Here is a 282,283-nt window from a genome sequence, read left to right as displayed (position 1 = left end):
TTACCACGACAACCTTATGTACTACTAAGTATTGTAGCTTATGGTGGCCTGTTTTAGCAAACTTTAGACCCCTGCTGTCTGGCTGTCTTTGAGCATGTTTGCTGTCCTTATGATTCTGGTTGCTAATTTAAGAGAAACTTGAGAAATATGGGCAAATTCGACATACCATTATCTATCTGCTACTACAGTGGCCACTGTTCTGCAAAGGTAACCCAGTCCTGCTTTAAGTCTAGTCAGGCAGTCTGACTGAGTTTATATAATTGTATTTGCTTTGCCCACACTCAGGAAAAATCAACAACTGTAACATGCAAGTGAGACAGATATTCAAATGGCACCAGGTAGAGACATTTGGTTATGAAAACTGAGCTGAGGAGCAGAGTGGGACGTGCGGTTTCGTTGCAAGTGTGCATCAAAATATTGTGTGACCTTTCAGCTGGGACATTTTGCATGCAGTTTGCATTCCTTTAACGTTTCAGACAGTGGGAGGGTAGAATCTGTCTCTCTGCTGAGGTTGATGTTTGGTATTTACACTCACCCACACAGATTTTTTATTCTATGCAAATATAACAGCACATCCGCCATCTGAAACATGCTCTGCCACTCGGCTTGCCTGTCTAATTATAGGGGCAGGTTGCTTTGCTCTTTCACATGGCAGTCAGTCTCAATTCATGAATCTTGATTCTTTTAACTGGATTACCCCCAACCTGCAGCAGAAACATACAACCACAGACCCCTTCAACTTTGACTCCCACCTGTGTTCTCTGATACTGTACTAATGACCTGGACTTCTGACGATACATAAAGGTGCTTGTGCGTGTGTGTGTGTGTGTGTGCATGTGTGTGTGTGTGCATGCGTGTGCATGAGTGTGTTCTCGTGCAGCTATTTTCCTCATTCTTTGGTAACGCTCAGCCCTCCCTTATTTTTCTGCCTGTCTTGCCTGTTCCTTTCTGCATCAAACTACTGTGCTCCCTCTGAGGTAAGGTGTTGCCACCCTCTTTTCTGTCCTACCTGCTTTGTGCAGAGTGGAGAGAGATTTTCTTGTGCTTTCTGGCTCATCCTGCAATATGAGACAAGCCAGCAAACAGCCTTTACACTTTTTTGTAGAAAAAAATCTGAAAAAGACAAAGGTAATAAAGTAAGGCTAAAATTAAAGGTCCATCTTGTGTATTTGTATATTAGTCTTATGGGATTTTTCACAACCAACAACCAAGAGTTGTTTTCTTGCATTGCTTATAACTGATCTATAAAGCATTTGTAAATGATTCATCACCCACTGATAAGGCCATGGGTTGCTAATTATAAAATTGCTATAAAGGGTGACTTTTTGACGGACTGTACCTTTAAGGGAGGCATTATATTATACTAATATAAGCAGAACAGGCATGTAGAAGATCAAAGCCTAGTGGAATGAGAATAATAATTATTATAGCCTATATAGAATAATGGATACCAAACAGAATTAGAACAGAATACAATGTCAATATAAATAGAATACATTAAAATAATTATATATTTGTCAATAGAATATAACTGAATATAATGGAATAAAACAAATATGTGTATGAATATCGATATATACTTGAGCATCTATTAGCCTAGATTTTTCAAGAAGATAGAATAGAATAGAATAGAATAGAATGTGGTTGAATAACAAAAACAGTTTAACTGACGATCACCAGTTGCTTCCTGTTTCTGCTGAAGCCGCGTGCGCAGCCGGGCTGTGGAGTGAGAGCGAGGCAGGCCGCGAGCAGCAGCCCGGCAGAGGGAAACATCACGTGGTGACACATCTCTACGACTGACGTCATCGTCCCCATCTCTAAGCAACCCCTCCATCAGCACTCGCGTCACCGTGAGCCCGAGCCGCGCGGTTGCTCGGCAACCCGTGCCTTGCGCTCGGGTCCGGCCTTGCCTTGCACCCTGCTCGGAGCTCTGACGCGTGTGTGACGTTAATAAGGTGGGTATCAATTTGTTATGGTGGCGGAGGGAGGGAGGGAGGGAGGAAGAGGTGGAGTTCCCCATGTGAGTGCCGAAGCCCTGTGGTCTGCATTCCGGCGGAGCGCACAGGCACACACCGGCCGCAGCCCAGTCCCGGGCCGAGAGACTTGTTGTATAAACTATTAGTAAAGGTGGGAGGAAAAAGTTGCTCCGCGCGTGTTTTCTACAGTTTTTCCTCTCTGTTTGTGTTGTTGACACGTCGCTCTGGTTGTGGAATGGTTCACGTTTCCTCTGAGAGCTGCCTGAACTGTGAGAGAAAGTGGTTTATGTCCGCTCTTTAAGGTAAGAGGACACTCCTCTCTCGATTACACTCCTATTTTACTGTCTTTTATTCCTTCACGATTATTCTGTCATTTTCTTTCGCAGGCCTAAACTATCTCTCGTTGTTAGTCTCACCTCTTATTTATTCTGCTCTGTTTAACAGAGTATTTACATTTCGTAATTGAATTATGGCGACGCGTTAAGAAAATGTAATCAGTTGTTAAGCGTTATTAAGAGCTCCAATACGTATTTGCAAACTTCAAATAATAATTTTCTTTCGAATATATCAGTGGAAATAAATTTCTGATGGTACCTCTCTTGTCAGTAAACCTGTACTGTGTCCCACTGAACTCGGTTATTATACAAGCAAGTTTTCATTCTGCTGCACCATCACGTATATATTGGTCCTCACATACAAACTGTATATGTGTATTCTAAATTGAGCTGGTTAGAATAATCTGCCAAATAAATATAATATTGTATGATGTAAATATGAAAAGCAAATGTGTGAATATTGAGTAAAATAAAATGCAACGGATTATACAGCTGTGTTTGTCTCTGCAGGTACTAGCCTTAAACTATCCAGACGCTGTAACTCCAGACTGTTGCTGCACCATGGTGATCATGACAGAGAACAGCCGGGGGGCTCAGTCCAGCCCTGCCCAGGGAAGGCCCCTGCAGGTCGGCTTCTACGAGATCATCCGCACCCTGGGGAAGGGAAACTTTGCAGTGGTGAAACTGGCCAAACATAAAGTCACGAAAACACAGGTCAGTAGCGCTCCACCTAACTGTGTGACTGCGTGCAGTTTTGTAAAAGTGCATCATCTTTGAAATGATCATTTTGTCCAATTAAAAATTTGATTTGGTTTGCCAGGTGGCCATTAAGATCATTGACAAGACCCGACTGAATCCCTCCAACCTGGAGAAGATTTACAGAGAGGTGCAGATTATGAAGCTGCTAAACCACCCCCACATTATCAAACTCTACCAGGTGTGTATTATCCTTCATCTCTCTGCAGCGCTGCTGTGGCATGTGTTTGCATAGGTGTAGAGTGGTGTGTGTGTGTGTGTGTGTGTGTGTGTAACAGTGTGTTATTCAACCTGTATTACATCTTGGCTGTGTAGCCTCATCTGTGTGAGCTCCATGTGCAGGGAGCCAGTCTGAACGCATGCATGAATCTGGGAGTAAAACACGACGGTGTGGAAAACGGGGACAAATTCACGTCCCTCAGCGACAATGTGGTGCTGCAGAGCATTGTGCCTCATTATTGTTGATATGCAGATGCAGCAGTGCGATTATGTGTGGCAAAAATAAGGGGCATTTGTTATCTAAGTGGTTTGTACTGGCTTGTGGCGAGCTGCTGACTCTCAGAGCGCGTTGAATCATAAGTACAGCACAGCAGCATTAGTGCAATCCCTTTTGACCTCCCTCTGTGTGCGCCTGCATGTGTGTGTGTTGGACAGAGAGGGACTGAGAATAATCATGTGTACCAGTCAGTGCTGGGAACAATGCATTTCTAAGATGTTTTCAGTTATATAATGGTTAAAGTGTGGATATGTGGAAGGCAGAGAACAGTCAGGAGAGTCCTGGTTAAAGACGTGTCCACAGGTCTGAGCGTTAAGCCCAATTAGCATCTGCTAAAGCCAAGTGCAATGTGTCTGCGCGTCACGTGAAGGCCACCTCACAAAGCGCTGCTTTGCTCCTAATCAAATTGAAGACTTAGTGGAAAGAATCCGCTTTTTTACCCTCAGCTGGCCTCGCGAGCGCCGTGGCACGCGTCTGGCATCAAAACACACACACACGCAAACAAACACACAATGCCCTTTCTTTTTTTTCACTTTGGGCTTTTTCTGCCTTTTGTTTGCTCTGTACTGTTTTGCGACTTTTGAGGATTAGTTCATGTCCGGTTTTAAGCAGCTGAGCTGTGTTTACTGGGAAATTATGTCTCAGCTGCAGGAATAAGAGCATGACATTATTCACAGCCATCATACAGAGTAGAGCTGAGTGCTACTGACAGAATCAAATATCAGTATAATGTATAGAAACAATTACTCAATTAAGCTTTTGCAGTTGATTGAGAGAAAATTCTTTTAATACTTGATTTGATTTAAATTGATCATTTAACACATTTTTCAAGTAAAAATGTCAAACATTCCCTTGTTACAGCATGACTTCATTGTGTTTAGGACAGTTAGTCAGTCAAAACGAGCTACTAAATAATTGTAATGGTTTTTCTGTATTTTTGACATTTTATAGACTAAATGATAAATTGAGTAATGTAAAAAAAAAGTTGGATTAATCTATAATAAAAATGGTTTTAATCCTAGTATAATGCTTGTTCAATACCTTGATATTGATAATGTTTCACTGTTATTGTAATTGTGCTTTAACATGGATTAATCAAAAGTATTGAGGTGATGTGGTCTGAGAGAAAAAACATTTGAATATATACAGTAGTAGCGTCAGGGTTCACAGCCTTGTTAGAACAAGCTTTGGAAATTTAGTGGTAGTGATATTTAATGCTACATGTAGCAATATGCATCAATACAGTTCTTTTTTTCACAATATGATAATTGAGAGAAATGTGATGGATTATTGTCACCACATCCCTTTTTAAGGTGCTGTCACAGCTCTGACGTCAAACATCCTCTGACTGTATCCTGCATGTGATGTGTCCTTGTTCATTTTTCCGTGCCCTTGGGTTGTCTGAGGTGATGCTAGTCAGATGGTCGGTACTCAATGATGGTAATCAACCCCCTTTCACCACTACAGCACCACTTCCCTCCTGTACAAAAGGGAGGGCAGTGGCATAATACCGTCAGTTTTCTAGGGGCTTTATATTAAAGGATGGCAGAAGCCTCTCCCTTTCTCTTTGTCTCGGTCTGTCTCTGACCTCGTATCAATCACACACTTCCCTGATACTCTTAAAACCCACCCTCCCACTGCTGAGCTGCTATGCTGTGAAGACCAAATTTGATTCAACCCACAGAAATGTATTTAAATTTTTTGTGGAGATTCTCATGTTTCTAAACACACCGACTATATCGGGCTGAATTGTTGGAAATGTGTATAAACTGCTGCATCTAAAGTATTTGATGCATTTGATGGAAGGATACAGAAGTTAAAACACAGAGACTTGGCTTTAAATATATTTTAATAAAAGGGCAAATGTGCATGTTAAGAGGTTAATCTTCCTTCTGGGATGGTTTGAGGGCCCTTGACGTTCAGTGCCCGTTCTTCAGAGCCGTGACGTCAGCCGCACCTCAAGGTGACAGAGCACCAGAGAGCTGCTCTATCTCACAGATAAAGACTGCTCCCCCCCTCGCAGGCATCTGTGTATTGAATCATTCTTTGCTGGGTTTTCTGAAGGGACCGGTGGCTGAAAAGAGTTAAGCTCCTCCACCATTCACTGGAATTTAGTGGCATTTAATTCAAAGTTGGCCAGCAGCATTGTCCAGACACGGCTTTGTCATCTGACGAAAATTGCTTTGTTGTGCAACCTTTCTGCTCGACTGCCCCGTCCCCGAGGGCTCTCCTGGGAAATGGAAGCTTTCTGTGAGCTCCAGAAAGGGATTGGGAATTGCGTCTTTCCGGCCAGGCATTGAGTGATTGCACTTATGGTGTTTTTGATACACTAGGCTGGCCCCGTGTGAACAGCCCATGTGAATCTGCGTCTCTGTTTCCTAGAAATAAAGAGATAGGGGTAGCCTGAAACTCAACACTAGTGTCAGCCTCAGGAGAAACATGTTCTGCCATTTGATATAGCTTGTCTGTTATGAAAGTTTATGCATTTGCCTTCTGGGTTTTTGTTTATGATGCATGATTAAAATTAGGGGTGGGAGATACGGCCCTAAAATAATCTTGACAATATAATAAAAATATGAGCACAACTTGCCAAAGATTTAGCGATGCCGTACTGAGCCAGTGTAGTTTGTCTTTGGTTTAGAGCTCACAGCAGTGAGCCCTCCTCATACTCAACCAGGCGCTTCTGCTTGAGGTAGTGAAATAAGATTGTTGTCTTGCCCTCTTTTGCTGTTAAACTCTTCTTACACTTTTTACATATTATCGTGGATTGTTGCACATCTGATCTTTTGTAACCAAACCACTTCCATGCTACTGAAGTTGCTCCCCTGTGTGGAACAAACTGCTCCAGGTGGCGAGCGATCTTACTTTCACTTTCAGCCATGCTTGTTGTTGCTGTGAGTAATGACGTCGTTTAGTCAGAATATTTTGATAGGAATGTTTTTCCATCATATCATAAATATATTGATATTGTCATGAATGATATGATATGGCACGCCCTGAATATAAATGCATGCAGGAAGTCGCTGACAGCTGGATTACACAACAGATCATATCATGGAAAGCCCGGCTGCTGGTGTTTTGTGTGTGTGGAACAAGTTCGTGGAGAAGTATGAGATGGGGATTTTTGTGGTTAGGAACTCTCTCATGCCCGGAGACGCCTGGATCAGGCTGCACTGAAGGCTTTGTTAGAGCATGTATTCCTTGTCATCACCAGCTGCCAATGACCCAGTTGTTTTTTTTTCCTCCCTTTCTTTCTCTTAGGTCATGGAGACCAAAGACATGCTGTACATTGTGACAGAGTATGCGAAGAACGGAGAGATGTTTGGTGAGTTGTTTTTCAACTGAAAAAAGCAAATGTGGGCTAAACGTGTTGACTGTGATACTCTGATATATAGAGCGCCACAAAAATGCCTGTCTCAAATATGGGGCTGAGCTAAAATATACTCGCTCCCTCCAGACCACCTGACCTCAAACGGCCGTATGAGTGAAGATGAGGCACGAAAGAAGTTTTGGCAGATTCTTACAGCCGTCGACTACTGCCATCGACACCACATCGTTCACCGTGACCTAAAAACCGAGAACCTGCTGCTGGATGCCAATATGAATATCAAGCTGGCTGGTAGGTCTCATATACAGTTCACTGTTAGCATGGTTACTGGTTTGCTGGCAGGATGTGATAGATCTGTTAGAAATCACTGGTTTGAAGCTGACATCATCTCTTTGGGTCTCCTTGCTGTTTTTGTACTCTCTTCATTTTCGCCTGAAGAAAGTATTCACAGCTTTGGGATTCCTAAACCATTCTAATTAAACCATTGATGTGCTCTCTCTCTGCTAATTAAGAGTGAATAATTTAATCATTTTACTAAGGCTAATATAAACTGGAGGAAGTCACTTCAGCACACAAAGAGACACTCTTGCATAAATATATATTACAGCCAGACAAGACAACGAGTCTTTTGTGTGAGAGATGAGATGTGTAATGTGGGCTTGATAAAATCTGTGTAGATGATAAACTGCGTAAGACGCTGCGGTTTAAGGAAGACAATACATTTGCATTCAAGCGCCCTGAGCTCCTCAGGCTGGAATGTAGAGAAAACAAACAAGCATGAATAACAAAGCTGTTGTGTATCTTTGCAGACTTCGGATTTGGAAACTTCTACAATGCAGGGGAGCCTCTGTCTACATGGTGTGGCAGCCCGCCCTATGCTGCCCCTGAAGTGTTTGAAGGGAAAGAGTATGAGGGGCCTCAGCTGGACATTTGGGTAAGCTTATGCATGGAAGATCTGGACACAATTATTCACTCAAGCATTCGTTTTCTTCTTATGCTAATATCTGCGCTATTTTCTTCACAGAGCCTCGGTGTGGTGCTTTATGTTCTTGTCTGCGGCTCTCTTCCATTTGATGGACCCAGCCTTCCTGCACTCAGACAGAGAGTCACTGAGGGACGATTCAGAATCCCTTTCTTCATGTCCCAAGGTATGACGGCAACAAATCATAACAATTACTGGTAATTACTAATTCTGTCTATATCCAAAGTGCTCATTATCAAAGACTAATTCCTTGTTTACGTCCTCCAGACTGTGAAAACCTTATCCGTAAGATGCTGGTAGTGGACCCAGCCAGGAGGATCAGCGTGGCCCAGATCAAGCAGCACCGCTGGATGCTGGCAGACCCAACAGCAGCTCACCAGACCCTTAGCCACTCCCTGACAGAGTACAACTCAAACCTGGGGGACTACAGTGAACCTGTGCTGGGCATCATGAACACACTGGGCATCGACCGCCAGAGGACCATCGAGGTGACTGAAAGCAAAAAACAGTTTGGAGTTGTTGCACCTGTCAGATGTGAACAGGTTAAATACAGCAAAAATACACAGTTTCCAGAGGTGGGGTTGTGAGCCAAATTTCAGGTTTTTGTGAGAAATATTTTTTTAAAAGCAGAAACAAGTCTTTCTCTTTCATCTCCAAATAGATTATACAGGGGCAGAACACATAGTTATACCTGGCTTTCATTCAGAGAAGCAGGGGGGAAGAGAAGGAAAAGCTATACAGAGATGAAGAGATGAGAAGTAAAACAATGCGGCAAAACCACTAATCTGTTGTCTGTCCTTTTCCTCAGTCTCTGCAGAGCAGCAGCTACAATCACTTCTCTGCTATCTACTACCTGCTGCTGGAGAGAGTGAGAGAGCATCGCACTCAGCAGCTGAGCCGCCAGTGTGGGACCTGGAGCCAGAGACCCAGGAGCACCTCTGACTCTACCGGCCCAGAGGTGAGCACTCCAGCCGGATGTGTTGAGCTCACAGTCGTAGTCCTGATGAACCTGAAGTTTGTGCTTGAAGTCTAAAATGCTGTGTGCTTTCTGCCTGCTTTTAGGTGATCATGGAGTCCACAGATAACTTTAGAACCACAGCATTTTCAATTCCAGCCAAAAGCAGTCCTCCAGTGTACTCGGAGAAGGAATATGACCAAGGTGGATTGTTCCAGGTAAACATATTTTTATAAAACCTGACAGCATTCAGCAGCTCAGATACATATCTAGTGATAGATCAGAGGCAAATGCTCCATGCGTCTTCTGTCACTCATTGGCTAACGGCCCGTCTCCTTCTTCTTTCAGCGTGTGGTGTTTCCAGTGGAGGCCAGCCTGAACAGACTGCTCTGGAACCGCTCCATTTCTCCCAACAGCCTGCTGGAGACCAGCATCAGCGAAGAGGTGCGACCCAGAGACTTGGAGGAGGAGGAGGCAACACAAACTCTTGGGCCTCTGCTCCCTCCCACCACCACTTCCCGCAGACACACTCTGGCCGAGGTGTCGGCCCGTTTCCACCAGTGCAACCCTCCATGTTAGTATGCCGTACTTGTAAAATAGCACATCCGTGAAGCCACTCTGTCAAATACACAGAATAATTTACTCCCTGTCCTGTTTCTGTAGGTATTGTGGTCAGTCCCTCAGATGGTGCCTCTTCTGACAGCTGTCTGAAGTCCTCATCCAGTCCAGCCCCCAGTTTGCAGGCTGCTATGGGCGAGATGTCAACACTTCTGGCCTCGGGGGCTGAAGGTGGAGCTCTGCTGCCCGCTGGAGCTCCCCTGGCCCTCTCCTCCCACCTCCTGCCCCAGGCCCAGGGCAGCCTGCCTGCCGCCAGCTTCCAGGAGGGTCGCAGAGCCTCTGACACCTCCCTCACTCAAGGTACAGGGGCTTGACCTTGGAATCAAGTGTCCACTCTGGTTTTCATTTTCCTCATGTCTGATGTGTCACATTATGGGATCAAAGGAGTATTGTGTAACACTTTCCCATGCCTTTCCTCAGGCCTGAAAGCTTTCCGCCAGCAGCTGAGGAAAAACACACGCACTAAAGGCCTTCTGGGATTAAATAAGATCAAGGGTCTGACGAGGCAGGTTGTTCCACCAGCCTCCTGTAACCGCGGCAGCAGAGGGTCACTGGGTCCAGCCCTCTCTGAGCACCGCAGCATGCTGGAGGAGGTGCTGCACCAGCAAAGGTGAGCTGAAAACACACTGTTATTATATACCATACATTAGATCAAGTAGATGAGAAGTTTTCACAGTGAGTTTTGTCTGAGGGGGGCCACAGTGTCAGAGTCTAATCTTCTGTCTCTATCTTCCAGGATGCTACAGATCCAGCACCAATCCCAGCCTCAGGTCCAAGCCCCTCAGACAGGGCCTACCCAGAATCCCCTGCTCTTTCTGGCTCAGCAGCAGTCATCCTCTCCGCCACCTACTACCGTGTTTGCTTCCTCCTCAATGTTTGACACCCCCACCGCCTCCGCCCTGCCTCCTCAGCAAGCTTCAGTGGGTCTACAGCACGGCCCCTGGCCACAAACCCTCGAGGCTTCCTCCTCCGGCTGCTCCTCATCCTCCTCATCCTGCTACTCCTCTACTCTGTCCCCCGTGGCCTCCGCTGCTTACCTTCTCGAGGCCCGTCTGCACATCAGCCAGCAAACCCACCCCCACGCCGGCCTCCAACAGCAGCCCCAGTCTGCAGCACAAGGCACCTTCCCCATCATGTCCAAGCCGGTGGTGTGGAGCATGGGCTCGGCCTCCAGCGCGGACCCTGACATGCAGGAGTTGGGTCTGGCTGCACAGCAGCAGCTCAGCAGCTGTGTGATGGTGAAGTAATACATCAGCCATTGAAACCAGCGATTGTTCTCTCTGCGGGAGACACTCGCAGGAAAAACATTGACTTGATTTTGAGCTGAGAAGAAAAGAGAGTAGACATGAGGAGAAAGAACAAAAAGCAGATGCAAGCGACACATTTACACCTTCTAATCAACAACATGCGGTACACATGTGAGAATGTGTCCACGTGTGTGTGTGTTGTGTTTGCTTTCAATATCATATAAGCTAAAGACGAAGCAATAACCAAACTCTGGACAAGGTGTTAGACTCGTATCAGACAGCCAGAGAAGCAATAACAGACTGAGAGACTGTCATCCAGCTCCTTGATGGACTCGCTGGATGAAATAAGAGCCGATACAATGTCTCACATGTTTTGATGCTGTTTTGAATACAGGAAGGCTCTTCCTCATTCTTTTTTTTTTTCTGTTAGTCACTTTTTGTGTCATTTCCTGTTCTTGATGTTTTTCACTTGACTGAACACAAGACCAAAAGTCTTTTTTTTCTCATTTCTCCCACTTCGTTCGCCTTTCTAAAGAGACATTTCTCTGTAGCAGTGCAATGGACATGCAGCATAGTGCCCTAAGCTTACAAACATTCACTGAAGGAATTGATTTGTATTGAAACTGTGATATTTTTTTTTCTGTGCAAGATTATTATAGCTCCGCAAATGCTGCTTTTACCTCAAGCTGCAAAAAGACTGCTACAGCCTCATCAGCCAAAACTGAAGGTAGTATCTCGCTGATAGAGCAAAGCACAACAGGTACATCAGTCTGCTTGGTAGCACCTTACATATGTGGGTACATCCATCCGTATTCCCTTCGTTTGATGAGCACCTTCTTGTTAGATGCTTTTATTACCTCCTCAGGCAAGAAACAGACAAACATCAATCCCATTATGTCAAAGGAATGACGATTTTCACATGGTCAGAACAAAAACTATGGGAACGGTGCAATATTTCACATTGAAATACAAAGGAAAGATGAGGCTCTGCATAGGATGATCAAAATGTGCATGCATATTTGCCTGAGGTTTTTTTTTGTTATTACTTTTGATTTTGTCTGTTTGCTGTGCTAGCTAGCTGACTAGAACAGGTACTAGTTATGTAACATAATAGATAATACTGTAGAGGAACTGAGAGAAAGACTCAAGGCATTTCAAAATGCTGTCTCTTCACACAGCGTGCTCGTAGTTCTTTAGCTGAAAGGAAGAATTTGGGTTTTACCAAAGAGTGAACAGCACAAGAGACGGGTGATCTATCACAAATACACTACTGACTTCACTTTGAATGCTGTCTCCAAATGTAGCATGGTGGTTCGCTAGCATTTCCACATGATCTCCTTAGCTTTTGCTGTGAGAAAACTCCTGCTGCCACCAAATCCTAAATGCTACACGTGTTGTTAATATCTCAAGCTTTTACTATCAGGACCATGGCGGTGTTCATTTTTGTACTTTTTTAGAAAAGAAGAAGAAAAAAAGAAAAGAAAAAAATCAGAACATAGCAATACCATGTTGTGCTGGAAGTTGAACTTTCTTCAGTTTTCCATAAGTGGCTAGAAAAAAGTAGAAATGAGCTTCAACAAGCTGATTTATTTCTGCAGTCTGTTCAGACGACATGTTAGAAAGCTGCAAGAGATGTGTTATACTGTACGCTTAGTTAGTTCTCTCATATCTGTGAAACATCTTGTAGAAGAGCAGTGTTTTTCCAAACCCAGTTCTACATGGAAACATGCAGTGTTAATGTTTCTATCCAATAATTTTTGGTTAATTGCACTCACTACCAACACTTGTGCCTTTACCTGAACAAATCCACGATCAGAGGTCTCCACGTCTGATCGTTACACTGAAGAAAGAAGGATGAATGGCTCAGTTACTGGCCATTCACTCTGAAGCCCCTTTTGATATCCTTTCTGACCTCTCTCTCTGCTCTGAATCTGACCTTTGAACTTACTTTGAAACCAGAAGCAAGAACTGCACTTTATTCATATTTCTTATTACTGACTTTTGTTTTGTTTTTGTTTCTCATGATGAAAAACTTCACAAAACTATTGAAACACTAAGAGTATTGATGCAAATCTGTAAGATGACCCCTTTTGATAAACTTTGGATAATAAGAAGTATTTCATTTTCATTTCTTTTCCTGATTTGTTACTTGACTGTGTGAACATGTGCGTGTGTGTGTGTGTGTGTGTGTGTGTGTGTGTGTGTGTGTGTGTGTGTGGGCATGTGTGGGCATGTGTGTGTGTGAGGGAGGAGGAGGAAGAGAAAGGAGAGAGAATGTAAGTTCAAGAAAGATTGTTTATTTATGTGGCTATTTATTTAAATAAAGTTCACTTCCTAAACTTCTGGTTGTTTGAATTCTTCTTAATTGTAACTCGTATATATTTACTGACATGTTAACTGTACATGACTTTACTTGATTTTAACAACTATTTTACAACTTTTCACATGCACTTTCATTCATGTTTACAGTAAAGAATAAAGCATTATGAAGCCTCTGGGCTCATGCTGTGATCACACTGGAATTGATGGTAGAAATGGAAAAGATTCCCATGTTAATTGTGAAGGTAAATTACTGTACACTGTGTTTAATTACACTGATTGACAGTCTGTGGTGTGTTCAAAATGTTACTGTATACTTGTGACATAAGTACATTTTTGATTTTTATGTGTTGAAAACTTGCAGCACTTACCTACACACCAGGCAAATATGCACCTTTTACATTTTAATGCTGATATTACGTGTGTTTATAGTTTGGATTTCGAATTTCTATCCTTTATATATCTTGTTCTGGTTCTTATTTTTACTCTTGTTCTGATGTTTTTTGCCTTGTGCAAATCTACATTTGAGTGCACACATCGAATGAGCATGTGACAAATCAAACCTTTGAATCGAATGATCCATAGGATGAAGAAACGTGAATTCAGTCAATAGCATGTCTGTGATAGTGATCAGACATTAATACTTCAGTCAGTGTTACTGGTAATCATCAGTAACAGTAAATTCATGTGCCACAAACTTCATTATGTTTTCTTAAATACTGTTTTGCTAATTATATAATCGTTTGATAGCTGTTTGTACTGTATATATAAACCAGCCAGTCTTTCATCGGATGATACAGGAGCAGAAAATACTGGCAGGAACTGATGGTATTCTGCTGAACAAAACGCTGCTCTCTTACACCTCATCCTCTTTCACTAACTGATGACAAGGCTGGCTGATGATGCACAGGCAGCCTGTGATAATGCTGTGATGCAGAATGATGATGCATTGGCCCCTGATCAACCTCCTGCTGGCCGGTTATTCATAAAACTGGGAACGGACAGGTGTCTGACGTCTGACAGGAAAGGCTACGTGGGAGTCAAGTGATGCAACGGCAAGATGAGAAGCCAAGTCTGCTGCTCGCCGCCTGCTCCTTATCTCCAGCTGGAGGAGAGGAAGAGATGAAACTCCTTTCAAACTCCTGCCAGAGACTCACAAATGTGTTGATCTGCTGCTCACCACATGTGTAGATTTATAATGTGAGGGGCCACTTCATTGACTCAAACATACACACACACACCTAACCTTAACCCCAGTCTTCACCCTAAATACCCAGATATACGTTATGGTGACTTGTGCGTGGTCTCTGTATATTTTCATTTTTGTGACTGTATAAACAGATTTATGTCCCCACAGCATGAGTGAAACATGTACGCTCACACGCACACACACGTAACATATGGCTTGGCATTTGGCATGCGACCCTCGGGGAGTTACTCGTGAGGGTTTTGTGGGAAAGGAACGTCGTGCATTCGACGTCCAGCCACCACAAACATCAGCAGCCAGCAGCAGCTGCCAGCCTGCAGACGTGACCTTATATAAACTAACAAGCTCTATGTAACACACCCGCGACACTGTGTGACCTCCTGGTTTATACGTGTATGCACGCTACACGACAGCCTACAGCTGCAACCATGGCTATAAACAGAAAATGAGAGGTTTCAACAATTAGAACACATGATTCATAGAAAATATAGGTCATATTTTGAGGTCCATCACTTCAAGAAACAACTGAGAATTGCATAAAGTAACATGTGCTCTAAACCATGGTCACGCAGATAATATCCTCCTTAGCTTTGTGAGCAAAATTGAATTACTTCAAAGACTTTTTGCGAAGATCTAAGAGCAGTACATGGAAAATAGTGACAGAATATTGCTTCAGTTTTATGGCAGAAAATCAGATCTGAGTCAATAAAAACGCCTGAATTTCTTCACCCCAGGGTCTCTTTTTAATTTACCAATAACTGCATGTTTCATAATGCGACATACTTACTGGAAAACACATAAATGTCAGATACACAGGTTTTAAGATAATGGAAGAGGCTGAGATTTTCACTGTTAGGTGTACTTCAGTTAAACTGAAAATCAATATTCTGCTTGTGGATGATAATAATGGTCACATAAAAACCTTGAAGCGTGGTGGACCTAGATTTGAGCCTTGTGGAACACAAAGAACATTTATTCTCATGAGGAATTCTGGGCTTTGATAACAAATCACAGTCTAACTCAGGACTGAAGCCAACTCAGAGCCACAGAATGACTGAGATGCACCTTTTTAATGCGTATCAGTGCTGTGTTGTGGCTGTCAGAGGCTGCAGGTAAATCTAAACACCACTGACTCCTGATGTCCTGACAGCACTTGGTACAGTTTGACAGACTGTTGTTTGCTTATGTAATCGCATCACAAAGATGATCCCACTGTACTTCCCGCCTGCCTGAACTGTCCTCGGACACATCTCTCTGCCTGTCAAGCGCTCCGGATCCACCTCAGCGACAGATATTAAAAGGTGACTGGGTTTATAACTCTGTGGGATTTGTTGTGTATCTGTGCATGTAAATGGAGCTGAAGGGTTGGGATGGCTCTGTCTGGGTCACCCAGTGCAGAGAAACACAGGACTCAGTGTGGACAGAACAGGTCGTCCCTGAGTTTGCAGTGCTGCACAACTCTCTGCATGCATGAACAGAACAAGAGAAGCTTTTGTATGGGGCATTCAGATCCTTTACTTACATAAAAGCAGCTGAAATCTTGTTCTATATTTTTCCTATAGTCTATTAATTGTATAAGAAATGTCGGAATAAAAGGATAACTTTGGTGTTGTTCTGTACTGTTTCCTTACTGTCAGCAAATTCAATAAAAATACCAAAACCAACCATGTGTAAGTCCATCTCTCAATGCTTTCTGAATGAATGAAAAAATACATGAAACAGCTGGGCACTGTGGTTTTCAGTGGTGTGTAAGTATGCTTACTCAAGTGCTGTACTTATTGTAAGTACACATTTGAAGCAGCTTTATACTACTCCACGATATCTCAAACGCAGATACTGTACTATTTACTCCACTACATTTATCTGACATCTTTAGTTACTCGTTACTTAAAACCCTCTTGGATTATCTTGAAAATACACTGTCACAAAGCTTAAAACAGGCGATATATATCTATACGATACAATGAACACACATTTGATCTACTGTGAGTATTCACAGCAGCGGCACAGAGTATGACTGCAGTGCCCCTGTTCAGCACAATGAAGGAACATGTCAGCTTTAGAGTTTTGGGACAACAATGGATTTCTATGGCACAGAGGAATAAGATACGACAGGCTTTGTCTACACAGGCAGAGCTCGTTAGGATCAGTTGGTGGTTGTTTGAGGGCTCCTCATGGTATTTGTTTACATTAAGTCTTGTTCTTGAAGTACAGTACTTGTATTTGTACTTTGAACTGAAAGGAAAATGAAACTTGCAAAGCGTTTTAGGATATGGATGGGACTATTACGCACTTATGTGTGAGGAGCACTTGGATGGATCTATCCTGTCTCACACACTTCTCTCTCTCTCACACACACACAGATAGAAAAAGGGGAAAGAATCCAAGTTTCTGCGCAGAGACCGCTCACCATAAAACATTCAGAGAGTTTTGAATAAGTAACTCAGTCATCCAGAGTGAAAGTGCATCGAGCAAAGAGGTTTCCAGAATCTCTTTGCGCAGACAAAAGCAGAAGAGACAGAAGATTAGGGGGCAAAAAAGCAGAAGCCAGAGAGAGTGTAACAGCAAGGGATGAGAGAGGAACTTTATGTCTGATGACGGAAGGGAAACTCAGACTCATAAGGTCAGTGATACTGTGTCAGCCACAAGAACTGTTGCATAAGAAACTATGAAGTGGCACAGTTACTGTACAAAAGCCCACTGGCCTCAATATGATGTAAAGCACATGGAAACACACCCAGAAGGCGACTTGAAGGGGCTTTTGGATCTGCCAAACGACGACCCTCTGAAATGTGCGTACGTGAGTGAGGAACTGTACACATGCGTCACTACCAATAATTGAGCTCTCCGGTAGGACAAGTATGAATACCAGAGGATTTGTGGAGCTCGTGGAGTTTCAGAGCAGAGCAAATAAACAACTTTCGGAAGTGCTCGACAGGGCTCTGCAGAACAGAGTTTGCTGCTACATCAGCCAGTTCTCTGATCCGTCCGGGAACAGCTACAGAAACCTTCCAGCTTTTCCATACTGAAATAATATTCCAGCTGGAACGGAGCTGAGATTTTGGGATCTCGGGGGATTTACCTGGTTAAATAAAGGTGTAATAATAATAAATCAATCGCTTCATAATAAAAAGATTGAACAGTTTTCAGTTTACAATTCTGGAAATGCAGTGTAGCCTCATGTCTTCATCTGACTCCTTCATCTGACCTCAGGTTGCATCTTTTTAAATGAGACTAAATAATTTAAAGCAGCTATAATCTGTATCTCTATATAACAATATATCACATGACAATGCCAAAACAATGTGAATCTGATGAAGCTACAAAGAGGTATCGTCTGAACCTGCAGCTCCCCTCAGCTTTACGGAGCTTTAGTGAGTTTCAGCTCATTGTTTAGCTGTTAAGTCCACAACTTTACTGTCACTGCTCCCATGGCGTCCTTTCACTAGAAAAACCAGCGGAAAAACACTAAAAACTCACCGTACCTGAACTGCTCAGCACCATAGTGGAGCCTTTAGTGGCTAAAGAGTCAGATATTTCCATCAAAAGTTGGTGGTGACCAAAAACAGAGTTAAAAGGAGTGATTATTAGACTTATATTCACCAGCGGGGTGAATTATGAAGCGAGATGAAAGTCAATGAAAATCTTTTTTTCCCTGTTTGTTCAGGTAATATTAACACTTACACAGCAGATGATCCATAGACTCAAAGAATGATGAAGGCTAAAGTAATAACCATCATCATAATACACTTTATCTCTGATTGGGCTTTTTGGTTTCGTCCAACCAGCTCACTCCTGGCTGTGTTGAACTTGCATGGTCAAACCCCCCAGACGGACACTAACACGACTCAGAGTGAATGCTAATGCTGCTTCCTAACTGCTGGACGTGTAAATAAGCAGCTGCTCGCTGACAAGTTCGCCATATCAACTCAATGTTGTGTTCGCAGCTTGTTTCTGCTGCCCCGAGTCACAAAAACAATCTGTTACAGCAGGTTTAAAGTCACGCTTCAGCGATCCTCCTCAAGTCCAAAATTTCATGTGGCCACCTCATATTAATGGAGCATTTGAACAGCTTCATCGGTACATATCTTACTTCAGCCAAGCCTTCCTGAACCAAATCGAGGATCAAAGAATAGCTAACTGGGGTGTTTTTGATGAATACTGTTGACATTGTTAAGACCTGTGACTCTTGGCCGTATAAATAAAGCTGACTTGAGCTCATGGAGGAAGTGTATAACAAAGGTGAGGTGAGAAGCCTCCTGTTCGTTTTTGTTTCCACCCCCTACCCGAACAAGGGTCTGTATCCAATCCCTACTTTCATCTTTTGACTCTACCTCTTTATTTTCTATCCCCTACCCGAACCAGGGTTTGTATTCCCACCCCGCTTTTTCTTGGTGCAGTTGGTGAGAGGCAGGTGCAGATGATGGTAGTGTGGCAATCGGCAGTTACATGTGGCATCTAGGCCTGTGGTAGCATTGTAGCAGCTAACAATAGCTAAAGCGGTGAGAGTATGATAGTATCTTAGCAGTTAGTATTGGTAGCTAGCAATTAACATTAACAGTATAGGTGAATCTAGCTTTATTGTCTTCTTCTGTTCCTCTTAGCAGGTAGCGGTTAGCACGTAGCATTAGCTAAATGGTAGCATCGGAACTGTATTGTCTTCTTCTGTTCTTCCTAGCGGTTAGCATTAGCATTAGCAATAGTTAAATGGTAGCATCGGTACTGGCCACTACCTGGAGCATCTCTGGGTCAGTTGAACGTGGCGGTGCTGTTTGGATTGTGTAGGAGCAGTGTGAACTGGCACTAGGGGGGGTGACTCTGGGACGCCGGAGTTCACTGCCTAGCCTCCTGGAGGTGTAGTGGGACTAAGTAGGCGAAACACTGTTGAAGGGAGGTTTCCACCTGATGACCCCCAGAGACATGTTAGGAATCACTGCTCTTTGGCAGGAATAGAGGCAGATTAGAGCTCCAAGGTTCTTCACTGAGAATGAATCCTCTTTTTGAGCACAAGTATCTTGTGTTTAAATTAACTCACAACTAGCTTGGCTAGTGACTGTTGTGAATAGAGCAGCTGACAACAAGGGAAAGACCATGTGACTGCTTGGAAAGACAGCTGACAGGAGGGAAAAGACCCCACAGGTGCTGGTATGGGCTAGCAACCCATGGCAGCAGTGGCAAGCCTTAACCTTGCTACAACCAGACTTAGCTACAACCAATATAAGGAAAATACCCCAAGAGTCAGCGAGAGCAGGGGTGGAAGATGACTCACAGGTGGATTGCATGGTAGCGAACAGGATAACGGATATGACTATGCCTTGGATACATGACTCAGTGAGGGATGGGGGCACGGACCCATCTCTTAGGGCCAGAGGTAGCAGTACTCAGGTGACAGGGAAGGCAACTAAGGAGAGCAAAAGTTGTGCAGCAGAGGATAAGAAGCTTCAAGTTTGCCCATGTGGCTGGCAGAAAATAACATCAATCCGAGGCCTTAGAACTCATCAGGGAAGGAGGAAGTGTTTAGCGGTGGAAGGGCAGAGTGGCCGCATCGACCAGTATTTCTTGAGAAGTCAGTCGAATCAGTCGGATGAAGTCCAGCGACAGGTAGAAAACCACAGTTTGCAGGATATCAGTAACACTATCCCTGGAGAGGAGGAGGTACGGAGAGGGGATGCAGTTGGTGTTGAGGGCAACAGGCCAGCCAAGGAGAGAAGCATGGAGCAGAAAACTAGAGTTAGGTGGCCGAGGGCTAATGATAGCAAAGAGTGGGAGGCAGTTGATAGAGATTTATCAGTCATATTAAGCAGGCTTAGAGGAGATGTAGTGGAGAAATTGGATAAAATTGGAGATGTGATCTACTCCTATGGTCGAGAGAGATTTGGGGTGCTTGTCAAAAGGAAAGGCGAGAGGGTGCAGGTCGGCAAGTCTAGGCGGCCAAGAGAAATAGAGAAGTTAGTAAAGGAAAAGAGGCAGTTAAGAAAGCAGTGGAGGAAGGCGACAGAAGAAGAAAGGGAGGGAATTAAGGTGTTGCAGGAGGAACTGAGAAGCAGGTTAGCAGTACTCAGAAGGGCAGAACACCTTAGGGAGAAGAGAAAGAAGAAGGATCGTGCAAGGTCAGCATTTTTTAGGAACCCCTTTAATTTTGTGAAAGGCTTGTTTAATCAAGAAAAAGGAGGGCAACTTAAGGCAACGAAATCAGAGATTGAACAGTATTTGAAGTCGACGTATTCAGATTCAAAGGAGAATAGGAACATAGGTCTTCCACCTGACATGCCACCATTAGGGGAAGTGGAGCAGGAGATGGATGTGAGCCCACCTAGGTGGAGAGAAGTGGTGGAGGTGGTTAGGCGTGCAAAGGCTTCTTCGGCCCCAGGGCCTAATGGAGTCCCCTACCGTGTCTATAAGAGTGCACCTGGCATCTTAATAGATACCTGAGAATAGTTTGGGAGAAACAAAGTATTCCAAGAGCATGGCGCAGGGCAGGAGGTGTCTTCATCCCTAAGGAGAAGGAGTCATCGGACCTTAGCCAGTTTTGGATGATTTCTCTCCTAAATGTTGAGGGAAAGATTTTCTTTAGTATCGTAGCACAGAGGCTGGCTAAATACTTAGAAAGGAATGGTATGATAGATACGACAGTGCAAAAAGCAGGGATACCAGGATTTGCGGGATGCTTAGAGCATACTAGCATGATTTGGCATCAGATTCAGACAGCTAAGAGGGAGAAAAGAGACTTGAATGTTGTATTTTTAGATCTGGCTAATGCGTTTGGGTCAGTGCCACATAACCTTATTTGGAGTTCCTTTGACTACTTTAAAGTGCCGGAGATAGTTGTTAACTTGGTGAAAGCATATTTCCAAGACATCAGACTGTGTGCAAGTATCGCAGAGCTCACAACAGGCTGGCGAAGATTGGAGGTTGGTATTATGGCAGGATGTACAGTGTCCCCGCTAGCTTTCACAATGGCTATGGAGGTAATTATTAGGGCTTCCAAGTGGGTCGTAGGTGGAGAGAGACGGCAGAATGGAATGCGTCTTCCACCAATTAGGGCTTATATGGATGATATGACACTGCTAACTTCAACAGTGCCATGTACAAGGAGGTTGTTAGATAAAGTCAATCAGAATCTCAAGTGGGCTAGTATGAAGATTAAGCCTAGTAAGTCAAGGAGTATTTCAATATACAGAGGGAAAGTAAGTGATAGAAAGTTTGCTATAGATGGTGAGGAAATCCCAACAATTAGGGAGAAATCAGTTAAGAGTCTAGGACGGTGGTACAATGTGGACCTGAATGATGTTGAACAGTTTGTGCAATTTAGAAAGGATGTTGCAGAAGGGCTGGAGAGAATAGATAAATCAGGGCTCCCAGGAAAACTGAGGTTGTGGTGCTTGCAGTTTGGCTTGTATCCTAGGCTAATGTGGCCAATGTCAGTATATGAAGTCCCATTATCTGTAGCAGAGAGAATGGAAAGGCTAGTTAGCTCTTATATTAGAAAATGGTTGGGTGCTCCCAGGTGCTTAAGCAATGTAGCTTTGTATGGGAAAGGAATGCTTCAGCTGCCAGTATCCAGTCTAACAGAGGAGTTTAAATGCACTAAGGTTAGGACAGAACTTTTATTATCTGGGAGTAAGGACATGTTAGTTAGCAATGTGGTTCCGAATCCTTCTGGGGGGAGGAAATGGAACCCAAGGGCAGCAGTGCAGGAGGCAGAGGCAGCTCTTAGGCATGCAGAAATAGTAGGAAATGTTCAATTTGGCCGTGGAGGCTTGGGGCTTGGCCCAGGCAAACCAGTGTGAAATAAAGCAGGTCTAAAGGAGAAAAGAAAGCTTGTAGTGGAACAGGTGCGTAGGCAGGAGGAGTTGTTAAGAGGGGCAAAAGCAGTTGGTCAAGCCAAACAGGGACAATGGTTGAATTGGGAAGGTGTTGAGAAGAGGAAACTTAGTTGGAGGGACCTGTGGAATATGGAGGAAGGCCGTATTAAATTTCTGATAGGGGCGACATACGATGTGTTGCCAACCCCGCAGAACCTAAGTCTCTGGGTACAGGCCGATCAATCGTGCCCACTCTGCTCAGGTACAGCAAGTTTAAAGCACATTTTGTCAGGTTGTAGAATTAGCTTATCACAAGGCCGGTATACATGGCGGCATAATCAGGTGCTGAGAAGCTTAGCCGCAGGCATTGAGGAGAGAAGGAAGCAGGTGAATTCTGGAAGTTCTAGAAAGGAGAGGTTAGATGTGCAGTTTGTTCGAGAGGGGGAGAAAAATAGAGCTGCTAAGTCAGGGAGAAAGCAGGCAGGTGGCTGCCTGGTAGGGGCTGATGATTGGCAAATGCAGGTCGACTTGGGAGGAAAGCTAGTTGTGCCCCAGGAAATAGTTTATAGTAATCTGAGGCCGGACATTGTCTTATGGTCCATGAGTAAAAAGACCGTGTATTTTACTGAGTTAACAGTCCCTTGGGAAAATTCAGTGGAGGCAGCTTATGAAAGGAAGAAGACTAAGTATGCAGATTTAAAGACAGAATCTGAGCAGAGGGGATGGAAGACCAGGGTCTGTCCGGTTGAAGTGGGGTGTAGAGGTTTTGTTGCAGGGTCAGCTGTTTCACTGTTGAGGGAGCTGGGAGTGCATGGGCAAAATTTAAGAAAGACAGTGAGGGTGATGTCAGATGAGGCTGCTAGGTCTAGTCAGTGGATATGGATCAGGAGAAATAATAGTAGTTGGGGGGTGAAATAGGGACAGTGAGGGGGGGGGGGGGGGGGGGGGGTGGGGGGGGGGGGGGGGCAGAGGACATGCATGCCTAACCCGGCAAGAGAAGAGGTTAAAGTCTGAACAAGACACCTCTCCTCTGCTCTGCTTTCCCCGCCCCATCTTCTCGCTCTGCCAATAGGAAGAGAACCAGGAAGAGGAAGTTTAGATAACGTGGGGGTGTGGCCAGCTAGAGTCTCTCTTTGGGACCATGCGGCCTGTTCAGGTGAGTGTGCGTGGTAAGATACAGAGTTGGCTTGTTTTTTGATCTTTTTGGTTGTTTTCCTGTTTTGTTTGCTTCTTGAAGGAAATGTTAGGGTTTGTTTTCCTGCTTTGTTTGCTTTTTGAAGGAAATGGTAGGGTTTGCTGCTTCTTGAAGGAAATGTTAGAAGAGGCTGTTAAATCTAGTCTGTGGTTTAGGCGTCCACCTTCAGCACTCTCTAAATTTTCCACCCCCTACCCGAACAAGGGTCTGTATCCAATCCCTACTTTCATCTTTTGACTCTACCTCTTTATTTTCTATCCCCTACCCGAACCAGGGTTTGTATTCCCACCCCGCTTTTTCTTGGTGCAGTTGGTGAGAGGCAGGGGTAGATGATGGTAGTGTGGCAATCGGCAGTTACATGTGGCATCTAGGCCTGTGGTAGCATTGTAGCAGCTAACAATAGCTAAAGCGGTGAGAGTATGATAGTATCTTAGCAGTTAGTATTGGTAGCTAGCAATTAACATTAACAGTATAGGTGAATCTAGCTTTATTGTCTTCTTCTGTTCCTCTTAGCAGGTAGCGGTTAGCACGTAACATTAGCTAAATGGTAGCATCGGAACTGTATTGTCTTCTTCTGTTCTTCCTAGCGGTTAGCATTAGCATTAGCAATAGTTAAATGGTAGCATCGGTACTGGCCACTACCTGGAGCATCTCTGGGTCAGTTGAACGTGGCGGTGCTGTTTGGATTGTGTAGGAGCAGTGTGAACTGGCACTAGGGGGGGTGACTCTGGGACGCCGGAGTTCACTGCCTAGCCTCCTGGAGGTGTAGTGGGACTAAGTAGGCGAAACACTGTTGAAGGGAGGTTTCCACCTGATGACCCCCAGAGACATGTTAGGAATCACTGCTCTTTGGCAGGTATAGAGGCAGATTAGAGCTCCAAGGTTCTTCACTGAGAATGAATCCTCTTTTTGAGCACAAGTATCTTGTGTTTAAATTAACACCTTGGAAATCACATTGCATTACAGAGAACTGGACGCTTCATTGATTCACCTTCAACGCTATTTGTCAGCTGTCATGTGTTGAAGCAAAACTCGCGCTATAAAGTCAAGATTCGGGGAACTTGCCAAAGTTTTTCTTTGAAACTTTATGGTGATATTGCACAACTGGAAATTTCTGAGTTCACTTGTTGATGAGGGGCAGATGAACACACAGGCTGTTTTGGTTTCTGTGAAGCTTGAGCGTCTTGTATGAGAGGCGTTGAGTCTGACCTTTAGATCAACACACCCATATCTGGAATTAGGGCCGCTGACAAACAGTCAGAACTTGCTGGAAGCGAAATTAAACGGCATTAAGCCTGACAAGCGGCTATTGTGTGAATCTGAAAAATAAATTACTCACACAGATGGCCAGGGCCATAGCGAGGTTTCAGAAACACTGAGGCAACATCCTGTTGCACAATGACAACCGTGTAAGAATTTTTCTCACTTGCCACCAACCAAGCTATGAACAATTTTTTTGAGTATCAAAAATTTCCCATTTTACTGATTCATTTCACTGCTCAATTGTACTTTCAGTCAATTTAACCTTCCTACATTACAGTGGAGGATACTAAAGTCTTTCCACTTTAATGAACTGTTTTTCTTTTCTTCAACCAAATGTCCTGTAGCATTGTGATTATGTAATATAATGTATGGTAGAACGTAAGTCTTCGTTTCATGAACACCACCTGAGATTTCCAGGAATATCACTGAAAATGTGACCTTGGTGTCCTCTGTGATGGCTATGGCCCTGGTGGTGGTAACCGAATAAGTGGGGTTACTGTCTCTATTAATGGAAATTGTGTTGCAATGATGTCCGTGTGATGACGTCTGAAGTGCTGACTTGAAACTCACACCTTATCCTTTAAGATACACATAATGCAGTATGGAAATCATCATAATCATCCCACCCAGTTTAAAATGAACTACACGCTATTAAGTCTTAAATAAGGCCTGAGGAACCGAAACTCCATAGAGTTAATTTACTTCGCCACCTCACACTTAATTCATAGCTCTAATGTTACGCACTCGCACAGCGCATTAAGTTAAGCGCCGCCATTGTTCTTTCGTTGTGGCGACACCACCCAGGGCTGTAATTTGGAGGCTCATACATCAGCACAAGCCTGGTGTGGCACTACAGTAGAGGGAGATTAAAGGGAATAACACAGATACACACTTAGTCACACACACACACATACACACACTGTCAGCTGTGAGAGCTATGACGCACTTTGGGCTCCGTTAATATTGTACATCAGGCTTTGGCATCTGGGTGAGCATTCCATTACAGCCATTACATTCCATTACTCTCTCATACCGAGCGGCAAACTGAAGCAGCTGTGGGCTGAATTCGACTCGCACACTCTCACGTAAACACACATGCAAATTTAAATTCTCTGTCGCTCAGCTTTTCTTTGTTCGCTGCCCATCCCACCTTTCGAGCTCTTCAGAGAGCAGCCGAATGTTTGGTTGCTCTCTTTCTTTGAAGGATCAGTCTGGTGATGCATCATTTTTTTTATATATTGTGTATAAATGAAAAGCCCAAAACCAGCAATGAATTCAGTTCATGTGCCTTAAACCTCCATTGTTGTCTACAGCCATGCTGGCAGCTCTATGAGGCTGTACTTTGGCACACTTTGGTGCTTTGAGCTAAATGCTAATATCAGCGTGCTAATGCTCTCAGTGGCAATGCTACTGTGACATGCTGTTGTTTTGCAGGTACAATGTTTAGCATGTTGGCTTTCCAACATTTGCTGAAGAGCACTGCACACAGTGTGTAGAGCCGAGGATGATGGGAATGTTATTTTGTTTTGCAGGTATTCGGTCACAAATCAAAGACCTGGACGACTTAAAAACTTGACCTGTGATGCCACTAGATGAACTTCCAGGGGATCCATCTGAGATATTTCACTCAAAAGCACAGATGTAAAACTCACGGTGGTGAGTCAAAACATTTCCCAGTTGTTCTGTATTTCAGTATAGCCATGCTGCTAGCATGGCTAACAAATATGAAAAATATAGCAATTAACCACATTGAGGACTCTGGATCACCACCTCCATTCAGTGATTTAAATAGGTTTGGTGTTGTGCCCACTGATGGCTTAGAGAATCAATCAACCAATCAGAGCTGTGTAGCTTCCCCAGTCGCTATCTAGCTATGTAATTCCGGGGAATATCAACAAAAAATGGTGAGATTCATGGATAAATGCAGCTGTTTACTTACAGGAATAACAACTCTTAAAATTACATATGTATTTGATCAATGTGAAAAATATTAAATGCTGCCAGCATGCTAATGTTAGCATTTCACTCAAAGCACCATTGTGCAAAAGTACAGACTCAAAGAGTTGCTAGCATGGCTCTAATCTCAGTCTTGTTATCAAACACACTACATTATTTTGCTTGTTCCGACAGCCAGTTGTAGGTACATGTTTCTGACCCTTTTCAAAGATTTACATCTTCAGTTTGAAGACTGTGCTGAGTGCTACAGGTTGTATAGAAAGAACAGAACGATGGACCAGCGTGTAGTCTTAGTCTTTTCATCATGCTTTTGACAAAAATATAGAACATTACCAGCCTGCTCTCTTCTTAAAAAAACATTTCTGTAAAAGTTTGTCATAATTATCATATGAATTCTCGAGTTATGGCCAAACGTGTGTTGTGTGGGATCACAGTGACCTTTGACCACCAAATTCTAAAAAGTGAAAGTTTGCACCAAATTAGAAGACATTAATTATCATAATTATATCATGAGAATGGGACGGATAGACCGACAACCCAAACACATGAATGCCTCCGGCCACAGCTGTCCCCAGACTGGAGGCATAAAGATGAGCCCTAATTGGCTGCAGTAGATCAACCACAATTGCATCTCTTCATCATGTGATTTACTGCACTTGTTACTTTGCTGTTTAAAACCCTGCTTGCTTCATCTCTCACTCTCAGTGTTTCATCTTTCTCAGCAGGGGCTTTGTGGAAAGAGAAATGATGGCGCAGAAGAGGAAGAATAACCGGAGAGTCACGGTGGAGAGTTGCCCCACGTGCTCGTATCATGACACAGGAGTGTCAGAAGTTGTGTCTCTGTGGAAACTTGGAGGACTTGAAGTCAGAGGGTGGATGTGTCACTGAGCCTGACTCCTGGGCCTCCAGCTCCTGTTACACTTGCCTTGTGACACCAGAGATAGTGCCACTACTTTGTTGCTACGTGACCACATGGAGCTGGTGAGTATCATGGCTATCGTGGGTATCAGCAACTGTTGTCACCCGCTGCCCCCGGCTCCGTCCTCCACCACAAAGAGGCCCGACTTTAGGCCTGAATCCTAATGACTTTTGGGATCCTGTGACGTTTCCTCCAGTGCCACGAGAAGTTTGATACTTGAATCCTCGACAGAAATTTCTCAACAAATTGGGACGTCTTAACTTTTCATGGCAAACCAGCATCATCATTAAACCAGTTAACATGCTAAACATTAGCATGTTAACATTGTGAGCATATTAGCATGGCTCACTGAGCCTCTAGCATGGCTGTGGACAATTGCAGGTAGTGTTCTGTATATCCTCCTAAGACCCACAAAAAAATATATTTCAGTTATTATTAGATAAAATCTATTGGATGAAAACAAAATCCACTTTATTTTGCCATGAGATGTCCTTTGTGGTGAAAATCAGGACATTGTTCATCTTCTTTTCATAACATACAATAACATTTCAAAAAGCAAATATTAGCATTAAAATTGGGCACTGCAAAAAGTTTGTTTTTTCCTTTCAGGCATTAAAATTTTACTGCTACATTTTTATTAACAGTCATAATTAGCATAAATACAATTCCAGGACATTTAAAGGGTGGAAAATCAACCTTGTCCGCGCTCTCTGAAAGACAAACTACATAAGTGTTTCACGTCTCGACGGATATTTCTTGATACATATCAGATGACACATATGCTCACACTCACGTATCAGCAACAAGCTAATGTTGACCGATATATTGGCCCTGCCAATTTACTGGGCTATAATCCTCATGCATTGGTTGCCAGATGTTACAGCATTTGGCATTGTCGTCTAATTGAGTCCATCTGCTCCACAGAAGGGATTAAACTTGGGTGAAAAAAAAAAAAAGGAAAGATACATTTCATTTCAGTGGCTTCATGTTGAAATATAAGGCTGAATTAATAAATCTTATTCTCTTATCTTCAAAATCAGGCCCTTTAATAAACACAGGAGTATAAATACACTCCGTTATCCAGTGAAAGTTAGAGAGGTACTGCAAATATAGTTAGAGCAGTGCACCAAGCAGCACTTGCTCGGTGCTTTTCAACTGAGAGCAAGACAAAGTGCTTCGCAATGCCTCACTTTTACTTTTTAACGTGATGAGACTACAGGCGCTGGCCTGCGCATCTGGAGCTAATTGGATTTCAGTGTTTTGCTTAAAGACACGTCAAACATGCGAACAAGCCGAGCTGAGGGTCAAACTACCATTCCTATAATTAAAGGCAACCTTCAGTGCCAACCATCCACAGCCGCCAGCAAGGCTCAAGTCAATAAGTCAAAGGCTAAAGGTTAAAAAGTCCATATAATTTACAATAATTCCTTCCTTGCATTTCTTACAAAAACACATTGAGTTGGTCCTCATGTCTACCACAGAGGACATTGACTGAAACTGTTCTACTTGGACAATAAAATTTAGTTTCTATTTGTTTATTGATTTGCTAGATTATACTTGTTTTGTATTAGATTAGAAACATTTGGGATCTCCAGAGGGATTTAAACAGTTCAGTGGGTTAGAACGATGCTTGGCCACATTCAGTTTGTCAACAGGTTAATCTGGTTTCATCTGAACACACACACACACACACACACACACACACACACACACACACACGGTGATCCTCCTCCCTCACATGTTCCTGTATCTGTGAGGAAAAGATGGCTGCAGCTGAATCATGAGGTAATGTTGCATTTCAGCACACTGTTGGCTCGTAACAACATTAATAATGCAACAATGAGCATTCGTCTGTTCCAACATAAACACATGTGCTCAAAGCGTGCAGCAGTCTATGTGCTGTTTGCATGTGCCCGCTTCCTGTCCGTCTGTCTGCCTTTCAGTCTGTCCGTCACCTCGTCAAGCTGCAGCGGATGCATGAAGTCATCAGCCTGCATTGACGTCAGCTAGTCCAGCTCCACAATACAGCCAACAGTCTGCAAGATGTTTACAAGTCCGTCTTTCATTCCTCAGAACTGTTGGTTATACAAGATTGCAGAGATCTTGTGTGATCGCTGAGTGTGTGTGTGTGTGTGTGCTTCTCTAAGTGGGTCATGTGTGTTTGCACAACCGGACGGCGGGCAGGGAGAGGGGTTGAGTATGAGGGCAGGGGTTGGCATTAGCAGAGCAGATTGTTTGAGACAAGAAGCAATATTTTGTTCCAGCCGAGCAGTCATGAGGCTCTGTTGAATTTGTCGAGGTAATTATCGCTCTGGTCTAAGAGGCTTGCTGCTGTTTCTCTGCCTCTTTGTGTCTCTCCCATTTGTCCACTGCTGCTATGTCCTGGGTCACATACTCAGATCCCTTCGGGCTGCTTGTCCGTCACGTTGTAGATCCTCTGCTTGGCCGTGTCTCTGTTCATTTACGAGACTCGACCCACACTTCCAAGCCGCTCTGTGATATCAGTCGCGCAAAGTTAGTGCGCGACCTTAAGTCAAATGACAGGAACAAGCGCTCTGTACAAAGGAAGTGAGCTCGCATCCTGTTGACGTCATGATCTTGTGCTGGTTATAGGGAGGGAAAAAATGACAGATTGGTTTACTATGTCACCGGACAAACACCTGTTTGGAAAATACCAGCACGCGAACAAAGAAGACAAGGAAGTTAGTCAGGAAATTCATTCAGTGTTTCCCCTGAAGTTTTCTCTTGTACTTGAGACCCATCGGCCTGTAAAAGCGCCGGGCTTACAATAATAAAGCAAGTCTGGCAGCAGCTCTCAGGGGGAATTGAGTGGGAAAACCCTTTCACTCAGAGACAGTGTGGAGGCATTGACGCAGGAGATGAAAAAAACAGATGGGAGGACGGGGGCTCCCAGAATGGAAAAGCTCCTGAGTCAGAGCAGCAAAATGCATCTCTGCCATCATCTGGCACAAACGGCTTCACACATCCACTCACATCCAAAAACATGTAGCATGCACACACCCTCCAGAGAGTCGTACATTTCTCTCACTGATGCTCGCAAACACACGCCATCTCCCACTTAGCTGCTACGAACACAGAGACACTTTGTGTTTCATAGCGGCTGTGTGAGAGGCAGCTGCGGCGCTTATAAAGTCCTGTGTCGGAGCTCATGTTACACGTCTGTGAAAACAGAGACCGTGACGGTTGCATAAGCCTGAGGTCACTGATAGCAGAGACACTGAGGTGGTAAGGTGGCAAAAAATAAGTTTACTGAGCCACTGGATAACGCTGCTGATGCTAAATGTCAGTGTGCTTTAAAGTCGGCTGCAGACGGCTGCATGAGCAAAGAGCCTCAGCAGCTCGCAAGTAGCTTCAAAGCTCAGTGAGTTTTCTCACAGGGTTTTTTCCTCTTTGTGAAAAGTTCATGTAAGTTTCTGTTCTTTCTCCATTTTCTCTAATCAGCATCAGCACTGCACAGGTTTTATCTTGAAAATATCTTCATCATTTTAACTTAAAAAACAATGAATATCTTCCTACTGTCACCTAAAAATAACCACCAACAGTTGAGACTGTGTGTTTTTTATGCCTATACATTATTATTTTATGGCAGAATAAAGGTACTTTCATTTTACTGCGCAGTGTAGAAGTATAAAGCATGTAACTGAAAATAAAACCCAGGAACTTATTTTCAAAAAGATGAAAAAAAAAACACAATGCTAATGGAAAAGAGGCTAGATTACATTCAATTCATGAGGCAGGCACTTCTCCAAAGAGACCTACATTCTTTATTTTTTCTACCCATAAACACACCTGGATCTACGTGGGCCTCGGTGTTCAGTTCGTGACAGCTGGGATCAAACCTGCGTTTAAGAGCCGAGCCACTCTGCTATCAGAGCTGCAGTATGTAGACACCTCCTCTGAGGGATACTGAGAATATAAGTTATGTTGATAATTGTGAATGTTTTAAGTGTGCGTGATGATTGTTTGCCTTGTTGTGCTGTTTATTGCTGCAGCATTTTGCTCAGGCCTTTCTTGTTTCTTTCTTTCTCGTAAAAAGGATCCTTATCTCAATAAGACTTCCTGAATAAATAAATCTTCACTGAGTGACTTACTAATTAATTAAATTATGTTGCCTCAAATCTATTCGGATCACACACATCTTTATCCAGTAATCTGACCAACATAAACCTCATATTCGTGTTAATTAACGTGTGGTGTGCATGATAAATAGAATCGAATAATTATCTTTAATCAGACAAATGTTGGACTTTGCAGAATTTTGAGGGCTGCAGCTTTGGCACCAGTTTGCTCATCCTGTTTCATGGACAGCTTAGCTTAGCCCGTCACTGCTGGCTCAATGTCTGCAAAGTCGACGAAATTTGTTTTTAGTGCAAAATAGCTCTCTGTTGGTCACACGTGAATGCATGTTGCTCAACAAAATCCTATAAGCTGCGGTGTGTGCAAATAGTTTCAGTGAGCAAACAGTAGGCTGTGTTGCATGGTGGTTGAGAAATGACTTTGATAACTGCAGCTAAGCAAAGGGATCTATGAATCCAAACTAAAGGTTGAAAAGAAGCTTGAAACACGGACTAAAATGCTTATTGTGTGTCTATCATATAATGAGCCCTTCAAAAATAGTGAGGCCACAGATAATCTGTTAATGGACGTCTGATTTAAAAACATTTTATTCTGAGGCACTGTGACCCTCAGATGAAGTGCTCTGCTGTGTTACCAGGCAGGCGGCCCTCGCATGTCATGAAGTATTGAAAAGCTGCAGCGGCTGCCGGCCTGAACTCCCGGGTTTCGTAACAGAAAAGCCCGACTGTCCCCTGAGAGACACCTACACACAGCCTGGAGAGCGGTGTCTGTCTGGACGAGCTGACACGGCAGCACAGTCTGACTCACAGCAGCTCTACACTCCATCTAATGCACCACCTCTGCCTTTCACTGCACATCAGCATCAAACTCTTCTCAGAGGCACGACCGGACTTGTGTGTATGTGTGGGTCTGTGTGCTACTGATCTTGTGCACTTGTGGTTTTCTGCCCCAGTAATCTTTTTATTCTGTTGATTCTCTGTGCACGCCTCACTTTTCGATCATCAGCGCACAGAAAGTGCCTGAAATGTGTCCACCCATCATTTTCCCATTTGTAGATTTGTGTGTGTGTGGCAGCTGGTGGGCCTGTGCTGCACCTCAGAGAACATGACCATGCACATTTATCTGTGCTTGGCTGCGTCCTCCTTTTGGCTCACGGTGCTGTTGCTACTTGTCGCCTCCGGAGCAGAGCAGGTCAAAGGTGGAGCTCGAGTTAAAGTCAAACTGAAACACATTTTTGCTATGAAATCAGTGTGTGTATATCTCCTACAAAAGCGACATGGTTTAACTAGCAGACTACACTCTGGGGGTATTTATTGATTAGCAGCTAATTTAGCCTCAGTGACAGGATTACGTCTCATCAGGGTTCACTTTCCCTCTAACTCAGAACAAAACCAGGGGATTCCTGAATGTAGGGCATGTAGGCTTATTACCAGCAGCTAACACCGGCTGTTCTTTTCAGTACACCTTTATGTATCCCTGTAAGAGCAACTGCATGCAACAGCGCTCCACCCACATAGATAAAAATACACAATATTAAAAGAACGCAACACAACTCCCTACGTCAACAAGCTAACAGGTCTGTCGCCTGACCACAGAGAGACCAGCCCTCCATCAAACCCCGAGGACAGCAAACAAGCCAAACTCCAAACTGTTGCTGGGATTAAAAACTGTAATCTATTACTGACTTACAAATTGTGATGTCACTCTGCTCAGGATCAGAATCAGCTTCGTGAGCCAAATATGTGCGAACGCACGAGGAACCTCACTCCGGTTTAGACGTTGCAGTGAATGAACTTCCATAGAAAAAAAAGACATAAAGCTCAACAAAAAATAAAAGAAAAAGAGACTGAACAATAAATTATATAGTGCAAAAAATAAACAATATATACAAAGAATGACAATGAATAATATATATAATGAAATTTACAATGTGCATGGATGTATGTTGAACGTGGCAGTGCTAAAGACTGTCAATGAAAAAAAATTCATATAAAATATTAACTTTAATATTTAAACTATAAAATGAAATCTAATGTTTACATACTGTAACATGTTACCAAGTGATGCTTTACTGCAACTGAGGTTGCAGAGCTGCCTGTTGCTGTGACACGAATGACCAGCAACACATGGGAGCTAGTGCCGCTGGCACGCTGGGATCCACTGTCCTTGTGCAGGGAGTTATTCTAGCTTGCTAGTTTGCACTTTTTGAGTGGTATAGAAACACGATGGGCTCTCCCACATGTTGAAAGTTTTCGGGGAGACAGGCATCTTAAATGATACTTAACCAATGCTATGTCGGGAAAAAACATCATGTATCAATGTTCGTAGGGCTATGACGCACGCCAGTCAGCAGAGCACCACAGAAACTGACAGCATGTCTGATTAGAGCTTATATCTACAAAAACATACAGAGAATTCAAACTTCAGGTTAAAAAAACCCATCAGTAATGAAGGTCTTGTTGAAAGCTCTTCAATAGGATAGAACAACCCAGTGTGTCCTTTGTGCAGGAATTGTTTAACACTTGGCTGACATCTGGAGCTAGGACAGCGATCCAAACAGAAACAGAGACGTGATTATTCTACTCAGTCTCTCCAAAGGGACACTGTCAGAAAATCTCAGAAAAAACAAACACATTTTTGCAACCAACACAAATGTAAGCTGTATCCCCCCCGCTCCTCCCAATACAGTGCAAAGGTTACTTTCAAACTGCTGTGCTCCCCCTGAGGGGCCTGAATATGACGCAAGAGAGAAATCAGAGCAAACAGCTGCTTTGCCCTCCGTCGCTTTGACTTTTTTCTCTCTAATTCACCAACTCAAACACGTACTCTCTCACACACTCTCACATGCCCGTCAGTCTGACACTGACAAAAATCACATCGCTCTAATATATTTTCTTGCAGGGCTGCAGGGGAACAGTGAGGTAAACGCTGGAGAGCAGATGAGAGCTGGCAGGGGCAGGGGCATCTATCGCTTCATGAGATGACACGCTTGTGATTTATGTGTTTTGACGAAGGAATGACGCAAAATGAGAAAATTAAAACCAGGACGTGTTCTTCCTCCCCGCTGCCTCCTCCTCCCACTTCACGGCCTCATAAAAACCCTGTGATTCCTCACAATGTTCTCCATTGTGCTACGTTCCTGTTGCCTAAAGAGGCATTTCCTATCCCGGATCAACCCAAGGATCCCCTGGACTCCTTTTCTGAGAGCGGACTGTATGTTCCCAAGTGGAAAGTCATCTGAGCAGGAATCTGTGTTGCTCTGAGGTAACTCAGAGAGACAGAAAAATTACTCACTCCACTTAAAAGGAAAACACTCACGTGGAAAGCAGCTGCTTTCTTGACGTGATGTGCCTTTAAGCTTTGTTATAAGAAAAAGCTGTTTCACTTTCACTCTAAAACAAGATTGCTTAAATAAACAACTCTCTGAGGAGCATAAAGCTTTGTTGATCCCAATAAAGAGAGAAAGACAAGAAAAGTTGGCAAGCAGGTCAAATCAAAAGGATGCTGCAGGATCTCCTCTGCTTTTAATCTAATTACATATTCATAAGCGCAAACACAGGACATCCTGTAGGAATTTAAATAATGCTGCAATATTTTACTTTGAAAACTAGGTATTTGAAATTATGTGGTCGTAACGTCACATACGTAAGTCACATACGTAAGTCACATACGTAACTATCGTACTTATTTAAACCTAACCAAGAAGTTTTGGTGCCTAAACCCAACCAAACTGTGTCTGCTTCTCACCTTCGACCAAGTGTTTATTATTGTCCTCTGCAAGCTTTATTCTGAAAGTTGAGCTGGACGTTGTATTTCTATTATTGCTAACTTGATCGCGGAGCCCCTGAACTTTCTGAAAAGTCTAAAGGGGGCGTATCAGTAAGTTATTCATGCATGCAGGGAGCTAACAGGAACCAGAGGAACATGCATGCTCGGGACCACAGGATTTGGTTGTTAATGCATCCATAGGTTGCACTGGGGCTCTTTGAGCTAAATGCTAACATGCTAATATGCTTGCAACAACAATGCTAACATGCTGATGTTTAGGAGGTAATTCAACATTATCATCATCTTAATTTAGGATGTTAGCATGCTAATTTTGCCAAGCACTAAATATAAAGTTGCAGCTGTGGGTGACAGGGATGTCATTAGTTTCACATTTTGAACCTAGGGGTGCGCAAGAAGAAAAGTCTCTGAAGACAGGAAGCTTCATCCTCTGAGCACCACGAATGACGGCACCGTACTTCATGTCAGTCCTCCAAACAGTTGGATGTTTGTGTCTCTAGACAACTACTTCTGACGTGGATGGCGTCATTTTCGAGCGCCGCGCGCTGCGAGCGCCAGCGCTGCAGCTAGTTTAGCTGTAGTTTGCGACTGTGATTTTTCACAAAATGGATGAATATTTTTCCGACTCTGAGGTGGTGGACGATGACTTTGTTTACGATGGACGTCCTAACCGTTTTGAGCTAGAGTACACGGACGAGGAGCTCGTTGAAAGGAGGACGGCTGCGCGTCCACGAGTAGACGGTAACTGGTGGTGTTCTTGTGGACAATGTTCATCGATCGATCAACGTCATCCACGTCAGAAGTAGTTGTCTAGAGACACTGGATGTTGATAACATGCCACCACGGGCTCAGAGGGGAATAGCACCAGCATATCATAACAAAATATTGGAATATGAACAAGTTTCGCCACAGATTATGCGTTTATAGAGGCTACGCACGGGTGCCCCAATTACTCGCTTATACGGATATACGGGCCGCTCCTCTGGGGCTAATTTCTTCAAAACGACTCCAAATGCCACCAAAGTTGTCTGGGTGTCTAAATGGTCGTATTTAATGCTACAAATAAAGTCCAGGTTGTAAAAAACGAAAGTTATCCTTTAACAGAAGTTTTTGAGACATTTGACTAAGAAGCAAAAATGTCACAAACATTAGATGATAACAGAAGTTATTAGAATTCATCACAAGGGAACCATGAACATTTATGCAGAATTTTATGGCAATCCATCCAATAGTTGTTGAGACTTTTTACTAAAAAGCAAACTTTTCAACTTGTTGGTGGTGCTAGAGGAAAAGTCGGGACCGCCAAAGAGAGAGAGAGATTGTGACTATTGCATAATATTATTCCCAAAAAATGTTTTGGGGAACAATTTTGTGTTTACATTGTGGGGACTGTCTATTTACAGTCAAACCATACAGCCCATGGTTCAAACAGGCGTGTGTGTTCTTGCACGCAGCCACTCTTTGAACGCTGTTTGAACAGTGGCTGCGGGTGCTTGTAAAGTGGTCATCCAGCATTAAGGGTCAGCCTCGCGGTCTCCCAGAGTATGTGGACTGAGGGTTGATGACCACACAAACCAAAGGACAGACCAGGATGCAAAATGGAGAGGGAAAGATAAAGGAGCCGCAGACGTGCGGAAGCTGTGGGAAAACTGAACGTGGTGTTTTCGTGTAGAGGCTGATGTGGTCATCTGAAAGCTGAGCTCTGATTCCAGTGCGCAGGTATTTTTTCTGTTGTATCTGTTTGTCACTTCTTGGAGTTTTAGTTGCCTGGCAACCACTCTCAGCCAAAAAAAAAAGTTTAGGGCATAACAAACAAACCCCATAAGACCACAGTGTGTTTATTTTACACTTTGGTTTTAGACAGTGTGCAGCTTTTGTAACATGTTGATTGCTTCAGAGGTGTCATTGGGCAGATTTCATGAACCTTTGTTCGGAGCCAGGCTAGCTGTTTCCTACGTCCAGTCTTTGTGTCCAGCTAAGCTAGCCTTAGACCTTAGACCTTAGACCTAAAATACATGCAGTGAAGTTTTGAGGTCTTTATATTTGCTTTATTGAGTGCTTCCACTTTTTCCTGCACGCCACAACATTTGGGAGGCCAATATTGCACTCAGTCTCTCTGCATCAGGAGGTCATTAAAACCACTGGTTAGGTTTTAAAGGGCTTTTTAGGGACTTAAAATTCAGCCTGCTTGACGATTATATGAAAGGCCTCAGTCCTGAGGCAAATAATTAACCTCTAATTTTGCAATTATTCTCAGCTGGTAATGGAAGCATTGAGAGACTGACGGGGAAGTGGACGTGCGTCATACTTAACGTCCGAACGCACCCACTGTTTTCAAGGGCCAGTCACACACTGGCGGCCTTTTGTGGCACCTCAGATGATCTGTTTATTCTGAGAATGGTTTCAATTCGTTCTCATTACGTCAAGAAGCAGCCAGATCAGAGCGGCTGTCCATCCAAGCTAAACAGACCCGATCGCAGACCTAATGAGAAAAATGATATTGTATTTACCTTTTCAGTGAGCAATAACATATTAAAGTAGGTAAAAGAAACTCAACAGGGAGGTTCAGATTATAGAGATATACAACAAGAAAAACATTCACTGTAGAGAAACAGTGTTTGCTGAATATTATCAAGAGACCGGAATAAGAGTGGGTTACCTTCACCTCAAGAGGTGAAACTGGGTTCAGTCTAACCCCTGAATGTGTGATGTTGCACACATTAACAGTTGCATGAATGCATTTGGAGTTTTTGGCCACATCAGTACACATTAATATATTCAAACAGCATATATTTTATTTATTCAAATAAAAAAAACCACACCCCTAAAAAATAATTAAATTTTTAATTAAAAAATTAATGAGAAATCAGACAGACAACAAAAGAACACGGATTAAAAAAGTTTCATTCAGGAGTGGAGTTAATTTTGAACTGAGCTTTTAACTGAACTAATAGCATCTTTCTCAGATTCATTGTTTGCATGCAGGACTTTGAGCATTGGCCAATCACTGGAAAGAGTCAAATAATGACTGTTTCCAGTCGACCAGTTTCAGGAAATGATGTATAATGGTTTGTTGCCATTGAGCGCTTCATAAATAAATAGAAATCAATGCCTGTTACATCTTGCTGTTAGAGACGTCCACCCAACCCTTTCATACAAGATGCAATGATGAGTAGAATAACTGTCATCGGTCACGAATCTCCAGCATCGCTCTCTGGTTAAACTGGTAGCTACGTGTATTATTCAACCTGTGACAATGGCTCATGAGTAAACATGGCATCACCTTAAAGGGTTGCACGAAAGAAATGTGGTAACCACTTATTTAAAGGTGGTGACAGTGAAGTTAGTTTTTTTAAGAATATGACAAATGGCAGTAAAACTAAAATCAGCCCGTGACTAATATACAGCTCGACTCAGGCATCACAGTTCACATGATTGTTTCGACAACAAAGGAGGCAGCTGCCTACCGAGCGTTTGCCTCCTAGCCTCACACTGAATGATACCATTATTACTGTGAGTTAAGAAGCACAGGGATGCAATGAGGTGAAGCCGTCGTCAGGCCTCTCTCCTCAGGTGAGAAATGACAGCAGCAGACTGAGGGCCGCTACCGGACAGGCAGGGAACAGCAGGAGAGGTTTGAACAGGCAGGTGTGGATAAAACAATTAAGAAAGCACTGATGAAGCTATCGTTTTGACATCCAGAGGAGCATTTAGCCTTTCCTCTGATTTGTAAGCGTATTCATTATTTCCATTAGTCCACAGAGTAACAATAATCAATATTTTCATATTGACAATGTTTAGTATGACAAGGGTCACTCGCTGTGACAAACCTACATTATTCTAGACTCTGCAGTTCCCCATACCCCTATGTGGAGCTTCAGAGGTCCTGGTTTTGGGTTTCTGTCCTGCAGCTTTACTGTTTGGTTCACTCTCACCTCTCTCATAGTGTACTTTTCAGCTACTTTCAGTGAAAAAGATCTGAGGACCCGCTGTGCACCACCTGGTCCCTGGACCCTAGCTGGCAGGTAGCATTTAGCTGCTCAATAGACAGATGTTTCCTTCAAGAGCTGATAGAGACCAGAAGTGATTACTGGACTCAAACTCATAGGCGGTGACAAACACGACCTCAGATGAAAGTTAGTGTTTTTCTGTGTCTTCATAATCAGGTATTGCAGGTTTAAACATGATTTTTTTTTATTTTATTTTATTTTTTTTTTGGCCACTAGGGGCTGTAGAAACGAAATAGTCGTCACCATTTAAGCTGACAGGACGATCTTGTTAGCAAACGGCTGGTTATTTACAAGTGTGCACCACCTCCTGAGGGAAGAATGTGGCTCTTAAGCGGCTAAATGCTCCCCCGTGTTCACAGCTGTGTGTCTGCTGTTTGGTGCAGAGCAGGTTGCATAAAGTGGGTTTCTAGAGCCTCGTCATTTAAAACAGCTGGATGCCTGGAACGCTCAGGTGAGCATGTGAGCAGGACCTCAGTGCTGATGACTGGGAGAGACCAGTGTCCTGCTGGAGTGATGTCTTCTGATGCTGGCAGGTCAGATGACCACGTGCAGCGGACAGTCAAGGACAGTATGATGTGCTGTTTGTGGTTTTTTCATCTGCCGTTACAGTGGCTGTGCTGTATGACTGGGTTGCCCCGCTGGAGTGACCCTGTTTAATAATAAAGTTGATGGTTACAGTTTCTGGCCCAGCTCACTGAGTGTCACCTCTACGTGAAGTTAATATTCAGTGACATTGGAGCTGTTGAACCATTTCAAGGGTTTCCATTTTTCCCCATTAGGAATGAAGTGCTGATAAAACTAATTCTGCACAAGTCACAATTGTGTGTGTCGGCAAGGACTTTCTCAACAGTCACACTGAGAAAAAGCTCTTTCACTACAGTGATGGTATTATTTTATTCAAGTTTATATTTTCATGAGAGCATGAAGCAGAAAACCCTGATTTCAGTTGGTTTTGTTAGTTACATAGCAGCAACATCGATATCAATCTAGTTTTTTCAACTACAATTAGCCTACAATAGCCCACATTAGCTACCAGTCAGAGCAGACTAAGCATCTGATTGTTTCTGAATTTTGCTTTTCATTTGTGTTTAGCATTTTTTTTACACATTTCTCACTTTGAAGTTTCTAACAAACAGTTTATCAACGTCATGCTAGTTATTAGGAGTTCAAGATTCTGAAGTACTTGATGCAAAAACAGCATAATCAGGAAACAGTGAATAGCGCTTTGTGGAAAGCATGTCAAATATACACCTATATAGTGTAAAGGAAACCAAAAGTGCCAGAAAAAGCTGAACATTAAGATGAATTCATGTTAGAAATAGAAATAAACATTTTCACAAAATCCTGTGTTGAAATGAACATTTGGTGTAAAATGAGCCTGATGTGGGTCACCTCATCATGTAGCCACAGCCATATTGAAATAAAACCAATATGAATCTGATCAGATTATGAGGCCGTTCTGTGATGTGACAGTGTGACCTTGCATATTTTCTTCTCAGTCAAGTGTTGTTAATCTCAACTTTTTTTAAAGATTCTTTCTCTTTTTTTGCATTTCTGCTTTATTATTTAGACGGAGACAGCTGGAGGGAGACAGGCAGGATAGAGGGGTGAGTGGATTTTCATTCCTCTCTCATCCCACTCCCACAAAATGTATTAGGACTGCCACCTTCTGGTCTTTTGAGACACTACACATGTTAACAACTGGGATTGGGGGCAGCCGTGGCCTAGAGGTTGCAAAGCGGCTTGTGGTCAGAAGATCGCCGGTTTGATTCCTCCTAATGTGGGTGTAGTGGAGTATTCCCTCCCCCTCCATTAGCCGGCTGATGTGCCCTTGAGCAAGGCACTTAACCCCCCCAATATGCTCCCTGGGCGCTTCAATGCAGCCCACTGCTCCTGTGTGTGTTTCACTGCATGGTGCATGTTGCGTGTGTGTTAAAACATGTGTTAAATATTATAATTTCCCAGTCTTGGGATCAATAGAGTAAAAAAACTTAAAACTTAAACTTAACTTAAACAGGCAAAATAAGGAGAGCTGAGGAAAAAGTGATCAAGATTTCTTTTTTTAAATTGAGGCATTTTATAAAAAACATACTGTCTTTACTTAAAAATCCCTTTCAGACTTTTAAGACCTGTAAAATATTCTGAATAATAATTCATGTCTTTTTTTTATGTGAAATTCTTAGAATTACATCCACTCCTCATTGAAAAATCCAGAGTATATTAATATATTGATTTTTAACCGCTGGACACAAGATGTCTGCTACTTCACAATGTAGATTTTAAGTCACACATAGGTAGATTTTTTTTCTTTTCTGCCACAACATTGTGTTACAAACAGTGTGCAACAGTTTCCTGTAATTTAAAACACAATTACAAGTGTACAATTTTCAGCCACTGGGTGGAGGACTTCCACCACCTGCCCTGTACTGAGCTGCAGAAAAACAACAAGCTGAACTAAAACCGTAATGCACGTCATATACGAACATCAGACCAAAACCACTGACCACAAGTCAATGAACAACAGGAGAAGATCAAGGAGACCATCTAATAACAGCTTGTCACTGGACCTTGAGTTAAGATTTGAATTTTGTCAAATCCCTCCTTAAGTCTGACCTCATTATACCCATTAGAGCTACAAATAAACAGAATGCAAAACCACAACACTTAAAGAATTTTTAATCATTAATACCATAAAAATATAATGTACCCATGATCCTCTTAGAATACAATAAGCACAGACAAGTCTGGACAAATGAAGCCAACAAACAGGGTGAGGCTGATGTTTTTCCAAATTGTCCTGATCGTCAGCAAATCCCACTAAAATCTAAAACCAACAATGTGTGAATCTCTCACTACTTTCAGGCTTCCCCGCTGTCTGTGGTGCTCATCCCCAAGCGCAGTGTTCCTACTGATGATCTTATAAAAACAGATAAAAAATATACAGTTACATGTTTGAGAAGGTAGTTCCTAAAACAGCATAGTAATTTTTAGTAAAAATTCGTAAATGGTGTCATTGTTTGGGACTATTTTCACCTGCAGATTAATATACATGTGCAGGCCATTTCAGCTATGCAGTATACACTGTGTGCATAATGATTAGGCAAGTGAGTATTTTGACCATATCATCACTGTTATGCATCTGCAGCTGTATAAACCTGAATGCTTATTGGATTTACGCATATCAGATGATGTGCATTTGTGTAATGAGGGTGTGGCCTACAGAGATCAACATCCTTTACACTCGTGAAGCTACCAGGAGCCCAATAAAGGAGGTGGGGTGCAGGTATGGGCTGGTATTATTAAAGATGAGCTAGTTGGACCTTTTCAGGTTGAAGATGGACTCAAAATCAACTCCCAAACCTACCGCCAGTTTTTAGAAGACACTTGTTTCAAGCAGTGGTACAGGAAAAAGGGGAATCTCCCAAGAACGCCATGATTTTTATGCAGGACGATGCTCCATCACATGCATCGAAATACTAGCCAGTAAAGGCCCCCTTCCTCACCTGACCTAGTAATTTGAAACTTGTAATTTCGGAAATGTTCATTTGTAAATATTGAGTTGTTTGTTTATATACAACTTGCCTAATAATTGTGCACACAGGGTACATGGTGTTGGAAAACTGGAGTCTTAAATAGAAATTGGAGACAGAGACATTGTGTTCAACAGCGAGCATTCAGACGATGAGCGGTCCTGCTCCTTGTGCGTTGTGATGTAGCTGAGGAGGTCAGTCGCTGTCACGACGCCAAACACCATCGGCCTCTGGCAAACGGACCCATCCTCCTCATCTGGAGAGAGACCGTAGACTGTAGTTACACTGACACCACAAAATGTGCCATGAACATGTTACATCTCGTTTGTTTAACCCATGCAAAAGACAATTTGCCAATTCGTCCGAGGGTGAAGAGTCAGACTATTTCTTGGCTCTGAGCAGTTGCCAGGCAACTGGTGGAGACGCCAGCAGGGAGATTTTGGGGGAAAAAACTTCCGGGGGCACCACTGCTTTCAGGCAATTATCAAAGACCTTTTTGCACTATAACAAAACCACTAACAAGCTTCAGTTTAGGCTTTTTAGCAACATGGCAGTGTAGCTACAACACAATGATATGTGTCATTTACAACCTTGAATGTGTTTCATGTATACCACCAGAAATAATAGTACATTATGACAAAAATATTATTGTTTTTAAGCGCAGATAAGGATACGTTGCATTATGGGGGCTCTCTAATCATTTATCATCATTTTTTAAGCAAACATTATCTTGTTCCTGCTTCTAAAATGTGAGGATGTGTTGCTTTTCTTTGACGTCTGTGATAGTTATTTTAATATTTTGGGGTTTTTTTACTGTTGGCCAGATAAAAAAGCAATGAAATAAAGACATCACCTTGCGCTCTGGGAAATGGCATTGCACATTTTTCAGTATTTGACATTTTAACATTTCATTAGTTGAGAAAATTATCTGCATATAAATCCATAATGAAAATAATTGTTAACACTGATAAAACAGCAGCAGTTTTAGCACATTCACACCCTGGATTAGCTCATCCTGACCATCCACAGCTGGGGGCCATGACCTCCATCTCCTTTCCCCCTGTATAACACTTATGTACTTTCTCCAATCAAATACATGCAAAATGCCAAAGAATATGAATATTAAAAATATTAAAAAAGTATACAGTATCTTACACTCTACGTGATCATGGACCACCAGGGCAAAGTGATCAGTTTCGAGGATTTGGGACAGCATCCCCAGGTTGTCTGTCAGATGCACCTGAGAGCACACGTGTGGGGAGATTAGACACCCGTGTAAATGCAGAGTATGTATATCTGCCATGTGTCAGTGCCCTCCATGTGTTTCTCCTGACTGACCTGTTTGAAAGGCTTGCAGAGCACCTTGATGACAGCATCTGAGGGTTCGACCTTCCCGGCCGACAGAGAGGACAGAATGGTTCCCAGAGTCACCATCCCCAGGATCACGCTGTGAAACACAAACAGGCGACACACACCCCGTCACCTTGTGATCCTCTATTCGCAATGACACAAGTGACAGTGATGTGCAATAGGACTGTAATGCAAAGTTACTGTCTGTCTCTGAATTTGGATTAATACCAGAAGTGGACTGGTTCAAAATTCTGTTTCATACACTACTGTTTTCACAGGTGAGTGAAAGAAAATCAAGGCAATCAGCAATTGGTCTTTAAAAAAAAGAGACTGCTTGTGCAACGGTAGGAGGTCCAGATGAATATAATGTGCAATGAAAGAAATTGCTAGCATCAAAGCTAAAAAATTCTATTGGCCGTTTCGCATGCACTTTTTGGATGGTCCCTGACTTCAGTGCTTTACTTTCTTGTCTTCTGTCAAGCAGCCAGGTTTCAATATCAGACTATGAGGTAAAACGTAGCACTTACAGCACATCTGCATGAATAATTTGGTGAAAACAGATGATTGTGGATGAACCTGGCTGAATACTGGATAAAGACAGAGTACATCTCACTGTTTAATCTTTTTGTTTGCATTTCGGCAAATCTGCATGGGAAAGTGGAAAGTCCTGCTGCTTTACTGCTGCTTCCTGTTCATGCTGTAAAGACAACAGTCTGGATCGGTGTGATACTGAAGATTTACTTATACGGAGATTGAGGATGTACCCTGACTCATTGACCACTGGGGCCTGGTCAAACGCTTTCTCCGTCAGGATCTCAATGGTTTTCTGGCAGGACGCAGATGGCAGAACAGTGAGGGGGGCAGACAGGTGTAGACACTGGACGGTCATGTTCCACCACCTGCAAGAGAGTGAGATAAAGGAGTTATTAAACACTAATGTGTGGTTTGGATTAACTGCCATTGCTTGCGGTTCACTTTTTTTTTTTTTTTACCAAGGTTTGAGATCCATCGTAGCCTCCGTGCTGAGGAAGCCTTTCTCACACATCCACTTGTCACTCAGGAACTTTGACCTGAGGCAAAACCAACAGCAGTGAGTGTGATAGATAACAGATAACAAAAACAGACCAGAGGCTGCTCTGGTTTCTGTCACCTTTCACCATCCTGAGGGTTTTAGTCAAGCTTGCATGGGAAATGTGCCAGCTCCTAGACTTTCACTCCAATCCTAAATCCAAAAAAGTTAGGGCGCTGTGTAAAATGAAACAGAATATGGTAACTGGCTAATCCTTCTTGACATATATTTAATTTTCAGTGTGTGTTTTATATGCTGGGTGGGTGGTATAAGTAGCTCTCTACCCTCCACTCTGGGGACTAGTCTAACTAAGGTTGGTGATAGCAACATTTCCATTGCTCTTAGCCATACAAGCCGTATAATTCTAAAAATAATATTTACTATTCTAATAATGCTTTTCATTATAATAATAAAAAAATACTCATTATTTTCATCATGTGCAGCGTTTATTGGAAAGGCACCTCCCTTTCAGCAGAAGATAACTGAGGAATGAGCACTGCAGAGGCAGATAAATATTACAATCATATGCTAACTATGCTTCAGCGTAGTACACCGAAAAACTCCAAAAAGCATAACACTGAGGCCCTGGTAAATGTGATAGCATGGGATCAGTAATCATGTGTAGCAGTAATGGAAGTAAATGTCTAAGAGTTAAGTGAATGTGCCTCTTACATGTAGTTGCGGACGGAGTCGGCCAGGATGACAACGCAGCGCTGTCCCTCCTCAAGCTGCTGAGCCATCTTCACTGCTGCGGCCATGGCTGAGCCAGAGCTGCCGCCTGCAGTAAAACAGACAAATTATTCAATGCACAGTTAGAGGGAGCTAAAAAAGAGGGTGTTAAAAAGTTATACCAACCAAACCTAAGTGGAATCACTTGGTCAGTGAACCTACCACACAGAAGACCCTCCTCTCTGATCAGCTTGCGGGCCATGGTGAACGTCTCCATATCAGTCGATTTATACCACATGTCAACAATCTGCATAGATTAAGAAGAGAGCAGCAGATTGAGCTGTGCAACGAAACACATAATTGCTCCATTATAAAAGGCCTGGTGTGCTGAACAAACCCGAACTTGCACATTCAAATGCACGCGTGCACAGACGCACTCACAGATCTGTCCAGCACTGTGGGGATGAAGTCGTATCCAATGCCCTCCACTTCAAAAGAAGTCTTCTTCTCACTCTCCTCTTCGGACTCAGTCAGAATGGAGCCCTCAGGGTCCACAGCAACTATCTAAAGCATAGACATTAAGAGTCACTGCTATCAGTCTTAGCATGTTTGAATGAGCAGAGAATATGTGATCTGGTTTCTTAGGAAGAAACACATTATACGAGTTAGATCTGAATGCCCCCCCTGACTTCAAATAGACTGGCCTGAAACATAACTACTGTGCATCACCTGTTCACACAAATCTCACTCTAATGTCCACAGATTCAGCAAAATAAAACACATTCAGATTCATCACAGTGGGGTGTGTGTGTGTGTGTGTGTGTGTGTGTGTGTGTGTGTGTGTCTTGCCTTGACGTTTGGACACCTCTCCTTCAGCTTCCGAGCAACACCAGTAAGTGTACCACCTGTGCCAGCTCCGGCCACCAACATGTCCAATTTACCTGAAAAGGAAACGCACATTTTCTTCCTCAGTGAAGTTTTTTTTATTTATTTATTCATTTATGCCTTTTGTTTCATTGGTACGGTGTAATTTTAAACTGTTGGGTTTTTTTGAATGGACACCAGGAAAACTACCGATCCCTTTATAGAAAACTAACATGGATCTAAAAAAAGAAGCCAAAACAACCAAAACTTATATATTGAACGGACTGCGCAGTCCACTCTTTAGCACAAACCATCACACTGCTCCAGAATCTCCTCGGCTGTGGTATCGTAGTGAGCCAGAGGGTTGCTGGCATTACGATACTGGTCGAGGATGTGTGAGTTGGGGATCTCGTTCTTCAGACGCCAGGCCACACCTACGTGAGATTCTGGGGAATCGAAAGCTGCAGAAGTGGGCGTGCGCACTATTTCTGCCCCGAGAGCTCTCAACACATCAACCTAAAAACACAGTAAGACCCGATTTCAATGAGACACAAGTCCCATAATGAATTGAGATAAAGTGATCATTGGACGAGCTGCGCACCTTCTCCATGCTCATTTTCTCAGGCATGGTAATAATGCAGCGGTAGCCTTTCACTGCGGCTGTCAGGGCGAGGCCAATACCTGCAGGCAGCCACAGGAGGAGGATTTATGCAACTTGGCACACTGGTTGGATGGATTCACTGTTTGTTCTCATCCTGCATGCTTCCCTATCAAATACCTGTGTTGCCAGAGGAGGGCTCGATGATCGTGTCTCCTGGTTTGATGATCCCGGCCTTCTCAGCATCTTCCACCATCCGGAGGCCAATCCGGTCCTTGATGCTGCCTCCTGCATTGAAGAACTCGCATTTGGCCACTAAACGCAGTCACACATGAGAAAATACTGTCACCGAGAGTGGTAGACCGTATGTAAAATTTATTCAGCATTGTTTCAATTTGAATTGTCACTGAACTGTGGCAATATTAAAAAAAAAAAACTGCCAAATCGTTAGTGTTTCAGTTAATAAGATAATGACTGGTGGAAATAATGAATTGAATGACAGCTGAATCCATTAAGCTGCTTCAGTTTCAGGGTCCTGGTGACTCTTGACTTACCAGGACACTTTAACACAACAGAGCCTTCGTCATCTTCGCCAGTAACGCCTGTGCTTTGCAGACCAGTGTGAAAAGCAGATTATGGAAGGAGACTGAAATTACCTACATTTTGGACATTTTATTTAGGATGGTGAAGTCATCCAAAGGTCTCTCATGCACACACAACTGTGGTGGTGCACCTAACACAAATTGGAGTGAACTTGAGAGTAATCCCTGTCACGTGGAAACCATCTCAGTATTGAGTGTAGGGTCCTTGGTCTCATTAAGCCATGGGAACACACCAGAACTTCACTTTCATCAGTTTAAGGGGGTGTAAAAGGGCTTTTCTTAGAAGGCTTAAACTGATGCCTCTGACAGGTTTCATCCTCTCTGAACCCAAAAACCTCACCGGGCTGCCAGAACGAGATGGTGCCACGAAGGAAATACCGCACTGAAATCAAATAAATACTAAACGGGGCAACAGCCTGAATGCTTTCAAGTTTCGCTCTAAATGGTGCTGTGCTTCGCCCCGTTGGCTAAAAGAACAACACGTCTCTCATTACCACCCCCCACCCCATCCATGGGAGCCCACTGCCTCAGACAAAACCCCAACAGTCTCACATAAGGGTACAAGCTACATGATACCTTCATGTTCGTCTCTTAACAGCAGCTTCTTCTTAAGCAGGAAGCCAGCAAGGATGCAGCAGTACAACAGAACTTGATTAGAGCAATGACAGCGTTTCCATCTGCACGGATCAGTTTAATGTTTGTCTGCATGCCTTATTCCCTGAAAGAGATCTTTTAGTCCTTCGTAGACCAGGTGAGGCTTCACTCTCTAAGATACCGCTGATTTACAACCACAGAAAGCCAATACTTTTTTTCTGTCCCACAACCTCTCAACTTTCTGCCTGATCCAGGAAGGAGAACAAAAACGCTGTTGTTAGAAGCCCAGTTCATCTTCACTGTACCATTTAAATCTCTGGTTCATTGTGCATAAGTGTGCAGGATACGTCTGCACACAAGATTCAAGTTAGCATTGCTGTGGGACAGCTAATCCAGCCTCTGCACAACCTGCCGACAAAACGTGTGCAGAACTCACCGATCCCTGTCCCAGTTTATGTCAACTATCACATTATTTTATATAATTAGAAGCAAAAACTGATATGCAAGTGTGTGTGTGTGTGTGTGTGTGTGTGTGTGTGTGTGTGTGTGTGTTTGTCAAATGTCCGCTTTGCAGGGATTATCAAACGGCTTTTACTCACAAATATCACACTTCAGTCCAAACTCCTTTGGGATTTTGTTCAAACGAACCAGAGGTGTGTGTCCGATTTTCCCGAGGATGTTTGGGAGGATGCTGGGGGCGGTGGTGCTGTGGACCGGGGAGACAAAAAAATCACCATCAGCTGGCTGTCAATACAATAGATGGTTCTCTTTGTAAATGTGCTCATGTCATATCGAGACCTTTTAGGCGTCAACCGTTCCCACAGCGGCCATGTTGACTTGTCAAACCAAGGAGAAGCTAATTTACATTAAACATTCTCAGGAGGAGTTTTTTTAACCACTACTTATGTTCAACACCATTTTGTTTGGTCTTTTGCAGAAGGATCAACAGGTGGCAGCTAACATGTCAAGAAATAAACTCATGCACCAATAAAGGCAGGAAAGAAAACCTTAAAGTAAAGAAAAACTCCAGCAATCAAGGTGTCAAACTTTTAATTACAATCAGGTTTGCAAAAGCTTTAAGAGAAATGAAATGCACAGCGAGTAAGCCTAAAAAGTTTCGAGAAAGTTCCACTAGAAGTGCCTTTTGGAGTTGAGTCATCACTATTAGTCGCTGCTGTGATTTTCCTACGGGTCAAAAGCTGGCACAGGAATGGCTCCCTTTCGCGTTGGACATGTCATAACCAGCGTGCCCAAGCTGTTCATTTAGGAACTGCACTGTGAGGAGTCTCACTTGCTGCTGTGATGGACCCTCTGCGTTCAGGACAGGGTATGCGCGAAAAGTGTGGGCCGCGCTTCTCAGGCAGGCAGCAGGACACATCAGTTATGATGCACGCTCAGCAAAGCACTGCTCACTCAGCTGCTGTTATCTGCACTAATCCAATTAAAACATCCCAGAAATGTGTGCATGAATTCATACACCGCACGCTACTGGGTGCATGGAAACAAATTGAATGTTTCCTTCAAACTTTTACTCTGACTTTTCAAAGCGGTTGCCGTTTTGAGCGCCGTGACCTCTTGGGCCCCTGGGCCAGAGGCTGTTTATAGTGACTGCCAACATTTCTTGTTGGAAAGTCATGAATTGCTCCTCTGTAGAAGTGGCGGCCCCTTTACGTGTCTGTTTCCAGGGGCCCATTGCCTCATAATTTGTCCACGCTTACACCTTACTCCTGCTTCTGGCATTAATTCAACAATGACTGCAGAGTTTTCATTAACTTGACTTACTGTGCTGGGTGGCTATGAGGTGACTCTGAGAGCGGTGCACCCAGACTCCAGGTGCATCTGCTGGGCAAATCAGGACGGATCCAGTTCCTCGGACCCGCAGTCGCTTCTCTGCTCTCAGGCACACTGGCGCCTCTTTCCCAGCTCTCATGGTATGACTTATCTTGGTCCTTGACACTGTCCTGTTCTTCGTTGGCAGACTTTTGACCACAAGTGATATCTGCAGTTATCAGTTTTGCTGTGTGTGGGCAAAGAGTAAGACCATTCTCTTCCAAGGAGGAACTGTCAGAAACAGAAGGCATGGCTCACCTGTGGGGGGGATGGGATGGTTACAGCCACACATGTACATCCACAAAGCATTTCAAAGGCGTTATGATACATTTTTAATTGTGCATTAATTCGCAAAATTAGCTCAATTTCAGTTACGACACACTTCATATAAAGAACAGCGCAGTGTAACAGTCCGCATAGACACAGCGATGAAGCAAAGGTGTTCAGTCATTTCGTTAAAGAGCCGCGCACCCACCTGTCCGCCACGCGAGACACCTGAAACTGACTGAAGAGTGACCGCGCGTCGAGCAGCGCAGACCAGGACCAGCCCACAACTCAACACAAACCCGTCTGCTGCGTAACTACCAGGACGCTCAGATAAACGGCGATGAGCGGAATCAGCCCCGGGGGCTAAGGCAGAGCAGGCGGGGAGGGGCAGGACTGACAACAGTGATACATAATGTTGGGATGGGTGGCGTAAGAGCAATTACGATCAGTCAGCATTTGATTAATTTAATTGATTTAATAATTTGATTAATTTGGATAGTGTTTCATTTCGTCAAAATTGGGCAATACTGGAAGTTTATCACTCAGTTCTCAGTTATATATATATATATCAGACTGCATTAATCCATCATTTAACTACAATTTCTTTTCATATGTGTATACCATGTATATTCATGCATTCAGTGTTTAGATTATTTAGATAGTACTGAATGTCAGACTCTATGTCTTGTTGGAAGGAAGAAATGTTTCACAATAAACATATTTGAAAACGAAAGATTATTTAGATGGTATATTAGTCTGTATAAATCACAGCCAGGAGATGATTCTCTCATTTCTGGTTTACGTCGATGTCAAACCTTGTAAACGTTCCTTTCAGGAAATAAATTCAGGAAGTTCAGGAGAAGTTAAAGCTGTGGCTGCAAAGATGATGCTCGATCAGAAAAACAGAGCAGCTCTGAGCTTGTTCCGACAACAGGATGTTATGTTTGAACCCACTCCGGCTCGGGTTCGTCACAAAAATGTTGCGCTGTTCAAAAGTGCTAAGACAACAGTAGTTAATCTTTTCACTGCCTTCCTTCCTCAGGCTGTGGGGTTAGAGTCCAGGAGTGAAACACTCGATTTCTGAACAGTATGAGATAAAGTTATCAGTATTGATTTGAAAACAGTGACCTCTGAGCACTGAGATGACTGAATAACAAACTAGAATCAGTTTTACAAACATCAGTGTGTCAATTCTTACTGTATTCTATCTTTATTGGTTGTCCTGTTCAAACACTTTCCCTATTAATTTAATGACTGGTGGATTTTAAATGAATGTCTGCTGGGTGCACAAATGGTAACTGTGATTGTGACAATTGGCTTGTTATAGTGTTTTTTTCTAGTTTCAACTGGGTGATGAAAATGTGTCTTATTTGAAAATAAAATGACATTATTATTGTATATTATGTATTTTAAGTATTTTAATGCAAATTACATCTAATTTCTTACACCCAGCAAAACATAAATTCCAAAATTCTAAATAAGAATTTTGACTCTGTTTAATTGAAACACTGCCCACATCTGGTTGGGTGACCTAGTATGTAATGTGTCATGTACAACAGAGGTGAACAGTCTGCAGAGTCATGACACATGTAGTCGCAGAACAATGTATCAATGTGTGCAAGAGCAACACTGAAAGTTGTTTACATTACTGACACACTACCTACAAGTTATAGAGACCACATTTTTCCCACTGTGAAGTCCCCAATTCTCAGCTCAACATTAATGTACCTTAAAGGATAACTTTCGTTTTTTACAACCTAGACTTTATTTGTAGCATTAAATCTACCATTTAGACACCCAGACAACTTTGGTGGCATTTGGAGTCGTTTTGAAGAAATTAGCCCCAGAAGAGCGGCGCGTATATCCGTATAATGCGAGTAATTGGGGCACCCGTGCGTAGCCTCTATAAACGCATAATCTACAGCGAAACTCGTTCATATTCCAATATTTTGTTATGATATGCTGGTGCTATTCCCTCTGAGCCCGTGATGGCATGTTATCAACATCCAGTGTCTCTAGACAACTACTTCTGACGTGGATGTCGTCATTTTCGAGCACCGCGCGCTGCGAGCAACCAGCCACAACACGGCTAACTCTGCGGCGGTCGGCTAGTTTAGCTGTAGTTTGCGACTGTTATTTTTCACAAAATGGATGAATATTTTTCCGACTCTGAGGTGGGACACGAAAAAACGTCTCCACCACAGCCCGTTTTATCATTGCGCGTAAATCCTCCAGTGTTGTGATACAGACGTTTATTGACACATCCCCCTTTGTTGTCATCGATGAACATTGTCCACAAGAACACCACCAGTTACCGTCTACTCGTGGACGCGCAGCCGTTTGTTGTTGTTGTCCTCCTTTCAACGAGCTCCTCGTCCGTGCACTCTGACTCAAAAAGGGTAAGGACGTCCATCGTAAACAAAGTCATCGTCCACCACCTCGGAAAAATATTTATTCATTTTGTGAAAAATAACAGTCGCAAACTACAGCTAAAATAGCCGACCGCCGCAGAGTTAGCCGTGTTGTGGCTGGTTGCTCGCAGCTCGCGGTGCTCGAAAATGACGTCATCCACGTCAGAGGTAGTTGTCTCGAGACACTGGATGTTGATAACATGCCACCACGGGCTCAGAGGGGAATAGCACCAGCATATCACAACAAAATATTGGAATATGAACGAGTTTCGCCGCAGATTATGCGTTTATAGAGGCTACGCACGGGTGCCCCAATTACTCGCATTATACAGATATACGCGCCGCTCTTCTGGGGCTAATTTCTTCAAAACGACTCCAAATGCCACCAAAGTTGTCTGGGTGTCTAAATGGTCGTATTAAATGCTACAAATAAAATCCAGGTTGTAAAAAACTAAAGTTATCCTTTAAAATTACTACCACCCCTGAAGTAGTGGGTCATAATATTCTTATTGTGTTGCCCCCTTTTGCAGTGATTTCCTTACAGCATGTTCTGCTAACAGGGTGACCATCTTTGAAAACCGGAATAAGGCCACACATCAGACTTAGCCCTCTAAGAAGGCTCAAAAATCTTAGGAGTTCTGTCACTGCCTTCCACCATTTTTCAACAACCAGAAACAAACTGACACTACTTGGCGCACCTACATCTGGGAGAGTGTTGTCATCTCTGGCTCATGCTGGACAGTAACTGTTTTTCACAGTGCAGTAATCAAACACGGTTTGACACAGTAATATCAATCATCAGGAATTTTACCGTGGTTTGTTGTGAAACCAACCAATCATTTAATTCATAATTCCATCAGGAGTAGGCCACCCAAGTATAAGAAAATTGCGTCCATAACTTGTAATAACAAGAAAGATTCACGACTCACTCATGTTAAGTAAAAATGTTAAATTTAATGGAGGTGAAAGACATTTTCAGAAATCAAGAAAAAACAAGTTCGTCAATGCTGTCACAGCTTCAAAATCAGGTACCTTTCAATTAGTCCTAAAGTGGATCTGGAAGGGTACAAACTTAAAAAGACTGGGGATGGATAAGGGGAGGGAAGGACAAGTAGTCATGGCTTGGGTTTCAGAATCGTCCTGAACGTTCTCTGTCTCTGGAGCGACGTCTCTCATGGTCACGGCCACCTCCTCGACCCCTGTCCCTTGAGCGAGATCGCCTCTCTCTCGATCGAGATCGAGACCTATGACGGCTGTGGAAGTGAGGAAGGAGCGATTATAAATTGCTATAAAACAACTACACAGGCAGGTTTACTTAAGTGCCTGAATCCAAAGGTAATGAACACATTTGTACCTCTTCCTCCGGCGCCCATAGAGCTCTCTCCTCAGTTCGCGCGAGATGGGCTTCAGATGCATGAAGTTACAGAAGCCTCCACGAGTGCATTCCCTGTGGAAAGAGGGCAACTTGGAGCTATTAATGGCAAACACCTTTCACAGAGCAGTTGCAACAGATAAAATTTGGTATGCTGATGTAGAGACATAAACTTGAAAATAAAGCGCTATCTATTGTATCCAGTGTTAACAACAGAGACTTTGAACAAATGCTTTAGGCTGAAACTCAGAAAATCACTGAAAATCTTAAAGCACAGACAGCTAACTTTTTCAATATAAAAACAACAGAGTGGCATTTCACTCCCTAAAAAACATCCCTGGCAGACCACGCAATTTTGTAGTTTGGCTAACATAATTCATGTTGATACAGTTGATAACACCTAAAAAGGAGAAGCCAGCCAACAGCACTGATCATGTCCTCTATTTTACTGGGGGACAAGTGAGCACAGGCAGCTGGTAGTGCTCAGACATTGTATGTTTTAAGGGGTCTTTTTTGCAGCAGCGCACTCTGGCTGACCCTGACTAGGTATGTCTTACAGCTATGAGCAAAACCAGCATGGAAGAGTCCAGCATTAATCTTGTGATATTTAATTTAATTCTAGATTATTCTCTTGCTCCCTGTGTGTGCATATTTATGCTCTATCCTATGACATTGCACTCACCCCATTTCATATTGGCGACAGCAGGCTTCTCTGAAGTCTGTGACGGGAGAGAGCTCGGCATGGATGGGCTGTCCATTAAACCACCGATTATTCAGGTCTATCACAGCCTTCTCCGCGTCCTCTTCATAACGAAACTACAAAGGACCATCAAACGACAATAACAGAGTGTAGCTTAAGACACAATCACCAGCTCTAGATCAAACATAGTATTACATTACATTAATGAATAGGCACGCTACATTAGTATTACAAACATTAGTATTATAGTATTACAGTAGTGCACTACAACAACGGAAGCATTTGGACTTTGAACTTTTGGACTTGATACTCACCTTGACATACACATTTCCTACTAGGTGGTCCCCAAGGTTGTCACATACGTTCATTTCCTCCACCTCACCGTACTTTTCCTCCATCTCTGTGAAGACCTCCTGCAAGGATGGGAGAGAAAAATGAAGCGTGATGTTTTTTACACATTACAGAAGTGAAATAGAACGTGTTAATTAGTGAGCTTTTGAGGTGCTGGTAGGCAGATTTTGTTACCATTGGACAAAGCCAGGGCAGCTGCTTCTGTTAGTCTCCAGTCTTTTAGCTAAGCTTAGCCAACTGACTAGTTATTTACCGTACAGATGTGAGAGTGGTATCAATCATCTAATCTAACTCTCCACCAGAAGATGAATAAATGCACTTGACAAAATTTCAAACTATTCTATTATTATTATAGATTCTAATATTATAATATATCGTATTACTATATTATTATACATGTCAACATTCAGAATCTTCAGAAACTCAGGCATGTTACCTCAAAAAACTCATCATAGTGCTCCTGCATCTCCATGTCACTGATGGCACCTAGTGGTTGTAAGAGAGAAAACAACAAAAACAACTAAACATGAATAAAAAGCAGAATTTCTGCAATGAATTCTGTGACACAGGTGCTGTATGCCTATTTAAAATTAGCATAATATAATTGGGGATGATGGGAGACAAAACGTGTGTCTGACTAGCGGAAATTATATTTCTAGGGGCAACAGATCCCTGCCATGGGTTCAAACACTTACAGGTCAGGCCATCAGCAGACTGGGCACTGTTTTGAGGGTTCCGGTAAATGTTCAGGAGTGCAATTGTCTGAAACATAAAGTTTCATTTTAGGGATGACTTGTTTCGATTAGGGTATTTCCATGTAATGACAAAAATGTGTCAATAGCACAGGTAATTGAAAACTGTTAAATGCCCTTAACTACAAGAAAATAACAGACTGTAATGTACACAATTCAGATTTCAAATGCAATGTGACAAAACACTATCAAAGAGATAATAAAAGTATCCCTTGCTATTCCATGCCTGAACTGATCAAAGGCTTACTGATACAATTGTAAACTATTGGTAATTCCATCTAGGAGTAACCTCCTATCCTACTGTGTTTTCATTACTGTGATTCTTTAGATGTATTTCTCATTGTATACCATCTATTGTTCAATTGTTTAAATTCAAAATTACCTAAAACTCACTGACACATAATGAGGCAAAAACATCAACATACTGAAGATGTCTCTTTGTATGTACACTTCTTTTTTTATTGATTTTATTGATTGCAGGAACATTATGTCAAAATGGTCTAGAGCAACCTTGTACTTTTTTGCAGATCCGACACATGACTGAGAACTGAATGCTATACTTATGTACAAACTTTTGTGAAATGTCAAAATAAGTTAAGAAATTGACGATGAAGAAAGTCTCTAAAACACTTGAAGAAAAATTATTTAGAAATCACATGGCTGTTCATGTGTAAAATATACCGTTGAATGTCTTTAAAATAAAGAATGTAACAGATGATACACAACAAAAGGCTGGCTGCACTGATATGGTTTGGCACAATTACACCACAACGTTTGCAGTGCTAAAATTTTGCAAATATTACTTGAATGTAATATCTGAGTAGGATGCTATGACATGTGACGAGGATGTGTGGATCACATATAAAACTAGTGAACTTCAAGTGAAGTCAAGTAAATTTTATTTGTAAAGCCATGATACTAAATATTAAATAGTGGATGCTCAATGACAATAAAGAATCTTGAATCTTGAAATATCCCAATAATTTTCATTTGACTTTAGAAAAATATTGCTTTCTCTTATCAGTTATCCATGTTAGGTTATTTAAGAACCCAAAAAACATAACGAATGATCTTACCTGGCTGAATGTCGGCTTATTGTGTAATCTCGAGCAGCGGTCACCATGTCGGCAGGCACCAATTTTAAAATAAAAAGAGCAGTTGACCCTGGGGAAAAAGAGATAATAATAAGGATGAAATAAAACAGAAAGAACTAAAATTCTCTCAGAGTTTGTCATTAGGTTTGGGGGAAAAAAGACAGTCCTGTTCAGCAAACAAATCTGTTTTCATGGGATTGGTTTGTTTCAATCATATATAATTGAAACAAACTGTGCTAAGTATATTTTCCTACATGGGCTCCACCGCAACAAGTTACGGGAATATGGAGCTCTAAATTTAACCTCCAATTGTATTTTACCCTTTTGACCTTAAAAACAGGATTTACTTTTGCCCACTAAGGCTGGGGATCAGACATTAATTCTTTTTTTGGTGCCAAATGCGTCCATCACACAAAGTATTCTCTGACGTCTGGTCAGATTCATACACCTGTTTACTTATTCTTCCATCAGATTTTTTCTAGAGCCCAGGGTGACATCTTTAAACTTACAAGCCAAAACCTAAAAACCATCATCTGTGACAAGAACAGGAGCAAATGCTCATATTTGCTAATGTTTGGCATTTTCGTATGGAAAATGACTGGGATGATAAATCCATTACAAAGAGTTCCCAAAATGGGCACATCAATTAATTGGCTAGTTGCTTAAGGTCTTTATATGATGTGTAACATTTCACTCCCTTTGGTGTAACTGGGTTGAGCTAGAACGAAATTTGCTGTATAAGAACTAAAAAAAATGTGTGCTTCTTAAAACATGCTCAACCATTATCATTTGAACACGGGGTTGACCGACATAAAAGACTGTTTTATGGCAAATACTGGTACTTGGTTTTAAAAGTTTGGGGTCTCCATTTCCAATTTACAGAATCGAGATTTTAATGGGGGCCGGCAGAAGTGTTGCCAAGCAACAGCTACCGTTAGCGAACGAAGAAAGACGAGTTCTGGGAGAGTCAGTAAACGGGTTTTATAAGGAGAAGGAACGCAACGACGATATTCGACGCATTGAGTAGTGATTCACACCTTCCCTCATTCATTAACATTACTTTTAACTCGCTTACCTACACGATAGGTAACACTGTGATATGAAAGGGTTGGGGGTGGAGAGCAGTTTACTTGCTTTACTAACACATAGCTTAGCTTGTGTCTATCAGTGAATTTCCCGCTGTAACAAAGACTTATATGGGTTTCGGAAAGTAACTAGCGTGAGCTAACACGAGGCTAGATGCTACTGTAAAGTAATCCCGTTAACTCGAGGTGACTTCGTGAAGAGATTATATTCAAATCAAGAAAAAAGACCCGTTACGACTGTTTTTTATAACCATGCCACCACCGCTCGGCACACAAACGTTGCAGCAGCTAGCAGTCGCGGCGCGGTATTACTAGCATGCTAGCACTAGCTGATAGTTGCTAAAGCCAGTGTAACGGTACTAGCTACAGACTGTACACATCATTTTATGGAGTGTTACTAGTCAAAGCGGACTTTGGAGGCAATGATTGACGATTTTTTTAAATAATCAACTAAATGAACATTAACTACTTACTTATCTTTCTCTGTCCCAAAGATGGACGCCAGGTACTCTGCCATCTTGGCTTGACTGTGTTGAAGTGGCAGCAACAATGACAAGGCTTCCTTCCCGTCTCCTTCAGAATAATAGTGTAATCTCCAGCAATAACAGCTGACAAAATCTGAATTTTGGCGCAAAACCTGCACAAATGATTAAGCACAGCTGGACGATCTAGTGCAGTTAAAGACAATATCCCTACAACAAAAAGATTGCAAATTTTTAAAGCTCATATGTACAATACAGAACTAAAACATAGTCAGCTGTATTTTAGTATATACATTTTAGTATATTCAGCTGTTCTTAGGATGTTTTTAATGCCTTTGAATATTGTTATTTCTTAGTATATTTTTACTGAATATTATCTTTCTCTCTAACAATGCAAAACCTCTTGACATGTCCATGCTCAGTGACAATAAAGGGCAATCTTGAATCTTGAACATTATATACATGTTTTTTGTTGACACTGTCTCTGGAAGTTGTGGATTCAGTGTTGGTTTTAGAGTCCATAAATTGGTGTCATGCTGGTGTGTATGTCAAAATCCTCTGTTAGCATGTTATATCCTCATGTTTTCATTTAAGCTACAGTAAAAATACAGGGCAAAACTTTATACAATGGATAGAATTTGATCAGGTCTAAATGGCTTATGCATCTGTCAGAATACTTCTACTAGCCTTTTCTGCCCTCAGACGACAGGACAAAAGTTAACCCACTGTACAATGGCGAAACTCTGAAGTGCTCACGACACAATTCATTTATGAAAATTAATCTCTGTCAGTTATCCTCACTCTATCATTAAAATCATAAAGGTAAAAAAAAAACCCTGATTATCAGTCTTTTATATACAGACACTGGGGTTTATGTGTAAAAGTGTTCTTCAATATTGTATTGTATGTATCCGTGCTTTTAGATTACTTAAAGACAAATGCTAAAAAAACAAAAATCTCATAAAATAAAATAAACAAATAATCACCGTATTTATTTTGAAGGCAAGAGACCCAAAGCGGAAATATCCAACAATATCGGTCATTTCCGTCTCGACCATGAATTTCGAAACAAGAATTGCGTCGATACAGTAAACTACACACATACAGTCAGAAAGTGTTTCAGTTCTGTGTGAAGAAAGGCCTGTCTGATGAAGCTGAACAGACAGCCGTGAAAATCGTATAGTGTGTTAAGGCAGCCCCAAAAATGAACACAGAAATATCATATATTATCAGTGCTCAATGCATCCTTAAATACCAGGAAAATTGCTGGTTACACCATGTGGTAAATTATTTGTTACAGTTGAGGCAAAGTAATGAAGTAGGTCAATTTTTTAACGGAGTGGCATCAATACGAGGTCCTTTTAGACTATTTACTTTTTGCTATTATGTTAATAATACGATTGTACGTTTTGCTGAAAAGACTACCAAGCTAACTGATGAATTATACACATGCTTTCATAAAATCCAAATGGTCTTTCTACAGATACTCACAATATTTTGTTTTTTTACATGTCATTTTTATTAGAAAAAACATTTTGACAGACATGAAAATTTAACCATGTCACACCCTGTGTTGAATTATTAAAGACACAAACAAGACCACTTTGGTTTTATCCAGATACATGTTTTCAGTACATCTGACACTTTTGTGGATTTCATTTGAGAGAATACAATCAAGGGTTGAAAACATGATTGCAAATTATTTACAAAATGCCATAATCACACCTACAGACATCTGTTTGTCCTCCAGATAATATCTAATGTCAGAATAGCAGAACTGAGACAGATCAAAACTTCCTGTTTTGATAAGTTCATGAGTCGGGATACTGTATATGAAAGGGAACAAAGATCTTGGCTGTGAAGAGGCAATGCTTGTTTTGCCATTGTTGAGAATATGTGTCACTGAATATTACAGTTTGCTGGCCTTTTCTTTACATGTGTGCAAGAACAAATAGGTGTCCAACCCTAAGAATACGTATGAAAATAACCGTCACATCACCTTTTGCCTATCACGAAAAGACACAAAAACCTTAGTATTACAAACCAAAGGCTGGACTGAGAACTGGACAAAGGGCTACTCCCCAAAGCTGCACACCTGGGCCCCCCGCCGGCTGTCTGTGTGGCAAGCACTGAAATGGTAGAGGCACTAAGGGCCCATACATTTTTACCTAGTATTGAGGTTTAGTAGAGTGGTTGTGTGACAGTTTAATCTTTATTGTGTTATGTTTACGTGGCGCATATGGAAAAGCAGTTTGATTGGAGGACTCAGGGGAAAATGTGTTAGGGAAAGTTACATGGAGGCACAGAGCTCTTCTTTGCCACAGGGCCCCCTAGTGGGCTAATCCCCCCTGTCGCAAATATTTAAAATAGTCGATTGTAGTTGTATACAGATGCGCTATTGGCCTGGTTTTACAGATCCTCCTTAGAGTTGATTATACTCATTCACTACGCTTTTTTTCCACTTCAAACAGTTTACAGGAAACATGAGGACTAAAAATAACTTAGGATAGACAGCTTGTTCGTTACTTCGGGGAATTAATGGGGATATTTTTGTGAAAGAACGGAGGCCTGGCTAATCGACTTGAAATGCATGACTACCATGACTTTTAAGATGATGGGAAACCGCGTTGGTCCACTTATTAAAAACACCAAATGCATCTACTGTACACACATTTGTACTGAGGACACTTCACTCCATTCATTTAGTGCAACTGTCTTTGCCAGTTAGTCTCCGCCCCTCCTCTGAGAGTGTGTAGTTGACCAAAAACTTGCATGATACGACTCGACTGTGTGAATTTTGGCTGCTTGTCTACCACATTTGAACTATTTCAACATCTTCCAAGGCCTGAATTTTAAGAGGTATGGCTATTTCGGAGTTAGATACGCTTGTTCCAAAGAAAGTGTACTAATTTGTGGTCGAGTATGGGGGCCTGTTTGTCGTGCTTGGATTGTTCCCGCTATTTTGTAGCTAGCTAGCTAGCTGTTGTCGAGTCCTATTTAGCTGAGTGGGAAGAGGCCGCCTACCTCCAAGCAACAAACATAGGGAGTATTAGCAAACTTCCTCTAATGCTAGGCTAACGGTGGCTACCACGGCTTCGATGGCTGCTGTTGTTGCGTTCTCATAATCTGAAAAACAGAAATAACGTTAGTTTCTTTAAGGGAAGACTCCGTTATACCAGTTTCACTGTTAGCTGGGTTGCTAAAAGTAAAGCTGAACCGACGCAGTGAAGCAGAGAGTCTGTCGCGGCGCTGATCACCATCCAGCCACAAAAGCACAGTGCGTATATATCCAGAGACGACAGAGCTACTTGTTAGTCCAAACTTCTCTGTATAGTTGCAGTTTGTGTTTAACCGATCACCATTTCAGTGTATTAGCGACACCGTAGTTGCTCGGTGGTGGTAGTTTTCCTGTGAAGCTTGTACCGTATTTATCACGGGCGCTCTCGGAAGTCTTGCAACGCTGTAAACCTTAGCCAGGATTTCCGGCTGCTTTCCATTTGCCCTATGCTGTTTTGTTTCCGTTTATTCTATTTCCGTTTTAAAAGTTTTCTACGTGCAGAGTTAAAGTGTGATATAAGAAAGATTTATTTAAGTTATGAAGCGCAGTGCGTTTATAGGATATTTTATCCGTTCTTTCGCAGGCGGGGACCAATGGTTGTGTAATGGGCTGCCTCGCCCCGTGCACTCGCTTGCAAAATTGTAGCTAACTTGCTTCACTGTACGCCAGCGACAGTGTATCGACACGTGTGGCCTGTTGTATAAATATTAGTTTTCTGTGTTTTCCCAGCATGTGTTTATGATGCGTGGTTATATTTGGCCATTATTTTTGATAACTAATGGCCTATCAGTTGGCCCTTAGACGCCAAAGCCTCGCCCTCGAGTTGGCTAACGTTAGCAGTTTGAGCAGTCAGTGAACTGTCCCAGATGGCCAATGAGGAGTCGAGGCTGAAAGGCCTTTATGATAGAAAAAACCCCAAAGTGCTGTTTACTTCACGGCCCCGTTAACCCACTGACACTGATTTAAACATGCTGAAGCCGAAATATTGTTTATTGTTGAGACATGAACTATGCCTGATGCCTTTTAATTGTTTGTGCTGCTGAATCTCCCCATTGCATAATAATAATACTGATAGATAGATAGATAGATAGATAGATAGATAGATAGATAGATAGATAGATATACTTTATTTATCCCAAGCTGAGAAATTGTAGAATGATAATAATCACAACAAAAATCACAACCTTTTTCCCGTTATTTCTTTCTTTCTTTCTTTCTCAAAATGAGCAAAATTGCATTTGTAAATTAAGGTGCAAAGTTAGTTGTTTTTGTTTTTTTTATCTTTATGGCATTATGAAAAGAAGAGCAGCATCAACTTGTCAATTGATTAGTTGATCAACAGAAAATGTCACATGTGATCTTTTTTCATTGGTTTTGCATCAATGTAAGCTGAATATTTTGGGGTTTTGAACTGTTAGTGGGATGAAAACAAGAAACAATATTTGACATTTGATGACATCACCTTTGGCCTTTGAAAAGTATGTATACTTTTATGGTACATATATAAAATGTAGTGTAAAACCATATAGTAATAATTTTACCTACATATACATAGTGCTTAGGGCTGCAATTAATTTATTTTTATTATCTAATCTGGTGATTATTTTTCACAAATAATCACTCAATTGCTTAGTCTATGAAATGTCAAAAAAGTGAAAAATGCTGATCGTGATCTCCTAGAGCTTAAAGTGATGTGTTCAAATTGCTCCTTTTGTCCAACCAACAGTCCAAAACCCAAAGACTCAGCAATTACTCATACATGAGAAAAAAAACAGCAAATCCTTGCATTTATGAAGGTGGAACGAGCATACGTCAGACATCTCTGCTTGAAAAATGACTCAAACAATTAATTGATTATCAAAATAGAGGGCAGTAAATTTTCTTTCAGTGGATGAATTGACTAAACATTGCAGCTCTGGTAGTGTGTTGAATAGAATTTCGGGGCATCGAATCAAAAGGGCTCCTTTTTAGTTGACAGAGTTAGTGCGGGGATTATAGACAGCTGAATGAACACCTCCACAATGAAACAGCACAACAATGTAGGGCTGCAGTCAACACTTATTAGTTAGAATCATTATCAGTTAATTTATTATGCAATTGTATTATTTATTTATTAATCCATTGGGCTCTGAAATGTCTGAAAATAGTTCCCTAATCTGACCAATTGTCTCAGCAATATTTATGTACAATTATAAACAGAAACATCTGAATATATTGTCAAATGTTTTGGATTGTGGTATGTTGGACAGTGTAATTGTTCCTTTCTTGTATGTTTTTTTGGTCCTGTTAATATGTTGTAATGAATTACAGTTGAGCATCTGTTTCATTACTTTTCTACAGCTTGGCTCTCTCTGCATCAAACAGGATGTCTAAAAGTGAACCAGAAGAGATGATAGAGATTGAGATCGATGAACGGGAGAAACAGGAATGCCTGGAGGAAGGGTACGCAAGATAGTGGTAGCTTGAACTGCATACTCTTGCACATGCAGCAACTGCACATTTATATTTCCTTTCCCTCTATTCTTTTACCTTTAGTGTTGAGGAGCAGACCATCACAGCGTCAGATTTGATTCAACAAGATATCGACATCAATGAGCCCATTGGCAATTTGAAGAAGCTTTTGGAGCCCCGTATCCAAATATCTCTGGATGCATATGACATCTGCTTGCAGGACATTCAGGTAACAACATACATGTTGATGTACATGGAACATATCAAAGATCTCTCTATGCTTCTGTGATTTTATCAAGTTCCAGGTGGTGATGTGGGTCTGCAAGCCATCCCTGAACTGATAAGCATGTGGAGTTGTCTCTCTCTTCACCTCTGATTCAGCTTATATTTGTTGGGGTTTTTTTTTCAGCTTCACCCTGATCACAGCCTCTTCGATCAGGGAGTAAAGACAGATGGCACAGTGCAGCTCAGCCTGCAGATTATAACCAAACCAGGTACTGATATGACACATTGAAGATCAGAACATGTATCATTGCTGTTCATGTCCAAATTCAGACTTACACATACACACATCAACCTCCCTCATTTGTGTTATTTCCCTTGTCCAGGTGAGGAGAAGTTGAACATTTTGGAAATTGTGAAGCCAGTAGAAACAGTAGAGGTGGTGATTGATCCGGATGCAGCAGGAGAGGAGGGAGCGCTGGTGGAGGACGGTCAACTCATTGCTGTGGAACGATCTGGCTTGTCCGACGAGACGTCAGAGCAGGTTACACGGTGGGCCGCAGCACTTGAAGGCTACCGCAAGGAGCAGGTTCGCCTGGGCATACAATATGGTGAGTAACATTTTAATACAATACATTACTATGGCAAAAATACTCCTTCATGTGGTGTTAGTGTGCGAGGTTTCTTTCTTTCTCCCCAGATCCTGTGCTGTGGACTGCTGACCAGGTGATCCACTGGGCTGTGTGGGTAATGAAGGAGTTTAACATCGATGAGATGGAAATAGGCAGCATTCACATCCCAGGTCGAGAACTCTGTGCATTCAGCCAGGAAGAGTTTCTTCAGAAAGTGCCCAATGGAGAGATACTCTGGAGTCACCTGGAGCTCCTACGCAAATGTAAGTGAGAGTTGTTTCAGGTTTTTAGGAGTGTGCCCAGTCTGTAAACACTGTTGATGTTCAACAGTGTGTTTTAAGGAGTCAGCAGAGGTGAAAATGAAGGCCCTAATTTCTTGGGTATATTTCAGATGTTCTAGCAAGCCAGGACCAGTCTGGAGGGGACGCTACTGTCACCATCGATCAACGTAAGTGTTTAATTGAAGAAAATCAGCCAAATGGGCGATTAAAGCAAGTTCTGATGATTCATGTTCTGTTCATCTCTAACTTTTCCATCTGTGACTCCAGCTGTGCAAATAATCCCGGCTCAAGTGAGCACACCCACTGCCATAAAGGTATTGAAGCAGAGTCGAGGTCCCAGAACTCCCCGTATTTCAGGAGGAGAGGAGCGCAGCTCGCCTGGAAACCGCACAGGTAGTGCTCACTACACACAAGGACTCTGTATGTTGTTGTTGTGTAAGCAGCTTATATGTTCGGACAGCCTGAAGGCACTACCAAACATCCAGGGACGGCGTTTGTGCACCAGATTTGTTTTCTTTGTTGTTTTGCACAGTGATATGCCAGGTGTGCACAGATGTGCCAATAGGCAGAGCTCCAAGCTATAACAATTCACCAGTCAATCAGTTAATGAATCTACTTAACTGATTAAGTTTATTTTGCTGATTATCTTTGTGCTATGTGATGAATAAAGTAATTATATTTGAATTTTGGACTTTTCCCATAATTTTCTCATATTTTATAGACCTGACAGTTGCTTGAGAAAACAATTGGCAGATTAATCAAAATGAAAAATATTTGTTAGCAACTCTACTCCAAGACCTCCACAAATGTTTGATTACACATTTCCAGTGTTGTGGTGCAATTTTTTTTACTGCTAATGCATCTCTTATTGTATGTGAAAGGAATTTTTCGGAGTCTTTTACACTGAAGGCCATGTTTCTCTTGTCCCAGGCAACAATGGTCAGATACAGTTGTGGCAGTTCCTGCTGGAGCTGCTGACAGACAAGGATGCAAGAGACTGCATCTCCTGGGTGGGCGAAGAGGGCGAATTCAAACTCAACCAGCCAGAGCTTGTAGCACAGAAATGGGGCCAGCGCAAGAACAAGCCCACTATGAACTATGAGAAACTTAGCAGAGCCCTCAGGTTTGTTTCTTCGCTTTTTTTTTTAATTTCAAGTTATATGAAGTTTCATGTCTGTAAGGGCATAATATATTTTGTAAAATTAAAACAAAACATTAAAACAAAGCATTTGGGGAAACAGGTATACTGCTGCAACCCTATTGGAAACATGGCATGATTCATTCCACATGAAAACAATCTTACATTGTATGAATTTATTGGGGCTTTGTGTAGCGAGATTCTGACTTTTTATATTCTCATGCCATGCAGGTATTATTATGACGGGGACATGATCAGCAAGGTGCAGGGCAAGCGCTTTGTCTACAAGTTTGTGTGCGACCTGAGAACTCTGATTGGCTACAGCGCTGCTGAGCTCAACAACCTGGTGACCGAGTGTGAACAGAAGAAGCTGGCTCGCATGCAGATGCACGGCATTGGTCAGCCCATCACTACAGTGACCCTGGCCACCACGACACTAGACAAAGACAGTTGAAGGATCCCGCATTACAGCGCTTTCCAGCTGTCACGGGCAGACTCCACTCTCCACCCCTGATTGGAAATCAAATCAACTTTCTTCTTTTTTTTGACACAGCTGTGTTCATCAAGCACAGAAATGCAAGGCTGATCCCTGATCAGTGTGGATAAACAACTTTGTTATTGTCTTTACTGATTGATTCAAGTTAGACAGAGGCAGGATAAAACTTTTTTTTTTTAGCTTTTCTTCAATGCTAACGGAGAGGAGAAGCATGTTCGGGATGAGAGGGCGAGTGTCTGTGATTACTGAGAAAAGCTGTTGTCGTGTGCATGTGGCTGAATGCTTGAATGTGTGACTGAAAACCCAGTTATGAGCTTTGTTGTATTGTGTTCCTTGTCTGTAGTTTAGGATAATTTCCACTGTATATACCGGTACTTCATGTTTTTGATAGACACAAGGACAAGTGTATTTTCATATTTTCCATTTTTAGAGGACCTGTTTTGTATTTTATTTAGTGTTTGTTCCCTAAATTGTTGGACCTTTTTTGTCCACTAGGGGGAATAAAATGGCAAGCATTTTTCTTAACATTTGTGATTCAGTCATTTCATTGTTGAGCTTTTGAAATGTAAAGTCAATCAAAAGTGAGAGATTCAAAAGGACAAACAGCCAGCAAGTTATATGTACATTCAAAGTTTTATTCATGGTATAGTGAGTGTAGAAAGCTTCTTCTTACTCTATGCAAATGGTTCATTTAACTACACACAGAGGAAGGTCACTGAATCAATGAGAGAAAAAAAAGCCTTTTTTTCTTCTTTTTTTAAAGACTAGCCGTCAAAGACACCCACAGTGAGCATCAATACAAATTTTAAACATTCACCTGATTAAGAGCTTCAGTTGGTGTGTACATGTACATGTAGATATAATGTGTAGAGAGGTGATATGTGTTGTATCTCTATGGTATAAATGCATAATATGCATGTCACATTCATGTTAACTGGAGGTGGCAATAATAAGTAAGGGACAGGGGAATGTGTCGATGCTGATGTGAGTTGTGGTCGTCCTCCCCATGGGAATTCTTTACCTCTTCATGAGGACTATTACACGTTTGACAACAGATATGCAGGCAAGGAAATATGAACCACAGGACAAACAGAAGCACTGTACATGTATACACAGGAGATGTAGAAAAATAGATTGTGTATGTGATATCTGGTGAAGGAATGTGTGTGAAGAGGAGATGGGACCATCTAGAAAACTGTTCTGATCTCTGTAGGCCCAAAAGTCCTGTCTTTTTATCAAATACTCCCAAGTGCTGCCCTGTACAATATTGCTCACAGGACAAATAGGGGTTAAAGAATGACTGAAGAACAAATGAGCAAGGGGAAAAGACCAAGAGGTGGAGCTTGATAAACGAAACTGAGCCACTGAGAGCCAGATCTCTGTCTTTCCAAATATTTACAATCGAGAGAGACTGGAATGATAAATCTGGAATGATGCAATTTGAGAATACCTCCTTTCTAAAGTTTGACCTATTTCCTCATTCTAATAAAAACCCAATGTGCAGCAATGCTGTGAATTGGCATCAGGGACTTCATAGCAATAACATTTGGTGATAATAATCAGACTTTCAAAATGACAGAGTGCATAGAACGCAAACAGTAACAAAATCATCTTCCTTTCGGACACTAAAACACTTCATATATTACATATAGAGCATTTTGCCCATGCAGCTAACACAACAGTGAAGCGTGGAGATGAGCATAACGAGCCAAGATTCAGTTAAAGCAAGTCTGTGAGACAGCAAAGCAGACCGGATTCTGAATACTTTTTTTCTTCTTCATATCACAAGATCACAAAGAAGACACTAGAAATGTACAATCCTGCTAAAATATCTAGTAAGAGAACCACTCCCGAGGACCTCAACATACAGTATACTGTATCTGTCATCAATATTGCCATGCACTACATATACTTACAGCTAATCTCTGTCTTAATATATTACACATAAAAAATCAGAAAACAAAACATTCAAGATTTTTCAACTTTTACATAATTTGATTATAATTTTTCTGCATTTTTTTTCTCCTTTTTTGAAAAACAAACCTGAAACTCTTGGGCTTTAATCGTGCGGAGAGGCGCTCTGAGAGCCCCTCCTCCCACAGCCAGCTCTAAGAGCTGTTATGTCATCAAACACAGCACAGCTGTCATCGGAGAGCAGGGGAGCGGGGATGTGTGGGGCATTTTGAGGAAAATGGAACAAACAGTTGGAGCGATGACTGGTAATTAAACTGCTTGGGATTACATGTTTCTGGTCTCAGCTGTGAGCACAGGACTGAGGTGACTTCATATAAATTGTCAACAGGGCGTTGGTTTGTCAGTACAAACACTATGAAGTTTTTGTCGTGATTGGCTAAAATATGCAGGCGAAACAGGGTACCCTTGTCTGACCAATTGAAAGCGTAAAGTGTGTTCACGTATTTCGTTCCCCTTCAGGAGGGTGAAAGGTGAAGGTGTAGGGGCTGAGGGCAGGGGACCAGAATGGAGCAGACCCTACGAGTGAGAGTGTGGGGTTGGGATACACCTGAAGAAAATGGTGATGGGCAGCTCTTTAGTTCTGCATCTGCTCAAAGAACTTGTAGGTGGGATTCTCATAGCCGTTCTGCTGCATCTTGGCCAGATGACGCTCCTCTGGTGTCACTGCTGCATCCACCTACCGACGCAGATACAGAGGGTTAGTACAATGAAAAACCTTTTTAATGTAGACGAACGCATGAACACAGAAACACTGATTCCTGTGCCGCACTTCACACAAAACCAATCTATTCATAAAGCCCTTTCTTCACCTCAATTACACCGTGATGAATAGAAGTATATTGTTTCTTCCTCAGCATCACCAAGGTAATGACGATGACAGTTGCTATGACAACCCCTCCAACCATAAGTCCAATAATGGCACCTTTATTGGACCCGACATCCTCAGCGAAAAACACCTGCCATTAAAAAACAAAACTATTAATGTGTACGACGCACAGCCCACTGCAGGGACAAGATAAACTAGATGATGATGTGTGTCATGGTGGACTAGAATGGTTTTCATACCAGTTTTTGATGGTAAACTTCATAACCAGCACTTTGCCTCTCTTCAGTCTCCATCCGCACCTCTGGCATCTCCTCTGGCTTCAGGGCAGATACTGAAATGACAGCAGCATATACAGACAAAATGCATAATAAGTAATAACATTAATAGTGAAATAGCATTTGTTTGCTACATACAATGTTATATTTTCAAAGTATTTGTATTATGTGCCATTAAACAAAACTAAATGGCAGAAAGTGACTTCAAACATAGAGGTGAATGATAAGGGCAAAATTAATATTACAATAATAATCACAGCCATACCTTGATATTTACTACATTTCTTTAGGGTATAAAATCACAGGGTAAGACAAACTAGTATTATGTTCCATTGAGTCAAACACACAAAGATGTGCAACAACTACCCCTGCAAAGTCAGTGAAGAAGAAGACGGCTAGCAAGCAAACATGATATTAACACTGCAGGATTTCAAATAAGCAATTTTTTTTAATTATATACATTGATTTTTATGAGGAAGGAAATGCATTCAGCACATTTGTAAGAGCTCAAGGATACAGTTTTTAGTGAGTAACATTGAATGTAAATATTTGTTTACAAGAAAATTCCACAGGGCACCTTAAAGGTTACAACAGATTTTGGTCATTTATTTTTCCTTGTTTTCCTTGTCTAGCATGAAGCGCTTGCTCTCAGATATGCTGGATTCAGATGCTGTGTGAAATACGAACACACTCACCAGGTCGTGTGGGGAGTCCTCTGTCTGGAATTGGACGAGCATCAACAGGCTCAACTGCAGACAATTCCATAAAGAAAATGAAAAAAGTCATAAAACGTCAAATTGACACGTATTAATTTATCAGTGACATATAGAACATAATATGACTGTAATGACGTGTGTGATTCCAGTGAATAATTTCCAGTTAGAAACATGCTGTCTTCACTTGAGACTGATACAGAGGATGGAGAGCTTTGTCACAACAATCACCTGAAGCTCAATATCAGCAGAACCAATGAGCTTGTGTTGTAATAGTAGGAACAGTCTGTTGCTGTTCCTACAGTATAATAAGTCAGAATATTTAATTTCACTAAGCTCCTGTCATTTTTAATTGGTGAGCATCTCATTTCATGATATTCAAAGTGTCTTTGTCTACACAAAGTTATGATGTGTGTGTAGTGTTACCATGGTTCTCTGTGTTGGGCTGGTTGAAGCTCTCAGGGTGGATGAAGCCCAGTCCGTCCAGGCCAGGGTCCATGGGAGCAGAGCTGTAGGCCTGGTCAGGCATCAGAGCGTCGTTGCCGTAGCTCACCCTGCCATCCATCTGCAGACACAAAGTGTTAATCTGAACGTGTCGATGTGGGACAGTCAGAGAGGCTTTCTTTGAAAATACAATCCAATCCCAATGATTATCTGCTGAAAAATCTGACGTCACCGACAGGACTTCAACTTGCTCATGTAATTATGTGCCTGAAACACTTAACTACAGCTGAAAATCCATCATCTCTAAAACGGTGATCTCACAAATCTTTTTTGCCCTTCAGATACAGCATCCTACTGGAAGGTCAATCTGTTTGATTTCTCTACTTTTATTCATTCACTGTCTAGATACAGTTAGATACAGTCTCTTCCTTTTTGGTATTTCTTACTGTGGCTATGCTTCTTTCTGTGCATGGCCATGCTGTGTGCGACTTTGTTATGTATCACTGTGCAGAGGTGATTCTATTTTCATACTGCATGTGAGAGAGAGCAGTTTATACAGGACAGACTCCATGCATATGTGAGTGGGTGCAACTCAGCTCACCCGCCCATCGCTCTGCAGGGAAGAGACTTGCTGAGACAGCTCCGACTGAACTCTCTGCACTATAACGGCTAGGAAGAAAGAGAAGAGAGAGAGTGTGAGAGAGTGAGCGAGCCACAGCGTGATGATAGATGGGAGGGAGAAATGGTCAGAGGGAGACAGATTTTAAAAAGTGCATGTCAGGTGAAGTCCATACAGTGTCCTGATTACAGAACTAGCAGGAGAGATGCTGTGTTATCAGCACAACATGCCTCACCAGACGTCAGACATGCTGTTAAACTGGTTTTCATCCTCACTCAGCACTACGAAAGGTTGTGGGGTAACTTCATTAAGTCTGTATAGTCCCACATGTCTGTCAGTTCTATTATTTTCTATATGTGTCATACCTTAATGGAATCTATTTATTTGCATTAAAGAAAAGGGAAACTATAATAAAGGACATTAAAATAATGGGAAACATTTGTGTTTTAATGTGAAGATTTCTACTTACTATTTCACAATAATACAACCATTGTGTTTACGGCAGACTGTTTCCTTCTGAGGAGAAGTATTTTTATGATACTGTAATGCTTAATAGCATTTAGACATTTTCACAATACAGTCTTCACTGTGCAATGATCATTTGTACTTTTAGAAAGAAGTATGAAGCTGACACTTACAGACTTGGCTTTGGATCTCATTGGCTACGCTGGGCACTTTGTAAAGCAGACCCAATGACTGATTCATCCTCTCATCAATCACACGTAGGTGGGTCAAAACCTAAAGGTCAGAAGAAAGTGAAGGAGTGAGCATTTTAAATCATTTCATCACATGAAAGGTTTGGCACAGCTAAAGGGCTCTGCGCTGCCGTGTTTGGGGTAGAGTACCTGAGGTCGGATCTGTGCAGCCTTCTTGGGATCGACTGTGCGGACGTGCTCGTAGTGTTTCAGCGTGTGCTGCCTGTCCTTCTGCTCTGCACGGACGTACTTCTTCAGCAGGCTCAACACCTGACGGGCCTGGTGGTGGCAGTGTGATTATTACACTTACGCATCCCTTATAAAAACATTCATGATGTGCTGTTTCTACTTCACATGCACTTCATTATATTTCTTGCCAGTTACACTTGCAGAATAACTTGACACTTCTGAAGAGAAATCTGAGAAAGCTATTGTTACTTGTCTCTTGAATTCTCCCATTAACAAACCCATGACTTCATGCAACAGCTCTACTTTTACTGAAAAGTGCCCAGTTGTGTGTGTGTGTGTGTGTGTGTGTGTGTGTACCCGTGGAGGATTGGCTTGTAGGGCACTGAGGTAATTTTCCAGAGCCAGGCGGCGGCGGCTGTTGAGCAGAGCTTCCACTCGTGCCATGTGGGTTTCCACCAGCTGCTGCCTCTCTCCTGCTGCCTCCCGCTCCAGAGCCTCCACCTTATCCTGGAAGTGCTGCAGATACAGTATTATACATATTATTACATGAAAGAGATGTAACAGATTTTAACTGTATATCTGGTTAGAACCAACCAAAACCTCATTTGAGCATTAGCATTAGCTTGAGGGTCAGCAATCAGCTGGCAAAAAATTTGAAGCTTGACATGCGAATTGTTTGTTTGTTTGTCTGTTATCTGGTTTGCAAATCCATGAATCAAGTGTACCCATCACTGACACATTTTAACTTCCATTTCACTGTGACTTTTCAGTCATTTTGGCCAAATTAATGGAACTCTAATAGTCTCATAACAAACATCTTAAACATTTACAAATAATGCTATGACATATACACAAATACAGGAGAACTGGTGTGTTTCCTACCTGGATGACAGCTTTCTTGTCAGCACGAGGAAGGTTCTTGGCCTGTCTCTCAGCCTCTTCCCACTCCCTCATCACCTGGAGATTAAGAGTGTCACGTCAGGGACAAAAGCAGCCTTTATATGCTGAGAAAATCACGCTTTGTAACGTCAGATCAGACATTTGGAAACCTTGAGAGGGAAAAATGCCAGACAGAAGTGTTTCGGATGTAAATGCTAACCCTGACACGCAAATGTACCTGGGACATCCTTTCACGGTGTTTGGCCTCCAGGCTTTCCTTGGCCTTCTGGAAGTCAGCGTGTTCGTTGTCGTCCCCGGGAGATTCGAGGTACCTGTCCACGGCGTCTGGAGGACTGGGGGCCGTGGTGGGTACTGCAGGAGAGCAAAGAAAGAGGAATCAAATATAGGGCAGAGGAGAAAACAGTATGATGTGAGGCAGGGTGGCTCGAAGGTGAATACAAAGAATAATAAAAGAGGAGGAAGCATGAAAGGTGAATGCAGAAAAAACACTTATCCTAGTGCGTCTAAAGCACAAAAATGGAATGTAAAGACAGACAATTTAAACAGTGTGTGAAAAACATAAAGTAGGTTATGCACATACAGGAAATTGTTTTATTATAAACACAAATACTGGTATTACAGACACAGGGATTATCAGAGGACAACGGGGGATTAGTTTCCCAGTACAAGTGCTGTGTGTATGTCTGTGTTTAATGTGGGAGCCTGGAGATAAGATGAAAAGTGCCGAGTCAGGATCAGGGCAAAAGCTGCACCATCGAAGAGTGTGGTGCTTCAAATCAACCCATTAACCTTTAACAACACACACACAAACACACACACACACAAACACACACACACACACACACACACGAACACACACACACACACACACACGAACACACACACACACACACACACACACGAACACACACACACACACACACACACACACACACACACACACACACAGCTGGTTGGTGGTCAGACTACTACGGAGCTGCAGCAGCAGACACAAAACCTTGCAACTGCAAGGCATGCAAACACACGTGTGTATAGACATGCATGCAAACACACACTGACATTCAAGGTTCAGTATTTCCACTGCTTCGTCCACATGCTGTAGGATGTATCAGTCAGTGTTGCTGGTTAGAAAACAGTGAAATGAGGAATTAAATGATTTTCAAGCGAATGACTACTAGAGCCTCATGGCTGCTTTCCAACAGGGACACTCACTTGATCCGCTTGCCTTTACATTTTATCCTTCCACTTTCCTTTCAGTACAATGTTCAAAGCATCATCAGTTAAACTGCTATCTCTACTGATGTAAAAGGGCTGGCCTCAAAGCTTCTTAAAGGATACAGCTGGTGATTCATCTTATTGTCAACAAATCCCATGAAAAGACAAAAACCATCAATGAGTCGATTGGAACAATGGAACACATTATTCCACTGGGTTATCGGGCTCCACTGTTTGTGCATTGGGTGACATGTTTCTTCTGTATGATGAACATTGCACAGTTGTTTTGTTTTTAAATAAATCCTAGATTCATTGCACCAGTTGCTACAATCACTTACTGGATAACCAAATGACTATTCACCCATGGCTGAAAACAGATGCTTTATTTACTCCTGTTTGAGTAACATTTGTTAAAAACTACAGTTACTATAACTCCAGATTGTTTTAGGAAATTATTAAGTTTGTCGAACCAAAACAACGGTATTTGTGACTAACTTTTCAAGATTTATGTCTTGTGTAGGAAGGAATGGGCTTGGAGCTGAGTGCCACAGACAGGAAAGAGTATTTAGAGACAAACTGATACATTGTTGATTTTAGTCTATTCACTGGATTTGTTGACAAAAGGACAAATACAGAAAATCGTCAGCTTTATTATTTGAGCCACTGCCACTTAACTTCACTTTACCTTTCTACAATACTAGACAAAAGATCAGAAGACAAGCAACCGAATCCACTTGTCAGTGCTCCGAGTGGTTAAGAGCCATCAGACACTCAGGCAGGGAGAGACAGAAAAGGAGACAGAGAGAGACGATCTGCAGCAGCCTGAGGACAGGAATCAGGCTCGTGGTGTTGACACTTCAGGGTTTACACGGCTCCGGTCCTGGGACTTACACGAGCTGCTGCAGACGGCTAGGCAGTACTCCTCCGACTCAAAGTTATTCCTGTTGCCCCCACAGCCCCCAAACAAGAAGGGAGCACAGCGGCCCTTCTTAGGCATGAAGTACCAGCGCTCCAGCATGGCATGACATGGGCCTGACTCAGCACGAGCCCAACAAACGGCTGAGATATGTGCACACAGGCAAACGCAAATTAAATGTCAAATAAAAATGACTGCACGTGATGAAAACGTGAGCTTCTGAATTTCATGGAAAACATAAAAGCAACATTGTCTAATCAACAACATGTGATGAAAAACAACCAATAAATGAAAACATGTTAACAAAGGGTGTGTATCCACTTCTTACCTCGAACGACTTCCTCAACTGATTCCGTGGTAGTGGTGGTGGTGGTTGTCATGGCAACGTTAGCACTACGCTCATCGCTATCCCGTTCTTCTGTCACATCCTCCTCCTCATCCTCATCCTCCTCGTCGTCTTCATCACCATCTCCGTTCTCATCCCTTTCAAAAGTGTCTGCCTCTTCATCCTCATCTTCGTCATCCTCTGTGGTGGCAGGCTCTGTGTCTGCCGGACGCGACATGCTGCAGGCAGAGCAGTGACTTCAGTCGATGTGTCAACAAGTGTGTGTGCGTGTGTGTGTCTGTCTGTCAGACTGGATGAATGGTGATGAGTGTGCATGCATGCTGATACCTGTTATCAGAGTATTCGGTCTCAGCTCCACCCCACCAGACATCTGATTCCTCCCCTTCTAATTCTGTGCTGTCCGACTCTCGTTCCGCTTCCGCCGGACAGCAGACAAACTCCACCCCTCGGAAACGGTCAATACCACATGGCAACAGCATCCCGTAGTCATGGAGATTCATGGAGCGGTCTCCGCAGGACTAATTTTAATTAATCAGACATCAAACATAACTTCCTACAAAGTCTAAACGCAGCATTCAGTCATTTAATGAGGATGTGAGAGCCAATTGTGGTAAACTTTGATGACTGGAGATAAGGAGCATGGTCATGCACTCATAATTCGGCTCTGATGCATGAATTGTTAATTACAACAGAGGTTAGAAAAATATTCTGCATTTGGCAGACAACTGTCTTCGTGGATGAATGCACATTCATGAACAATCAGAAAGGCACAAGGATAAAAAGAACACAAATCAGAACAGCGTGGCTGACAGCAGAGTGTTGAGAGGCTGAAACTAAGGAGTGCTGAGTCATTTAGCAGGAGAACTACATAAGACCAAATAGAAAAGAAATAATCAGAGAGGAAAAGCCACTGGCAGATATAATGACAGAGGGAGCACAATATACAATATCAAGTGCACACAATGACATTGAATGGTGCCTTAATATCTGTCCTCACCTCTTTGGCTACAGTGTGCCAGTGCAGGTGGCTCTCACACTGGTCCATACGCTCCTGGTGCAGGAACTTACACTTGTCAGGAACGAGCAGGGCATCACTCACAAACTCCCCCACTGCAACATAAAATTGCCTTTGCTCATTACAGCCAGTTAGTACATCCATTCACGCATGCAACTAACTAACACAAACAGGCTCAGTAACATCCACCTGTATCATTAAAACTGCTTACCCAGGCAGCGGTATGGCACCACAATGTGCGTGTGACTGCGACATTGCTTGCGGCCTTTCTTGCACCAGTTCTGGATGCTGACAGGCTGGTTGGCCTCCACAACATTTGTGATCTGTAACTCTGGGTACACCTGGAGAAAGTGAGAGATTTTTATGTCTACTTGCTGTCTTTTTCTGTGTCTGTTTCTCTGCATCTGCATTGCTGTCTCACTCGGTTTAAATACCTCTTGGCAGTACTGCAGGATGCCCTCCTTGGTGCCGATGCAACTCTTGGTGCCGGAGGGGTCAGACTCCCATTTGCCACTCTGCACATTGATGTGCATGTTGAGCTTTCCACAGAACATGGCCACCTGGGGCTCAGTTAGCAAACCCACAGAGTCATCAGCAGGCACCTGGAGAGACAAGGGGAAATAGATGACAATGATAAAAACTGACTGCACCACACTGACTTAAATATAGCTTAAATATAAATATAAATATCTCCTGATGCAGCTTACTGTATGTACACAAAAAAGTTTGGATGCTGTGTAAGACTGTAAGAATGAAAACAGGACAAAGACAATATGTTTAATGTTTTACCTCAGCAGCTTCATTGTTTTTTGTAAATATCTGCTTATTCTGAATTTGATGCAGCAACACATTTCAAGCAAGTTGGGACAGGAGCAACAAAAGACTGGGAAAGATGTGGAACGCTCCAAAAATACATGTTTGAAACATTCCACAGGTAAACAGGTTGATTGGTAACAGGTGATAGTATCATGATTGGGTATGAAAGGAGCATCATGGAAAGGCTCAGCTGTTCACAAGCAAGGATGGAGTGAGGTTCACCACTTTGTGAACACATGATTGTATAAAGCATACTACTACATGGGCTCAGGAACACTTCGTAAAACCATTATTGGTAAACACAGTTTGTTTGCAAATTATCACATTCCATTTTTATGATTTTATTCACGTGTTACACAGTGTCCCAACTTTTTGGGACTTAGAATGTAAATTCAGTCTCTTTCAGTTTATTCTACTGCCTCTTACATAAACCTGCACAAACATCTGCCTCTCTATGCAGTACTGGGATAAATTAATCAGAAGGATAAAGGCTTCTTTAAATTACACTTTAAAATCGCTCAGCATTTAAGTTATGATATAAATAAATAAATGAAATTACTGCTGGTTTAAGCTGAAGTCAGGCAAGGTACTCAAGTTTATCCCTATTGAGCCCATAAGCCAGAGAGCTAAGCATTACAGGCACAGGGCAGCACATGTGCCCCTTGTTAGCCTGGCTTATGAGGTTCTATTCATTTTCTATATTAGAGAAAGTGCAATGTGAGGATAGGGAAAAATATACAGCCTATTAGAGCAAAGAGTTGAGAAACTGATTGAACCACAGACTACCAAAATCAAGCTATGAGGAAATATGATGTGCAAACAACCTCTTTTTTTAACTGAACCAGCCTTGGCCTTCTTCTGTCCAACAGGACATAGCTTTGTGCACTTATTCTTTTTCCTTTCTTTGTGTTTAGGGAAACAATTAGAGGAAGTCTGGAGGAAATGTGTTTCTCCTTCGGAGCCCTCTATTTTTCTGGCAGGCATCAGAGAAGACTGATGCTGCAAGCTGACAATACGCTAGCCACCAAGCCATCTGCTGCAAATCTTTAAATGACTAATTCTGACTTTATGCTGTGTTCTCCTGTGAAGCTCTGCATAATATTAGCCTTGTGTGAGTCAGGATCAGTTAGCCCATTGTTCCTTTCCACAGAAACTACTCTCTTATCACCTTACCGTCACCATTTTCATAATGTTATCCATCATTTCTTTTGATGTGAAATTCCAGGTTTTTTTTCTATTTGAGCGGCTAGCATCATATGGTGCATCCATCTCGCTCATTCTGTTTAAACCAAAACAGTGAAATAGAAAAATAGAAACTGCAGCAGTAAGCAGTAGGTGCATGAACCAAAGCCCAGTTGAACACAAAGAGTGTTAAAGGAATGTCTGGTTTATAATACAGAATATAAAACAATGATGTTAATATATAGAATATGTAATGGGTGGAATGAGACGTCAGGTCAGAACGGTAGTCCTAACACATGCCAACTTGGGCTTGAAATCACATAATTCTGAGTGTATCAGTCCATTTGCAGGTGAGATAACCAGTCTGACCTGGTCTTACATCAAAGAAAAAGTTCAAAAACAAAAACACTGTACTGTAGGGGAGTGTCGCAGCAAGCCATGATAGAGCACAAAGGTTATCACATCTAGGTATTGCTGCTCCAGGGTCTGAGTGACTCTTTCTAGCGTGACTCAGCGGGCAACCGAAACACTTTCAGCACAGAAATGGAAATTATTGAAATGGGTAGATCTAACGAGATTAAATGGGTAGGTTATAAAACGCATCTCACCAGACTTAACATATGACCCTAATGAAAAATGGCAATTTGAAATACTGCAGAAATATTACAGAAAAGATATAAACCATATGTCATAAGATATAGTGATAGCTCTGTCATACACTATAGTAATATAACTATAATGTAACAGTATAGCGAACATGATAAGATTTCCTGCCCAAACAGTACATCTATAGTATCTCAGGACCATCACAGGTCTGACATATGGTGATTTATGTTGAGGAAAGTTATTGAATGCTACAACAAACAATGTGACCTGCATAATCCTTCTGTACAGACATTTTTCACTGCAGCACGCAGGGGTTTGGTTCGGGTGGGAAAGCTACAGTAGGTGTGTTATTGTATTGAATCTGCACTATATAACGCTTTCCCTAAATTACTTGTGCTCCTAAATGCAACACAGTAATTAGAAAACACAAGTATGCATCCTATGGTTTGCATATTGCACTGCGAGCTCTGCTCATCCTTTTTCCTGCTGGTCCTAAGCTGTATACTTCTCTTACGTCCTGCACAGCAGCAGCAACAGCAGCAAAGCTGCAGGCGCCATCTTGCTTGTGTCAAACTAAAGAAGGCTGCATCCTTTTTCCATTCTCCTCAGCAATATCACCACCCTGCAGCTGCAACGCTGCTGGACTGGGCTAACTGGGCCAGGTCGACGCAGCAGCACCAAATTAACACTGTGCAATAGCAATGCTAAAAACCTCCGTCGGTATGAGAGAGCATATTCATATCAAAGATGACTGGCTCGTGTTGTATTTGTCAGGTACAGAGTGGTTTGTTTGAAACCTTTAGGATTCAGAACAGGACAAACGGATTGCACGCGCATACAAAGACGTTATGTTAGCCCACAGCGGTTGCCATGCCAATACGTGTAAATTTCTGGGAAAAGCTAGCTAAGGTTAGCTTTCTAGACCCTATTCACTGCACTGGTTGGTTAGCTCGTTGCCTTAACTTAGCTATCTAACTACCACTAAAAGGATAATAACGACTAACTACTCAAACACAGTATTGTAATGTTCCAGATATATATATATAAAAAAAACACGCACACAAGACGACCCAAAACATATCTGACATGGCAGGGCCAAACTGTCAATCACTGACATCTAACGGTAGGCCTCGGTAGCATGGCTGACTTTGTTTGGTTTGCTAATTCTACGCAGCAAATCTGTGTACACGGTACACCTGGAATACGGATGGACTCGTACAACAAGATGCTCAAAATGGTCAGGGAAAACCCTTTTACTGGATCAAACTGAGACCAGGCCTCAGCAAAGCCCAGTAATAATGTCATCTCTGATTGCAGCTCTGTTAACAGTTACATAGCCCTCATATCATGGAACATTATAACCTATGCAGTAACGTTACCGTCGCTTACATTTACATTTTAACAGCCATTATGATATGTTATCATTCAGATTTGACACGGTGGTTGGCGCTGTGGTCTGCGTTTGACGCCCACTGGACCCAGCTACAGGCCCGCAGACGAGCCAGGGAGCCAGGGAACGGCTCACCGACACTCTCCCGCAGCCGGAGATTTTCTCCGTTGTACTCACCTCGGATGAAAGCGTCAAGGTCGCCACCAGTAACAGCAGAAACGCCGTGAGCTCTCCCATGCCGTCCGCCCGGTATCCAGCACCCCCGTTATGTTCACAATTTTTCCGTTGGATGAAATGTTAGAGCAGGCGGAGATATAATGTCGACGCAGCGGCGGCTGGAGTGTTCCGATCCCGGTGATCCCTCCCTGTTTAGCTCCCGACGGTGACGGTGTGAGGCTGGAGGGATGTTTGGTGTTGGATGGATGGGGGCGGGGGAGCGGGTCTGACCGTGTGTGCGTGTATGTGCGCGTGACTGCGTGCGAGCGCATGTGTGTGTGCTTTTATGACAAGGAAAACGCACTTCTGACCTAGAAGATCTCCACACATTCGCTTGCCAAGATTGTGTACAGATAAAATCCTAATAAAATGTCTGGAGTGAAGACTGCAAAAAATAATATTGTGTAATAATTGCGCTGTGTTTTGGCCCGTCGTTATATTCACATGCAGGGCTCAAACTGTTAACTGTGGCTAATGAGGGTTGTATCGTCGTCAATGGGAGGATGATTTATCCGTCACTGTTAATGATGACGGTGTTCCGGAAGCCGACAACAACAGCTCGTGCTGTCGGACTTTTTCATGAGGTTTCACTTCCCTCATTGGACTGACTGAAGACAGGCTTGAATGGATTCTTGACCTGTTTACGCGCTGGGGATATAACCACTTACACTTCGCGTGTCTATAAATGTCATCAAAATAATAACAGGACACGGAACAGATTAGAGTAATAAACCCTCTAGAAACTCAAACCAAGTTAGTTTTTTTCCTCGAGACGCCTCATTAGCCATTTTTTTTCAACCGAGGAGCGCAACATGAGGATTTTACTGGGAGTGTTTATGGTGCTAATTGTCTCAGGTAAGTCTTCATATCATTGCAGCCACTAAACAGTAATGTGGGCTTAGTTTGTCTTTCTCTCTTAATATATATTACACATGCTTAAATGCTATACTGCAGAATAATCATACTTAATCGGTCCGTGTTCTTGGTACTTGCGCGGTCATTAACTTGCATGTGCCCTGTCTCCACTGCTTTCCTGTCTGCTCATTTGTGTCTGTTCATTCAGATTTATCACTGTTAGGAGTTGCCACTTTGAAGATCCTCCTTATTGAAAGCATAATACAAATGTCCTCCCTCAGTTCTTGTGAGATTTCAGGTCGGATTAATTGCGACATACTCAGTGGTTTCATAAAGAGTTGTTTGATTTAATACCTATTGAACTCCGAGGGAGTGGACAATCGGTCATGAACTGCACTGTTTATTTAACGCTGAATAGCGTGTTGTTCTGTGGACATGCTTGCTTTAATCCAACGCACCATCTCTTTTTATCAACTGTGGGTTTAAACAACAAGAGGGGCATTTACAGGCCAGGTAAGGGTTTTACCTGTGGAGTAAGGTGACAAGTTTGTTAATGAAACTTTACTTGAGCCATCAGTCATAGTTTATGTATTTAGGTGTATTTGCATGGTTATTTTTGTTTGTTTGTTTTTTTAGTTTAAGGTTAAGTCATGCTGGAGACGTTCAATTTAACAACACATTATCCTTTGAACTGTTTATAGAACCCTACATCGTATCACATCTGAAAAGATGCAATGAGACAAAGTATTTAGTTCATAGGTCATCAGTTGTCTGAAATCTTTAAATTCTTAATGATGACCAACAATGCTTTGTTTGAAATCTCATTCATGATTCATGAAGATATTTTATTATTACAACACTAGGCTTGGACTTTAGTGAAAAGGCCAATAGAGAGCTTGATGACACTAACCCACGTCTCTTCCTCTTGTTTACAACCAAACTATTTTCTTTGTTGAATATCTGTAGGACTTGAGCAATACTTCAAGACAAACGGTTCAAATGAGCAGCTCCTTTCATTTGATTACTTTCTCCATGTATTTGTAGTGAATACAAACAAAGTGAGAATCTGGAATTTATAGGAGTGGCTGTGACCGCTCAGCCTGAACAACACAGTACAATAAAAAAAGAGTCACAGACACCGAATAGTAGGTCACATCAATAAAGTCTGCACAGTAATGACAACAACAGAAGAAATGACTTTAGTATTATAACATTTATAGTATGACTTCACGTGATTTGAATGAATGATACCACGTTAGGCTGAAAGGGAGAAGTTAACAGCTGAGCTCATGTGAGGTCCACTATGAGTAAAAGTAACTATGAACAAGGACAGGAAAATGAAAGCAGATATTGATGTGTGTGCATAGTCTGCAAACATGATTACAAATATGGGAATGAACATGCAAAAAACTAACCTGACTTGATGAAAAACACATGAACATAACTTACATTGTTTGTTTATGGAAAAACAGAGTTTTCCATAGACTTTTATCTGCCTCGCAGCGAAGAAACTGACAGTTATGAGTAATACCACAATTCTCTCACTCACTGTCATATATGTTAGATTGTGAATACTGATGATTAATTATCATCATAGCCTGAGCAGCATTTTACTATCGTAGCTGTTCCAGGTGGAGCTTTTAACTACTTTATATAGAGTGAGTCAGTTTGGTCCCACCATACAGGTCAGGCCCTCTTCAAAGGGTCACGAGATGAATCTGAGAGGTCGCGAGATGATTCATTTGAGAGAAAAAAAGAAAACGCAGGTTTGGATACACAAATCTGTCTTCATTTTTTGTCTCTAATCTTGGCTTTTTTTGTGATATATCAGATAGTTTGACCTCTTTGGGCCTCAAACAGCTATTTAGATAAAACCATGTGAGAAGTTTAGAGGGGAAGTGTTTCTGAGGTGGAACTGATAACTCTCATTGACATGTGAAACAAGACAAGACGCCCCAACTGTGATGGAATTTTCTGTCACTTGACTACACCTAGTGGGGACCTCAGAGTCATGGTCAAACAAAGGGGTCGTCTTCAGGCCAGCTCAGGATCCGGGTGGAGGGAGAGGTCTGTTTTGCTCTGCTGGAGTACAATGCAGCTGTTGGGTTGTTTAGGGGAACTGGCGCCCTTCCGATCGGGCGAGAAGCTCCATTGCTGAGGCTACCAAAGGCACAGGTGATAAGATGTGCTGTCCTCCAGACATTGCGGGGCAGACTGTCTTCTGTTAGAGGAATGTGTTGATGGCAACCTGCTGTTCTTCAGTAAAGAGTACTAGTACTGCAGGGAGGAAGAGTACAAGCAGAAACAGCTGAGATGTTAGAATAACAGCTGCAGACAACAGGCTTTTACTGCACCCCTGCTTGTATCTCACCTGCAACAGGTAAACAGCTTCTTTTACCTGCCGTGCTGTGTAAAGGAAAACCGCTTGCAGCAAAAGTAACAAGGATTTTTATTGTGAAGAATTTGGCAATGTAAGAAATGAAACATGTTTATCCACTGTTTTCCAGCTGATCCTGGAACCGTTAGCCCCAGCCATGATCAGCCCGCTGTTTTTAAACGCCATCACTCAACTGAACTGAAGATGCAAATCCCTGCTGAGCTGCACTGACGCGCCAAGACAAGCCAAGCATGTGTGTTTGCGTTGAAATGGCCTACACGCATTATGCTAGATCATATTGCTTATATTCGTTAGCTAGCTAGCACTAGCTCATGAAGTGATGTGCTCTGATGCGAACGGGGTCATTTCAGGAGCCAATCAGATTTCAGCTGCGGCCAGTGCTTCTGTGTGTGCCTGGATCTGCCCATGTCAGCATTCCTTTGCAAATAGTCTTGGTTAAAAAGCAACCAAACCTGCTGTTACTAGTCACACATGCTTGCCTTGTCTGTTCTCATTTGCTTGCCTTTTTGTCTGTTTGTCAGATTATGTCCTTTCTGGTTTTACCTCTGTGTTCTGTCATGTTTCAACTGCACTGATTGTCTGCTTAACACTGATTTATATTCATCACCTGTGTTGTTCATGTCCTACCTTGTATGCCGCTGCCTTACTCCTCAAAGCTTTTTATCCTGTTCAGCTGTTTCATGCATTGCTTTCTCCTGTTCTGTTTACATGTTGTAAACTTGGCTCAATTTTTTGTTGTGATGTGATGTTGATCAATGAGTATTGTATTTTTAAGGGAAACTTTTGTTTTGAATTGAATGTTTTGCAGTGTGCCTCCTGATGAGAAATGTCTATTAAAAACAGACATTTTGATTTACCTTTATCTACTGTAGGTGATGACGAGACTATCACAGGAGTCTTAGACGACAGTGTCCTCCTGCCGTGCACCTGCCCAGAGAGAAATTTGGACAAGGAGTTTAAGTGGCAGATGGAAGAACCAAACATGATGCTGGTGCTTAAACACAACTCGCCCGCCTCAGTCTTCTATGGCAGATACAGAGGCAGGGCCAGAGTATTGCTGGATGAGAGCAGCAGAAACTGCTCTCTCCTCCTAACCAACATCACAGCTGATGACGTGGGGAAATACAGATGTGTTTTTTACAGTCAAGGGAAATACAAGAAATTCTTTGTAAATCTAAACATCTCTGGTAAGCCACTCATTTATTATGCATACCTACAGAATTTGACAATTCATAAATTTACAGTAAAGCAACAACTGTAAAAAATTTAACTTGAGTCATCTCCCATCAGCCAGCTACAATGTCTGTCAAAAGCCGTCCGCCAACAACCCGAATGGTGATTTAAGTGTGAAGGGTTTCCAGTGTGACGCAGAAGGACGCTACGGGGAGGCTGAGCTTCAGTGGAATTTGGATGGACAGCTTCTGACAAATTCACCCACAACGCACATAACCCACAGCAAAACCCTGAACGCTTCTACCGGCCTCTACCATCTCACCAGCAGGCTCGTCACTCAACTCAACGGAACCTCAGAACCTAAATGTGATGTCAAGGCCAAAGATGTATCAACCATCATTAGCAATGACTGCGGGGCAGAGAGCAGAGAGCGTAAGTACCTATTTTTATTTATTTCACAGAGGATGGAACTCTCATATAGCTGTAAATAGCTACAGTTATGATACCACATGTTGTAAAACACACTTGTTTAGGATGTGATATCAAATCATTTTATTTTTTGCAGGGTCATGTTTTTGAAACTTTCTTAAATTTCAGCAGGATTTTTAAAAAATCCAGTCATCCACCAACCAGAAGACTTCTTTAGATCCCGGTACCTGATAATCATTCCCATTATGATGGTGCTTGGAGTTACCCTGCTCTTACGATGTCGCTGGGAATCCTCGTGGTAAGTTTTACAGCTGTTTGCCATAATGCCAGATGTCTTTAGGTTTGCCACAGTGTGTTTCAGGCGGTCAAACCACTGTTGTACAACACTGCAGTTGTTAAATCAAGCAGTTTTGCTTTTCTGAGTAGATTATGTCATTGTTCCTGGGTCTCTCAGTGAAATTCCATGCCTTTTGTCTTTGATACAGGAGTTTACCAAAGAGAAAAGAAGTGAAGACGGGCAACATTTAAACACACAATATGATCTGCAACAACAATGTGAATATGTGAAAGCATTTTCCACCAAAAGGTGGTATGTCATGACTATGGCCTCATGCCACCACAGAGACTGTTTACAGGCAGGTTACATCCTGTTTCCATTCCACTCATGGAATTCTTTGTTTCAGCAAAGGGTGTCCATTTTCATAGTTTTTATGGATGTTTTCTGGCAGATGTGTATACTCTTTCGAGTTTCCTTCAAAGTCAAGGACTGTACAAAGAGATCGTCCACTATGATGTGAAGATGAAGTCATAAATTTAGATGCAGTCAGTAATAAACAAAGCACAAAAACCACAGAAATCCCCACACAACATAAATAAAGCGCTGGATGTGTTCACTGTTGCAGATACTGTGGAATTCAGTCAGAATAACCACTCTTTGGAAAAATTGTCTTGTTGATAGGATTAATTGTCGACAAGGCAATAAAGTTAAACCATAAAAATACAAACTACTTTTCAGCCTTTATGTTCTTAACGTCCTTCATTTCATTCAGAAACACAGCAAAAAACTGAGACAGTTACTGATTGCTTGTTGATACCGTGGTTGTTCTGTAGAGATACTGTAAGTGCCATGATTTAAATATGAGAAAAGAAAGTTATTAATGCAGAGATATTTGCCATAGCCACTTTAGACAACTTGGTCTGATAACACTTTGCAACAATTACGATAATATTCTGCTTATGCACCACACATTTTATACAAAAATGATCATTATTTTTTTTTATTAGCGTAGAGGTGATATTTACACAGCGTGATACATGTGCTATGCATTGTTCATTTCCATGTAAATACAATGTAATGCAGACATTAATAGAAGGCGTATAACATGTATGTGCCTAAGGCTGACTATTTGCTGTGAATGCTTGACAAAGTCCTTGGACAAGCTTCTTCTTTTCTCATATTTTGGTGTGGTAAAATCTAACCTGTTCTTCTGTAACTCCTTTTCTACTGCACTCGTTACACTGAATGTTGTTGCTTTGTTTCACTTTTGTAAATTAACAGGTTATGGTCATTATATGTATTACATCACGGTTTAGAGGGAACCCTGCAACAGTTTTGTAAAATTCATGTATAAATGCTAAAAAAAAATGTATAGATGCTAAAAGGTCATATGCCTGACTTTTGGTGTCATGCCAATGCCTGCAAATGAAACTTAAAAAAAACAAAAAAACATTTATATCTTTTCACATTTGAAAAATGTTCTTGAACTGGGACTAAGTGAACTGGGGAAACATGCTGCTGGTTCGGATGGCCAGTCCACCATTGGTCCTTTATTCTGGTTTTAGTCAGCAGCTTTGTTTCTGTAGCAGCAAACAACAAAGCACACCCCAACTCTTAGGCAAGCTGGAAAACAATGAATAAATATGTGACAGCATGAAGAGGTGGACTTTTTCAAGGTCAACAAAAGGTTCAAATGAAATCTACCCTGAAATGCATTTCTAAGGAGAGAAAAAAACGAATAACCCTTTAATCCACATTACAATCCTTGTGTGTTTTTGTATGACACTGTTATGTTTTCGAGTTCATAATTCCTCATGGTGTTTTTTATCCTGCCATCATTGTCACTTGTGTTTTCTTTTTGTAGATTGTTTTGATATGTGCTGAACAACAAAACACTGTAAAAAGGTTAGGTTGCACAACATATTCTTGGCCACAGGACATCACTTTTACTGAACAGGTTTCCTACATGTTGAGACTGGTTAATGGATCTTGATCTAAGAGCAAATTCAGACTTATTTTTGTGTAGCTGGAAGAAATGTGGCAATACAGTATGTGTGTGAGTGTATGAGAGGTTACAAGAGCATCGAAATTGTTAATTGTGGTCCTCTGCATCATCTACCTGAAATCAGCTAAGGCATTTCACAGTACAATTTTATGTTTGTCAATATTTTCCAGATCACTTTATGATCCCTAATGCAGCAAATCAATAAAGTTTGACAAAAAAAGCAAGGCAGCAAGCCATGAACTCATTTCCCTTTGAAATATTCCATTTCCCTTTTTTGTCTTTACGGAACCATATCCACAAACAATGTAGACATCTTTCCGCAACCAGAGACATAGTATACTACTGTGCAAATAAACTTAATTCACGTTTCAAGACAATAAATAAATAATAATATACGTGAAAGTATAATAGATAGATAGATAGATATACTTTATTTATCCCAAGCTGGGAAATTGCAGATACTATTGCAATTACTAATACTATTGCAAATTGCAATAACTATTAATTAACACACACACACACACACATGTATATATAGCTGTAAAAAATATAGGTCCAATGAATAATAATTTGGAATTATAACACACAATTATTGGTTGTTCAGGGGACTCTCCACACAAAATGCACGATACAATATTGTACACTTCTGTTTATGGCTTTCCTTAAGATAGCCTTGGCTGACCTCACCCATTTATATTACACAAAACTTAGAAAACAGTGTTTTGTGTGTGTGAAACTTACCATATATGGCTAGATTTATAATAAAACATAAAGAGTTACAGTTATGTTCAAATTCAGATTTAGTGTATGGGTCTCCATACAAGCGTTCACACAGCAGATGGCAGCAACAGCTCAACCGTGCGTCATTGCGTGTGACGTAAGGAAACACCAGGAAGTGATACGGGCGGCTAACTGGCTAGCTCAGTGCTAGCGAGTAAATATGAAGCTACATCTGAAAAGTAGTTCTGTGTATTGTCACAGGCTGGAAAAAGATTGACGTTTTGTTCACGGTAAGGGAATTCTGACGATCAGAGCTACCTGCTTTAATTTCAGCCAAGTGGTTAAATATGAACATAGTTAGTTGGTTTGCTGCTAGCGTGTAGTGAAATAGAAGAGGCATAAAACACGTTAGTGTAGTTTAGAGGAGTTGTCGCTTGACATTTTACAGAGTCTCTGAGGTGTTTGTAAATACGTGGTTTGTACTGATGAGCGATCTTGACTGCCCCACCATAGGCAAATGGGCAGCAAATTCAACTTAAAGGGACAATTCACTCAAAAATATTTCCAATGCTAAGAGACAAGCTGCTACACCCTGTAGTGAAACGAGTCAGGTGCCGCACCGTGACAGCATCGAAGGTGGATTTACTGGGTTATGTGGAGATTTGAACGCAGCTCAGATTGTTTATCGCCAAATTGTTTGGCAGTCAATTAACAATTTAAGTCGTTTATCAAGCAAAAAGGCCAAAAATTAGCTCGTTCTTAATTAGCATTTCAGCTTTTTTCTGACATTTAGACTAAAATATTATCCATAAAACTTAATCTGCTTACAATGACATTATGGTTCTATTATTTTTTTGTGCTATTTGTCTGTGTTCATGGGCTGTTGTCTGTACTTATGTTTTAAGTGCCTTTGTATGTTTAGATGGCAGATGAGAAATTGGCCTGTATGACTAAATATGGCACATTTCCATGATGGGCCCAAGTGCTCATTTTAATTAACGTGCATTGTCCCCTCTTACATAAAATAAAAATAACATTAATATAACACGAAGGGAGAAAAAAGTAAATTACCACATGTAAGAATCTGTAAGCAGAGAATGTTTGGCTTTTTGATAATAAACTGCAGTTAATTGGTTGTCAAAGTTGTTCATTTGTTTGTGCACTAAATGTACATTATTTTTGCTTGAAAATTATCTAACTTCTTACTCTCTGATTAAAATATTTTTGTTATCAATTAATTTTCTGATAATTAACTAATCACTCAATTGTCTAATTATTTCAGCACTGGTGAGTTGCACAGCCACACAAGGAATCTGCAATGGGCCAACGAAGGAGAGCGGCAGCTGTGAATAAGCCTTCATCTCACAGAGTCTCTGGGGCTTCTGCAGAGGCTGCCAGGGGCCCCAGCAGGAAGCACAGCATCTGCATGGTGTCTGACTTCTTCTATCCGAATATGGGAGGAGTGGAAAGCCACATTTACCAGCTATCCCAGTGTTTGATTGAAAAGGGACACAAGGTGGTGATTGTCACCCATGCCTATGGCAGGAGGAAGGGTGTCAGGTACCTGACCAAAGGACTAAAGGTCTACTACCTCCCGCTGCAGGTGATGTACAACCAGTCCACAGCCACCACCTGCTTCCACAGTCTGCCACTGCTGCGCTGTGTGTTTGTAAGGGAACGCATCACTGTGGTACACGCACACAGCTCGTTCTCCGCCATGGCCCATGATGCACTTTTCCATGCTAAGACCATGGGCCTTAACACGGTAAATAACTTATTATGAGCCAGGTCTCAAAATTGCACTGTGTGTTTATGTCACTGCACTACGCCCAATCTTCTTACACGAGCCTCAAGAATATCATCTTTTACAGGTGTTCACTGACCACTCGCTCTTCGGCTTTGCTGATGTGAGCTCTGTGCTGACCAACAAGCTTCTCACTGTGTCGCTGTGTGACACCAACCACATTGTGTGCGTGTCATACACCAGTAAGGAGAACACAGTGCTCCGTGCAGCACTCAACCCAGAGATAGTGTCTGTTATTCCCAACGCTGTTGACCCTACGGACTTTACCCCCGACCCCTCCCAGCGCAGAGACGACAGGATCACTATTGTTGTGATCAGCCGTCTTGTCTACCGCAAAGGTATGGAGATGCTTTTGTGTTTGGCATTTTTACTTGTCTTTTCATATTTCTGTAAATTGTAATTCAAGGTGGCAGAATGGCATGGTGAGTAGGACACTGCCCTTTTGTGGAGGACCAAAGATCAAGCCTTTATGTTGGCATGAATCCTTCATACCTAAATATCTCTTCCACTTCCAGGGATGGTGTTACAGTGGGTCGATGTTATGATGAAATTTGAATATCTGATTTATCAAATCAAATATCACTATCAGCCACAAATGTTCAGTATTAGTTGCGCTATAATAATCACTAATTAAGCATTGCAAGATTGTTGTTGTCAAAGTATTCATGATCTCCTCCTCTGTTCAGGAATTGATCTTCTTGGTGGGATAATCCCAGAGCTCTGCCTCAAACATCCAGATCTGCATTTCATAATTGGTGGAGAGGGACCAAAGCGACTTGTGCTGGAGGAAGTGAGAGAGAAATACCAACTGCATGACAGGTACTGCTGGATGCTCATATTTCCTGAAAACGTGACGGGGAAGAACCAGTTAAACCTCTTTCAGGATTTGGTGTTTGCAATAACGTTGCACTAATATTGCAGCAGTCACTTTTCATGAACTGGCAGTTGACTGCATTGTTTAGCATTGCATATTCATTGCATATATAGACAGTGTCTAAGCTGTGATGTGTGTGGAAATACAGTGAGTTGTTGCGTTACCGGTGTGGTGAATGTTCATGAACTGACAACAGTCTGGCATGAAAAGTGAAACTTGGCTGTGAGGGTGTTACGTGTGCCTCACTTCCTTGAATTGGGTGACTGCAGGGTGCGTCTGCTGGGGGCGCTGGAGCATAAAGATGTTCGTGGAGTTCTGGTGCAGGGTCACATCTTCCTCAACACATCTCTGACTGAAGCGTTCTGCATGGCCATTGTGGAAGGCGCCAGCTGTGGACTGCAGGTTTGTTGCTGTTCATACAGTAGTTCAAAGGTCAGAGAGAAAGAGAGAGAGGAGCAAATTGTTCATTGATCAATGTATTGTGGGATTGAAGTGAAGACTTCAACACTGTTGGCAATAGTGCAGTGCTTCTTATATCTAAGAAATAAACACGACTGCTGCATTTCCTGTGTTTTACTTTCTGAAACTAATTTTAACATAAGAGTTGACAAACTACAAATCTCAAACCAACCAGTTTTACAAGAACAGCTCGACTGAAGCCCATTCAGCTTTTGCCAATTGGCTTGACACATTGAGTTTACTTGTGTATTAAATGTGCTATGCAAATAAAATTGACTAGATTTGAAAATCTTAAGGCAGCCACCTTCAGCTGCAAGGTTATTCCAAAGATTGGGCGTTAGGCTCGTAACAAAAAGACGATTGTGTTGTGATGAGTTTGGCCTCATTCTTGGGATAACAGCGAATTACCTGTCTGCTGAGAATGAACCAACAAGTTACCGGTTAGCTACAACAGCTAATGCAGGAGGCTAATTTCCATGTTTATTTTTGGAGATTATTGGATATTGGATATTTGGAAAACTTTAGGACACTCATCCTGTTTGCCCCCGTATATATATGAGAAAGGTTGCTCAAAGGAGCAGGGGCGAGCTAATTAAGGTGTCAACAGCCAAGTAAGTTTTAAAATCCATCAGCCTGTAACTCAAGCAGAAAACACTCTTCTTCCTCGCTGTTATAACATTTTGCACTCATCACTCAATCACGTGTCTGAATAAAGCCGTGAAGAGCATTAACATAAAGGTCATTTGTGTCTGAATGATGAAAAGCCATTACAGACTGAAGAAGCCAGACATGTTAGACCTGCTCTGTCAAAACTAGGCTAATGAGCATAAGGCTCAGGTGGACGAATAAGTGTTTTCTTTACAGCATTTGAAGCAACATAGATGCTGATGTCTCATTTAAGGTGGTGAGTCATTCTTGAGAACGGTTGCTTATATTCACTGCTATATTGCGATCTGCTGGCTGTCTGGTTTGTCTGGTGTTTGTTTGCCGGTTCTGTCGATGGGAAACAAACAAAGTGGCTCAGTTGGGACCGAACCACACAATGCTCTTCCAGCCAGTTAGCAACAGGACAAGAGGAAAGGAGGGGAGTGAGAGGGACAGTAAACCTGTCATGCTAATGAAGGAGAGATGACAGTATCAACAATCTTTGTCCAGAATGACTCACCCACCTTTAACACCCACCTTTGAGGAGTCACCCACAGTTGACCCACAGTGTAGCCTGGGTGTGGTTATTACACCCTCACATCTCGGTTGGGTGTGGTTTCAGATGCGATAGCACAAACTTATGTCTGACCCCACCCAACAGTGCTGCAGGGTGTGGTCAGGCAGGTCAGTGAAGGTAATAATGTACTCTTTAGTCATGGTGAAGCAAGGCCATTTGCTTTTTATAAGGTTGGAAAAGCACTTAAAGTGATGCTAGATCAGATGTTGTACTGTCACGTTGTGAGTTACTTACTGTGTGTTTTTGTACACAATGTTTGCATCCATTTTATGTTTTATTCTAAGGTGGTTAGCACTCGAGTCGGAGGCATTCCTGAGGTGTTACCTGAGGACTTGATTACCCTGTGTGAGCCTACTGTGCGGTCATTGTGTGCTGGTCTGGAGACAGTCATTGCCAAGCAGCGTTCGGGGTCTGTCCCCTCCCCCGCCTCCATCCATGCTTCTGTGCAAAACCTCTACACCTGGAGAAACGTTGCAGAGAGGACTGAAAAGGTAGTTTCACCAACACCAAAACCTGCCTTGTCATTCGGTCAAAAAAACAATTGTGTGTATCATACAAGCTGTGTGTGGCACTTTGCAACGTGCATCAGGGTTTCCAGAAGGAAAACTCTTTGACGAGTCCACATCAATGAAATATTATCTGTGTTTATGAACCCTACTTTTGTTTTTGTGTCCATTGACTAATGTAAAACAGGCTGCAATGTAATCCCTCTGTGCATTTGTGCACCATTAATGAACGTCCACTAAAAGTGTTTTGCCTCTGACAGATTGTTAACTGTCTGACGACATCATGGAACTTTTTGTTGAAGAGTAAGATCTTAACCAGAAACACTGTATCACTCTTGCCAAAGCCACCAGACTCCATTTACAGAAACAGTAATTTAATCATTTGTAGAACACACTTTATCCAAACTCAACTGAAACAAAATAACACTCACCCAATCTTCTTAGCTCGTCTTTCCACTGTTCCAACAATCACCACCCCCAAAACAATAATGTGTTTAAGCAACTTATATTTCAAGTGCTGACTAGCAAGGATAGAGCAATTTAATCAACTAGTCAGCTACTTGTGCACATCATTAATATCCACTCTCCTGCTTTATTCTGCAGTACTAAACACTGATCATAAAGCACCACATTCAGTAGTTGTACATGAACAGTAGAATATAATAATGATAACCCGCACCAACTTATTACTAATTAACTACTTACTGAGCAGAGTTCACAAAGCTGTAAATCGGTCAGAACAGTACTTACTGCACACATCCCTATGTTCATGTCCACCACGTCAAAACAGAGACATGCAGCGCCTTGTGGCGCTATTTGGCATTACAGCAGAAGCCCTTATGCTCTGACTGTTACAATAAATGCATAACAAACCATCTTGGACACATCCTGAGTAGGACATTAGTGTAAAATCAATGTGTGCACACTCTGTGGTGAACTATATAACACTGACACTATTACTACATTACGGCCTACATATGCATCAATACCAACACATTCACATTAAGATAATATGGGCAGATATATCAACCTAGCTCAGTTTATCAGTCTTGGTCTAATGTTTAGATGTTACCAGTGTTTTTCTACAGTATATGACAATAAACCACTAAAACTCTTAAGTAACTAAATTTCCACAAATTAACAGTTGAATCTTGGCAAAACTCAACAGTTTTTGTACTGCAAGAAAAAATACTGTGTTCTCACTGCAGAACATCAGTCCTCCGACACACACTGATTTCTTCTGAGAATGCAAATCTGCTGCCCGTTCACACTGCTGAGGCTGCAGGGATTGAGCTTCACACTGAATAATAGAGGAGAGTTGTTTGTCGACAGTTCGCTAATTGTGTTTGTCCTCTCAGGTGTACGACCAAGTGTCTAGAGAGGAGGTGCTTCCGCTGGACAGACGGTTACAGAGGCTGAGGGGTCACTGCGGCCCAGTCGCTGGCTCCATCTTTGCATTTGCGGCCGTTTTAGACTTCCTCTTCCTGCTGCTTCTGCGGTGGTTGGTGCCAGACAGGGTCATGGACGTCGCCGTGGACGCCACCGGCCCTCACGGACTGTGGAGGCAGGAACCAGGCAGTGAAGTCAGTGCCACGAAGCGAGCAGCAGAACCAGATATCCCTTCCTACTGATCACTCCACACCCCTGCCTCACTTCTAGCTGCTTACGTGGTGTCATATGCCGTCTGTGTGGTGCAGACCGACATCTGGAACATGGCTCCTAAATGCTCATGATAACCCCAAACATTGTTTACATTCACTTATCAAAAGGGACCTTGTGTGGAAGCATTTTATCAAAGACTTATCAAAGATTTTTTTTTTATATATATATTTAATGATTAAAATGGAAATCTATGGCACTTCTTGGAGCTTCAAAAGCCTCTTTGTTGATTTGAAATACACTCTTTAGATTGCACTGAACAGAGGGAGTAAAAGGGCTGGTTTATTGTTCTCTTACAGGGAAACTAAATGGCAGTAGCTTATTTTCAGATTGATGCATTACATACCTCATATAGAACAAAGGTGTTGTGGGTAAATTCAGTTTGTGCAAAGCTGTGTATCAGTGCATTTTGCTTTATTTGTCTGATTTTGTCCTCATGATAACACTCCTTTGTTTAATAATTGTATATTTATATGAAGCCTGGGAGCTTTTTCAGATGACCACATGCCTCCCAGGTAAGCCACTCTGAAAAATAAAGTGTACTTTCTAACATTTCGTCTGTTTTCGTGCGTCATTTCAGTCAGATTGTCTACAGCATTGTAGCAGCTTCATCATCTAGGGACCGTTATGTTAGACAGCACGCCGAGAAAGACTCTGGACAACGACTTAGTTCTGTAATGGAGAGTGCCAGACAAAACACTGAGATGATAGGGAAAGGATGGCACAGCTTTTCAAGGCTAACAATGGGGATTTGCAGAGCGTCATGATTGGAGGTTGAACATCACATCACGCCTGGGGAAAAAAGCTGTGTTATATGAGTTCATCTAGAGAAAGCTAAAACTGAAGTGCAGAGCTTTGATATGTATCTATTGTGCAGATCAGTATATGTGTGTCTAATTTTGGTGACATCTAAGGTGTTTTTATTTGCTGTGGACAATTCTTCAGATTAAGTACAGAAGGTGTGTTTCATTGCAGTAATCACTACATTCAGATCCTGTGGTTACGTGATGACATGACAGAGGATAGTGCTCTTTCACACTAAACAGATTTGGCTGGATGGAATACAGTAATCTGCTTGTGTTTCACCCAAACGGGTACAGTGTGAAACTTGTCCAAAGCCTGTGTGTGTGTGTGTGTCCCTCTGCTTGTAGCTGTTTGCATACTCTATTCAAGGTGTAACATCAGTACAGGCCACCCTAACAAGCCATTGTTATGCACATACTGTAGACTACATCCATGGACTGGGACAAAGGTGGGCGGGAGGTGGCAATGTGGGGGAGGCGGCCAAGGACCCAGATAAGATGGGGAGGAAGGCCGACTCCAGGTTTGTGTATCCGACCGGGCGAGCTCAAGTCCTGGACAGTCGTGGAGGAGTCTGCTGTTGTTTCATTTTCATCATGGCTGCTGTTCAAACAGAGGTTTCCCTGTGCTCACAACCGTGGCAGAGGCCCTTGTACATTTATGGGGGGCTGGCATGCAACTCTCTGATGGCTGGTAAGTTTTTTCTTTGTCTCTTTGGCCCTTCAGCTCAGTTTTGCTGTGATATCAGGGAAATTAAAGGTCATACATGTGGAATATTTGTTATTTCTTGAGCAAATGCACAAACTTTCCAGTAAGCGTGGTTTAGCTTTGCATTAAGCAACAGTTTTTAGAGACTTGAAAGTAACATTTTTGTAATCAGGATTAAAGTTTGGTTGAGACTGAAAACTTTGCATGTAAAAATTGTTTACTGTGCTCTGCAGTAGCCAACAAGACCCTGGGTTTGTGTTGTTCACTTAGTTTGGTGTTTAAGGTTGGAATGACCCTGAAAAAACAGATAAACATGTATTCAAATGAGTCACCTCAACATCACAATGGACAGAGGGTGAGACTGGTTGGCCATGAGCGTCGCTGTGTATCTTCTGAAACCTCTCATTGTGTATCTTCTCATTCTGCCTCTCAGACTCCTGGTCGGACAGAACTCCTCTTCATGACGCCGCCTACCAAGGCAGACTGCTGCACCTGAGAAGCCTCATCGCTCAGGTAAGCTTAATGTGGGCCTTTTTTTATATATATATCACATGCACACAATGCACAGCACATGCGTGGTTGTATCTAGCAGTGTCCTCTCTGATGTCCCCTGCAGGGCTTCCATGTAGACACACTCACCATGGACAGAGTCTCTCCTCTCCATGAAGCCTGCCTTGGTGGCCATTATGCTTGTGCCAGATTCTTGCTGGACAACGGTGCAGATGTAAGGACATCGTCTAGTTTCAGCTTGAAGACGGGCTTGTGCTTACAGTGTTTATGCTAATCAGATACAATTGGACTCTGCATGCATGCAATGATTCTCCCTCCTTTGTTGTTGACTGGTTGGCCTCAGACATGTAAAACCAACCTCGAGCCTATTGAGAAGCTGACTCATCACTGCCATTGAGGCATTTTATTTAAATATGAGTTTCTAAGATGGGGTTGATAAAAAAAATGCAGAGGATATGCTGGTTTTAAGAATACTTAGTGCACCTATTTTGACTGAATTTATAAAGAAAACTGCAAACAAGTACAGAGGAGCTGTTAATAAATGTGAGTGTAACAGTTACAACGGTTAGAAAAAAGTTCATCCTTTTCTTTCTGAGCATCACATCAACACACTCCCAATTAATTGAAGAGACAAAGCGATAAAACTATAAATGAATGAAATAAGACAAGTAATGCAGCACTTGTGACTGTAGTATAATTATCTTTCCTGTCATACCTCCCTAAAGGTGGAGGCAGTGTCAACAGATGGCGCTACACCTCTTTTCAACTCCTGCAGCAGCGGGAGTGCTGCTTGTGTCAGGCTCATCTTGCAGCACAGAGCTTCCATCCACACCCCCAGCCAGCTGGCATCACCCATCCACGAGGCCGCTAAGAAAGGTGCTCATATGCAAACATGTCTGAGTGCTCAGGCCTGATCTGTCGGCCCACGGATCCTCATGCTGTGTTGTCTCTCCATCAGGTCACAGAGAGTGCCTGGAGCTGCTGCTGTCATACGGAGCTCATATCGACATGGAGCTGCCAGTGGTGGGGACGCCGCTGTATTCTGCATGCGTGGCTCGGGCTGCAGCCTGTGTGAGGGTGCTGCTACACTCAGGTAACGTAATGTGCAAAGCCTGGAGGGTAACAGAAAGTAAGGAACATTCATAAGTGACACAGAGATGCAGCACATTTTACTGATTTAAAGTTAAATCTAACATCCCAGAAAACTAAAAACACACTAAAGATGTCTCCACACACCTCCAGTGGGTCATAAGGGAGTCTATACACTGGGTGAGGGAAACCCTACTCATGCTGCCTTTATGTCAAACATCAGTCAAAAAGCATTTATGAAAAATGTGAGTTTCTCATTGCCTTGACTACAGCATGTGGATACCCAACAAAAAACTCTTCTCAATTAATAATTTTTGTCATTTTCAATTTTTTTCAAAACAAAAATCTGAATAATTCCTGGAGGATTTGATGCTTTTATTTGTCGTAAATGATATAGGTGAAACGACTGTTGGTTGAACAGAACAAGACATTTAAAGATGATGGAAGTTGGCAGAAATTGTAGCAATTTTCACTATTTTCACAATTTAGAGACAAAGCAGTTAATTAATTGAGAAAATAATAATTTGCTATAGTCCTAAAATAATTAAGTAGGCCTGATGTTGCTGCTTTTGATTTCTGTTCTGTTTCTCTTTTCACCAACATTCAACGTGTTCTGTTCCAGATTGCACACCTGATTGTTTTTGTGTAAGCATTTTGACCAGAAATCAGTTCAGTACACAGACGGTTGTTTCCCAGCCAGAATTTAAAAATTTTAGGTTTTTCTTGACCTGAAGCGCGAACCACGACAACATCACTAGGTGTGTCTTATTCTACAGGTTCGAAGGAGAGGATGAAGAAGGCCACTCGTCTTCTGCATCTTCTTATTAGTTAATAGTTGGTCCACGCCTGTTTCAAAGCAAATAAAAACAAATATCTGTAGTAACAGAACCAAAGCTCACAGGTGATCAGTGCAACCCACCATCTTGCTACTCTTCTGTTGTGCCTTGATGACACATCCTTGATTACACTGGTTTACTAGCATCAGCTTTCAGTGGTTCACAGTTCAAAGCAGCACGTAACTTTTCTGACATGTCTCCAGTTGTTGATCTTGATGCTCTTGTTGATTTGTTTGCTCAACTGTTGCTGTGCAATCGTTTAAAATGATTCATAGTTCTGTTTGAAGTTCCCACCTTTTCGCTTTCTGATTACTCAGCACTTTTCACAGAGCGCTGGAACAGTCTGTTACGACACCTGCATGGTTTTGATGTTTATGGTCTGAATCACATGAATTGGCTGTTCTGACTTGTTAAATTGCGTCAGGTTGTAACCGTTTCTGTTGTACATGTAGGAGCAGATGTTCAAATAGGGTGTGGGCAGGACAGTCCTCTACATGCTGCAGTTCGAGGTGGAGGGGCCAACGTTGTGGATCTTCTGCTGGACTTTGGGGCTGATGGGTGCTGTAGGAACGCAGAGGGAAAGACTCCTCTGGATCTGTCATTACCAAACAGCGAAGTGAGAATTGCACTGCAGAAAAGAGGTATGTTTTAGACAATTGCAAATGGATGTTCCACAACCACCCGAAACCCAGTGTCCTTATTTTCTGGAAGGTATAGAAACTCTACCCTCTGTCTCTGCCCTCGCCTGCCCAGGTCCCTGCTCTCTGTCTCAGCTCTGTCGGTTCTGTATTCGCCGGAGTCTGGGAAGGACTCGCCTCCACAGAGCCTCCAGCCTCTTCCTTCCACACATTATCACAGACTTCCTCCTCTACCAATGAGACGTCTCCATGGCTCTCTGTGTGCGACGTGCGCTGCTTTGTCCTTCACATTTGTGCCTTGTCACTAACAAGGCAAGTGAGAAAAAAGACATTTGGAGAATGGGACTACATGTTGTCAGTCATCTGATTTTATGACACAGTTGCTTTTAATATTACAATAATCAACGTATGTATTACTCAAATTAAATATTTTGGACACGAGGGTGTAAAGATCCAAGATAAGTTGCATTCATACTGCAGTGCCTGTAATGGATCAGGTTTTGTATTTGTATACTTTTAATGAAATGCTTTCCATTTTAATGTCTATGTATTTTACATCATTCCAAAACTGTTTTCAAAGGAAAACTACAGATCAAAATCTGTTTACAGGTGTTAGTGCTACTGCGCTATGTGAAAAAGTTGTGGGAAGCCTTTTGTGGCTCCAGAGAGAGCTGCTTGAAAGCTGATAAATTGCCTCGTGTGATGTCACTGGAGTCAGCATCAGTTGAGTCTGAAAACTGCACATCTGTTGGAAAGGAGGAGCTTACCAAACCCCTGTATTCTGCTCCTCAACCCTGCTTGAGGCTAGTGGCTTGAGGCTACATTAGCCACTACTAGCCTAACACACCCAAATCTCTGAAAGATCTGTCGGCAGTCGAGTTGCATTGTGGGTAACGTCAGCGCTGTGTTTTGACAATGAGGAAGAATGTGTGGAGTGAACCCGATGACATCTCTGGTTCTGCTGCAGTGATTTTGATTAATTTCATAAAAACTTGACAGCATTGTAGGAGTGCAATGATAAATCCTAACACTTATATTTTTATGCAGGTTCTCACAAAATAGGTATGTTGTAAATGTCCTTATCCACATTTTTTAAACAGCATTTTAAAAAGATGATAGTCACATCTTGTATTCTTAACGTCTTCAGTGGTTTAGCCTTGTAGCCTTGTTAATGGTGCCGTCATGACTGTTAGTGTCTTCCCATGTCTTGTAGTCATACATCCTATGTTGTTATTCCCGTTTGTAAACCACACACATACTCAGCCTATCATCCTGCTATCTGCACATGTACTATGTCTGCACTTCCTACAATAAATCCATTGACTTGAGCATCTGCTCTTCTGCCCTGATTCGTTGACTGAAAGCATATCCACATCTGCGGTAAACCCAAACCACATTTCCCATAAGTCTCAGTGTTTATCATGCTATATGTGAAATGAACAATCAATGGAATGTGAATAAGGAAACCTGAAACAACCTCAGATGCTGTCCAAATGAAAGTAAGACAGCTGAAAACATTTGGTGAATGAAGCGTGGTGTGCTAGAAATCGGTAAGTAATCTTAAGTAAAGATTAAAAACAAGACGGGTTGGAATATGCCCAGCTTCTGTAGCGCTGTCAAGGCCGACAGACAGGATGCCATTAAGGACAAAAGGACAAAGTAAAAAAAAAAAAGAAAAAAAACAGGAAGCACATGAGGAAAAAAGAGCAGTAAGAGAATAGGATCTGAAGAACTGAAGGAAGGATTGAGCTCTGTTGCTCAAGGGGAATTATTTTCCAGTGCTGAAATGCCACCCTGAAAGGTCACCTCAGACCCGAAAAATTTTGTCTGAGCTGAGTTAACTTGACGTTTAAACAGCAAAGAGAAGCTCAGCCCTCAGCACAGGCTCTGAAAGAGGGATATATGTTGTGATTTTTTGTTTGTCTATGTGTGTGTGTCTGTAATGATGGATTTCCTGCTCCTCATGCCCAGATTCAGTAGTTATACACTGTAACCTGTAAACTATCCGCAGTCTTTCACTGAAGCCTCAATCTGTTTAAGATGTTGTACACAGGAGACACATAGAGCTCTCATTGGGTCCCTGTTATATACAGAGAGAAGAGCCAATGCAGTTAAATGAACAATTCCAGGGATATAATTAATCTATACCTCTGTATCTAGTTGTGTTGCTCCAGAGGAAAAGGTAAGACATTCAGTCTTTCACTTAGAGTGAAAAACTAAAAAAGAGCTACAGACTATTTCTATTCATAGATTTTAACAGCTCATAAAATGAAGACCAGAGGGGCTCTTACAGCTCAACCCAAGTTTAATTGTATAGAAACATCCAAATATTGTCAACACGTGTACACAGTGAGGATGATACAGAACAACACAGTTACACCGCAGTCTGTCAATTGTGTCTCCACTGTTAAAATGCTATCAACAACACAAGAGTCAGTCGACAGAAAATGAAAGATCAATTACTTTAAAAAAAATTTCATTTCATTTATCAACAAACACACCTAAGAGTTCACAGCCGTGCTCGCGTCTTTGTGAGGCTGTATGCACGCACAGTCGTGCTTCGTGCTAAATTCTAATCGACTTTGAGCAATGCTAATGTCAGCATGCTAGCATGCTCACATTGAGTGCGTTTACATGAACTTAACCAGGATACAATGCTAACATACTGATGTTCAGCAGGTGTACCGTTAATCATGTTTACTATCTTAGCATGTTAGTATGCTAGCATTTTCTAGCCAGCATTGCTAAAATGCAAAATATTCACAGTTACTTCCTGGATGTCACCTCCAGCTTTGGGAAGTTGTGATTGTTTTCTGACATGTTTTCTTAAATATAACCGATAGTTTAATTGATAATGTAAATAATTGCAGCCCTAAATATTACATCACAGTATTAAGAAATAACAAACAGCTGCTGACATGTGTTCATGTGTACAGTACATAGGTTGAAGTAAAGTCGACCAACCAACACACCATTAACTAACACACACAGTTTAACAGAAACATCTGTATGTACACAGTATGTGACATGTGACAATTGTAGAAACTTAACATTCGACAAACAGTCTAATGTGGCCAATAATATCTTTCTGTTCACTTTGAATATTTTACAACCATCAAACCCTCAAATGTCAGAGGGACCTTCTGCTCTACCTGCAACATACCTCATCTTTTTTAACGGCTCAGTGCAGATAGAAACACGCACAAAAAAAGTGAATGTCAAGCTGTTCATGCGTGGTTTACACTGAAAATGACAGCTGATCAAATCTTCCCTTTTTTTTTGTCATGTTAACCATGAATGATAAACGATCAAACATTCAGTTCACATCTACACGGAGTATACAGAGAAAACGTACTACCTATCAAGGCTTTTTGACATTTATTTGTCGGTGAACATCAATATGTTCATCTCAAGCAACAGCGAGCAAATTTCCGTGTGCAGTGATCGCTTTTGTCTGTCAACCAACAGTTATTTGACTTTGAATCAGTGATGAAGTGTTTCTGACAGAAGCTTTGAGGCTTCCTGCTTCACCTCTTATTTCCACGACTTCGACTAGATAGTAAGCTGAAAATGCGACAGTATTTTGTTTGGTCAAAAAGGTAAATGAGAATTTAGCATTAGTAAGAAATTACTGAAATCTGCTGAAAACAATGTGGGCAAAGATGGTTAACATGGCTCCAGTCCGTATTAAGCCCAGGTGTCGTGACACCTGCTTTCAGACAGTGGTTATATTTGTACTCCGGCTGTTCTGACTGTCCAGCCGTCTGGGAGAAGAGCAGCACGGCAGCTGCTTTTTGAAGTGTTTTCTGAAGCTTTTGCTCATCAGGTAGAGGGCAAATGGGTTCACGCAGGAGTTGGTGAAGGCCAAAATGCGAGCGCACACGCTGGCGATGAAGTGGGCCAGGGAGGTGTCCGCCTGGCCGTAGTGGTAGGAGCGGTACAGGTAGATCACATGACTGGGCAGCCAGCAGACAGCAAACAAGCCAACGAACACCAGCACAGTTTTGGCCAAACGCTTTCTGGACTTGATCTGAGAGGAGAGGAGAGACAGCAGGAGTCAGTTTCAACAAACAAAGCTGGGCAGTAATGTGAAGTATCTACATGGTGTGTATGGTGTAATGCTGTATGTGTGCATGTTGTAAATCATGACTCTGTTATCTTTTATTCACCGTCTTGTTTGTGTTGGTAGCCACACTAGCAGCACAGTTTTAGATGTGTGATTGGTTCACCACTTTCAGACTGAAATATCTCAAAAATATTCAATGGTTTGCTATGAAATTTTGTATCATCATCCCATGATGCCCAGAGGGTGAATTCAAGTGACCTTTTCTGTTAATCATTTCTTGAACCCCAAGATTTGTCTTGTGACCCCTTGTGGAGGCCCCAACCCTTACATTGGGAACCACTGCAGTATGCATGGGGGTATGACCCTCTATATGGAAATGTCAGAAAAGGTGTCACACATTTGCAGAAATATTTGCTATTTACAGGAATAGTTTGGGAAATGCACTTATTTGCTTTCTTGACTGACACTGCTCTCATGTTCCTACGGTATGTTTATTGTCATGCAAATTCTCCGTCTGTCTGGATGGCAGCCAAGGAAGACTGGTGACTCTGGCACCAATGACCTCCGGGAAAGACTGGCCGTGGGTGCATGTGGCCAGCAATCAATCTAGTACCATCTGGTACCAATCAATCTAGATAAGAAGTCAACATACAGCAGGATGAGGGACCATACATAGTGGATACAATGTCAACAGCCAGGGATGACATATCGACTCAAAGACGACTCACCCAAACAACACCAACTGGGGATGTATCAGAAGTAAAATTCCTTTGTGGGGAAACCATGTGGGCTGAAATTAAGCAGAGCCAGAGCCAGATGTGGACGAGAAAAGATGCAGGTGGTAGCAGCTGGTGAGACGCACTCCAGGAAGGGAGAACTGAACTGAAGAGCTCTGAGCCCCTGTGTCAGCCCAAGGCCACAGGAGGAACCTGCCTGATGCCACCCCAGAAACACAAACCCAACCCAGCAAGGGGATGAATCACATGGCCGAAGATGAGCAAAACCCATGAACGGTACCAACTATGTCAAGCCATGAGAGCCAACACACTCACTCCAGAAGGTCACTGCTCCCAGTCACGAAACCTCCGACCCATTTCCTGTGACAAAATGGCAAATTTTTATGCTTTGAGTTTTGTACAGATAAAAGTGTCCATTAGTGATTTTAAGATGTGGTTGACTTTGTTATTGTTGGACCTGCCTGCTGACTGTAGCATCATCCCCTCAACTGCCTGCACAAGAAAGTGAATAAGCACACTGTATTTCCCAAAATGTTACTTAATGGTTTTGGTGAATGTTTTTTTGGAAAAGAAGACATTCATAAAGACGACACTGAAAATAAGCTGAATAAGCAGAAGACCCGACACTCAGACCTGTCTCTGGAGGTGCAGGTGTCCCTCAGCAGGGATGTCCACGGAGCTCCTGACCAGACTGTGAGCGATGAAGCAGTAGTACACGGATATGATGAAGAGTGGGATGACGTAGAAGACGAGGAAGGAGGCGGTGGAGTGGATTTTCGGGTGCAGCTCCCCGGCGTGGGGGTAGGGCGCGCAGGTGACAAACGTCTCGTTGGCGTGGCTGGTGGTGAAGGTGTGCAGGTCAGAGAAGACGGCTTCGGGAATGGCCAGAGCCACAGAGAGCAGCCAGATGGCCCCCACTCGGAGACAGACGCCGAGTCGAGCGCTGGACCTGTGAATGTCCAGCGGTTTGACGATGGCTTTGTACCTGAACGCAGGAGAGACGTTTGTGGAGCATGACTGTATCTGTCATTGTGTTGAAATTCATTGTATGTGTGGCTTTGCAGAAAAGCACAATGGAAAATTATGTTGTGGACGCTGGGCTGCAAGAGGAACTCTGACTTCCTCATTATGCATGTAATCTCTGACAGCTGCAGAAAGATTTTTTTGTCTAGCTGCTGATTTAAATGTGGCACCTCACCACCTCGTCCTGCCGGAGACTCAGTTTTTTTTTTAATTAGGAAGATAAGCCTTCATACTTTATCTCGCCGTAGATTATACGACAGAGAAAATCAAATTAGGCTGGTCTCGCCGTCACAGTAGATAATATTCGCTCTTGTTGAGAGCGTGCTACATATCAAAGAGACGGTTCATTAATCACAACTGGTATTATATGTTCTTTTGCTCCCAGCGAAGATATTTCCAAAGGTCAAGGCTGCCGAAAATACTGAGAGCTCTCGGCAGCTCTCAACACATGTTCACACAACTTTTCTCCACAAAAAGATGAATCTGGACCCTTTTTCATAGACTTAACACGTGTTCTGTACCAGATCAGCACCAGAACCTGGATCATCACTGGATTTCTGCACCTCAAAGAAATCACCTCTTGGTACAGTATCGTACTACACAATAGTTTAGACAGTTTATCAATGATTCAACCATTTGAGCCACTCTTGGGTCTGGTGTAATAAAAATGTGTCATGGGTGGTGAGGGTGCTCTGGATGATTTTGAACTCATACCATACCTGTCTCCATCTACCTGTGAGGACATCATAAGGTCACATTCTCAGTATTTTTTACATTCTAAGTTAAAAAGTCACACATGCTGGATATTTCTGATTTCACTATTTTGAGACTGAACTGCTTTAAATATTGAGTGAACGACATTTTGCTAATAACAAACACATTATCATTATTTATTTATTTATTTTTATTCTTGGCAGCAGGAAGAGGACTTCATCCTCACCATTCAGACCTTATGCTGAAGAATGAAACAGTAAAGTTTTATTTTACAGGCCTGACTGTAGTTCCCTCATATTTTTCACAAGTGTACTTAAAATAACTTCAATGATCTGGTATTGATTGGTTGGAAAATGGACTAAATTTAGTTTGCTCAATGGATAAATGCTTATACAGTGATTTCAGTTTAGATTAAATTTGCAGAAAATATGATTGAACAACTTTATAAATAAACACGCAAAATCCAAATACTTTAAAACTTTTAAAAACTTTTGTTGTTCTTGGGAATTCTGTGCAAATGTGTATAAAATGATGCAGTATTTCTAAAAAATGTCTATTTGATATCATGCTGCAGCCTGGCATTAAAATCCTGATTCCTCACAGCATGTCGGATCAGTACTGGATCAACAGATAAATCGTGAGTTCAGGTGGAAGGTACCGGTCAGCGGAGAGAGCGGTGAGGGTGAACACGGAGACTCCCACCGAGGTGAGCTGGATGAACGGGATCAGTTTGCATCCGACGCGGCCGAACAGCCACTCGTCCACCAGGTAGCGGCTGGCGTCCACCGGCGCGCAGGTCACCAGCAGCAGCAGGTCCCCCAGAGCCAGACTGGACAGGAACAGGTTTGGCACGGTGCGCATGGACTTCACCGACAGACAAGTCTTCATCAGAGTGACATTTCCCACCAGACCCACGACAATGATGAGTCCGTAGACAGCGGCGATCCCGATGCCGGGGAGCCAGACGTCGTACTGGTCCCGCTCTCCCGTGGAGTCCCAAAACACTCGGGAAACATTCAAAACCGAAACGCTGCTGTTCTCTGGATTTATAAGGACTGAATCCTCCAGAGACATAGCAGCATACAGTGCGAGGACAGAGGACAGGTCTGGTGGAGTCTGGTGCGTCCTGGTGCCTGACTTTATGCCCTCTTGTTGTTGCGTGCGTCATTTCACGCGCACCAGACTGCACGCTGCCAAGATGAAGGTGAAAAAATGTCTATAGAGAGGCTCATCTGCTCCCAGCTTTAATTTCCTCCTACAGAAGGTTTGAGACGGTTAAATCTTGTCCAGAGGAAAACTGGGCTTAAACTTTTCTTCGTGTACTTAATGTATATCTTAATTTATCGGCACATTTGGCACATGCTCTGAAGATGTCTTGACCTTGATTGGATCTGATCTGGAGTTACCACGTCATCAGTGCACGGTTTAGTGATAGAGGTAAACAAGGGAACAAGATGTGATGTTTGGGAATGACAATTTTTGCAAAAAAGCTGCAGAAGTGCCCTGATGGATGCACCTGGAGTAGATAAAACATGTGGAGCTGCCCTCTACAGTGGCTCAGAGTGTTCGAAAGGTTTTAGAACTTATTGACTATAAATGCATCACAGCTATGTTTTCTTCACGCTGGTTCTTTTTTTTTTAATTCTGAGTTACTTTATCATATTTGAATGTTGATATTATGCAAATCTCAGTAACGTTTGCCATTTTCTATGGCTGCACTGACGCTCTCCAGCTGTATTAAAAGCAGAAACCGCACATCTGTAACAACAATGACGCCCTCAGTGTCAATCAAAAGTGAGAGATATATGATGCCAACAGCTGACCATGAAGGAGAACATTGAGTCACTAAAGGAAACTGTGACTTGTGTACCTTTACTTTTCACGTGCAAAATGACTTCATTCCGCATCTACTGGAGACATGTGCTGCTTCATCAGATGGTGCCAATTGTGCAAATCAGTTGCTAATATAAATGCAAATTGAGTTTCCTTGTATCAAGGCAGTAGATAAATGAGATGAAAACATGCAGCGTGACTTGAACCATTTCAATTTTCCAGACTCTTCTGTCGCCCACATTTGAGAACTTTAGCCAGAACTGTCTAATATATTTTCAGAGAATAAAACGGCTGGTTGGTTAATGTGTGTAATTTGTTTCCTTTCTAAAGCTGAGAGAAGAGTGGCCATCAAAGTAAACGGGCTGCTTGGACTTGGACCAGGCTTTTATCTGAACTCCAAACAGTGAACACACTGTAAGCTGCTGCTGATTCCTCCGCCTGCTATTTCAACTTATAACCAGATGGACCGCATTGAACGAAATGATGTTTTTCAGAGCTCTGAGTGCGGCTGCATCCACTTCTGCTCTCCCTTGATGTCAGGTTGACCTCCTCGCCATCTCTCACACTCTCCATTATCCTCAGCCTCTGTGTCTTTCCATTACAAAATAAACACACATAAAAGTCTCTCTTCAATTTGCATTTATTCTGCTCTATTTTAGTTTTGAAAGAAAATTGTAGCTAGTTCTATATTCGTAAGATGACCTTTGCTTTCACATCCATATCTTCACGTCATCCAGCCTCTTTTTTTAATCTATTTCTTTGTAACTGGGGCAAAAAAGGATTTCAAATTAAAATGTGATTCAAAGATCTCTCACCCCGCCTCAACTCAGACAACCATTTGAATCATCTTGGAAATGGCACGCCATGTGAAAAAAGATGTAAATCTAATCTATTCACAACACTTTCATTGTCACTGAAGTACACACAAAGAATTCATTTCCACAAATCAAAAACAAAATCTGAAAATACAAATATGACATATTTGATACCTGTTACCTGTGAAAAATCTGCATAATTCATGTGTTTGGTGGTTTGAAATACGGCAGTTTATTTTATGAGATTATTGTGTGTTTTGGTTTTAAAAACTTTATTTAAGTATTGATGTTTTACTTCAGGAATTGTCTGGTGAATGCAGTGGAGTAAAATGATAAAGTCTTATATCAAGGTAGTTTTCTTTAAATTATTGTTTCCCCTTGTTTTTTAGCCCTCACTGCTGAACTGCTACATCACTTTTCAAAACCAGAGCTTAAAGTGCATCACAGTTACATTTAAAAAAAAGAGAGATAGAGGAAAGAATTTGAATAAATCACTGAATCAAAGAAAACCAAAAACTGTAACAGGATAAGAACAAATCGGGCCCATCAGCCAAATGTACATAAAGCATCAAAGTGAAAGTGCTCGTTCTACAGAAATGTCCCCTGTGACTGATGTGTTGTTATATATGACACTGTTAGATTGTACCTTTAAGCTCTTTAAATACAGTCAGGTAGTCTACTCCACTGGTTCCTAACCTGTATGACTTCCCTCCAAAGAGTCACAAAATAAACGTAAGGGTTTGTAAAATGATTAATGGAAGAATAAAGAAGAGGGGAAAAAATAAATTCTGGCACATACATTTGAATTTGTTTTGGGGATTTCTTCTTTTTTTATCAAATATTGGTTCACTTGACTTGTATGTGCTTAAACAGTTATTTAATTTGCGAAGTTTAGAGTAGAAATGAAACAACTCACAGACATCTGAAGTGTGAAAAGTACGTTTTTGTAAGAGGTCATGTGCCTCTTTAATTGTTAATGACGTATTTGAAAAACGTTTGTGTTTCTTTTATGTAAAATATTATTCTGCAAACTAATAACAGCTGTAAGATATATGTATTTTATTGGGAAACAAATTCCCTGTAGTTAAAGATATCGTGTGTGTGTATGTGTGTGTGTGTGTGTGTTTGCTCAACACATATGCACATGAAACAGCACCCCTTGCTTTCCCTGTTCTCCTCTGCAGCGCTTACCTTCAGCACCGCGGACAGCAGCCGGCGGAGCCTGCGAGCATCTGCCGCCACCTGGTGGTGAAGAAGCTGAACTGAAAGGTGAAAAAACGCCGCTTTGATTTACGGGAGAAATCAGTCGTTGTGGTAGTGGCGCAGTGGGTTTTTAGCGAGGGGTAAACAGGCCAAAAGTGCAAAAAAAAAAAAAAAAAAAAAAAAAAAAAAAACAAAACAAAGCAAGATTAATAACGACAGGTAATAAAACAGCCGATGTGCCTGTTTGTGGTCATTTAAAAGTTGGTTTCAGCTGAACATTCTGTTGCTAGCAGCAACCACCTGGTCTCAGTTGTGTGGCAGTTTAACTGTTACGTCCGCCATTACTGGAGGGTCTGTGTCAAAGCAAACACTGACAAGGGTCTTTTTATGTACTCCCCTAGGTGGAGCAACATCTTCAGGTGCTCCTTTCATTCCAGCTGCTTTGTCATTGTTGATTTAGAAGAATTGAGTTTTTCTGCAATCTGCTAATCAAGCTAGCCATAATACTAGCTGTCCGAGGCTAATGTGCGCTAACATTCCAACCAACAGCTAAATCATTGTTGGACTGACTATGTTTTACTTTGTGATGGAAGAGAACAGGAAAAGCCAAACGTGGTATTTAATGTTCATGTTTGCTAAGCCTACAACATTAACATGCTGGTTTATTCTGCAAGGGGCCTAGGGGCAAAACTGAGGCCCCATGAAGCCCCCAGACCCCCCAGTCTATTTCTGTCCGGCCCCAGGCTGATTGTGTGACTTGACTAAACATTTGTCATCTTTGCAACAAACATGTACACACAGTCATGATGGCCTTAAAACTAGATTTTGAAACAGGGACAAGGTAAGCTGAGTAAACTGCCTAGGACAGGCCCCACCTTCTGGTGCACATCAGATGGAGCACATGCCCAAACAATTTGTTAATCTGTAAATCACAACAAACATGATGACACACAGTGAATCAGGGGCTTTCAGGGTCTCTTTGGGTTCTGTTGCCCTGGTGTAGATGCCCAATTTTAATGGGCATCAATTATAATGGGCTCTAAGCAATAATATAACACAGTGCACACTTTTTATTAAATACATATTTGCTGGTAAAACGTATGCAACTTTGCATATTGCATTAGGAAAAGGTTGTGGATACTTCTTCCACCTCTTCTTGTTCTGCAGACATTTGAGGCTGAATCATGCAGGTGACTGCAGGAAGGCTGCAGGTCCCATCAGCCAATATGAGGCTGAACCATCACTGTTGACATCCAATCAGCTGAGGGCTGATGAGACTGGATGAGCGCTCGGTGCTGATTTCTCTCTCATCCTTGGACACCTTAAGCAGGAAAACACAGGTTTGCGTAGACAGTGAGTTCCTGTTGCTGTTTCTGTTCCTCGGTGATGGAAAACACCCGCTGCTTTGCCAACCGCTTCTCCGACTACAGAGGTGCGCTGCTCCCGGGCCAGGGCGCTCAGGCCGTCGTGCCCGCCGTCGTCGCCACCGTCGATAAAGTCCTGAAAAAGGTTCCCATCGACATCAGCGACTGCGACGGAGGGCTGTACGATGGCCCGGCCGGGGTGGCGTACATGCTGTACCACGTCAGCGAGTGTCCGCTGTTCTCCGAGCACCGGGACGTCTACCTGAAGACGGCCAAGCAGATCATCGACGTGTCGGTCAGATACGTGGATGCGGAGCCGGACAAGAACATGCGAGCCGCCTTCCTGCTCGGCGGGGCCGGCGTCTACGCGGTGGCCTCGATGATATACAAATCCCTGGGCCTGGCTGATTTCGTTAAGCCGCTGACTAAATTTCGTAACCTGTGGGAGGTGTGCGCGCCCATCAATTTCCTAGAGTGCGGCTCGGATGAGCTGTTCGTGGGGCGGGCGGGCTATCTGTGCGCCGCCCTGGTCCTCAGACAGAAGCTGGGCATAGAGGTGAGCTGCTGAACCAGAGCATGGCACACTTTGACTGGCCTGTTTCAGACAAAGCCCTTAAACACACTTACAAAGGGACTGACTGGTCTTCAGTTTACATGCAGTAATATGTATAAAACAACAGCAACCAACTCTGATGAACGTTTTCAGATGCTGCAAAGAGTTTAACACCGGGCCTAACACTGGTGTACAGTCAGGTATAACTTATAAAGTGTCCTAGATGTCACTGGGTCATAATAACCATCTTTATTGCTAAGCCACCTTATTTATAGTCACAAGATAAATAGGCCTAGTAAAAGAAGAAAAATCTGGCTTATGTGCAACTAACCATTTTTGTTGTCTGGAAATTAATCAATAATTTTTTTAATGCATAAAATGACAAAAAAAAAAAAAATGGCCACTGCAATTTCCCAGAGCCATATATAATTTTCAGTGCTTGTTCTATCTGATCAACAGCAGAAAATGGAACTATAATTGTCATTATGTGGGACAGTGTTGTCTTATTGTAGACAGGCTATTGGTATCGGTGTACATGTAGACTGGGCACCAGAACCTGAGTGAGAGGGCAATGGAAACAAGGACAGGGCATCCAGTATAGGGGTCATTTACAGGGGCTCCTACCAGGACTCTGAATCTGAGGGGGCACAGTGGGATCAGGCAGGGACAGGAGAGACGGGGGAGTATCAGTATTATCAGCACCCACCTGTGGAGGCGTGAGCTATACTAACAGACTATCACCTGTCCTGTCACCAAACAGGACGGGCTGAGGCTAGCTGGTTAGCATGCTAACTTCAATAGATGTCTCTGCAACACAATACATAGACAACTTTGACAACATCAAAACTGTTGTTTCTTCACATTCTGTTGATAGTTTTTTGTTATTTGTTCAGTGTTTCAAGTCAGCTTGTTGCTTTCAACTTACTTAGCTTTCACACGTCGAAAATCGTAATCAGCATCAGCTGCATGGGTGGGTATTTTATCAAGGGTTTGTTTATGTCTTTTATCTGTATTTCCAGTGACGATTATCTTTGTAAATTGACTCTCTTTTGCTCTGCAGATTCTCAGCAAGGATCAAATCAAATCAATTTGTCAGGCCATCATCGAGTCAGGAAGACAGTATGCCAGGAGGAAGAGGAAGCCTTTCCCCCTCATGTACTCATACTACGGGACTGAGTATCTGGGTAAGAACTCCAGCTTTGAGGCCCCTTTAAGTCTTTGTTATCTGTCCCTGTTAACCAGGTAGACTGTCAGTTCAACTGTGCACTCGCATTCAGAAATTAAGACTGTAGTCTAAATCGCCCTTTCAGAGCTGTGGTTCCTCTGCCTGTAGGAGGATCCTCTGATATCACACAGTGACAATAAGCAGATGCAGGAAGACATGGGGTTCCAGATGTTGGGTTGGCGTGCTAACATGTGTAAAGCTAACTTTCCTTTCTTTGATTGCATCGGATGAAGACAGCCGTGAGGGTTGGAGACCCTCAGTAACTTTCACACCAACACAGAGTTCATAGTAAGCATAGCCTCGCTGGCCTCTTCTGCATGGAAACAATGAGAACTCTGACAATGATGAGGAGGTGAAATAAGTGACACTTTTAAAGGTAGAAGTATCTGGATGTTCAGTGAACACACCTGGGTAAAGGTGCTGCATGTCATACAGTTTTGCTTTTCCTCAAAGATTTGCTCGTGGAGGGGTTTCTCATTGGTTTTGCCCGACATCAGTCAGCTGAACACAAACAGGGAATTGGTGCTTTCCCTGCATGTATCCAGCATTATTCAGACTGACTCTGCCCAGTCTACCAGTGAACTGTGATTCTGCACTACACAGTTTATGTCCAATCCCAGCGTTCAGGGCCAGTGCAGGACGGATTGTTATGGGTGTGGTGTCAGGGTGGTGTATATGTTTGTAGCACATTTGACATTCATGCAGTAGACGAGAATTTGTGTCCTATCACAGATCTGTGATTAATGTTAGCATTTTTTAATTAGCATAATCATGGCCTTTCCTGAAGTGCTTTAGTTCTAACCTTAAAGGAAACGTGTGACATTTTGGGAAATAACACTTATTCTACTTGCTTGCCGAGAGTTAGCCCAAAAGATTTGTACCATTCACATGTTACAGTAACTGTGAGGCTTCCTCCGTTTAGCACAAAGACTAGAAACAGTTGAGGTTTAATTTGTACAAAAACCAAAGTGTAATAACATCAAATTGCCACTTTATTGGGGTTATGCACTGGTGGGGTAGTTCTCATCACGGAGCACTAACTGGAGTTCCTGACACATAATCCATATTTAGATTTTGGTTTTTGTCTGAATTAAAGAAACAAAATACAGAATATTCCTCAGTGAGATTTGTTGGTGCTGTTTTTGTCTTCAGACTGAGCCAGGCGAGATGTTTCTACCGGTTTTCAGGCTTTATGCTAAGATAAGATAGACTCTTATTTAAAAAAAATGTCAAGCGTTTCCTTTAACCTGTACTTAACCATATTGTATCTGCCATAACTGAGGTCTTTTCCTGAATATTCTGTGGTAGCCATTCGCAGATATTATAGAAAGTGAGAATTTTAAAAACGTTGGCATTGGACGTAAAAAACACTGAATGTAATCCCTGGTTTTGCAGAATCGTCCAGTGTGTGGGGCTCAGATTTTAAGACTACAAAGGGTGACATTATTTTTCAACTTTACTCTGCATTTTCGCGTGGAAGCATGTAACTCGCTCACTCTCAGGGATTAGAGGAATGTCTCGTCTTTGAAACTTCAAGACAGCTGCACTAAAGCAATTTAAACTATAAATACCAAGTTGAATTAGTCCACAGCCTTATTTCAATTATTTAATGTACAGTTCAGCATGTATCTTCTGGTCAGACACATTCAGGCAGAGTGGTCTCTGGTCTGGGAGGGTTCGTCATTGGGACTGTGATGGTGCAGCTGCTTATGTACTTGACAGGAGCTCAACCGTTCTGGGAATCATCAAGTTTAGGCTACTGACCTTAAACGTGTCGGTTACTTCCTCACTGCTGGAAGATAAATATTGACTGTCAAACAGAACTGTCAAGTATGTACAGTGGGCCTCAGTTTGAAGATTATAAGCAAAAATAAACAAAAAGTCCTCCAGTAGTCCTTTGGGAATGTTTGTGCTTGTATGCTTTGGGTTGTGTGCCTGGCATGGTGCTTGCCTGCATGCCTGGTTTGGTGGGTGCATGTGTGACCCCCTCGCGACCCCCCTCCCCCCTCCTGTCAGGTGCAGCTCACGGCCTGTCGTCGGTGCTGCAGATGCTGCTGAGCTACCAGGACATGCTCAGTGGTGCAGAGAAGGACTTGGTGTGGCAGAGCGTCGACTTTCTCATGAACCAGGAGCAGAACTGTAACTGGCCCGCGGAGCTGGGCGCCATCATTGAGAGAGAGAACGAACTGGTTCACTGGTGCCACGGAGCCCCAGGTACGCCCAGTAGTGTCACAGTGAGCGTGCACAGGTGTTCATACATCATCTTAGTTGTTTATTCTACTGTTAAAGTCATGCCCCCATCCTCTCATGCAGGTGTGGCGTACCTGTTTGCTAAAGCCTACCTGATCAATAAGAAACCTCAGTATCTGGACACGTGCATCCGCAGTGGGGAGCTCGTTTGGCAGAAAGGTCTGCTGAAGAAGGGACCCGGGATTTGTCATGGAGTTGCCGGCAGCGCTTACGTCTTTCTCCTGCTTTATCGGCTCACAGGCAACTCAAAATACATCTACCGTGCTCAGAGGCAAGAAACCCCTCCGACTGTTTCCCACAGTCTGTAGTCTGGAGGGCTCAAAACTTGGTTTATGAACAAATGCATGCAAAACTGTTGACATTGTCATCAGCCACAGCTGTACTTTGGGTTTAGTGTTGGCAAATGATGTGCTAAACTAAAATGGTGAACATGATAAACATGTTAGCATTTTCAGTTTGACATTGCTAGCATGCTGATGTTAGCATTCAGCTCAAAGCACCGCTGTGCCTCATTGCAGCCTCACCGAGCTGCTGGAGTCGCTACCAGAAAAGACCATTTTTAAAATATTGACTCCAAAAGAATATTAGACTTAAATTCCCCATCATGCAAAACTCTCCTCAGACCCTTTAAACATCCCAGAAAAAACCCACAGGTCATGTGTCCTCAGTGGTGCCATATAGCCACAGTAATGCTTCCCTATCAGCTGGAATTTATTCATTTAAAAAGTCCCTCTCCACTCATGTCTGTCCATTCTTCTTTCCTCCCCAAAGGTTTGCAGAGTTCCTCTTCACTGAGGAGTTTAAGACAGGCTCCTGCTCGGTGACCAGTGTCTGCAGTCTGTTTGAAGGCCTGTCGGGGACTGTTTGTTTCCTGGTCGACCTCCTGCAGCCGGACCAGTCAGAGTTCCCTCTGTTTAGTGTCTTTGTGTGAACGGACCCGGGTTATTGCTGTTCGCTGACCTGAACAAACATCACTCCTTCCCTCTGAAGTCCCACAAGAGCTGCACTGGAAGACGTAAAGTCGTTCAGACCTCGGATTGAAACTGTGAGCAGAGCGGGAGTGGAGGGCTGGATGGTATTTGTTTGGCGTTTAGAAACTCAGCAGCAGCAGAAAAGTGGTCCAGATTTGTGTCTATACTAAAGTGGATGTTCAGCTTCTAGGCTTTACCAGATTCATTCCACTTACTGTAACACTGCCCATTACAACATAGTTAATCGCACTAAAGCAGAGGCGCTGTGAGGTGCCTGCCCAGGTGGGAGAGTTGAGGGGGAGGTGTGGAGGGAGAGACGTGAGGTAAAGCTCAGCTGGGACGTGAACACGCTCTCAGACTTTGCAAACCCCTGCACTGAAATACTGGCCGAAAAGTGGTACGTTGATTGAAATTGCAGCATATTATACAAAGAAGCTCAGGTCAGAATGACACATGCACAACATACCATTGACAGCTAAAAGAAATGTCAGTTGCACCCAAATCACACAAAAAAATCCCAGAAAAGAGTAACACACGTGTCACATAATGCCTTTAAATTTTTTCTACCACTCCACCAGCTGAGCATCATGTAGACTTTCGACCTTACGTCTTTAGGGTACGTAGTTTCTCTGATTATTGCTGTTACAACCTTTAATGTTGAATATAACGGAGGGATTTTGATACTGAACTTGCAAAATCAATCGAAGTTGAGTAGAGATGTACAACCAACAAATGCTAAGAGAACTAACTGTGGATCACTTTGTTTGCATTGTGCAGTGTTGCTGGCTCACCTGTGTGAAACGAGGTTGTACTGTGCATAGCTGCATGTTTGATGTTTTAAGCTGTGTACTGTGAGGGGATATTTGAAATGTTTATTATGTTGTGATTTGTTAAGACTTTTACCCAGTGTACAAAAAATGGAGTATGTTAGACCGTAAGCTTGTGATGGAGACAAAAGATAAAAAAATGTCCTCAGTGTGAGAATTACATTTTCTGTCTAATGCAGTCTGTTTAAGATGCCACTGAGTTACGTCAGTTAACGGGGATTTCTTTAAATAAATGTGATAATGAGGCCTTAGAAGCAAATTTCTTGCATTTATATATGTTCAGATCTCTGAGCTTGACAGCGAGTGACAGCACTGGAAAGTAAAAATGCAGCGTTTGTGGCTCACGTTGGTAAAAACATGAATAACAGCAAACCAAAGCATGTTCCCAATGCTAACTGTGCCTGTTGTGGAGTATTTATATTAAGTCGTCTATGTGTTTGTGCCGTTTTGATTTTGCAATCCGAGTTTTGGAGGATTATTGTGATCAATAAAGTGTCCAGATGGAAAAAAAAAAAAAAAAAAACGTTTTCTAGTTTTGTTTTTCTATAACATGTACCTGATTAATATGAAAATAATATTTTTGAGACATAAGTCAATGCGTCTCTGGCAATACTTGTGATCACTGTTTCCAGGCTGCAGAATAACCGACCACCATTCACTACATAATTTGATTTTTTTTGTGATTCAGATGTTTTATTGCATTTCTGGGATGGCTTAATTTTTAATTTGATAGAGCAGAAAAAGATGAAAACATCTCATCAGTGTCATCAGGACTCACAGACAGCACATCATGTCAAATAGTTCTTGGGTAAAGAAAAAACAAATATACAGTATCTCCCTCAGTGTAGCTCAGAAACTTTTAATAGTTCCTGGAATAGATTCATCTTTATATGAGCAGATTTTTTAATAAAATCACCATTCAGTTCTGAATAATGATGAAATTACTTTATCGCAAATTTCTCCTTGGAGATAAATAAAGTATCTATCTATCTATCTATCTATCGGGCAGAATGATTGTTGTGCTTGCTTGATGCATCGATTAGTTGTTTGTTGATGTCAGAAAATGGGGTCAGTGAGGTTGATTAGTGTTTTCCAAAGCCCAAATTTGTGTTTTGTCCACAACCTAAAGATATTCAGTCACAGAGGAGCAAAGAAACCAGCAAATATTCCCCTTTAAGAAGCTGTAAGCAGGGAATATTGATTAGTTATCAAAAGAGTTGGCGATTAATTTCAGAGGTGACAGCTAGTCGATTCATCATTGCAGCTCTCTTTATATGAAATTTCCAAATAAATTCAGTAAATGAACAATAAGTTGAAGCCTGGTTGTTATTTTCTCTACCTCTTTTTTGTCTTATATTTTATTCCCCCTTGATATGATTGATATAACATGACGTGTGTGCTGCAGGCTGATGTTTGTTATAAGAGAACATGAGTGAACTAAGTTAAATGGCTTGATGTGTTGCGTGTGAGCATCTCTGCAGGGCGTTTCTTGCAGCGCCTCTTGCGCCCCCTGCAGACTCTCTCCGGAACAACACCTGGCTGCGTAAACATCCCGCGCGCCTCAGGATCGCAGAGGAGCTGCGGCGGCGGCGCGAGCCCGACACAACGCCGTCCCCTCGCGCTGGCTGTCCGACCGAGCGACCGACCGACCGCTCGCTGGAAACGTTATGGACGTGCGGACGTCGAGCGAAGCAGCGCGCCGCGTCCCCCAGATGGCGGAGTGAGTGAGGATGCGACTCCCCAGTTCCATCTTTGTGTCGGTGTCTCTGTTCACGGCCGAGACCACGGCAGCGCTCTACCTCAGCTCCACGTACCGCTCAGCCGGAGACCAGATCTGGCAGGGGCTCACGCTCCTCTTCACGCTCGTACCGTCCGTGCTCGTGCAGCTGACCCTCACCTTCATCCACCGGGACCTCAGCCGGGACAGACCGCTCGTTCTGCTGCTGCACATCCTGCAGCTCGGACCCATCGTCAGGTCAGTGCTGTCTTGTTTGGCGCACACGGGAGCGCCGGGTGCCGCCGTGACGCGGCTGTTATTACCCACAGGTGTCGCGTCCGCGGCTGATTTTTGCCGTCAAAAACATGTCCGGCCTGCGGTGCATAAGCTGCTTACGGACGGTGTGATGAATGCATTGCGCACATGCTGTTGTTTTCATTCTCTCCGGCCTTTTGTCTCTGGCTGACTGCCTCTGCTGGCGCAGTGGATGTATGTGCCGATCAGTTCGGAAATGAAAGGCTGATCAATCCGGCTTATCGATATGTTCCACACACCCACGCAGCCGCTCGGCCACCACTGTCTGTGCACTTCGCCTCACACGGTTTGATCACCTTCGGCTGTGATCTCAACAGGCCGAGCTGTGTCTGATTTATTCATGACAGCTCGGTCTGAGGGGGCATTAAATCAGCCAGCATAAAGCCCAGCTGGTGCACGTGCAGAGGCTGACATACAGAGCTGCTGCAGGAATCTTTAACAGGCCCGATCTTTCCCTGAGTAAACCCTGACCTGACCTGGCTCCGCCATCTGCTTCAGATACAGGAGCCTAATCCTGCATGGAGAAAACCTCCGGAAAGCGCACGCAGACGTGCAGCACGAGGATGTTATCAAACCCAGCAGAAGATGAGACTCTGGTAAACATGTAACACTGAACCAAACTACAGCTGAAGAAAAAGATCAGTTGATTAATCGAGGAGTTTTCAGGAAAAGGAAGCCAAACATTTGCTTGTTTCAACGTGCTCAGTGTGAGAATGTGCTGCTGTTGTTCGTCTCACGTTTGACTGAATCTCTTTGGGTTTTGGGTGATGGAAAACCCCTTGTAAGATTTATCGAGTCATTGATTATTCTTGATCAGTATGTTGACAGATGATGAATCTGCAACAGTCTTTGGCGTTAAAGGATTTGTAGATTCTGAGGAGAAGGTTGGTGCGTGGCAATAGAAAATGTGAATAAAGCACACACAAAAGTGAGAGAACAAATTAACATGAAGTGAAAACTGAAGTTCAAGATAAATCTTAACTCAGCCTGTGGACACTTTCCTTCATTAAAATGAAATATTCAGTATTTACTCAAGTTTCTACACTATTATTAAATCTATACAGACTTCTTTTGTAGGTCCGAATAATGTCTCAAGAGGAGATGTCATTTTCTAATTTACCTTTTAATCGACTGAGCAGAGACTCGCAGGATTGTATCTCTGCCAGTTCACCTCTCAAATCTGTTTTAAAGTTGCTTTTCAAGCAAACAGCCCAAATATTCCTCATCTGAAGCTCCTCGTGAATATGTGAATATCTGCTGTTCAGTCTGAATGTGTCAGTTTGGGCTGCAGCAAATTGTTTTCAGGCGTTTTGTAGACCATTAGAATATCTGATTTTTCTGTAGCTTATTCTGATTCATTGATTAGCTAATCAACAGGAAATGAACCAGCAGTTTTGGTGATTGATTGATCACTTGGGTCCGCTTTTCTCTGTTTTACATCATCATAAACTCATTATCTGTGTGCTGTGGACTGTTGTTTGGACAGAAGGGCAACATGGAGACGTCACTTTGGGCTCTGGTTCTGCAGATTTCAGTGTTGAGAAAGTGGCTGTTACTTGCAGTCATATCTACACTTATGACTCGGCCAGCCTTCCGCTTCTGAACATAAACAGTCAACTTGGCAGCTGATAAAGACGCTTATATATCCGTGACGACCCGGTGACATCCATATTTCAGTTTGTCCCCCGGTCGAGCCGTTGAACGGACGTCTCTGGCAGCGTGTCGGTGCCCCGGCGGACTGGCCTCTGTGGATCTGACCCTGCCTGTTTCCCCTCCAGTGTGCATTCAGATGATTACTGTTCAGACTCCTGCATCTGACGAGCCGGTCTAAGAATAGCAGATGTTGCTGCTGGCTCCTTATCTCCGACAACACAACCAGAGAGAGGAGGACGGAGGCACTTCCTCTTCCACAGCAGTCTCATCCACCCAGCGCAACACTTCTAATGTCTGCGAGAGAGGCCCTCTCACTCTGTGTCATTACTGCTGCTCGTTCATCTCACCCAACGCTTCTGTTTCTCTTCTGATAGGCAACTTTATTCTAATTCCTCATGAGTGTACACTGGGCTGTGTGATCATTTCTTCTGTCATCACCAGACACAGAACAGAAGTTTAATCTGTCTGTTAAGCATGAAAGTACATTGTTAGCCTGAGGAGCAGTAAAGGAAAGTAGTTTGAAAGTTGCCCTACCCTCAAAAATCTCTTTAATTCCAGTTACTTCTTTTTGAAGTAACTGTGGACAGAATGATGAACGTGCAGGACTGTTTTTAGATCAGTCTGCTGATGGAGGAAAGTGTCTCTCTGCTCTTAAATCTGACCTTAAGACAGCGTGTACGAGCTGCTTTGATGACATCACAACGAAGCCAGCTGTAGTCCAACAGCAACTCAGACCAGTGTGACGTGGAAACCTGAACCTCCAGGCCTCGAACACTGACAACAGACTTTACAGCCGAGTAGGAGACGTCTTGTGTCCAACAGTTGACCTCTGAAATCAAGAATGTTTACAGATTCATACATTCTGGGTTTGTCAGTGAGGGAGAAGATGTGATTGTAGGATTTTAAACAGGTAACTGGAGTTTTTGTGGAAAAACACATTATTAGTACGCAGAGTACTTTTACTGTACAAGTCTTAAACACACTGCAATAACAGCAGAAGAGTTTGATGGTGTCGTGAAGTCGTGTGGGATCATGGAAACAACCATCATTGCAGGTGAAAATTAGTGGTTTGGTAGTTTGCCAGCTTCCTTCCTCGCTCTCTGATGTGTTCCTCGTGTTGCCCCTGAAGTTATAGCAGCTAGAGGGGATAAAGAGAACATGATGCCATTGACAGGCGACCAAATGGAACACCGTTACCTTCGATAAAGCAGAAAGGTTACATATTATCCCTTTAAAACATCCTTAAAACTGGACTGAGTTTTGGGCCACTAGGTGGCAGCATAATCAAGCTGCGACATTGACATATCATCAGCTTTTAAGTTGATTTGCCAAATTTGTTAGCAAACAGCAACTTATCTCATTTGGATTTGTGTTTGAGTCGACTCGATGGACTTACGTCCAATTTTTACTCTCCTTTTAGCTTTGTGTTTGGCCACCACCACCTCCTGAGGAAAATATTTGGCTCTTTAGCTGCTAAATAGACGCTAACTGTGTCTGTCTGCTGTGTGGTGCTGAGCTGACTGCTGCTGCTGAAAACGATGCCGTCAGAGCAGTGACAGTGAACCAAGAAAACGAAACAAAGAGCTGAAAGACTCCATAAAGCTTAGCAGAACTGAAGGAAACTGTGGCTTTATTGTCTGTCTTTCATGTGCCAGTATTAATCTGATCCCTTGTTAATATAAAACTACTGATTATAGCCGCTTTAGTTAAAATAATATTGTCAAAATCAGCCTGTTGCTCCTTCACCCAAAGACAGATGAACACATCTCGTCTCTCTGAACTGAGCAGAGACGGACTGTGAGGCTGATCCTCATCACGTCATCCTTCAGTGAGATTTTGTTTAACATCTGAAAAGCTGCTCACAGTCTCAACCTTTTTACAGTGTTTTTTATTTCTATTTCCCTCATCAAGTCCGTGATGTGTTCACTGTGCCACTCCAGCGTAGCTCAGGCTGATAAACAGTCTGTCCCTCAGCACCCCTGCGGCTTTAATCCCCCTGCCTTGCTGTTTTATTGGCACCGTGTATCAGCGTTGCTTTACCAACGCAACCTCTGGCCTCTTGCCCACACTCAGCACTTCAGCATGTTCAGTGATGGCCTGTGAATGTCAGCTGACATCTCTTTAGACATTCATAATAACAGAGAGCTAAAAGCTGGTGCTCATGTGCTGATAGATATCGACAATGAATATTAAATGTTAAAATCTGACCTCCAGTCTAACAGTCGTCTGCAGCTGCTGCATCTCATTGTTCTCGATACACTGAGTTAGTGCTGAAACAATCAATTAGTCATCATGTGGACCTTTTTAGTGAAGCTCTGTCGGTGTGCAGACAGTGCAGCTGAATGGCACTGAGAGCTGAAACGATTAGTCCATCGAGACAAAATCAATCTGCAACAGTTTCGTTTATTAATTAATGGCTTAAACCATTTATCAGGCATTTTCTCAGGTGATTGCTGCTTTGTTTTTGTCACACTTAATATCTTTCGGTCGTGCACCGTTGGTCCGACAAAACCAGCAATTTGAAGATGTCACCTCGTGCTAGGACTTTTTAATTATTTTCTGACATTTTCAATCAGAAAAACAGGTCAGTCAATACTCAAAATCAAAATTAGTTTAGCCCTTAATGGCCTTGCTTCAGTTTTAGCAAAGCACTAAAATAGACTCATATTAACACATAATTGATATAGTTAAGACACAAGCAGGAAAAACCAACATATAATAATAATCAAAACTAACTAATAAATAAAAGCAACATCCTGCCCAGTGAACTGTCCGAGTGTTTTCATTAAGGGGTCTGATCCAGAGCAAGAATGATCGTTGGACTTGGTGGGGGACCATATTTCAGAAACTCATCACACTGACCCTTTCAAGGCGAAGGGTACGTCTCTGAGCTGAAGCCGCGCTGAAGGTGTTTCAGATGTAAGCCAGAGGTGGAGTCAAAGAGTTTCTTTGCTGCTCGAGGGGCCGAAAGCAATGAGCTGTCCTTGAGGAACGCTCAGCGTGGTCAGTGTCTCTGACATGCTGGAAAAGATCAGCAAAAAAGTCAAATCTTTGTATTAAGGGCTCCTTTAGCAAATTACTTGCATCACGCTGTGCTGACACGACAGGAAAACTGCTGTGTCGTCCTGTTTCTTTCAGTATGTGTGTGCTTGTTTGTGGACACCAGGAAGAATAGCCTCTGTTTAGATTAATCTAACGAGGTGCCTAATAAATGAAACGAAAGTGGAGAAAAAATAATCATCATCGTATGACTTGCTAATGAAAAGTTATCTGCAGCCTGTCAGTGAGCCTGCAGCTCTGAACGGTGTCTGGTCCTCTGCTGTTGCTGTGCTGCAGGTGTCTGGAGGCGTTCTGCATCTATGGCAGCGTGGGCCGCGTGGAGGAGCCTTATGTCAGCATCACCAGGAAGAAGCAGATGCCTCGCGGGGGTCAGTCTGAGGAGGTGGAGCGGCAGGTGGGGCAGGCGGAGGGGAAGCTGTTTACGCACCGAGCAGCCTTCGCCCGCACCTCTGTCATTCAGGCCTTCCTGGGATCTGCCCCCCAGCTCACCCTGCAGCTCTACATCTGCGTCCTGCAGCAGGGGGTGTCCATCGGAAGAGGTGAGGGGGTGCATGCCACAGGTAGACAGGTTGATTGGCGAACACATGACTGTATAAAGGAGATTAATACATGGACTCAGGAACAGTTTATAAATCCGTTGTGGGTAAACACAGCTCGTTTGCAGATGATTGCATTCAGTTTTTATTTCCTCCCCCCGCCACCACTCCACAGCTCCACTTATGGTGTGGGCTGATCAGCTAAGTGCCATCCTGGAAATAAGAGGATGGTGCTTTCATGAGTCAAAGTGGTCTTATGTAACTGCCGCTCTGATATCGAGGATGGAAAATGGTGATTCTCTCTGCCAGTTGGTGCAGATCTGGAGTCAGCCTGTCTCACTCTGTGTGTGTGTGGGAGCCAGTATTTCTATTCCTGAGAGAGATTTAGTAAAGGTTCACACAAAGTCAGACTAGGACATCTGGTCATCGAATTAGGACAAAATAAAAGATGTTATAAATACATAAATCTTACTTGCCGCTCCTGGCAGTCTGACACTTCTATTTCACGCTTGCTGATTTAACAGCCTGAGTGTGATGAACATGAGCTTCGGGGCCTTAAAGGAGAGATTCACAATGTTTCAAGTCTGTCTTCAAACAATAATCAGGTGCCTGTAGGTACAGTGCTTTCAATTTGTGGTTTTGCTTGCTGTGGGCATTCCTTCATTCATTGTTTCCAGTGTAAGTGATGGGGGACAAAATCCAGTCTGAACAATAAATTAATAAATCTTCAGCACTGAGTTGATCAGATCAAGTGGTTATCCTCCAGAGATACAGTCTTTTTATTGCAAAATTCCGCTTTTCCACTAAGAATTTTCTACTAATAAGAATAGAATAGAATAATATTTTGACTATCTATTGGCACAGAACGTTGGATTTTGTCCTCCATCACTCACACTGGAAGCATGAGACGAGGGTCAGTGTGTATAGGAGGGGTGATACAGCAAACCCAACCTCTAAAAGTACTGATGTGTGTCTCATTCCTGTCTGTGGGCCATAAAGTTAGTTTGACAGTGTCACTTTTTTAAATGGAAGGATTGAGCTTTTCAGTGATTGACTGGCATGTGGACTGTACTCAGAAATGCTCTGATCCAGCCTAAAATGCTGGATCGGGTATCAGCGAGGACACAAGTCAATGTACCGATCCAACATCACGGAATTTATTAGCCCCAGAATGAGACCCTCCCACTTCCCAATATTTTTTACACCATTGAACTGTTCTGTAATAATATTTTGAGCGATTTTAACAAAACATTTGTAAATTCTGTGTTATTCGTCATGTATTTTGGGTTCCTGGCAGCTTTATATTTGCTGCTGGTCGATCTGGACTCCAGAGGATGGACTGTAAAAACTATTAACCAGTAAGTGATGGTGTCCTCGTATCTCTCTCCCTCTGTATTTCAATGTCAGGCACACTGATGGTGATCTCCCTCCTGTCCATTGTGTACGGAGCGCTGCGCTGCAACATCCTGGCCATTAAGATCAAATACGACGACTATGAAGTGGACGTCCGGCCCACGGCGTACCTGTGCATTTTCCTGTGGAGAAGCTTTGAGATCGCCACACGTGTGGTGGTCCTGGTTCTGTTCAGCTCTGTGCTGCAGCTCTGGGTGCTGCCTGTGGTTCTGCTGAACTTCCTGGTGTTCTTCCTCTACCCCTGGATCCTGTTCTGGCTGAGCCACTCGCCGTTCCCTGAGAACATAGAAAAGACTCTGACCAGGGTGGGAACCACCATCGTGCTTTGCCTGCTCACCTTCCTCTACGCCGGCATCAACATGTTCTGCTGGTCAGCTGTGCAGGTGAAGCTCAGTGACCCGGACCTCATCAATAAGTCCCAGAACTGGTATCGCATGGCCGTGTACTACATGCTGCGTTTTGTGGAGAACGCCTCGCTGCTTCTGCTGTGGTACATCTATAAAACGGACTTCTACAAGTTCATCTGCGCCCCCCTGCTGGTGCTGCAGCTGCTGGTCGCCTATGCCATCGGCATCTTCTTCATGCTGGTCTTCTACCAGTTCTGCCATCCGTGTCGGAGGCTCTTCTCCTCCAGCATGACCCAGGGCCTTTGGAACTGCTCCTCTCTCCTCTGTCTCATGTGCAACTCTGCGTCGCCGCGGGGCCGGCCGATGGGGAAGTCTGTCCTGGAGCCGGCGAGCCCGGCCACAGGCAAAGAGCCGGCTAAAGACAGAGCCCACGACACAACCAGCGACGCCACAGACGACCTGCCTAATGAAACAACGTACGACGTAACGTATGACATGCTCAATGACTCAGTCTATGACACTCCTAATGAAATGGGCAATAATACACACAGTGGAATCAATGGTGACATTAACCACAGTGTGTCCTGCAATGCTTAAACTGTTCGATGTGCCATTTGGAGGAACGACTCAAACGCCATCATACCCTCTGTAAACTTTTAAGTGCCACATGAATCCCTCTGTGAGTTGAGTTTACACTTTAAATCCTGTTTTGAACCGTAGTGTCATAAATCCACCTCAACTCTGTCTCCCACTCCTACATGAAGCCTTAACTGGCTGGCAAACATGCGTGGTGTTCAGCTGCGTTAACCAGTGTGCAGAGGTGGCGCCCACCTGTCTCATCAGCCAACATCCTGGACAACATCGTTCTGCAGCCTTTAATACAAACTCATGGAACATCTTTAGTTTTGGAGACTGTGTCCACTTAATATGCTGCATTACTGATCACAAGGAGCCATGCATTTGAATTGATTGTATTTAGTATCTCTCTTTTGCATGGAGGTGTGCATGTGTGGAGCCTCGGACGAGGTGTATCTGCTATTCTGCAGGGGGGCAGCCATCTGTTTTGTACAGGGTTTTTTGTGAACCCCCCCCCCCTTAGTTTTATGGCTGCAAGCAATCAGCTTTTTTACTCCTCGACAAGAGCTTTATCATTAATACGCGCTGCTTCTGTGATGTATTTGTGCTTGACGATGACACGTGTATCTCCACACATTGTTTAGGAACCTGTTTGATCACCACACACATTATTGTAAAGCACGGACATCTCCAAGCGACGCGTTTTTGCACGTTTACAAAGTGGCTTTGGTTCAACTGTGGAGCAGCAGCAGCTGTAGTGATGTGAAATGCTTTGGATGTATTTGTATTTTTCTAATTCACGCTTGTTACGTCTGTCAGCTCTGTGTCTGCGTGTCTCATTAGTTAGAATATTTACACCGAGTGCGCACAAAAATGGATATCTAATTGAGAAATGTTGGTGTTTTTGCTTATTTTCAACCGAATCGTGTGAGAGTGAATGTCAGTGTTTGTCTTTGCACTAACCATGTTTTTTTTGTTTTTTTTTGCAATGTATCTGCAGAGGAACGACACCCTGGGTATGCTCCTAATGTTTGTACAAATGACCTTTGAAACCAAACAAATATGAAAACCTTATTGTACACATCAGACATTCTCATACAGAGCAAGATAAAAGGCATTTAAAAGATAAAGTCCTACATAAAAATCTGAATAAATTTATATTTGTATGTGAAACTTGGCAGTTTTATTTTAAGCTGAGAAGCAGTTACTACACGCCGTCCTGTGCTGACCTCTGGTGGACACATGCCTAAACTGCATTTTTTTTTCTTTCTGGTGACTTTGTAAATCCCCCTCACAGTCTGATTTGTAGAACAACGCTCACTCAGATGGAAAATGACACTGTTGAATAATGACAGCAGTGTAGATGTTCCGGAAAATGCATTTATCAAACACCCTCCATGAACCCAACACACATTTTTACAGAAGAATTCCAGGATTCCTACAGAGAAACTTTAGAAAAAGTGCACTGGTTGTCGGGATTGACCATTAAACAACTCCATCCTGGAAACACACGCTCTCATATCTGAACAGTCACAGATGTAGACCAGTGTGGATCATTGCAATATAATAACAATAAATAATAATAACAATCAGTCATTTATTAAATACCAAACTTTTCACAACAGCAACAGTTCAGTCTCTTTAATGTGGGAATGTAGTGAAGGAGACAAATGAAAACACATGTCGACAGCCATGCTAGCAGCTCTGTGTGGCTCGCCACCTGAGTTTAGCGTGTTAGCATGCTAAACATTTAATAAAAGCATAAAAGACAAGTGCGGCTGAGGCTGAATTCCATTAGTTCTGCAGGTATTTGGTCATTCAGTAAGTAATGAACAAATTGGAATTTTAACCTGATGGTGGCGCTAGATGCAAAGTTAGTTATTACAATCTATCCCGAGGGGGGCTTGAAAGCATGTAGCAAATTTCACGGCAATGCACCCAGTAATTGTTGAGATATTTCAGTGGCGACTGACAGACCAACAGAGCCTTGCTGCTAGCAGGCTAAAAACTAATTAAGTTCTATATAGTGCACAAATCACAACACCTGGGACATATGGAGAGGAAATATTCAGCCTGCAAACGTGTGCAATGTCTGAAGTATTACATCTTAACAAAGCACTGCTTCAGGGTTGCATTCTGACCATGACCTTGGTCCTTACAAAGCAACATTTCCTCTCAGTCACACCAACGCAGACCGTCGACTAACGGACGACAACTCCTTCCCTGTAGTTTTTCAAGCCTATGAGGAGACATTAGCTATACGTACATGAACTTCTACCAGAGGGTAACATCAGAGGGTCTTCATGGTCACGGTGCCATTTTGAGCACAGCTTCAGACACGAAGGCGGTAAAGCACAGTGCAGCTCTGTGCTGCTGTCACAGAGCCACAGCAACAGCAAACACACTGACCACACAGTACATGGTGCGATTCTCCCACCTCACTGTGCAGCTTCCTAAAAGACAAACACACAGGAGACATTACACAGTGGTCCACGTCAAATTCCTAATCTGTCCCTGGTGAAAAGCTCTAGTGATATTATATAGAAAGTGCAATTCTGCACAATTTATTCAAACCCAGCAATTAAAGCTAGAACCACTGGACTACAGGTCAGAGGAAAATAATGTATCTGTGGTTTTGAGGTGAGACTTTTTCTGTGCCGACACTGTTTGCAGGTTGGTAATTTAAAAAAAGAAGAAAAGAAATAAAATCAACCTATTTTGTGTGCTTTGAACTTTGTTCTCCTTTTGCTGTAATGCTGAAAGAGGGTTAGGGTTAGGGGTCTTTCAATCCTAGTATTGTATCAAAGTTTAAAATTCTGACATCGTAACAACATTACAGACACACCAGCATCTTGAGGTCATGTATCTGGGATAACTGTGATGGGCAATAGGCAATGTTTTCCCAGAATTTACAAACAAAAATAAATTGACAGATGAATGAAAAGTGTAATAATAACTGATTTTAGCTTTAACCAGAAAATGCTTGTATGGCAGAGGACACTAATCTGTTTGGGTGTAATTTACATATAATTTCAATGAATAAAAATGTAAAATACTAGCAATTAAAGTTGTCATTATGATTCATGTTCAGCAACTGAAAAACTGAATACAGTTCAGTTATGTCCGACTTGACCAGAGCAGAGAGAATTCTGACTTCTCTTACAAAATGAAAAAAACATTTTTCTGATACTAAATCTAACTATATGATTGTAAAAAGGATTGTTTTAGTGTTGGCACCAATCCCTCTCTCACCATCAGTGGCAGTGTCCCAGTAGCAGGAGTTGGCTGTGTGGAGGCCGGCGCCGCTCTTCTGCATGATCGAACAGTTTACTGTGAAACATCATAGAGCAGCGTCACGTACAAGCTCGACATGTCAGCGTGCTGGAGTCTCGTGTTATTGCACATGATGGGCAGTCAGTTCACCTATGTATTTGAACGGTCGTCCCTGTTTCACCAGGTGAGTCAGAGAGTGCTCCACGATGCTGGCCGTCCACTGGTTCACTTTACTCTGGTTATAATCTGTTCCTCCAATAACACCTTCAATACACTGAGACAAAACCACACACACAGAAAGTCAGGTGTGCTGTCCCCACATCAAACAGTGGCTTTATAATAAAACAGTTCATTCATGACTCCAGAGATAAATGGGTACCTCTTTAACTGAGATACTGGCCTCATCAGCACTGAAGACAACCTGCAGGAAATAAACAACAGTCTATAACAGTCAGTGTTTGACACAGAAGACGCCGCCAGGGAGGGCAAAGCTGCATGATTTCACACAGTTTTCATCCATGGATTCTGACATAGACACAGAAACAATTACAATATGGCAAAAGTAAACATTGTAAATGAATCAATATTCAAAATCAGCTCCACAAACCTCAACAGTAAATCCTGCATCAGTAACAATCTAATGATATTTTCCAGATTATACTTACTTACATAACATCTTCAATGCAGGAATCTTACAGACTATGTCTACAGTGTGGTATTAGTATTATTACTTTAAGCATCTATATACTTCATCCATCACTGCAATCATGTCAGACATTTTTAAAGAAAAGTAATTAATGGTCATAAATGATGAATACGTGTGTAAGTGTCAGTGTAACTTGTTGTCTCTCTGAATGTAAATCTGATGACTGTGACCACACCCCGATGGAAACATAGCTAGCCTCAGCTAACTGGCTAAGCTAACTGATAAGCTAACGCTAGCTAACCGGTACGTCTCAGTCGTGTCAACCGCGGAGCTTTTCGATGGTTAAATGTCATTCAACGTAACTTCACCTCATCTCCAGAGTTGTATTCCTCCATCGTCATCGACACAGCGGTCTGTTGCTCTTATCGCCGGTGTCTGTGTGCAGCTCAGTTATTGTTCCTGTTCACTTCCTACTGTTCACAGACAACGAGCACAGAGAGGACACATCCTGGAGCTGCTGGCCGTTACTATGTCGCCTCACAGCGGTTGAACTCAGACACTGCACAACCAGACCAGGATCTACGTTAGAGGGCACTCACGTAACTCAACACATCTGGAAGGCTCTGTCAGGATAAAGATTCAGTGCAGCTTGTTTGAGTAAAGACAATGAATCCCTTTCAATAGGCAATAAAGTGAACTCTCCAGTGTAAAGCAGCCAGCTGCGGGCTGCGCTCAGCCTCCCACTCCAGTCACACCACTGAAAAAGATGCTCTGAATATTTTGAAGCAGGAATTGTGCTGTTTAAATTGTTCGTATTCAAGTCATCCATTCAGTCTTTACATTCTTTCAGGATGTCTCTAATCTAGTGGAGAAAACTGACATTTAGTTCCCGTAAGGAAAAAAACAACAACATTAGATTCTTGTTGAAAACCTGCATTTCACTTATGAAATTTAAAAGGACTCACATGTGCTTATGTATGAATGAAAGTGACATACTGTTTAATTTCATTTGAAATACACTTACTTTGCCTGTATGTGACTTTATGTCATGTGAGAGATGTTTCACATGATATTAAATGTAAAATTATTGCTTCCACATGTTATCACATTATATTTCCCATGTGATGTCTGGAAAAACGCATATAAATATGTGTCTTTATGTGTGCTTTTGTGCAAAGGGTGAGTTCCTGTTATGATGTAGTGCAATGTAATGGACATAGCTGATTTATTATCTTATTTCTTATCTTTTTTCTTATTACTGTGTTGATTATTTATTTAACATGGGAGTGCACAATGATAACTGCTATAAATGCACCACAGTGACTGTTGTCTGTGGACAGATGTCACATAGTCACCCTGACACTGAATCTAATCTAATTCAAACACAGACTGAAATAAGACATATGCACGCACTGCAATAAAAAAAAATGGGATTTCATGTCAGCAAAGACAACAAATGACACAAGGATAATAAAAGCAAGAAAAGAGGTAAGTCAAGGTAAACAAGCTGTATATGATCCGGAATAAGGTCCTCTTACTGTAATATTGTGTTTCCCCCCGTCTTTTCCCAGGAGATGACCAACCCATTTATTTACTTTAGAAACGTACAGTACTATTAAATAACTGTCACTCTGCAGCAGAGCGGCCTGCTCCTCTGGACATAAACACAGAAGCACAGACTCCCACAGGATCTCAGCAGGGAAATCCATAATACATAATGTACCACCGGTGACAGCAGGGAGGAGTTTCCTGAACCCCCCCAGAGTCCAGCCCTGCAGCACGATGACCCACTTTAATTGGCGTATTTCATAAAAAAACAACAGGAGTCCAAGTTTGTGCAGAAACAACTGTCGCATTGTGAGAAATAAGCCTGTTTGTGAGGATTGCGTGCACGCCTCTCTCTCTCTCTCTCTCTCTCTCTCTCTCTCTCTCTCTCTCTCTCTCTCTCTCTCTCTCTCTCTCTCTCTCTCTCTCTCTCTCTCTCTCTCTCTCTCTCTCTCTCTCTCTCTCTCACACACACACACACACACACACACCACGCCCCCTCCTACCGGGAACACCCTGGCTGTGGATTTGTTCCTTCAGACGGTGCCGAGACGCGCCGACACGCTCACGTACGGACCCTGATCCCGGACTGGGTGACTGATCGCCGGCTCCTCGCGGCTGTCCGCAGCCTGCAGGTAAGACACCGCCGCTCAGGTCAGCCGCCAGCACTCCGGGACACCTCACACCACCGTGTTTCCTCTGGCATATGGCACAGTCAGCCGCTGCCGCGCGCCTCCCACTTCATTATATTCCATTTCTGTCTTTTCCTTCCTTTTTTGTGGGGGGGTGGGGGTGCTGTCTGTCCACCATCACGACCACGACCTCGGAGGATTAGTCACACATCAGCGGGACCAGACAGCCCACTTCCCGGATAAAGTTAGGCGCGTTTGGGCAGGTGCAATGCAGCAAAAAGCTCCTTTTCTCGTCCCCAGTTGCCTCCGCTGGATTCGACGGCAGATGAACCTGCAGCCAACTCAGGTGGATTTAATCACCTGCTGAGAATATGTTGCACTAATTAACTTAAGCTGCAACAACCCAGCCGACCGGATCGTGTCATATATAGAGGGCAGTAGTTAGACAGGGAAGGCAGTGGTTCAGATCAATTGATCACCTGCAGTTGGTGTGGCATCAATCATCTTTCAAGGCATTTTCACAGCAGTGATGAGAAGTGACTGAGAGGAATCACCTCAGTGGTCCTTTAATGTGTGCGTGCCTCAGGGCTGATAATTATTGATGACCTTGTGTGTGATGGCTTCACAGTGTGGAGTGATCAGGATGTCTCAGGGCTCCTCAGGACACGCTGGTGTCTCTGGAAAGGCTGCTGCTGCTGGATGTCTGCAGGGCTGCTCGGTTTCCAGGTGTGAAGTACTCTGGTGGGGTTTAGCCTCAGATTAGTCGGTGTTACGCTTGTGTTTGATGCTGCCACTCGCAGAAATTACTGACGCAAGGTGGAAGATCCAGTTAAAGATGAAAGCAATGGGAAGCGGCTCATGGAAGATTTGATTTGAAGGGATTTGAAGCTTCTGTTCAGGAAGCAGAAGTCCTGATAGGAAGGTTTACGTGATGCATCAGAAGAGCTGTAGAGGCCGTTTGTTTGTCATTTGGAGCTGCAACAAATGATTATAGCTCATTATCAATCTTTAATATTGCTGTTTTATTGATGCTACCTATAACACCAAATTTTCCCAGCTGGGGATTAATGAAATTGATCTTATTTTATCTTAAATTCTTGCATTTTAGAAGCTACAGATGATCAGAAGAACAAGGAAAAGATACCATATAATATGGTGAATAATTTTCTAGTGATTTTGACAATTTTATCGATCACCTAATTCTTTCAGTTGTAAATCAAAGTGTGCAAAGTGACACTTAGCACTGTGCGGTTTAACCCACCACCAGACTATTCAAAACCGTTCTATTTACATGGTTATAACCGAGATGAAAGACACAAATCGTCAGGTCTGAGAAGCTGAAAGCAGCGACGGGTTTTTGTGTTCTTGGTTGAGACGACTTAAAGCTTAAATAGTTCAACAGTTTGGGAAATGCTCTTATTTGCTTTGTTGGCAGCTGGATGAAGAGATCAGTAGCACTCGTAAACCAGCATCGATCTCCTCATCTAACTCTCCAAAGCGATCGAGCTGAGTTCCAAAATTGCCCATTGACTGCTTTAAATGATCAGTTATTGTCAGTCATTGTCTTAATAAATTACTTGTTTCAGCACTTAAGTAACATTTGGTTGAATTGTGATCATTTGAAGCTCAGATTGATTTCAGAAAAAATTATTTACGCTTTAGGTCAAAACATGTGGACTAATTCAACATGATGGCTCACTCGTATTGACTGTAGTTATTTATCATCAAGTGGCACATTTTCATTAGCCAGTTTAAGCAGCTAATGTAGTCTGAATATACAAAAGGCCAGTTCAGCGTAGCAGAGAGGCTGTTAGCCCTGTCAGACAGGGTGGCTGCTGGCCAAAGCGGCCACTTACACTGACAAAGCCAGCGTTTTCTGTCAGTCATCAGTCTCGAGCCTGGCTGGCAAACGTTAGGTCTGCGCGTTCAAGGCTGGAAACAGCTGTGAATGAAAGCAGAGCAGTTGTACTAACGAGTAAAAATAACACCCATGAGCTAATATATTATCATCAGTTTCATTATGAAGCCCTTGAAGGGGATGTACTATTAAAGCAAGCAGCCTCTTGAAGGTTTGCATACAGTATGAGCTTTCCTTCTAACACACAGAAAAAGACAGGTTTTAAAATCCCTGACAAATTTTGCATTGCTGTTTTTTTCCCATGAACAACAAGCCTTTGCTGTGTAAGATACCGCCTTACTATAATTTGTCACAGTGACGCTTCCCTAAATTGGTTCATTTGGCTCCCATGAGCAATAGATGCAGTATCTGCTGAGGCTGTTTCATCATTGTCACAGGGAGAGCGCCTCCCCAATGCTCGCCGAGGTCTTATACGGCTCCCACACTCGAGGCTGGAGGGGGATAAATGGGCGAATGAGGGAGGAGAGACGCCAGGGAATGTAGGGATTCCCTGATTTCTCTACACGCAGGCGGCAGCTCATCCAGCGGAGCAGAAAGAAGCCCTGGGGAGTGCAGTCACACAGCATTAGAGGTCTGCATCTGCGAGATCTGGCAAGACAGAATAGAAAAAAGTGTGTGTGTCTGTGTGTGTATGTGTATGCATGCAGACACATAGATTCACACATGTCTGACTTATTATGGCAGACATTTCAGACCGATATACCCCAAACCAAACCAAAACGCTGTGCATACTGGGTCATAACAGAGGTAAGACTGGAACACAAGTTTTTTGGGATGTTTTACAGTATTTGTACCATAGAAAATATCTCATTTCCATAAAAAACAGCATGTAAAATTTGCAGTAGCTACAAAAGTGAGCCTAACTGTACGTTGTCATAGAAAAACAGCAAACGGGGCAGCGAAAACATGAACGCTGTGTCAAGTGGAAGCTAGCTGGTGGTGTACGGCTAACGTTAGCAAAAGCCAAAACTAAACACTGATTTTATTCTCGCTCTTACCTGTAATTGAAAAATATTAATTATAATAAACTGAAGTCTTGGTAATCCAGTTTGCTATTTGATATGTTCAAACAAAGCAGTGGTTAAATGCAGCCAAGAGGGAGAAAAAACCCAGCTAAACTCCGGCTAATGCTAACTAGCTTAGCAGGTAGCAGTGAAGTCAGTGGCAGTAAGTCTGGTCAAGTTAATTTGTTGTGGTTGAGCTACCTAAATATAATATTCCAAAATAATAAATGGGGCATTAATTTATAAATAATATGGACAAACAGTAAATCTCTGCAAACAAATGTGTTAAAGTGAACAATAAAGCTAACAGAACACATTTAGTGGGTGGCTACTGCATATATAAAGGACTGTGTAGGCTCTAAGGAGAAATAATTAGCCTAAAAAGACTTAAAATTCCAGCAGTTATATGTGTTGTGCTGGTTTTATGGTCAGCCTGAAAACTTTAAACCCCTTTTCATGACTGTTTTGGCGCCTCCTCTGCCCCTTGCATAAATCCCTTGTATTCCCACAGAGCTGCAACAAACAAATGTTATGGAGATGCACTTATAGTCTTCCATTAGAATGTGAGCCACGTGGAATATTAGCTTTAAACCTCCTCTAATTTACGAGATCATCTGCATGATTATATCCAGATTAACTCTGCTGATGACCTGAGCTGCTGTAATAAAGCTCATCTGTGCTGTTGCACTGAATAACGTGGGATCTCGGTAGTGCTGTGTTGTGCGGGGTTTCCCTCCCGCCCACTCACTCATGCCTCTCCATGGCTCTCTAGTGCGTGCTGTGTGCCCGTTTGATATGCAGCATATAGCCCCATGCGCCCTCAGAGATACATCGTCCCCCATTCAATCAGGTCGCAGCGAGGCAATCAGTGGAAGCCCGTCCACGCAGCAACACTGCAGATGTGGGAGGGCGAAAAAAAAAAACACCTTGAAAGCAGAAATGCAATTTGGAGGCAGTGCTGAGAGGAATGACTCAGTTGAGTAATAGATTGCTGGTCGGGCCTCTGTGTCGGCCTCCCTAAACCTCTAACGTGTACGGGCACATGCTTCTGTGGGCGCTCTGATGTTGACCTGAGCCTCTGAGGGGGACTGTGGGCCGTGATGGAACGATGGGACACTTCAAACTGCAAATCAGGCAAAAGTGTGGATGTAATTTGCCGGTTTCAGCATCTTGACCAGGGCACGCTGCGTGGAAAAGTCAACACAGCCGAGTGTAGCCCACATCAAACACTGACATTAATTAGATGCATTGTTAGCAAGTCGTGCACATCAAGGTGTTTAATCAATAAATATATTTGAACAGATTAAGGCCAGCTGTAATGACCTCACGGTGCATATGGAGCCAGTTGAAACTAGAGCCACAGCTTCGGTGTTGTGCAATGATTAACATTAAAACCAAGAAAGACGGTGAAATGATTCAGTTTTCAGTGGAATATTCTATTCTATTAATATTAATTGATAATAATAATCAAAATGCATTTAAGATGTTTGATTTAAATCAAAGATTTAAATGAATTTTAATATGAAAGTCCATTCTCGACACTGGAAATAGTAGTTACCATGTCAACAGTCACAAAAAGCTACTGTAATAAGTGGATAGAATATTTTGTTTGGGTTATTAGAATAAGATTTGCAAAAGACACCGACATGAGTTTTGGTATAATGCAATTTTATCTTGTGTGTTTAATCTGTAAAAAAAAACAGTATAAAAAAACCATAAGCCTTTGGACGATGTTTTGTTCTCCATCAGGTCAGAAGTCACGAGTGCTCTTATCAGTACAAGGTAGAGGGTCACATACTTCGTGATGTCATTACAAGTGGAGACCTGCAGGTGTAGGATTGAAATGTGTTGTGCACATTTAAATCACGTAATCTTGAGCATTAATCATTGGTGTCAGCAGACTTTCCTGTTGACCTCACCCATATTTGCAGAAACAGGCGAAGTCCACATGCTAGTAGGTTATGTTGGTTGTTCCAGACTGAAAGATCTGTGACTATTGGATGAGCAGCCATGAAATTCTGTACAGACATTCATGGTCGTCGTACTTTGTGTTTTATGCTGATTAGCAAACGTTAGCAATGCCATTTTCACAGCTTGTAAAGCTTTTTTATAAATGATGCCTTTTCGGAAAGTGTTTCTCAGGAAGCAGCTAATTGTGGAGTCCATGTTTCTGGAGCATCAGTGAACTTTAAACAGACACTTTTACCTACGTGAGAGAATTCATTAATTGTCTCTGGCTGTGCACAGACACAGATCAGGATGCCCTTTCTGTCATAATGCTGTGTCCTCCAAATGTGTGTGGTTGCATGCTGTTTAGATGCAGTTGTTTTGGCTAAAAGAGAGAGTCCACCTGTCTATCGGCAGTTTGTCTTTGCTACAGGACATCAGTCTGTCCCGGAGGACAGCCCAGTCAGACTGGATTTCATAGTGCATCTGTCCCCCCCCCTGTGTTCCAGCTGAGCTAACGTAGCAGCATGAAGAAGAAATGACACAGGGCTAATCTAAAAAAACAAACCGTAAGCCATTAGCATCCACTCAGCTTTAAACTACACGTGCTGTTCAGTTGTTCTGATTAATGGCAACGCCGCTCTGAACACACACACACAAACACACACAAGCACTTTTCCCTTGTCTCCATTAGCCGGTAGTGCATTGAAGAGCCAAAGTGCAGCGAAATGTGGCGGGCAAGCAGCTGTTAAACAGGAATGAGGACCATGAAATATTCAGCCATGTTGGTGAAAAGAGACGTGGCTCTCCCTCTCTCTGTGTGTGTGTGTGCGTGTGTGAGGAAGAAGCAGAGGCATCAGGGGCCACGATTGAAACTGGGTTAATGAGATCCAGCCTCGATCTCAAAACCTCTCATCTCTTGTTCTTTAAGTGCTCATCGTAACAACGCAGGAAGGGTTTAGCTATGGAAAGTTTTCCTGAAAGAGGCATATCAGAAAAGATCAACGACACGCACAAGCCTTCTTTTTTTAGCCTTTTAGCCTTGCTTTATCTCCTCTAAGATCTGTTTCCCTGCATCTTCTTCAGAGGGAATGTCTATTATTATTCATAGTATTCATTTGATTCCCTACAGCCGGATTCAGATACTCTGCCCTGAATATGTGTGAGTTTGTCCAGCAGCCGCACTGCCTGCATTTGAACCGTCTCACACTTTCTGTCGTCAGCCTAAACAGCGCCACATCTGTGTAGTGGATGGCAGACTGTGGTTTGAAATGTGGACCAATCCGCTGCTCTTTTCAGTTTTGACAGAACAAATGAGCTTGTTTCACACAGCAGACATGGGAAGAGCTGATTATGCCGAGGATTGAGGGAGCAAAGGTCGCTGCTTGTCTTTGGCATCTCCGTCACCTGTCACTTAGAAGCTCTTCTCGGAGTCTCGTGTAATTAATCACATTAAGAAACAAGTAAGCTGGTTTATCCGGAGTGTATTGGAAACTGGAGCGGGAGATTTACAGTAAAGAAGCATTCAGGATTGGATTTGAAATATGTGGATTTTTGCTGCAGTGCAAATAGAAAAATAATGGCCCCAAAGAATATACCGTATATTAGATACTTGTCCTAACAGTGTGATTTTTCCTTTGCTGCTGTCGTCATCCTTTATACAAAGTGGTTGAGATATCATACAGAGGTGCAGTTGGGTTGCCTCTCATTGACTATTTAAACCTGACACAATTTACAGTAGAGAGGCTGAATCCTCTGCCTCATGCTTAGCAGCGGGGCTTCAGGGACGGCGGCGGCGATGATGATCTTCCACGTCGGTCCAGATGAAATATCTGAAGAACTATTGGAGTGATTCCAGGAAATTTAGTACACACCTCCATGTTCTTCACCTGCAGAGTAACACTAAGGAGCAAAGGTTATTTATAATTTGATTAGCAGCAAATGTATTACAGAATGCATTATTTACAGAAAGGATGATATCAATTGAAATATTTATGGCGTTAGAAGAGATTTCACAGGGCGTTATACGAGACAGGGCCTCAAGAAAATCTAAAAGACTGGGAGGATGTCTTATTATCACAATTTACTTGCTGCACATGGCCAGTGTTGGTAATCCGACCATGCCCACAGGGTGAACTTTGATAAATGAAGTGCTGTCCTGACTTCATCACGTCAAAAAGTATTCAGTACTTTGGTTTATGGCCAAATACCTGCAAAACATGTGCTTGGTACTAATTAGCAGAGCGTGGCATGCTAACACGCTAAATCAGTGGTGACATATCTGCTAAACATCAGCATGTTAGCATTGTTTTTGTGAGCGTGATACCATGCTGACGTTAGCATTCGACTCAAAACACCACTGTGACCACATCAACGCTGCTAGCTTGCCTGCACGAGGAGGCAAAAAGTCTTGAGCGCTCTCTTCTTTGTGTTTGTCGAGGTTTGTTTTAAGGTGTGCTCTGCAGACTTCCAGCGGGATGGAAAACAAATCTTTTCAAGGTCAGAACACTTAACCGGCCTTGAAGTCACCACTGACCACATGGTTGTCTCGCTCCTTTTCCCCCTCGAAGTCTACATTTGCTTTTCTCCTCCTGGCAGTCTTTTATTCCACCGGTCACACCCAACACACCACAACACAACACAGCCAACCGAACCAATCATCCATTTTCCGTCCCTGGCTTTGCTGCTCTGTTTGGAGGAGTGGCAGCCTTTTCCTGAGCCCACACTGGCCTTTCCTGTTAATTAGCGGGTGAAATGACACAAACAGCTACCAATGCGAGGATAATAAGCAGCAGTCAGATAAGAATGATGCAGCAGAGGTCAGTGAGGTTGAAATCAGACGAGCAGAGAGTGAAGGTACTGGGAGTGTAAGAGAGGACAGCTGACAGGGGGCTCTGGATGAGGTTTTTAAAAGCACTAACTCTGTTGGTTTGTTTTTTTTTTCCTATTTTCTGCTTCATTGAGCCATGCAGGGGAGTGTGGATGCCTGCAGACTCGATAGGTCATTACTAAAGACGGCTCCTCCGAGAGTTGTAATGTTGCGGCGGCTGTGACATGTGTGCTGCGCGGCTGTAAGGGCAGTGTTTTAAACGTTAGTCATGCTTGGGCAGGAATTGCTTTAAACAATGGTGGTGGTCAAACACAGAGGCCTGTACGCTAGGCAGCGGTGGAGGAAATACTAAGTGCATTCACTTAAAGTAAAAGTCGCAATACTGCATCACAGATACAGCCACAAGTAAAAGTCCTGCATTAAAAGTGTTACTAAACTAAGCAAGTGTTATCAGCAAATATAAAGTATAAAAAGTGAAAACGCTAAATGCTAGGTGGAGCTAATTTTGATAATTAGTGGCACAAGGCAATGCAAGAGCCACTCATAGAGGCGAGTGGCTCAAAGAGCTATAGAGGCGAGTGGCTCGCGTTTGTATGGCAATTTTTTTTAAAAATTCCAGCGATTTCTCACTGCCTCTCGCACTCTAGCTGATGACATCACCCACTCTAGGGGCAGAAATTCTTCTCATTTTGAGCCGACAAAATTATCTACGTTTTAAAGTTTGAATGAAGTCTCTTGGAGAAAGTATGGCGAGGCAGCAGAAACTTGAAAAAGGCTGAAATTTGAGGAAATTTCCCATTCATTTCTTATGGGAAATTTTTCACAGTTTTTTGCGAATAGCTTTGCAAATTATTAACAAATCCTGTCATAACTACAGAGCACATAGTTTGCGAGGGTTTTCTCAAAGCTGCTGGACTAGTTACGCGCCGAAATTCTGGCGGAATATGAAAAATAAGACTTTAAAACATAGATAATTTTGTCGGATAATTTTTTGATATCTCTTACGGTTTTCGAACCCTGACGAACATAAAGTTTCTCAAAAAATGCTCAGAATTTCTGCCCCTAGAGTGGGTGATGTCATCAGCTAGAGTGCGAGAGGCAGTGAGAAATCGCCTGAAATCTTTTTTTTAATTGTCATAAACTCCAAACGGTGAATAGGAGACACATAATTTTTGGATCCTTTTGTAGACAAACGTCTCTTCTCGCCTCTGATTTCAATTTTAAAGGGTTAGCCCCCACCAAATTTAAATAAAGAGGGATTTTGCACCAGCTGCCCTGCTCTCCTGCAGGGGAGTCTCTCCCATTAACTCTCATTAATTAAAAATATGTATATTGTCCCTTGACCTTCAATTATGTTTTAACTAGTTGAAACAAGGGAGAGACATCTTGAACTGAAATTGTGATGACTGAATGTTTAGTATAGATCAGTGTTTCTCAATCCTGGTCCTGGAGTACCACTGCCCTGCATGTTTTACATGTTTCCGTGCTCCAACACACCTGATTCAAATGCTCAGCTCGTTACTGGACTCTGCTGAGGCCTGATAACGAGCCATTCATTTGAATCAGGTGTGCTGGAGCAGGGATGCATCTAAAACATGCAGGGCAGTGGTACTCCAGGACCAGGCTTGAGAAACAGTGGTATAGATAACACCAGCAGCCCCCTTGTGCCACCGTCAAAATTTCGGTGGCGCCGGAATTGTCTAGTTTCATATATGGTTGTGTAGTAGTTGCCTCTGAAATGAAGTGCTGTAGAAGTATAAATGAAATGGATAAACTCCAGCAAAGCACAAGCTCCTTATAAATCAATAAATGTACTTATTGACATCCCACCACAGCTGGAAGGCAGCTGACAGCACGGCTGCTGTTGTTTGTAATCTACACTTTTCTCAGGGTTTCGTTTTGCGTCACACAAAGTGTTTGTTGGGTCGTAGAACAGAGTCCGAAGCCTCCTCTACCCACACTTTTCTAGTTATTCCGAAAGGCCGCGCCTGAAGGCGAAGTCAGACGCCATGAAGAGATCATCGCTCAAACGGGGATAACGGTGCATTTTTTCCATCGTACCATCTGCTTCAGTTGGAGTAGCTGGCAGTTTGCATCTGATCATTTGTTCAAGTTCCTGAAATCAACAATTCAACAATTATTCTCCTCCTGTGGTAGAGATGCAAGAATCTGAAGGAATGTTTAATTTAGGCATTGACATGTTAGTTAACCTGAGAGGCCTCAGAGCCCTTCACACCTGGTGCCTGGAGGTGAAGATAAGACGGACCTTGGAGAAGTCCCAGACTCCCCTGACAATATTGAATGAGGAGCTGCATTGACCGAGAGTTGCCCTCATCGTTTTGCCTCCTCGCTGTGATTCTGCAAGACTCTAGATGCCTCGCTAGAAGGCTGTGTGAGATGCAAAGATGTTTAAGCTCTTGGTATTTGACTGTGCCCATGCGTACAGGCTGTATCAAGATCTTCTATAAAATCTTAAAAGATCTTAAAATCATCAAAGTGAAGATTAACCAGAAGGTTTTCCTCGTCGCCCTCTGTGCAGTGATTGGCCAGGTGTGTGGAGGAGAGAGAATGAGGAGGATTTGAGCTAAAGTGTTGTTATTTTATTCTCTGTACAACCTCTTCTGTCACTTTTCATGTCTACAAACGAGCGCAACACCATCATTGACTTCCAGGAGAGACTGTCGAGGAGTGTGTTTGAGCGATTATTGCGTCCGCCTTTTCACCCCGGCTTCGAGTGTGGCTGTACAGACAAAAGTTATGAAACACTTTTGCCTTCAGACACATGAACCTGTTTGTTTCCAGCATTCCCCGACCTTCACAGTGTCCTCTTCTCCTGTGCTGCCTCTCAGTCTGAGCGTGAAAATGCGTAGACAGCCAGTTTAGAGATAGAATCAAAGGAGTGGCCTCTGCTCTGGTGGAGTCTTTCAGCTCCAGTTTGACACCACCACCCTCCCCGTAGACTTAAAATCTGAGACAAACAGCCAAATCTGGCCAAGACAAAACGCCAGACACCGTTATGCATAGTGTCAGGCTTGACGGAGGTGAGTTATTCATATCGGAGTCTAATGTCGCTTCATTACCTTTGAGTCAACCAAGTAATTAAGGTTTCAAATTGGATTGTGATTGACAAACCACGACGGCTGTGTTTCAGCGGCACTACCGCCGTGCAGAGAGGCCGGAGGATGAAGAGGAGTGACGGGAATATGTGCAGACAGGTCCTTGCTTGATTGGCATTGACATGGACAGTGTGTCTGACAGGTTTCCAGGCTGAGAGAGAGGGTCATTAGTGCACTGCAGTGGTGCGGATATGTTATCTGCCCGGAGGTGTTGTGTGTGTGTGTGTGTGTATGTGTGAGAGAGAGATTGTTTTCCTCAGGTTGTGGGGACATTAAGTGTTTACACAGTCGCATTGTGGGGACTCGTCTTCCTTATTATGCTGAGAAAACATGAATATAAGTCTATGTAATGTCCCCAAAAATGATGGAAATACAACTGTGTGTGTGTGTGTGCGTGAGAGGGACCACTTAAATGAAAAGCACACCCAGGCAGGGATCTTTTCCACTCAGACAAACATGTCATGTATCATTGAATGCTTTGTCTCCTGCTCACAACAACCCGCCCTGTGCATCTTCCCAGAAGCCTCTCCGGTCTCCTCCAGCATGCCAGATCTCATTTGGAGCTCTCTGCGTAGACAGCGGCTGCGTATTGATTTCACCTCGCTGCGAACACCGCTCCACATCCGATCTCAGGAAGTGGATTACGCACGGGGAGATCCGCGGCAGTGATAGCGGGATAAATCTTATTTGCTTCATTTCCTTTAAGTTGACATAAGCTGGGCGAGCTAGAGAGCATCTTGAGATACAACAGCGTCCATATGGACTTCTGTCAGAATCTGCACTGCACTCTGCTGCACAACACGCCAAGCACGATACAGATACTGCCTGCTTGCTTACTGCTGTAGACTTGCTGCTGGTAAGTTTGTTTGGCCTGACTCTCTGGCAGAACTCAATCTCAAGAGCTTTGTTCTTCATCTCGTCCCCTCACTTCTAAAAGCAATTGAATTTTATGTCCGCTGACTGTTGCTGTGCTTTGATCATCACCGCATATGTCGTCGTCGGGATATTTCCCCCAGGAATCAGTGAGGCCATTTAACACCCTGCCTGGCTTTAAAGTCCAGTTCGTTCTGCTGTCTGGCCTGATTCTCTCTGCCACTGATGGCAATGGACGACAACGGTGGTGTTGGCTCATGGAGCATCTTTTTGTGGGTTGCACATGGAAACGCAGGGATCCTGTAGTTTTTACCTGCGGATTATTACACATTTGGTGGTCTTTTGAGTGTGTACGACAGGACATGCATGTGGGATTTTGTGAGAGAGATTATCACGAAACAGACGATAATCGTTGTCAGGATCAATTAATTGTTTTGGTATTTTCATTGGACTTATTGTTTGATTACATGTCAGTTAACATGCATGGATGTAGGCGGCACACAGTCCAGAAAACAGCCCCTACTTGTTCTAGCAGAAAATACCGAAGCCACAACACTGGTGTAAGCAGTGTGTTGTTATGACTTTTGTTGATGATTAGCTGTTTTCCACACTTGAAGCATGTCTACCAGTGTGTGTGTGTGTGTGTGTGTGTGTGTGTGCGTGTGCGCCATATAAAGCCCTGGCACCTGGCAGAGGGATGTCTCTGGCTGAGTTGAAGGGACAAGCTGTTTAATGGTCACTCGAGATGGCCCCTGCCAATCATCATTACTGTCTAGTGCCTTCTGTCTCACATTAATGATTCAGGAGGAAAACATACAGCATCCTGTGAGTTACCACTGGGGGATTACGGGTTATACGAAAGAGCTGAGCCATGGTGCATTAAAGACCTTCAACCTCAAGAAAACCATCTGGACACAATAAGGTTTTACAGTCTCGTGCAGCTTTCTGTTACATGGAACTGGCAATTTGGATGAAATATTAATGACCTGGACACGCTATAGCCGCCCCTGTCAACACTGTGTGGTGGTGTACACGATAGAAAATGTGGCGCTTGGGGAAATTATCTGGAAAAACATCAACCTCCCAGGAGATGAAGAATCTGCTGATACAGGGTGAAGGAGCTGCTGTATGATTTACTCACTGTATCAAAAAAGCCAAAGATCTGCGCTGCTCCCCAGCCGAAGTCGAAGCGGATGAATCTTGAAGAGGATGGGGATGACCCACATTTCTGCAGAAACACACCACACACCAGAAAATGTTTGCTGAACCTTGTTCGTCCCACTTTAACTCTCTCACACAAAGGTTTTGTAGCTGCATCCGCACAGAGTGAAAGGTGCATGGTGCATTCAAAGCCTCTGCGTCGGTTAGATGTTTCACATTAAAGTTCAGCAGTGAAGAGTGATCAAGAGGGAGAAACATGAGCTGTTTCTGACCAGCTTCCTCCTCACTGCCATGCGGCTGTATAGCAAAGGTACTTCAGCTCAGAGCTTTTGATTCAGGTTGAGAAAACAGTTTCACCACCTGGTTCGCTGACCAGCTGTTGTGATCACATGACACGGTCCTTATCAGCTCATTATATTAAGTTTACCCGGTTCTTTGTGAAGCTCGTAATGGTTTATTATGGCAAATTAGGTAGTAAATTGTTAATTGCTTGCCCAGATGTTGTTATTTTTTGAACATGTTTCTGTTGGTTTCAAAGCAGAGGGGGGGAAATTATCTACAAATCTGTGACAACTGGGCAAAGTCCGTCTATGATGAAGATCATGTGATGTGATTATCTATTAAACAGACCTTTAGACATCAGTTCGATTGTTTTATCTGGGATTTTGCCTCCATTTGCTACATTGTGATGTAAATCAGTACCGGAAAGTATCAGCATTAATCTTGTGATAATAAACCATGTTGCCCAGCAGTCATTATATCCAGTGGCGTGCACAGACTTTTTGAAGGGCAGGGGCGGAAAGGAAAAAAAGGGCACATATAGCGTGTCCTTGCCACTGCACTTTAGCACACCTTTTGGCTCCCAGGGGACACTTTAGCACGCGTTTTGGCATCCAAGAGGGCACTTTAGCACGCGTTTTGTCTCCCAGGGGACACTTTAGCACACGTTTTGGCATCCAAGAGGGCACTTTAGCACGCGTTTTGGCTCCCAGGGGGCACTTTAGAGCGCGTTTTGGCATCCAAGAGGGCACTTTAGAGCGCGTTTTGGAGTCCAAGAGGGCACTTTAGAGCATGTTTTGGCTCCCAGGGGGCACTTTAGCACGTGTTTTGGCTCCCAAGAGCCCCCCCCCCACTGATTATATCTTAAATTAATGTGCAGTACTGCATCTGTTTTATGATTGAGTTGTTTTTTTTCCCCCTATAATCTCTTAAGCCAGGAAGAGAATTTTTGCTTCCAACACCAGAATGACGTTTGGGAATGAAGAAAGATAGTGAGAGGCAGAGATTCAGGGGAAGGGCGCGATCCTTTCATTTGCTACTTAACCTCATGAATGAACTTGGATGTGGGTGTATACTCACACAGAAATTGTGTTATGCGCAACTTAACTCTCGAGTAACCAAATCACACTCACAAAGACTTCCAGTTACACCAGTTCTGAACTCCAGTAAGCAGCAAATCCAGCTTCAAGAGCGCTGACAGTCACTGTGTTTACCTACATAGTATTGTATTATATTACAATGTCAATTCAATACCAGAAAGTTAACACCTGGAGAGGACAGATGTTTGAACTTTTTAATGCCATGTTGAGATTGAAGTATGGCACGGCCTTAAAATGATCATAGAGGTTATTAACACTTCTGTGACACAGTGTGAACAAAGCAGCGTTTTAACGGATGAAGCTGTTATATTTTAAACTTTTTCTTTATAAACAAATCCCATGAAAAAACACAGAGACAAACAGTCTCTGAAGAAGTCTGACTTTCCTAAATTGTCGGAGGCTCTAAGCACTAAGCCCATCGGTTGCCACTGAATACATAACTGTTTGAAAAGGCTCAGAAGTGTAGTTTCATTTTTAAAGTAGGCTCCGTAGCTCCCTTAAGCAGCTGGGCACTGCAGTTTGAGCAAATTTCACTCAAACAGGAGTGAACGGTGCATTTGTGGGGGACCATTTTCAGCCAGACCCGGCAGAGTGTTTGCAGGATGGTGCATGTGTGATTGAGTTAAAACAACATACAGCGCCCATGTTGATTGTAATGAAGGAATGTGTCATCCAGCGCAACACTGTGGCTCGCTGATGTGTTTTTAATGGTTTTTTGTGCTCTGTGACACAGAAGTAAATTGTACCAGGTTTTGGCTAGACAGACGATATTTGTAGGATGCGTTCTTTGTTGGTTTTGAACTTTACAGGGGATTTTGCTGACAGTAATCACAAATCAGGAAAATATCAACAGGCTTATCTTTTAAAGCCTCACTGAGCTGCTGCCCGTGACAGGGCTGCTGTTTGCAGAGCGTTTCATCCAAAGCCAAACATTACCTGGTGTATGAAGCACAAAGCATGCACCCTTTTGCAATGTCAGAGCATAATCAAATAAAAGGAGTCATCTTGCATTGTTAACAACTATTTACACTGGAAGGTTTTCCTGGTGGAGAACAGCCCAGTATTGACACACGGTCTGGCACAGAGATAAAAGTATTGAAGGACTGAAGCTGCTCTGAAGGCATCGTGCGACCTTGGCTTCTCTGTTCCATTGTCCTCCTGCTGAATGTTCGGTAATGACTGTATTTTATGTCTATCCCATGTTCATTTCTCATCCACCTCTACTCTGCCGTTCTGCCAACAGGAGCCCAGCTGCTCTCAGCTCACCTGCCGTCTTTAATTGGCAGATTGATTGTGCTGTCTGTAAGCCCGGCCACCTGCAGAAAACAGCGGACTGACTGGTGGTAAAATGCCACAGAGTCACAAAACACCAAGCAGACCACAATGTGGCTTTGTGGCCAGATGTCCCCGGCAGAGCGTACACTTGGTGACAAATGGTCCATTATATATTTGAGCATCATGAATTTTGAATGGGGGAAAAGATGAAAACCTTCCCCACACTGTGTTGAGAGAGCAGTGAGTCACCGAGCTTTCCTCTGAGCTACATTATTATTGCAGAGCTGAGAAGCGAGTGCAGTTCCTCCGCTCAGAAGCCAAAGTTTAACTGTCTCCTCGCTCGTGTTTACCCGGGACGGAGAGAGCGGCAGCAGGAATGTGTGCTGTGTGTACTCAGGGAGGGCTGCACCAGGACACCACGCCTACTGCAGCACACAAACTCCCAGATAGTGTTGTCACAGCACGACTATAATATGATAGAGGCTCAGGTAAATATAAGTTCTGCTTTATTGATGTTGTTGACCAAGTATTTGTGTGCCCAGTGCGTGAGGAGTATCATGTGCCAGTTGCTTGGCTGCCAGAAGTTGACCTCTGAGCTATTGACCTGTTCACACACACTAAGTTGCCAACTTGTTACACTTAGCTAAAACTAACTCGGTCTAACAAAGCCTTATAATAAATTCTACCTTCGAGACGTTTGTAGGGTTCAATTTTTTGTTGAAATTGCAGGTCTTGAATCAACTTTATGGGCATTTTTCGAGGTTGTACTTTATGCTCTTCCCCTTTATGGTGACCAGAGGATGTCCCCAACTGACATTGGTGATCCGATGATGTTTCATCGAGCTCTACCAGCCCAACAAAGCTTACAGTTATTCTCTTGAAACTCACTTAATTACACTCATCATCCCTAGAGGATGAATCCCTGAATTTGGTGATCCCCTGACTTTTCCTGTAGCGGATGGATGGACTGGCATTTAATTTGGCGCAGATGCTCATGTTCTGCTGAGGATGAATTGCAATTGTACTGATCAGTATCAGAATGCGTCAAATAACTGACCGAATGTGACCAAATATGATCAAATACCTGCAAAACTAATGGCATCACCATCAGCCTCAGCTGCACATGTGTTTAATGCTAATTAGCCGATGTTAGCATGCTAACACTTAAATGTAATGATGAGCATGGTAAACATCAGCCCTCTAAGAGATCACAGTAAATGAATAGGTGAGCAGGGCATGTCTGTATTCAGAATTAGAATAAAAAAAATCAAAGGTAGCTGTAAATTGTCATTATTTCCTCTATTAAATCCCCCACCTCACATCTTAAAGGTCTCTTCATTGACTACAGTGCAGCTGCAGTTCATTACTGTCAATCACTGACGCCATGATGTGCCTTTGGTTGCAAATGAAGCTGAGATGATGTCTGCTGGTTCATTAGTGCTAATTCATGTAAAGTGAAGGGAAGAGGCGAGAGAAGAAAGGATGATGATGAAAGAGAGAGTAATGAATAAGGACTGAAGGAGGCTGGTGTGGGCTTATGCAGATCGCTCCACTCCATTCAATTTTTATTTCCCAACTTCATTTTTACAAGCACTGGCAGAATTTTGTCCCTCTCTTCAGGGCCTCATATAACCCTGTTTATTAGTTTCTGATCTCCATGGTTGGTTTTATTGACAGCATGGAAAGCTATTTTTGTGCAAATCAGGTTATTCACAGCAGTTTGCTTTTATCAGGCACTGCAGCAAGACTGAAAATCTCTCTCTATATCTCTCTTTCTGTGTGGTCATGTATAGCCTTCAAATCTCAGAATTTCTCAGAGTAACAGTGGCATCATTGGAAATTAGATCCATTTACAGTTAGGAGAGATGTTTTCTAAGCTTTACACTGTCCCATGTGGACCATTTATCATAATCTAAACAGTCATACCTCAGACAGAGCCATTAATCATCGGGCTGGTGGTTCAAACCCCAACTCCTCCTGTCCATATGTCATGTTGTGTTCCAGCAAGATACTGAACTCCCAACTGCTCAAGTGTGTATGCGCACTGGCGACAACAGGAGTCTACAGCCATGCTAGCTGCTCTGTGTGGCTCTGCTTAGGCACAGCGCTGCTAATGTCAGCACGCTAACACGCTCACAATGACAACGTTAACATGCCGGACGTTTACGATTTATTTACCATGTCCATCCATCCATCCCACTGTTTTAATATGTTAGCATGCTGATTCATTATGCAAACATGGAGGGGACAAACTGACCTATTGATGGCACTAGATGAAAAGTGCACCAAATGTCATGGAACTCCATCAAACAGTTGTTGAGATGTTTTAGTCTGGACCAAATGGTGGATTGACTGACACTTGCAGCCCTAGAGCCACGCCACGTTCATAGCATAACTCAGTCTTTTTGTACAAAAGTACCTGTCAGATGAATGCTATGGAGCTGTGTGCATTGGCACGCAGGCGAGCAGATAATTAGAACAAGTCCTTTTGTGAATTTCAGGGGAAGATAGAGCTTTGCTAATGGAAGTTGAGAAATGTGGGTGTTGTTCTCTGAATGTCAGGCTTGAAGCCTAATTGGGAGGTTGTTAAGCTGCTGTGGAGCTGTCAAACGTCTACCCATAACTTCTGCTTGTAAATCTGAAAATCATTGTCTTATTTTAATTAATGCTTTTCACGCTGGCCAGAAGACAAGCACATCCACCAGGACTGTTATTTCCAGTCCCTTTATTTGATATTTGTTGTAAGTTATGAATGTCAGCCATATTATACTAACTTTCCCATGTGTCTGTTTGTCCTCATTTAGGTTTCCTGAGAGTGGTCACACCTTGTCATCTTCCTCCAGAAACAGATGATTAGAGGAGGGAAGACTGGAGGGGAGTTCAGACTATGCCAGCACCAAAAGAACAGCAACCCGATCATTAGCAGAATGTTGCAGAAAGAGGAGCACTTTGAAGCATAATGTAGTTCCTCCTGACCTCGTGCCTGCAACATCTTTGTTTGGCTGATTTCATTGGCCGAGTGCAGACTGAGGGACCGATGGAGCAGATCGGGGAGGATCTGAACCTCTCCTTTCTGCTGGAACATGAAAGAGAGATGATCTTGAAGGTGCTGCAGAAAGACGAGAAACTGAGGAAACGCGAGGAGAAGAGGATACGGTGAGGGCATCGGTGTCACCACTGAAACTAATGTTCACCTCTGGGTTCATCCCTTGATGTTCTCCTCTTTCTGTCCAACAGGAAGCTGAAGAATGAGCTGCTGGAGATCAAACGAAAAGGTTCCCATCGGCCCCAGGAGCTCGGGGAGCGACAGTGCGCCCGCTGCCTGAAGACTTTGGGCCTGATCTTTGACCGTGGAGATCTCTGCGAGGAGTGTCAGCTGCGCGTCTGCAGCGACTGCCGCGTCAAACCTCCCAACACACGCCAGTGGAGGTGCAATGTTTGTGCCAAGATCTTGTAAGTGTGACGCCTGCAGGGACCAAAACAGGAAGGACTCCAGATGGTTTAGATTAGATGGTTAATGACACTACATCTGTCTCCATTTGTCTTTGAAGGCCTCAGGTGTTTCACTGCTTTGATCTTCTTGAAGGCTTTAAAGAATTATCCACCCAACCCCCCCAAAAAAATCACCCAGCTCTAAAAGCCTTTTTTCATAGTAGACCTTTTGGCTTGCCATGGGGGGAAAAGCACAGGTCAAACAGTGTCCTGGTATATGCATGCTGGCTCTGTCATGGCTTACAGGAACACTCGACGGACATGAACCATCACATATGCTGTACCTCTGTACCTTTTTTCTCTTATTTTGGCCTTTTCAGTGCAGATATAAGTGCATATAAACAGTTCAATCTGCTGGTACAAGAACATGCAGCAGTTGGTTGCATGTTCACCACCAGTCATTACTGACCAGTGCTTCAGTGTGTAGTTCAGGGACCACTGGTTTATACATTATAGACAAAGAAGTGATGTCAGATAAATAATTTACAGCTCTGATACAGTGGAGCTATTAGGGACTAGTCAGCAGACAAATCAAATTCTCCACCGCCACTGGCCTGAATAATCACACTGTGGCCACAAGACGTTGTTCTTGAACAAGTGCAAGAAGTAAAACTTTTCTCAGCTCTCACTTAGAGTGCGCAGATGTGTTTGCTCTCTCCGCCTACGTGAGTAACCCACAGTTCAAGTTCACTTGCAGAAAATCAAGGCTTTCAGGGAGAGAGAGAGAAAGTGGTTGCACAAACCAGTTTTCATCAAGGTATCTTCAGGTCGTGAAACGTCTTAAAACACAGGGATTTGAGTTTCCCCATAGAAGTTATTAAGAAGTCTTTCATTTCATAAAAAAAGGTCTTGAATATTTCTGTCATGCACAGGGCAGTAATGCTAGTTATAAAATGTTTTTGTGTGGGATTTTAGCAAATAATAATAATAATGCAGTTCATATGGACCACAAATATATTTTTTTAATTCTTTAATCCAATTTGAACATCCATTTTCTGCTGCCTATACAGGTCCTCGTCATGTTTAATGATTAATTGATGATATTATTAGGATTCATTGTTCTAAACAGTTGAGTATGTGTGTGAAACAGGTATTACATTTCATTCTGTGTGATATTAAAAATGCCTTAGAAAGCCTTACATTTAACTTTGTGAACCCTGCACGTATATCTCACCAGTTCATGATATCTAGAATCAAGAGTTTTGGTGGATTTTTCATTTAAAAACACCCTGGAAGTCTGTTGAGTCCATTCGTTGTGTTTGCAGGGAGCTGAAGGTGGTGACAGGAGAGTGGTTCCTGGAGGAGCGGTCCAAGCGCTTCGAACAGGGAGTGCCGAGCAGTGACGTGATCAAACAGACGATCATGAGCAGCCCGGCCGGTTAGTTTCACCACTAACGTTCTGAAAACTGAAAAAGCTGTTATCCAAGCTGTAATGATTGGCTGGAAATTGTATGTTGGGTGGTGGTGTAGTGTAGGAAATGTACTGATTAATGGATTCTTGATATTCTTGATCACAAGCCGCAGACAATAAGTCTACAGAAAACCTGTCGGCCCCCTCTGAGTCGGAGAGATCCGACACCCCAAGATCCAACAGAAGTGCAGTCCTCAGCATTATGGATGGTGCCAGGAGGAAAGGGTAAGAAGTGGAGATGTTTATTTCCATGCAAACACATACATTTCCTGAATTGACTAGGGTTTACTCAATGAACTACACAACATGAAATATGCGAGATAGGCAGGAAGCAGACGGGAAGGATGAAATCATCTCAAGCAATCATTTGAAAGAAATCTCCGCTGTGTCGAGGACTCACCTCAGTACAAAAGCATTAGAAAAGAGCAAGTGGATGCTCATTTGATTTTTCACAGGCCCTGAACGCATTTGAAAATACATTTGGTGAAGTAACACTGCAGTAATTGGATTATGCCAGCTAACATCACTCCTCATCTCGGCTGCACTGAAATGGTTCCTGAAGGCATCGCAGGGATTCAGACGAGGAAGCCAAATAGAGGAAAAGCAAAGCAGCTCTGATAAACAGCAGACATCAGGGCTGCAGAGCAGCAGAAAAAAGGAGAAAAAATGCAGAAAAAATGCATTGTTGACTGCTGAAGACTGTCAAACTAATAAATCAAGTAACTCATTATTGATTATTAATTCAAACACAATCTCTTCATACAAGCGAAGCTGCAGTGCTTTGAGCTAAGTGTGTCAGTATTAACATGCTCACAATGGCACCATTGGTATAATGTTGTCCATGTTTTTTTAATTTAACGTGGTTCATAAAATTGTAAAGGCTTAGTAATTGTCACGGCCCAGCAGTCCAGCTGAGGTTGATGGGAATGTCATAAGTTCTGTCACAAACCAAAATTGTCGAGGTAAAAACTTTGACCTGCTGGTGGTGAGATGTGACACGTTAGGGCATTACCAAAGTCATTGAAATCCATCCTCTGGGCAAAATGGCTATCTGTACTAAAATTTACGGCAACACCTCACTAAAAATGTCAACCTCATGGTGGCGCCAGAGGGAAAGTCAGAGGGTCACCAAAGTCCGTCGGCTTAATCCTCTGAGGACCACGAATGTCTGTACAACATTTTGCAGCCACGCCACCATCATGGCTGAAAATTCAATGTTCATTGAAATTTAACTAAAATCTATGAGAAAGGCTTTTTGAGATCCTGTTAACTAAGAAAAGAAAGAGAAACAAACTGGACAGAAAACCAATATAATAATGTACCAGTGTGTTTCCTGTGCAGGATGCAAACCGTAGAGTTGAGTGACCAACATGATCTCGATAAAGCAGAGGGAGCAGAGAGACACGGCGTAGTGACATGGGACATGGACATGGATACTGGACAACTCCAATATAGAGTAGATAACAGTGTGCGTGCGCCTGTTTGTGTGTTTGTGTGTAGAAGGATGAAGACGAATAAGAAGGGCAGCCGACCCGCCTTGAAGCCGGAGAACGGAGTCGACAGCGCCAGTGCCAAATCCGTTTCGGATGGAGACGCACAAAGCGTGCGAAGTGTTCGCTCTGCTCCGAGTCCACGTTCAAACAGGTGTCCATCCAATCAACAGACTGAGCTATGTACTGTGCACCAGTATGATGTTAACGTCATACCATAGCTCCATTAGAGCTCACATTCAATTAGTTTTGAAACCACCCGCTTTGAGCTCTAAATACGGTTTTAAAAAGATGTGTGTGCTGTGTCGGCAGGGTAAATGGGTGGAACAGGCTTCAGTATAGGTTTTGTGGTGGGACAGTGCAGTGGAGGAATGTCATGGCTGTTGGAGGCTTGTTGTTGAGCTGGTTTCTTTATGGCTTTCAGGGGCGGTGTGGTGGCCTTGGAGTCCTCAGGGATGCCCACGGTCCTCAACAACCTGCGTTCCCAAACGTCGGACAGATCCTCCACACCCAGCGACAACCGGAGGGTCAGGGTCAGCAACTGATACACACCGACACACATACAGCTGGGGACACTGGGGAAGAATATCCAGATTAAAATGTTTTTTAACAGCTTCGGTGTGCTCACATGTGTTTGCGCGCAGCCCGACGGAGCGGAGAGCGTCGCCAGTTTACACTCCAGCGACAGTGCTTCTGAGAAAAAAACTGCCGGCCATCAAAGGACGAATTCGGGCGCCCCCACCATTTCTGTGTCCAGGGCCTCGGTTTCATCAGGTACCTCTGCCACAACCCAAACCTCCACCTTCACTTTGTCAGGTTTTTTTGTTTTGTTTTGCTTCACACTGAAGCAACGTGACTCCAGCTCACACTCAAATGTTTCACTATCACAGTTTCAAGATGTGTTGGAGGCAGCGATGTCAAATCAAAGGTGATGCTAAACAGTCTGACCCGTGCAAAAACAACACTCAGCCGCTCTCCAGCTCAGACTGATAAGTGCCTCATAAAGGGCAAAATCATTCCTGCTCCTTCTGTCGGGAGCAAGACATCACATCTGCACAAATTATTCTAATAAGCTACACACTAATCACTGTCTGCTGCTCTTCTTTGTGTCTTGAACTCTTTTCTTTTTTAAGTATAATCTCCTCCACTTTGTCCCTCTCTCTCAGACCCTTTATCTCCAATAGCAACAGATGATAACAAGTGTGTCAAGATTTGAAAATGGCTCCGATTAATGTTGTTAGCTGGAAAAGTGTTGCAGAGTAACGATCTCCAGTCCCGCAAACAGATGTGTCAGATCATACGTATTCGTTTTGTAAGGTGTTGTAGCATCGTATTTCCAATTTTAGGCCAGATTTAGCTTGCTGCTTTTCTATCGTTTTGCTCAGAGACTTGTGCTTGACTTTATGGGTGATGTCCTCCAAAGACACAGTTTGTCCCTGGAGGAGTCTTCAGATCCTCGGATGCTCACTGTTTTAAAATTTCTGACAAAGACTCATGAGAAAGCTGCCTCCTGCAGCTTTACACTCAGTTTTGCCAGCTTGTTAGTTATGCTTCTAATTAGTTTTACATTTCAAAATCTAGATCAACTTTCTTCTTTTTCTTTTTTTTTGCCTGTTTATGAATTTTACACGTTTCAAAGAGTACTTTAGTATATTGGGAAATAAATTCACTTTCTCTCTTAAAATTAGACGAAGCGGGTGGGTATCTCTTTAACGAAACAGAGCCTTCCAGATTGGCTTTCTAACCATTAAAATCTCCCCTTTTCCCTCAAAAGCCCTTTAAAAACCAAAACACAAAAACAAAAGATGAAGGGACAAATTTAACTTTGTTTATCTACTCAAACATAAACTGCATTTGTTAGCATGGCCCTTAAGATACTGGGAGGTACTCCTAATTTACCTCTGTAAACACACCAAACCCTATATTTCAGATCAAGGTGTTTTGTGTCGTAGCAAAATGACCCTTAAGACAAAAACACCTTCATGAAAACAGCCCATATGATTGATGATATGATATGATTTGACGTTCCATTTTTAACCCCTTAAGTACACATGAAACCATGCATATAACTCATTAAAAGGTCTTTATGGACTAAAATCCATTAATTTATCTGTTTATTATCCCCTTAAAATCCCACTGACATACCTTCATGTCATTATTGTTAATGGGGGGGTTGATGGAGCACATCCACTGTGTGCAAAATACAATCAAGTAAAGCTAAACAGCCAATCAGGGTCGAGACAGAATAACAATTTGACACATTGGTTCTAGTTTTACACTGAAATACTAAAACAACGCTGCCTTTTCTTTTACACTAATCACCCAGATCACAGTCGCTCAGAGATGGACCTGTCAGCTCCTGGTTCTGAACCCAGTGACGACGCCCTCAGTCTCAGAAGCCGCTCGGTCCCCGGGCTCAACGAAACCGTAAGCAGCGGCGATCCATCCCTTCTCCCTCCTGCAGCTGCATCCCCGCACACTGATCACATGTTTGATTTCTGCAACAAAACTGCCACGGACCACAACCAGAACAACAGCTGAGTTTGAAATTCACATTTTGACTCCGTTACCTTTTACATCCATACATGTACTACACTGAACGTCTGCATCAAGCTCAGGATCCGTGGGTCCAGTCTGATGAGCCCAAAGTGATGCGTCAGACGTGGGGCTGAATGCTAATTTCACTTCAGAGCTCACTTCAAAGAGCATGACAAGCATCTAAACGGCTGTAGGCTGAAAACAGGTGGAGGATCTGATGGTCAGTATAGGGCTGCTTTGTCTCTGAGCTCACTGAGTGTTCATTTGCATTCAGAGCACTTCACGGAGACACACACACGTGCATTTTTTTTACCTACTCATCCATTCATGCTCACAAGTCTACTGCGAACCCAATGACACTGTGATTTTGTGTGTGAAATGAGAGTAAACAAATTATTACGCTCTGTCCTGACTTGTCTGATTGAATTTATGGAAGCCCACCCACACAGCGCTGCTCTGTGGAAAGCCGTGCAACGTACGGCGACGCTTGGCCCACTTCCCAGATGCCATCTCCCTTTTGATTAAATGTGAATGCTGTCATCCGCAGGAGTTTTCTGATGAGGACGCAGAGGAAGACATCGACGCCCTGATGTCGGCCCACAGCAAGACTCCAAGCCGTCGCCTCAGCAACGCAGTGTCAACGGTACCACCCATGTTACAGCAAGCGCAAACACAGAAATGTCAAAAACAGATCTGGGAAGTCCTGTATTCTGACACAGTGCAAACATGTACATGCACACTCTGTAGACACACATACCGTACACTCGCTGTCACCTGGTGTGTGAGGCGTGGATGCTCCGCTGTTGACTGTGTAAATATAGTGTGAGCTTCAGGGCAAGGGGACGGCTCGCGTCACGAACATCCACCACTGCAGCACGTTTGGGCAGCCTGCTGCATTTACATAAGCTAACTTGACTTGTAGTATGATAATGTGGAGTATTATGGTGGTTGTGTATACGAAAAGAACGTGTTGCAGTCAAAACATTTTATTGTAGGTTCATGTAGCGTACAATCTCTTGTACTTTGGAAATTTTTCCAGTTTTTATCATATTATACGGTCAATTCACACCAGCTACCAAAAGGGACATTATGTCACATGTTGCTATGCAGATAATTTTGCTTTAATGTGCCAAGTTTTTTATGTCTTTGTTTTGTTTTGTTTTTGGCAAAGGATGGTGGAGCTAATTGGAATTTTACGATGCTCACAGGAACAAGAAAATACGTTTAAAACTGCACAACTCAATATTATATGATCCACAGACCTCGCTGTGGACACTTTTTATTGTAACTGCTTCCCCCTTTGCAGGAGAAAGAAAAATATCATTGAACTGAAAGTGATTGTACTGGGGTGGAGGCGGAAATTATCTTCAAACATGGCCATATAAAACCAAAACTACCTGCATTCATTCATCACACATATTAAATTGGTACCTTTTTTATTTACCAGATTTCACATGTTTACACTTGGGCCCTTAGCAAAGCTCACTTGGTCACACATGTTAAGCAACTATAAAGCACTTAATCTGGCAGAAAATATAGTTATTTAAATGGCCGAAATATTTGATTTATTGTGTGTGTGCGTGTGTGTGTGTGTCTTTGTGCGAACTGCACAGGTAAACAGGCGAGACAGATGTCCTGCCTGTCTGACACTTATCATGCCATCTCATAAATGATGAACAGCCATCACTGAGCTGTTATTGGCTGGACGTGATGAGGGACAATATGCATATATACGTAGCTGAGTCTGTCATTGATTAAAGCTCTAATATACTCTGCTCTCTGTTACATGATTCAGTCCATGGAGGGCTTTGGGTGGATAATAAAAGCACTGCTGAAGTAGAATTAAAATCATTTATTTAACAGTGCAATTTCCATTACCTCTTAAATGTTCTTTTGAATTTATTCCATTGATGAATCAGAATGAAATATACATTCAGTTGCCAGTTTATTAGGTACACCTAGCTAAAACTAATGCAGTCTAATACAACAGTCCTGCCTGCCTGCCATATAAATGGAGTGGACAAAATAATAGAAACACCTGCCTGTGTAACAACTGAAGCTGATGGGAATGTTATTAGTTTTAAGGTTTGGCCATCAAACCAGCACTTGCCAAACTAAGAAAGGGGTCAGCAAAGTTGTGACAGTTCAGTTTGAGCAATCCATCCAACAGCTGTCAAGATGTCTCACTCAAAGCCGCAAATATCAGCCCGCAGGTGGCGCTCGATGAAAAGTCAGAGGGTCACCAAAGTCAATGGGCTTCATCCAGTGGGGTCTGTGCCACATTTTGTTGCATCCATCCAGTAGTTGTAGAGATGTTTCACCCTCTATCATCCCCGTAGCCACCTCACATGCATGAATGAAATGACTTTGAAGCAGTTGTAAAATATAAATACATAATGATTTCACAGACACAGAAAACATCATGGACGAACGACTCCTCTTCCTCATTCTGACTGTTGCCCTGTGTGCTTCCATGATGATTTCACAGATGATTCCAGATGAGTTGTAATCTCTGTGGTTTCCTCTGATAATCACCATGGTTACCGTGTGTAATGTGGGTTCTGCAGCTCCTCCTCGGGGGCTGGGGGTCTGCGCTGGGGGTCTGCCTCTATCGCTAACAGATCAAAGAGCTCAGATCTCTCTCCTTCTCCTCTTTTCTTCTCCCTCCTGCCTTCCCCTGTTCATCTCTTTAATGAATCGGCCGCTAGTCTTCCACTCCTGGCTCAGAGAGAAGGTGGTACCTCAATGTCCCTGACTCGGATGCTGAGACTGTAAGTCTCCCCCTGTGACGTTTGTGCATGCATTTATATTCACCACAACATTACAGTGAAGGATCAGCCGCAAAGCACCAGAGCACAAATATTACATTCAGTAATGTATACTGATCTTTCCTGAATATATCAGTATATTCTATATATAATTGCGTGCTCAGTGTGTGTCATATTTGCTCTTTTTAATGCGACGCTAGCTACGTCTATTTCCATTAAGTCTGAGCTCCTCACATTAAACCAGTCGTGTGTCACACTGGCTCCCTGCAGGAAATAAGTGAGGTAGACTTTCCAGAAGAAGCAGCACAGTGTGGCTCAATCCTGGCGTCTTTACTTCAGCGCTCTCCAGAACAGCATTATTATCAGTGGATTACACCAGTTATATCCTGCCCAGAGCTGCAATAGTCATGTTTGTCTGCTTCCCAAGACATTTTCCAGACAAAATTACCTGCTGTGGTTGTAATGATTAGGTTAAATAGCTTTTGCAGGTACACAAAATGAGCAGGCTATTGTGGTCTTAATGCTGTCTGATTTGTTGTGTTTGAATTGTTACTTTTTAATTTGCCAATCTGAAACTCAGGCATTCGCACAGGTCAACAGATCCACTGCTCCATAGTCAGAGTAAAGTTAACTTTCTGGATGTTTCTGCTAATAATAACACCTCTAATTAGCAGCTCTTCCCATTCTCCTTAAAAACACTGGAGTTTGTGATGCATTTTACTTTTTTGCCTTTTGGGTTTTCTTGTTTTCTTCTGATTATCCTCTTACATTCCATGTTCCTTTTATCTAATTTGGCCGTTATTTGAGTGAGCTGTCTTTGTGTTTTATTTTTTCATTCTCTGTTGTGAGGATTTGCTGCTTTTCCTATTTCTTATGTCTTCCCTGATAGTAAATTGAGTAGCTTTTGGGTTTTAGACTGCTGATGAAACAAAATAAGCCATTTGTCTTTAGAAAACTGTGACAAAGACCAAATGATTAATATGTTAATCAAGAAAATAATTGGCAGGCTGATCAATAAGGTGTGATCTTGCAGTTGTTAGTTTGCAGTCAAACCAAAACATCAACAGTGGTATTGAGCTGAAAAAACACTGATAACCCACAACCTCTCCAATGCCCCCTCCCCACCCCACCAACCACACGCATAAACAAGAGGGACTGGCCAGATTACCTTAGAAAAAAAAGAGAAAAAGAAAAGAAAGAAACATGTAACTGTGTACTGAGAGAAACTATGAAAGCACGAATCCCACATGGAAATCAATGCCACTTATGTGCTTCCACCTCATCCTTTCACTTTCACACATCTGACCCACTGCATGCTTTCATATGCTGTAACCCTTCCAAACTAAACCGTCCATTATTACTTTCCAGACCGAGTAACAAAGATAATGCCTTATTTGTGGACATGATACAAACTGCAAACCTGTTACATGCACAATTTATTTTTCAAGCATTTTTTAATGCAGGTAAGTTTCACTAAGAGCAGCTCTGTTCACATGTCCTCTATGCCAGAGTCCCCTCATCTCCCCTGTGTGTCCAGCAGGCTGCTTTGACTTATATACATACACAGCCTTGTGGGGATGCAGTTGTAGCAATGAGCAATTTCAAGCGGCATGAGCCTTACCCGTAACATTACCGTGTATTGCCACAGATTTTATTCCATTCAAGTTCATAAAGGCGTGCAACTCTTTTATTTCTACCATATTTCATCAGCGCTCTTTAATAATTTAGATGCTGTTGTTGTCGCTCTTTTATGCTACACATGTGTTGCTCTTTGTCTTCTTCCTACATATTCAACACTTTTTTTTCTCCTTTGACCTTCTCCCCCTCTCGCGTTTCCCTCTCTCTTTGCCTGACAGAGTAGCATAAACAGCATGATGAGCATGTACAGTGAGACTGGTGACTATGGCAACGCCAGGGTGAGCGGCGAGATCCTGCTCAACATCAGCTACAGCTACAAGACCGGTGCTCTCAATGTCCTGGTGAAAGAGTGTCACAACCTGGCAACAGGAGATGAGAGGAGGCAACGCACGGACGCGTAAGAGTGCACGCGCGCGCACACACACACACACACACACACACACACACAGACACCCAGATAATAAGTGCTCAATAGGTCTGCAGTGGTAGATGTTGTTAAGAAATAGATCAGCTCCTTACTTTGTGGAAAAGAGTCGATGCCATCATGTATGAAGGGTGACCTACCAGAATCATCAGAGCACCTTTAATTCGATTTGCAGCGTTTGGTTTTAGTTGTTTCGTTTATTTTCCAGTAAATTCTGTGGTTCAGAATCGACCCACTATATTTACTGTTCCATAGTCGTTTAGAAGAGCATCTGCTGTAGTAAACCACGGGTAGCCAATATTTCATGTTGGTCTAAACTAGATGGAATAGTTTCTATCACCTGCAATGGAGCCGGACTGACTCACTCATCTTTCTCTTCATGGCAGCTATGTGAAGACGTACCTCCTGCCGGATACGTCACGACAGAGCAAGAGGAAGACAAGTATCAAGGCCAACACCATTAACCCTGCTTTCAATGAGAATCTGAGGGTCAGTGGCTGAAAAGCTGTAATAAGCCCACATGTGCAAGGGCTTTTCTGTGAATTCAAATGCAAACTCAAACTCAACGCTTTTACCATTGGGCTCGTGTTTGTCCTGTGTTGATTAGTATGTGATCAGCCACTCGCAGCTGGAGACACGAACCCTGCAGGTCTCCGTGTGGCACCATGACCGCTTCGGACACAACAGCTTCCTGGGAGAGGTCGAGCTTACCTTCGACTCCTGGGAGTTTGATTCCCAAATCGAGGAGTGGTACGCTCTGCAGCCCAAGGTAGGACTGCAAATCAGCCTGCTGTCACACATGTTGTCTTCTTCGTCCACAGTATGCAAACACACAAACACAAGTGTATGAGAGGATTGTAAATGATGTTTGTGTAGGTGGAGGGCAGTATAGACTCCACAATGCAGTACAAAGGAGAACTGACTGTGGTGTTGAAGTACATACCTGCAGAGAAGAACCTCATGCTGCCCCTGGACCAAGTACAAGGTACATTCATAACTCAAGGCTCATATTGTGTTTAACTTTTTTAAAAAGACGTGAAACAAACTGTTCAAATAATTGCCTTCACAACAAATATCTAACTTTTGACATACAGATAAAGTTAGATCCTGACTTCCCCCATTTGTTTTCCTAAAGTAGCTTTAAAGGACCAGTCTGTAGGATTTAGTGTCATCTAGTGGTGAGGTTGCAGACTGGAAAAACCTCTCGCCTTCCATGTGTTTGAGAACCTACAGCCGCCACCAAAACACGACTCCACAAATGTAATACAAAGAGCTTATTCTAAGGCAGGGGTCGGGAACCAATGGCTCGCGAGCCAGATGTGGCTCTTTTGACGGCCACAGATCAGGTAGTGACAGGCACTGTTTAAGTGAGGCTGCCGTATTTTGCTGTCGAAAATAGCGGTCGATGTGCGCATGCGCAAAGGGGCGCACTACGGCTTGTCGTTAATCCCGCTGTCAGCTAACTAATTAGTAATTATTAAAGAAATACTCATCATTAATTAGCAACAGCATAACAATGTTATTAAAAAGAATTCAGACTTAAGACTTACTTTAAAAAGTGTTGAAATTACATAAAATGCACACATTTACTTGTATTTTTAGTTTTAAACATATTGTATGGCTCTCCTGGAATTTCATTCAAAAACATGTGGTGTTCATGGCTCTCTCAGCCAAAAAGGTTCCCGATCCCTGTTCTAAGGTAACAAAAGCACAATTCTTATTTTCAGGTGATTATACTCTGATGAAAGCATAATTCTGAATATTGTGTTATATTTCTGCCATATTTTACTGATAGAGCCCATAAACTTACACACTGGTCCTTTAAAGTATCATAGTCAGTATATTCTGTTTGTTTCATGTTTGCACTGAGTGAAAATTTCAAACCTAAGATTCCATGTTTTTATGGCTGAACCACTCTATCAGATGTTTTATATATTTATTTCATTGGCACATTTGTGGAAACTTTTGGATCCTCACTAGAATTTCAATTAGAAAGATTTTGCAGGTTTGACCGATATTTGTCTGTGCAGCGTGAGTCTGTAATAATGAGCGACCCACCAGTGGCAGGCTGCTTGTCAACAGAGTTCAGTTTTAAACTGTTCTTCTTCACCATCTGACCTAAAATGTTGTTTCTGCACTCACATCCTCCACAATTTCCAGTAATTTCGACAACCCTGCAACAACACATTGTCATTCCACTAAAAAATCAGTCAAAAATCTCCTTGACTGATTACATCATTTAAGTCCATTTATTAACAGCCTCTTAACACTCATAACTGCAGGTTAAATAACTAAAATCCTTTAAAAATGACATGCAGTCTTTATGGCTTATTAGAATGTGAGAAACATATTCTTAATGCTTATAACTTCTCTGTAGAGCATTATTACATTATTATTTAACCATTTATAAAACTCTATTAAAATGTACAAAGTTTTTGTGAAGGTTATTAGAAAGTGGCCTTTTTTCTTGTGAATCACTGGAGGTTTTTACCACCAGGCTTTTAATGAATCATTCAAATAAAACATTTACAGGTTGACCTGGTCAGAACACATGTGTGACCAGTGTTGTTGGATAGTGTTGATGAAGTAGACATTGCTTGACTTGCTAAAAGGTTGAGGGCGTCCGATGGTTGAATGAATCTGTTGATTCTGTTGACTTTTCCTAATATTTAATTGATTGACTTATATACAGTTGTGGTTGATTTTCTTTTTGATCTGATTTTGTTTTTGACTATGTTAACATTTCCTAAATGTCTAAAGCATTTACTACACACTTGTGTTGTTTCTCGAGCGTTACATAATAAACCTGAGCCTTGATCTGAAGGTTGTTTATTCTCTCTCCATGTGGGCCCCTCAGTGAAGAAAGGGTTCCTGAAAGGCAAGAAGACGAGCAGCTTCACTCTGCCTAAAGGGGGCATGGTTGAGCTGCTAGTCAAAGGAGCCAAAAACCTCACTGCTGTCAAGTCTGGAGGCACCTCTGATCCATTTGTGAAAGGGTGAGATGCTCCCTTTCAGGACGGGTTAGAAACTGTTGAACGGGGGCAGTAGTTTTAAAGAAGGGGCACATCAGTAAAAACGAGTCAAAATGTGTTAAAACTCACTTTTAAAGCCACAATTCTTGGCAATAAAAAACTGCACATTATGAAGTTATTTGGTGTAATGAATGAAAGACAAATACACAACTTTAAATGGTCTAATATGAAATGATGTCGATAAATAGATTCTATTTGTAAATCCAAACACAGCCATGGACAGTTGATGAAACAATGAGCCCCTCAACACAGACATGTAAAAAGCCCCTAACCCTCCCCAAGCATTTTGCATTTTTTGTGATCTTTTGAGGTCTTGCATCATTTTGTAGTTGTTTGTTGTCTCTTTGTATTTGCTTTGTGTTTCTTGGTGGTCACTTTGTGTCTCTTTGTAGTCATTTTGTGTCTCTTGTAGTCGCCTTGTGTCTCTTGTGGTCGTTTTGTGTCTCTGTAGTCATTTTGCGTCTCTTTGCAGTTGTTTCAAGTCTCTTTATAGTCATATTGTGTCTCTTGTGGTCATTTTGTGTCTCTTGTGGTCATTTTGTGTCTCTGTAGTCATTGTGTGTCTCTTGTGATTATTTTGTCTCTCTTTGTAGTTGTTTCAAGTCTCTTTGTAATCATTTTGTGTCTGTGTAGTCATTTTGTGTCTCTTGTGATCATTTTGTGTCTCTTTGTAGTCATTTTCAGTGTCTTTGTGACAGTCTTGAATCTCTCTCTCTCTTGATTTACTTTCCAACAACAACTTGCCACCCTGCTGGCCCCGTCCCTGGCTCCCTTGTTATATATAAGGGGTTTTTTAAAAACATAAATTAAAGTTTCACTCTTTCCCCCAGGTACCTCCTCCCTGACAGCAACAAGTCAACAAAGCACAAGACAGTGGTGGAGCGGCGCACTGTGAACCCGCAGTGGAACCACACCTTCACCTACTGCGGCCTGCAGCCCGGAGACCTCAACAACGTCTGCCTAGAGCTCACTGTGTGGGACAAAGAGGCCCTGGCCAGCAATGTATTCCTGGGAGGAGTCAGGCTCGGAGCTGGCACAGGTGTGTGTTTTCTCTTATAAGGTCAAAGTCTTGCTCAGAATTTCAAATAAGGTGCTTAAAACCTGTGAAACATTGCACTGTTCTCAGAGGGCTAAAGAGCTTTTCTAGAACTTTGAGGCGGCTGATGCTGTATATCTACAGGAACGATTTGTGCTGTAATGCTTACTCCATACAAGTACGCTTTTATTCAAGTGAAGAGAGGAATGACATGAAACTATCTTGTAAAACCCTGAATTAAGGACATATACTCTGTGCATACCAAACAACAGTCCTGAATCTTAACAAATCTCTCACTTATCTGAAAACAAAACATATTTAGTTGCACAGTTAAGAGCTGGTATTCGTCATCCAGCTATAGAGGTTTGCAGACTGAACAAAATTCAAAGGGGAAAGCAGATTATGTGAGCTGTGAGATTTGGAGAGTGACGCTTGTGGTCTTTTGTCCTGTACAATGACTTAGGAGAGTCTATTTTCCATGAAATGGCCTGACAAAACACTGAAATGTCCTGACATATTCTCATCAAAAATGAATTTTTATGTACTTATAGTGATAAAGGAACACATCAATTTTTTATATTGCGCTTGTAATCATTTTGTGTCTCTGTAGTCATTGTGTGTCTCTTGTGATTATTTTGTCTCTCTTTGTAGTTGTTTCAAGTCTCTTTGTAGTCATTTTGTTTCGCTTGTGATCATTTTTTTGTCTCTTTGTAGTTGTTTCAAGTCTCTTTGTAATCATTTTGTGCCTCTGTAGTCATTTTGTGTCTCTTGTGATCATTTTGTGTCTCTTTGTAGTCATTTTCAGTGTCTTTGTGACAGTCTTGAATCTCTCTCTGTCTGACCCTTTCATTTGATGGTAGAGCCAACAGCCAGTTAGCTTAGCTTAGCATAGACACTGTTCAAAGGTAACAAAATGCACCTACCAGCACCTCTAAAGCTCACTAATTAACATGCAATATCTAATTTGTTTAATTCCTATGAAAAGCTTAGACCATGACCCCGCATAAAACCACAGTTTGGCTAGCTGGCTGCAGGTTTAGGCATGACACAATAATAAAGCTTCATCAATTCATTCATTTATATTTAGAAAGTTACACAGATATCTCTTCATCTAATATCCAGAGCCCATGTGTTGTAATGTCCTCAGGCCTGTCTAGAAGCTCCAACAAATTAAAACAAATGTTTATGTGTTTGTCTCTTCCCCCCTCAAGGCAAGAGCTACGGGAACGAAGTAGACTGGATGGACTCATATGGGGAGGAACAGCGGCTGTGGCAACGCATGATTGAAAACCCAGAAGTCCCTCAGGAGTGTACTCTGATGCTGCGATCCAGCATGCGCAAGTGCAACACATGAGCCGGGCCAGAGCGCAGGCAGAGAGGATAAAAGAGAATAACAGAGGGAACGGAGAAGAAGTGAAGCAAAGGCCTGAGGAGAGAGCTGGAGGAGAGGACCGGCCAAGAAAAACAAAGCAGCGAAGGGTCCAAGACTCAAACGCTCATAAAGGAACAGAGACCATCCCTGTCCCCACTTCTTTCCCCCTGCGATGCCCCGTTCAGATCCCTTCTCCTGTCCAGAACGGCCGGTCATGCCATACACACTCATCCACCCGTGCCCCCACCCTCCCCCAAAGCATCTAGTCTTGACCAAGCACTGCTGTTTACTGCTGTATATGAAAAAAACGTGTGTTGTATGTAACTTACTGTCCTTACCAAATAAGCACACAGCGCGACTCCTGATGTGTCCGTCCTCGTCTCTGTGATTCATGTACCAGAGTCATATCTGCATGTAGTTACAGCTGATGGAGACCATTTGTAAGGCGTTAGACGAGGCACTGATCAACAATGTAGAGACTCAGACATTCCCCTTAGCAACCATGCTGCATCCTGGTCTGAAGCACCTGATGATGATGATGATGATGATGATGGTGCTGAGATTCATCCCCTTAGAAACTGTTGTGTGCAGAGGTGGAAAGTGACAAGTTCTTGTACTGCTGTCCTACTCAAGAAGTACTCTTAATTTTACTCTTTATTATAACTGAGGCAGGCCGACAATAGCAGCACTTTCAAAGACTTCTCAGGGTAGATACAAACCGTACGAGCAATGTGGAAGGACCATCCTATTGTATGATCGACCGCCAGTTAATTTCGCTAGCAACTTCATGGGTGGTGATGTCAGTCTGTCATTTCACCAGTCCACCATTTGGGTCCAAATATATGAACTATTTGATGGATTGAAATTTTGTACAAATTCATGGTTCACAGAGGATGAATCCGACTGACTTTGATGATTCCTTGATCACTTATCCAGTGAAATGATAAACATCTCCTAGACTACACTTTGAACAGACATTTATGGTTCCCACTCAATAAATGATGGCAAACGAAATTTGGTGCACACATTCAAATGTCCTGAGAGTGAATTGTAGTAATTCTGGTGATGCATTGTTTCTTTCATTGGGTCAAACTTATTATTTGTCCAATGCTTTCCTCTCCGATCAAAAAGCTGCAAAACTAACAACATTCTCATCAGCATCAGCCGTAGTGTAGTGCTAATTAGCAAATGTTAGCATGCTAACAGGCAAAAATAAGACAGTGAACACGATAAACTTGCGAAACATCAGTATGTTAGCGCTGTTTTTGTGAACATGTTAGCGTGCTGCAGGAATTAGCGGTTAGCAATTAGCTCAAAGTTCCACTGTGCTTGAGCACAGCTTCACAGAGCTGCTAGCATGGCTGTAGACTCTGGCATGGCTGTGGTGTTGTGGTGCTGTTCTTCAAAAAAGTGCAAGTTTTTGAATAATTTACTTGTGGAAGGAGAGTACTTGTTTTTGGTTACTTTCCACCTCTGGTTGTCAGAAGAAAAACCCGACAGATTACACAATTTAGACTAGCTTCAATGTAAATTTACATAGCACTGTATCAGTGTGATAATAGAAACTGCATGGTATTAGATAAAACGGAGGTAGAAGAACAAAAGAAGGTTATATAAAGCACTGATAATGACATCACTTCAGCCTCAGAAGGAAAAGTGTGATGTGTGAAGTGCGTTCCCAGGAACTCTGAGATGGGGGCTGCGTGTTATAGCGTGAGTCAGCACTGAGGCGAGCTGCCTTCATCTCAGGGGGAGCCTAATAATGAGACAGTGACAGTCACCTTGTCCCTGTCGCCCAGGGCTCCGCCATCCACCAGCCTGTGATGAATGACGCAGTTCACAAAAACAATTCTCAAGTTAAACCCTGCACAATCATTTTTCATGTGGAATGGCAATTTTGTCCGCTTGTCCTTGGCAAACCCTCTGCTCTGAACTGCCAGAGCAGAAGTTTCACACTGCACACTTATAGTAATAATACATGGTGTTCACTGTGCAACATACTTTAGATGAGCGGCTTGTGCAATACCTGATTACTGAAGAAACTCTTGATGTACAGCATGTACTATCTCTGTTGTGTCTGGTTTCCAAGCATCACTGTATTCAAGCCTATTTTGTCACAAATGTGTTCCAGGAATATTTTGAAATAAACACAGAAGTTTCCATAGACTGACTGTTTGCCTTTTTGTTGGAGAGTATTTCCAATAGTGAACCATTTATATTAAGTGCTGTGTGCCTAGAAAACCATTTTGTGCTTTTTGACAAAAAATTTATGACATAATACCAAAACCATCCATCCATCCACTTTTTTGTCTAAAAAGCTCTTAAAGTATAAATTGAACTGTTGTTGTGTGACATGTAAAAATCTCTGAACACAAACATGCATTAAAAATGTTCTTTCAAGGCCTGAATGAGGTAACTGGCACTTCTTGAGAAACATTTATTTGCCCTTATTTTCCGTTTTTGCTGTAAATGTTTTGGTGTGTGAGTTTTGAACGACTCTCATTATCTTCCACCTGTTGTCCCAATCATCCAATCAGGGCACACCTGTGAATGAATTAAGGTCAGGCTCATGTATTATCTCCTGATTTGTATCCTTGCCAAAGATCTGCCAAGCTTTTCTACTTCATGAACAAGCCACGTAACCAATATCTGATCAAAAACCCACAATAAATTCTGCTTCTCTGCCTTAGAGTGCCTGAAATTTGCTCTTCGGCACATTTGAAGATTTCAGTGCTTTTTCTTTAAGAGCACTGTGAGTACATCCCAAGATTAGACCATTAAGCACTCCACTCTCTCTTTGGACCAGTGAAACAAGTGTCTTTCCAGTAAAAATAAATGTTATTATCATAAAAGAAGGAAAAAAGAAGATCATTTGACACCACTCCCTGTCTGTGTGTTGTGTATGACGTTACCAGTATGACGGTTTTCGCAGCCCATCCATTCCTCCGTCTTCCGTTTCCTCTTGACTTGTCTTCAGATAATCCTGCGTGTCTTTTGCACTCACACTGACACAGTGAAGATCACATCCTTAATGATACACTTATTTAATCAGTGTCTTGTAAATTCAGACATACGTGTACAGTGTACTAACAGAGCAGAATCACTGTCCTGTCCTGCACACACACAGTATTCCAGAGAGTGTCAGAAAACATCACTGTATGAGACGTGAGACATAAATATTAGACAGGTGAAGAGTTTTCCAGTTCATACAGTAAAAAGACTTTTTGTACAAAATAGTAAAACATATTTCTGCTTTGAAAATAATAATAAAACATACAGACTGACAAGACACAGGAATCAATATGATTGTAATGTACTGTATGACCCATTCCATTTAGTACCGTCTTTTAATAAATCTCGCTTCAGATCAGCGCCATGACTGACATCTCGATCTTTGATGGCACACACACACACACACATACATACACACACAAACAAACGCACTCACACCTGGATACAGGACTGAATGAGTTCAGGTAGGAGTGTGTGGCATGTGGATAGAAACAGAAGATCTGAGTAGGTTTTGTTTGCTGAGACCAAGGAGGAAAAGGATCAAAGATGGCTGAGAGTCCGTGGTTTTATGATTGACAGGTCTGGCCCGCTTCCTGCTGCAGCACCATCTCATCCTTGCGGAGGGGGAAAGTGTCGATGGTGGTGAATAATTCAGCCGCTGTGATCGGGAACGGGTAGCGTTGCTTGTCCATGCCCTGCTTGTCCACCAGCACCATCTGGAAAGACCTTTGAGGAATCTGGAGCAGTAACCTGGGAAACATACATCAGCTCAATAGGCGGCAGGAATGGGTGAAAGGTCCTGTTTACACCACTAACATGTCTCTTGGGCATGCTCAGGAGGTAGAGCAGGTCGTCCACCAATCAGAAGATTGGAGGTTCGATCCCCGGCTGTGTGTGAATGTGACATCTACATCTATAAAAGCACTATATAAATGCAGTCTATTTACCATCCGCTAAGTACGTCAGTTCACACCTGATGTGTCTCAAGTGACAACATCACATCTCACTTCCCTGCTCGACGATACGTGCAAAAATACGCACGCTTGCAAAAACCAAAAGCGGCCCAATAGTACTCACAAAATTATGCAGTTTTTGTAAGGGAGTCTGGGGCAACATAAAAGGAGCTGTATTTGTAAAAAATTGACACATTAACAGTCAATTAAATCTGGTCTTCTCTCATAAAGAAATGGCAGAAATGGTCAGACCAGTTGTGTCAGTGTGTTTGAACAAGCTGGTACAGTGAAGCCACGACAAACTGTAAAACTGTCCTTGTAAAAAAAAAGAAAAAAAAGAAACAACTTATATCTGGTATTTAAAGCCAAATTTACTAGAGGGCATGTAGTGATTTAAAATGTGCCACAGCCATTTCACAAGCTTTATTAAGTTTCTCCTCAAACCTTTTTGTAATCAATTTTTAAGGGAGTCTGGGGATGTTCCAGTTACTAGTTCGTTCACAAACATCTGCTGCTTATCTGAAAGGTAAGAGAGCCCGAACAGTGAAACAAATGGAAATCAGAGAGCCTGTTTCAGGACAATCTTGTTTTCCTGTTCTTCTGGCCTCTTCTTGAAGTTTCAGAGTACGTCAGTAGAGGAGGTGGTCCTTTGATGTGGCCCAGGACACATTAGCATACACACTGCAAAAAAAATGTAGCCACATGAGGCCCAGACCACCTCCAAATGTGGTCTGAGCAATCAGATCTCAGTGCCTCTTCGGTGCACTGGTACCTGTTGTTAGAGGATCGGATCACCCAAGACACATTAATGCCAGGTTTGAACAGGGCAAAAGACACGTGTGCAGGTGTGTGCATGTGTTTGTGTGCGCTGTGTGAGTACCTGAGCTGCAGGGCCAGTCCTGGGGGCAGCAGCGTGTGTCGAATGCGGCCAATCTGTGCAGGATAAGTCCCAACCAGCTCAATTACTGTCACGTGCCTCAGGTCCAGTCCACACTGAGCGTGCTGTTCCCATAAAAGAGAAGCATACAGAGAGAGTGATCTATAACGTTTGTTGTTTTATAGCTGTTATGGATTCATGTGCAGAACAAAGAAAACTGAGCACAGATTATATTACTGTGATATTTGAGCTTCACTGTGCAGAATGACGAACACACAGAGTTTGACACTATAAGACAGTTTTCACATTCATCTGCTGAAGGGGCAAAGTCTCTCTGTGCTCACCTAAAATCTGAGTTTCAGACGAACACAAATGCAGTATGTGGATATATGTTTACACCAAATCCTAATATTTGTCTTGTCAAATTAGCTGAGCTGCTCCACGGTATTTCCAGAAGTGCCCCCTGGAAACCACATACCCGTGGCTGTGAATCACTGATGTGCAGCCTTGTCACACACGGCACAGAGACAGACTTCATTGTTTCCAGAGTGTGCTGATCATAAAAACAGTCCTCTTTACAAGTTACTTTGGTTTATAACAAAAACAAGAGAAAATAAAATCTGCCACAGTAACCGCAAGACACTCAGTTCATATTTTGATCTTGCTACAGTACCATTTTTTCTATGTTACTTTAAGGAAATAGATTTTTTAATTGGCTGATCAATTCAGTTCTGAACAACATAAACAACTCCCGATAACTACCTGCCAGGGCTGATCACTCTGGTTGTTCACAACTTTAACACAATCTTGTCTTTCATCTGATAATCCCGACACTATGAAAGGTCCTGACAGCTCTGACTTAATGGTTTCTGACAAGCCAGGGAAGCATCCAGCCCCAGAATAGCCTATCAAAGCCGGTGTCAGTATCGGTCAGTATCGTTTATTCATTGCCTGGACGTTTTCTGTTCATCTGGACACCCACCCCGCTCCCCCTTTTATTTGTCTCACCGCTTTGTCCCACTTAGGCAGCTAAGCGAGAAAGAACACCGAACGCACCGCAGTCCTGTTTGTGAGCAACAGCGGAGACACAATGGAGTACTGACTTCGATCGCTTATCACTCCAGCGACTCACATGTTCTCATCTTCTTCCTGTGAGTCATGCCTCACCTGCAAGTTAGTCATCTGGAAGCGGTAATTATGATTGGCAGCCGTCGGGGCCGAGATAATGAGGAGCCGTCGCTTCTCATAGAACTGGTCCAGCAGTGCAGCAGCCGTTCGCACTCCCACGTTAATGTTCATGGCTGCGATGACATGAAACAAATAGGTGATGTGACAGCATATGACACACAGTGCAAGAGTACAAGACTTAATACAACACTGTATTATAGTGCAACACTGCATAGTTTGATTCTTTAGGGCTGTTGAGCAGATGGAACCAAATATAAATTGCTGATGGTCTGTTCACAAAAGTTGCAAGTAGACACACACATTGAATGGAGAGGCGTCCAGTATTGATTTTTCTGATCGATGGATAGCAGAGGGAACAATTTTCTCCTCCACTGAGCTTCTCACATGGAACCAGTTTAGTGCAGGTTGGCAAACTTTACATAACGCTGTTGTGTTTATTGCTACTATGGCACAAGACAGCACAATGCAAATTTCAAATAAAGTCTGAGTCTGAGCACAGAGAACAGAATGAAACATGGAAACTGTTGCTAGAATTGACACCAAGTAGCCCAATCAGAGCCTCAAACCTGCCCAATCACCATAAAAGTAGCCCAGTTCTTTTATCTTCCATATAACATGTGCAAAATGATCTCCAAGTCTTTTATTTAACTGTAAAAGTCTTTACTTATATGAACAGATGTGCACATTTGAAGGATTTTATCCCAGAGCTAACCAAATAATAATGTGAAAAGGAAAAAAAGGTTAGTTATAACAAAATTAAATGACACATCAGTCACTGCATGTTGAGCCTATTGAACTCAGCACCCTGTAAAACTCAGTGATACTAATTGGAGAAGAGGAGAAGAATTCATTGGAATACCATCTAAATGTTAATCAGGGAAAAACAACCCAAATGGTAGAAAAAGCAGCCCAAACTATCACAAGCCACCCAAAACCAGTTCTACCTGCCAAATCAAATAAAAAGCAGCGGGGGTGGAAAACGGCCCAATCTGGCAACACTGAATGGAAATAAATATATAAGAACGTCTATGTCATCACTGCAAATAACAATGGAAAATTATAAAAAGACATTCTTTAACCCCAAACAGAAACTGGAATTAACAGTGTGGCGGGAGAGCGGAGAACTATCTTCAAAATATTCATGTTTTTTGGTTGTGTCCCAAGTTGACTGAACTTTTGGGCAAAAGTTTTTCTTCTTGACGATCTCCTTACAAATGAACCACAAAGCAGCAGTACTGGAAGTACCCCCCGAAGACTGTAGATATTAATACTATGTGCACTTTCCACAAGATAAAGGGCAAGCAAACTGAAGAAAGAGTATGAATTGTAAAAAAATACTTACAGACTGAAACCTATGGGCAAAACTATTTGAAAAAATGGCACCCACTCATTAGAAATGTCTTAGACCAATAGACACAGTGAAACTGAAAAATGAGTTTAAAAAATAGAAGATTGTTGTGTTTGTGTATGTGTGTGTGCTTATCTACATGCGGGACATACCTGCACAGTTTGTGTCAGTGCCAGACCAGGTGAGTCCGTACTGACACACTCTGGCAGCGCTGCCCCGCAGCTCATAGCCGCCGGTGCAGGTGAAGTCACAGGTTGCCCCGTAGTTGTCTCCGTCACTGTCACACTTCATATAACCGTTGTCTGGGGGAAACAGTGGGCTGCAGCGGCGCACTACACAGAAAGAGAGGAAATGCCAGGAAACATGACAAGCAGAAAGAGACATTCTGTGTGTGTGCACTGCTACAAATTCTAAGAAATGAAGGGATTTTGGTTGGATGAATTTTATTTGTTATTAGCCATGTTAGCTGGGGATGGCAAAGTCAGCTGGTTGGTCAGTCTGACTGCCGGTCCACCACTTCACTTATATATCTCAACAACTGTGGAATGGTAATTTCCTGGAGATTTACTAACTTTCCAATTAGCACCACCATCAGGTCAAAGTTTCAATTTGCCCAATCTTGTTTATGACCAAATGCCTGTAGAACTGATGCCATTTTCATCAGCCTCAGCTGTGCTCTGTGTTTAGGGCTAATTAGCTAACTTTACCATGCAATATCATGTCCAAAGCAAAAATTACACCTGCTTAGCCTCAGCATGTTAGCATTGTCTTTGAGCCAGTTAGCCTGCTGAAACTAGCACGGCGATGTTAGCATTTAGCTCAAAGTACTGCTGTGCTTAAATGCAACCTCACCATACTGCTCGCATATTTGTAGTCTTGTTTCATCACATCAGGTGAAATATAGACAAATTCCTCACAGCAGTGTTTGAGATTGTGTGGGCAGATGAATGCTGACCATCCTCCGGTCATGTGAGTAGATTTACATATTTTGGGAGAATATATGTTTAAGTTTTAGGCAGATTTTAGGTAATAAGTTGCATAAGAACAGCAAGCCATTGTGTCTATGTGTAATATCTTAAGTATTAATAAAAAGCAACCTGTAATTTCCAGAAATAATCAATGGATGGCATAGTAAAGGAAATATAACAGCAATAATAGCAAACAATGAGGACACTTTCATATCTAATATGGTAAAATAACATCAATATCTGGATAAATATAAGAACAATTTGGTCATTAAGAGAGTCGGGTAAAAATATATACCCCACTTGAATCTCATGCCTTGAAGGATCAAGCTCACGCTTCTTTATTATTAAGACTTTAGGTGTGTCCACATTCCCAGGCTTGATACTCTGTAAATTGCATTTCTACACCGAATACAACTTAAGGATACCCGCCTCATTTCATAGGCTCTGACAACTTGTTAAATCAGGAAAAAAAATCACATGACCACCTTGTATATCATTGGTGAGTAGATCACATGAAATGAACCAATGAAAAAAGCCCCTGCAAGATGACGGACCAAATATTGGAATTAACTGACAAAATAATGTTGTTGTTAATCACAAACAATACAAGTTATATGGATATCTTTTCCTTTATTACTTATCTATGTCAGAACTTGTACTCTTACCTCAGATACTCTGAACTTGGACATTATTGACTTAACAGGCAGACAAAGGCCACCCGGACACACTTAAGATTCAGGACGTGTGTGTGAACCTCTCTACACAGAAAAGGGTGTGTGTTGAGAGTGCAGCTCTTTATTGATACTTATCACACTACTCACTTTGTCTCTGTGGGACAGGACAGTCTCATTCGAGGAAAATGAGCAGCTGCTGGCGACTCAAAGGATCGACCTCTGACCTTGCAATAAAACAGTTTCTTATAGATATCAGTTAAGGTCAGAAAATTTGGTACATCCCACCAATAATAAGGAAATAGAAGTATAATTTGGTTTCTGGAGAGAAGAGCTACATTTAAACCCAAAGTAAATGTTAATTTATACTTGAAATGTTAAACTGTTCTTCTGCCTGAAGACATATTTTTGCAAATCCAGTTGACCTGCTGACAGATTAAAAGATATGTAGGCTAAACTAGCAATTAATATGACATAATTAGAAGTGTAACAATTGAACACAGCCTCTATTTTTTTCCATTATTAGAGCCAAATTACCCAGCATGCTCTAGGAGACTTCTTGGAAATAACCCATAAAATAAAGCTTTACAGAAAATCCTGCTCCACACAGATCATCAAGAAGCGTCTGACTCTTACTCTGCTTTTAGAAGCTCACCTCGCACTCTGACAGTGAAGCGGCAGGATCCTTTGTTCCCTGCACGGTCAAACACAGTGTAGGACATCTTATGGAGCCCCTCTGGGAAGTCTGATTTTGAAGGTTTCCCTTTCAGGATGACACTGCAAAAGAGCGGTTCCGTTTTAATCATTCACTGTGATCTCCCCGTTCAGAGTGGGACAACGGAAAGGACCAAAACAGACTGAATGCACTGAAGCGAAACAGAAGAAAAGCTTAAAAGGGTAGTGGAGATGAGACTGACTCTGTGAGGATGCCGTCTGCAGTGTCTACACCCTCAGGTGTGTCCCAGCTCACCCTCGCTGTCAGTTTTCCTGGCTCCGCCCATTTATCCTTCACTTTAGGACAATTGATTTTTGGAGGATCCATATCTATAGAGAGAGAGAGAGAGAAAATCACATCCATATTACTACACAGGCCAAAGATAAGACAGGAAATGTGGTGGCCAAAGCAAGAAGTGTAGCAACTGACGGCTCACTAAGCCCCGTCCATAGTTGCCGCTCTTACGCAGCAGTTTACAATAATAATGGTGGCAGTTATCACTTTTTGATTTTAGACAGATGTAGATAAAGGCAGCCTCTCATTTCTAGTCAGTGACTGTCCATTTTGCCAGTTGAAATGACAATTAAAAACATACAAAACAGATTTGGTCTCCTGTAGCTAGCTAGCTAATTACGCTAACGCTAGCTCCGTGTGCTGCATGAAAACGCTGTCACCAGCGGACCTTTTATTATTTCCAGTCAGCATCGTAGTGTAGAGCGAGTTAGTCCTGGTATTGTAGCTATGATACGTAAAAACATATCAGGGTAGTGATAACAGAGTTTGGCAAACATAATGCTATCTGGGGTAATGTTTGCTAAGGTTGCTCAAGTGTAAACCTGCCCAAAAACAATAGAGATTGGGACAGAGATGCTAATGTTAGGCTAAACACTGATAGCATCAGTAAGGAAATGCTACACAATGGATGTTTTAGTTCTGTAACCACACAAACAAGTTAATGAAATGCACCTTTGCCTTGGAAGTAATGCTAGGTTGCTACCGTAGGCTGTAAGATAGTTAGCAAGAAATGCTAACTATTGGAGCTTAGACAGCTGGCACATCATTTTAATGTACAAAGAAATCCAAAGCTTGACACCTGCCCATCCTTGTTATGGTTGCTAAGCTATTATTGGACAATCATTCAATTGGGGGAGGGATTTAGCAAACGGCCAATTGCAGACTGACCTTTTTAAAAAAAACTTAATATACAAAAGAAAGTGACCCGTTGATCATAGCTATTCGAAAATATAGCAGCTCCCTCCACACTACATTCCCGTACCACCAATTTCCAACAAAACCATGTGGACTTTTCAACCTCCCACAGTATTCAAGGTTTAATGATAAAGACAGAGAGTTGGTTTCAAGAGTTGAAACACATTTTAAAGGTGACAGCAAAAAAAGTAAGGTGAATCCATACTTAGAGGAAGCATGAGGCTGAATCTGTCCTTCCAAACAGTTGCAATAGTTTCAATGATACTTCACGAACAGCATTGTTAGGACGTGATGGCTGTGATGCAGTGAGATCTTAGTGAGCGTGTATACATACAAACCCTGTGATTGTCTACTGTTACCAAGGCTGCAAGACTATTCAGCCCTTTACATGATCCCCTAAGTGCAGGCCTTGTAGCTCAGCTTTTCATGAAAAACAGTCGAGTCGCTTTCAGGATCAGACTCGGGCTGCAACGACGTGAAAAGCATTTAGAATTTTCTGGTGACGAGAGACAAACCACAGTGTGTGTTTGTGTGTGTGTCTGTGTATACTATGTACAGCTCTACAGGGCTGTTTTTTTCCAACAGCACTCATATAACCTTTCATTATGAGGAGTAAGTCTACAGCTGGCATTATGCCCTAAGCAGGTAAATTACCAGTTACATAGGTTTCTACAGTGCAGCTAAGCAGTCTGCAGGCTCCACTTCTGTGGCAGATGAAATTGTGCATAAAACAACAACACAACACAGTCTTACCTACGCAGGTGGGGACTCCGGCGCTCCACACCTTGCTGTGCTGGCACGTTGCCGTCTTCTGGCCCTTTAGACTAAATCCAGGGGAGCAGAAAAACTCACAGCGAGAGTTGAAGTAGGAGCCGTCCGAACACTTGTAGCCGCCATTAGCGGGCATGCTCAGCTTGGGACAGCGGATCTCTGTCAGAGAGAGAGCTCAGTGTTGATGGAAGACTCGCTTTGAGTAAAGGAATAATTTGCTCTGTTAAATTTGGCTCATGGACCTGATGCATATATTTAATAATATAGTGTGCTGGTCTTTCTTGGTTTTTTATCCAAACTCATCCTCCCATTGCCGGTCTTTTCAATAAGAATAAGTCTTGCAATGTTTTAAATTACATAGCACCTACTAGCATTTTACAGCATAACCACACCTTAAGGGCAGTAGTAGTAGCACTAATTTTACATTAGTATCCTGAAGTGATTTAAATACTGTTTTCAAAGAGGATTTTACACTCTGCCAAGGATTCGACTTCAGGGAGAAGAAACTGATCTGAGTGGAGAATATCCATAACAACAACATAAATTCCCTCCTAGTGAGAGGTGGTTCAAAGCTGTGGAGAAAAGTTAACGAGTGGACTCGGGCCAAGAATGAACTTGCTCAAAAATGTAAAAACCATTATGAGGAATCCACCTAGTTTGCAGGTGTGTGGATGAATGCATGAATGCATGTGTGTATGTTAATACTTATGCTTATGAGTACTGGAGGACAGGTGTGTGTGTGTGTGTGTGTGTGTGTGTGTGTGTGTGACCAGACGGATATCATTTCTTACCTCGACAGGCGTAGTTAGACGACCAATGTTTGCTGGCCATACACACCACCTCTGAGCTCTGGGTCTCGTATCCCTGCTTGCAGCGGATTTTGCAGCGTGTCCCCATCACATTCCTGTAGTGTTCTCCTCTGGGTGTGCGACAGCTCACGTCACCATGTTTCACCTTAATAGGCGCGCACCACGGTGTCCCTGCAAATGGAGGAAAGTCAGCTGCACTGACCTTTTCTTCATCGCACTGAGGCAATTATATGTTTTTTATGGTGCGGCCTTGGAGTGGGACAGACTGTTATCAGTGTCAGTTTTCAATAATAAGCACTTACCTGAAGACTATAAAACGTCAGAAAGACTTCCTTAATCATAGGTGTGAAAATGTGAAAACCCACCCATCATCTGAGTTCAGACAGATACGGTGGATTTCTCATTACCTTATCTGCGACTCCCCATAATCCAACTGTGTCTCATGAGGCAAAGAAGATAGTCTCACTTGAGGAAAAGACAGATAATGATGTGTGGAGAGAGCGCTTGAGTTTCAGAATGTGTGAGTGAAAATTTCCATACAGATAAAGGTCTGTGTTGAGGGCGCAGCTCTTTATTGATGCTTATCACACTATTGACTTTAAGCATCAGCTATTTCAGTTTCAGACTCAATGCAGTTGCGTGACGCCTCTTGCATCTAACAGACAAGCTTATTGAGTCTCTGTGAGACCGTTGCTGTATCCATTTCTGTAAAACCGGCGAACCACAAATTATGGACTTTTCGGCTTGTTGCCAGGAGTTTGCAAACTAATCGACGATCATTCTCAGGACAGACTGGACCTCTTTCACTGGTGAGTATTGTTAGACGCGAACATTTCTTAATATAGGGTGGGAAGCTGTGTCAGGCTGGATGTGACCTGCGGGCCACCAGTTGAAGATATGGGCTGGGTCCATATTGATTACTTTCTGGATTAAAGTAACAGAATATAATATTTAAATAGTGATCTTCAAGATCTTTAGAAGTGCTGTTAGGTGTATTTATGCTACCTTAATTGGACTGAGTCATGCAAGTGGTTTCCCCTGTTTTCAGTCTTAATTCTAAGCTACATATGGCTACATATTTGATTGTACAAATATGAGGGTAGTATTGATCTTCTCATCTAACTCTCATCAAGGGAGCGAGTAAGTGCATTTCCCAAAATGTCGAATTAGTCCTTTAAGATCGGACAACTGCTTTCAGCTCTCCTCCCCCATGGTGAATACCTACCCATCTCTACAAGCTTGTGTAAGAATTCCTTCATGGATGCCAAGTTTGAGGGGCCACAAGGTTTTTATTACAGGGAAATCAAAATCTGCCGTTTATTTCCTGCTGGCTCAGGACAATCAGTCGGCCCCATGGGCCAACATGCACACACATGCACACACTTGGAGAGAGGAATACACACCAGTTCAGGCTAATTTCCAGTTGGAATAAAATGAGTATTACACTCTCTCTCTCTGTATGTGTGTGTGTGTGTGTTGGCTGACAATCTCCACAACCACTGAGTAAGAGAAAATAATACTACATTTGAGCTTTACGCGAGGGGAGAGTTTGGTTTGGCCTGAACAATAATGTTCCATGTCTAACTGACCCCGAATTCAAAGCTGGAAGCTACTTTGACGTAACTGAGTCAGTTTACAGAAGTGGCTGAACGAGCTGCCCATGAATTCTGCCTCTTTAAAGACACAGTGAACTATAAACATATTTATTTGTAATTCTAATCCTGTGTTAATATGTCTGTTGTTCTAATCCAAAAATATGTCAAAAAAAAATCTGCCTTTTCTCTGCCTGTAAGACATTAAAATATTTTTGATGACACATCTTGAATTTGGCGAGTTAGCTAGTGGCTAGCAGACCTATAGCAGCTAACAGCGCAGTATCATGGAGCAGAGGTGTGTGTTTAAAACATATGTCCAAATAATCATTTTTGAGTGTTACATCAATCCCTCCCTGCCTGTAAAACATTAAACTATTCTGATGACACATCTTGAACTACATAAATCTGTTCAATTCAATTACTTTTTCTGCACGAGCTACACAATCCACCGTTAGCTTGTGAGTTATAGCAGCTAGCAGACCTGAAGCAGCTAACAGAGCTGGATCACAGGGCAAAGGTGTGTTTTTAAAATATATGTCAAACAGATATAAAACTCCTCCTCTCTCTCTTCCAGTAAAACATTACAATACTTTCAATGACAAGTTAAACTTGTGTATAAATGAATTAATTGATATGTGATTTGAGACAACTTACTACAGATTTGACCGTTAGCTAGTGAGTTATAGTAGCTATCAGACCTGAAGCAACAGAGAATCATAGGTCAGAGGTGTGTGTTTGAACTCAGGCAGAGAAAACGTTATGGTTTTACTCCAATTTATTGATTAAAAGAACTCACTAAACTCCCAAAGAGCTGTTGGTCTGCATGATGATTCAGGAAGCATATTTACTTTGATCTCCACATTAGCATTTTCTGATTTTAAATGTGTGTCACTTTTCAGAACGTATGTACTGTATGAATGTATTGACGGTGTCAAACTCAGCATGTAGTAGTCACCTCTATATCTACGAGAATGCCAGTCCTCGTCATCTCCGTAGGCATACTGTCCTGACCCTGGGGATGAAAGAACAGAACAAAAAGCAACTAATAAGACGAACAGAGTTGCATCCAAGGTGTTAGGCAATGTTTGAAAGCATTGTCCTGGGCTGACCTGTGGGGCCTTTTTACTGCAGCACCAAGAACAGGCTTAAAAATATTGCTTAACTTCTTCATTTGAACCAGACTCTGGGGGAGATACGGATCTTTTAGAGACCACATGCACAGGGAACAAATCTCAAAAGATCCTTTTTTTCCAGCTGGTTTGGAAAAGGGAATCTGTTTAACACAAAGATTCACTCTGCTCAGTCCAGTGGGGTTTTTTTTGTTCGCCATGGCCCCCAACTACGTTTGGTAGAAATGGAAAGTGTGACACTATTTTGAAAGTTTTTGTTCCAAAACAGCTCCCCTTGGATCATACTTACCATTTTAAGTCAGCTTTACAGTGAACAGATCACCCAAACAGAGCAAAATATATTTTAACCATAAAACAGCAGCATCCAAGGCAAACTGAAACACTTCTCTGTGGTGGCTGCAGAGCTGGTGGAGGACACAGCTGAGTGACACCAGTGAAAGACAAATGTGAGGGGAATTGCGATGAAGAAGGAGGGTTATTTTAGGAAAGAGGATGAAGGGATGAGGGGAGCAAGTCAGGATGCAGTGAGAACAGAGAGGAAATGGGTGAGGAAGGAGTTAAAGTACAGGGAGTGTTCAACCTTGGCTCTGGGATGTTATGAACCCCGGTGTGAATGTGTCCTCTGTTCAGGATCCACAAGTAAAGGAGTGTTCCTCCCTCCTCCAGCTTCATATGTCAGTCGCATGTTGGTCATTGAACCTGATACTATGAGCACATCTCGCATCCCGTCCCCCATTCCTCATCATGGCTTTTCTGTCAGTTTAATAAAGGCTGTCTGGACCAAAATGCCACAAGCCATCGAATACACACACGGATGCACACACACACACACACACACACACACACACACACACACACACAACAAACTCTGAGGTTTTAGCAGTCAGATCACACAGCATGGATTGTACAGAGCAAACCCACATACTGAGTGAGTCAGATTTAGCTGTCTAATGGGAAAACTTCAGTGTCTGCTTCTTAATGGGGGGAAGGAGGCAGGCAGAGAAAGGTATGGAAAACTAATTACAGGTGTGTGTGTGTATGTGTGTGTGTGTGTGTGTGTGTGTGTGTGTGTGTGTGTGTGCCCTTCAAAGTGAACATTAGTTAGAGTCACAAGTGCCAGAAAGATTAGCAGTTCTGCAACAACTTGCAAGCAAACAGGATACAACAATTTACACCATGGCAAAGGGGAGCTACTTGCATCTGATTGGCTGGCAGGTGTGGCCACAAACAGTTATGTACAAATCACCTCATGGATCCGAGTTTTGAAGTTCTAATATGTGAGATTTTCAGGAATTTGTGTTTTTGTTTTTTTTTGCAATAGCCATTTTTGAATTAGGACTCAAGCTGCCTTCATATGCACGAGGTGTTCACTGGAAATTATGCACACATGTAACCCTCATATTTTTATCTCAATGGTAACAGCCTCACTGTTTACTGTTCACTCTCTATACGCCGTATCCGCAGTGTATTAAGTTACCGCTGATGCATAGCGAATATTTTCATCTGCTGCTGCTTCGCAATTAAATGCATTCAACTGGCGAAGCACAGGATAGCTTTATTGCGACATAGCCCCAATAAACGCAAACTTATTCATCACTGCGGTTAGCCCAAACTGTGACGGTATGAAAAAATGTGTCCATTTTTACATCAGTGGGTCATTTTTAGTTTTTCAAAGGAGTAATGGAGGAAGAATTAGCAGCCGTGATGAGCGATTAGATGAAGAGTAGAACCCGTGGTCGAGAAATCAGACAACGATTTTGATTGAATTCTTAATTAAGACAGGGTGGGTTTGTTTGGCTGCACTGTAAACACTGCTGTATTTGTCACAAAGCAGCCACTCAAGGAGTGTTTGCTGTGGGATTAAACCACACATGCTGTTACCAGTAGGAACCACGGGTGTCACTGAAAAGGATTACAACTTTAACTTACTCACAAACTCCCTCATTTACGTTTAGCAGGCCGTAGATTTATCACAAGGGGGCGCTATTTGGTCGTTCTACACAAGCCAGCCTGCACCACCCTTTCACCATTAGGAGACAGTAAAAGCACAAGTAGTTTTGGTTACTACTACCAGTAAAGTTTTACTTTTTCATGCTTGTGCCACCTACAGTATATTTTTATCAGAAGACACAGAAGTCACATATTCCATATGTTTTTTAACAAGCCAAGAAAAAGACACAGCTATTTAGTAGCATTTACCTTACCACACTATATAACCTGAGAGACTCATATCCACAATAAAAAGCAAGTCAACCAACCAAAAATGACAATGACTACGGATACAGAGGCAGCAACATATATTACAGGACGGAAAATGACTGTAGACACCTCGTGTAGATCAGATATGAATCTAATTAGATATAAAATCAACAATGAATGATAATCCTGCCACAAGCACAGGAGAAAAACTGAGTACATCTCTCAGTTCCAACATTTCATCAATATCTCTCCAACTGCGAGAGGAAAACTCCATTATAAATATCCTAAAATTAGACTGAACATCATTGCGCCACATTAGCCTCCAATCTATATCAAATTACACAAACAGAAATACAGCACACAGAAATTCAACTTGTGTCGCAAGGCTAGTACAACTTGGGTTTATAAACTGAACTTTTTTCTTTTTATAGTCCTATTTTTTGGTTAGGACGTCTTCCCTTTCCAAAATGTCCAGGAGGACAGAGGACACGTGAGGACAATCAGAGCAGTGTGTGAACTCTGCAAGCCTCCCTGTATTGAACAGAAAATGTGCTCAATTAAAATAAAACCCTTAGATTCTGCAGTCTGGACAAGCCTTTAAAACCACATGAAGTAATCTCTTTGATAAAATAGCCTGCAGGGCAAGAGACAGAGACACAAATATGCATCTGTTGTACACATGTTGTTGTTCACAAACGCCAAGCAGAAATAAAAATCTTTAATCCTTAAGGGTTTACATCTTTGCTTCAGGGTGAGTTCAACTTTGGTAAACTTTGATATGATTTTGCCTTTTAGCTGGTGATGGTCATTTGCCTGCATTCGCATGTGTGACCATTCCCAATTGCCTTCATAACGGTTGCAGCTGTTACCTGTCTTGCCAATAGATAACGCAGGTTGGACTCAAACTGCAGCCACTGCACTTCTGCATTTGGGTTAAATTGGCTATGCTTGATTTTGTCCTATAATATGTGATCTGAGACTCCTCTGCATTCATATCTAACAAATATGTCAACATGATGAGGTGCGATCAGCAGCCAGCCACCATGTTCCTGTTCAACTCTCCTGCTCCAAAGGCGTTCATAGTGAGACGAGAGCAGATGTCAAAATGTTAAGCTTGTCTTCCTCACAAACCTCTGGGAGTGAATAAGCTTCAAATTTCAGAGTCTGATATTCCAATTAGCTTTTCTCTGCGGGCCTGTAATACAAACTGTCATTATATGGAAGCTCAGTCCCAGTAAAAGCTGAAGCACTGCTACAGGCTAACAGCACAAGAGAGCAGCAAATAAAATGGGATGTCATTTCTTTATCGCTCAATTCGACACGCCATGATTACAGAGTTACATAATTCCTTTTGGAGGGCTAATGATTTTCATCCCATTTGAACTGTATACCAACATGTCTGCTGCTGCTTTCTTAATCACGTCAGCAGCTTCGACCCTGAGGAACAAACTGCTGCTGCTGCTTTTAACTCCATTAGCACTTTGCAGTGAGGTACAAATGCAAGTTACACTGATGGACCCATAGCCTTCCACAATATATAGAATTATATATATATATATATATATATATATGTTATTATGTATTTACGGATTATCTGGCTGGCATCTAGTGTGTTTTACAGTACTTATTTATGAATTAATATTCATATCATAATGGCTGTTCAATATTAACGATATCTATTTGAAAATCTTTTTGCTGTCTCTGGTTTGTGTCATTCATTAACTTCTGGTGTACTTAATTATTTATTAGTACTTAATTGGAATGATTCATTTAGAAAGTGTTCAGTACGCTGATTCACAGTTAGAAACATATCGCTGCACACTGCTTGATTGATAGAGCAAAGCTGCATTAATATTTTTGCCAATGATCATGGATCAAATGACTACGCATAATGTGAAAGGCATCACTCATAGTGACAAATCAACAATGAATTATCACCTGACTCTGCAGTTCCCCTCAGCTCAACATGCACCGTAGCCTTTTTTAGCTAATTGTTTTGGCTTTCTAGCCCACTCACTGATCTCACCGTATGCTACCCGATAAGCGCCAAACAACAGGTACAGTTAGCAACTAGCTGGTAAACATGGATAAATTAGCAGCTATAGAGCCAGATTTTTCCCTCAGGGGTTGGTGGAGACCAAAAACAGAGGTAAAAGAGAGTGGTTATTGGTACATTCATCAGGTGAACATGGTGACAACTTCAAATATAAGATAATATTGCTTCATGTCTGATCGATGTGTTAATAAGTAAACGTTCGTCATAACAACAAGGTTATAATGTGTCAGTGACTATGTTCACATGCACAAACTGTACTGTTTTTGCACTTATTCAGAAAAAGATAATATTTTTCCTGAGCTGTTTACATGGCTAATGAAGATGAATAGTCCACTAATACTCCTGCTTACATGCAGCCGTGCATGTACCAATGAATGAACACAGCCTCCCTCTTTCATTCATTCAGTCTTGAAAAGGCTGGTGCAACAATATTTGTGCATATCCAAAAAAAAAAAAAACCTGTTGACATCCAAAACTTTTGTAATGTTTACAAGTAGGTGTGTTTTTCCTTCCGACCAGAAATGTGGACTTTTCTTTTGTGCATGCATCTCTACTCCAGCCTTGCAAACGGTTGGTTTGTTGACAGAACAGAGCAAGCAAAGGCAAAGCAAGGCAAGACGTCGTGTGTCCAAACTGTAGTGAAAATGCCAGCTGAAATGCATATACTGAAACCGCTGTATATAGGTCCAAAGAATGCTCCTAAAACCTGAATAACTTCATATCCCACGTCTTAATTGGAAAATACTACATTCAGAGTAGTTTATTTTATTTATTGCAAATGTGTCTGTTGGTTTTGGATATGTGAACACTAATGATAGTTCATACATATATTATCCACTGTATGTTTAGATGTAATTCAGAATTAAACAGCTCTAAATGTTCCACTCGGACGCCTGTTTTCTGACCAGACGAGGTTTAGCAGCCAGCAACTGCGCACATTTAGCCATTTAGAAGTAGCACTTCTGATCAGTAACTACTTCTTAGTTACTCATTAATTAACAGTTAATGATTGTTTCTTAGGCTTTCCTTTGTAACTCTTCACGATTCACCTTGCTGCTGCGTGTGTTGCTCATTTTTCTGGCAGAGACACGACTGAGTGACTGTTCTCCAGTGATGTTGCCTGCTGGCACAAGTTACTCCCTGTGTGTGGAGGATGTATCTGCCCCACAATCATCATGGAAAAAATGATCAGGCTTTTACGATTACCTCTGTAGACTGGTTTAACTCTGAGAAGTGATGTGGAACACAGGCCAAGCTTAAAGATTTCCATTGTTCAGAAAGAGTCCAAAAGGTGGAAAAGTAGTTTCTTTAAAAACCTCTGTAGCTCAAACTTGCCATTCTGGTGCACTGACACCTGATTCTGAGGCATGCACACTCAGCTGATAAATGGGCTAACTGACCACCAGAACAAACACAGCCCTGTAAAATAAACTCCTCACACACTCACACACACACACAAGCACAGAGTAGAGTCCTCAGTGTCAGCTCGACAGGCAGTTTTTAGTCTGTCAGTGTAAATCTGCTCTGCAGCTTGCATTCATGTTTCAGCCTGTATGATCATACAGCAGTGGTGAGCCACTCTCAAACCATCTACAGGCACATAGCCACTGTGACTCCACACGCACACACACACACACACACACTACTCCGTCCAAACTTGGTCTTTGAAGTCCTTTCAGCTCCTCACTGCAGGCTACAGGCACTGCTCTGTCTGGCTCCATCTATCCGGAGAGTCTGAAGGTTTTCTTGCGTTAGCAGCCATACGTCAGTGTACGGCTGCAGCCCACAATTATTTCAATCATTGACTCATCTGGCAAAATAATTCTTTATCTGTGAGAAAATGTTGGAAAAACATCCATCACATTTGCTTTGAGTCTTAGGTGGCATTGTCAAATGCCTTGTTATATCCGACCAACTGTCCAAAACCTAAAGATAATCAATTAAAGTGATGGGAAACAAAGCAAAAAAAGCAGATTCTCACATTACAGGAGCTGGAACCAGTAGCTCTACGTCTGTGTGTGTGTGTGTGTGTGTGTGTGTTTACTCAACAGGACAGAAACTCATCAGTAAAAGTAGTGGAAATACCTCCAGACAGACCAACACTCATAAGAAGTGAGAGTCCTCTATTGCCTTAGTTTAACTCAAAGAGTTGATGAGCCGGTGAAGCACTAAAAGTCAGAGATTATTACACTTTAAGTGCAGTTTCGGGGCTTTCCTAAGAGCCACGGACTGAGCTCCGTCCCCCAGATGCACACTGCACTCCCCCCGCTGTCCTCCCCCTCCACGTAAACACAAACGCGGTTCACCAGAAAGCAGCGGTGCGGGTAAGAAGCCTCAAACGCACCGCGCACCAAAAGTGACCGAACAAACTTCTCCCAGCACAAAGCCTTCATCCAAACCAGCCTCGGACCGCTGATCCCGCACTTTTCCACCGGTCCGAACATATACTGGTCCATTGTTTGAGCCCTCCGGTCCCTGCGGGGTTAACAGTGTCATGGAGGTGAACGCGGGTCTTCGTCGCTCCTTACCTTCATAACCGGAGCAGAAGCAGAGCTGCGCGAACAGGAGCACCAGCGGCCACATGTCCATGTCGAGACGCTCTTCAGCGTGTGATGAAGGGGAGCTGGCAGGAAAACTTCCAGCGCATTCCTGCTTCCCAAAGGCCCGCCTCTTGCTCCAGAAACAAGGGAGGATTCTCCTAATAGAGTCAGGCCTGGCCACCACCGGCGTGAGGCGAGCCAGAGGCAGGAGGCTGTGCCAAGTCCTGCGGGTCAACTGCGACATGTCCCCGATTATCACCGCAAGAGACTCAGCCCACAGAAATCAACGCAAACCTCCTGCCAACAGTCCCTGACCTCATATACTCTGCAGCAGGCACGAGTACATGCTCTCCTGAAGTAAACCATTCAGAGGCTTCAGCTCATTCAAAACTCTGCAGCTCGGCTATTAACCCTAACCAAGAGCAGAGAGCACATTAGTCCAGTTTTAGCTGCTCTGCACAGACTTTCTGTTACATTCAGAATTGATTTTAAGGTCCTCCTCCTCCTATACAAAGACCTTAATGGACTACGACCAAGCTGCATTCCTAAATCTGAAATTTTCTTTGTTCATTCTGTTTTTTTTTTTAATGTGAAGCACTTGGTGCATGTGATTGCTTTGCTGTAAGGCACTTTGAGGTGCATTTCTTGTATGTGCTATACAAATAAAGTTTATTATTACTTTTCTGGTTGAACTGCACATGTCTGCAGTAAGGCAACAACCTGTTAGGGGTACATGAAGCACTGTCTGCCTACAGTGATGGGTCACAGGTACGCAGTACTTTGATTCAGGGGATCAGAAAGGTTTTGGCACTACCCAAACTACCCAACAGTATACAATTTAAGTAAAAATGATCCTGCTTGCAAGTTAATGTGTCAGTAATCAAATGATATGGCATACTGAAAGGCCAGTTTGTTGGCTTTACTTTTACTTTTAATACTATATGTATATTTTATTATACGTTCATATTTCTACAAAAGCATATTGATTCATGATGGACTGTTTTTACATTGGGGTGCTTTATGTTTCTTGTGGTGTTGTTTGTAACTTCTAACTGAAACTGCTAACTTCTCTTTGGACCAGTGGTGTGCACGGGGGGCTGCCCCCCATCGTGGCCCAATTGTTGAAAAACACGTGCTAAAGTGCCCTCTTGGAAGCCAAAACGTGTGCTCAAGTGAAGTCCTTTTCGCCCCTGCCCTTCAAAAAGTCTGTGCACGCCACTGCTTTGGACAATAGAGTTAAAGTTTGTACTTTTGCTTATGAAAGAGAGCGAGATGCCGTATGTCCTTAAAGGGGCCCCTGCATTGATAATTTATTAGCCAACTTCGACCAACTAGTTTGCTTGAAATGATAATAAGCACTTGGATCATTTTGTCTGTACGTTGTTGCAAAAACAGCTAGTTGAAAAAATAAAACTCATTCTAACATCAAAGTTGCACCGACACATTTTTCAGCCACTAGGGGGAAACAACTCCAAAAACTCCAAAACGAACTGGCTGCGACGTGACCTGGAAATCGATTGCATTTTATTTTGCAGGTGAGCAACGTTAGGAAAACTAGTAGCATAACTGAACTTTCCTGTTTCTTTTCATGCATGTTTCTCGTTGGTTTCTGCTTGATTCTACCTGAATCTTTAGCATCAGAGCGCATTAGTTTCTTCATCATTCTCAAAAATAATCAGATTCATTAGTCTTTTTCGTAGCAGCCATATACCAACATGACTTGTACTACATGCAATTATGGCAATGCAGTCAAACGCATTATAAATCAGTGGACTGCAGAGGGCATATGAAAAGATGCACAGTCCATCCTGCACCTACCGGGTCATTACAGGTAAGTACTGTAGTGGGACTGACCAATAAGGGGATCTCCACTCACAGAAACTGTTCAGTATAGCTTTCTCCATTTCACACACACATACACACGCAGCACGAACATCAATGAAAAGCTTTGATAATGCAGTGGAAAGATTTTTCAGTTTGGGGTAGAAGTTTGCTCCCAGTTTCACATTTTCCTAATGATGTGAACATTTTATAGGAGGTCAACTTGGATCCCAGTTGTTTCCTAGCAACCCAATCCTGATGAAATGCTGAACAACAACCGTATTGTAATACATGTTTTAGTTCTTAGTCTCCTATAGTAAAGGGAGAACTGTTGGAGCTTCTTTCGTGTCGTTTGTATCACAGTAAATCAGTTTGTGCTCGACATTTACATAGCAATCTTCTACAGCTGATTATTATCCCGCTTCATAAGAGCTACACAGATACATACACCAACACACACAGCGTGCAGCCGGGTGAAAGCACAGAGCTGTTGAAAGCCTAATCAGTGCTTAATTTTCCCCTCCACAAGCTTGAGGCTCGGTTGTAGACCCTGTGCAGTGCTTGAGGGGGCGAGTCCACACACAAAGGTGTCGAAGCGTTCTTTATCTTGACAGGAAACAGAGAGGGGAGGCGCATGGTGAAGTGACTGTAATTAGACGTGGGTGCAGCCGACCGTCACGCCCGCTTCAGCTGAAACGTTTCTCTCAGGTCAGGTGGAGAAAGAGTGAACTGGCTCCATCTTTGCTCACTGTTTGCTGTTACAGCCAATGATTTTTGGATCAAGATGGATTAAAAACAGTTGTTCACACAGACTTGCACTTACTTGGTGTTCTCTTTGAGTGTATTTCTGAGAATTATTTAAGGTTTCAGCGTGCAAAAATGTTTCTGATCCAGCTAAAAAGCACTTGAGCAGTATGTAATTACTGCAAAGATTTTGTCACCTCACAGGCAGTGACAGCCCAGAGACACTGCTGGTCTTGGTTCATTCTGAAGTTTCACAAGGTGTATAATCATCTTAACCACAGATAAAAAAAACAAAGCAGAGACAAGGCACTCTCAGTAGTGCAAATATTTATACATTTATGACCCCATAAGGAACAAAATTAAGAACAAGTCGAACAAACGGCCAGGGAGCCTCTCTTCACTGATGTGGTGCAAAGAGGCGTGACCAGTATTTCCAACTGTCCGTTTGAATCCCTGTTCCATTTTTAAAGGATGAGTCTGGTGATATTTTCTTACTGTCAACAAACCACATGAAAAGACCAAAACCAACAATGAATCAGCCCCCACTAACAAGCATTGCCTGTCAAGCCAGAACACGATCTGGCTTATTCCTCTGTGCCATCGGGCTGCATTGATGCCTATTAAAAGAGAAGTGTGCTGATTTCGCACATCAAAGTCTGTTTACAGGACTTGTGGAGTACTACTGCATATGTGAAAATAGCTGCATAAAACCTTTGGGGCTCCGCGGGGAACCGTGTGAAATCTGAGCTGAAGACGACAAGTTTGAAAAAGAAAAAAATCTGGAGGTAGAAAGAAGCGCGTTTACCAGGCCACCGGAGCCCCCTCCTCACGTCTGCTGAACTGTCAGCAGCCAAGTTGCATTGTGGGTCCAGGAGAAGAATCTCCAGTTCTACCACATCGATTTTGATTCTTTTTATAAAACCATCTATCCTGAGCCTGGCAATGTTAGAACCTAAACCTATTTTAAAAACACATAAATGGGTGACGAGTTCCTTCATATGATGAACATGGGCATTGTAGTTTATTTTGAGTCAATCCCACACGCACCACTCTGCCGCCGTAAAACTAGTGCTAGTGCCCCAAATATGTATTAATCCACTGCTGAAAATAGCACCCAACAAACACAAATGTTTCTCTATAGCTTGATGCAGGCGTATGAAAAACAGTGCCCAACTCTTAAAAAACGAATATATCCGTGAGCCATTTTTAAAATCAATGTCTTTAATAGGAATAAATGTGCTCGGGGCTGAGTGCCACAGATGGTCGGGAAGTCGTAAAATTGAGAGAGAGACTAATGCATTGTTGGTTTTGGTCTAGCCGGCACTCGGGACTCGGGCTGACTCAGGGTGAGTCTGTGTGTCCTCTCAGTGACAGACCGTCTCACTGCAGGTCCAGGTACTGAGGCAGAACGTCGTCCCAGAACTGCTGAGACTCGTCTGCTTTCTTCTCCGCCTGCTTCGTCCTCGGTGCTGGTTTGGGTTTTTCTTTCTGCTGTTTGTCTTTTCTGCCTGAGGGAGAAACTTCAGGAGGCAACTTCTGTCTGTCCACTTTTTTTGTTTTTGACATTTTGACATTTTCTTCCTCCTCTTCTTCTTCCTCCTCCTCCTCTTCGTCCTCCTCACCTTCTTCTTCTTCCTCCACCGCTTTTGTGTTTCCTGCTTTTTCCTTCTTATTTTCCTCTTCAGCGTTCTTCTTGCTATGTTTGACGTTCCCAGTCTTTCCTGTTTCCTCATGCTCCTCCTCTTCCTCTTCTTCACTCACTTCTTCTCCTTCTTCGTCAGCCTCTTCCTCACTCTCTTCACCCTCTTCCTCACTCTCCTCAGAATCATTACCTTTCTTTTCCTCTGTTTGTCTCTGTTTGGTTTCTTCTCTCTGATTAGTGGTCCTTGGTCCTGTTTTTGGTTCACTCTTTGTTTCATTCTCCTCTTCCTCTTCCTCCTCTTCTTCCTCGCCCCCCTCCTCCTCATCATCATCAGGTGCCATCACCTTTCTATCAGCCTCAATATTTTTCTCTTTTGTCTTTATTTTTTCCTCTTCCTCACCTTCACTCTCTTCTTCTCCTTCCTCCTCCGCTGCCTCCTCCTCCTCCTCTTCTTCATCCTCTGCAGTCTCTTCCTCAGCTCCTTCCTCTTCCTCTTCCCCTTCCTCACCAGGTTTTCCTTCCTCCTCTGCAGTCTCGTCCTCAGCTTCACCCTCATCGAGAGAATCTTCTTCTTCACCCTCTTCTTCCTCCTCCTCTGTAACCTCATCCTTACTGTCCTCTTCCTTCTCCTCTGTAACCTCTTCCTCACCCTCTTCTTCCTCCTCCTCTGTAACCTCATCCTTACTGTCTTCTTCCTTCTCCTCTGTAACCTCTTCCTCACCCTCTTCTTCCTCCTCCTCTGTAACCTCATCCTTACTGTCCTCTTCCTTCTCCTCTGTAACCTCTTCCTCACCCTCTTCTTCCTCCTCCTCTGTAACCTCTTCCTCACCCTCTTCTTCCTCCTCCTCTGTAACCTCCTCCTCACCCTCTTCTTCCTCCCCATCTGTAACTTCCTCCTTACTTTCTTCTTCCTCCTCTGCAGTGTCGCCCTCAGCTCCCCCCTCATCTAAAGATGCTGCTTCCTCATCCTCTTCTTCCTCCTCATTTTCTTTGTCACTCTTTTCATCTTGATCTTCCTCCTCTTCATTGACCTCACTATCATCCTCTTCCTCATCATTCTCAGCACTCGCTTCGTCCGGTTTCTCATCTTCCTCTTCTTCACTTTCATCTGTGTTTTCATCTTCGTCTGAGTCTTTATCTTCATCCTCACTTTCGGTGGAGTCTTGATCATCTTGTTGTTCCTCAGTTTCACCCTCTTCCTCTGCGTCAACCTCATTATCTTCTTCTTCGTTGTCTTCAGAATCAGACTCTGCAGTGTCGGCTCCCTCTCTGCTATCCTCCTCCTCCTCCTTGCTCCTGCTGCCAGCACTCCCCGATTCTTCATCACTTTCATCACCTTCATCCCGACTCAACTCACTCTCTTCCTCTTCTTCTTTATTCTCTTCCTCACTAGACTCTTCACTTTCCTCCTCCTCTTCCGCAGCTTCACTCACCTCAGAGTCACTCGCTCCTTCACCTGTTTCCTCACTCCTTTCTTCATCCTCCTTCTCTGCCTCTGTAACATCACTCCCATCACTTCCTTCATCTTCTTCCTCACTGCTGGAGCCTGTTTCCTCCTCACCATCTTCCTCTGCAGTTTCAGTATCTTGCTCTTCCTCACCTTCTCCAGGACCACTGTCCTTTTCACTACTTTCATCTCCCTCCTGCTCTCCTTCTGTAGCATCCACATCGCGTCCGCTCTCCCCCTCTTCATCTCCAGTATCCATTTCTTTGCCCTCGTTATCCTCATCCTCTTCAGAGGGTTTTTTGGTTTTGTCATCTTCTTCACTGCTCTTCACCTCTGTTTGTGAAATGTCCTCACCGCTGATCTGCTCAGACATGTCAGGTTTCTCTTGTGACAGATCATGAGTGGTGTCTTTACTTTCTTCCTTTGAATTCCCAGACCCTGATTGGACGCTCACCTGAACATCTTTTCTCTCCTCTGCTGGATTTGATGCTTCTGTTGAAGAAAAATGTGACAACGTCGAGGAGAAGGAAGGCTGCATGACTGCACTCTGCTTTGTGAACTTCTTCAGTTGACCGCTTGCTTTAGTTGACGTTGAAGTTACGGTGTCACTGTCAGACTGGACACTCCCAAAGCTTGTCACCGCCTCACTTAGGACCCCCATAGATGCACCTGCCATCCCAACAGCAGGAAGGAGAGACACTGCGGTGCTGAGAAGTTCCCCCCACCTGGGCTTTTCTTCAGTCAGGCCCTGATCCTCTCTGTTTCTTTCAAAAACAAGCAGATCCCTATCAACAGATTCAGAGCCTTGCAGGGATTTGGCGCCGGTGACAGAAACCAGCTCTGATGTCTTAGGGCTTTGTGAGGAAATGGGGTTACACACCACTTCAATAGGTGTATCCTGCTGTGATAACAGTGGGCTGGAAGCTTCAGTCTGCTTACTCCTTGTATTATTTTTAGAGTCTCCATCAGCACCTTTACCTCTAACTTCCTCTCCTTCTTCTCCCCCTGGCTTGGTCTTTGCCTTCAGTTTAGATTCTTTTGACCTCTTTTTGTCCTTTACTTCAGATCTGTCAACATCAGGTGTCTCCTGCTCATCTGCAGTTCTACCTTTCATTTTTTGAGACGCGTTCTTGGCAAACTTTAACTCATTTTCAACAACTTTTCCTCTGTTTTTACCTTTAACTGAGGTATTCTCTGCAGATGCACTTTGATTTTGAACTGGTGTGGATTTCACCTTTTGCAGTTTCCCTTTAACTTTCACAGGTGTAGATTTCACACTGAGGGATTTCTTAGTATCAACCTGAGCAGGTGTGGGATCTTTTTTCAGTCGTGCTGATGTTACACGCAGTGCTTTACTTTGACCTTTTCCAGGTGCAGATTTAACCTCCTGCAAATCTTTGGTAGGAGCTGATATGACTCGCTGTGTCTCCTGTTTAATCTCCGCTTCACCAGGTTTGACGTCAGTGGTTTCTTCATCTTCCTTTGCAACATTTTCTAAGGATGTCAAACTTCCCCTTCGGGCAGATATGCTGGTTATTTCATTTTCTTTAGTGATCATAATAACAGGAGATGTCTTGTCCCAAGCTTTCTCCTTCTTTGGTGTCCTTATCAAGTCTTTCCTAAAAGTGCCGGCTTTCTTATCCTCTTGGTTTTTATCACTTTCTTTCACATTTCTATTTGTCCTGGCATTTTGCTTCACTTCAGTCAGTCTCTGCTGGGCTTCACTCAGTGTCTTCCGGACAGTCTGTGAAGTTTTCGGGCTCGATTCGGATAGTTTGCTCTTATCGCCTGGTGATTTAAAATGGGAGGGTTCCTTTTGAGCTTGTCTGTCTTCATGGGTTTTATTGGACTTCTTGGTAATGTTCTCTTTGCCTTTAGATGTGACTTTGGGGGTTTTCAGATTCTTCACTGGAGACACTTCTGTCCTTCGGGAGCCGGAGCCTTTCAGGAGCTCTGTGGGTAAGGCCTTGTGAGAATTTTGTTCTGCCTTCCCATCGGACTGTAGCTGTTCATTAAATGCCTCTGCCTTTTTCATAGTTCTTCTTAGAGCTCGGCCCTTCTTCTTTCCCTGTAATAAATCACAGAGAAAACAGGGATTCAGTCAGATGTAAAAATAAAGATAAAACTGGCAGAATAAGGTCATATGCCCGACAATAATGTGTTATATAAAAGGAAAGTTGTACAAGCACAGCAGCAGACCTGAAATCAATGTGACTCAACATGTAGATGTGGCACTTGATGTTTTATGTGATGCACTTACCTCTAGTTTGAGGAAGTGGTTTCTTGTTCATTAACACACTACGACAACACTCATGGAGCCACAACAGAATCAGAATAGTAGAATTCCTTATATCGTTTCAGTAGATGTTGGAGCCATAAATGTTCCTTTAAAATCTTGAATATAATTCTAAACATCCATCAGTATGTCGGCAACAATACATCAGAAGAAAATATTCTGCCGTTATTCGGTATTGCTTGGATGTCATCATCATGTAGGTTTTGGTACATTTCTGTACAGTATACTTTGAAACATATGGATATATAAAAACACCTTAATATGCCAAGCATAAGAAATTCATGGTTGGCAATAAACCTGATTCTGATGGAAAATGATTTTTTCAGTATGGGTAGATTTTCATTGAATATAATAATAGAATAAAATAATATCATACGACATATGTGCCTGGTGGGCACATATAACAAATCAGTCATCAACAAGTCTGTCTTCAAATACAGATGTGGGTGGGAGGTAAAGAGAATCATGGTCATGACTGAGAGAGAACGAGAAATCCTTGTTTTTCCATCTGTTAAACAGACGGTGGTTAATTGGGGGTCAGTGAGATGTGATGTGGAAACAGCCTCATTTAATCACAGTTCAAATGCATCTTAAATAGCTCCTTCTTTAGAATACAACAACTTGCTTCACTTTATATACCTACCATCATGTTTAAGACATAAACAGCGTATTCATCTCTGTCAAGCATTAAAGCACACACGAACAGTGGTGAAAAGTAACAAAGTACTTGTACTTTACTTATATGTCATACTTTATACTTCTACTCCACTACAATTCAGAGGGAAATACTGTACATTATACTTCACTACATTTCCTGAAATCTGGCGTTACCACTTATTTTGTATACTCAGATTTTACTTTCAAAACATGAACCACTGATGATGCATTTTTCAGTGCCCAAAATCTGCTTGCTGAGTAGTTTCAAGTGTTGCAGTGTACCTAAGTACATTTATTCAAGTATTGTACTTAGGTACACAATTGAGTGACTGTATTTCACTTGAGTCTCTTCTTTCATGCCACTTTCTACTTCAACTCCACTACATCTCAGAGGGAAATATTGTACTTTTTACTTCACTGCGATTATCTGACAGCTTTAGTTTCTAGACATTAATTAAGATTTTTGCAATAAAGCTTAGGAAGACCTTATAAAACATGATGTTTTACGGACGTGTTCAGGAGGAGTATTTTACTGCATTGAGTATTTTTACTTTTAATACTTTAAGTACACTTTCCTGATTATACTTACATACTTTTACTTCAGTAACATTTTCAGTGCAGGAATTTTGCTTGTAATTGAGTATTTTTACACTGAGATATTTGTACTTTTACTTGAGTAAAGGACCTCCTCCACCACAGGTAGTTTCATTCCTTAACTGAGTACTAGACTGAGAGTCAAACTCTGTCAGTGCTGCAAGAATATTCCAACCTGTTTGTTTTAAATACCAATTAACTTGTTTCAAGTATTTTTTTAAGTATTTTTTTCATAATTCTACTGTAGCAAACTACCTTATTCTCTTTTTTAAAGCCACAGAAACTATTTTCTAGAACTTTATTTGAACAAATTGATTTAAATTAACAATAAAAATGTCCTTATTGTAACAGATTAAGAAAATTAGGTTTGCAGAATGCAGTCTCTCTCTCACACACACACACACACACATACACACATATAAGCCCCCACACACACACACAAGCCCATTTAACATTACAGCTAGGACAGAAACGGGTTACTGAGCACCACATGTTGCACTATGACACATAACGACGTTGGAGACTCCTTCACAGCGTGCTTCATCACTGGCTGTGGAAACACTGATGAGCTGTGGCAACATTCCTGCCAACATTTCCAAAGCATTGTATGTGTATCCGTGTGTGTGTGTGTGTATCTGAGGCTGGAGCCCAAAGACATTTGTGTGCTGGCAGAAACAGTCCAAATCTGTGAATCGGCTTTGAGGAGATTCATCACACACATTCTTAGAGAAAGAAATGAATGTGAAAAATCAAGAGACCAGAAAACTAATTTCACCTCACCAAGTGGAAAATGTCTCCACAGACACATACACACATGTGCTTGAAGAGAGAAGCAAGAACACACACACACACACATACAGTATGTATGCTGAGCTATGCACATTTCCTGGAAAAGTTAGTGGAATTCAACTTTGCTGCTTCCTGCCCTGGAGTGCACATAATCTAGACCACAACCAAGAAGCCTGAAGAGGAAAAATAACGTTCAACTGACTCTATGTTTATGACTCTGTGGACAATATACTGTATTCTGTCTCTATCAAAGTCAAACCGATGCACAAAGAGCCATTAAAAATCCCATCTCTCACCATATTTGGCAAAAAGTCAGAGTCGAGTCCTTTCTCAGAGATGTTGTCCTCCAAATCTTCTACGACAATTTGTCTCGGAACAGTTTCTGCCTCTAAAAACAAAGACAATAAATCGGTTAAAGAGCTGTAAAATATTGTCTGGTATTAACTGCTATATTTTCCTGGATTTACAAGATAAAACTAAGCTCAGCAGTGGTTAAAAGAGACATTGCAGCCAGTTGCTCAAATTATAGGTTGAAAATACCTGTTTGTGGTGAAGAAGGATGCTCCTCCTCACTGAGGTGTTTCTTGGAAACATCACTGGAGGGTCTAGTGGGGCTACAGGGTTCTTTAGGTGGTAGAGGAGATGGCAGTTTTTCAATTAAGGTCTTTTTGCCGGTTGCCACTCCATAAAATCTTTTTTTTCCAATCTTTTTTGGAGATACTGGGATGTTAGGGTTATGTTTCATTATGGACTTTGGTGACAGTAAGGGAGAAGGCAACTCTTTGGATTTAGACTTAGAGGAAGGAGTGGGAGAGGATTTATTGTGAAACGTGTTTGATGATTGAGAATGTGGGCTCGATGGCTTTGAGGAGAACGCTGGACTCTGAGGGGATTTGGACAGAGATCTGGGGGAGAGTGGTGGGCTTGGTGTTACTTCAGATTGTGGTTTAGGGGATGATAGAGGGGTACTCATGTCCTTTGACAGTGTTCTAGAGTTTGGGATATTTCTGGATGTTTGCCAGGAGGTGTTGAGGAAGCCAGACTTCAGACGTGGGAGGTTCTGAAACATTTCCCCAAACAGCTCCACAGAGCTGGCCTGAAAGGCAAGAGAGGGGAAACAACAAAAACAAGTAAGAGGTGTGACCCACATCTATGGAGCTCCCCCAACCAGTTAGTTAGTGGTACTACAATGTAGCTAAAATGTGGTGTAACACTGCCCCCTACTGGCCTTATACAACCATTACAATTTTCTAAAGCAGAGATTAAAAAAACTTCTCCAAGGCTTCTGCCGAGTTCACAAAGTTAAACTTAATACCTTTTAATATCACATAAAATACAACTTAATACCAGTTTCACAACCATACTGGTCAAAGTATGAAAATATCATGCAAAACCAGCCAGGACGATATGGCCTACAATTATTGATTTTATTACTGAATAGGTGATCAAAAGAAAATTAATCAGCAACTATTTTGATAATCAATTAACTATTTCAGTAATTTTTCAAGTAAAAATTATTGATGGTCCCCAGTTCTCAAATATGCTTTCCTGGTTAGACATTATAATAAATTGACTATTTGGAGGTTTTGGACTGTTGGTTGAGCTAGAGACCATTTGAAGGCACCACCTTGTGCTTTCATCAGTCTATTAAGGAAGGAAGGAAATAATTGTCAGATTAAAGGATAACCATCAGCAGCCAAATACAGCTGCTGATGGTTAAAATTCAGGACTATGTCAGAAGTCTTGGAAGGCCCTGGTTTAGTCTGAACAAGAAGCACCACAGAGTAGCTTCTCACTTTTTCTCTGTGGCGGGCTCGAGCAGAGAGGGCCGACAGCGGGACTTGAATAGGATCAATCGATGTTCCCAACAGGAGAATTTCTTTGTAACTCGAGTCCACAAAGTTCTCTGTGGTTGTGATCTCCTTCTCTGCCACCTCTTGGCTCTCTGGGGGTCTGGGTGCAGCCAGTACCAGCATGTGGTTACCACCGCAGGACACCTACAGGTAAGAAAACACAAGTACTCAGACATACAGGATATACCACTTAGGAGGTGGACTGCACTTACACAGCGTTTTAAGAAAAAGAGTTAGGGTTTTGTGCCTTGCTAAATGACATTTAATATGCAGACAGGTGGAGCTCGGGATGACACAACCACCTTGTAATTAATGGACAACACCACCCTTTCATCACATTCACTCACTTGCTGAACATTGCACTTGAGGAAACGTGTGCAGAGTGTCGGGCTGAACTGGTTGATGAAGTTCTCCTCCCCTAAGCCCAGTTTTCCATGACGGCCGTCACCAAACGTGTAGAGGAGCCCGCTGCCTGTGGAGGAGCAAGACAAATCTGGAAGTACATGAGCATCCCCATCCCCTGACTGCAGCTAATTCAGCAGCTTTGTGCACAGAGAGAAAACATTCCTCTGTGATTTTGGTGCAGTGGAAATGAACATTTCATTTGGACGATGAGACAAACACACAGGCAATCACAAAGGTTAAGAGGCAGTACTATTTTTAAACGCCCTCATAATAACTAGAAGGAGCTTAAACGATTGCTTACTTGTGATCACAGCAGTGTGGTTCTCTCCGCAGGTGATATGCTTGATGCTGCTGTTACAAAAGTGCTCCAGTGGTTTTGGCAAATGAACCTCAAACAGAAATGTTCCATGGCCCAGCTGACCATACTGACCCCTGCCGAACGTGTACACACTGTCCTCTGGCAAAGCAAAAGAGACACAATGAGACGGACAACTTTGATTATTACTTTTGGAAAGTAAATAAGTACATATACTCAAGCACTGTACTTTTTTTCATTTAAATTTAAGAGAGAAATATTGTGCAATTTACTTTACTACACCTGATTGTTTGATTTACTTTGTATCTTAACATTGATCATTGCGCAAAAACCGTTATCATAGTAATATGTGTCTATTACTGAGTCTTACATTTTTATTTTGCTACAACAAGTGAGGAAACCGGACACTGCTGTGAGAAAAGAGTAACCTGTTTTAACAGAAGTCAAGTAGTTTTATGAATTTTCTACTATCAGGTGACTTCTTGATTCTAGAGAATTCAGCGATCCCAGTTCTTGAAACAAATTGATTTCTGTTGGAAACAGGTTGAGATAATTTAACAAGGTGGGCAGATTTCTTCACTTATTTTCAGAAAGACCCACAATATGATCTTCATATAAAATGGTTAAAATCTTTAAAATACTGCTTAAATGTGAATGCACAAGTGACATAAATTCAATAGAAAGATTGTGCTGCATAATGCCTACTTGTACTTTTGATAGATATCACTGATAATATACTTAAGTGAAACTGCAAATGCAAGACTTTTACTTGTACTGGATTATCTTAACAAGTTATTGATACTTTCACTGAAGCAAAGGATCTGATTATCTCTTCTACCGCTGATTAACAGGCGTGGAGGTGACATATTTGTATTTCTAATATGTAAAATAGATGTAAGACAAAAAATGTGTTAGTTGAGAAGAGTCTTTATTGTCCAGTGATGATGTCTCTTTCTGGAATAAGGCTTTTACACTGTTAACCTACCTGTGAGTGCCACAGTGTGCTCCCCTCCACAGGACACCTGGGTGAAACGACCCAGAATGCCTTGCACTCGCTGAGGGACTCTGTGGTTGGCCAGCTGCTCCACCTGGAGACCAAGCCTTCCATTTGCACTCTCACCAAACGTGTGGAGATCTCCACCCACTAAAGCAAAGCCAACGCGACATTCTCAGCACAACCCATGACATTAAACTCAAAGATCTTCTCCTGTGCTGTGATTGGTTAGACTGTGTTGTACCTGTGACAAATGCTGAGTGGTGGTACCCACAGGAGACCCACATCACCGCTTCCCCAACATTCACCTCTCTGGGTTCTGCTGCAAATCCCTCGTCCCCTAGACCAATCTGACCCACAGAGTTGTCGCCCCACATGAACAGCCTCCCATCTTCTACCAGCACATACACAGAGCATAGACAAACATCATACTCAATTATGTGTACATACCATACACACATACGTACTTTACAGTTTTAGTCATTTTAGCTGATGGGGACACTATTTATTACATTATTACTTGTCACTGTTCAAACCTGTTAAGGCAGCTGATGTGTTACATCCTGCAGAAAGCATTTTGATTGGTGCATGGTCACAGAAGGGACGCAGCAGGTGAAAGGATGTAGTGTTGTCACAGTGGCCCAAACCGAGCTGCCCCTCCTGGTTACCGCCAGCACTATACACACTGCTCCGCCCTAAAAATATAAGAACCCAGAATTTACAGCAGGAACAGCCAATTTTAGGCACTGCTGTTCTGTCATATAAAATTATTTGTTCATCATCTTACATGTGCAGACAATTGTGTGATCTCTCCCACAAGCAACAAGCTTCACCTTCTCAGACTTTAAGGCTGAAATGGAAACACACAGCCATTATAGCTACTAAAAATAACATGATAATACCAAAAACTTTATTTAAATTAGAGCTGACACAGGTCTATCATTGATAAGTCACAACATTCATCAATTAATTAGTCGTCAATTAATGGATAAAATAGCTGGCATGTGAATGAGTCATGAAAATGATCATTAGTGGCAGCCTGGTGTGAAGTTACTTACCTTTCACAGAGGCAGGTTTGCTGGCAGCAGGTTTAAACCCAAGCCCCAGCTGGCCCCAGGTATTACCACCAAACATGAGCAGCCTGCCATTTCCTGCAGACAGAAGAATCGTTACAGAGATGGAAGTGTGATTACCTGCAGATAATTGCACAAATACCATTAATTTAATGCATTAAAAGATGTGTGCACCTGTGATGACAGCAGTGTGCTCTCCGCCACAGGACACGTGCGCTGGCTGGTCATTCTTCAACCAGAATTTACCTGGCACATTGTCAGCAAAACTGCTCTTCCCAAAAGTGAAGACGGCTCCTGTTTCTGGCGACAAAACGTGTGATCCATCTTTAGACAGCCTCGACGGGGAAAATGCAGGACTTAAAGGCAACACTAACTTACTCTTCTCTAACTTAACACCGGCTAAATCCCGACCCAACCTGCTGTCACATCTCAAGCCATTTAAGTAGCAGCCTGACGGAAATAGCATCAGGTTGTTACCACACACACACACACACAGTGTATAGTAGAAAAGGTCAATATGACTACCGCTCATAAAGCTTACTGTTGTATGCTGGTTGCTGCCATGTGCAGAAAGTACTCACCGGGTATGTCCACATCATTCTGTCCCGTCATCTTCACCCCTGTCCCGCTCTCTCCTCCTCGCCCTCACCGTGTGGCTCGCGGGTGGCTCACAGATACATCAAGGAAACGTCACAGAGGGGCAGGAGCAGGCTAGCTAGCTAGCTATCCTTATGCTAACCATAGAGGTAACGTTAAATTACTTACAGATGGGTGAAGAATATTGTTATATGTGCTTTTAAATATATTTGGCAGCATTTTAGAATGACAAAACACTATAGAATAAAATAAAAAACGTAATATATTCTTTAAACTAATGTTTCTTTATACTGAAAAGTAACCCTTAGAAATATTTCAGACTTGTATCTGTGACCTTAGTCCGCCTAAGATAAGATAAGATAAGATAAAATAAAATAAAACTTTATTTAACACCAGCTGGGGAAATTTGGGAATTACAGCAGCATATAATAGCAGTAGGAAGAAAAATAGCAGCAGAGATAGAAAACATTTGAAAAAAAATAAAATAAAATAAAAAGTAGACTATATATATGTACATATTGTACAAACAAAAAGAAATTTGACTATATAAAAGAGAAAATATGTGTGGAAATATATTTAAAAAATTTTAAAATACGTATTGCCCCAATAGCTTTGGAAAAAATAACAATGTATGCTGCCTTCAGATTAAAAATAACAATAAATAGTGTTACTACTATTGCACAGAAGAATAAAATATACAAAACAGTAAATGACGTGTAATATTGCACAAAATGTAAGGATATATTTGCATAAATGACGAGTGAAAAACAACAGATTATTTGGCAAACAACATCAACACAGTTTTATGTTAAGTGATGCTGGAGTTGAATAATCTGACATCTGATGGAATGAAGGACCTAGTAGTAGTAGTTCCTTCTTACACACGCCTATGAGTTAATTGTGGAGCCACATTTGCACCTGTCGTATCCATGGTGAACATGTACTTGAAAGGTATTATGGGATACACCGGAAGGAGGCTTCAGTTTAATAAACGTGTGAACAGGAGATGGACGCGTGTGACCGAGTGTCATTATTATACTCATAGATTCAATTGTGAATGCTGAATGCTGAGCAAAAGCAGGTACACAACATTGGCGACGAGGAGTAAGACGGCGTTGACATAGTTAAATGTAAGTTTAGTTAGCTAATATGGAGAAATCAGGAATTCCGAACTTCGCATGCTACACAGAGCCAGCCACGATAGGTTCCAGATGGAAAAGATGGCTAACGTCTTTTGAGCTATATGCTGACGGAAAAGGGCTCATATTAGCCGAGGATTCTCCTGCTGCTACAAAGCAAAGGCGACGTGCACTTCTTCTACATCTAGCCGGACCAGACGTTCAGGATGTCTTCTCAACTTTGGCTGACACCGGCGAGCCAACGGACTACCAGAAGGCGGTCGATGCTTTGAATGCCTACTTCGTGCCTCAAGTTAATGCTGCGCTAGCAAGGCATGAGTTTCAAAAACTGCACCAAAAGCAAGGTGAGACTGTTCAACAGTTTGCTACACGCCTGAGGCAAGCAGTAAAAGACTGTGGCTATGGTGGCGATTCTGACAATCAGATTAGAGATGCAATACTAAGTAAAGGAACTTCTGAATATGTAAGGAGAAAACTTTTAGAAGAGGGTCGTGGACTGACGCTAGCATGTGCATTGGAAGTAGCCGCGCGCTGTGAGAGCATCGAGGAGCAAATGACTGCGATGTCAGGCGCTGCTAAAGCTACAGAGTCAGTCAATCAAATTTTCCAGAAAGGAAAAAGGGGGAAGCAAGTAAGTGGAAATGCAAAAGGAAAGCAAAACAGAGACAATAAAAACGATGGGAAATGCTATAGATGTGGTAATACTGATCACATTGGACGAGATCCAAAATGCCCTGCACAAGGACAGACATGTAACAAGTGTCATGGGAAAGACCACTATGCAAAGATGTGCCGCACAAAAAGCGCGAAAACGAAACAGACTGTAAATAATGTTGAGGATACAAATGAGGAGGACTTTGCGTTTGCTATTAATGATGGCGACATGCCCGAAAGACTCACAGTCTGTTTAGGGGGAGTGAATGTGAGAATGCTAATAGACTCTGGTGCAACAAGCAATGTAATGGGAGAAAATGCGTGGGAAAAATTGAAGTCAGAGCACATAAAGTGTCGCTCCTATGTCCCTAAGACAGAGAGGAAACTCTACTCATATTCTTCCAGCCAGCCATTAGCAGTCAAGGGTGCATTCACATGTGACATTTCCATAGGCAACAAAACTGAACATGCTGAATTCATTGTAATCAGGGGAAATGGAGAACCACTGCTGGGGAAGGAAACAGCAACACGCCTGGGAGTGTTGAGAATAGGCACCAACATTTCTGCTGTAACTGACCTTAGGCATGTACTCCAGCAGCAGTATCCCGAATTGTTTAAGGGAGTGGGAAAACTGAAAACAAGACAGGTTAAGCTGCACGTTAACCCAGAGGTGAGACCTGTAGCCCAGCCACTTAGGCGCATACCATTTAACCTCAGGGGGGCAGTAGAGTCCAGAATTAAGGAATTGGTGGACTTGGACATTATTGAACCTGTGAATGGCCCCACCCCATGGGTGAATCCAGTTGTGATCGTCCCAAAGCCTGGAAGTGATGTTCGTCTGTGCCTTGACATGAGGCGGGCTAATGAGGCCATAGTGAGGGAACGCTTTCCAATCCCCACGGTGGACGAGCTACTCCAAGGCATGAATGGCTCGATCATATTCAGCAAGTTAGATCTAAAATGGGGTTACCATCAACTTGAGCTGACTCCCGAGTCACGTGAGATCACCACATTTGCAGTGCACAACGGGGTGTACCGATACAAAAGACTGTTATTTGGTGTATCATCCGCCAGTGAGCAATATCAGCATGAGATTGCCAGCGCTTTAGCTGGGATTGAAGGCGTGGAGAACATCTCAGATGATGTAATCATACATGCCGCTGACCAAGAGACACATGACAGGCGACTACATGCAGTCATGACGAGACTCAAAGAGACCGGGCTGACCCTGAACCCAGAGAAATGCCAGTTCAATATGGACAGACTGATTTTCATGGGGATTCTGCTATCCGAGAAAGGAATAGGGCCAACAGAGGAGAGAGTGCGTGCTGTGACCGAAGCAAGAGAGCCGGAGAACGCCACAGAGGTGCGTAGTTTCTTAGGACTTGTAGGTTACAGTAGCCGATTTATCCCTCAGTTTGCAACTCTGTCGGAACCACTGAGACGTCTAACACGGAAAGACACACCATTCAGGTTTGGACCAGAACAGAAACAAGCATTCAGTGCCCTTAAAGCAGAGTTAGCTAGAGCTACAACCCTAGCCTACTTTGACAAAGACGCACCAACACAGGTGATCGTGGACGCAAGCCCTGTTGGATTAGGTGCAGTGCTAGTTCAAAGTCAGAGGGGAAGTAAAGTTCCAGTATGCTATGTGAGCCGCAGTCTAACCGATTGTGAACGGAAATACTCTCAGACAGAGAGAGAGGCACTAGGTCTAGTTTGGGCCTGTGAAAGACTGCATCCATACATCTATGGAAGGAAGTTCGATCTTGTCACAGACCATAAGCCATTGGAGGTGATATATGGTCCACGTTCCAAGCCATGCGCACGGATAGAGTGCTGGGTCTTGAGGCTACAGCCGTATGAATTCAAAGTGGTCCACATAGCAGGAAAGAATAACATTGCTGATCCACTGTCAAGACTGTTGACCGGTACAGTGAAACGAGTTCAACATGAGCATGGAGCTGAGGAATATGTCAGATTTGTGGCAGTGAATGCAACGCCGAAAGCACTCACCACTAAAGAAGTGGAAGGGGCATCAGCCATTGATCCAGAATTAGGTGAGGTACGCAAAGTCATTGCAACCGGACATTTTGAGAAATGCAAACAGTATGCGATTGTGGCAAACGAGCTATGTACGATAGGTTGTCTTGTTCTGAGGGGCACGCGCATAGTGTTGCCACAAGCCCTGCGAGCGAGAGCGCTTGCACTAGCCCATGAAGGACATTTGGGTATCGTTGGAACCAAGCAAAATCTCAGAACAAAAGTGTGGTGGCCTGGTATGGACAGAGCAGCCGAGAGACATTGCAAGGCCTGCCATGGCTGTCAAATCGTGGCTAAGCCTGACCCACCAGAGCCGCTAAGACCAACACAGTTACCTGATGGACCCTGGCGGGATGTCGCAGTCGACATTCTTGGACCTCTCCTGTCAAACCACTCCATCCTAGTGGTAGTGGATTACTTCAGTCGATACTACGAATACGACGTCCTGACTACTACCACAACAGACAAGATAATAGACAGCATGGAGACAATTTTTAGCAGACATGGACTGCCAGTCACATGCAAGTCAGATAATGGACCCCAGTTCAAGTCAGAGCTTTTCAGACAGTATTGCGAGGAAAATGGAATCACACATGTGAAAACCACACCAAAATACGCTCAGGCTAACGGAGAAGTTGAGCGGCAAAATCTGTCACTGTTAAAGAGAATTAGAATTGCTCAATCAGATGGACTAGACTGGAAAAGAGAATTGAGGAAATATGTGACTGTGTATCGTGGCATCGCCCACACCACAACAGGCAAAAGCCCAGCAGAATTGCTTTTCAATCGCAAAATAAGAGGGAAACTGCCAGAGCTCATTGAGACTCACATGGACCAGGAGGTATGTGATCGAGACGCAGAACAAAAAGCAAAGAGCAAAATGTATGCAGACACGCGCAGAGGAGCACAGCAGTCAGAGGTCAGTGTCGGTGACACTGTACTCTTGAGACAAGACAAAACTGACAAGTTTACAACAACATTCAATGCAACACCACACAAAATCATCAGCAAGACAGGAAACAAGGTTGTAGTGGAATCACCAACTGGAGCACAGTATGCGAGAAACACCACCTTTGTCAAAAAGTACGAAGGAAATGGACTGAGACAAGACATGCTTTACGAAGGGGAGGAAACCAATGGAGCTGGGAACACTGATCACAGTGAAGCAACGCTTGAAGACAAACACGAGACGGTTGCACAGACTCCGCCAGCAGGAACTGATTTTCAGATGCAGACACAGTCAGACATACCAGCTAGGCCACAAAGGGTCAAGCGAACACCCAGTAGATTGTCTGATTATGTTTGTGAGTGAGTTATGTGAAATGAGTTAAGTCTTGTGTTCATGAGATGTTAAAAAAAAAAAAAAACTGTTCATGATTTTTATTGTGTGATGGTGTAGTGAAATTTCCAGTTGAAAAAAAAAATATTGCAGGTTATATTTTCTGGAAAGGAATGCATTTGTTTTACACAGGAGTTTACAAAGACACAAGTAAAAGAAAACAAGTGTATGTTTGATAAGTATGTTAATAAGGAATCTGCAGTTACTGATGTGTGGAAATGCTGTTTTTGAAAGCAGATAGTTTAAAGTATCCTGATATGGACACTGTTGAAATATAATGAGTTTAGTGGGACACAAGTTAATCCTAAATTCTAATTTTGGTTATTGTTGTAACCTAGAGTTTAATTCCAAGTAAAGGGGGGATGTCGTATCCATGGTGAACATGTACTTGAAAGGTATTATGGGATACACCGGAAGGAGGCTTCAGTTTAATAAACGTGTGAACAGGAGATGGACGCGTGTGACCGAGTGTCATTATTATACTCATAGATTCAATTGTGAATGCTGAATGCTGAGCAAAAGCATGTACACAACAGCACCCAGTTGTTTTCTTCCTCATTAGGTCATGTAGCATTCCACAAAAAAAAAGCGCACACACACACACACACACACACATATATAAGATTTTCACTAACTGCACCAGCCTATGTGTCCAAGCGAGCAGAGTAGCAGTGAGCATTTGTGAAAATATTAGATTGACTAACATTTCATCATTCGGGAAACACAGTAGACTTCTGTGAGATAAATCACATTTTAACAAGTAATAAAGTAAGGTTTGCTGAGGGAACGCTGTGTGACCGAATAAGGGTAAAATGTCAGGTGAGTGCTTGGTTGGTGTATTGCCTTGCAACCTCGTGTAACTGCTAAAAAACTAGCTTTATTACTTTGTAGTGCGGATGAAATACATCCCACTCAACAGCCTATTTAGTAGCCCGTGAATTACAAAATTAATCACCAAAAAGCAGTCGTAGTACGATTCTGGCTGTCAAGACTCCGCGCTGGTACCACACATTGAAACCGGAAGCCACGCCTCGCCTCCGCGTGCTGTGGTGACGTCAGCGCTAGCCACGCTGCCGGTTGGCTTGCAGCTGCGGCCGCGTGTCATCTGGGATAGGCGGTGAATTTCTCTAGTTAGCGCAACACCACGCTTTAATTGCATTAATCCATTTTGAGCTGCGATGTCTACTAAACTATTATCTGTCAACAACACAGTTTTCACATGTTTGAAAACTCTCCAGAACAGTCGACCGCGAGGGTTTAGGTAAGCCCCCCCACATAACTTCACTTCGATGTTTGCTCGCATTTGCTAGTTTTGTTATTACAAGGAAAAATAAGCACACGCGTTATGCCTTGGTCGCTTTTGCAGAAGTGGAGCAGCTTCCCTCGGTGCGGTGAATTTAAAGGGTCGCAGCTGTCTCACTCTGAAAGATTTCAGCTCAGATGAGATCAAGAGGCTGTTGTGGGTGTCAGGGGATCTAAAACGTCGGATCAAGCATGAAAAACAGGTAGTTAACAATAGCAAATCAATATGTACTGCAGTGATTTGTTAAGTATCCTCAGTTTTATGAGGGTACATTTAAGCAAGCCAAATGTGTCATTTCTATTTCAGTATCTTCCTCTTCTACAAGGAAAGTCGATTGCTATGATATTTGAGAAGAGGAGCACCAGAACAAGAATGTCCACAGAAACAGGTGTCCGTCTGGTGTATAAGCATCTGCACTGGTGTATGCCATGTGTTTCACTTCAACATTCACATGCATTGACAGAGGACTGGCAACACATTTTATAAAGGCACTATGCAGCTTTTGAGTGTCAGATTTGCACTTTAAATTAAACCAATGGCAATCTAACAGAAATGTAACATCTGACATTGTTAGCTGGGCTGAAACTGCTCATCAGTGTGTGCAGCGGTGTGAAAGTCATTGTTATTATGGACACAAAAGATTTGCTGAAAAGCGACTTTCAGTGCATCCCTGGAACAAAGCTGTCTACATCTGAACTGTTTCCACTGCTCTTTCCCCCCTGTGCTGCCCCCCTTCAACACTTACACAAGGCTGTGTGCTTGTTTTCTTAAAAGATTCACAATTGTTTTTTTAAGCACTGGGGAAACTGAAGGTGCCTTAATATCATAACTCCAGGTTTCGCTTTGCTGGGTGGGCACCCCTGTTTCCTCACCTCTCAGGACATCCACCTGGGAGTGAATGAGAGCTGCACAGACACAGCCAAGTGAGTCATAATTCTGCTCGCACGTTTAGAAATATGATACATTTAATGTTAGATGTTGGATGTAGGTTATATATGTGCACCTATTTTTAATTTTAATTATTATGGCATTTTTCAGTGTGACTCTGCTCCACATACTGTAATCAGTAATTTCCCCATCAGGATTAATAAAGTTATATCTTATCTTAATACTGGTGAGTTAGTGAACCACAGCCCCCCGGGTACCCCTCTGTAATCTCAAAAAACTCCCACCACAGGGTTCTCTCAGGACTCTGTGATATTGTCTTGGCACGAGTGTACAGCCACTCCACATTGGAGGAGCTGGATAAGGAAGCCTCCATCCCCATCATTAATGGTCTGTCTGACCTCTACCACCCAATCCAGATTCTGGCGGACTTCCTCACCCTACAGGTACTGCAACCCCTCAATTTACTGTACGACAATTTCCCGTCAGTAAATGACAATGTTTTTCCTAATCACTACCGTTCTCTTCCAGGAGCATTATGGGTCCCTCAGTGGACTAACAGTGAGCTGGATCGGAGATGGGAACAACGTGCTCCACTCCTTCATGATGACTGCAGCCAAACTGGGAGTTCATCTGAAGATCGCTACACCAAAGGTTTGCCTCGTTTTATGTGGTCACGTACGTTTGACATCTCTTTAAGTGCACCGCTCTTCTTTCTAGCAGACTCTTGTTTTCTAGTTTTCAGGTAGACATGCATGGCGTCAGCATTAAGCATCTGCTCTCTCCATTTGCTTCCTGTGAGAGGAGATGCTTCGGAAACGAAAACCTGTGGCTAACTGTGTCTTAATCTACAGGGGTATGAGCCAGAGAGGAGTGTTATCGAAGAGGCACAAAGACTCTCCAAAGAGGTGAGGCCTTCTTTACGTGCCTCTATTATAAACAGACCTCTTGTCAAGGGACTTCTAATTCAATCTTGACATTGCATTCTATCTCAGCATGGGACCCAGCTTGTCCTGACCTCTGACCCCATGGAGGCCGCCCACGGCAGCAATGTTTTGGTCACCGACACCTGGATCAGCATGGGACAGGAGGAGGAGAAGAAAAAGAGGCTCAAAGACTTTCAGGGTTATCAGATTACAATGCAGGTAAAGAAGGGTCACCCGCAACACAGCAGTAGCATTTGAAGAAGCTAGCAGTTGTTTTTTGGTCTGTGACTGTTCCCAACATAGTCCCCTTTTGACAGCTGTGCACACTTCCTGAAAGAAAACAAATCAGTTCACAGCAAAACGATTTCTCTGGCTCAAACGTGCTCCTGCTGGCTGCCTGTACACAAAGCAGTATAATTTAACATTCTGCAAATTGTGTGTATGCTAAACTAGTCTAACACTAATTACAGACTTCATCCAGCATATAAATCAGCAAGCAAGCTTTAAATAAAACTCTTGCACAGCACATGATTATATAGATGATATCATTTTCTGAAAAAAATTACAGTCATTATTTTGGTCAATGAAAATATCTCTTTATGTCGAGCCAGTAATACTTGCAGTGTCCCCAGGAGCAGAAATTTGATTCATTCACACAGTCTCTTTTCTTTGTCTATTATGAGTTGAACTGGGTCTGAACTCTGTGTTTTGGCACTGATCCACTACAGACAGGAAGTGTGGCAAAACCAGACTGGACCTTCCTGCATTGTCTCCCCCGGAAAATGGAGGAGGTGGATGACCAGGTATTCTACTCATCCCGCTCGCTCGTCTTCCCTGAGGCAGAGAATAGAAAGTGGACTATCATGGTGAGCAACCTGATTAAATGCTATTATTTAATGTTTAGTTTTATACCAGTATGGCTTTAATTCGATCCTTACAACTGTCTTCTCTTTTAGGGTCTGATGGTTTCTCTTCTTACAGACTACTCTCCCCAGATCCCTATGCTCAAGTTTTAACTTCAGGTCTCAAGGTGGACTTTTTCTTGTGTGTCATGATATATGACAATGATATGACTGACATGTAGTTCAGTGTCTGATTTCATCCATTTAGAGCACACCATCACAACACTAGATGGTTACCCCAACGTATCTCTGTGTGCATTGTTTAGTTCAGAGCATGGAGGGCATTGTTTGCATTTGACTATTTCTGCTCAAGCATTATTAGCCAAAGTTATCTGTTTACATTCTAAATTTAGGTGAGCATGAGGTTTACAGTGAACATGAGGTTTACAGTGGACATGAGGTTTACAGTGAACATGAGGTTTACAGTGGACATGAGGTTTACAGTGGACATGTTTTTGCAAGACATGTGAATGAAAAGATTCTTCAACTTGTTTAATATTGACTTGACTTCTTGGCAGTCTCCAAAAGAAGAAAACTGAAGGAGGAAACGCAATCAGCCCAAGCTGACCAATCACATTCCTTGCAGTCTCCACATGGTTTTTACGTTGCCGCTGAAACCCCAACATGTAGTTACATTTTTGAGTAAATGCATATCATTCTGTACGCCTAAGCCCCTTAATGCACATGTGTAAATCTGGCTTTACTGTCAAATTCTTTGTTAATGCCATACTCCTAAATTACCACACCACTCTTTTTCAAGTTTTAGCCGATTTTGAACAAATCTTATATACTAATCTTTAAGTTACAGCAGACCAGAATAAACCAAACAGTTTGATTCCATTGGACTGGTACAGTAAGAAGATCAATTTGTAGACATTTGAAACTGGCTTGTCAAAGGCAATGCAGTACAGATAACATGGTGTTTAGCAAATGGCCTGAAAAATGAACAAAAACACAGGTATCGTATATGTCTTGAAGCAAGTGAACTCAGTTGTAATCCCTCTCTCATGTGGTTAAACCTGATTTTTGTATAATTTTGTATAAGTCTGAATGTATACAAATGTGCCTTTTACGTTATGCTCCTCTCATGTTTAATGCCCCATTACTTCTACTGAAGCAAAAGCAAAATACACTAACTGTATTAATTGAGTAGGGTGTTGTACTATGCTCCCACAAACTGTTAAAAACCTAAGCAACTTTTTTCCTGTTGAGATATTTTACTGTGATTATTTTTTTTATTTCACTTTTATTGAGGTAAAAGAATAAAAGGAAGGTGCTACAAATTCATGATCCACAAACAAAAAAAAAAAAACAAGAACTGAGAGCACAGATATTGCACTCCCCCTCCCTATTACATTTACCTCAAAACCACTGTCACATATCCCCTTCAGCCCCCTGCTCCACTTCCCATCAGACCCTATGGAGGGGCAGGTCATTTACAGTAAGGACATTAATTACAATAGTATATAATAAAATGATGATGATGATAATACTTTTCAGCCAGGCAGAATGTAGTGGGGTTTTATGGTCCATCATGGGTCTGTCTGTGTTTGGCATAGCGTGTCATAAATATATACCCTTAACATATTAGGTGACCTTTTTTCACATTTTTATTACTTTTTGCTCTTTAGACTTGAATTCAGTTTGTTATCTGATATTACTATGAAAGCTCTCATATCCGAGTGGCAGGGACCGCCTCTGAAACAGTGTTTTGGATTGTAATGGTTACTTATGTGTATGATAATGTATGTGGAGTTCAGCAGAGCATGATTCATGGTGGTAACATTCGGGCGGAGTGCGCCATCCAATGGACGGAGTCGGTAACGTCCCGGTTCTCTGATTGGATAGCGGAAGATAACGTGTTTGTGCGGGAAGCTTTGATGTACGTGGGTGGTCCAGCCGGATTAAAAACCAATCTGCGTAGTAGTTCATTCATAAAACAGCACCAGCCGGTTATTAGAGAAACACACATGCGTGTGTTGACAGAGTTTTTGTAAACATAAATACGTACACCTACACAAACTTCACGTCGCATCCGAAACACAATAAAATGTACTTTTGTGGTTTTCAACATCAACAGTGTCACGGCGATTAAAAAGCGTATAAGTTAAATGAAACAGCGTGACAAGCTACACACGTTTAACCACAGAGAAGTAAGGTTAGCTAGCGATATATACTCAAGGCATTTCTCATCGGAGACCACCCACACTGAGGGAGTCTACGAGGAGAGGGAGTCGAAGCTGAGGTGGGAGGAGGACGCCATTGCAGCCGCAGCTGGCCGTTTGTGATTCGGCTGAGGAGGGACAAATGTTAACTACCAAACTTCACAATGTCGAGGGGCTTTCGGAGACTTTTCCAGGCTCAGCCTTCAGTTACTGGCTTAGTGTGAAAACGGACTTGTACGATGGACGGTTTGCCTCTGAGGAGGAGAAAATGCGGAGCCGCAGCGCAGAACCAAAGCAGGTAAAGAGGGATATTTGTGTTTCGGGGGGACAATGGGAGAAAGTTTTAGCTAACCAAGGCTAACTAACGGTAGTTGTTTTAGCTAGCGTTACTGCTAGCGTGCCGAAACTAGTGGTAACACAGCGGCGCATCCTCTTCACACTTGGACAGCGTTTATATTTGTCAGGACTGATGTGCACAGAGAGCCTAAATGGTTTACATTTTCACTGGGTTAAACTTAGGTGTTATTGCCATTTTAACTCGAAAAAGTTCATTTCAACCGAGTAACGCAATGGTGAGAGATGGCAACAAATCTGCCTCTCCGTCCAAAATTAATGGCCGTTTAAATTTTCGACACCTTTCCAGGACTTTGCTTGGCTAAACTCTGAACGCAGACGATTTATTAGTAAGGATTTTAGTTCCGAGCCTTATGAGTTTGATGCAACGTTAAAACTTCTAAGTAATGGCTCAGTTATATGACTGCGTAGTAAACATTTAAAGCCAGTGGTAGCATCAATATTCCGATTGAGTAAAACTAGCAATACAACAGCGTGTAAACACGTATTCCAAGGAAAAGTCCTGCATTCACAATGTTAGTAAATAACGTTGCGGAAGTGTTAGCTAGCTAACTGTTGCTGTCATTGTATTATTAGTAACCTTAGTTATTATATCATTATTTGTGATGCACAGATGTGCAGGAGGCATTTTCATTTTGTAGCTGGTTGAGTTGGCGCTATTAGTGAGTTAGCTATGATTTTCTATGTAAAATGCTAATCTGCAAAGTAACTTGTAACTACCGCTTTTTGATAAATGTAGTCGAGTGACATGTACAGTGTTTCCCCCTAAGATGTAGTGGAGTATAGGTATGAAGAAGCTCAGAATGGAAATAATCAGGTTAAGTAACTGAAAAATGTGATGAAATGGAGTTAATTACTTTCCATCACTGCTTAAAAACCACGAGAGGACAGCAGCTAAATGCATTCAGACAGTGTGATGAAGATCTTATGTCTGTCTTCAAAGACCATATCAGTGTTTTTAATCTCAGTTTTAGCACATTTACTTTAATCACATTACATAAAGCTAACCATTTTTGCAGCTACTGGTTTTAATTCATTTCTGTACAGTATGAGAATCAAATCACAGACTGCTTGAGCTGTGTAATACATCACATAAAGTCTGTGTTAATGTTAATGAGAGTTACATTATTGTTATGAGGTCATGCAATGCAGATACACATATAATCTGCCTATAATTTGTCTGAACTCACAAGAAATTAATTAGCAACAAATTTGATAATTGATTCATTGTTTAATTCAGTTATCAAGCAAGATGCCAAACAATCTCTGGTTCCTACTTCTTAGATATTAGGATTTGCTGTTTTTCTATTCTTTTAGCATTGTAATTGTAATGTAATCAGGTTGGTCTGTTGGTGGAACAAGACAACAGTTGAAAGATCACCTTTTGGTCTGGGAAATTGTGATAGGCTTTTTTTTCATTATGGGTGCAGTAGTTGCATCCCTAAACTGCAAAGACATTAGTTATGCATGACTGACTTGTAGTTAAGGAGCTAAAAAGTGCTGGTATGGTCCTTTAACAGTCAGACTGTTGGAAGGTTGTTAGAAGAGTTTAGCAATGCTCTTTGTAATACACTTGCTTGCTTTCTAACCATGTTGTTCTCCTGACAGTCTCCTACCATTCTCTCACCTGCCTGGTGGCCCAGTCTCTCACCATGAACACCAGTAGGAATTGCACCACAGTGGGGAATGGTGAGGGTCTGGCTGCCCTGGAGTCAGTCTCCATCGTGACCATCACGCTCCTCGCCTGCTTCGGGAACCTCTTGATTGTGGCAACCCTTTATCGCAGGCCTTATCTGCTCACACCCAGCAACAAATTTGTGTTCAGCCTGACCCTGTCCAACCTGCTGCTGTCCATGCTGGTGCTGCCGTTTGTGGCTGTAAGCTCGGCAAAGAGAGAGTGGGTGTTTGGGGTGGTGTGGTGTAACTTCACCGCCCTGCTCTACTTGCTCATCAGCTCTGCCAGCATGCTCACCCTCGGAGCTATTGCCATTGACAGGTTAGTGCTGGATGATGATAGCAGTCACATGCACTTAGATAATCACTGTATAGTCATATGTCACCTGAATGGAGAATTAATGCCACCAACTGTTCATCTCGAGGATCTACTAATATTTGTATAATGATAGTGGATGAAAACTCGTGTTAATTTGCATTTTCTTTTGCTCATTTCCTATAAATTTGGTTACAATTTATGCTGCATGTGGATGAAAACCTGGCTAAAGTTAGAAATATTACAACAAATAGAAAGTGAATTAGGTGTGTTTCCATCAGCTGGTTGAGGCAAATAAACTGTTACAACTCCAGTGATGAAAGTGAAACAGTAAAGTTGCAGGCTGTAAAGCCAAAACAATTAGCTGAAAGAGGCACTGCTAAGATGAAGGGAACATAGTCATTTGATCCATTGTTAATTTAGAAGTATTGATTGATGCACTTTTAAATTCAAACATAAAACAGAATTGATTGTTTTCATGCAGAGAAAGCAGGAGCTTCATGATTACAAATGCAGACTTGTTACTGGAATTTGTTCACATGCCCTTGAGCAAGGTGCTTTAACACCATGACCAGCGCCGCTGCTCATTGGCCAGTGGTATTGAATTGTGGTTGTTCTGGGCAGCTCCCACATCCATTGTAATTGAATAAGTCAGGAACCAGAAAAAGTGGCATTTTAAGAGTGATGCCACCGTTTTCACGAACGCTGTTGTCAGTGGTGTAGTCTGAGTGTTTATGTCTGCAAAAATACATCGATCCATAGTAATACAATGATACGTAGATAATACATAGAAATTGTTTGTTTGAGTGTGGAATTATAGTAGTAATATATTCTGAGAACACTTGGTCTCCTTTGTTTTCTCAAAATAAGCACAATTGTCAGTCTTTCTTAGTCAGTGTTAGATGTGTCTTTACCTCATTCTTATGACGAAGTGAAGATACGATTTGACATTGTTTCCACTGTTTCTGGCTTTGGAAGAAACATACTAATGTTCTGAAACTTGTGAATTGTAGTTTTTGGTGCGTTGCCCTTTAAGGTCAGTATGTAGCCTTGTAAATAAGATTGGTTAACCACACACTTAGCTCGTGGTATTTTTCTGGAGATTTTCCCAGCTCAAGTGACAAGCATTAGACAGACTTCCACAAAGTAATTTTAAATGTGGACTGACATGAATGCACCATTCATCTGCAGAGCTGAGATTATTTCCACTGATCCTACTTTTAGAAACAAGAAACTGAGACAAATAAAAGCCTGCACAGATACAGCTAATCCAGTATAGTTAACTCCACGTCCACCACTTTTTCTATGCCTATACTTTGACCAGATATTTACAGATTTTGAATCACTATTTCATTTACTTAGTCAAAGTTCTTTCATTTCAATCAGTTTTGTATCAGTTTTGTGTTGAGATAAACCTTCACTGGTATTTTGAAAGATGCCAAATAAAAAAAAAGGTATGGAAAGGTAAATATTCCTCAGCTTAGGGTAACTTGTATCATTAAAATGATACCCAGCCCTGTTGAGAAGGCTGCATATTCTCAGCTGGGACATATGTGTGAGCAGGGAGTTCACAATATTTATAACAAACAAAATAAACTCAAAAAATTTCAAGAAAGGAAATGTTTTTACATCTATTTTCCTTTTCTACCAGAAAAACACAACCTTACGCCTTCTGAATTGAAGTTTCTGTCTTTCACTGAACTAAGACAAGCTTAACTGCCTTGTGAAATCAGTTTAAAACACACTTCATTCTAACAAAATGTAAGCAAGCTGATATATTCGTCCAGTTGCCCATGCCTAATTGGCAGTTGTACAAAACGAGTTTTGACAACACTTTGTGTGACTTTTTACTGAACGTTCCTTAAATGTTATAGACTAAAAGATAAATCAATTAAATGTAAAAAATAATCAACAAATTAATCAGTAATGAAAATAATTGCAGCCTTAAAGTTAAGTGAAGTGTTTCTTTTGTTTTTGTTTTTCTGGCTGCACTTCAGGTTGGAATTGACATTTATTATCACTCTATTACTCTATCACTTTAATTATAGTGTTATTCCTGTTATCAGGCATCACAAAGGACTGTAAAATGTAGTTACTAAGATCTACTGTAAATGAGCTCAGTAGCATACAATGCTCACTGTTCTCAGCGCTCTCCTAATTACCCTCAGCACCTTTGGGAATTTTTGATTACAGTGCATGTTTTTGTTCTCCCTGCCAAGCCTCTCCTTTTTCTGTTGCGTTTGCAGCTTTTCAGAAGTCTCTTTACAGCATTGTTGTGGGGGAAAAGTGCAGCCTTTTGCTCCACTCAAATTTAAATAGCCTCTGTGTAACTCGGAGCAGAGCGCTCCCATGAGACCAGTGTTGAGTTTCATTTCTGCAGGGTTTCCTCACTGTGTTTCTCTCTCATCCCAACAGGTACTATGCAGTGCTTTACCCGATGATCTACCCCATGAAGATCACAGGAAACCGGGCAGTTGTCGTCATCTCCTATGTGTGGTTACACTCTCTGGTGGGCTGTCTGCCTCCTCTGTTCGGCTGGTCCTCCTTCGAGTTCGACTGCTTCAAGTGGACCTGTGTTGCGTCTTGGCACAGAGAGCTGAGCTACACAGCCTTCTGGGTCACCTGGTGCACCCTTCCCCCCTTCTTCGTAATGCTGGCCTGTTACGGTGTAATTTTCCGTGTTGCCCGCATGAAAGCCCGCAAAGTACACTGTGGGACAGTTGTTGTGGCCCAGGACGACTCCACTGGAGCTCAGAGGAACGGACGAAAAAACTCAAGCACCTCAACTTCCTCTAACGGAAGCCGGCGGAGCCTCGTGTACGCGGGGAGCCAGTGCAAGGCCTTTGTCACCATCTTAGTGGTGATCGGCACCTTCCTGATGACCTGGGGGCCATATGTCGGTGTGGTGTGCACCGAGGCTTTGTGGGGACAAGGGAGTGTGTCTCAGGGACTTGAGACTTTGGTGGCTTGGCTGTCTTTCTGCAGCGCGGTGTGCCACCCCCTCATCTACGGTCTGTGGAATAAAACGGTGAGGAAGGAGCTGCTGGGGATGTGTTTCGGAGATCGCTACTACAGAGAGTCGTTCGCCACGCGGCAAAGGACGTCCCGCCTCTTCAGCATCTCCAACAGAATCACAGGTGGGAGAGGAGCGGTGCCTCTGTTTATCATGCACATCAGTTCAAAGGAATGTTGACTTTGTGTAGCTGGATGCTTCAGCTTCTGATTTCTTGCTGTTCTATACCAAATCATAGACCAAAAATCAGAAAGCCAGTGTACTTATACACTGTTTAAGGAGCAGTGTTCAGGAAGACACACATAGACGTTCAACCTGAACAAGGACATCAAAGCTCAACAAAGATAAGCAAACATAAACATAAAACTGTTATATACAGACTAATATGTCCAATGTCTGTATACAGGCTAGTCTGTTTCTGTAAACTGTAAACAGGGATGTAAATAGTGCAAGTGTGAATGTTTGTGCAATGAGTGTTGGAATAGATATTGAATGGGTACAGACGGTGTAGAGTATATACAGCCTGTTTACATTCACAGTACTATGTAGATTGTGATTTTATGTTTTGTACGATGTTGCACAATAAGAACTTGCTTGTGTTTTTTCAGACTTGGGTATGTCCCCACACCTGACAGCCATGCTGGCTGGTGGAGGGCATCTGCTGGCCCCAGGGAGCAGCACAGGAGACACTGGCTTCAGTTTCACTCAGGACTCATGTAAGTGTTGCACACAGGAAGCAGAAGGAGCTGGAAAAAAAACACACAGACAGCAGAATGTCTTTTGTTTTATAACATCAAGTTGTTTCACTGCCTCCCCACAATTAGTTTTTTTTCCTCTGTGACTTTTGTGCATTGCATTGTGGGAGAATAGCACACTCAAAACTAAATCATTTTTAGTTGGTAATGGAATGAGTATACTCTGACACTTTTACAGTGTGAAGACACTCATCTGATGTCAGGGGTGCACAATAAACTTAATTTATCAGATTATTGATATTCTGATGTCAATCTCCTAACAACCAAATATGTATTCATATTGAATTTGTGATTAGTAAAATGTTTGAATCCAGTAGAATAGCTACAGCAAGCAATGACTTGTAAACAGATGTGCAACCAGTTTACAAGTCTAGTATGTAAAGTCTGGACCCTTTTGCTAGTCATACTGTAATGACAGTAGTAACATAGGCAGGTCATTCGCTTGTAAACACAACACAGACCAGCAAATGTTGTTTGTCTGATTGCTCCCTTTGATTAAACATTTAATCTATAAAAAGTGAAATGCTTATCGTAACCTCCTAAAGGCCAAGGTGACATCTTCAGATTACTAGTTTTGTCCAGCTAATCCATAGATCAGATTTACTGTTGTTGAGAAGCTGAATTCAGAGAATGCCAATTATCATTCTACTGGGTTGCTCTTATATTTAGTTGCCAACTTGGCACCAGAGGTTGTAATGTCAGCAGAAGCTGCATCTCTACTGACAAATGTTTTGATGCTATAAAACCCTGACTATCCTGCTTTTTAACCCTGAAATGTTGATCTAAACTTGAACGTAAAATGAAGATAATGTGATTCATGGCACATATAAACACGAGGTTTTGAATGGCTGGCAGATTGCGTCATACTCCCACAGCCTCACATTCCTGTTTCACAGCTCATGTTTTCAGTTCAGCGTGGCCGAGGAAGAGCAAGTAATGTCATGCACAATACAAACAGCTCATTTGTGTTCTTTTACTGCTATGGTTTCTACTTTGACATTTCGGGTGTCCTGTACATTACTGCTCTCGTGTAACCATTGTTTTTGTGTGTGTGATGTGTCCCCTGCAGGCACAGACGTGATGCTGCTGGATAACTTCTCCACAGACGGTTCCTCCCACCCACAGCACCACGGGAATCCGTCCGGGAAGAGGAGGAGCTCGGTCACCTTTGAAGACCAGGTGGAGCATTCCAAAGGTATCCGTCGTCTCCCGGCTCCTCAATAGATTAGAGGGAAGGGAGCTCACTTCATACTACGCTTGGAAAATTACTTTGTGGTCAGCAAGCTGCAAAACAAAACATAAGATTTCTTTACAGTAACATTTGTCTAATAGACCTTACAAATGATCTGCGTTTTTCTCCGCAGCTGAAAACACCAACACATCCGCAGTTCAAGTCCACGCAGACGTACACAAATCTCTCGACACCTTTGCCTCCTGTCTGGCGAAGGCTATAGAGAGCGACGCTAAGCTCACCCTGTTCGGGGAGGACCTGGCTCTGCCCGGGGGACTGTTTACGACAAGGGCAGCACCGAGACCCAGATACCTGGACGGTCAGAGACTGAGGCTGGAGAGTATCGATGAAGGGATCGTAAAAGACGACAGAGATGAAGAAGAGCAGGAGGTGGAGGAAAAGCCAGCCTGAACAACGCTGGTGTTAACATGTTAACATGTACTGCAAGGATGCTACACCCTTCACACACGTCACATATGTGACCATTCAGAGTGGTGCTCGTCCTGCTCTGTGGTACAGTTTATGAAGTCTGATCTCTACATGTGGGTACTCCATACTTGAAATTATTAGGAAACAGGAAGAGGCACATTATTCATTCCACTATGTTGGACCAAGTGCGCACCATTAGTGTCTTTGCAAGCTTTTGTATGGATCAATGTAATCAAATAGGAAGCCTTTACTACTGTAGCCTAAATGATCTGATTGTTTTTGTAATTTCTTTATTACTATATATTATTCTGTGTCCTCAGAATTTTCAATAACATGTGCCTCATTAGGGCTGGTCAGTATTTAAGAAGTAGAATTGTTTCTATCTTCCAAAAGACTCAACACTGTTTTCAGATCAGTTTACAATTTCTCCTTTATTACACTAAGAAAAGTACGTTTCACGCCCAAATTCTCTGTTATTCAGGTACAAAGGGCCTGTTAGCGCTTACATACTGCTCACCAACGGTCCATGTTGTAGGTAAAACACTTGTGCTTAACCTACAATGACAAGTCCAGATGTCTGCTGTGAAAGAAGCCTGTTGATTTGGCGGGCATCTCAGGTGGATTGAAAACACTAGATTGCCTGCAGGCGTTCATGTGATTGTGTTTGTTTGTCCTGACTTCTACCCCAGTGCATGCTGGGATAACTCCCAAACAGCTCTAAATAGGAATTAATTAGTATAAAAGGAAATTATGTAATTCATCATAAGAAAATGTCAAAATGATTAAAGTGATTCAGAATGTCTGTGTGTTGCCAGGCCCTGAGCTTCATCATCAACAGAGTGTGTTGGCCAGCTTTGGTAGTGTTGATCAGGTCCTTGCAGACTGATGTGGTCCTTATTGTGTGTAACCACAGGGGTATTAGAAACAGGGACAGTCCTGACAGTTCATGATTATCGTATTGCACTTGAACATGAGTCATGGTAGTGTGTGTCTGAGAAGGTGATTGTTACTGTTTGTTCACTGTTTTTGCATACTGCCAAAGATAAAGCAGTATATTAACAGTGAAGATAGTGAAGACATTAACAGTCAAATGAGTTCATGAGTAAATGAAGTTCAGAACCAACGAGGAATCAGTATTTCAAGATTGTCACATTAATGAAAATGCATTAACAAGGACCCACATTTCATATTGTGCACAGACTGAGCAGTGCGAAGCGACAAGCAGTCACAAATAAGTTACTTTATTTTGCTATATTGGTAACTGAAAGTCAACTCAGAAAAAAAATAAAATTGTGTTCAGCATCAAATTGGAGGACAAGTTCTGTCTGAGGGAAAAACTTTTTTATCTACAACACTGTGTCTTAGTAAATATTCATTTGTACATGTGTGTTTACCTCAGTTTGTACACTCCATCGCTCACTTTACTATTATAAAGAGGAACTCAGAGGACATTTGTAATAAATAGAGCACAGTTCTGGTGCTTCAGTCTTACCTCGTATCTTCATATTATGTTTGAACGGTACTACTTTTGTAAAAAAAAAAAAAAAAAAAAGCTATACACCTGAGAAGTGATGTAACCTTTTGATTTTCACTATACAGTAAATATTAATACAAATATTTGCATTAAAGTTTTGTATCAAGATTCTTCTATTAAAACTTTTTACATAAACATTTCTGAACCATTTTTTTTATGTATGTTTCCCTGTTTGTGTTGCTGTGATTCTGTAAGTGGAGGGGTTAACCTGACCCATGTTAGTGTCTTTACAACAGCTACCAAAACAACGGCCACCTGTCCTGCAGTCTAACAACTCAGAGCTATTGCTGTTTCACGTAGTGTCTGACAAACCTCTCATTTTTACCATTATATTCATGTCAAATGCACAGCGATGTTTACCAACAGCTGCCCATGTTCTTAAAGGGGTACTCCACGCATTTTAGTGTAGTACAGCATCCAAATCTCAGACCTGAACTGTCAGTTGTCGAGTTGCATTGTGGGTGGTGTAGGCACCAGGTTTAGACAAGGAAGACAAATGCATGGAATTAAAAAAAGATTTGTGGTTCTGCTGAACTGATTTTTGCTAAATCAGTGAAGTACAGTTTTAAGGTATTTCCAGAGTCCACAAACACACTTGTAACCATCTGGATGAAAATATATGTGCTGTGCAATAAAAAAAAGACTTCTGTTTCATGGATTGTGACTGTTTACAAGATGAGAGCCAGAACTCACATGACTGCTTCCTCAGTTTGTATAATGTAAACCAAACTTAAAGAATTATAAGAATTACTTTGTCTATTTTTTCATCCAGATGCAGTAAGTGTGTTTTTTGAAGGTTATTTATTGTTTGGAAAAATGAATGCTTAGCTCTGTGACTCAAGTGATATTGTTCATTAGTTCAGCACCTCTAATATCTTTGTCTTCTTAAGCTCAAACTGTCTGTCTTACAGCAAGCAAAAGTGTTGAGTGTTCACATGAAACCGTGGACCTAACTATTACATTTTTGAAATTACTACAATTATCAGAGCTTTAGAAATCTGCCATTATACTGAACTTATCACCTTTAGCCTCAGTCAGTCCATGTCTGCAGGAGGTTGAAGTTCAGAGGAGACAGGAACTGGTTTAGACTGAATCACAGATGCAGCTTATGACACAATATGATTTTGTTTCGGACGACACAGCTCATCTTAAACCCTAAACTGAAGCTACGACGCTAACGACAGCAGTGTTGCAGGACAGGTGCTGTACGTTTCTGCAGAATAATGGATGGTGCCTCTGTCAGGAATCAGTGTGCAGAGTACAGACTTTTCAGCTCACTTGTTAGCTCGTTGCACAGTCGTCTTAAGGTTTTATCTTCCACACCCAGGTGCAGACATCTTTCAGATGCCATAGCTTTATTTTTTCCAAATTCTGTAAAAGATTATAACTTATTGACATGCCCCTTTGGGGAGAAGAACCACAGCTTTGTTTCTTTTTTTTTTCTTTAACGACAAAATTAAAGCATTCGCCAAGTATGTTTTACTTAAAGTCCTTGTTTACATGCGTAACTGCCGGAGCAGCACATCAACATTTCTTAGCTTTGTGCTACAAATTCAAACTGTCACACGTTAACACTGATCAAAGCTCACTTTCTCCTAACAAAAATAATATTGCACTTAACATCCTCGCACACCAGCCGCCATTATTCTCACCATTACATATATACTGACGTCCTCGCCTTTTGCATTAACGCAGATGTAGTTTATCCTCAAACAGAAACATCAGTAAGAAAGTCATCTTAAAAAAACACAGGGGGGCTAGAAATTACACTAATTTTCAAAAGGAAGTATTCTACACTATACTTGTACAAATCTCAGGGTTTTTTCAAGTGCTATACAGCAAAAAGAAATAGTGTTTTCTTTAAAATAAAATGCCGGCAGGCTACTGCTCGTCCTCGTTTTCCTGGCCCGAACCTTCGGAGCGATCGCCTTCTAGCCGATCTGCAAGAAAGAAAAGACAGATGTAAAAGAGATGAGGGGATGACAAAGTCCAGAGAAAAGCACAACAAGTGAACAGCGTCTGTGTATGTAATTGAACAGAGTTAAAAATCCACGAGAGAGTTACCTGATCGGATGTGATTTAGGGAGGCCAACATTCGGAGCATGAAAGAGGCTGGGACTGTGATTGTGTTCCTAGTTTCCTCTAGCATCAGCTCATTCCGAGTTATTACCTGGAAAGACAAGAAGAAGAGAGGTGTGAGGAAGAGCGAAGCGTGAAGAAAGGGAAAACTGTCCTGCCGTGAGAGAGTGGGAAGACAAGCTGTTTTTAAAGGAATCCTGAGTTTATGGACATTCCATGAGGTTACCTGCTTTGACTCGGCATCTCCACAATAAATTACTCCCCAGTGCTTTACAACGCCAACTGCACTTGGCTAAAGTTGTAGAAGACGTTTCGCCTCTTCTCCCTGACTGACAGGCGGGGAGTTCCAGGCATTTATCTTCTTGCAGGATTGTTGACCCACCCAGCCATCATGTGTGTCGTTAGGGTAACATGAGTCATGGTGTCAGTGGAAGATGAATTACCATCATCTGTACAAATACACCCAAACTCTCAGCCCTCCGCTCACATGCATCTCACCTACGATCACATACAGAACTCACGGTTCCCACATTTTACAAAACTCCAGACTTCTAACTGAATTTACATGGCCTCTGTGCAGCCTTCTTTGTTCACTGTGTCCATGGAAACGACGATGGGCGTGGCCATAAAGCTGTGGTTTCCTGACGCAGAGAAGACGGTCTGTTTGCTTCTCTGATAACTACATGCCATGTGATTATTTTGGCTGTTGCTGCTGTCTAGTATCTTAAAAGTGCAACACAGTGCACACTGGCTTAAATAAGCCAATCAATCAATCAATCAGTATTCACTGATTTCCTTGCAGTCATACCTCATTAGCGAGAACTCTGTTGAAAGATGGCGACTCTTCTAGCGGCGACCAAATCTTGATATCGTAGTCTATCCCTGAAGAAGCCAGAACTGAAACAGAGCAGAAAAGGAACGTGACGTCAACATTCGCCATCATGTCCTCTCAGCAGGGGGATCTTGTGCGGCGCAGGGTGAGGGCGGACCGGGACTCACTGGGGTCGTAGGGGTGCGGCTGCAGGCAGTTGACCACGTGGTTGTCGGCTTCCAGCAGCATGAGGTGCTCTGCGGTGTGTCTGTCCCAGATGAAGATGTGGCCGCAGTCTGAACCGCTCATCACAAAGTTGTTGCCCCAAAAACATGACTCCTTAATCTACACATAGAAGAGATCAGAGACAGGAGCTGATTAGCTTAGCTTAGCATGAAGAGGAAACACAGAGGGAAGCAGCCTGGCTCTGTCCTCAGAACCTCCAGCGGTATTGATCCAACTCTCAGAAAGAAAGCAAATAACCGAATTTCCTAAAATGTCAAACAAGGCTTTTGCATGAGGTCTCTAAACTGTAAACTGTTTGACGCACCATTGTCCTGGAGTTTCGGTGGCCTTTGTAGACCATTTTGACCGAGGGTCTCCTGATATTCTGGGTCTCGCTCTCCTCCATCTCCCTTCTCTCTTTCCTCCTGCGAAACAGCTCCTGGATACGAGCGGCTGCTGAGCGTCTGCGAAACACAAGGAAACCAGGACATGAAGCGCGCGCGCACACACACATATACACACATATACACACACAGACAGACAGACAGACAGACAGACAGACACACAAACTCATGCTGCCGCTCGCTGATGCTCATGAACCCCATGCTTTGAATCTTGAGTGACAGTTCGATGCTGGTTTAATCAATTCAACCAATGAAAAGCTCGGTTTAAAGAAACCCCAACTAGAAAGCAGCCACGTTCAAGACAAAACACCAGCTTGCTCCACTGTAGCTGAATTAAGCCTTGTTGTTATGCAAAGTCTTGTGCATTTAATACATGACAGCAGTGTCACTACATTAAAGCAGATACACACTGGTTCTTGTGTTAAACTAGCTGAAAAAATGTTCTTCAAATAGGTCTAAGTGAGGATATCGACTTGGTTCGGCTCTTTTCCACCAGTCATGCACACATTCTTTCTTCATCGCTGTTCTGTCCAAAATCTTCAAAATGCTGCTGTTATGCTGCTACTCGCAACTGTGCAGTCAGTACTCACATGCACATCACTCGAAATCTACCGTTAGCTGTGCGTGTGTATTAGTTTATCTCTAAGTGAAATGACCAAACATCTGCACACATCAGGATGTGCTGCTGAGGTTTAATGCTCTGCTGCATGTCACACACCTGACAGGTGAGATGCTTTTAGTTACCTGATCATCCTATCTCCTACTGCAGATCCTCTGGAATTAAATCTATATTTGTAGTGAAACAGTCAATGGCAATATGATATGTAGTATTAAAAAAGAGCAATGTCTGAATCTACGAGATGATAAGCTGCATCCGAGCACATGTCGCCCAGCGTACCTCTGGCCCTGTCCTCTGAACCTCGTGGATGGGATGAGAATGGGATCGTCATCGCTGTCGTCAGAGTCCTGGTTGCCCCTTGCGGGCTGACTCTGGCCCTCCTCCCCCTCCTCCGCCACCGTGGGCTCTGCTCTCCTGCACCCTCCTGATGTGTCCTCCGTACCCTCTGGCTGACTCCTCTCCAGCGGCGTGGAAGCCACGGCGGCCCCCTCAGAGGAGACCTCCGCCGGGGCCCGAGCTGACGTGCTGCTGAGGGCGCCGGAGCAGGAGGCGTCGCACAGCAGCTCTGTGGGCACACTCTGCTGCCCCGAGGACTCAGAGGGAGCTGAGGGGGAACACATATTAATACTCCTGCTCACTCACATATTTATACTACTACTAACTTCACATCTTCTTGCAGTGATGTACAGGAGCTCTTCAGTACACCGTGACACCGCCGGTGGCAGGTACATAAGAGCTGACCACACCCATCAGTGATGCAGCGTGTCAGAGGTGAAAATGGTGTGAAACTGTCGAAACATCACTTCTCAGCTCTTTTTAAGTAACTATTTAGTTCTGATTGCATTTGGACTCACCTTGCTCCGACACTGAACTCTGCACCGACAGACTCTCTCTGCTCTGAGCAGCCACGGCCTCAGGTGCTTTAGGACCTCCACCGCCCATAGAGCTGGATGTGTTGCTGCTCCTGAGGAGGAAGATCAAACAGTAACTGAGTCCCTGTCTGGGTTTGGCTTCATGGTTTACAATCATTTGTAAATTGTTCCTCAGTGAGGAGTCTGCTGTATGACCCCAATTCCAAAAAAGTTGGGACGCTGTGTAAAATATAAATTAAACAGAATGTGATAACTTGCTAATCCGTCTTAACATTCCCTCAATTGAAAACAGTACGAGGACGATATATTTAATGTTTCACCTCATCAGCTTGATTGATTTTTGTAAATATCTGCTTATTCTGAGTTTGATGCAGCAACACGTTTCAAACAAGTTGGGACAGGAGCAACAAAGACTGGGAAAGTTGTGGAACGCTCCAAAAACACCTGTTTGGATCATTCCACAGGTAAACAGGTTGATTGGTAACAGGTGATAGTATCATGATTGGGTATGAAAGGAGCATCCTGGAAAGGCTCAGTCGTTCAGTAGTGAGGATGGAGCAAGATTCACCACTGACTGTCTAAAGGAAGTTACTACATGGAGTCAGGAACACTGTACTTAATTCGTTTGCATTCTGTTTTTATTTATGTTTCACACAGCATCACAGCTGTTTTGGAATCAGGACCTGACTACAGGTCTGTTTGCTGACTGTTCTCTCCTCACTAAGCATCTATGGTTGGTGCTGCCAGGTGGGTACGACACAGTTATGCTGAGTATGGTGTGTGCTATTTATTGTCACTAAATTTGGCGCCCACTGTTTTCGTTTTGACACTTTGTATTAAATTTACATGAGGTAATGGCCTTTTATCTCCCCATGCTCAGGCGATCTCTCACCACTCATCAGTGAAGTCCAGCTTGATGGTGCTGGTGGTGGTTCCCTCTGAGCTGTAGTGTAGGCTGAGGACTGGCTCTGCTGTACTGGATCGACTGGTGCCAGTGGTAGGGGTGGAGGTGGTGGGGGAGCTGCTGCTGACTGGTGCAGAAATGGGTTGATCAGGAGGTGAACCTGCAGCTTCTGCTGCTCCTGAGAGGAGAGAGGAAGACACACAGACACAAAGAAAGCCAGAATGATTAACTAGTGTTGTTCAAAAATAAAATATTCTCTGCTAAACCCAATAATTCTGATCAACAGTTTTTAGCTGGGAGTACTGTTTCCAGTTGTTCACAGCATGTAACCGGTGGTTTAAAAGCACAGTGGAAACATGCAACCTCCTGTTGCATCACTTTCCATTGATTAACAACAGAAATGAAGACATGCAGCGGACATTAACAGAGCGGACAAAGGCAGACACTCTGTTACAGACGCATCAGCTACCAGCAGCCACGGCAACAAGACAGACACATGACACACACACGTCAAAGGATCAAAACACACATCAGCTGCTTGATACAGACTTGTAAGGTGTTAGGGACAGTTAGTTTTACCTCTTAAATAAAGTAGTTCTTAATGAAAACTGATGACAGCGACAGCTGTGCATTATCAAGCGTGACAGAGTAACTGGGAGAGCAAAGTTTCCAAATGTCTTTTAGCTTTGGGAAAACAAAATAAATGTATCTTCACCTCAGTTGTATTAAAGTGAAAGGAGTGATTGGTCAAATAATCAATTAGTCCATCAACAGGAAAAGAATCATCAACCGTTAATTTAGATAACCGATCGGTGAATTTTGGTTGTGTGAATTAAGGAACTTTTAGGAACTTAAAGTTTAAGGAACTTTAAGGAAATCTTATCAAAAGTGCTCATGCACATTATGTGTTTATGTAAGAAAATTAATGTCAGCCGACGCAGTCTTATCAAGTATTGATCAGGTGCTAGTGTGAATATTTGCTGATTTTCCAAGTTACCTTCAAGCCCAGAAGAGGTGTGTTTATTATTCTTATTCTCATGATTCTTATTCTTATGAAATGTGATCTATGCAAATCAGTAATATGAATAGAACTTGTTGGATTTTACTGTATCTACACCAAAATGGGTAAACAACCCTGAGGGACTGAGATACACGAAAGAGCTTTCAAGGGGCAGGGCTGGCAGAATAACAGCTTGTCCGATCGTCTTTGTACATATCTGCAGGCTGTGTTTGGGAATAGGCCTACTGAAGCATTTTGAGGCCAACCTCAACCACAAATACAAAAAATGTGAAGTGCCATTTCGATTAGCTGAAGTGGGTGTTGCCTGTCACATATTTGCTCATAACTCAAGATGCCTTTGAGGAAATCTGACTAGACTCACAGGAGACCTCCAGCGCTGTCTCCTGAACGTTCAAGTGTCAACTGAAGAGACACTGCTGACCTCTGTGAAACCTGTCGCTGCCTGTGGATGTAACTTTGGAAAATTCTGTTGAATGTCTTTGGTTGGGGTTTGTTTGTTGTTTGTTGCAGTTTTTCCGGGTATAAATTTGGGTGAACTAACCTTTTAAGTTCAGGTAAAAGCAGTTAGTTAAGTAAAGGACCCCCACCTGCACCATGCATACCAAAGCAATGTAATAAGTGGATATTCAGTCGATATTCAGATAATGTAATAGTCAAAGTATCTCTTGACGAATGTCTAAGATACTAAAAATTGAAGAGATTTGTATGGTTTAAATTACCGTTATTATTATTTTTTAAATTATTATTATTATAGTAATTGGACAGAATATGGGAATAATGGGAAAGTACAATGGTGGACAGAGAAATAAGCATGAAAACAATGGATAACAGACTGTGCAGAGGTATGACAGGAAGTGCTTAAGGGGGAGGGTGAAGAAGACACAGCGAGAGGCAGGGTGGGGGGGAGAGGACGCACCCTGCTGTTCATCAAGAGTCATGGATCCCAGCTGTTTGTTTACCACAGACGAGGGGGAATCTGGAACACAAATGAGACCGACTAAACATCGGACACAGAGGTCAAACCTGAGGGCTCACACAGTCAAGCGTTAAAAAAAGTCATGTTAAAAAAAAAAAAAGATCCAAGGCCAAGCAGGAGGAGCTGTAAAATCAGCCAAAGGAAGAAAAGCTTCATCTTAGAACTGGGGAGGTCATTTCCCCCACATGTGCAGCTTCAGCTTTTATTTGCAAAATGAGCGTCGCAGATTAGTAAATCAAGAACATGACAAGTTCACACATGCTCACTACATGTTCTACTAATACGTGGTTAATTCCAGCAATGTTACTGTTTCAGAAGCATCAGGCTTACTCCAAGACACCACGATGGAAAATATAAACCTTATAATTAAACTCTGTTTGCTTCTGAACCTCAACACAATCCAAGTGTCTGCTTGCTGCACACTCAATTTTCTCCAGCGTATTTTTTAAATGATATGAAATTACAGGTAACAAGTGTGACAAACAAAAGCTCCAAGTGCAGCCTGCGTTTAACATAAACACTACAAGCAATGGACTTTCATTCAATTCATGAATTGTTTGAACTTGAACTTGTCCAATAAAGCCCCTTTCAGACACACGCCTCGCTACATCAGCGCGACAGCCGTGTTGTGTCTCATTGGTGGAATATGGCACTACAATCCTACTTTAATTTTTGCATCACAAGGCTGCACAAGCACATGGTTAAACATTCCCAGAGATTTAATGTACGTCTTGATCGCATTAAATATCATCTTCAATTGGCAAAAAAAATAAAAATCAGCTTAACAACCCCCCAAAACACTGCAAATAAGTTAATTTTACATTGTAAAGGAGATCTTTCTCATGTTGGATCGGGCTAGAAAAGATTTTGCAAAAGAGGTTTAAAATTTAATTTGTACAACTATGATAACCACTGGAGCATAATCTCTCCCAATATATCCATTAAGAAAAACTGCAACTCTAGCAAAAGCTTTACGCACCATGTGAGCTAACGGGAATGAAATGAGAGTCCCAAATTAACATCGTGTCATTCGATGCCTGTGCACTGTAAGACATTACAAAACAGGCGGCTGAATTTGTTCCCTAATTAATGATGAAACTGAGAAAACGTATCGGAGTCACTTTGAGAAGCGGCAGTGAGCGTCCCTCCAGCTGATCACAGTCATTAATTCAGGCTCCGACTCCAAAACAAGGTTGGAAAACCATCAATGATGCTAACTGAGAATAGTCTCCTCCTCCAACTTTTCGCTATTTGTACACCAGATGTGGAAAACCATGCCAGTGCTGCCTCTTTCAGTAGAGAACGAAGCCACAGGGAGCTGTCTGAAAAGGGCTTTAGTCACGATTCTCAAGTTTAAGTGAGGTCAAACCAAAGAGAATCACTTCCTGCGTAGTTTAGTCAACTGATCAGTATCAAACACGGGTGAACAACCACATGAGCCATGAGGACGCCAAAGCAGAGCTTCATACTGGCTGGTGCCACTCCAGCAGGAGAGTTTGCAGGTGAAAACTCAAGCAACAGGTGGAGTGATGGAGTGAGAGCATTAGTGAGCGAGGGGCTGAGCGAACAGTGGAGAGGCGACACAGTGACAGCTACAGAGGTTAATAAGTACAAGGTGCATTATTGGGGAATGGAAAGGGGATCACTGGAGGATTAGTGGTCAGTTCTAGCAAGACCAGGTCTCTCTGGAGCCTAACTGTCTCTGCAAACAGACATGTCTGCCTTTCCTACATAGAGGGGAGGGGTAAGATGGCAGGGGAGGGGGCCCAGGCGAACAGCCCATATGGAGGAGGCGCTGCGGGGGCGGGGAGCTCGGAGGGGAGGGTAACCTGTACGGGGTTGCGTCTCGGCAGCAGCGGCAGTAGTGGCAGCTCTTTGTGACTGTCTCTCAGGGGCTGCAGAGGAAGAAGAAGAGGAAGAAGAAGGGGCCGCTCGCTGACCCCGTCCCGGTGGGTCGGCCAGACGAAGTAACCTCTGCAAACGCCTACACACTAAACTTATGGGCAGCCGATGAGGACCGTACTCTGACAAAGAGGCAGAGGAAGAGAGGGAGAGTGAATGCATCATTAGAAGACTGAGGGGAGGATGTGAGGAGAGGAGGATCGGGAGCAGAGGGTCAGGCAAATAAACGAGGAGAGGGGCAACAGGATGCTGAGGGGGAAGAGAGTGAAGTGAGGCTGCTGCTTGAGTGGAGTGGCTCCAACAAACACACACACACACACACACACACACACCCACACACACACACACATACACAGGGGAGCTGATCAGAGGACACCGACTCGCTGTTTTAAAGAGTGTGAACATGTGAATTTCTGGAACAGCTGTGGTTTGTGTGTGTGTGTGTGTGTGTGTATTTTACTCTTACCTGAGAGTGCGGGTTCCGAGGTGGGCGTGGGCGTCGGCGTGGGGGTCGTGGTCGTGTCGGTCTGACTCCTCTGCTCCGAGTCAGGCGAGGAGGTGAGGGGGGAGGTGGAAGGGGCAGAACTCTGTGCTGACGAGGAGCTGGAAGGAGGAGGTGCTGTGACTGTGGATGATGACCCTGAGGAGGAGGAGGAAGTGGATTTAGGCATGGCGGCAGCGGCAGCGACGGGACCGGCGGGTACCTCTGGGGCGTCCGTCCCCACGGGCCTCTCGGGGATGGTGGACTCCTCACTGGAGCCTCCTGCAGGGGCAGCCGGAGTATTCGACGGCCCCTCTGGGCGGACAGCTGTTCCTGAAACAAGATGACAAATAGATGTTCCCAGTCTTCAAGTTTTACTTGAACTTTTAACCATATTAGTTTATTGATAAAATCTCTTAAAATGCAAATCAGACTTTTCTTTTGATGTTTATTCAACAAAGTATTTTAAAATAACAAAACTAATGAAAAAGGCATGAACACCTAATATATAATTATAACCTAATATTTTGCTGCCCGACCTTTAGAGGTAACTGCTGCAATCGAACATTTTCTGTAGCTCTCAGTGAGAGTCTGCGCCTGCTAACAGGCAGTCTGACGACTCTTCCTGAGAAAACTGCCCCAGCTGTCTTGTTTCAGCTCTTCCTTAAATGTTTGATCGGCTCCAGATCAGGACTCATAGAAGGCCACTTCAGAATAGTCTGAATCTTTGGTGCTTTTGGGTCTTTATCCAGTTGGAGGACCTATGACCCACGACTGAGAGTGAGCTTTCTGACAGCAGGCAGTACGTTTCGCTCCACTATGTCTCGATGGTCTTTTGTTGTGTCCTGCAGATTCAGAGCACCCTGCAGCAGGCGCAGCAGCCCCAAAACATAACCGAGCCTCACTGTGGGTGTGGTGTTCTTTTCTTTGAAAGCTTTTCGTCTGTGAACAGTGAGCTGATGTGACTCTAGTTGTGTCTAATCTGTCCACAGGACAGAAGGATTATGGCTCGTCAATATGCATGAAGCAAATTCCAGTCTTGCTTTTTATGTTTTTCTTAAAAGCGGCAGTTATCCTTGGTTTTCCACCTGTCCAATCTGGGGTCGATGTCCTCATGCAGCCACACTCAGGGAGGTCGGTTACAGTTCCATGGACCTTAAAGTCCTTAATAATATTTGCAACTGATGTCACGGGAACATCAAGCTACTTGAAGATGGTTTCGCAGCCTTTAGTTTTACTACGGCTCGTCTGTTATTTTCTTTTTGATCTGCTCAGACAAAGCTCTGTCCTTCGCTTCCTCTCCTGGTCTGTGGTCAGTGTGGTAAAAGCAGTGACATAAAACAGCAGAATGAGCACTTTTCTCCATTTAGACTGGACAAATGAGTGATTATGAGATTGCAGGTACCTGTGACTCACCACAGGTGAGTTTGAGGTGAACCACCTGTTATGAAATCTAGGCCATTTTTACATTTCTGCGTGAAATAAGCTTTTGTTTTGTTTCTGCATACCAAAGAAATACATACAGGACTGAAAAAAAGATGTTTGAATGTTCCTGATCTATGGTATGGTAACAGTAAGTTAGGGCCTTTTACAACCTAGCAACTCAATAATGATCTTAAAACAGATACACAAGCCGATTACTCAAACCTTGAAGTATAAAAAATGTAAAGCACGCTCTGTTTTCAGAGTGCTGAAACAGTTTCTCAGTACCGGATCATGACTCACCTCGGGGTCGTGTCTGAGGCCGAGTTCCTCTGCTGCTCTGAGCTTCGCTGGCCTCCTCAAACCAGCGGGACAACATGTCCGACATCCTCTGCATCAGAGACACGTTTGGGCTCTGCTCTCCTACAAGAGCACGGGAGGGAAATGTTCACAGGTTTATGGAGGCCATTTACAACACTGGCCGTGTTAATACAGACATGACAGAGGCGGACACAATAGAACAATGTGGTAATATCTGTCATGACTCATGTCATCACAACACACAATGTTCACAGGCCATTTCATAAAAGGGACAGTTCATTTGACCAAATACTGATTCAGTGACTGACACTCATGTGTTGCAGTTTGGACAATTTCACCCAGCGATGACTAAGAGGAAAACAGTGGAATGAGGATGTGAATGAAGTGCAGTGAACACGGACACAGCAAACTACAAAGCATTTTACAGACCAGATCTTTCAAGCCTAAAGGAGGTGCATTTTAATCCTTTTTGGTGGGGGTATCACTTATAACTGGGGTTCTCAAACTCAAATTAGGTTGTTCTCTCTCAGGAGGGGCACTTTTTGTTTCAACAATTAAATTCAGGTGGCCAGGGCTGTCAACAGACTTGCTGGGGCCCGGGGACAAGAGACCATCATAGGGCACCCACCTCTAGCCCTAATTCTCTGGCTTCTTGTCTCTCTTTTAAAAACTTCATCATTTTTTCTTGTTCATCTCTATGATCTTCCTCTCTTTTTCTTTTTTCTTTTCTTTTCTGCGCACAAGATTTATGACAGCTCGCCATGTTTAGAGGTTATAACAATGACAGCTTTACGTAAATTTCCCGCTTCAGGGCACGTATGTAGTGTAGCCTTAAGTGCGCCAGAGCGGGGTCAAACCATTCTCTGCTAAGACGGGGGGTACGGGTGTTGTGCAAAAAAAGGAAAATATATATATTTGAAATATTTAATATGTTAAAGTTGTTAAATATATGTTGAGTAGAAAATAATATTTAATTCATCAGGCAATGATTTAATTAAAAAGAAATATGTGAATGTAAAGTAAAATAAATTAAGGGTCATATATTTTTATATAACCCCGATTCCAAAGGAGTCTCAGTTGAAAACAGTACAAAGACAATATAGTTATTGTTTTTCATTGGTTTTTGTAATTATACGCTTGTTCTGAATGTGATGCCAGCAACACGTTTCAAACAAGTTGCGACAGGAGCAACGCAGAACATGTACCCGGAGACCCTGCACGGCAGCTTACCATCTCTCTCCCTCTCACTCTCAGGACGAGCTCGAGGTCCAGTGTCAGACCAGTCACCTCGTAGACGGAGGCGCTTCACTGGAGGCTGCCTCAGCTGTGGAAACACACACACACACACACACACATACAGAGAGGGAGAGGGAGGAAGAGAGTGAGAGTGAGAGAGAGAGAGAGAGAGAGAGAGAGAGAGAAAGATTAGCAGTTTGTCAGTCAAAGCATGGTCAAAAATAGCTCCGCTGCCAAAGCGAAACACTGCTCGTCTCTGTCAGTGTCCTCTTTAAGCTACACCCCCCCCCCCCCTTTCCTGGCTGCACGACTGAGGTTGCCTTCACTTTCCAGTCCCCTGGCTCTCTCTGCAGGGCAACAGGCTGAGCGCCAGAAATAGAAAAAGGGGGTCTTAGTGCAGGGGCTATCTACTGCTTTACTCAGGAAATGTCATCAGGTCTGGTTATGGGCTGGAGGTGGTGAAAAGGAGCAGAGGCTGAAAGCGATAGTCGAATAACTGAGATAGAAGAGGTCCTTGAACAAGTGAGGTTACAGGTGGAGGAAAAGGAGAGAGGGGTAATGAGCCTTTGCTTGGCCGTCCACTCCACCTCAGCCTGAACTATTTTGGACGATAGAGGTGCCTGCGTCGGTCGCTGTATTTGGAAAGGAATGTGTGTGGCGGTTGCATCTCGACACAGCTGAACTCTCCACGAGGCTTTGAAACACTGGCACCATGATCCAGCACATTCAGACACACGTGAAGACCAGCACTGGCAGTAAACACTCCAGCTCCAGTGTTTCTGGTTGTTCATTTAGCTCATTTTCAAACCAGGTGCCCACCAAAACCATATGATATGATGACAAAAAAACCTTTAAGAAAGGGCACATTTTAAAATATGTTTCAGATTTTTTTTTTTTTCTAATCAGTAAGCCAGCGTTTTCTTTTCCTCTCTTCTGTTCTTCAGGGTCATTTGCTCCGCTCACCGCACTGCATCAGCCAGTACAGATTTAGCACTGATGTCTGCAGAGCTCTAAGAGAAGCAGACAGCCACAACACAGTCCCTTGTTCTGTTTGTTTTTAATAAAACATTCCTTTCACGCAGAAAAAAAGGCATCCCTGTCTGCCTGGCCGCACGAGCTCGTGTTTATTTTCTGTGGTACACAAGTCGTACCGACTGAGTGCAGCCTAATGATCTGTGGAACATCATGTTTAAGTATAGGGGCTAAACCTGCTCAGAAGTCGTTGTCAATGAGGACGCAGTACCAATTCTCCTTGAATCAGATTATTACTACATATTTCAATTAAAGATGAGACTATTTGATTAATTGCAGTTGATCAAAAAAATAAATAGTGATGCAGCAGCACTTTCTATACTCAAATAATTGTTTCAGTTGTTACATCAAGGAAAAAAACAAACTTCAGAAGCTGTTTCCAGCCTCTCACAGTGAGGATTTGCTGCTTCTCTTTGTTTTATATCATATTAAATGGGATATGTTTGGGTTTTGGATGATTTGTCAGACAAAACAACACATCTCAAGACGTCACCTTGGACTCAGAACTTGCAATGGGCATTTTCCACAATGCTTTTAGACATGCTAGCAGCATGTACTACTGTCCGTCTGTCCACCACTTAGGTCCAGATGGAAATATCTCAACAACTAGCAGGTGGATTGCCATGAACGTCTGTACAGACATTCATGGTCCCAACAGGAAGAACCCTGCTGACCTTGGTGTTCTCCTAGCATTTCCTGTAGCGCCATCAACAGGTCAAATGTTTAATGTGTCCAATACTTTGCCAAGCACCTGCAAAACTAATGACATTCCCATCAGCCTCAGCTGCACTTTGTTTTTAGTGCTAATTAGCAAATGGTATGCTAACACACCAAGATCAACATAAACATCATCATGTCAGCATTGTCATTGTGAGCATGTTAGCAGGCTGACCGGAGCATACAACTCAAACACAGCTGTGTCTGAGAACAGCCTCATAGACCTGCTAGCACAGCATTTATATATACACCAAGTACATTGAGGCTGATTGGAGTGTGGTTAGTTTTGCAGGTATTCGGTCAAAAGTCAAAGCACTGGTTTTGGTTTCATGCTGAGAGGAATGTCTGAACCAAATTCATCCAACAGTTGTGGAGATATTTCCCTCAAAAGCACAAATGTTCACGTCATGACAGGAGAGGATAGGCTAGAGAGCAGAAAAGTCAGGGGATCATCCTCTGAGGACATCAGCGTTTGTTCAATGTCAATCCACCCTGCAGAGGGGTCCTCAAAGCTTTGATGGCTGAGTGCTAATCTAGGCAACCACCAATCACAAATGAAAACCCATTTGTGATCAGTCTCAAAATGGTGTTTAACATTAAATTCCTAAACCAAATCAGCAGTGGCCAAGTAGTGTATCAAATGCAGGCTACTGAAAGTGAAAGTAATGAAATGGGCCATTGATGATCAAAATATAATGCACGCATTTCATAGCACGTTCTGGGCCACAGTTGGCACACATGCCAAATTCTGAGAACCTACGCAGTAGATGTTGAGATATTTCAGTTGGGACTAACCAGCCTACAGACTGATATTACCCTCCATAGAGCCATGCCACAGCTAGAAGCACACAGGTCCTATCAGTTATGAAAGCTACGTGACTGGAGTCATCCTGTGAGCTCACCTCCTCCCTCCTCTCCTCAGACGGCCCCTTCAGCTCTCGGGCCTGGTCATCTTTGGGATCGAACAGGTAGATGTAGTCGGAGGAGTAGCTGACCAGCACCTCCTGACCGTCCTCGCTGTAGCAGAGAGAAGTTACGCGACACGACTTGTTGGACAGGTGAGCGGGAACGAACCTCACGCACATTCCCGTCGTCCCCCGGCCCATGTAGTTACCTGATGAAGAGAAACAGTGACAGTAACAAGTGATGCCTTTATGCTCCTGTTAAAAGAAACCCTGATCTAATACGCTACAATTAATCTGTTATATTACAAATCCACTGCTAATTTCATGTTTATTTCACTGTGTCTTTAATGTCTTTTTATGTCTTATTGAAGCACTTTTCCTTTTCCTCAATTACAAATAAACTTGTCTTGCCTGTTTTCTTAAACCATCTGCTCTGTCTCTTGTTTTAACTCTAGTAAATAAGCATTTTGTGGGCGCTCGATAAATAAAGTTCATTATTTATTGTCGTTGTCAGGAGCATTTCAGAAGAAGAGGATAAAATCTTATTCATGTAAACATCTAAACAACAGAGCGCTCCCACAGGAGACCACACACAGCGCAGAGAGAAACCCCTCAGGCCTGCTTCAATACCTCCATCTGTCACCTTGACTTATTCATAAAGCTGTGAAGGTGGATTACAAGAATACGCCCCAAACAATAATAAAGGTAGATTTTGAAACAAATTTTCTTTTATTGCTTTGTAAAGCTAATTTTCTCCCTCTGGAGCACAGCTGCAGTGATTTACGCTTGATTCTCTTGTTATTCTCGATATTCGATGCAATAAATTCGAACCGAAAAGCCTAAAAGTCAACATGAATCTACGACACCATCATAAACATTAAGACTGAGGAAGCTGAGTGAATGATGCGAGTGAGGAGGAAGGTTTACCCGTCGCTCTGGTGCCCAGCATGCGTCTGTCGTAGATGCGCACTGAGCTGTCAGAGCAGCCCACGGCCAGGTAGTACGGCACCAGAGGTGAGATGGATATAGACGTCGCTGCCCGTCGACAGTTTATCAGGATGTCCTGAAATCAGAGCAAAAACAATGAGGTGAGATTTAAAAACCCAAAAAACCCAAACCCACATTATAAAGTCATTTCAACGTTTTTTACAGTCATTCAGATTTGAGGACAATCGAGAACCAACAGTTTGGTCCGGCTCAGCACTTCAGACAAATGATCCCGTCTGGACTTTTAACTGACTCCTAACACTGGTCAGGACAGGTCATTAACTAAGAGGGGGAGGTAACACAGCCTGGTAAAACTACTCTGACAGTTTTAAGGTCACAGGGACCGATCTCGAGCAGGAAATACGAGAGGATGCAACACAATCTAGAGGGAACAGCTTCTCTCTCGCACGCTCACAGAGATGCAGCCAAGAAAAGTGTTTTCTGAATTACTCCAGAGACAGAGAGCTGTGCTGAGGACAAACTCACATGAGAAATGTGGGAGATGATAGATCAACAAAAGATATAGAAACAAAATAAGGGAGGTAGCAGGAAACTTACAACACTAAATATTCTAGGCCACAAGACGTTACTGAAACCCATTTTTTGTTTGAAAATCTTTGTAATTCATATAAACCTATACAGCAGCCTGAAAAAAACAACACTATCTCCCATAATATGCCAGTTGTCAGACTAATACATCCTCACTAATTAGCATTAAAACAGAGCGATACTGAGATCTCCGTCGGAGGAAAGAACATGACAGCTGTCACCGTACATCTTTGCAGTCTTCTTTAGTGCAGCTGGTCTTCATGCGAAGGTCGAACCACCGCACCGTGCCGTCCTCCCCACATGACAGAAACGTGTAGGGGTCGTTTGGTACCGTCATAATCTGACAAAACAAGAGGGAGGCTGAGTTTAGGAGGCCGCGGGGGAAAGACGTGTACGCTCCGGGAAACACTCCTCTCGTCCAGTACCTCATACGCTGTTCCATAATGGCAGGTGAACTGACACTGTCTGTTGTACTCAGGACTCTTCTCGGTGTGGGTGTAGTAGATGATGCCGTCTCCGGAGCAGGAGACGATCTCCTGGCCGTTGGTGTGGGGCATGAACTTTGCACTGAAGATGTTCGCGCGATGACCCGAACGTATGGACTTCTTGACCTGAGAAAGAAAACGAATATATAGTAAAAATACTTGCACTACTAGTAAATATTACACGTTTTACTCCACTACATTTATCGTATAACTTAGGTTACTAGTTACTTTGCTGATCCATATTAATAATACAAAATACAATCAACAAAACAAAAAATATGATTGATAATTATAGGTTAAGGTAAGATAAAGCTTTGTTGATCCCTGGGGGGAAATAGATACGAAGCAGTACATGAACTAATTAAAATCAGCTCCAACTTTACCTGCTGCAACAATATACAATGTTGTATACAAATTTTGAAGGCAGTACTTTTACTGTGTTTTTACACCGTAGTATGGCTCGTTTACTTAAGTAAAAGACGTGAGTACTTCTTCCACCACTGCTCCGACCTGAACACGTACTTAAACCACCTCTGACCCAACACTCAATCATCTGCATCCATTTCAAAAGAGGAAATTCATTGGCTGCTTTGCAACGTGTTCATCATCTTTTGATCATTTTGCTGATCTAATAAACATCTATCGGACTAAACTGCTGACAGGTTTTGTAGTAAATCCTCCATCAGAGCATCGCCAACGTGATCAAAGCATGAGATGATTCTTTTGGTTCAGCCGTTATTGTGACTTTATTCTGAGGAAACAAACACACTGAGATTCATTTCAAACCTCACAAAATAAGAACAACAGCTGTTTGTTGCCAGCTTGTTGCTCACCGGTTTGGGGTTTGATGATTTGTCTTTTCTTTCAGTTAAACAAATATTTTTAAAATCCTTCCGGATCCGTTAAATGACAAATGCAGCCGTAAGAAAGTCGGCCGCATCTGCTTTTCATGTGCACTTCATTTACCTTCTTTCGTTGTTCTTCTATTAGTGGAAGCGCTCACAGCTGTTGTCACTTTATTGATCATGACCTACCTTTTTGTTGTACGGGTTGCTGATAACCAAAAACGTATCGTCTGAGCCCGACAGGATATATTCACCCGTGTCGTTCCAGGATATAGTGTTGACCTGCGGACAGACAAGAAGACACAGATCTTTACTTTGCCGTTTACATTAGAGCTGAAAGGATGAGCTGATTGATCGAGTAGATGGCTGAAGATTATCGTCAAGCATTTTGATTATTTATTGATTCATCGAGTCAATTATCAGGCAAAACCGCTTAACATTGGTTGATATCAGCTTTTCTAATGTATTTTGCAGACTTTCTTTAATTTCAAGAGATGAAAAACTAACGATTTCAGCAAATTAGGCATTTTTCACATAATCAGAGACAGAGAATAAACCAGTGGTTCCAAACCTGGGGGTTTGGACCCTCATGAGGGCTCACAAGATGAATCTAAGGGGTCATGAGATGATGATCAGGAGAGGAAATGAGAAAACTCAAACTGTTCCTGCGCAGAATTACAATTATGTTTCCTCAAATCTGCACTTTTGTTTGTGAAATATTATTGAGGCCTTTAAATGAAACAGTCTGAGAGCAAAAAAAAATCAACTGAACTGTTTACAACACATAAACATGCACCTTGTGAAGTCGTAAGATTTATTGATGCTGAAAATAATGATTAGTCGTGGCCTCAGGATGGATATTACAGAACAAAACTGATCTGAAGGTCTGAAAAATGTGCTTTTTGACAGTATTAATAGTGTTTTAATCATTTCTAATTCAAACTACTTTTACCAAATTGTTGATTAACTTTCACTCTGTGGTTCAATATTTCACCAACACCTGCTTGCTGCAGCTTCCTTCAGTGTTTCATCATCACACCGCTGCTCCTCATTTCCACAGACTCACTGTCCCGCCATCAGTGACCTTACACTGTCTGCACTGCGTTAACAACATCCTGCAAACTGAACTCAATACATTTTAAAAAGGTTTCAGATCGACTCCTGAGGAGCCGCACATCATCTGAAGGAGGTTCAAATCTGATTGTGTGCTGGAGTGGATGTGAATCTGTCTTCCGTCTGTCTGTGACGATCAGATTCAGACAAACGAGAGGAAGTGGTGATCTGAACGAGGAGAGCACAAATATGATCAAATCCAGCAAAAGTTACATCCAGGCCAAACTGTAACCTAAGACTTTGATTTTTACTCTGTGTCTGCAGGGAACACACTGTAAATCTCTCGTTCTTTGACCAACAATGACGAGCTGTGTATTGCAACTGATCTGGATCAATTGCAAAATACAACCACTTCCTTGTTTTTGCTGAATTTCCAGTGTCTGTTGGGGCTCTTTCTCACACTTCAGCCCCCAAAAACTGCCGTTTCTCCCATTCAGCAGCTGACGTGGTAGAGAAGTGCTCAGCCACAGAAAAATTAAAAAAACCCAGACAATCCATTCTGCTGCGTAACACGTTCACTCTGTGCTCCAGTGGTGTGGTCTCTATGATCTCTGACTTCCTGGTGGCCACATCATCCACTCCTCTGAACTGGAAGCTTATAAGGGCAAACATGTCTTTGTCTTAGAGAAAACTGATTAACCTGATGATTACATATGTGGTTGATGGTCTATAAATAATGACAAGTAAATAATAATAATAATAATAATAATAAACAGAGCTCAAAAGGGACGTCTTGAAATTAATAAGTATACAATATATAGATGTGCAACAAAGACAAGCATAAAATCCTCTTGAAAGTCATTTTGTTGATCAACTAATTGATTAAGCTACTAACAGCTAAATTCAATCACTTCCCTGTCTCTACCGCTGCATTATGTTCTATGTTAGCATAGAATATCTCAGCTAAAACAGCTAATATATTCATAACGTGCAATAAAAAGTGTTCCTCAAATCCTTTTCACTGCAGCGGTTCTGGTTCAGACGAGTCAGGCGTCAGAAGTGAAGCGCTCCTGGAACGTGCGTGCTGTGGTTGTTTTGATGTTGTGGACGGAGTGACGGCCGGGGCCGATAGTGTGACAGGACGTGTGACCGTTATGTCAGCTTCAGGTTTCTCAGAGGCATTAACCACCTGGCGTGAAGTCAAAGAGCTGCTCTGCTTCATAAGCTCACAGAGGCAACCTGGCTGCACGCGCTTTTGTTTTTGTGGATTTTTTCATCGTAAGCCAACACACACATTTACTTTTCTCAGACATGAACTGATACAAAGAACAAGCGGATCAGAATTTGGGACACTTACGCAGCCATCGTGTACATTCAGTGTCCCTTCAAGTTTAAGCCTCTGGACAAATTCTCTTCTACCTGTGAAAAGAGAGAAAGCAATTATAAAAGCATGCCAGGAATCCCACTTTCATTTCATATCCTTCTGAATGACAGCAAAAAAACAGCAGTTTTCTCAAGTGTTCCTGAGCCCATGAAGTAACATCCTCTTTCTGCGAACTGGTATTAAATGTCACATTGAACATTTGTGTTCAGTATTTCTGTAGGATGCACTTTATTTTTAATGCAGAGGACGCCTCCCGTGCAGTTGCTTTTGCCAACAGATGAAAAAGAGTCATTTTCATGCTGCTGTGCGATGAGTCTAAATGCAGGAGAGGTGGTCTGATAAGCCCGCACAGCACTTCAGTGCTTTGCGCAACACAGAAGCAGTAACAAACCGGTCTTCGCTTGTCAACAATAGCAAAGAAATTCTGCTATGAGTTCATCTTTCTGTTGCATCATGAAAGAAGTGACAAACAGTTTTCCTGAAGCTCTTAGAAGAATAAAACACTAGAAAAGTGTCAATGAGGGGTTTGTGAGATGGCAACACAAACCCAACTGTAAAGAAAAACCAGTATGTTGATCTCTGGGTCAATTACTCCTTCACTGTTAAACGATGACATGATGTATCACACGCTGGCGTCATAATTATTGGGAGTTGTTACTGACTCTATCAATAATCAAGAGCTGAGGGAAACATCTGCTCACACCTGAGATGTGACCTGCTGAAATTAAAGGATCTGAGCGAAACGCCGACACCGAAGAACTCGCTCCGAGAGGAGACCAAAACTCTGCAGTAATTTTCCACTTAGACTGAGGGAGGGGGGGGGGCAGAACAAAAAGGACACAATGAATAACCGCTTATTAGCTATTTGCCATGAAATCCTGTTCAGCACTTTTACATTAAGAGCTGCATCCCAAAGCTCTGCTGCACACCAACTCTGAACAGGTGTTGTGCTGCAGTGTGTTCAGAGTGACCAAAAAAGTGTACTCAAAGCAGCTCGCATGCAGACTCAAAAAACACTTCATCTTCGAGTGTGCTGTTGACACTATTCTCCCACAATGCAATGCACAATGGGAAATGGAGGAGCTGCCCATAGCTGTTAATATGAAACAACCTCACAAAACAAACTGTAACTGTCACGTTGCCTCTTCTGCAAACATAACCGGAGCAGCGTTTTAAAGTCACGGCCCGATTTATGCCCGACGGCGCTTATTGTTTAATTTTCTTTAGGATACAATGGTTTCTCAAGCAAAACCAACGTACTATTATAATTAGTATAGCACATGGTGGTGTGCAGCATGAGGAAGATCCAGTGAGCAGCTAATAATTCATGTTAATTGTTCACTGCGAGACAGATAAATGACTCTTCTACGTATGTTTAAGGATGATGCATTTAGCTGCACTCACTCAACGTGGAAATGTTGTGTTTGTGTTGTGAAAAAGAACAATCCGCTGTGTCAGAGAGTGGCTGTGAAAGTCAGGTGTTGCAGAGCTTTGACGTGCACCGACAGGTTTTATTCGTGTTGCAGGAGTCTGATTTTAACATAGCTGACAGCGAGAGCGTCCTCTGAAGCTGCCAGTCACAAACTAATATGACACACTTGAAAACGTGATAATATCCCAGCCACAGCCATGAACACGACTGAAACATGAACAGGTAAATTGTCGATTGTGTCTCAATGTGATAATACGTAGCCTTTAAGGCAGAAAGTGCCAAACGCCAAAGTGGATACGAACATGGCGGGTTACTGCATTTAATTGTTGTAATCAAGCACTCACGTCAACATATTGTGTTTCCACTTACCTGTTGCATTTTTCTCCTTAGAATTACTCAATTTCAATTAAACTGTGGATTATTTTCACGATCAGTCGATTAATCGTTTTGTCTATAAAATGTCAAACAATTATTAAAAAATTAATCATCACAATTTCTCAGAGCCCAAAGTGACGTCATCAAATTACCCAATTTGTCCAACCAACAGTCCAAAACCTTAATCAAAAATCAGAAATGGCAAAGAAATGCAGTAAATCCTGATATTTAAGAAGCAGGTTTCACAAATTTGCTTGAAAAATGACTGATATGACTATTAGTTAGCAAAATAGTTGATAATTTATTCTCTTTCCTTTGATCAATCAATTGACTGACTAATATTCTCAGCTCTAGTTACTCATCACCATGCAAGACAGGATCCAAATTCAATAATAACACTGAAATCTTTACGTTCAGGGAAGCCCTGAAAGACAGACACGTTTTCTTTAACCTCCCCGGAAGTGTTTCGGTTGGAATGTAGACCACTACTTGTTGCCCCCGCCCCCCCCTTTGAAGCTAAATATACCCTGACCCACACATCACCGCACGCATCCTCAACCCGTACACAATAACAGCTCTCATCATATCTCAGTCCAGCTAAATACGGCACTGAGTAAACCTCTGTGGCACCTGCCCCACCTCTACAGGCTAATAAATCTCCATTCAACCACTGTCAGGTGCTGCCGACTGTCTGACAGGCCACACTGCAGACAAGTCTTCTAAAAACCTGTCTGTGCAGCTGTGTGCCAGCAGTGCTGTCCTCCGTTAACGCCACAGTCACCGTCGTTTTACCACCACGCAGCTCTCTCACAGCACCACACAGACCCGGGACTATCACTGCAACAGATCTCAGACTAGTGAGCGTTAAATTAAGCTCAACAAATCTGCATTAAAGAAAAAACCAATCTGCAGGAATGATTTTAAACCACATGGCACAGCCACCTCTGCACATACGTAGACTGTGATTCTGTCAAGGTTCCTCTTGACAAATGCTCTCATTTCCTGATACATTCTGTACTATTTACTCCACATTTTCTAACTTGATCCTACTGTTCCTGTTCCTGTTTTCATTATTACAATAGAGCTGCAACGATTAGTCAATGAACTGATTGTTCTGAAATTATAGAAATACAAGTTAGTCAGAAATTTTTTAAGATTAAAAAAAAAAAAGAAGACAAAATTGTCTGATCCCAGCTCCTTAAATGTGGATGTTTTCTGGTTTCTTCACTCCTCTATGACAGTAGGCCTACTATCCAAACAACTAAACAAATAATTTAGAAAACAATGCACAGATTAATTGACAATGAAAATGATCATTATTATACTATCAAAATGTTAATTTTTCTTCCTGTGATGCCTTTTTCTTTCAGGTTATGAAGCTGATTCTCAGTTTGGATACTAGAGATGGACTTAAACCACACGGCACATCCACGTTTCCATGATCAGGCACACTGTAGGCTGTAAACCTTTCAGGGAAGCTGGTATACTGACAGATCCCGTCACTGCACAGGGCTGAGGCTCAACACACTGCTGTGTCATGACAAGTTTCAAAGTTTTTTTATTTTTAATAGCATTTTCACAGATGCGAAAGGTGTCAAATGACTTGAGGTGAGTGACTATCCCTATTTTACAGGGCTGTTACCTCTGCAGCAGTTCTGCAGCAGTTCTGACCCGTTTAAGGTTGTTCATGACACAGGCGTGTACTGCATGTTGCTGGGAGGGCGTTTTCCTTTGTACATGGTTTCATTTTCACTGCCAACAAACTCGTGACAAACTGAAGGCACTCTATAACGCACTATAAACACATTACATGACTTATCTTGGGCTGCAAACTAATGATTATTTTCACTGTCGATTAATCTTTCGATCATTTTCGTGTTTGATGACTTGTTTGGTCTATAAAATGTCAGAAAATGCTGAAAATTGACGCTCAGTGTTTCCCACAGATGACATTCTTAAATGTCTTGTTTGATCCAGAACCCAAAGACGTTCAGTTTACTGTCCACCAGAAAATATTCACATGTTAGAAGCTGGAATCCTAGAATTGTGACTTTTTTCCCCAAAAAATATTACTCAAACCAATCAGTTATCAAAATAGTTGCCAATTAATTTAACTGTAGACAACTAATCGATTAATCGTTGCAGCTCTTGATTGGTGCCCACTTTCAGCTCCATTAGTTTTGCCATGTTAGGGCTTCAGCTGGTGTCTCTGGTGATGCAGCTTGCAGACGGTTGCTCTGCTGCACATCATCTCTGGCGGAAACTCTGTGATTAATGAGGGGATGAATACGGGTTTGCTCTAGTTATTACCTCACAGAGAGCTGCACTGTTAAGAGTTATACATAACATTTAATCCCATCGTGTGGTGCTTCAGCTCCGGGCTCTCACATCGATTGGTGAGGATGCGATCGGCGGTAACTGCTGTATTTACACTTGTGCAGGACAAGTAAAATTAGCATTTCTCTCTGTTAGCAGCAGATAGACTAACATTACGGGCTTGGGCGCAGTTGTGGTGGGTCTAACGTTAGCTGTCAGTTGATCTGATTCAGCGCCACAGACACAGCCTGCTGAGGACTTAAATACCAGTTAAAACAGTGCATGTGTTCTTCAGATCTCACCTACGTTATCGTTAGCATTAAAGAGGCTTGTTTCGTTCTTACCTAAATAGTTGGTCCTGATGGTGTTCGGCTCGTTGTATCCAATTAAGCGTTTATTTACATCCCAAACCAGGTTGCCAGAGCAGGACATTGTCACAATATGTGGTTTTTAATTAACAATAACATTGAAACTAAGCTAACCCTCTCTTGTTGATGTCGCCTTTTATTTATCGTTGCTTCGGCTTTGCCATCGAGATCAGTCCCCGTGTGTCGGGACGGCGCTACCGTTAGCTAGCTGCGACACTCAGCGTTTGCATTGCTGGAAGTGAAGGACCCTCTCCTGTCCTGTCTTCGCTGTCCTCCTGAGTTTACATTGACTGTATCCCCTGCTCTCTGCGCTGCTATCTGTCCTGCTAGCCTAGCCTGGTTTATTTCTTCTAGCGGACAGCTGTATCCAAATAACGCGATGAACTACGTGTTTTTGGCAGAGTGGATAGGAACGCTCGTTTTAAGACGAGAAGTAGCTGGCGGGGCGGAGTGTGTCCACGACAGCTCGGAAAGTCTTGCAGAAAATCTTAACCTCACAGTTTTTGGATTTTATTGCAATAATTACCATAGTAGCTGGATTTAAAAATGACCTGTTCAGTCCTTATTAATCCCCCTTGTGTTCTACTCAATGTGCAGTACGTACAGTTTTGCTACATTAGGACACCACCCCAAATTTGCATTGTGGTACTTCAATTGTATACATAAATTTCAGGGTAGCGCTGAAATCCTGAAGGTTTAAACCAATCTTATTACGGTCTTTGTTATGTCATTTGATGTTGCTCTTTAGTGGTGCACACTAACCTTGTAAAGTGCTGCACTGCAAATGACTACAGATACAATTTAACCACATATATCCTGTATGTTTGCTCTGAGATCTCACATCTCGTCTTACACAAAAGTAAATCAAATCTATTGGCGTTTACTGCTGTATTTACAATAGATGATTCTTAATTAACAGATGTTGCAAAAAAAAAAGCTCTGTTTAGAAGATGGCTTGATACATGGCTGGGCCAAAGTCATGTTGAGTTTAGCAGTTGCCCACTTGCCAGCCTTTTGTAAACCACTTTCATTCAAGGTTTGAAGAAAACAGACAGGTTGTTTGACAGCATGCACTGCTGCTTTGCTGAGTTCTCAAAGACAGGACTGGATTAGGGCCCCTCTACATGACAGGGCCACCATATCCGGTTGTAATGCAGGACCTACTATTGTTGATATTTGACTTTAGTAAATCAAATTTACTAGGTATTGGCTGCTGAGCCAAACTGGCAATCCAGTCCTGCTGAAACATTTTATTATGATACAGGAAAATACTCATTCGTTTCACTCTAAATCAGTCCCACATGGTGCAAATCAAATATTCACCCTAACAAAGATTGGGGGTCCTCATAATTTCATATATGTATGTTTGAAAACATGTTATTGAAAATATGCAAATTCAAAGCATTATTAGAATTAAATTCCATTTTCAGAATTTCACAACAAAATAATTATAAATAACAATTGAAAGGGAGGGTACATATCAAATGACTGAAAATATGAAGCAAACAAAAACAAACAGTGACAAAAAAACAAGTATAATAAAAAGATAGGGCATATAACATTCTACATATTATAGGCATACAGTGATTATAACACAGTATTGTGTTCTGTTTTTTGCATTATTAAAGAGAATTCATCAAATATGTAATATCACAAAGGAAAACAGCACATATTGGCGGGCTATTCTTTTGTGAATAAAAACGTTGCCATTATAATAATAACTTTCGTAACAAAAGTCAAAGGAATCGAATTTTTGGATCTTTACATCCAAGTTATATTATGTCATATCTAAAGATAGTTGTAAATTGTGTTTGTAATGTTGGATATAGCGCCTAAGCTCTGGATTCATCAGAGACTTGTGTCCGCCCAGTTATTAAACGCTGGGCAGGAAAAGTAGCTAACACATATCAACCAATAAAATCCGAGTCCTGAGCAGGCGGCCCAATTAGGATACAGGAATCGTGTAACACCGCCCCTCACGCGGTAGGTTGCGTTGTACAGAAAGTCACCTCGTCTTGTCGGTCAGACCGAAAGAGGCTACTGACAAGCTAGCAGGGCTAGCATGACCATAGTGGTACCGGGGGAAGGTCGCCAGTAGGACAGCAGCATCCTCTCCAATCCTTTGATCTACCTGTCAATTATTCTCCTGACAACATCGTACAAACAGGCGAAGGCACACTTTTTTTTTTAATTCTGTGGCTTTTAAGAAATTCCTTAGCTAGCTAACCATTTAGCGAGCTAGCTTCAAGTTCCGTCAGTGTCTTCATTTCCATCGGAACATCTACAGTCATGGCTGCGCTGAGAGTGTCCTATCACAGGATTTTGGACAGGATCGAGCACATGCTGCCCGCCAAACTGAGACCTCTGTACAACCACCCGGCAGGTAATGCAGAGTTTATCATCCAGCCTCTCGATTAGCATGCTGGGTCTTGGTGGTGGGTGACTGGTGCGGGCTCTCCACAGCTGCTGTACGTGGTGGAGGTGATGTGGATGCGCTGTCCCGCAGAGACAGCAGCTGCGGTCTGTTCGTGGAAACTGAGCCGTATGAAAGTCATTGTTTTAATGTGACATTGTTGCTCTGGGAGACCCTAATCTGCTAGGATAACACCAGCTAAGCAGCTCAGTCTGCGAGCAAGAGCCGAGTTTATGACGGGGGAAGTTTGTGTCTCTGTGTGTGTCCTGTCGCCGAGAGGTTTATTGTGATGGACATTGTGAGAGGGGATCAAAGGTATTGCCATAAAAAAGAAAATCAAAATTTAGTGTCATTTCAGTCGGTCCTTAACCAGCACCATTGTCATGTTATTGTCATGTTATTATCTTTCTCAGTCCCTGGAGAGATCCTCCAAACACCAGGCGGACATATGAGGCCTGCTCAAAAATAATTACTAACAGTTAAATCTGATCTTATGGTCATATTATGATGATGCTTCAGTTACTAAATAGTAATCCACATATTAATAATCAGCTTTTCTCTTTAATTTAATTGTTTAGTAGAGTTTTATTTATGTTGCTGGTTATTGGTGATTTTTTTACATATAAACCCACCCATCTTTTTTACCTGCTGGTGTACATTACTGTCCTGACTATTCTTTATTCTCTACCAATCTTTACCTTTACCTGTTCTGCATTTGTTGTCCTTGTCAGCTGTTTGTTGTCCATCCCTGTGCTTAGTGCATTGAGAACAGTGTAATACCATTTTTTTTTATACTTGGCCAGTCTGATTCTGTGTCTGCTGACACATGGTTCCCATTAGTACTGAAAACCCATGGCGACATCCTCAGATGCCTTACTTTTCTTAACCAGCAGTACAAAAGTCAAACATATTCAGTGTAAAATAAAGTAAAACGAAGAAAAGCAGGAAACTGTCACATTTTTCAAGCTGAAAAAGCAAACGCTTGACATTTTGTGCTTGATTGAATGACTAAAAAGGAGCAATCCTTTATCAAATTGCTGCTGAATAATCTTTTGTTGAATTGGACTTACTGTTGAAGATGCAATCACAATTCATAGCATTCTTAGTTTGGCTAAATCTTGTGATACAGTGGACATGCAACGTCCTCACAGCCGTGCAAAAACTCCTGCCTTCATGAAGGTGTATTATTTTGTCAACCCACTTTCTGTAAATGAGGCCAGACTAAGTATAAACACCTCCAGGTCTGAGGCAGCGCAGTTCAGCAGCACCACAAACGACAGCCTGGAGGGACGTAGGATTTATTGCATTACACTGCAGAAGTCTTTGGTTTGGAGTACCTACTAAACTGAATGTGTTTCTGCTGTTCAGTGGGTGCAACTTGTACACGCATTCAGCTCTGGCTGACGCTGATATTAACTAGAGATTAAGGAGTCACTGGCGTCACTGGGGACAGCCTGGTCTTTGTTTTGTCTAACTAAGGGCACTGGAGGTCTGCTTGTCAAGGACAACTTTCTGACCAGGTATGAAGGGGCGGCGACAAAAGGTAACTCCCTCAGCGATGATTTGCAGTGACAGAAGTCCTACTTTTAGTTCAGCCTGAGGAAAGCTGACTCCAGACCAGCAGCTTTTTATGGTCCTGCCCATTTTTCTTCCCTGTGCTACGGCTGAGAGTCTTCTCCCAGTGGCTCAGACGCACCAAGGTGTCCATTTATCTGTTACACAGATACTCAGGCTGGACTGTCTGGTTTTTACGTGTCAGCCTGGAAGGAAGACGAGCTGTGTTAATGAGATGAAATCAGACCACGTTATCACCTGACATAACACACATGAACTACATTTCATATTTTTCAAGAGCTGGGTTATTGGTGTTCAGGTGTGTGATATCCACCTGATGATGCTTTGTGTCATTGCTTTGCTTTGTTTATTATGGTGTTAAGTTCAGGTTTAAGAGGAGTTCAAAGGTATCACCACAAAAAACAAACAAGTCCGAATCTCAATGAAAATTCCCATGTGGTATTGTATGGACTAGTGGAGGGCTCTGACTGACTGTTTTCGTTATCCATTAATCTTTCTTTCTCAATTAGTCAGTTGTTTTTGTTCATAAAATGATGAATGATAGTGAAAAATGCTTTTTATGACGTCTTCAGATGGCTTTTGTTGTGTGACTAAAAGCCAGCTAAACGAGTTATTAAAATTTTGTTTGAGAAGTTCACTGTTGCATCAATGTTGGAAAAATGTCGAGGATAAAAGATTCCAGACCAGCAGCTGCACAGACATCTGTCCTCCTGTTGTGAAGCCATTTATACAGAGCTAATGAAGTTCATTTGGTCTGCTTCCAGTGTGTGTTGAGACACACTCAGGTGCGCACGTATCCGTTACGCAGACACTCAGGCTTGACTGTGTGGAATTGGGTTTCATTATAATATCCCAGCAGGCAGATCAGTTGCCTCAGAGAGAAAACCTTGAAGAGCTGTGAAATGAAACCAAATATTTGAAATATCCATTGTTGGAAAATAACAGCCAAATTTCATGTTTCCCTTTTCTTCTGTTTGAATTTTAGGTCCAAAAACAGTTTTCTTCTGGGCCCCAGTGTTTAAATGGGTAAGTGCATTTCCACACATTCAGCTGCTTAATTTGTTTAAGGATACTTTTACCTTAGAGGATGCTATTTAAAGCACAGCCTGTCTGCATGCAGCCCCCTTGTCACATGTTGCTTATAAGAACAGATCAACTCAATGCCGTGAAGCAGAAATGTGTTTTGCTGCTTTCCTGCTCCGCATCATCTCACGAGAACCGTTGCAATATCCCTGTCACACATGCAGTCCATCCCTGAAATGTCCTGGAACATTTTCTGCATGTGGTCAGGTGTGAATGGAGAAGGGATTAATATTCAGGGAAATCTGCAAAGGCAGTTTCTCACATCAAGACTTCAGGGAAAATACCGTTACAGCAGAGTTGTGAATGGAAGGAGGAACACTTCATTACTAACAGTCAATACATGTTCTTTTGTTTGAACCCGCCATGTTCCTGAAAATAATAAGAGATGTCTTCTGCCATGCACACGTACATCCGAACTTGCCCCATCTTCTTATTTTTCTGGACTGCCCCTTACCCCATCCATTCTTGCATCAGCACCATGTGTGGATAGTGATGATCAATAGCTGTGTAGATGTAGTAGATGTGTGAATGAGGATTTAGACAAAAAGGGCTTAACCTGTCACCATTACGTAATAAATAGTCTTCTCAATTGAAATAGATCTGTTCACATACACTAAATAAAAATCCACACCAGGTTTGATGGAGGACTATAATCGTGATCTCTTCATCTCCAACAGGGTCTGGTTGTCGCTGGTTTGGCTGATATGACTCGACCAGCAGAAAAACTCAGTACCTCCCAGTCTGCAGTGCTGACAGCCACAGGTAAGATGAGATTAAATCAGTTTCAATATGAAACTGATATATGCACATGTTACCATTAAGCCTCTGTGGGCATAACTTTGCTGCTTTAAACATACATTTATTTGTTTTTTTGGATAGAAAGGGTGTGATTCAGGAAAATGTTTGAGTTGTTTGAGTTATTTGTCCTCTGCTTCCAGATTAGAATTCATGTTGGAAAAATATTGTTTACATTCCACTTCAGACGTCTTGGTCCAGAGAAGTGGCCATGAATTGTGTCATTGATTTTTTTTTTTTAATCTGTTCCTTGAATTCTTGATATCCATTTCAAAGTTGTTCGTTTATCAACCCAGCGTTCAGAGAGAATTTGAACAATCTGTGCTAAAGGTCGCCTGATGTATCTGCTTTTGCAACATGTTTCCTCAAACAAGCCTTATCTGTCACTCCTTTGCCAAAACATAGACTCTGTTCTCACGAGCGACAGCTGGTTTACCATTAGTGTGCACGACCTTCACTCTTACTGCTCTCCTTCGCCACTAGGCCTGATCTGGTCCAGATACTCGTTGGTCATAATCCCGAAGAACTGGAACCTGTTTTGCGTCAACTTCTTTGTGGGCAGCGCAGGAGCCTCTCAGCTCTACAGGATCTGGAGGTTTGTGGTTAATTTACAGCATGATTGGCCAAGCACCAGCTTCTGCCAATGAATGACTTGACTTCGCAAACCCTGATTCCAACAAAGTTAGGCTGCCGTGTAAAACGTAAACACAATGCAGTCATTTGCAAACAAACTGTGTTTACCCACAACGGTTTTACAAAGTGTTCTCAAGCCCATGTAGAAACATCCTTTATCCAATCATGTGTTGACTAAGTGGTGAACCTCGTTCTATTCTTGCTTGTGAACGACTGAGCCTTTCCAGGATGCCCCTTCATACCCAATCATGATGCTATGACCTGTTACCAATCAACCTGTTCACCTGTGGAATGATCCAAACAGGTGTTTTTGGAGCGTTCCACAACTTTCCCAGTCTTTCCCAGTGTTTTGGGAATCTGGGATTTATTATCTGAGTTTGAACCATTTTAATGATCAGTTTTAACAAGTAATGCAAAATATTTGCACAGTAGCTTTCTGTAGGATGTGTATTCTTTACTCTTTGCTGTTTAGAAGTCGCTGCAGCTGATACAGTAGTTTTCATGTGTGCTTTGTTTCCAATGTCAACAATTGACTGAACTCTGGGAAATGAGGTGAAACATTTGCCATAAAGAGTAAAACTCACTGAATGACAATGAAGACTGAAGGAGGTGGGACATGGTCACAAATAAACTAGCTGTGAGTGAATGAATGTGATCCCTGTCAGACCAGACTGTAGTCCAGGAGACAGTTGCAGTGTTTACTAAGTGGATATTTATGGTAGAGCTGTCGGGCATTGTCACATTATTTCCCCACAGGAAGTCCTCAAATTAACCATAAAGTTGAATCAACACTTCCCTAAAAAATAAAATAAAAGAAATTTTCTGTAAATATCTGTATTGTTTATGTGCTAACTACTTATTTCAAGTTCCCCTGATTAGAGAGCTGATATTCGCTTAAAGAAATATTGCTACTGTTGATGGATGGTCAAAGATTACCTGGAAAAAAAAGTGTAGATTGAATGAGGGGGGTGTGGCAGCATTTCACTCAGCGTATTGTCTGCAGCCTTCCTCTCAGGCTGCTCAAAGGCCCGGCTACCTCCACTAACAGGGTCTGTCCCAGTGGTGCTCTTGGGCATGTGACGCCAGGTTAACCCACACTTGAAGCACACCTCTTATTTTACCACTGTGAAGCAGTATTCAGAGCTCAGCGTATCAACACAGTTCACCACGTTTGTTGTTGTCCGTGCAATTTACGATCCAGACAGACACCAACAAATTAAGTGCACCTCTGCTTCTAGATAACTCGATTTCTGAATGTGCATTTTTCACTGTCATCTGCTTGTGACTGTAACATTGTGCATGGATCTTGCTTCATGTCCTAACAGCATCATCTGAGTTGAATGCACCATGCACAGTAGGTGTATTTGCATTAGTGACAGGTCGTCCTTATTAATCAGGTGGCGGTGAGCTCTGATTAACTTCTGCGTGTTGGCAGTCTTAACAGGCACCTGGGTACTTGACCACTCTCAAATGCTGCAAGTGTGGCTATTGGGCCGGACCTGCAATGGAGAGCAACCTGTATTTAGCCTGAGAGATGAAACCCAGGGCAAAATGCCACTAAATCATTCAGCTGCTGGCTGAGTTTAATGAGGGAATGAATAACGTTGCTTCAGCTCGTGTGTGTTTCTGCATTCACAGTGATCAGGCAGCACAGAAGCAGAGACATTTTGTTCAATTTTTCTTATCTTAATGTTATTTTTCTTATCTTTTCTTCCCTAATAGGTACAATCAGGATTTGAAGGCCCAGGCCAAAGAGACTGCAGAGTCCTGAGTGCTTCTCTGTTGCCAACCCTCCACTGCAGTGGACTGAAAGGGAGACTACACACCGGGCACAAACCTGCCCCTCCTCATCATCTCCACACCATCCCATGTGTCTCCATAACATCCATGCCATAACCATTATTCTACCACATTAAGCCTGCTGTCCCTGTTGGAAATGCGCATTTTTCCTCAAGATTCAAATTTCCTCAGGGCGTTAACAGAAAAAGAAAAAAACAACAAAAAATAAAAACACGTTTTTTAACTGTAGTCAACACACACTCAAGAATCATGGTCATCAACGCACAAGTACTACTTGTTCAGCAAGTTGTGTGATTGTACATTTTTTAAAGATTAAGTTCATGCTTTATATCTCGTGCACTAATTGAGAGATTTTTGTTTTTTCCATCATCATTTTTCAGGTGTAGCAGTGAGTACCTCATGCAATAACTTCCAAAAAAATGTAACTCTTGGATATGTGTTGAACTTAGTTTAAGGAATGTTTCCAAATGAATTGGAGAATCACGTCATCGTCATTTATCTCTTCCTTTAATTATTTATAATTTGGTCACATTCACGGCATCTGTACCTCAGCGCTTATTAAATCATTATTGATTACCGTGCAGTGATTCCTTCCATCTTCATGGCTTTAAGTCTGTTAACGTGTGTGAGAGGAAATCATAAGTTATGAATCACTTGATGAAAACTTTGTCTTGTAGTCAAAACTGTATAGAAAGATGCTGTTATTTTCTGATTCTGCTTTCAGGAATACTTACACCAATGCCACATATTAAACCTGTGCAGCTTTTTATTGCTGCTCCAGAGTCAGCTTGATTCAGCAGCTGGTACCGACACGCTGATGATTCTTTATTATCAAAACCTGTTCTTGGAGAGGTGTTTTATATTTTTCCTGTTCCTTTCTTTGACATGTTCCTACTATAGTTATGATGCATTATAATCCCCTGACTATTTAAATTGGCTTCATCCCTTTCAAATATTTCTTGATCTGCTGACTGAACAAATGGCACTTTGGAGGTTGATAATTATGGCTCTGTGGCTATGTAATGCTAATAAATCCTGTTTAACACCAACAGCTGTTTATGTACATCTCGTTTAAAAACACAAAGTGACAGAAGCTACAGACGTGAGAGCTTAAGTGATTAGTTCATTAAAGGGGCACTTTTACAAATGAGGATCAATTAACTTGCTGTGGTTAGTACATCTCAGCCTGCGAAAGATTAGAAAAATTAAGATGATGTCTTAAGATGTCTCATTTTTAATAGCAAGCCTGTGTTGACAGGAATGGAGCATCTAACAAAAATGATTGAGTGACAATATTAAAATTGTAGTCAGTCTCTCTCAGGTCCTCCAACTTTATCAGTGTGATACTAAATCACTGGAGTGACAGACACTTCATGGCCAGCTGCTTTGGTAAACTAGTTGTAATTTAAGACAATTTTCAATAACAAGTACCAAACATTGTTCCAGTTCCTCAATTATGACATTTAACTAAGAAGATAGTCATTAGTTGCAGCTCTTGTGTGTATATATAACGCCTCAGTTATTTTTGAAATAGTGGAGTTTAAACAGTTAATGCAGGAGGTGTTATCAGCTGTATGCATCTTTGGATACATAACAGATATGAGCTGATGTTTCTACTACAAACACAGTACAGCTCTCTTTTGAAGGCCTCAGTTTTAGCATGAAGACAGCTGAAACATAGTCTCCCTGTGCTGCTTACACTCTGCACTACAGAGCAGCAAATCCCAACATCCACCAGCTGAATGTTGCACACATTCATCTGCTGAAAGATCATTTTCACAGACATGGTTTCTTACCAAAGGTACCAAAAACACACATCTGACTCAGACTGGATTTGTTCCACTCATGGCCTCAAGAACTTGTATTTGCATGACAAAACTCTGACCTGCTGATTTTAATGAGATTTATACTAACCCAATGATTAAACTGATAATTGATCTTTGTGTCAAATCAATTATCCTGCCCTTTGACTGAGCCATGCTACTATACCAAATTGTTTTTGTTAACTCATTAAGTCTTAATGCAGCTGTGTTCCCCAGCTAGCGTAGTGAACCTAATAAAAATAATTAACAGTAAAAATTCACCTTAACTTGAAAAAAATGCAGGTTAAAGTTGAAAGATCAGATATATTGGCATGACTTTGATAAGGTTTTCAATGACCTTACTGCAACACTGTCTTGTTTCCAAATGACAAAAAACACACAAATGATGGTTAACCACAAAATTTTATTCACAACCATAATCAAAGAATCAGGTTTAGCGCTTTCCACCGACGCGGGGTGCACTGATCTTCATGGGCTTAGCGATCTTGGGTTTCTGTGCAGCCTTGGTAGAGGCCTGTAGAAGAAGAGAGATTTTCAGTACAGTACCCTGCTACATATCACCATGTTATACAACTTAAAACTAAACAAAGAAGTTACTTAAATAATGTCAACTACCTGCTCCACTGTATTCATTGAATTATTAAGAACACAAAGTCAAGCTAGCCTGTCACAAAACCCAGGGGGTTAAAGTAAAGTTTGTTTGTGATTAGGGTAAAACAGGTACTTTTTCTTGCAAATGGCATGAACAGTACTTAACTATAGTGGTCGTAACATGTATACAATATAGCATTGGTGAAGGGAAATAAACAAAACATGACGCCTTCTGCTCAACCTGAGATCTTACCTTTGCACTTGGGGCAGCAGGCTTCTTGGCTGCCTGCTTTGCCTTCTTGGCCTCCTTGGCAGCTCTGAGAGAATAAAGAGAAACAATCAGCCAAACAACTAGGAGTGAGCAATATGGATAAAATCCCATCATCTTCATGCTATCATCTAATTGGTTACATAAAATTATCTGGAAGGGGAAAACAATGATCTGGACCCCTCTGTACCTCACTTTTGCACCAAATCCAACTGCGCACTTGAGTGCCCAATCTAAATGATAACTGTAGGCAAGTGTAATGTGATGGTGTAGATGTTTGCCAAAACTATATGAGCCAATGTTGGGACACTCCATTAACCTGCTCAGATGTATTAAGATAAGAGACTTTATTAATCAACAGCCAGGGAAATTTTGGATCTTATTCTATTGTATTGATTAAACATAGATATGGTGACTCCCCGTATTTAAGTTTAGAGGTGAAAAGAAAGTTGTGCTGGAAATGTTATTTCTCAGCCCAATTTAAGATCAACCAAGGTACCCAATTTTTGGGGGAAAAAAAACAACAGAAGTTAAAAAAAAAAAAAAAAAATCAACAGATAAAAGAATGGTTTACCTGATGGCCTGCTCCCTCTGGGCCTTGCGGACCTCGGGCTTCTGGTTCCTCTTGGCCATAATCTCAGCCAGGGAGGCCCCAGTGATGGCCCTCTGGAATTTCACTGCACGGCGAGTACGCTTCTTTGTCACCTCTTCCTGTTAAAGCACATCATAAAGAAACCTTTACAAACCCTTAGTAACTTTTGCTTGTAGTTCAATATCAAAATATCTAACAATGCCCACAGGCCTACATCACAAACATCCAACCCAGCCCAGCCCAGCCCAGCCCAGCCTCTGACCACTGAAGCAAAAAGAAGGATCAAGAGTATCCTGCATAATCAGTAGCTCACACTGTGTTCATTTTGGTTCAAGTCACATGCAAAACACTGGAGGCGTCAGATGAGAGTAAGAACAGAACTGGACGCTCAACTAAACTACAAAACTGAGGATGAAACCTTCCCCAAGAACTGAACTGCAGTCTACAGCTCTGCTGCTACAGTTGTAACCATAAACTTCCAAACAGTTGTGAATCTTCATTTTAACTACATTTTTCAGGGTGCAACCTGATCAACATTTCTTAACAGCAGTGTGTAGAGTGTCTCTCCAACTATCAAAAACATGGCAGTCATTGTGAGTTTTCTGATACCTCACCAAACACATGTACATACACAGACTGAAAAAAAAGCATTAAATGTTGACTTCTACGGTCATGGCAACCCTGTCCCTGGTAAGCAGAAGACAATGGATGGATGTATTTTACTGTCATTTTCCTAAGCCACTAAACAGGTGCCAAACATACATTATGGCAACTACTCCATATCTAACCAAGCTACAATGATGCCAATTGCTAAACAAGTCACTGTTGAAATTCAACATAAGTGTGGACTTTAAGTTTTAGAAGTGTGAACACCATTACATTTTAAACCAAATTAGGCCTAGCAGAATCCCCAAAATGCTGCCATTTAAAAAGTGCTTATTGTAATGGAATAAAACTGCACATAATACAATTGCAACTGCTAAGAATTGTAGTGTGTAGGAGAGTTTGGAGGCTGGCCGATGGTGAGTTGTCAATGAAGACGTCAAGGGCCAGTACTATGATCTCCAGTTGTTCTATGGCTGCAGGTGTGGAGTGAGCACTGCTGCACAGTCTGCAAAACACAGTCCGGCAACAGCACATAACACAGATGTATACCATGCACACCATTCACCCGCAGCCAAACTTGTATGTGTAAATGAATAATAGACTAAATATTAGTGCATATCCATCAATATGGCCAAGCCAAAACCAGTTCCCTTTATATAACGCATGATGATGGGATGTTAGCAGTGCTTTTATTCAAGGGCAAAAGTCCTGCAAAAATGCAATGAACTAGTTAAAACTATTACAGTACTTTTGAATTTTCACAGCTGCAATAAGCAACTTCATAATCAGAACATACTGCTAAAAAGTATGTATGTTACCAAATTCTCAATCAGCCAAATATCTGCACCAGACAATAATTGCTGGACCAACAAATACTACTTTAAAAGCAGATATTGACTGCTTTTATGAGGGTCACACTGTACAGTGATACAGGCCTAATATATGTGTCTAATTTCAAATTTGCAGCACACAAAATTATACACAAGGCCTGTTACTTACAGACTGTCCCTTCTTGTGCTTGCGTCTGTACAGCACAGTCCAGTTGATCTGTCTTGGATTCCTCTTGGCCAAGAAGGCAGACTCACACTTGGCGTTCAAAAACTGGAACACCTAAGGAAGAAATGACATTCAACTTATTAGACCGTTAAGACATGTTTATGATTGATTTATCAAGCCATATCCGAAATCACTCCCAGCACTAACCCCTATGCAACAGGCACTCATCAATTCACTCTGATGTGCAAAAATTTGAGATTTCAGACACTTATGGATCATCGTCGTTTTACAACATCACAGACAGAGGTTGTGTTGCGTGACATCTATTTGTATGTCCAAAACGTGCATGAAAAGAAGTTCATACAATCACATATGGTGGGACGTAAATATAGTGCACTACATTATAAATGGAGAATGACTTTTCACACAACCTTGAGAACTAAGATAAACAAATGTCTACAAGGTTAGATAACGAAAAAAGTGTTGAATGTAATGCACAATAAAATTATTTTATTTTCTTGACACACTATAATAATACTTCTGACAGTATTTAGGTGTCAAGCTTGACAGCTAAGACATGCAGCAACAAAGGCTTTGAACACTGCCAAGCTCTACAATGGTTGTGAAAAAAATAACACTTGAGCATGACGGTGTCACAACGAAGCGGTAAACTAATGGAAAAATAATCTTGACTAGCTGCTACATAATGATGCTATTAGTTTATGCTAACAGCTAACGTTAGCAAGTCTCACAGGATTCGTAGCCGACCGGGCCTACTCTAGAGACTGTTACTTATGTTACGAACACCTTTATTAGGCAGCAAATGACACCTGTACAAACGTGTAATCCGATAAATTGTATTTAACACAATCTAAACAGAGACAGCATCTAGAAAACCGGCGACTGCTGGAATTGTTACCTTGCCGTCTATCCTGGCGTATCGGCGGCCATGGCCGGGGTATATTTTATACCCGCTGAAACTGCACAACTCGACCCTGAAAACGACAAATATCAGGCATCACATAAAGAAACTGGTACAAATTTACTCTTCATGTGGATAACGTCATTAGAGCGTTTATTTAAGTATTGAGATGGCATTTGATTGTATTCCGTTCACTCACTTCATGATGGCTACGAGAGGGCACAAAACCGGAAAGAAAGATGACGGATGCGGAAACTGAATTGGTACACTACAAATCGATATTTATGAACTAATGAACTATTTCTATTTTTCGGGCAGTTGAACTTCTTGTTGATTCTTTAATCATTACCATATACGTATAAATTATTTAAACTTTCGTAAAAATAGTTTTCTCAAACTAATACTTTGGCCAATCAACACGAGCTTGACGTCACAATCTGACGGTTGCCTAGCAAGCGGGACAGCAAGCGGTCAAGCAATACTTTGTGGCTTGATAATACGATGATGAAGAGGTTAATTAAGCAAATAAAAATAAATGTAGCATCACTTCTAGGCCCTTTTGTCGTTGACATTGTTGCATAGCTCCTTTCTTTCATTACTGGCGATAGGAAACAACGAGAGTTGTAGTCTTTTCAAGCGACAAAGACGGCACTTCGCAATGAGCGAGACGTGCTCTTTAAACTACATTTCCCAAAACCTCCTTGTCATAGCCGTTTGACAAACGGCAGACGCTTCTTGCCTTTCACGCTACAGTCTGCAGCTAGCTAGTAGAGTTGTTAGCTGACTCAAGGTGTTGTCTGAGGCGACAGGATGGGTGTATCAGATTTACAGTTTGATACAAATGCTGGTAAGTGGTTCAGTAGTTGCTTTGGTGAGACAATGGTGGTTCAATTGTGTTTAACCGTAGCCGTTGCGAGTATATTCATTAGTTAATTGCTAACGTTAGCTAGTGTGAAACACCCCACAGTCCCGCCGTTAGCAAACGGTACTAACATGAAGTGTGTCAGAGGATGCGGACCAAAACATTCCTTCTCGTGTAGTAGTAAGTTGAACAAACTTAAGATACCAAACCAGCTCACCTTGTGTTGCATTAATCTTCTGCAAGTTGTCGACTGTAAGAGGCAAATCCTTGCGAAGTATGGATCTGGCAATATGTTGACATCTTTCTTCTCATGTTAATCCACATTTGACAGGATTCCTGGCCTCGGATCTCTTGATGTGAGCAGTCACAGTTACTTGTGATCACTCCAACTATTCTTCATAACCAGTGGACAAATCTAGCAAAGGTCCTCGGTGTTTAAAATGACAAACGTATTTTGTTTTGTTACTTGCCAGACATTTCTATGTAAATATCCAGAAGTAGCTTTTCCTACAGTACAAAACGTCGTACAGGTACTGGGGCAATGGTTTACTCCGGCGATTTAGTGTTTGCAGTTACCATAAAAAACTCATTACTATCACTCATTAGTCAATTAATGCCATCCATGACCCCAGATTATAATCCATGGTTTCCTGATCACAGTTAACTGACTTTTATCTATAAAATTAGTGGAGTGTCTGCCTCCACCTTTAGCTGCAGGTGTATGCTGTTTGTAGGCTTGGCCACTTTAAGATCCTGTGCATTATGTAGCTATGGTGATGAGCAAAATGACAGTTGTTGTGGTTTTCAAGTCTGTTTAATGTCTTTTCCACTGTCTTGACACTTGCAAGGACCTGTGGTGGATCTGTCAGCCTGCGGTATGCAAAAGCTGGATCCTAGTTTCACCTGCTCTGAGGACACTCACACACTTATTCTGGACCGTAACCACATAATGAAACTGGACCATTTGGAAAGGAGCCCAGGCCTTCAGCAGGTATCTAAACTATTTTGAACCCTTGACTTGGTTTTCACCCTTTATTTACAGACTTACTGCATAGTCACTAGTGACATTCTTCTAATTTAATGCGTCTTGATAAATCTTTGTCTTTTCCTCTTTAGCTTTCTGTAGCCAGTAACCGTCTGGTGAGAATGATGGGCGTGTCTCGGCTATCAGAGTTGAGAGTCCTCAATCTTCCCAATAACAGTATTGGATACATTGAGGGGCTGAGAGATCTGCCACACCTGGAATGGCTCAACCTGTCTGGAAACAATATTAAGGTGAGAAGACAAGAGATACTCACATACTGATAAATCATGTCATTTACAGACAAAATGTCATTGCATGAATGAAGAAATTCGTTTCAGCCCATGTAGTAATATGTTGCATGTTTAACCACTGTACACTCGTTTTCACAGGTCATTGAGCAACTCAACAACTGTGTTTCCCTTCAACACCTGGATCTGTCTGACAATAACATATCTACCATCGGTGATCTGACCAAACTGGTGGCATTAAAGGTGAGTGCTGGAGCCTGTGAGGTCAAAAGAGAGCCTGAGCAAACCATGACTTTTTAATAATGTACAGTTAAAGTGTCAGTTTTCTTTGTGCATCTTTGAATAAGTTGCTGTTGATTTTGCAGACACTTTTACTCCATGGAAACAGCATTACAACACTTCGTACTGTTCCTGCTCACCTACCTGCACATTTATCCATCCTCTCCCTGGCAGAAAATGAGATAAGGGATCTTAATGAAGTAATCATCTTTTCCCCTTTTTCAAACACCAGCAGTCATTGCAATTTAAGTTATATAGAAGCTAATTAACTATTAACTGACTTTCTTCTCATTATTCCATAGGTGTCATATCTGGCGCCTCTCCATGACATGGAGCAGCTGTCCATTATGAATAACCCTTGTGTTATGGCGACCCCCTCATTGCCAGGTTTTGATTATCGGCCATATATTATGAGTTGGTGCCTGAGCCTAAAGGTCCTGGATGGCTATGTAGTGTCACAGAAAGAAGGGTGCGTACACTGCCATGATGCTACACATCCGTAGTTAAGATTGATGTAGGAATATTATCCAAAAGTTTGAATTTCTTATTTATTGTGCATAATTGTCATGATTACAGTCTCAAAGCAGAGTGGCTCTACAGTCAGGGAAAAGGACGTTCGTATCGACCAGGTCAGCATGTTCAGCTAGTTCAATACCTGGCCACTGTTTGCCCTCTCACGTCATCACCGGCCCTCGAGACGGCAGAGGATGCCAAACTGGAGAAGATCCTCAGTAAGCAAAGGTATAAATCTGAATTTAAAAAAATATATATTGTAAGGTCTTCCAATACCCACTTCAAGGCCATGATAAGCCCGCCATACATCCATCTTAATGGAAAATGTTTAGTTGAGTGACCACATGTTTGAAGTGACATTTTTGCCTCTCAGGTTTCACCAAAGGCAGCTGTTAGAGGAAACTCGAGGAGGCTGTCCCAGCCCTCCTCGTCCAACTCAGCTGGATGTGGAGAGCCACAGTCCTTCACATGCAGTCCCACAGGGGGGAGCCAGAGACGTGCAGAAAATCAGTCCACCTGCAGCAGCTACTGCTCCACCAGTCAGGGAGGCAGGTAAGAGGACTGCTTTGTCACTGTATGTGCAGTTCCAATGGACATCATGCATTTGTTTTTATTGTTTCTCTTTTCAAGTAACTCTGATGCAGTGCTTTCTTCTTCATCATTTCAACTGTTTGGTGTTTCTACTTTTGTACAGAGCCAGTCATGCAGTTCAATACCTGGGTGAGCTGTGATTCTTCCCACCCACCATTGCCGGTAGTCCACAGCCCAAGGCTCAGAGAGGAGCACATCTATTTGGAGGACGTGCAGACAGATGAGGACAAACTCAATGGCAGCACGCTTTCCTCAGAGTCCCCCTTTCTCCCGTTCACATCCGACCTGGAGCCACAGACGACCCACTCTGACAGCGAGGATGAGACAGAGACATTTGAGCCCGACTCCCTGGCTCCAAAGCGACCAGCACAGCCCAAAAAGCACAACACAAACAAGACACACCATTCTCCCCCAGCGGATAAGAAAGAGAGGGGTCTTGAAGAGGATGCCATTTCTGGTGCAGCCACAACAGCTGGATCACTGGAGGTCAGAGTTAGCGCAACACAAAATGATCTGGAAATATCGTGTGACTTTGGTAAAGCGGAGCTGAAAGAAGCCCCCAAGCAGGAAGAAGTGGGTGCGTGTGCCAGTAAATCAAGTCTGATGGAAACAGACAGGGCAGCAGTTAAAATCCAGTCATGGTGGAGGGGACAGCACACTCGGTGTTGCCATCCCATGGCCAGAGAAGTACGCAGCGAAATCCGCCTGCGCAGGATGCAAGAACACATCCTGTTCCTGTCTGAAAGGTTCGACAGGTAACTGACTGACCATCAGCATTGTTCTTTTCCATTTTGCCTTTGTTGTCTATGGATATGTAACATTTTTATAGAGTATTTACAAAGATTCACAGTACGAATAGGTAAAAATGGGATCTGTTTGCAGGATGCAGCAGCAGTATGAAGAAGAACGGTTACAAAGGCTCATTCAGGAGGAAGCTGTAAAGTTTCTGTGGAAAGAGGTCAGTGATTGTAGTTGTCATCCTTTATATTAACACATTCGTCACAGTTCAGTCATTGTTTGTGTGGTATAATGGTCTCCTGTGGTCCTCTCTTGCAAACAAGAGTTTACAACCACACAAGCTTCTCTGTGAGGCTGTACTTAGCTAAATGCTAATGCTTTTTTTCTTTGATTAGAAACATCCAGATCCACTACTGCAAGGAAAAGGTTACCTAAACTCTTACAGTTTTTTTTTCTGTTATTTTTTTTTGCTCCGTTGTTGCTTATTTGCACCTTTTCCTCCTATTGTTCTTATTAGCACCCTTATTGTTCTTATTTTGGATCTTATTGTTCTTATTTGCACCTCCATTTGCTGTTTGCACCCCCCTGTGTGTTCTGAAGAGCTTCTGTATGAGTGAATTTCTCCATTGTGAGATCAATAAAGTCTAATCTAATCTAACATGGCAATATGTCCACCATGATACTGTTAACATCACATGTCAGCCTCTAGTGGCACTAGAGAAAAGGACCAAGTGTTAGGTGGACCGTCAGACCAGTAGACTGAAATAGCCATCCCTAAAGCTGCTAACATGGCTTTGAAACATGATTCCCATGGCTGCCTCATTAGTGTGACACTTTTTCTGTGTTCCCCTTGTAGCTCCAGTCTATGCAGCAGTGGAAGCAGTCTGTGGAGCAGCAGCTGGCCGGCATTACTCAGGCTGTCACCCCTGCTCAGATCTCAGCTCCAGGACCACTTGAGGCTGCCCTGCCTGCTGCATCCAGCATGAAAAACCCACCTGGCGCAGATGTCTCCTTCCCTGACTCTGGCTTCCAGTCAACAGGTGATCAGCGGGCGGCTCAGGAGGACAGCTTCCTGAGCAGCGGGACAGCAGACTCTTTGAAGACAGTGCGAGCGCTGAGCCCCATTCGTAGCGGCTTTGCCGGTGGTGGCAATGGTGTGGACAGCGCAGACTGCAGCCTGCTGGAGCAGTACCTCTCCTCTGTGCAGCAGAGGGAGGAGGAGGCAGAGGAGGTGATCAGTGATAGAACAGAAACACCACAGCCCTCCTCACCAGCATCACCCAGCAAAACAACACAGCCCAATTCCCCAGCGCAGAAGGCTGCAGACAACCAATCAGAAGTGCAAAGAACGGAGGAAACCACTCCTGGCCCTGTCTGAGGGTCTACACCTAATAGACACCTGTATAGAGCTACTGAGTGTGTGTCAGTTGGTACTGAAGCTGGGATCAAGATACATTGCTTCCTCCTTGGGGCATGTCTGACAAATCTCAAATGACAGTGAACCTGTTTACCTTTGTTTATCAAAACAATACCTTACTGTGAATGTAAGTCAAGTTTTTTAAACTTCACTGTTGGATCTGTTCTGTTATTTAATGGACACGTCCCTCTCTGTGTAAAGACAATGATTGTTACGTGGCTTCAGAGGGTGTTAGTGACTTGAAAGCAATTATTTGATGCTGAAATACAATGAGGAGGTTACTACTCTACTGAAGACCGGGCACAGTATAACGTATTCTCCATCCATTAATCCGTTAAGCACATGGGATAAACTGCAGTTACTCAGATTAGGAGCTGATATGTTAAACGTAGCGCACTTGTAACCACAGATATTTACTATACATGAAACGACAAGCATACATTCTATAATCACTTACAGTCCTTAAAGCTGAACTGTCTTTCAACTTAAGATCGCATCGCCTAAAAAATGTTGTAGCATCCTCATCTTCTTTAACAAAATGTAAATAAATCTGCAATTGTTATTTTCCAGTTGTTATGTGGTTTCATATGATGCTGAAATATTGCAAGAACAGGGCTGAAACTAACAATTAATTCGTCAATTCATTAATAATCAATTCATAAGAATAATAAAAAGAGGAAGCGATGCAATCAATCATGAAGGATATTGATCACGTCAGTGCTTTTTACTCTGCAGTCACGCTGCCGCTTGTAAAGAAGGTATATTGCTTCCAGGGTGTTTCTCAGTCTCTGGAGTAATTCATTAACGGACGCAGCGCATCAGCGCTGCAGGAGCATTTTGCGGCCCACTTCATATTAATGATCTGTTTTCCCGGTCATTACTCCATAATGACAGGTGGACGGGATGCGGTTAAGTCTGAAATTACTCACCACCAGAGGACGCAGCAAGGCTCGCCAATAAACCCACCCCCACCCCGGCCCCATTTTCGTCCCATCATGACTAGTGATAGGCGAGCTGTGTCTTGCCCACCGCACAGTCTCTGATGTGCCTCCCCAGCCAGCCTGCGTCTCCTCACCCCCTGCCAGCCGCCACACCATCACCCAGCTCCTCTGGCGCTCCAACGGCCCGACATCAGGCTAACGCCGTCGTAATGTGTAAGTATGGGAGCATACACGGCTAACTTAACGTTAGCTAACAGGGCTACATTTGAATATCAGAGATGTGCTGGATCTCCAGCCGTACACTGAGTGTCGGTGCCCCTGCGTCCCTTTGTGGTCGGCTCTTGCGTCATTGCGGCCGTTGACATGATGGCAGCGGCTAACCGTTGGAATAAGTCCGTTACCGGCGACTCAGGAGGGAAGGTTTCGCCTAAGAATGTTAACCGGTGTCATGTTTCATGTCACAGTCGTCACCGGCATTTTTTAGAAGTAGGTTAACGGAAAAAACGGAGCCATGGACCGCCTGAACGGCGAGCAGACGTGCCTGCTTCAACTTACAGGGACGTCTCAATGCATGGGACACAGGAGCCTGGATGAACTACGTCCACCTCAGAGGAGACAGTCTAACTAAACATGCCATTAAAATTCACTGAGTCCAGCATAAATACTAGGAATATTTGCTGCTTTAAAAAAAAGTCAAATATGTGTTTTTTTAGTTTGACAACACAAACAGTTTTGATCTGTCACCCTGGCCTTTATTTAATTGTGATGCTATTATCCTGACCTCTTTCACACAGTAATTCATATTTGTGATCTGTAGTTGTCAGATTAACGTGATGTGTGATGTGACAAGATTTGCAATCTCTAAACATTAAAGTGTGCAAATGAGCCCTTGTTGACTCCAGGAGGGGACGGCAGCTGCACCAGCAGGCAGACTGATGCTGCAGGGGTGTATTAATTGTTCAGGACTTGAAACACACAGTTTAGGACTGGGCTTGGACTTGTTGGTCTTCATTTATCTGGCGCTGGATTTAATGGCCAAGACACACATGTGCCCTGCAGAAGAATGAGTTTGGCCTCCCTCTTTTGTTCAGATACGATAAAACGGTGACAACTCTGTCAGCAGATGTAATACTTGCTGTTTGACAGCTTGTCCCAATATAGATTCCTCAGTCTGGTTATTGTATCTACACATTTTGATCAAGATTGAGATTAATTGATGTATTAAATGAATCCTTGACTTTGGCAAGTGTAACCAACCTTAGATCAAATCCTCTGAAACTGATATGAGGTTGAGATGTGCGTTTTGGCTGTTGTCCATAGATCACTTATAGTCAGACAGTAATCTAATGACACCTGCATACATTACAGTGGTGAAGGAACATTTGTCAGCAAGCAACTTCAAACTACATGATTTAATCAAAAAACAACTTAATACCCTCTACCAAGCTGCTAAAATCTGCCACAAAAGGCTGCCACAAAAATAAATGAAGCATACAAACCTAAGATTCACCTTAAATTAGGTGTATTCTACAGGTGTACTGCCTGATGAGGACTCGTGCCGTCACACACAGAAGAGACAAACAACCAAACTGCTCAGACAATTATCAGCCTTTTCCTGGAACAGCTACAAATTCTCCACAAACACGAATGGAACAAGTGCTAGTTTTCTTTTTGTTCATCCGTCACGCCGACAGGGTTCACTCGTCTGCATCGGCCGCTGTGGGCGAAATGATGCCACCATCACCGCGGTGACAGCATAGAGTGAAACAGGGCCTGATCATGGGAGACGGAAGGAGGTCACCATGTGCCGAAATCTCTCCAAATATGCCCTCATCTTCCTCTTCCTAGCCCTGTCTGGCCTCGTCTTCCTGCTGTGCAACATCCACACTGTGGAGGTGAGGAGAGGAGTGGGTTACCTTGAAAGGGTAATGGATATACCGATCATTTTCTGGTTTATATTTTAACATGTTGTGTGTCTTTTTAATAGTTCTGTCTATACGGTGACACAGACCTCTAATAAAGATCAAAGCTTGTTGGGTTAAACATGCAATAGTGGTTCGCCCTTTTGAGCATTTTTATCTATGAGTCGTAGGTTGGTGGTCCCATCTCCTTTAGCACCTCTTACCACTCCTCCCTTTCTCTTCAGAACTGGAACTGCCACACTGTTTCAGCCCTCTACCAGCTCCAGAGCAGGATCCAGTCATCCTTCATCCCCGTGAACCTGCCTACTTTTTATCACAACCACACCTTCTGTGCCCATCTGGGCCAGAAACCGTCCCCTGAAGATGAGCTGGAAGAGCACTACCTGTTGGACTCTATCGCCTGGCCCGGGCCTCCGCCTCGCTCCTCGCCAATCGCCCTGCGCCAGACAAGCGACCCCGTGCACAGCCTGTTCGCCATCCTTCCCACCGAGGGAGGACGAGAGTGGCATGTGGGCGACCAGCTGGAGGCCCTCGTCCAAATGCACGACTTCCAGGGTCGTCCCAAGCACTACGGTGGGGATTTCCTTTTGGCCAGACTGCACTCCCCGGAGCTCGGAGCAGGTGTAGCTGGTAAGGTGCTGGACCACAGGAATGGATTTTATTCTGCTCTGTTCCCGCTCCACTGGGTGGGGTCTGCACAGGTGGAGGTTACGCTGGTGCACTCCAGCGAGGCCGTTGCTGTGTTGCGACGGCTCAGGGAGGAGCGACCCGATCGGGTGTTTTTCAAGAGCCTGTTTCGCTTGGGCTTCATGTCTGAGACTACTGTGTGCAACATGTGCCTGCCCCCCGATCAGCAGCCCCTGTGCAACTACACAGACCTTCACACAGGGGAGCCCTGGTACTGCTACAAGCCCAAGGTGCTCGGCTGTGACACCAGAATCAACCACGCCAAAGGAGGCTATCTGAAACACCTCATCACCAACAAAGAAGCATTGCTCTTCCAGAGGTTGGTACTATTATAGGATGAGGAACATGTGATTGTGTTATGTAGTAAAGGCTTAGTTAGTTTTTTTAGCTTGGTTTTCCGCTGTAAATTCCTGATATTGCAATATGAGTCACAATTTTTGTGGCAAGTTCCCTGATATCTGGAGAGTATGATTTACAGGCTGGGGCGTCTCTGTAGCACCACAATGCTTCATTTATATGTATGTTGTGACATACTGTACCTCTAACAAAAAATTGCAGCTCCTGCAAATTGCATATTGCACCTGGCCACGTTTTGATATCTCTAATATTTCGATCCTAATCCTGCAGCTGATAATGTTTTCCTGTTTGACTCATGTTTGATATGGACTGCACTGTCCTGCTGTCTTAGGACATTATTTAACCGTGGCTGTACTCTGGCACAGTGCTTTGAGCTAAATGCTAACACCAGCATGATTTTCAGGTTCTGGTTTTTGGTCGAAAATACTGGAGAAATTGAAATTTTGACCAGATGGTGGCGCTAGATGAAAAGTTAGAGAACATGATTGAAAGTTTCATGGCGATTGTTTCACTCAAGACCACAAAAGTGAACCTCATGTTGGCACTGGAGGATAAATCAGAGGATCACCCAAGTCTGTTCGGTTCATCCTCTGGGGATCGCGCATGTTTGAAGAACATTTCACAGCAAACCATCTCATAGTTTGAAACCTCTAGGGCGACATCGCTAGAACGGCTAAAAAACATAATTGAGCCACACACTGCACATCCTCCTTTAGCATGAACGGTCACATACACAGTCGTGATGCAGAGAAATGTAGAAATGAAACTGAATGACTCTGTGAGCTATTTTTAAAGATTTATGTCTTCAGTAGGAACTGGGCCTGATCAACTGTTTGTTTTATCTTAGTGGTGTGAACATAAAAGTTCGCATACACTCTTCAGGACCCGACAAAATCAACGTGCTGCCTCCCAGGAAAGGTACAGTATGCCTGCAGTGTAACGTTTGGAGTTCATGCATCATGACGCAGTGTGTGCATGCTTTGATTTACTCCATTTAATTAATTTTGTCTACGACATTTCTCACTTTGCATCAGATACAGTGGATACTGTAAAAAGCAGCATAAAGCCAGAATCTTTTACGCTCGCATCATCTGGATATTACTACGAGGATTCTTGGAGGCCACTAGATGGTGTTACAATGCGCCAGTTCAATGACTCATCTGCCATCACAAAGTGTTTGAAGAACAAGGTGATCAACATGTACGGAGACTCTACCGTCAGGCAGTGGTTTGAGCACCTCATTGCTTTCGTGCCAGGTGAGCTGTTCATCTCTTTCTTGTCCTTTCACACTCAGGATGTTGCCCTGTGTATCTTTCCCACCGTAACACCCGTTTATTCCACCTTCCCCAGAATTAAAGGAGTTCAACCTGCACAGTCCTAAAAACGTGGGCCCTTTCATGGCGGTGGACAGCACCCATAATATCCTCTTAAAGTACCGCTGCCATGGCCCGCCCATCCGCTTCTCCACAGTCATGTCCAGTGAGTTGCGCTACATTTCAAACGAGCTGGACGGCCTCTCTGGGGGTCCCAACACTGTCGTGGTCCTCAGCATTTGGGCCCATTTCAGCACCTTTCCCGTGGAGGTGTACATACGGCGGCTCCGTCACATTAGGCGGGCGCTGGTGCGACTCCTGGACCGGGCGCCGGGCACGATCGTCGTGATCCGCTCGGCCAACCTCCAGGCCCTGGACCAAGAGGTGAGCCTGTACAACAGCGACTGGTACTCCCTGCAGCTCGACGAGGTGCTCAGGGCCATGTTCAAGGGCCTGAATGTTCTGCTGGTGGACGCCTGGCAAATGACCGTGGCGCACCACCTTCCTCACGCCCTCCACCCGCCTCAAGTCATCGTCAAGAACATGATGGACATGCTTCTGTCTTACGTTTGCCCAGCGAAAAAGAGCTAACAGGAATAGAACCGTGACGATACTGTTGTGAGCTTCACCGTGTGAATTCACCAATCAGCTCTTCAGTTCCACACAGGCTTCTTTGGAAGCTTCGCACCCTTTAAATCCCGTCTTTATGGAGAGATTTGCCAAACGTCTAGTACTGAACTCTGTTTACTTGCCTGTTATGTTTCATTTTGAATCCAACAAAGCAAATTTGATTCTGAAAATGCCAAAGACTTTGGCTCAGTGATTGTGACTGCCCATCTGTTTTTGCTACCAAAATGTTTCGCTTTGGCAACGGCGGTATTTTTAACAACAAACTGCTAATTCCTCTGTGTGTGTGTGTGTGTGTGTGTGTGCGTGTGTGTGCGTGCAGTATTTCCACTTAAGTTGCTGTTTTTTCAAGGTGAACTTTATATTCATGAACACACATTGGCTTGTTAGTTTTGCCAAAGCTGAAACCTCACTGGGTTCTTGTTTCTAAGATTTTCCTCAGGCTGTTATTTATTTTACAGTGTTTACAGTACACAGCATCGTCAGTGTAACTTATTATAACAGACAAAAGGTAAATGGTAAAAATGGCTGTGCTAATATAACACACTCCTTTTTCTGTCCCTCCACATTGCTTCAGTCGACTTTCAGCCGGTGATTCCTCTAACTGGCAGATGGACCTCTCAGCCTCTGAGACCCTCCAGCCTTCAGCTTTCACACAGCTTTTGTGTTGATTTGAAGCTTGACCTTTGCTTATGTACAAGCGAGTGAGCGTTGAAGTTATCAGGTCTGTGTGATACAAAGAGAAAATGTGCCTATTTTTCTGTCTAACCCTGTCCGTCCCTCGCAGTGACCAGAGGCCGGCTATGAAGAGACTTAGCTATAACTTTTAAGAGCAGAGTTGCTGTCATGTTTGCCAGTTGTCGCTGTTGTCAAACGTGTGCTTTTCTAACTGTAATAATGAGCATGACTGTGTTTGGAAGCCATTGTCGTTTGCTTACTCAAACTCCAAGCTGCTCAAGCAGTGAAAGGAGATTTGAGATGGAGCTGGGCGACATATCTATATAATGTTTCTATCACTCAATGGGCCTGTGATAATTGTCAGAACTGAGTCAGGATCATATGCTGGTGATGCATCTTCGATCATGCCTTTTCCTGATCTGAAAGCCTTCGTACAGTTCAATAAACCAAACTGTAACAATGGCAGCATCAAGAGTCACCCATCAGTCTTGTGTGCTGAGTTCAATTCGTGTTCTGTTTAAAAGTCAAGAGGGCAGCACTGACTTATAACAGTGAATACAAACAGGATGCAAAGTGAACTTTTTTGTCCACAGGCCAGATGCTTAGTGAACGCTCATTCGTCACATGCACATTTCAGCAGCAGCTGGCCGATGGCTGGTGCTACTTTTGTGTCCTGAAAAAAGCAGTCGCAGTATCCTGATGCAACAGGCTGCTGTCACACACTAGAAAATAAAAAAATAAGATATTCTTTAGATGCTTTGGGTGGAAAATACTCTTGTGAAATGCTTGTCTCACCCTCTTCCTTCATATTCCCTGTAAAGAGAGGTTTTCAGACAGGCTGGAAGTGATGAACACTAAAGCAAATGTCAAGGAGCGTAACCATCTGATGAGTCAGACAAGATAGAAGCAATTAATTCACCGTTTTAGGTAATGGGTAAATACAGGAAATCATTGTGATATTGATTTTAACCCATCTTAATAGTTTGAGCTGAGGAAAGTGTGTGTGTGTGTGTGTGTATCAGTTTGAAGGATAACAGCTTTACCAGCACGCAGCCTTCAAGATCATATCGCACAGGCTGCTGCAGCTCCCTCTCTCTGCAGCTGAGTCCCGTGGAAATACTTTGTTTAGACAAACAGCATCTGTTCAGTGGTTGACTAGCTTGGATCAGTGATAAATGTTTATCAGTTTTATGTTGAAAATGCAGCAGATTTCAGAGAATGTTAAAGCTGATGTTGGTCTCAAAATAATTTCTTGGATAATAAGACAGCTGTCATTGCAGTATCACAAAGAGAACAGCATTTCCACCTTAAACTGAATTAAAGTAACCAGTATTACGACGCCATCAGCTGGAAATGTTTTACACATTTGTCTCCTATATGTAATAATTAGAAGTGGCTGTAGAGATGTGGCTCTTTACACACACTGTTTGACCAGAAATATGTGGACACCCGCTCATCATTACACCCATACGATTACTAAATATTTAATTCCAAAAACCGTCGTATTAATGTGCTGCTCTAACAGCCTTCACTCCGTCAGTTTGAGAGCCGTCTGCAGGGATTTGCTGCTGCTCAGCCGCAGAAGCATTAAGTGATGCTGAGCGCTGATGCTGGGCGCTAACACCTGGCTCACAGTCAGATCCAGTTTCTCCCAAATGCATCAGCAGTTGTGTAATCTCTCAGAGTTACTGGTGTTACAGCTGGAGCTTTTTGTTTGTCTTTTTATTCATTTTTTGTTTTTGTTTCTTTTATGTGTTACTGTTGTTTTATGTGAAGGGTTCATTCATTTGTTTTCTGATCTTCATGCTTGGCTTAAAGGCTACTGTATTATTTATTCAGTGTGATTCTAATTTGTTTTTTTTGTGGTTGTGTTAATGAGGACCTCAGGAAGACAGGTGACCACTTTGTGGAAGCTAATGGGGATTAAAGAGTAAAGTTGTGGGATTTGGGGTTGGCAATGGAAGCACCATTTAAAAGCGCTGGACCGTACTGGAAAGGTTTTCTAGTACGGTCCAGAGTGAGAATAATTAGGGACACGGGGCAACGTCCCGAGTCACTGGCTCCTACAGCTATTTCATAGCTGCAGGAGCCAGTGACTCGGGGCGTAGCCCCGAGTCACTTATTACTATCCCGCGCGTTTCTTCTTATTAGGGACACGGGGCAACGTCCCGAGTAACTGGCTCCTACAGCTATTTCATAGCTGCAGGAGCCCCGAGTCACTTATTACTATCCCGCGCGTTTCTTCTTATTAGGGACACGGGGCAACGTCCCGAGTCACTTATTACTATCCCGCGCGTTTCTTCTTATTATTAGGGACACGGGGCAACGTCCCGAGTCACTGGCTCCTACAGCTATGAAATAGCTGCAGGAGCCAGTGACTCGGGGCATAGCCCCGAGTCACTTATTACTATCCCGCGCGTTTCTTCTTCTTCTTCTTCTTATTAGGGACACGGGGCAACGTCCCGAGTCACTTATTACTATCCCGCGCGTTTCTTCTTCTTCTTCTTCTTATTAGGGACACGGGGCACGCTCCGAGGCACTGGCTCCTGCAGCAGAGCTCGGGGCGTAGCCCCGAGTCACTTATTACTATCCCGCGCGTTTCTTCTTCTTCTTCTTCTTATTAGGGACACGGGGCAACGTCCCGAGTCACTTATTACTATCCCGCGCGTTTCTTCTTCTTCTTCTTCTTATTAGGGACACGGGGCACGCTCCGAGTCACTGGCTCCTACAGCTATGAAATAGCTGCAGGAGCCAGTGACTCGGGGCAGAGCCCCGAGTCACTTATTACTATCCCGCGCGTTTCTTCTTCTTATTAGGGACACGGGGCAACGTCCCGAGTCACTTATTACTATCCCGCGCGTTTCTTCTTCTTCTTATTATTAGGGACACGGGGCAACGTCCCGAGTCACTTATTACTATCCCGCGCGTTTCTTCTTCTTATTATTATTATTATTATTAGGGACACGGGGCAACGTCCCGAGTCACTGGCTCCTACAGCTATTTCATAGCTGCAGGAGCCAGTGACTCGGGGCGTAGCCCCGAGTCACTTATTACTATCCCGCGCGTTTCTTCTTCTTCTTATTATTATTATTATTAGGGACACGGGGCAACGTCCCGAGTCACTGGCTCCTACAGCTATTTCATAGCTGCAGGAGCCAGTGACTCGGGGCGTAGCCCCGAGTCACTTATTACTATCCCGCGCGTTTCTTCTTATTAGGGACACGGGGCAACGTCCCGAGTCACTGGCTCCTACAGCTATTTCATAGCTGCAGGAGCCAGTGACTCGGGGCATAGCCCCGAGTCACTTATTACTATCCCGCGCGTTTCTTCTTCTTCTTCTTCTTCTTCTTCTTCTTCTTATTTTTCATCCTCCTCCAAGTTTTCGTCCCTTAACTCGCCCCGCAGCTTTGAGAAAACCCTCGCAAATTATATATCAAAACGTGCGTATTGTTCGGGATCGGTGTGCTATTACTTTTCTCAAATTTATCGCAGTTTTTCGCGTCGTAAGACGCGAAAAACTGCGATAAATTTCCCATAAGAAATGAATGGGACCGGCGAAAAAAACAAGATTGAAATTGGAGTTTTTCAAACATCTGTAGCTCAGGCATACATTCACCGAGAGACTTCATTTCAACTTTAAAATGTAGACCCAAGTCTGGTCTATTGGTGTGTTCATCCACATTTTGATTGGTCCTATAGTTTTTGATCAGTCACTGTTCAATGACAGTGATCGTTTGGCGGGAAATTTTGAGATTATAATGGGTGTGTATTGCGCGGAATGTTCGTGCTAGAGTGCGTGCTAGAGTGGCACAGAGTCTAAAAACGATCTGAAAATCTTCTCTTTTTCTCGTCGCTACGGCCACAAATTACACTCTACACGCATAATTTTG

General features: G+C 42.6%; 21 protein-coding genes and 1 non-coding gene across 30 annotated transcripts; 13 read left to right on the top strand and 9 right to left on the bottom strand.

The window, feature by feature from the left end:
* Positions 1-2,053: 2,053 nt before the first annotated feature.
* sik1 (salt-inducible kinase 1) lies at positions 2,054-12,933 on the top strand. Its single transcript, XM_041950389.1, has 14 exons — positions 2,054-2,278; positions 2,822-3,025; positions 3,132-3,248; positions 6,825-6,888; positions 7,021-7,182; positions 7,701-7,825; positions 7,916-8,039; positions 8,141-8,361; positions 8,682-8,831; positions 8,936-9,046; positions 9,177-9,402; positions 9,492-9,746; positions 9,867-10,056; positions 10,183-12,933. Exons 2-14 carry the CDS (start codon positions 2,873-2,875, stop codon positions 10,691-10,693), a joined length of 2,409 nt encoding a protein of 802 aa, XP_041806323.1. The 5' UTR covers positions 2,054-2,278; positions 2,822-2,872; the 3' UTR covers positions 10,694-12,933.
* A 29,550-nt stretch (positions 12,934-42,483) lies between these two features.
* Positions 42,484-50,608, bottom strand: cbsb (cystathionine beta-synthase b). Its single transcript, XM_041951048.1, has 14 exons — positions 50,310-50,608; positions 49,127-49,233; positions 47,512-47,646; positions 47,335-47,414; positions 47,045-47,249; positions 46,719-46,810; positions 46,311-46,433; positions 46,092-46,176; positions 45,873-45,978; positions 45,124-45,201; positions 44,896-45,030; positions 44,120-44,228; positions 43,937-44,021; positions 42,484-43,037 (listed from the first exon to the last, which is right to left on the bottom strand). The coding sequence occupies exons 1-14, from the start codon at positions 50,606-50,608 to the stop codon at positions 42,880-42,882; spliced, it is 1,797 nt and encodes a 598-aa protein (XP_041806982.1). The 3' UTR covers positions 42,484-42,879.
* A 3,361-nt stretch (positions 50,609-53,969) lies between these two features.
* On the bottom strand, positions 53,970-58,921 carry u2af1 (U2 small nuclear RNA auxiliary factor 1). The gene is made up of 8 exons (XM_041950649.1): positions 58,863-58,921; positions 57,287-57,374; positions 56,154-56,220; positions 55,895-55,944; positions 55,422-55,520; positions 55,090-55,223; positions 54,390-54,482; positions 53,970-54,288 (listed from the first exon to the last, which is right to left on the bottom strand). Exons 1-8 carry the CDS (start codon positions 58,904-58,906, stop codon positions 54,165-54,167), a joined length of 699 nt encoding a protein of 232 aa, XP_041806583.1. The 5' UTR covers positions 58,907-58,921; the 3' UTR covers positions 53,970-54,164.
* A 2,690-nt stretch (positions 58,922-61,611) lies between these two features.
* Positions 61,612-67,668, top strand: gabpa (GA binding protein transcription factor subunit alpha). Of its 2 annotated transcripts, none has more exons than XM_041951059.1 (10): positions 61,612-61,730; positions 64,270-64,371; positions 64,465-64,609; positions 64,790-64,874; positions 64,989-65,213; positions 65,303-65,497; positions 65,626-65,682; positions 65,783-65,908; positions 66,446-66,638; positions 66,885-67,668. In XM_041951059.1, exons 2-10 carry the CDS (start codon positions 64,295-64,297, stop codon positions 67,105-67,107), a joined length of 1,326 nt encoding a protein of 441 aa, XP_041806993.1. In that variant the 5' UTR covers positions 61,612-61,730; positions 64,270-64,294; the 3' UTR covers positions 67,108-67,668. The 2 variants fall into 2 exon arrangements, with proteins under 2 accessions (XP_041806993.1, XP_041806994.1); XM_041951060.1 differs by lacking the exon at positions 61,612-61,730 and adding an exon at positions 61,935-62,148.
* Positions 67,669-67,770: 102 nt separating this feature from the next.
* On the bottom strand, positions 67,771-81,693 carry LOC121616323 (amyloid-beta A4 protein). Of its 2 annotated transcripts, XM_041951057.1 has the most exons (18): positions 81,448-81,693; positions 77,711-77,878; positions 77,488-77,617; positions 77,259-77,371; positions 76,589-76,779; positions 76,244-76,479; positions 75,891-76,058; positions 74,002-74,135; positions 73,767-73,841; positions 73,242-73,400; positions 72,846-72,974; positions 72,639-72,738; positions 71,983-72,050; positions 71,364-71,502; positions 70,920-70,973; positions 70,189-70,280; positions 69,933-70,079; positions 67,771-69,799 (listed from the first exon to the last, which is right to left on the bottom strand). In XM_041951057.1, exons 1-18 carry the CDS (start codon positions 81,505-81,507, stop codon positions 69,698-69,700), a joined length of 2,265 nt encoding a protein of 754 aa, XP_041806991.1. In that variant the 5' UTR covers positions 81,508-81,693; the 3' UTR covers positions 67,771-69,697. The 2 variants fall into 2 exon arrangements, with proteins under 2 accessions (XP_041806991.1, XP_041806992.1); XM_041951058.1 differs by lacking the exon at positions 75,891-76,058 and having other exon boundaries at positions 81,448-81,689.
* Positions 81,694-82,032: 339 nt separating this feature from the next.
* On the top strand, positions 82,033-88,844 carry LOC121616325 (butyrophilin subfamily 3 member A2-like). 3 transcript variants are annotated; one of them, XR_006007296.1, is made up of 5 exons: positions 82,033-82,341; positions 85,612-85,926; positions 86,030-86,344; positions 86,478-86,639; positions 86,827-88,844. XR_006007296.1 is itself a non-coding variant. In XM_041951063.1 (5 exons), exons 1-5 carry the CDS (start codon positions 82,299-82,301, stop codon positions 86,867-86,869), a joined length of 843 nt encoding a protein of 280 aa, XP_041806997.1. In that variant the 5' UTR covers positions 82,034-82,298; the 3' UTR covers positions 86,870-88,844. The 3 variants fall into 3 exon arrangements, 2 of the variants coding, with proteins under 2 accessions (XP_041806997.1, XP_041806995.1); XM_041951063.1 differs by having other exon boundaries at positions 82,034-82,341; positions 86,513-86,639; XM_041951061.1 differs by having other exon boundaries at positions 82,036-82,341; positions 86,510-86,639.
* A 670-nt stretch (positions 88,845-89,514) lies between these two features.
* On the top strand, positions 89,515-96,413 carry piga (phosphatidylinositol glycan anchor biosynthesis, class A). Its single transcript, XM_041950672.1, has 7 exons — positions 89,515-89,633; positions 90,626-91,108; positions 91,215-91,485; positions 91,834-91,966; positions 92,291-92,423; positions 93,987-94,193; positions 95,567-96,413. The coding sequence occupies exons 2-7, from the start codon at positions 90,662-90,664 to the stop codon at positions 95,837-95,839; spliced, it is 1,464 nt and encodes a 487-aa protein (XP_041806606.1). The 5' UTR covers positions 89,515-89,633; positions 90,626-90,661; the 3' UTR covers positions 95,840-96,413.
* Positions 96,414-97,264: 851 nt separating this feature from the next.
* asb11 (ankyrin repeat and SOCS box containing 11) lies at positions 97,265-101,718 on the top strand. Its single transcript, XM_041951179.1, has 7 exons — positions 97,265-97,361; positions 97,810-97,889; positions 97,993-98,100; positions 98,612-98,762; positions 98,845-98,979; positions 100,264-100,452; positions 100,565-101,718. The coding sequence occupies exons 1-7, from the start codon at positions 97,265-97,267 to the stop codon at positions 100,687-100,689; spliced, it is 885 nt and encodes a 294-aa protein (XP_041807113.1). The 3' UTR covers positions 100,690-101,718.
* Positions 101,719-102,840: 1,122 nt separating this feature from the next.
* LOC121616240 (gastrin-releasing peptide receptor-like) lies at positions 102,841-108,063 on the bottom strand. Its single transcript, XM_041950950.1, has 3 exons — positions 107,648-108,063; positions 105,886-106,237; positions 102,841-104,479 (listed from the first exon to the last, which is right to left on the bottom strand). Exons 1-3 carry the CDS (start codon positions 108,061-108,063, stop codon positions 104,165-104,167), a joined length of 1,083 nt encoding a protein of 360 aa, XP_041806884.1. The 3' UTR covers positions 102,841-104,164.
* Positions 108,064-112,223: 4,160 nt separating this feature from the next.
* LOC121616604 (lanC-like protein 3) lies at positions 112,224-117,163 on the top strand. The gene is made up of 5 exons (XM_041951442.1): positions 112,224-112,760; positions 113,818-113,941; positions 115,999-116,196; positions 116,296-116,503; positions 117,004-117,163. The coding sequence occupies exons 1-5, from the start codon at positions 112,227-112,229 to the stop codon at positions 117,161-117,163; spliced, it is 1,224 nt and encodes a 407-aa protein (XP_041807376.1). The 5' UTR covers positions 112,224-112,226.
* Positions 117,164-119,637: 2,474 nt separating this feature from the next.
* xk (X-linked Kx blood group (McLeod syndrome)) lies at positions 119,638-128,779 on the top strand. Its single transcript, XM_041950851.1, has 3 exons — positions 119,638-120,005; positions 125,052-125,314; positions 126,719-128,779. The coding sequence occupies exons 1-3, from the start codon at positions 119,761-119,763 to the stop codon at positions 127,666-127,668; spliced, it is 1,458 nt and encodes a 485-aa protein (XP_041806785.1). The 5' UTR covers positions 119,638-119,760; the 3' UTR covers positions 127,669-128,779.
* A 240-nt stretch (positions 128,780-129,019) lies between these two features.
* On the bottom strand, positions 129,020-132,065 carry LOC121616247 (dynein light chain Tctex-type 3-like). The gene is made up of 5 exons (XM_041950956.1): positions 131,935-132,065; positions 131,300-131,341; positions 131,071-131,194; positions 130,900-130,977; positions 129,020-130,100 (listed from the first exon to the last, which is right to left on the bottom strand). The coding sequence occupies exons 1-5, from the start codon at positions 131,965-131,967 to the stop codon at positions 130,024-130,026; spliced, it is 354 nt and encodes a 117-aa protein (XP_041806890.1). The 5' UTR covers positions 131,968-132,065; the 3' UTR covers positions 129,020-130,023.
* Positions 132,066-133,658: 1,593 nt separating this feature from the next.
* Positions 133,659-170,574, top strand: sytl5 (synaptotagmin-like 5). Its single transcript, XM_041950640.1, has 17 exons — positions 133,659-133,746; positions 152,051-152,402; positions 152,484-152,699; positions 154,004-154,116; positions 154,257-154,374; positions 155,650-155,793; positions 156,064-156,172; positions 156,284-156,413; positions 157,966-158,066; positions 158,725-158,820; positions 162,802-162,980; positions 163,394-163,496; positions 163,615-163,776; positions 163,884-163,992; positions 165,865-166,003; positions 166,870-167,078; positions 168,287-170,574. The coding sequence occupies exons 2-17, from the start codon at positions 152,284-152,286 to the stop codon at positions 168,427-168,429; spliced, it is 2,190 nt and encodes a 729-aa protein (XP_041806574.1). The 5' UTR covers positions 133,659-133,746; positions 152,051-152,283; the 3' UTR covers positions 168,430-170,574.
* Positions 170,575-171,537: 963 nt separating this feature from the next.
* Positions 171,538-190,578, bottom strand: srpx (sushi-repeat containing protein X-linked). Its single transcript, XM_041951194.1, has 10 exons — positions 190,477-190,578; positions 183,519-183,575; positions 180,951-181,139; positions 180,142-180,318; positions 178,382-178,508; positions 178,120-178,241; positions 175,978-176,157; positions 174,457-174,590; positions 173,293-173,414; positions 171,538-172,209 (listed from the first exon to the last, which is right to left on the bottom strand). The coding sequence occupies exons 1-10, from the start codon at positions 190,535-190,537 to the stop codon at positions 172,026-172,028; spliced, it is 1,353 nt and encodes a 450-aa protein (XP_041807128.1). The 5' UTR covers positions 190,538-190,578; the 3' UTR covers positions 171,538-172,025.
* A 21,458-nt stretch (positions 190,579-212,036) lies between these two features.
* otc (ornithine transcarbamylase) lies at positions 212,037-216,177 on the top strand. The gene is made up of 10 exons (XM_041950849.1): positions 212,037-212,152; positions 212,258-212,396; positions 212,501-212,582; positions 213,030-213,117; positions 213,372-213,525; positions 213,611-213,733; positions 213,934-213,987; positions 214,075-214,224; positions 214,734-214,871; positions 214,962-216,177. Exons 1-10 carry the CDS (start codon positions 212,070-212,072, stop codon positions 215,019-215,021), a joined length of 1,071 nt encoding a protein of 356 aa, XP_041806783.1. The 5' UTR covers positions 212,037-212,069; the 3' UTR covers positions 215,022-216,177.
* A 989-nt stretch (positions 216,178-217,166) lies between these two features.
* gpr161a (G protein-coupled receptor 161a) lies at positions 217,167-226,864 on the top strand. The gene is made up of 6 exons (XM_041950351.1): positions 217,167-217,370; positions 219,035-219,422; positions 221,832-222,553; positions 223,038-223,145; positions 224,254-224,379; positions 224,549-226,864. Exons 2-6 carry the CDS (start codon positions 219,079-219,081, stop codon positions 224,824-224,826), a joined length of 1,578 nt encoding a protein of 525 aa, XP_041806285.1. The 5' UTR covers positions 217,167-217,370; positions 219,035-219,078; the 3' UTR covers positions 224,827-226,864.
* Positions 226,865-227,840: 976 nt separating this feature from the next.
* dcaf6 (ddb1 and cul4 associated factor 6) lies at positions 227,841-252,440 on the bottom strand. Of its 5 annotated transcripts, none has more exons than XM_041950346.1 (21): positions 252,076-252,440; positions 247,582-247,643; positions 245,361-245,453; positions 244,267-244,452; positions 244,068-244,181; positions 243,233-243,368; positions 242,303-242,514; positions 239,646-239,739; positions 238,398-238,517; positions 236,658-237,005; positions 236,119-236,313; positions 234,230-234,289; positions 232,281-232,470; positions 231,371-231,480; positions 230,796-231,120; positions 230,642-230,683; positions 229,819-229,957; positions 229,457-229,613; positions 229,266-229,354; positions 228,443-228,548; positions 227,841-228,318 (listed from the first exon to the last, which is right to left on the bottom strand). In XM_041950346.1, the coding sequence occupies exons 1-21, from the start codon at positions 252,161-252,163 to the stop codon at positions 228,260-228,262; spliced, it is 2,925 nt and encodes a 974-aa protein (XP_041806280.1). In that variant the 5' UTR covers positions 252,164-252,440; the 3' UTR covers positions 227,841-228,259. The 5 variants fall into 5 exon arrangements, with proteins under 5 accessions (XP_041806280.1, XP_041806281.1, XP_041806282.1 ...); XM_041950347.1 differs by having other exon boundaries at positions 230,642-230,671; XM_041950348.1 differs by lacking the exon at positions 230,642-230,683.
* A 1,685-nt stretch (positions 252,441-254,125) lies between these two features.
* mpc2b (mitochondrial pyruvate carrier 2b) lies at positions 254,126-260,645 on the top strand. Its single transcript, XM_041950806.1, has 5 exons — positions 254,126-254,482; positions 257,073-257,113; positions 257,848-257,932; positions 258,449-258,560; positions 260,321-260,645. Exons 1-5 carry the CDS (start codon positions 254,389-254,391, stop codon positions 260,367-260,369), a joined length of 381 nt encoding a protein of 126 aa, XP_041806740.1. The 5' UTR covers positions 254,126-254,388; the 3' UTR covers positions 260,370-260,645.
* Positions 260,646-262,604: 1,959 nt separating this feature from the next.
* Positions 262,605-266,460, bottom strand: rpl24 (ribosomal protein L24). Its single transcript, XM_041950805.1, has 6 exons — positions 266,396-266,460; positions 266,194-266,269; positions 265,278-265,388; positions 263,655-263,791; positions 263,066-263,129; positions 262,605-262,735 (listed from the first exon to the last, which is right to left on the bottom strand). Exons 1-6 carry the CDS (start codon positions 266,398-266,400, stop codon positions 262,655-262,657), a joined length of 474 nt encoding a protein of 157 aa, XP_041806739.1. The 5' UTR covers positions 266,401-266,460; the 3' UTR covers positions 262,605-262,654.
* LOC121616704 lies at positions 264,664-264,844 on the bottom strand. Its single transcript, XR_006007326.1, has one exon. It is a non-coding gene; the product is annotated as a small nucleolar RNA SNORA23 (small nucleolar RNA).
* A 488-nt stretch (positions 266,461-266,948) lies between the features above and the next one.
* Positions 266,949-272,424, top strand: cep97 (centrosomal protein 97). The gene is made up of 11 exons (XM_041950835.1): positions 266,949-267,043; positions 267,907-268,049; positions 268,175-268,333; positions 268,472-268,573; positions 268,696-268,809; positions 268,912-269,078; positions 269,186-269,350; positions 269,496-269,674; positions 269,817-270,468; positions 270,596-270,671; positions 271,308-272,424. The coding sequence occupies exons 1-11, from the start codon at positions 267,007-267,009 to the stop codon at positions 271,827-271,829; spliced, it is 2,316 nt and encodes a 771-aa protein (XP_041806769.1). The 5' UTR covers positions 266,949-267,006; the 3' UTR covers positions 271,830-272,424.
* Positions 272,425-272,949: 525 nt separating this feature from the next.
* nxpe3 (neurexophilin and PC-esterase domain family, member 3) lies at positions 272,950-278,813 on the top strand. The gene is made up of 6 exons (XM_041951118.1): positions 272,950-273,022; positions 274,504-274,704; positions 274,956-275,737; positions 276,623-276,693; positions 276,810-277,031; positions 277,126-278,813. The coding sequence occupies exons 2-6, from the start codon at positions 274,612-274,614 to the stop codon at positions 277,677-277,679; spliced, it is 1,722 nt and encodes a 573-aa protein (XP_041807052.1). The 5' UTR covers positions 272,950-273,022; positions 274,504-274,611; the 3' UTR covers positions 277,680-278,813.
* The last annotated feature ends 3,470 nt before the right edge of the window (positions 278,814-282,283 follow it).

Source organism: Chelmon rostratus, chromosome 13, assembly GCF_017976325.1.
Source record: "Chelmon rostratus isolate fCheRos1 chromosome 13, fCheRos1.pri, whole genome shotgun sequence".
In the NCBI taxonomy this organism is placed as follows: Eukaryota; Metazoa; Chordata; class Actinopteri; order Chaetodontiformes; family Chaetodontidae; genus Chelmon; species Chelmon rostratus.
The sequence above is the reverse complement of the archived record's forward strand: the minus strand, read 5'-3'. Positions and strand labels throughout refer to the sequence as shown.

What these genes read in the sequence shown, in the direction of transcription:
- piga (XM_041950672.1), top strand. Translation starts at nt 90,662, where the DNA reads ATGGGCCAACGAAGGAGAGCGGCAGCTGTGAATAAGCCTTCATCTCAC. An exon ending in AAATACCAACTGCATGACAG is followed by an intron (nt 91,967 to 92,290) that starts GTACTGCTGGAT and finishes GGGTGACTGCAG; the next exon opens with GGTGCGTCTGCTGGGGGCGC. An exon ending in GCGCCAGCTGTGGACTGCAG is followed by an intron (nt 92,424 to 93,986) that starts GTTTGTTGCTGT and finishes TTTTATTCTAAG; the next exon opens with GTGGTTAGCACTCGAGTCGG.
- gabpa (XM_041951059.1), top strand. Translation starts at nt 64,295, where the DNA reads ATGTCTAAAAGTGAACCAGAAGAGATGATAGAGATTGAGATCGATGAA. An exon ending in TCGCCTGGGCATACAATATG is followed by an intron (nt 65,214 to 65,302) that starts GTGAGTAACATT and finishes CTTTCTCCCCAG; the next exon opens with ATCCTGTGCTGTGGACTGCT. An exon ending in TACTGTCACCATCGATCAAC is followed by an intron (nt 65,683 to 65,782) that starts GTAAGTGTTTAA and finishes CTGTGACTCCAG; the next exon opens with CTGTGCAAATAATCCCGGCT.
- u2af1 (XM_041950649.1), bottom strand. Translation starts at nt 58,906, where the DNA reads ATGGCAGAGTACCTGGCGTCCATCTTTGGGACAGAGAAAGATAA. An exon ending in TTTGGGACAGAGAAAGATAA is followed by an intron (nt 57,375 to 58,862) that starts GTAAGTAGTTAA and finishes CTTTTTCCCCAG; the next exon opens with GGTCAACTGCTCTTTTTATT. An exon ending in ATAAGCCGACATTCAGCCAG is followed by an intron (nt 56,221 to 57,286) that starts GTAAGATCATTC and finishes TTTATGTTTCAG; the next exon opens with ACAATTGCACTCCTGAACAT.
- LOC121616604 (XM_041951442.1), top strand. Translation starts at nt 112,227, where the DNA reads ATGGAAAACACCCGCTGCTTTGCCAACCGCTTCTCCGACTACAGAGGT. An exon ending in CTGGTGCCACGGAGCCCCAG is followed by an intron (nt 116,197 to 116,295) that starts GTACGCCCAGTA and finishes CCTCTCATGCAG; the next exon opens with GTGTGGCGTACCTGTTTGCT. An exon ending in TACATCTACCGTGCTCAGAG is followed by an intron (nt 116,504 to 117,003) that starts GCAAGAAACCCC and finishes TCCTCCCCAAAG; the next exon opens with GTTTGCAGAGTTCCTCTTCA.
- dcaf6 (XM_041950346.1), bottom strand. Translation starts at nt 252,163, where the DNA reads ATGTCCTGCTCTGGCAACCTGGTTTGGGATGTAAATAAACGCTTAATT. An exon ending in CGAGACGCAACCCCGTACAG is followed by an intron (nt 234,290 to 236,118) that starts GTTACCCTCCCC and finishes TTTGTGTTCCAG; the next exon opens with ATTCCCCCTCGTCTGTGGTA. An exon ending in ACCGAAACTCCAGGACAATG is followed by an intron (nt 229,614 to 229,818) that starts GTGCGTCAAACA and finishes TTCTATGTGTAG; the next exon opens with ATTAAGGAGTCATGTTTTTG.
- LOC121616325 (XM_041951061.1), top strand. Translation starts at nt 82,299, where the DNA reads ATGAGGATTTTACTGGGAGTGTTTATGGTGCTAATTGTCTCAG. An exon ending in TATGGTGCTAATTGTCTCAG is followed by an intron (nt 82,342 to 85,611) that starts GTAAGTCTTCAT and finishes TATCTACTGTAG; the next exon opens with GTGATGACGAGACTATCACA. An exon ending in CGGGGCAGAGAGCAGAGAGC is followed by an intron (nt 86,345 to 86,509) that starts GTAAGTACCTAT and finishes CTTAAATTTCAG; the next exon opens with CAGGATTTTTAAAAAATCCA.
- nxpe3 (XM_041951118.1), top strand. Translation starts at nt 274,612, where the DNA reads ATGTGCCGAAATCTCTCCAAATATGCCCTCATCTTCCTCTTCCTAGCC. An exon ending in GCAACATCCACACTGTGGAG is followed by an intron (nt 274,705 to 274,955) that starts GTGAGGAGAGGA and finishes CTTTCTCTTCAG; the next exon opens with AACTGGAACTGCCACACTGT. An exon ending in CCTCATTGCTTTCGTGCCAG is followed by an intron (nt 277,032 to 277,125) that starts GTGAGCTGTTCA and finishes CACCTTCCCCAG; the next exon opens with AATTAAAGGAGTTCAACCTG.
- mpc2b (XM_041950806.1), top strand. Translation starts at nt 254,389, where the DNA reads ATGGCTGCGCTGAGAGTGTCCTATCACAGGATTTTGGACAGGATCGAG. An exon ending in TCTGTACAACCACCCGGCAG is followed by an intron (nt 254,483 to 257,072) that starts GTAATGCAGAGT and finishes TTTGAATTTTAG; the next exon opens with GTCCAAAAACAGTTTTCTTC. An exon ending in GGGCCCCAGTGTTTAAATGG is followed by an intron (nt 257,114 to 257,847) that starts GTAAGTGCATTT and finishes CATCTCCAACAG; the next exon opens with GGTCTGGTTGTCGCTGGTTT.
- otc (XM_041950849.1), top strand. Translation starts at nt 212,070, where the DNA reads ATGTCTACTAAACTATTATCTGTCAACAACACAGTTTTCACATGTTTG. An exon ending in AGCTGCACAGACACAGCCAA is followed by an intron (nt 213,118 to 213,371) that starts GTGAGTCATAAT and finishes CTCCCACCACAG; the next exon opens with GGTTCTCTCAGGACTCTGTG. An exon ending in CACAAAGACTCTCCAAAGAG is followed by an intron (nt 213,988 to 214,074) that starts GTGAGGCCTTCT and finishes ATTCTATCTCAG; the next exon opens with CATGGGACCCAGCTTGTCCT.
- sytl5 (XM_041950640.1), top strand. Translation starts at nt 152,284, where the DNA reads ATGGAGCAGATCGGGGAGGATCTGAACCTCTCCTTTCTGCTGGAACAT. An exon ending in CAGGGCCTCGGTTTCATCAG is followed by an intron (nt 156,414 to 157,965) that starts GTACCTCTGCCA and finishes CTAATCACCCAG; the next exon opens with ATCACAGTCGCTCAGAGATG. An exon ending in TCTGATCCATTTGTGAAAGG is followed by an intron (nt 166,004 to 166,869) that starts GTGAGATGCTCC and finishes TCTTTCCCCCAG; the next exon opens with GTACCTCCTCCCTGACAGCA.
- asb11 (XM_041951179.1), top strand. Translation starts at nt 97,265, where the DNA reads ATGGCTGCTGTTCAAACAGAGGTTTCCCTGTGCTCACAACCGTGGCAG. An exon ending in ATGCAACTCTCTGATGGCTG is followed by an intron (nt 97,362 to 97,809) that starts GTAAGTTTTTTC and finishes TCTGCCTCTCAG; the next exon opens with ACTCCTGGTCGGACAGAACT. An exon ending in CCACGAGGCCGCTAAGAAAG is followed by an intron (nt 98,763 to 98,844) that starts GTGCTCATATGC and finishes TCTCTCCATCAG; the next exon opens with GTCACAGAGAGTGCCTGGAG.
- sik1 (XM_041950389.1), top strand. Translation starts at nt 2,873, where the DNA reads ATGGTGATCATGACAGAGAACAGCCGGGGGGCTCAGTCCAGCCCTGCC. An exon ending in ATAAAGTCACGAAAACACAG is followed by an intron (nt 3,026 to 3,131) that starts GTCAGTAGCGCT and finishes TTGGTTTGCCAG; the next exon opens with GTGGCCATTAAGATCATTGA. An exon ending in ACCAAGGTGGATTGTTCCAG is followed by an intron (nt 9,047 to 9,176) that starts GTAAACATATTT and finishes TTCTTCTTTCAG; the next exon opens with CGTGTGGTGTTTCCAGTGGA.
- gpr161a (XM_041950351.1), top strand. Translation starts at nt 219,079, where the DNA reads ATGAACACCAGTAGGAATTGCACCACAGTGGGGAATGGTGAGGGTCTG. An exon ending in GGAGCTATTGCCATTGACAG is followed by an intron (nt 219,423 to 221,831) that starts GTTAGTGCTGGA and finishes TCATCCCAACAG; the next exon opens with GTACTATGCAGTGCTTTACC. An exon ending in CAGTTTCACTCAGGACTCAT is followed by an intron (nt 223,146 to 224,253) that starts GTAAGTGTTGCA and finishes TGTCCCCTGCAG; the next exon opens with GCACAGACGTGATGCTGCTG.
- rpl24 (XM_041950805.1), bottom strand. An exon ending in ACGCCAGGATAGACGGCAAG is followed by an intron (nt 265,389 to 266,193) that starts GTAACAATTCCA and finishes TTTCTTCCTTAG; the next exon opens with GTGTTCCAGTTTTTGAACGC. An exon ending in CAGAGGGAGCAGGCCATCAG is followed by an intron (nt 263,130 to 263,654) that starts GTAAACCATTCT and finishes TTATTCTCTCAG; the next exon opens with AGCTGCCAAGGAGGCCAAGA.
- cbsb (XM_041951048.1), bottom strand. Translation starts at nt 50,608, where the DNA reads ATGCCTTCTGTTTCTGACAGTTCCTCCTTGGAAGAGAATGGTCTTACT. An exon ending in CCTCATAGCCACCCAGCACA is followed by an intron (nt 49,234 to 50,309) that starts GTAAGTCAAGTT and finishes CCCGGTCCACAG; the next exon opens with CACCACCGCCCCCAGCATCC. An exon ending in TGGACTGAAGTGTGATATTT is followed by an intron (nt 47,647 to 49,126) that starts GTGAGTAAAAGC and finishes GACTGCGTTTAG; the next exon opens with TGGCCAAATGCGAGTTCTTC.
- srpx (XM_041951194.1), bottom strand. Translation starts at nt 190,537, where the DNA reads ATGGACATGTGGCCGCTGGTGCTCCTGTTCGCGCAGCTCTGCTTCTGC. An exon ending in GTCTAACTACGCCTGTCGAG is followed by an intron (nt 180,319 to 180,950) that starts GTAAGAAATGAT and finishes TCTCTCTGACAG; the next exon opens with AGATCCGCTGTCCCAAGCTG. An exon ending in GCAGACGGCATCCTCACAGA is followed by an intron (nt 178,242 to 178,381) that starts GTCAGTCTCATC and finishes GCTCTTTTGCAG; the next exon opens with TGTCATCCTGAAAGGGAAAC.
- LOC121616240 (XM_041950950.1), bottom strand. Translation starts at nt 108,063, where the DNA reads ATGTCTCTGGAGGATTCAGTCCTTATAAATCCAGAGAACAGCAGCGTT. An exon ending in ACCGCTCTCTCCGCTGACCG is followed by an intron (nt 106,238 to 107,647) that starts GTACCTTCCACC and finishes TCCTGCGTTCAG; the next exon opens with GTACAAAGCCATCGTCAAAC. An exon ending in ACCTGCACCTCCAGAGACAG is followed by an intron (nt 104,480 to 105,885) that starts GTCTGAGTGTCG and finishes CTCTCCTCTCAG; the next exon opens with ATCAAGTCCAGAAAGCGTTT.
- xk (XM_041950851.1), top strand. Translation starts at nt 119,761, where the DNA reads ATGCGACTCCCCAGTTCCATCTTTGTGTCGGTGTCTCTGTTCACGGCC. An exon ending in CAGCTCGGACCCATCGTCAG is followed by an intron (nt 120,006 to 125,051) that starts GTCAGTGCTGTC and finishes GCTGTGCTGCAG; the next exon opens with GTGTCTGGAGGCGTTCTGCA. An exon ending in GGGGGTGTCCATCGGAAGAG is followed by an intron (nt 125,315 to 126,718) that starts GTGAGGGGGTGC and finishes TTTCAATGTCAG; the next exon opens with GCACACTGATGGTGATCTCC.
- cep97 (XM_041950835.1), top strand. Translation starts at nt 267,007, where the DNA reads ATGGGTGTATCAGATTTACAGTTTGATACAAATGCTG. An exon ending in ACAGTTTGATACAAATGCTG is followed by an intron (nt 267,044 to 267,906) that starts GTAAGTGGTTCA and finishes GACACTTGCAAG; the next exon opens with GACCTGTGGTGGATCTGTCA. An exon ending in AGATAAGGGATCTTAATGAA is followed by an intron (nt 268,810 to 268,911) that starts GTAATCATCTTT and finishes ATTATTCCATAG; the next exon opens with GTGTCATATCTGGCGCCTCT.
- LOC121616247 (XM_041950956.1), bottom strand. Translation starts at nt 131,967, where the DNA reads ATGACGATGGAGGAATACAACTCTGGAGATGAG. An exon ending in AATACAACTCTGGAGATGAG is followed by an intron (nt 131,342 to 131,934) that starts GTGAAGTTACGT and finishes TATTTCCTGCAG; the next exon opens with GTTGTCTTCAGTGCTGATGA. An exon ending in CCAGTATCTCAGTTAAAGAG is followed by an intron (nt 131,195 to 131,299) that starts GTACCCATTTAT and finishes GTTTTGTCTCAG; the next exon opens with TGTATTGAAGGTGTTATTGG.
- LOC121616323 (XM_041951057.1), bottom strand. Translation starts at nt 81,507, where the DNA reads ATGGGAGAGCTCACGGCGTTTCTGCTGTTACTGGTGGCGACCTTGACG. An exon ending in GGTGCCATACCGCTGCCTGG is followed by an intron (nt 77,372 to 77,487) that starts GTAAGCAGTTTT and finishes TTTATGTTGCAG; the next exon opens with TGGGGGAGTTTGTGAGTGAT. An exon ending in TACAAGCCAATCCTCCACGG is followed by an intron (nt 72,975 to 73,241) that starts GTACACACACAC and finishes TGCCACCACCAG; the next exon opens with GCCCGTCAGGTGTTGAGCCT.